Here is a 288,358-nt window from a genome sequence, read left to right as displayed (position 1 = left end):
ATAAGCTTATAAGGCAAGCACACTGAGCACCTAATGATTTTAATTTAGAAGCACTTTATTGAATTATTTAAAAATGGGCTGTGTTTGTAATATTTACGTGTAAATGTTGATCTTTTTACTGTTTGTATATACAGTATATAGATACACAGTATTTATATATATATAGCTAGATAGATAGATAGATAGATAGATAGATAGATAGATAGTTTAGTAATGTAATGCAATCCTAGAGAGCAAAAGGTTTTAAAAAATAAATAAAATAAACATTTTGAACTGAACCATCATACTCAATGACAAAGACATTGAAACAGACTTCTATTGGAAATGTTTGTCATTGAATTCAGTTTATTAGTTATGGATGAACTATCCTACTCATGTGGGCACTGACAAAGTGACCAGACAGTGCGTTAAAGCTTGTACACTCATTAATTCCTAGCTTTGCACTCATAGTGTATGATCCAATGTTATGACTCTTATTACTAGGAAACAATCAACATGTATATTTTGCTAACTAAGGAACAGAGGAAATGTAAACCATGCGGTTAAGCCACGTCAAAGGTTCAATAGATGACAAGCTGAATGACTTTGAGGAGCTGTAGCATCAATTACAGTTCATATTTGTTAGTAGAAACAGACTAATCTGCATGTGTTTATACTCTTTTCAGCTTTCGGTACATGTGCTGGTAAAGCAGTGATTTGAATTACAGGTAGAGTTCAGGCATAGAAATCTTAAATATCAGATTTAATAATGGGTCATTTTCCCTGTTTTGCTGTTGTTCTGAGCAATATACAGAACAGTAATTGTGTTTCAACTAATTGTGATTAGCTGTTGTCTTTAATGTGTTCATTCCAGAAGGCCATGTGACCTTGCAAACATTGTCTCCACTGGATCTACAAAATTAGGTAACACTTTACATTAAGTGTCCCTAATTACTGTGTACACGTTATTATGCATAGTTACAATGTGCAAATCTTTTTGCATGCTATAACCCTTACCCTCACCCTAACCCTGACCCTAACCCTAACCCTAACCCTGACCCTGACCCTAACCCAAACCTTTTTCTGATACAATTATGTACTTACATATATCGTGCAAAAATATGTACACGTTAATTGCATTGAAACTATGCAAAATAACTTTGTAATTATGTGTAAGTACACATGTATTTACTAAGTGACTAATATGTAAATACACAGTAATTAGAGACAATGTAAACTGTTACCCAAAACTGAATATTGGAATAACTCAGAACCATTCAGAAATGACTGAAAAAAGCATTTAAGATACAGATACACAGCATGACAGATGGATCCATGCTTGGTTGTATTCTTTAGTGGACCAGAACTTTAACATTTTTAAATAAGCTCTCTTTCTAAGCAGAATTAGTTATCAGGTTGCATAAACTGTAACAGGGGAAGCAGGTAATAAAGATGAGAAAGCTTTCATTTCCTGTGCCTCGTTTCTTTAAAAACAACACACCACTTGTTTACATTGCACAAATCCACGCTTTCTCCAAACACATGTGGCTGTTGGTAAGATTTGAATTAGAGGGATGTTTGAGGATCTATTCTTTTTGTGCTACTGAGGTAATAAATCACTAGCTTATATTTTCATTGGTTTGCTCAAGCAACTGCCAAAAAAGTACTTATCTCTTGCTGATAGTTACATTTCATGATTGTTTTATAACTGGGTTAAAGCAATGAAGACCATGGAGTGGAAACTTTATTTATATGGTCCACAGAGAACAATATGGTCAAAACCCTGACAGGATTAGGATAATGAATTATCTTTCCAGCTGTTTCTAAAACCCAGCTGTACAGAAAATGCATTAATATACGATCATAGGACATTTGTAACATTTCTATTAATTAGGAGTTATGATTCTCTCTTCGTTCCATAAGCGTAAATGCTTATTTGTTAAGATGCTGGTTTCACAGTGATGTTTTAAGAACTATTTTGATTCCATTATAAGATTGTTTTAATGCACAAAAAGATTCATTTACAAAGATACAACCTCAATCATGCTGTTGTATTGTACAAAACTGACCCAAAACAGTGTTGTTGTAGATTAACCACAGAGCTTGCACATATACGCATATGGAGATTACTCACACCCGTTTTTCTCCCAATTTGTGAACTGTGGTATTGCTTGACATGTCGAAAAATCAGGGGTCTGGTCAGCATTTCCTATCTGTCCAAGCTGGTACTGTTAGAACAGAGCCTAATAACGAAATGCTGTAATTGTAAAAGCTTCTCTTTGAATTCCTCAGGAAGCTAATGACGCTTCTTTTGAAAATGGCTGCCTGTATGTCATGGATGATTCGAGATCGGGCAGTAACATTTTGATTCATATTTTCTCGGTAGTCAGTTATGTTGCTGTTTGTGTACTCGGGTAGTCAGGTCTTTTGTTGCCGATTTTAATTTACGCATCACTATACTGTACTCGAATATTAGATGCAAGATATTATTGAGAAACAAAAAATGCTTAAAAAAAAGTGTCTTAAATTTTAAGGAATACTGTATTTCTTTTTTTAATGTTAGATTCTAGACTAGAAAATGAATTTATTTGCGGCCATTGTTTTTTATTGATCGGTGGAATAATTGATTTATTATGTAATGTATTGATTTATCAAAAAAGACCTGGTCAAGATGGTGGCATATAATACAAAAACACACACAAATTCAAACGAGCACCACCAACACAAACAAATGTATCAAATTACAGGAACAAAAACTAAAATCTGTCTCCGCTCCATACTGCAGTCATTTTTTTTCTATAAACTCCTTTAAAGTTATCATGACAGTAAGTTTCATTTCTTCCTAAGTTTATTCCAAGACCATGTCACTACTCCACAACACTTATTCATCTGGAGAGACGGCTTCTTTCCACAATATTAAAGCCCTTGCACAATCCTTTAAAGAATTATGTGAATCAAGGAAATGGATTCACTGAGATGTGTTGCAGCTGCAGTCTCCATATGTATGCCATATTACCAGTTTAATCCTCTTAGATAACTCTTTTTTTGGGTGGGGGTGGGGGGGGGGGGGTGCACTGAGTGGACCATCTTGTTCACATTTATCCTTTGTTGTCTTTAAAAGAATGTGCTCAGTGGAGGAGATGTTTGCGATTAAAAAAGAACACAATGTTAACTACACCTTCCCCCGCCTTGAATACATATTAAAATGCGCTTTGAAGTCTGGGATATGATTGTGTGGGAGAATTAATTGTGCTGTAATGCAAAATTGAAATTAGTGAGGAAAACATTAGCCAATGCGCAAGAAAGTTCTGCTGTTTTTCTTTGCTGTTATTGTTTATTTTATTTTGTTTTTCAATATCGTCATCATCAAAAAGAAAAGGCTCCCTGTTCAGCCTGGAACCACATTTATGCTCTCGTCCAGATGTGCTGTACACATTGAAATCCACCATGTTGGAAAGGGCCGTTGACATCTTTAAACTTTCAATCAAGTATGTAGCTGCCTCTTTAACTAAACATACTGGGTGAAGTAAACAGGCACAGTATTGCTGACCCTGAAGATACTGTACCTGGTACATTGCTGATACAGCTTTGGTACAGGAGGTCTTGGTCAGTGGTAGAAGGCTGGAATCATTTCATGTGTCATTTATGAGCACCACTAGCCCTCTCCACCCACCTCCTGCCATGTGTGTGGATGGAATGCATACTGTTTGAGCCAGACTGTGCTCCCACTGCTTCAGTGATCCAGGGCCTATGGTGATTCAACCTCTGCTAGCTTGTCGAGTAAATCTTGGTTAAAGAGGAAGCATGTCTTGAGTTATAACCATTGCATAGGCATACTGGAGGTGTTCTCTAATACCCAGTAATCCAGGGGTGGGCAATTCTGGTCCTGGAGGGCCTGTGTCCCTCCTGGCTTTTGTTTCAACTTTGCCCTAGATTACTTAATTGGACCAATTATTACCAATTATTGGTCTAATTAAGTAATTTATAGCACAATTGGAACAAAAGCCAGGAGGGACACAGGCCCTCCAGGACCGGAATTGCCTACCCCTGCAGTAATCAGTTTGGATTCCAGTTTCATGCATTCCAGCCAAATGAAATAAAGATTTCTCCTTCTCCTTGGATGACTAGCTCAGATATCTGCTTTGTATACTGCGTAATACAAACGTGTCATTGTAATACGTGCTCCTGTCTAATTGTTGTTGTTGACTGTTGCCCAGCCCAGTTACTAAAGTAGGTCAGATACACCAGGAATTGAATACCCATAACAGACTGTGACGAAGTGCCCGCCCCTGTGTGTATTTTCTGTGTTATATGTTGTATGTTGGGTGTGTTAAATGTTGGTGTATAGTCATTGGTACACGGGATATAAACGGGTCTGTGTAACACGAGTGTTTAAAATGTATATTTGTATTTAGGCACGAGGATGGCACAGCACTTCACGTGCAAGTAAAATGTAATATGTGAGCACGGGGAATTGCACTTTATTGATTCACGTGCAGTTGTACCGCGACTCCAATTGAATGATTGATTAGCAGTCGAGTCTCGGTACAACTGCATAAATAGATGCACGTTTCATTCAGTCAGGGTTGGGTGTTCGAGAGTGGAGAACGGGAGAGAGAGAAAGGAGAAATACAGATAAGGAAAAATAACAATTGCTACAGCGTGCTGGAAGTGCCAGCACGGTACTTGTTTAACGTTCGTCCACTTGTTTTGTGTGTTAGTTCGTTTTGTTTACCTGTTTATTTTGGCTCCAGTGCTGTGTCCTGTTTTGTGTTCAACCCTTTTATTTTCTGGTCTGTTAATTATTAAATCGCGCTCAGCTTCACCAAAACTCCAAGTCTCTGTTGTTTATTTCCTGGATCTGGTCTGACGCCACCCACTCCGGCCGTCTTTGTGACACGGACCATAAAAATGATGTGTAGTGTTAGCCTTGTTTCAGTTGCATCAAGCACAACTATCAAGAAGGGTAAGGTTTAGAGGGTAATATCATTCAATGCATTTTACACATTAAATACATTGTAACTATACATAATAGCATTGTAATTATGTGTTAGTACACATGTATTTACTAAGTAACTGCTATGTAAATACACAGTAATTACATACACTTTATGTAAAGTGCTTCCCTGTGCTACAATATATCATAATTTTGCTGTGATTCTTCATTAGATGGGCCAAATGGGAAAAGACTCAGTGGCCTAATTTATTTTTATTGATGATTATGCAACTTACAGAAATGAACAATTGCCTCAAACCTCCTTGGCTTGAGGGTCCACCACCTGGCCTGCTGGGCGAGGCAGTACACCCCCCATAACAGACAGTACCAAGGGGCAGCTGCAAGGGTGGAGCTGGGGGAGCTTGGGAAGGCAGAGGGATGCGAGTGATACACTGTCATTACGGAATCTGTCCAGTCCCCTGTGAGTGAGATGAGGTGAGGTTAAAAGCTCTAAAACCACGAATGCAGACGAGCCCGGCTCTTCTGCATTGTGGTTAAGGCGCTTGTTTGCAGTTTGCAGGGTCGTCCATTACATTGGTGCCGTGACCCGGGATCTCATGGATCGTCAAGGTTAAAGGGGAGAAGAGTGCAACGGGCAGTGTTGTGACACACTGCTGTTACTGATTCTGTCCAGTCCCCTGTAGGTGAGAGGAGATGAATATAAAAGCTCTAAAACCATAGCTGCAAATGAGCCTCACTCTTCTGCATTGTGGTTTAGGGTCACTAGTTCACGTCCAGCCTCCACCATGTTACATCAGCCACCTCTGAACAGTACATACCAGAGCAGCTGTGTAATGCCTCGCTCTCTGCACCGGGACTTATTAAACCAGAGTCCCAGAGGGCATACTCGGTGTATCAGGTTTCCAGTGTTTCCAGTATATTTGCACTGAAGCCCAGAATAGCTCACATCAATGGGAAAACAAGTGTTAGCTGATTGGATCAAAGCACACAAAGGAAATAACATCTTAAAAACTACTGTTGCTCTCTCAGCACAGACCTCTGTCTCCATACAATCCCTCTCCAAACACAGCATACTATAGGAAAGTTGAGAAGACTTTCTAATAGCAACATGGCAGGCTACATGACTAATATATTTGTTCTGTGTAAAGAGATTCCAGTGAAACAGCCCCTGAGTCCATTGACTTTCCTGCTCGACCATTGCAGGAAGATCATTTAACCACCAGGTGGAGCACTAAACTAACTCAGAACACAGAATACAATTCGTTCTGTGCTGTAAAAATGCCTGTGTCCTAGAAATATTATTATTATTATTATTATTTGTTTATTTAGCAGACGCCTTTATCCAAGGCGACTTACAGAGATTAGGGTGTGTGAACTATGCATCAGCTGCACTTTTACTTTCACAATTACATCTTACCCGAAAGACGGAGCACAAGGAGGTGACTTGCTCAGGGTCACACAATGAGTCAGTGGCTGAGATGAGATTTGAACAGGGGACCTCCAGGTTATAAGCCCTTTTCTTTAACCACTGGACCACACAGCCTCCTGGTAAATCTGTGTTGTCTAACATAGCATCCATCGACTTTGTTACAAAACTTTTTTTTAGTGGCTGGGCTAATCCAACTAATTTACAACAATACAATTTTATCATCTTAATAGATGATTCCAATTGCATGCAACATCTAAGCTGAGCAAAACTGGCTCTGCTTTGCAGATGATGCTGACTGCAAATTATATGCGTTATTGAGGGGCCTGGTTGTTCTTTTTCCAGTACAACAAAGGGGGGAGGGTGATAAAAAAGACAACTCAGTTAATGCAAAAGTAATTGTGTACTTGCATAAAGTTTAAAGAATTGCTCGAAACTGGGGGAAAATGAAGCCTGGTTCCAGCAGACTGGGAGACCTAGTCTGAGGCAAATTTGCTGTATCACACCCCAGGTCTCCCCTAGTGTGCCATGGAGAGGCCTGAAACTTAGTTTCTTGAACCCAAGTCACAAGCCAGTGGCTTCATGTCCCCTCAGCTATACAGAGGTAGTCGTGACATACAGATGGAATCATGGTTTCCAATGAGCTGTGTGCTAAACACTCGGGCAGATAGCAGAGAGAGAACTAAAACAAACTCACTTTCATTATTGAATTCATTTGTAGTAAACCTGTTTCAGTCCCACTTAAACAAACCCTTGTTTATTATTTAAAATTGATTATTTAACTGATAATTATTTACTGCTAACACTGCCTACAATGTCAAAGTAATCTGACCTCTTTATCAGGGTTTGTTATGCTTTATAATTTATAATGAATTGGGTCTGACTTTAGAATAATGCTGCAGGGCCCCTCCCTCTGTTGCAAGTGAAATAGTAAGAGACCTGGCCTCCTATAAAGGAAGAGCTTCAGGTACACAAATTGAATACATCTGTAAGCAATACTGTACAACTAATACATTTCCATCCGGCCAGCCCACTAAAAACTGCATATTGGTTCCCATAGAAAAAATCAGATTGGCTAGATTTAGATTGGCTAAGGGGAGAGCAAGTATTTGTTTTTATATATATTACACTGTATATAGTCCAAGTCACACTGGGGTATTGAAACTCAAATATCACCACTCTATCCTTTAAGTCAATAAAATTAAGAAAACAATAAAAACTGGAACACGTCTGAATGTCACTTTTATGCTACAAGATTCTCAAAGAATGACCCTTTTGTAGTTTCTGGATTCTTTATTATTCTATTACAGCAAGTGCTGAAGGGAAGGGAAGATTGTAGATGGACAATTTCCCAATTTCATGCACAGAGCACATGATACAAGCCTCAGAATTTCTTCAAAGCATGTCAATAATATTCATAAACTGTGTTTGTTCTGAAATGAGAGGCTGATGCAATGGTGTGTTCAGGGGGGTGTCCTGATATGGCTGCACGTTGTATTCAATAACACAGGGTATATTGTGGGCCATTCAACCATAAACAAGAGCTCTGCTTTACAGTATTCCACCAGCACTGTATAGTGAGGAATGGTACCCCCCCCCCCCCCCCCCCAAATACTGTATGCAAGCTCTTTGTAGGCTCCTTGTAGACAGGCAAGCAGAACTTTTATTTTTTGGTTGGTTTAAAAGGGGAGTTTGTAAATAGGGGAAGTGTACAAATTTCAAACCAGAGGTCCAATTTCAAATGATATATTTTGCATACTTGGCATCTTGCTATTGTAAAATCGATCAGTATGGCTTTACAGCAGTCACGTGTTGTAATTTTCTAGTCAAGTGCTGCCTTCAGCAGAAACAGTAAGACGTGTGTTTTCAGTATGGGGTGTTTCAGAGAGCAAAGAATAGGAGCTGATTGTCCCAGTCAATCCTCACTAATGAACCAAGAGGTTTGTGTGTGTGTCTGTGTGTGTATGCGTGTGTGTGTGTGCGTGTGTGTGTGTGTGTGTGTGTGTAATACTGTGTGACCTACTCTCTCAGGGCAAAGGGGCGGAGAAATAACTTTTTTTTTTGTTCTCCAGTTAACACCAAGCATGTGATTAAGATGTTTCAACCCAGTTACTGCTCTGTCAAACTCACAAGGGATTAGACCTCAGTCCAACACACCCACAACACAGGTGAAGGTAAATAGATGTTTTTTCTTTACAACTTAGTTGACTTTATACATATGTATTTAATGTGTGTATACTAAACTAAATTAGCTTTTCATTTAATGTTTTTTTGCTTTGTTAATGGAAAATAGTGCTAAGTGTTACGGATGATCGGTCATTCCAAGTTCCAAGCTGGTGAATTACATTAAGAAAGTCAGACAAAGTATTTTAGGTTAACTATGTTTTGTCTGTAAAATACTTTTCAACTAGCCACCAACAGTTATTCTTTTATCAGAGGTTGTGATTGTTTACTTGTGTTGACAGTATTTGCTCGTGTAAAATACATATTGATAGTCATTTGTCCTTTAATGGACAAGAAGTATATCATGGCCAACATTTTTTTAATAACTGTTATTGGAAATAATGCTGATTGTTAATTTGCAGATTGAAAATTAACTTAAAACAAAACTTTTCAATCAGTAAAACAAAGCTTGTTTTACTGCTGTAAGTAGAGTAGTGCTTTGGGAAGTTCCAATGAAAACAATGTGCATATGCTTAGAGGTCCTTGGCATGAATTATTATAATAGTTTGTATTATTTAAATTATAAACATCCATTATTTATAAAATAGTAGGCTATTCTATTTACATTCTAAACAAACAGGTTTTGTGCAAATTGAGATTTTGCATAATAGGTCTGCTAGTTTCCTAAGAGGTGATTCAGAAAAGGCTGTGTTCTCTCTGTCACTACATGAACAGTCTCATTGGTCTTTATTGAAACTGGCATGCCTTGCTGTATGTACAGTTCTTGTTACCATTACCAAATGCTCTTCAATGTTAATGCACTGGCTGAAGGACAGATAAACTGCTGGTTTAAGAGGCTATAATGCTGCATGTTTTATTTACTAGTCATCAATCCAGTAAGAAACCAGTAAATGTGGCTTTCAGTTCCTGGTCACTAGCTCAGCTGCTGGAAAGCTGCTGGAAAGATGCAGAGAGAATGGGGGAGAATGTAGCTCAACAGCTTAAAAACTTACTGAGAGATATGTTTGAAATGCCTGTGTTTATACAGTATTACAGAGTACACATCGTTATCACAATGCACGCATAGCTAAATAATAATAATAATAATAATAATAATAATAATAATAATAATAATAATAATAATAATAATGGAAGCTACATATAAGTAAGTTTAGAATAGAAGTTAAGAAGCACTTATTTACACAGTTATAAATGCATAAAAAAGCCTACCAGGAGCAGTAGTAAGATCTGAAACACTGTGAACATTTAAAAAAAGACTAGATTCTGTACTTTTAAATTAGTTCCCCCCCAGTAGGGGGAGAATGGCCTTTTCTCATTCCTAAGCTTTACTCATGTTCCTATGTTATTATTAGTATTATTAGCTATTAAAAAAAAAAAAAAACGGATAATTTTAGCTACCGTATCCGTTTCACTGAGACATCCTGCTGGGGAATCATTTTGGAATAGGCAAATAGATGCCAAACATTTTTCTTTACGTGTGTGAGGCATCATTTTTCAAACCCATTAAAATCCACTACAGCTACACTGGAGGCTGACATGGATGAACTAATACAAGCTGATCGCTCACATTTTTACCAAAAAACACAGGGATGCTCACAAACTGGAAAAAGCAGCCGGAGGTGTAATCTGGCCTTGAATTTCAGGCACGGCCTTGTAAAAGACCAACGGCCCAGCCAGGTGCCTGTGCTGCTTCATTAAATAAACCAGGCATGCAGTATGCCAGCTTCATCCTTGTCAATTATCTTAACAGCTGTATTAAAAAGAAAAAAAAAACATGCAACCCTTTGACCTTCCCTTAGAAACACACAGCTGTCATTACAGCTGTCTACAGTCCAATGAGACTGTTTTTGCCTGTTGACTTTTAGAGTTATCACACACACTTGTCATCACAGTATAGACTGCATCACATCCAAAGGTGTTAATAAACTTATGCCACAATGTATGAACCATGCCAAAAAGTAATCATTACACTTACTTAATGCCCTGGCACTACCATGACAAATGCAATGGTTCAGTAGCTGGGACAATAGATAGCTACAGTGATAGGCCATTGGCAAAATGCTACCACTGCAGGTAACATTTTCAATCCAATAAAAAGTGGTAATCGAGTGCTGCACCGTGCATTAGTCTTTCAGTTTTCTGTTCCAAATCCATTGTGTTGTCAGTGCTGGTCATGCCGTGGTCTGCAAGTGATTATTCTGCATCTGGTGACATGGAATCTCAACCTTATTGTTAAGTGTTGACTTACAAGGAAGTAATCATCTGGCCTATTGGTAGCTTTCGTTTGCTCTCTAAGATGTATGCTCTTTTTTAACGTGAATAATATACTGTATAGATATATAGATAAATGTATTTCTGTGGACTTTATCTTGAATACAGTAGCAGTAATACCTGTCACTTTCAATCTCTTGAGTAGAGTCGACCATGAGGTTTAGCATAGCATTTATGGCATGTGCTTATTAAGAGTTTAATAAAACTCTTGATTGCAAAAGTATGCTAATTCCATTTCCCCATAGAAATAAGTACATACAATCAGATATAAGCAGCTACATAATGCATCTATGTGTTTAACAAAATGTGATTCACTTCACATAAAGGTACATTAACTGCACCCACAAAACTATAAGATTGGGAAAATAACTTTGTTAAATATTTGGTTGTGATGTATTGAGTTCCACCCACTCATTATGTGCTTAGTGCATGCAGTAAATATTAGTAAATGGTATCTACAGAGAAACTACATGTACAGTACAACACTTAATGTACCTGTATTTTGAAGTGTACCCAATCATTTTAAGACACAAATTTTCCATTTTCCATTTTCCAAAAGATTATTTCATTAAAGTTTCTCTTCTGTAAGTCACAAACTCAACAAGGAAATGACTTATGGATGTTATCAGTTCCCTCTTGCTCTAGTGTGCTTTATGGGTGGAGTAAATGAGTCACATTATCACATCCCTGAACTGTAATATAAAGTTGTGGTGCTTATTTATGAAATTACATATAATAGCCCCACACTGAATGATTTAGTCAGAAATAATCATATTCTCCTAAGGCGTCCTGGGTATAGTACCAGCGGAGTTATCCAGTCCTCTACACCTCCCATTCTGTACATTATAAGTCCCTTGACATATATGATAGCTAAAGGCAGTGATCTTGCCATGACCAGAATATTGATTTCCAATTGAGGTGTTTTTTTTTTTTTTTTTTGTGGTTCAGACATTGGGAACAATTGCCTCTCAGACTCCCAGTCTTTTCATGAGACATCCAGGATTACGTCATGGTATTTTACTAAAATAAAAACAAAATGAAAGAAAAACAAATAGAGAATTCTTTAACAGAGTGTGCTGCACCAGCTGACAGCACCGTCTGCCCTCTTCACAGAATCAGAACAGTGACTGAGCTTTCAATGAAATCGGTAAATAGGTTAATCATGAAGATTTGAAATGTCTGAGGTTACAGATTCAAATTCTTCCTCTTTTCTGGGTTTTTTGTGTTCAGTTATCTTTAGTAAGTCTGCTGATGTAAATGTTTGACGGTCAGATTACACTGTCTTCAGGAATGTCTACCATTAGCCCATTACATCTTGATTTAGGGAGGGAAAAGGTTTATTTATTAATCCCTGGCAGATATCTTCGTCTGTGTGCGGAAACATTTTTTTACTTGATCTCGTTTCTTATAAGTTTTATAATGATTCTGGTCTGGAGTTCATTAGTTGTGGATGACACATACATGAATATATAGTTCAGGTGGAAGTAAACAAAATATATGTACAGCCTTTTGTACATATATCTAAAGGTACACTTATCTTTAAGTTCAGGAGGACTCTCTGTCTGTTTGTCTTATTCCATTGTGATGGAACTTACTACAGATATTGTTTAGCACACAATATTGAGAGTATGGCAATCTGGAAGCGTGTACAGGTGCCCTCTATGCCTGTATGTCCTTCTGTATGTCACATCTGTGTATGTCATACCAAGAGAATCGCCTATTCAAATGCGATTGAAATTTGTCTAAGACAGTTTTATAGAGTTTCATATTCTAGGTGTGTAATGAGGTGTCTCTCTGTCCATGCGTATGATGGAAGGAGGTCATGGTGATTTTAACTTGGGTTGGATTTTTGTTAACAGTAATTCCACTACGTAGCCAGAAAACATAAGCACATAAGAACATAAGAAAGTTTACAAACGAGAGGAGGCCATTCAGCCCATCTTGCTCGTTTGGTTGTTAGTAGCTTATTGATCCCAGAATCTCATCAAGCAGCTTCTTGAAGGATCCCAGGGTGTCAGCTTCAACAACATTACTGGGGAGTTGATTCCAGACCCTCACAATTCTCTGTGTAAAAAAGTGCCTCCTATTTTCTGTTCTGAATGCCCCTTTATCTAATCTCCATTTGTGACCCCTGGTCCTTGTTTCTTTTTTCAGGTCAAAGAAGTCCCCTGGGTTGACATTGTCTATACCTTTTAGGATTCTGAATGTTTGAATCAGATCGCCTCGTAGTCTTCTTTGTTCAAGACTGAATAGATTCAATTCTTTTAGCCTGTCTGCATACAACATGCCTTTTAAACCTGGGATAATTCTGGTTGCTCTTCTTTGCACTCTTTCTAGAGCAGCAAAATCCTTTTTGTAACGAGGTGACCAGAACTGAACACAATATTCTAGGTGAGGTCTTCCTAATGCATTGTAGAGTTTTAACATTACTTCCCTTGATTTAAATTCAACACTTCTCACAATATATCCGAGCATCTTGTTGGCCTTTTTTATAGCTTCCCCACTTTGTCTAGATGAAGACATTTCTGAGTCAACATAAACTCCTAGGTCTTTTTCATAGTTCCCTTCTTCAATTTCAGTATCTCCCATATGATATTTATAATGCACATTTTTATTGCCTGCATGCAATACTTTACACTTTTCTCTATTAAATTTAATTTGCCATGTGTCTGCCCAATTCTGAATTCTGTCTAGATCATCCCGAATGACCTTTGCTGCTTGGACACTGCCTGTCTGCCACTCCTCCTCCCCATGACTTTTGATATTTAAACCATCAAGTATGTTCGTTGTTGTGGTAAAGTGGGTTATAGTGTGCAGGTGCATAGGTGATGCAGTGCTTCAAACAATGACAAACACAGTACTGTTGATATGATGTTTTTTTTTATTTAATCCAATGGTCAAAACTGACCAACAGAAACTATAATGAAATACTGGCAGTACTCCAATGCTTGGTACTGCTCTGTATAAATAATGCACGGGGCAGTCCCGAACAATAACACACAAAAATAGACACACACAGACAAAACATACAGGTCACCAGTCCTATAGTGAGTGCAGTAGTGCTCATGGTGAATATACAATACAGTGTGATTTAGTGCAGAGTTGTTCCGGGTACGTGCTGCCCCTGGCAACAGCTCCGGAACGTGTTTAGCTGTCTAACAAACAAACAAGCAACAGTTAGACAAACAAAACAAAACACTCACGATACGATAATGTGGGTCCTTCCGTTCTCAATACAAATACCCCAAACGAAGGAACAGATTACAATTCTCCATCCCCTTTTATGCTGTCACACATGACCCCTTGGTAAACGAGTGCAACCGCCTCTCCAATCTGTGGCTGCCACGTCAATGCATTAATGCAACATTCTCGCCCCCTTCCAGGCTGGCCGACTTCCCTTAAACCCTGGGAAAGAACTGTCAGACCAGCCCCTCGAGAGAACTCTGTTCCCACTGCTTAGTGCCCTCACAGGTCGGGAGGGAGATTTCCAACCAAGAATTATTGTATTTCTGTCACAGTTGTGCAGTACATCGGTTAACCGTGTGTACGGTCAGTGTTTTCCAGAAATTGCCAACATTACTGAGATACTTACCTTAATTGAAGAAACTATTTAACAGAAACAGAAACTATTAGATTTTTCACAGTTTTTAATCAGTTTCTTGATGTTGTTTTCCAGTATTTCACTTAGATATTTCTACAGATGTTTTGCTTCCATTTAAAAAATGAAACAGCATATGTGTACTCTGGTAGTGGAAGTGTGCATGGCTGCTTCCCATTGCTGTAGCCCCTTTGGTTCTGATTGAATGTGCAACAGAAAAGTAACACGGGTGATAAAATATTTTAATGTAATCCACCAATGCATTTGATAGACAAAAAGCTGGTCTAACATTTACAAATGTATATAGGTATACTAGTGTATATAACTAAAACTAGATGACTCACTAACACCTGCCCACTGTTGGTCTGTTACAGGATTACAATTCCCAGTGCTGGAACCTGAACACAGGTCTTTATATGATTTCTGGCACCATGGGAAAGAAGCTGGATCTATCCAAGCTGACGGATGAAGAGGCCAAGCATGTCTGGGAGGTTATTCAGCGGGATTTCGACCTGCGGAAGAAAGAGGAAGAGAGACTGGGGTAAGCTTCCCAACCCGGATTTCACTGCAGCTGAAAACACTATACGAATAGCTAGTTTGTAAATACATGTGTACTTACACATAATTACAGTGTTATTATGCATAGTTACATGCGTAAATCTTTTTGCTCCATATAACCCTAACCATAACCATAACTCTAAACCTAACTAAACCTATTCCTAACACTTTTGTGATACAATTGTGTACTTACATGTATTGTGCAAAATTATTTACATGTTAAGTACATTGTGAATATGCATAATAACATTGTGATTATGTGTAAGTGCACATGTATTTACTAAGTAGCTGATATGAACAATTTAGCATTTCTGAACATGAGATGTTAATTAATTGAGTTTTTAACATGCGAGTACCAGTGCCCTTATCCACAGATAAGGGCACTGATTAGTTAGTTAATATGTAGGACTGGCTTTCACACAAGACAAACTGGTGTGGTTATGAGCTGGTGACTTTAAAATCCTTGGAATGTTTACACAGAAAAAAAAAACAAAAAACAAACAATACTGTTCAAACTTTGGACTGACCATACTGGATAAAAGCAAAAATATATTTCTTTCTTTTTTTCTATGAAGTTGTTTCTTAAGCCCTTGAACTTCACCTCTCTGTTACTTCCAATATGAATAGTGAAATCAAATAGCTAAATTCAGATAGTTTGAGCACAGTGGACCCTACATGTTAATTTGCTTTTTTCACATGTCCTGTTCTGCTCAGCTGTGATATATAAACAACCATTTTGAATTGCTCTTGTCACATAAAAAATGTGAACTTTCATTTACTGCCATGTTAAACCGAGTTTGAACAAAAAGTGCTGTAGGTTCCTGTTGTTTACACCTAAATCATGAGGCAGCCCAGAATCATCTCAGAAAGACCTGGAGTAGCAGAGCTATCTGCAGCATGCATGCTTACATCAGTACGGTCCAAAGACAAGGAAGGCCTGTTTTCATGATCTAAAAAGTGGCACAACTTCATACCACGGCTTTTTATTCTCTGCATTAATCCTGCTGGTGTTTTCCCAGGGGTTGGTTTGTTGTCCCACTAAATCACATGACTTGTTACAATACAAATACACTGTACAGTGAAATCAGATCCACAACAAATCTGATTCAGAAATATATAGGGATGCAGAATTTAGATTATTAAAATAGATCCCAAGATCCTCAACAAATTGTTAAGGACTGGTGGAAAGATATTCAGGTTTCTCAAGGAGAATGGCTTCCTAATGAAAAAAAGGGTTTGATATTACCTCAGCCTTTGCATGCAAGCTAAAACATAAAACCATAAAAAAAAAATTAAAAAAAACTTAACCAGAAGCTATGCCAGACCAGTGATAAATTGACTGGATTAATCATAAACATATACTTTATTGGCAGTCCAAAAACTGAACACGCGAACTGAAATGTAGCCACAGGAGAGACATTCTGTGGGTTGCAGAACACTGTGCCTCAGATAAATTGTAACTGATCCATTTGAAAGCATGGATGTGGCACTTAGACTGTCAAAATCTGATATATTTGTTAATTCAAATTGTAGCAGTAGAGACCAGTGTCGTAACCAGAGCTGACATCCTACTTAGTTACACGGCAAACCAACAGAGAAAATTAAAGATTATTTTGTACTTTACCTGAATTTTTACATGAGCATCAACGTTGATGATGCAAAAAAACAACCGCGGACACGACCTGGGTGTCCTCATAGCTAGTTACGGCCATGGTCACTATCCACAAAAAAAACAAGTTATGTAGAAGTCATTTTCAAGGTCCAGTTTCATGCAAACCAAAATTAATCGTATTCATAAAAAAATGACTCTGAGAAAACATTAATTAATAACTCATGAGTTAAAGCTTTGTGAATAAGGCTCTATACAGCATGTACCAGCACGCCTGTCTTTAGTTCTGGCCAAATTGAACAAGTTAGATTTGTTGTGTAATCTGCAGTTTATGCTTTCACTCGCAGGGTATATGACCTGGTGTCTCATGATAACTTTCTTCTCCACGGCTACTTGACGTGACTTACAACAACCATAAATACATTTCTTCTGGGAATGTCATTGGAAATCTTTGATCAGATGATGCTAGATGCATCAGCCTTACATCGGGTTGTAAAATCTCAAAGCCTGCCATTGTCAGACAGCTCATGAACATCACAGCCAAGTCACAAGGGGAATTTCTCCAGTTTCCTTTTCCCACAATTTAAACAGAGGGCAAAGTTGCAAACACAAACACAAATGATGCTTTGTTTTAGATAAAGCATCATCCTACTCCTGTCTAGATGGAGCAATTATTTTCGGCCCTGATATTTTAACAGAAAACAAACCAATATTAAATGTATTATCTTTTTCTTTTGTACTGTTAGTTTTGCGTAAGTTTAAATGCTCATTAACAGACAAAGCATAAGTACACAAGCACATAGGCTACGGTCAGACAAGGTGAAGACAAGGGCACTTACATGGAGGGTTGGTTGATACACTTTCACTAATACACTTTTACTATGCATAGCAAATTGTAACTGTAGTGCATAAATATAAAATACAAAATACAAAATAAACGTTTTAGTAGTGAGTAGCGGTGCTCATAATGTCAGTGCAGTCTCTCTAATGAAGACAGTCTGTGGGGTTTATAAGGTGATGTGCACAAAGTGAACTTTGCATTTGTGCATGGTGTCAATATCCCTGCTTCTGACAACTGCTAATGACAAGGGGAGATTATTTGGAATACTGATATGAGCACAGCACTTTTGATCTTGCTGACAGACAGAGTGTCTGCAACTGTGGGATTGCTTGTTCTGATCCCAGTCACCACTGCTAATCATTGATAAGATGATGTACAATGCCAGCAATTCTTACATGCTCTTTCCTGACGTGCCACTGGACTTCTAACACAGAAATACTTTGGCTTCCACAGTCATCCATCGGCAGCCATGTGTTTAATAATTGGAAGTAAATAATTGTGTGTTATTACCTTAAATGGGTCCCACTCATCCAGCTGTTTAATATGTGCTGGAGAGGAATGGGACTGTGGTTGTTCTTTCATTAAATCCCAAGCTGCAGAATGCTCCCTGAGGATCATCTTTCTATTTAAAAATAAAATGCTAAGAGGCAAATGATTGAAAAAATCTGCTGGCCTTAGACTTATTTACATCCACCCCGGTCAGGGATTTTTACTTTAAATAAGGTCTGTTTGAAGTTTTGATAGCCCTGAAGGCAATCAAATTGACTTTTAATATACAGGCACATGCAGTATCTGCATAACAGCTAGAAGTTAGCCATACAAATCCTGTTCCATTTACTGATAGCCCTATAGCACTATACTGTAAAACATTATAGAAGACTAAACGCTAATAAAAGTGCGCACTATTTTAAGATACGATAATTAGTGGATTTCGTTCATTCTCTTCCTTAGTTTCTTTTCTATTTAATAGTTGAACCCCATTTGAGTTATAACCCCCATAAAAGTTTCCCATAGTAAAAGCATAGCAACGAGTAATAAAGCATAGTAAAGCATGGGTAAGCATGGTAAAGAATAGTGAGGTATGGTAAAGCATATTAATAACAATGCCAAAACAAGGACATTTTAATAGTGATTCACAATTCACTGTCTTGAGTTTGTTTGAAACTGCTGAGTGTGCTTATGTGCTGCTTTTGCTATTTGCTGGCCACTCTCATTGTTTATCTTGGGTGGCTTGTGATCCTAACATCCAAACCCTTTTACTGCATAGGGTAAACAACTGAAAATCTTCACTAAAACTTCTACCGATGGCATCCAGCAGCCTCAGGGCATCAAGCTCCGTTGGCACAGTCACAAAGCACCACAGTTACAAAACAAAAAAGTTCAACAGCTAACCAGCAAGGGGCTTGTGAAACTGCTGTTAGAGGGATTTGTGAAACTGCTGTTAGAGCCTTGACTGTTACACTTTTAGGTGTTCATTTTCTCAAACATTCTGCCATCACTGCTGGCATCCGTTTTGGCAAAGTTAGTGATCTGGTTTACAGTATACTATTGTAGCTTAAGTCAGCAGGGAGCAGTTTGCGGGATGGTCCTAAACAATCCCTCTGTTGAGTTTCCATAGTTGTATACTGCAAAGGACATAAAACAAAAACAGGTCACTTTTAGCCAAGAACGATTCCTGCAGTGACGGGAAAGGTATATGAGAAAATAAATAATTGAAAGTAATTATTTTATCTGAAAATATGTTCAGTGTGTTGTGATGGCCATTCAGTCACCCTGCTCCAAGTGATAGTGTACAAGCAGTTCATGTGTTGTGATGGCCATTCAGTCACCCTGCTCCAAGTGATGGTGTACAAGCAGTTCCAAATTAAATGCTCAGCTATTAACAACATATGCAGCTAACATTTCTGTCTCAAGAATGCTGTGGTGAATACTGTATTCAAGGATGGTAAAACAGAATGAGCTGCATATAGGCACAATATGAGTTATCATTCTTATATAGTGTTCACAATATTGACAAGAAATGGATGGTTGTTTCTGTCCTGTTTGTAGCACTTGTTCAGGATACTGGTCTGGTATTCTGAATGAGGTATTCGCATTGGAAGGATTCTGATTGTGTTTACAACAGGGAGTGGTGTCTGCATGTGCTGTAAATGTTTTCATTGCATGAGAAGAATGCATGCAAATTGTGATTACTGGTGTTTTTACCAGAAAATAACAATATAAATATAATACAGTAATTAACATTATTACAGTCTTTTAAAATCCTGTTGATTTTACAACACCTCATATTAAAGTGTTGCATTTAGCCGGACATGCTGTATGCTCTGTGCCTGGCTGTGCCTGGCTGTGTGAGTCAAAGGTAAATACAAGGTAAATATATAATGCAATAGCAAGGCACAGCTGTTTAAAACAGCATACCCGGAGTTGAGATCGATGGGTTTATTCTGCTGTGAGGGAATGTGAACAGTAACTCTTTTATGAAGAATATAAAAAAGTAAATCGAAATGGCAATAACTTTGCTAAGCATAAAGAAAACTACCTCAACATACGGTTCTTTTATAATGTGGTTCTGCTGTTACAATGGATACTGTACAGTATCTTCAGAGTTTACAGAGCTAAATGAGATAAATACTGTATATTCTCATGTGCCATTGTAAAAAACAACCTTCTGCAAACAGCAATGAGAACTGGAGGTTGCAAGAAATCACTAAAGTAGCTCATTAATAATTTGGAATCTGTCTATTTGTGCATATGTCAGTAATTAAAAGCCAATGGAACAATTGCCAGTTGTCAAGACCTCAGCTTCTAACTGTTCCAGCTCAATCTTGATCCACTAACACACTAACAACAAGAAAAGCCGGATATCACTGAATGAGCTTCCTTTAACACTAACGCTCGCTCTAATCATTGGAACATACATCACAGGAGCAGCAAAATAATGTTTTCCCCAGCAAGCCTGCTGCACCACATGTTGGATTGCACCTCCCTTCTCTTGCTTTCTCTGCAGGTCCAACAAGACCTACCCTTTGAAGAAAAGCCCCCCAGTTCTTTCTTGAACTCATTATACCATGTGCTTCAATGGTCTGGTATCTACTGATTACCCTTAGTTCTACTGAACTCTTAATGATTGGATTAGGCAAGCAAATAACCTTTGAAGTTGCTTAACAAACCCTATATCGTGACCATACTAGATGCAGTTAACCCACTGATGCTTGATAAATCCTGGAATGCTGTAGGGATGAACCAAGTGACTTCCACTGGCAGCTTCAAATGATCGGAAGAAGCACAGACATTAATGCAAATGTAATTTATGGACATTTTTCAAAAGTCGCTTTAACTGCCTAATTTCTGATGAGAAAACAAATCTGAGCCATGCCTGCTGTGGAGTCATATTGGCTTGTCCTGAAAGCTAACCAACCCCTCTATTAATAATAATTATCACATGCCACCCAATGAAAACTAACACACCTCGCCTCTCTAAAGGATGTCTTCCATTCTCTCTAACATGGAGCTCTCAGGCTAGAATGGATCTAAGTGGTAGAATACAAAGAAAGCATCAGCACACAATGCCCATTTTAACACGTGCCCCCCCCCCCTCCCACCCTCCACTCCTTTGTATTTAGAGAGCTGAAGACCAAGCTCGAGAAGGAGGACACGAAGCTGGAGCTGCTGGGAACCCAGACTAGTCTGACGGACTCACACTGTATCCGGTGTCTGCAGCCGTTCAAGTTCCTACTGAACAGCAAGCGCCAGTGTCTGGACTGCTGCCTCTACACCTGCAAGTCCTGCAGCCGCTACAACAAGAAGGAGCAAGGCTGGGTGTGCGACCCCTGCAGGACGTCTCGGTGAGGCCTTGTAGACAAGTAGAGAATTCACAAGAAAGTGTCTGCTAACCTACTAGATTATTGGAGGAGCATTTGTCTAGAAAGGCACCTATGCATAAAAGTGTGTCAGCATAAGAAACATATGTGATGGTGCCGACACATTTTAATCCCTTATAGGGAACGCACCATGACTGCTGATTACACCATCGGTTCAACATCCCTGTCCTGAGTGTAACATCCTGTTACCCTACACCACTTGATACCTTTGTTTAAATGAAAGTTATTTCCGTTGCCCTGAGGACAGAGAGTTGATGATATTGAAGTGTGCAAATATTAACATTGCAATTATTCTTTCTTGAGATATGTACCTTACTTTAAAAAAAAATACACAAAAAGGAGTTCATCATCACTGGCGAAAGAAAGAATGGAATGAAAGTAATCTGATTCAGCGATGATTAGGTTTCATTTGAATCTCCAAGGGTAATGCATTACTCATCAAAGGGGCTCAATGCAAGCACAGGTCCAAGTTGTGAACCCCCCTCTGGTCCCCTACCAACAGGAACAGCAGTAATCTGTGCATGCACTATCACAAATCCAGGATGACACCAGAAAGTCAACTGTAAACTCAAGCCATGTGTTAATTACAAGCATTTAACTTGCATTTCCCCTGGGACACCACACATGGCCTGCTGTCAATACAAATAAACCTTAGACAGACAGGAAAGGAAAATGCTATTTCTGAATCCCCTCTCAGGACCATTATAAGATGTCATAATCTACAGCTGCCATGCACAGCTGAAACAAAGAGGTTGCATGCATATCTAGCAGGCGGTGCTTTGTAATGCACTGCTATTACGGGTGCTGATGACCCCTGCAGGACAGAAAGGGTAGTGCGATACGAGATTGAAGATAACACTGCACCATGGACTCCGTTTGTACAACTTGAAGCTTGAGGCTGGTAAATATTTTAAAAGGGGACGTACATTGAAATGTGTTTTTCATCCCATTTCTTGGTCCTGGTGTCTAGTCTAAATGTTATTTCACAGAGGCATGGATTGTTCAACCCTGCATGGGGAAAGCAACAACTAAGAAAATACTCATAGCTGGTGGCGGCATAGCACACAATACTAGCTACTACTCATACCACATACATGGGTTTGATATTGGAATTTAGAAAACCCAAGATGACTTATAATCATGTTTAAACCCTCACTGGTTTCATCCCATTCTTGACATTTTAGAAAAGCATTCTAAAAGTGTGTTTAGTTTGTTAAGTGGATAGCAAGATAATAGGGTCTATTTTACTGAGTAGCAGTTTTTTAGATTAGCTGCTGTTGATTAAAATAACTCTGGTGTGGAAAATATGTGAATTATGATTAATCTTGCTTGCACACGTGTTTAGGGAATGATTCGGTGCAATCAGGTTTGGTTTGAGTATATTTTATGCACTATGACATTCTAATCTATAATACATGTGTCAGCTGATTGGTTTACTGGCCACTTTATTGTGTAAAGCCGAGTGTTACACTCTGAACGGATTGTGAGCTAATCTACACAGCGAAGTGTTTATTGCCCCTGATCTGTGTGTAATCCTTGAGTATTTTATTGCATCCACATTGGAATCAAGTGTTAATGCTGCCACCTTGTGGAAACCAAAAATTCCACATCATTATTGAACTGATATTCAGAACCCCCTTTCTGATTATCTCTTTTAGGTGTATAGTTTCAATGACAGTCAATACTATATTGACAAATTCTATTTTCTGGCAACAGACTATTTTTAAACTTTTAAGCATTTGTTTAGAGCAGGACTGTCCAACAGATGACCCTTTTGAAGTGCATCATTTAAGGCTTTTAGTTTGAAAAGATTGCATGGGCCACCTGTAGTCTTCTTTATTATTATTATTATTATTATTATTATTATTATTATTTATTTCTTAGCAGATGCCCTTATCCAGGGCGACTTACAATTGTTACAAGATATCACATTATTTTTTACATTCAATTACATTATTTTTTACATACAATTACCCATTTATACAGCTGGGTTTTTACTGGAGCAATCTGGGTAAAGTACCTTGCTCAAGGGTACAGTAGCAGTGTCCTCCACTGGGGATTGAACCCATGACTCTCCGGTCAAGAGTCCAGAGCCCTAACCACTACTCCACACTGCTGCCCCTTCTTTAGAAGCAAGCACAGTCCCAATGCAGCAAAGCTGATGTTGTATAAACATGCAACATGCTGAATGAGCAGAAAACCAGTGAAGCTGTTTCTTAATGTAGTTGCTACTATTTATTTTAGTTAGTGACATTTTATATATGGCTCTTTGAGCCTAAAAAGTCAGACAGCTTTGGTTTCTACTAATGTTTCCAAAGCATTGACCAACTTACAGGGCATGATCCAAATAACAAAAAAATGTAATTCAAATAAACAACAAAATAGTATTGCCTCAAAGCAGAATTTGGCCATATTAAATCATTAAGAAAATGGTTATTATGCTTGTAATATAAAAAATGAATGAATCAATCAATCAATCAATCAATAAAAATGTGTGGAGTGTCATGTCTCTTTCCCCAGGGTTCTGAAAATGGGCACCTTGGACTGGTATCACGAGCACGTCCGCTCACGCTTCAAGCGATTCGGAAGCGCCAAGGTGATGAGATCACTGTACAAGAGACTCCAAAGCGAGCAGAGGCTTAAATCTGAACTAGCGGGTACGTTTGACTTCATAGGGGTGAAGAGAGGTGCTGCAGAACCTGGCTGTAGGAACCAGTAGAGCGGAACTTGCTATACAATGGGGCTAGTGTTAGTGTTAGTGTTAGTGTTAGTGTTAGGGTTAGGGTTAGTGTTAGTGTTAGTGTTAGTGTTAGGGTTAGGGTTAGGGTTAGGGTTAGGGTTAGGATTAGTGTTAGTGTTAGAGGCAGAGAGAACACCAGGCGAGCAGCGGGGTTCTGGATGAGCTGGAGCGGACGGGTGGTGGATGCAGGGAGGCCAGCCAGGAGGGAATTGCAGTAGTCTAGGTGGGAGAGTACCAGGGCCTGGACAAGGAGCTGGGTGGCGTATTTGGTGAGGAAGGGTCGGATTCTTCGTATGTTGCTCAGGAAGAATCGGCAAGTGCTTGCCAGAGTGGAGATGTGCTGGGAATAAGAGAGGCAGGGGTCCAGGGTGACTCCGAGGTTCTTAGCTGAGGAGGAAGGAGAGAGTGTGGTAGATTCCAGAGGAATGGAGATAGAGAGATCAGAGGAGGGGGAGGAGGAGGAGGGAAAGAAAAGGAGGTCAGATTTAGAGAGGTTGAGTTTGAGGTGATGCAAGTGCATCCAGTGTTCTGCTATCCTGTCATTTTTTAAGGTATCACAAACTATAAAACATCAAAAAGAATTCACACAGTTCAGAAAATTGTGTATTATAAGTTGATAAAAATCCCACTCTGATACTGGCTCTCTTTTATTCTTTCAAAAAGCACTTGAGGGTACCTTTCCTCCCTCTCCATTGTATTTGTTTGCATTAGAAATAAAGGTGACCAATACTTCTACATACTGTATCCCTCATGAATGACTTGGCTAATCAAGCATCATGGGGTCTGGTTTACTAAACCTCTGATACAGTACAAAATCTGTGCTGCGTTTTAAAAGGAACATAAAACTGCTGGGCTGTCGCCTCTGGGTCATGTATTTTTGGTTATGAATTTTTACCAGTTTTATAAATGTGTTTTTGAAAGCAGTGTTCCAAACTCTAGTCCAGTATTTCTATTACAATCTATCTGAAGCCACGGCAGAGCTGTATGAATACTTTAGGTAATTTCATGTTTTGGTAATGTGTATGCAGGAGTGCAGAGGGAGGTTACTGGTGGAGGGGCAGTACAGGATCTTGTACAAAGGACAATGTAGAAGGTATCATTGAGGTTAAGGTTCCTATTCACAAAATAAAGTAAGAAAGAAAGAACATTAGGATATAAATATGATTTGATATTGATGAAACGGTTCTGATATTTTGCATGAATATTGGTTTGCAAGCTTGCAAGGTTTTCTATTCTTCTTTCAAACTATGTGGCATTTCAGCAACACATTCTGTACATTAATTCAGTTTTTAAGAAAGATATTGGAGCTGATACAATTAGTGCATCATTTATTAAAACAAAAAGGTTGTGTGATCCATGCCAGACTTGATGCTTTCCAGTTTTTGACTTGACACATGGCAAATAATGAAGTCACTTTCCTGACTAATCTTTATTATTATTTATTTCTTAGCAGACGCCCTTATCCAGGGCGACTTACAATTGTTACAAGATATCACATTATTTTTACATACAATTACATTATTTTTTACATACAATTACCCATTTATACAGTTGGGTTTTTACTGGAACAATCGAGGTAAAGTACCTTGCTCAAGGGTACAGCAGCAGTGTCCCCCCACCTGGGATTGAACCCACGACCCTCCGTTCAAGAGTCCAGAGCCCTAACCACTACTCCACACTGCTGCCCTCTTACTGAGTTGCAGAGTCGTTTGCAGTCATGATTGTGGCAGGATTGCTAGGGGCCAAAAGCCATTATTGTTGACTGCTATCCGGTGACGGTGCAACAGTTATCAAAACGTTGGAAAAGATTACATTTTCTTTTATGTTCCTTCTTCTAGGATCCCGTGATGACGATACATACAGCATGCCTGATGTCCGAGGTGGGTAGAAAACTTGATTTAGGAATGAGGATTGGACCAGATTATATATTATATATATTATAAGCACAACTAAAATAATAGACTAGACAACCTGTGTGTTTAAACATTAGGCGTGAGTTTTCACCTGCCGATGCTGAACAGATATATGTGTGCTTTGTACTGCATACAGATATTCAACACCATGAGCTCTTCACTTTACAAACTCATTTAAGAGTGAAGGACCCAAGTGTCATACTTGGATACCTAAATTGCAACCTTGCCCAATCCATTTTCTGGTCCATTTGCTGTCTGTTGCAGAGATATGACCCTAACTCAACCGCAATGACACAGTTTCACTTACAGTACACCACTGTCTGTCTGGGAGCACACATTGTTCTTTTGAATGCTGAATATCAAACGATGCATTGAAACAACAAACTCCAAAGATAAGCACCTTGGTCAGAAGTGTTTCACAGAGAGCAATGTGACAGGGACCAATTGTATTCTTGACAACACAAGCATCATGTGAGACAGCAGAGCTGTAGCTAAAGCAGAAAAGCAGAAAAATATATGGCAAGAGAAAGGAAAAGGTGGGTCCCGTTCACAAAGTTTTAACTCATGGGTTGTTTAAAGATTCTTTTTAAATAATGTTTTGTTTGCGTTAAACATTTCTACACCATTGTCAAAGAAACCAGCAACAGGTATAGAACAGTTCAATGAATATCAAATCAGATCTAATTGAAATAACTCTGCATATTGCCCAGGTTGTGCTCGTGTCTGCTATACTGTACGTCTGCAACATGCTCTCCCTCAGCACAACTTGCATGATCTGCATGAGCGGACAGACATTATTCTCCCCAGTAGCCTGGGGCCTCAGGCTTTCAGAGGCTATGGAAGAAATGTGTTTTTCTCTGGTAATGTCAAGTGTGTCTTTGCTGATACTCTCGTCTGCTGTTGTAGACATGTACGATATGCCTGAGGAGGATGATGTCACCATTGATGCCTCAGAGGCCCAGCGCTACAGACTGGTAAAAATGACATTTCATTAAAAACATCACAACCTTTTTTTATGATTATTATCTAAGAAAAAGCAGCTCGATAAGTTTGATTTTGTCATTTTTCTTCTTCTCTTCTTTTATGACTGGTGCGTTTTGAAGAGTCACTTACCTGTAAAATACAAAGTACAAGATGTTTCCTGCAAGAAATAAAGCGTCTTTTCAATTTTTACGCCTCTGTAAAAGCTCCATTAGCCACATTAGAAGTCTCATAATAAAGAGATTCAGTGTCACATTAATAAAAGGAAACTTTTTGAGAAATGACCTTGTACACAGGATAATGGTTTGTGCTTTGTTATGCCTCGTTCAGCTTAACTTTATAGTACTGTATTTATGTAACTGCAAAGATAGATGCTTTGGATATTGAGCTTGATCCAACCGGTATATAAAGTAAACCTAATTGCAAAATGTTTTTTAATGATTAGGTTTGATCCATTGGGAAGCAAAGCCTTGTAAGTTTTCTCTTTTATCCAACGTGTTTGGTGGTACTCCTCTCTTAAGGGTAATCTTAAAGGCAATGGTTCTGGAAGGCGGGAGAGGCTCCGGCTTCGGGCTCGGCCTCACCCTTCCTCCTGGAACATTAATAAAAAAGGCTTCAGGGTAACACATATTAAAATAATAGTGGCACATTTATATGACAACTATGCTAGCATTTGTACGGTATTTATAGCACACAATGGCTGAATAACCCCCACGATGCAGTGATGTGTTTCTGGATGACATACCATCATATGTTTCATTTCTCATTTTCCATTGCTGATTTCTACTCACAACTGGTCAACCTGACACAATTCTGAAAGTCAATCTAATGCTAAACAGAAATAACCGACTTTCCTTTGATTTGTTTTCATGGTGATTCACTTACACTATATTGTCTAAATTACCTGCTCTAAAAGCATATATTTAACTCAATAGTGATGCCTGATTTTAGTGTGTATTTTGGTGTTGTTCAAATCTGGTCCAATACAGACTATAAACCTAGTCCTAAATATTAATTTTAAAACTAGATTTCCATGGCACATACAAGGTCGAATTGGCCCCTTGTGATAATTGTATGCATATCAGTCTGCAGAATTCATCTTTTTGTAAGGCCTGATTCAAATAAAGAGCTAGGGCAGGATTTTCAAAAGGTAGTAAATGATAACCAGTGTTAATCAAGAAGTCGGTATGTAGCATTGACTTTGGTGTTTTCAAGCAGTCGTTATGCCTATTTCGTTATTAAATAATCGTCCTAATGTGATTTCTGAAATTATGTTGATTTACAAAATAATGTAATTTCTTAACGAGCAGTGCTTCTTGCGACTATTTCTTTTGTTTGCGTGGGAATTTAAAAGCAAATCCATGTTAATTTGCACTTGGAAAAGGAGGATTAACGAAACAGTATATAACTCACCTTGAAACAGAAATTTAACAGACCGCGGCTGACGATACAGAGAGAGAGAGAGAGAGAGAGTGTTAATTTCTTACAGATAACCTAGATAATTCAGTATTTGTAGTTATAAAAATAGTTTAGCCTTTTCTATATTTGTGATTATGAAGGAGATTTATTCACTTGTTTTAACCATTTGTAACCATACTGAACGTTTGTTCAGTATATATTCCGTTATTTGCACAAAGTGTAATGTTACTATAGTACCAAGAAATTATCAATGTATCTGTAGCCTATTTGAATTCTGCATATGTACATATATGACAGCTGACCTCTACTGCAGATTTTATTTGAATTATACAGCTGAAATCTTGGTATAGAAAGCAGTATATTAGATATTACAATAAAGTTTCCTTAGGTGATTGCGGATTTGCAATGCTATCCACACGCAATATAATTGTAAATCATCATTTTATATGTGACGTGTTCTAAATAAATGTACATTCTGCATGGCAAAATGCACAATTTTAAATGACGTTTACAAATTATACACAACATAGATATTCCCATTATTTTTTATTTCCATTTGGCTGCTGCTTGCTGGTGGGAGAGCCACCTCCCTGTATGCTAGAAGTTTCCATTGCAATGAATTATGCTTCAATTTTTCTTGATCTTGTTAACATGCATTTTGATTAACAAGGTCCCCTTAGCTAGTCGTTGAGACAGGAAGTGATGTACAGTACGTGACCTGCGACAATTAAGCATTTTAACGAGAAATGCGTTCATTAACGACCTCATCGATTAAATTTCAAAGCATTAACGGAGTGAATTAATTAACACATTTTGTTTGAAAATCATTTGCTACTAAAGCTCTCATTACTGTACCACGAATTTGATACAATAACACTGGTTTTTGAAAATCCTTCCCCTAGTGTCTTACTAGTGTCTCATGCATTTCACGTCCTGAGGACTATGTTCGAATCCAGTTCAGGACACAAGTGAAAATGAGTGAATTGAGTTAGGCTGATCTCAACCTAGTGGACAATCGTCCATATCATAATATCACAGGGCCACCATACTATTCATCACAATGTGCGTTCTCTGCTTGGCATTGGCCAAGACTGAGGTGCTCTCTCTCTCACTCGCTGGCAGAACAGGGGCTTGGTTGGAGTGTGACTGAATAAAGCAGGTGCCAGTGACCCTCACCACCATTTCGTCCTTGAAAAAATCGTGAGGACCAGAATTGGACAATCCTTTTATTGTTCTCTTTAGGCTGATGATTGATGGGGGAGAGGTTGTTGATTACTCAGTTGATTCAAAACAATTGTGTTTCTGTTCTTGATGCTTTAAAGATTCGAAAGACCAAGCGTCTCCTCTCGGTTCACCCCCTCGATTTCGATATGGACTCTGAGTACTCGACTCAGTCCCGCCGACAGTCTCTGCAGGTATTGGGTCGTTTGGCTCTGTCCTTTTCCCTCTCCTTACAGTGAAGCCTAATAGTATTCATACAGCTCCTGGACATAGCTTTCAATAGGCTGGGCAAAATGGATCAAGTTGGTCACTAAGGAGATGCAATAATGATATGTACAGTATATATATAGGGCTTTTGATTTTCGGTTTTAACCGATAAAACCTGATAAAACATCCCGATACAAAAAAATAAAATCTGTGGATAGCCAATAAGTACCGGAAAACACTGACAAAACTGTGAAAATGGTTAATCAATTCATGTTGACTTTACCCTTTTCCCATTAAAAAATAAAACATACTACAAAAATAATAATAAATACATTTCCCAGTGCTGCTGGGCAATGTCCCGCCTTCTTGACTTGTACCTACATTTCTATTGGAGACTCTTGCGATATTTAAAACGAGATTACAATCAGGATTGAGGCTTGTTAGTGGGATTTAAAGCTGTATTACAGTTAAGATATGGAGGATTTTAAACAGAATTGTGGTGACATGTAAAAAAATGCCTATACACAAAAACCCCAGAAGAATGTTCCTGAGACCAGAGGGATTTCGTTGTGGAAGACAGCAAAGGAAAGAAGGTACAACTTAAGCGTGCAAGTACTGTCGAGTTACTACTAGTTACACTAATTTCATACAGTATATCAAAAACGAACGCCCCGAACAAAACGATTTACATAAAACGCGAAAATAGCTCAAAATAAGCACTGAAAAATACAATTAATAAAACCTGAAAAACAGAAGCCCTATATATATCAATGCTGGTTTTTTGTATACAGCCGATGAAGGACTTGTAGTCCGAAACGTCCTGATAATTGATTTGTAATCAATTATTCTACCTTTTTAAGTACCTGAAATATCCTTTTCTTTTTTCTTTTTTCTTATTGATCATTTTGGTACACAGCAGTTTTCCTTTTTCTCAAACTATATATATATATATATATATATATATATATATATATATATATATATATATATATATATATATATATATATATATATATATTAGTCCTATTTTGATCTTATCAAAATGTGACTGCACATAATAACCTGCATTGTTTTCTATGCAACTTTTATGAATCATATAAGATCAAACATAACATTTTCTTAAGGATGGCTGGTCTGTGTGATGAAACGCATGACAAGCATGCAGTTAACATACTAAAAAAAGGCTGTTTACTGCTGCTACCCAGGGGACTAATGACTACTGTAAATGTTCCTCGGATAAGGAAACTCTCTCTAACACAGAGAATATAGTGGGACCCACATGGATTGCTTGTAAGAGGCCTGTGGCTCGGGACGCTATGGGAAGCTATGGGCCTGCCACCTGTCTAGATGGTTGGTACTGTATTGTTTTGTAGTTCATTAGAAACAAAAGACCACCACAGGGGAGTCTCCTGAGAGAATGAGCCCACTTTCATCTTTAATAATCGCTATTGTTGAACAAAGCCATGTGTGCTGCCCTCACGCTGTTGTTCCTCAGCACTCGGGTGGGGGGGAAGGTGTCACCCGGAAGGAGTCGATGATCGCCGAGGCGGATATTGCCTCCGTGTTCCAGCAGATCCTGGAGGAGCAGGGGCAGGTGGGTGGGAACCCAGAGCAGGAGTTCAGCACCGAAGTGCACCTTCATATCAACTCCCGCAGGAAGAGCCTGGAGAAGTCCTCCAAATCCGGTAAGAAGAGTTCAGCTACAGCAGTGAAAAAAAACCCACACGGCCCGACTGTGTGTAATGTCTCTGATGTGAAATGGCTTAATGAGATATATTCTGTTACTTTGTTACCAAACTCAATACTTCCAGTCATATATAATTCTGCTGTTGCAGATCAAGTGGGAAACCCAGTCCAATTGTTCTTGTTCTTGGTTGCTTCATGTTGTTTCTCTCCCCGACTCCCTTTGTGTTCCCTCACCTTGCCCTATTGCCACCTGCCTCCCACCAGATGACGGCCACTTCTCTGAGCACAGAATGATTCGAGCGCATCCCTCTCCGAAAGGCAGCCCCACAGGCCAGTTGAAAGGGCAGCAGCACTCCCAGTACTATGCTGACATGGACAGGTCTGACGAGGAAGGGGAGGAGGTGCCACGCTTCCCTCTGTACCAGAGTCACTTCCCCAAGCGGAGGAGCCGAGCATCCTCCCAGGAAAACTTGCACCACTCCAAGCCCCAGGTACAGCACCCAATCAATTTAGATTCAGTTTTAATTGGTTTCTAATCTCTTTGTATCATTGTGGCCTTTATTGAGTTTCTAAAGTATGATACATGTCAATGTAAAGCTGTCGTGAATGCTGTTGCATATCCATTTGTTTTGTTTGCATGGCTCACGATATTAACCCATTTCATTGATTTTATTGATTTGTTCGTTTACTCATCTGACTGAGAACTATTGAGATGCATCTTTATTTCACAGCACACTTAGAGTACAAACAGGGGTACACAGATGTGGATAAAACGGTCCTTAATGATTTGTTTAAAATATGTTGCTATGTTCTTCTATTCATTATCTCACACTGATTAGTTCAAACATACCCACATACCCTTTGATTCTTTGCAGTGGTAAATTCATGCACATTGCTTTGGAAGATTAATCAATACATATAGGGATGTTGTTTGGCTTTGATAAAAGGCTATGAAAACTATATTACTGTAAAATCATTGAAACGCTGAGGAGAACACGAATCCACAAACAAATCTATGGGAAAGCAAAGTGGATACGGTCATATATGCTTACATTTATACATATTTGTACATACATTTTAGCTCAAGGTATTTAGGGTATCCAGGTCTGGGGGCCTCTTTTCATGTTATGTGTCTGTCTGTCTGTAAGTGAAACACATGTATACAGTGTATACAGCAGTGTACAGTAATTCATTGTGATCTTGTTACTGATGGCTCTCATTTTGTATATATTTTTTTTTAGTCACAGAGAATAATATTTTGGGTTTGGACTTCACTGGACTCTTACGCCCCTCTTGTTTCCATTCTTTTTTACTGGGTGCTATCAGGCTTGGTGGTCTTGGCGGAATCTCTGTTTTTTTTTTTTCTCGCTGGGTCTGGTGTCCACTATTTTCAATCTCCCCTTTTTTCCATCTCTGCCCTTGCCTACAGATCTCTGAGCTGAACAGGCGCATGTCTGCTATAGAACGCCTCCTAAAACGCTTGGAACAGAAAATAGTGGTGCCCTCAGGGGAGGTAAACAATCCTTACAATATATATATATATATATATATATATATATATATATATATATATATATATATATACCTACACTGTTTGTTTTCAAACACCCTTTACCTTGATAAAGGTATGTTAAACATACCGAAACATTAGGAAGTTGGAGTTAATGCATCATCTATGTTATGTCATATACTGGATATGCAGGTTTCTATGGCTTTTTTTAAATGCAGATCTTGTCAACTGATAAAAACCGCTGCAATGGGAAACCTTTTATTATATGATTTACAGTTTAAAGTTACAGGAGGGAACCAAGCAGTATTTGCAGGTTGCATTGCATGACAATTTGGAACAGAGCTTTGAGAATTTGGAATTGTGTTCAGCATTGAAATGGCTTACAAGAAGAGCTCGGGGAACTGATTCTAAGGGACTTTCTGTAAAGTACTGCTTAAAAAATCAAGATAGATTGAAGCACTTGGAAATTTGATTGTTGGTTCTCCAATTTCAAACTCCTTCAGTTTCTGGTGGCTTATTAAAGAGACTCTCCAGGCTACATGTTTTTTCATTTTAATCGCTTTTTTCAAATTACAAATCTCCATGAGTATCAATCTGTGTTTTAAGCTTTTTCTCTTGTGCGAATGAAATCATTCACACAGAATGACTTCAGAGAGGATTAGTGAATCATCTAATTGTAGAAAATTAAGTTAATTAGAGAGCCTGTAATTAGCCAGGTAAGAATAAAGAAATCAAAGGGATCAGTACCTTCATTTAAAGGAGTACAGAGGAACAGTATAACGTCTGTCAAAGATGGAAAATTGCAGTTAACTAAATGAATAAGTATTGGTAAACTGACCCGAAATGATCCATTGTGCTTGCAGGGTTAACAGGTTGCTGTTAAACAAAATGCAAATTAAATTGTTCTACGCCTTTATTTTTAAGACCAACACAAACAAAAGAAAATACTGATAGAAATAGAGAAATAGAGATGACTGACATGATGTGGGTGAATCAGCTGAATCATCCACAAACATCGGGTTCATAACTGATGTTCTGGTCCAGGGCGTGCAGTCTGATGCAGACCTGGAGGAGAAGAAGCTGAAGAAGAAGCTGGGCGAGCTGGCTGGAAACATCAGCGACAAGGGCCTGTCATCCGAGGAAGATGTGGGGAGGAGAAAGAAGGTCCTGAGAGAAGCAGTGATGAGCTCCTCCAGCGATGACCTCCCAAACGAAGCACAGAAGGTAAGGATCCCTTCACAGTACAAATACACAGTCTACTGCTCGCTACACAGACCTTGATGAGCACTAATCTCGGTATATGTAACAGGGCAGAGGCCGGGCGCGAACTGGCGACCCCGTGCACCGCACACAAGCGTCTTAACTGCTACCAACCAGACAGGACAGAGTCCGTAACGACAGTGTATTACACAACACTGCCCGTCACATATACCTACTGTAATCTTACCTTAAGGTAAGGTAGATCTTTTAATTAAACAAACCAGCAAAAGTTAAACTCAGGTAGAGGGCACAGAGTGATTTTGATTAATGGACCTTCCATTTTTTTTTTTGCCGCAATACTGTAGGTCATATATGCAATAGAACTGGTCAGTAGATATTATTGACTGGTAGACTTCACAGAGTTTGTACCAAGAATATTCAGACTCCTAAATACCTACATAAGAGAAGACACTGTTTTGTTCAGTTATGTATGTGTGTATTTGTTTATTAACAGATTGCAGGTTCTTTTGATTTAAAAGTGTGTGTCTGAATAAAATGAAAAGACCGGAGCTCTCTCTTATGCATTGCATGAGGAGGTGAAGGAGCCCATCAGAGGCAGTCCATTAGTAACAGCTCTCCACACTAATGGGTTCTTTGTTATCATTCAGTACGTGGCCTCTTCATCATCAGAATATATACAAACAGAGAGAACTGTCATGCCAGTGTTTTCCTTTTTTAATATTGTAAAAGGTTAAAACTTTTTGCGTTTGTTTCATTCAGGATCCCAAAACAAAAACAGGTAACGTATGTCATTCTTCCTCCCCATACAATTGTTGCAGTTGGCTGTTTGCATCTGCTAATGGGAGAAGGAGCTCTGACTGCTCACTGAAATGAGTAAGACAGCAGGCTGATCCAGTACACTTACAAGCAGGATGTTTGTGTTACTGTCCATTGTACTATAGATCTCTATTACTGATATTATAAGGAAGGATCATGGGCCATATTGATATTATAAGGAAGGATCATGGGCCACAATAATAGTTTCTACATACCAGAGAGCCCAATTTTCCAGTTCTTGGACACAAAGCAGACAAAAGCTTAATTCTGCAAATTAAATCTCCCAAAGATAGAACTTACAGGAGGAAGAGTTTAGAGATCAAAAATAACCTTCCGCTTTGTAGAGAGCAGCTCACATTTACACCCCTCTTCAGCGCACTGTGACTAATACTGGCTTTGACATGTTGCGTTTTCTTTCAAAGCGTAGAACAAGAGATAAAAGAAGCACTGCAGCTGTAATGTACTTGCATTTCCACCTGAAAGCCTGCTAATAATAAGATCATACTTCAATTAAAATTCTCCTTTACTTTTTTTTCCTTTTTGCTTATTTCAAAGAAATAAAAAAAACGAGGTAATACTCATCTAGAAGAGCATCGTCAAAGTTCCAGTTAGTTTGGATATCCCAGGTTTGTAAATAACAGCCAGATTCTCCCATTACAGTGTTTAATATCACCCAAACAGACAGCAGTAAACCTGATCTTCATAACAGTTTGAGTTAGAGCAAATCAACATTAATATATACAGTATATATATATATATATATATATATATATATATATATATATATATATATATATATATATATACTGCATTATTTGGTAACACTTTATATTAAATGGCTGTATTTCAAATGTAATTACATATGAACTAGTGTATGATTTACTATTCAATTGAAATTAACTCATACAGTACTTATCTTCTTCTTCTTCTTCTTCTTATTATTATTATTATTATTATTATTATTATTATTATTATTAATATTTTTTTATTTCTTAGCAGACGCCCTTATCCAGGGCGACTTACAGTCGTAAACAAAAATACATTTTAAGAATCACAGTACAAGTAATAATAAAAATTAAGAGCAAGATAAATACAATGACTTTGGTTCTAGCAAGTACAAGTATGACAAAATACGATTCGAATACGATTTATCCTTACAGAAACATTAATGAATTATGAATAAGCACACATTTTAAAATACCACCACTATAAGTGTATAAAGGGGCATTCCGAACAGAAAATTGGTGGCACTTTTTTACACAGAGAATTGTGAGGGTCTGGAACCAACTCCCCAGTAATGTTGTTGAAGCTGACACCCTGGGATCCTTCAAGAAGCTGCTTGATGAGATTCTGGGATCAATAAGCTACTAACAACCAAACAAGCAAGATGGGCTGAATGGCCTCCTCTCGTTTGTAAACTTTCTTATGTTCTTATGCTCTTATGTGTGTAAATCCACAGTAAGTAGAGACACTTAGTGTCTCTAGACACTTAGAGGAGGCTGTGTGGTCCAGTGGTTAAAGAAAAGGGCTTGTAACCAGGAGGTCCCTGGTTCAAATCCCACCACAGCCACTGACTCATCGTGTGACCCTGAGCAAGTCACTTCACCTCCTTGTGCTCCGTCTTTCGGGTGAGACGTAGTTGTAAGTGACTCTGCAGCTGATGCGTAGTTCACACACCCTATTCTCTGTAAGTAGCCTTGGATAAAGGCGTCTGCTAAATAAACAAAATAATAATAAAGTGTAAAGTGTTACCTGCTTGCTTAACAGTGCTTCCTTCATCTTGCCTGCCCCTCTGTGTACTAACTCCTGTTCCATTGTGCATGGCTTACAGAGATCTGCTGCGGCTCTTTTTGACATCACAACAGAGGCGCTAAGAACGCCACTGAAAGAGCACTTACCGAGTTGGTACCGCCAAAGCCCAAAGAAAGACACCAGTTACAGGGGACAGATGTAACACGGGCCTCTTTCGGAGTCTGTCTTGAGCATGTACTGTACAGAATCAGTCTACTGTCTCTCTCACCATAAAGACATCTACAGATACCTTCCTTCAATTCAAGGGTGCAGTTAGGAAATACATATTTTTGTTCCAGGGCTCCTGGAACTTGTTCCAGAGCTTTTCCTTTTTCTTTTGTTTTCCTCAGTCCGATGGTGTGGTGTAGCGAAAACGAAATTTACAGCATTATAACAAAAGCAGTATAAGATAGACATTTTAGTCCATGAATTGTTCATGTGATTGTGGGAAGCTTAACTAGGCTCTTACTCCATTGCAAGGTTTGTCTCAATCATGAACTTTGCACAAGATTGAAAGCTTGGTACAGTATAGCTGTGGTACTGCTGTGTCTCTGGAATCGGTGGTCCTATTCTCCCCTGTGGTTCCCTTCACAGGTCTACATGGTGGCTGGTAAGACCTATAGCCTGGAGAAGACACTGAAGGACCTGGAAGAAACTGCTAAGAGCCGGTATAGCGGCACCACGGACTCGGAGCTCAGCGAGCTGGAAGACAAGGTGGCATCTGCAGCAGCTACTGTCCAGAACACCGAGAGTGAGGTAAAGTGACAACCTGACACGTATGAAGGATTATATGTGCACACCACCTACTGTGGTTTCTCATGCAAGGCAAGCAAGAGTAAGCTCTGTTAAAAGGAATGCATTCAGCATCATAGAAATATATTTGAAGTCACAATATTTTGTAGTTACAGTATATATACAACAGCATTCTGATGAGCCATACTAAATGGACCTTGTATCACCTTATATATTTACACAGTGGGTGGGGGATTCTTGTTATTGGACGAGTCCAGGGCCTAAATCAAAATATATATTATATTAATATAGGCATACTATAAGCAGTGCTATAGCGCCAATATATGGACAATAGCATGGCTTCATTTTGCACAGTATACTTGTTGGTTTAACCCAGGCTATGGAAGTTGAAAAGATAAGAGCACATTTAACTGTGTGAAGAATGGTCTTTCCAGGTTTCGGACATTGAGAACAGAATCGCTGCCCTAAGTGCAGCTGGTCTGACTGTGGTTCCGGAGAGAAACAGAAAGAAATTTTCTGGACAGGTTGGTGGAGATGTTTTTGTTGAATGCACATCCTTGCAGTGCAGTTTCGATTGAATGACATGTGTGACTGTCTGGGGTGTTTTCTGAAAGCCTGTTTGGTTCATTAAAGTTTGCAGTTAATGAAACCTTTTTCCCAATATGTTTTAGAGAGGGTCTGAAGTTCATTCTGATTTAAATTACTGTAATGTATATCTATAAATGCATTTTAAAAAAGCAGTCCTTAAAAAAAGGTGACGTTAACACAGTTACTTCTTATGTGTTTTGTATGCAGACAGTGGCCACACAGCAGTTGGTGCGGAGAAAGCTTTCTAATTCACATCAAAATCAAAGTAAGACGATCCCTACTTTTACCTGACTGCAGTGTTCCCAGTATGAGATTCCTTTTGAATTCCCTGTTTACAGGAACATGGCAGTTACTTAGTAAATACATGGGTACTTACAGATAATTATAATGTTATTATGCATAGTTGCAATGCACTCAATATGTAATTTTTTTGCATAAGATAATCATAACCCTAACCCTAACCTGATACAATTGTGTACTAACATATATCGTGCAAAACGCTAAGTACATTGTAACTATGCATAACATTATGTGTAAGCACACATGTATTCACTATGTAACTACTATGTAAGTACACAGTCATTAGAGACACACTGTAAAGTGTTACCAAAAGGTACAGTAAAGTGATGTACTGTGAGGGGAACAGGCCATCCAGTTCATGTTCATGGCGGCCGTGTGGATGTATTTGCATTGTCATTGCTGCTCAGGGTGCAGGTAAGGCTGGTTCATGATTGTCTTGCTATTGCTATTTCAATTCCTATTTTGTGTTTGGTCTCAAATCAAATTACAGGGATGTTATGCTACTGTAGAGTGGCTGGGAAAACTCACACAACATCCATACAGTTGTATAGCATGAATTGCAAATCGAACAATGCATTGCACTTAATAATATCTCTATTTGTCATGTATCATGCATGCATTATATAACCACTACTACTATTGCTACCACTATCATTTGTGGACCACGTTCATGAAAACCAAAATCTCCATTACACATGTTGCTGGCTTTGAAAGCATGTAAAAAAACAGCTGCTGTTTTTGATTAGTTGAATAGAGCCCTTTGTCACGCTAGAAGCACAAGCTGCACATTTCAGACCAGGGAACGTGTTTAACACTCAGCCTGGGCACCCTTGCTATTTCCACAAGCTAAAGGTCCATATTTAGAAAATCTGAATGCTTCAGTGGTACACAAGGTCCTTCACCTCTTTTAAAGCTGGTCTTTCTGTATGAATGAAAGGAGTGAAGCTAAAATGTTTTTTAAAGTATGGACGATAACTGCAATGCCCACTGGAGCTTAATCTTTATTAACATGCAAGGCACCAAGGCAGAACATTAGTCACTTCCTGTTATATGCCAATAATGATTTGTATGATCCTCCTTACTTCAATACAGTTTGCCTGAACCTTATATAGGCTAAGGTGCGTGCGTGCGTGAGTGTACACGTGTGCACGTGTGCGTGCATGCGTGCGTGCATGCATATGCGCGTGTGTGTGTATACTGTATATATTCTCATAAAAACAAGCATAGAGGTACAAAAGACAATGTTTCTGGTTACCAATAAGATTCAACACATTTATTTTTAAATAGTTTTTCTTCTTTCATGGGTGCTTAGAAGGGGATACTACTGGCCATAATTTCAAGCCATTTAGTTCAGTCTTAACTGAAATTTTTTGGAAAAAAATACTGGTAAATTTACAGAACTAGAACCAACCAACTAAAGTTATATAATCCAAGGTCACTAAAGCACTTTTCCTTTGGTAACTCTACTGTGACATTGTAAGCACAGAAAAGAATGGTTATTGTACAGAACAGTAAATGAAAAGCATTGTAATTATAGTACTGCACTGCACTATCCCCCGTTACTCTCTGAAATGTTTTTCTAGGTGAAGCAGATGGGTTTGATCGAAATGCATTGTACAGAGGGTCACTGACTCAAAGGACTCCTGCATTTAAGGTCAAGAGAAATGCAGCGTATGCGGTATGAACTGAGCATGTTTCTAGCTGTGGGGTTGTCTCCTGGCTGTAGCTAGGTGTCTTTGTTTCTATGGCGGTGTTAGCAGGTGGAGGGTCACTTCTGGGTCAGGTGAATAGAGGGTGCTTTCATTGTAGCATGGGAACATCTCAATTCATGGCTCTAGAACTCGTAAAGCAAATATATGTTGGTCTTCATGGCACGGTGTGGTTTGTGTTGTTAATTTTTTATTGTTACAGTTAATGCAACTGTGTCCTAATGTGGTGTTATGAACTGATGAACATGTATTGTAATTGTGGATTAAGATAAGAAATCCATCTTGGTGGTGGTTTGGAAATGTATAAACCCTAATCCTACCCCTACCCCTACAACAACTGTAACCCTAACCCTAACCCTAACCCCTACTCCTAACCCTACCCCTACCCCTACCCCAACCCTAACCCCTACTCCTACCCCTACCCCAACCCTAACCCTAACCCCTACTCCTACCCCAACCCTACCCCTACCCCAACCCTAACCCCTACCCCTAACCCCAACCCCAACCCCAACGCTAACCCTAACCCCAACCCCAACCCATACCCCTACCCCTACCCTAAGCCTAAATAAATTATAGTGCATTCTAAGGAATTTACAAGCTCTTCGGTGCCATCAATCAATCATATAAACTTACCATTTTACTTTATAAAACATTATAAATACTTTTGTTTAGTAATAATACTAAAAAAAAGGTATTCATACCAGTTTATCTCCGAGTTAGTCTTTGTTATCTGGATGGCTATTGCCACTCCTTGACGTGATCTTAGGGGTGATCTTTAAACAGCACTGGATTCAGAAGTAAACTGGTGGAAGAATATTGTAAGGTCACTTTTATTTATTCATTTCCATCTTTCTCCAAAAGAAAAATGATCAAATCCACATTTTCAGAATTTCAGCAGCGTACTTTCTGCAGCATAATCATTTCAGAGAACAGACCTCTTTTCTGAATGAATTAGAGGCAGTAATAATTGAACAATGTTCACCTACTTTATCATTTTGCAGACTCAACACTCCCCACACCCTTGACAGGGTTACGTATTTGTTTCTGTTTTTGATTTTCAGAAACCAATAATGGCTCAGCATCCTTAAAGAAAGAAAGCCTGATGTAACGAAAGTGAATTCCATCCCGGACTGCAGCATATTTATAGAGGAACAAAAAGAGAAGGACAAGCTCGAGTATAGTGATGTACCTTTCAATGCTACTGCAGAGAAGAAATCCTACACAAATTCTATTGTACAAATGCATTGTATATCATGCCATATTAGGAAGCGTATTGCTCAAACATAGTTTATTGTTTCCTTTGCACACACACACACACACACACACACACACACACACTATATATATATATATATATATATATATATATATATATATATATATATATATATATATATATATTCATAATGTTACATTGTTACTGTTTTGTGGCTAAAGTTTACAGAATAAACAGTAAATCCTAAAGGAAAATACATCTATTGCATGTATTTGATCTGCTTTACCCTGAGGTACTACCTGACTTGCAGTCTGTTGAAACTATACACTATTAACCCCTGCTGTTCCAGCTGCAGCAGGTCAACAACGAGTAAAATAATCATTTTGAGCTGGTTATACCAGTGGGCTAGTAATACCAATTGTTGTTTTATAAGACAGCTGATTCTGCTAATTACTAACTTTCCTATGTTACCAGCTAGATATTTGTCTTGATAGGTCATAAAGCCAAATTAAATCAAATTGTTAGATACAATTAAAAAAAAAAAGTGTTATAATAAAAATAAAGCCAAGAACCACTGCCTATACTTATTAGTGATCCCTCTAAATGAGCACCATAGTGCACTCATTTTTAGAAATGCGTATGTTTTTTTAGTGGCAAGTCAAACAAATATGTTCTGAGTGTCTTCTATCCAGATTATTTTAGACTGTCTTGTAGTGCTTTACATTATGTGCAATAGAATAACTGCTACTGCCACATGTTAGGTTCCTTCCACTGTGTACACTTGCTGTATAAATACTCAATAAAATATTAACACACCAATTGTGGATTTGTCAGGATGTGAGTGGTGTGGTGTGGGTGGTGACATCAGAACTAGGAAGGATAACACACAAAAAGGTAGTGAAACTGCAGAGGCTGTGCAGTATTTTAATAAATAATGGATCAAAACAAAAGTAAAACAAACAAAACACTTTTCAAAACTACACAAAGAAAAGGGGCACGCAGGCCCAAACAAACGCTACACAAATCGTCAAACAAAAACCACACCAGTACCTTTTCCACAGACACCGGCAGCATTCATGCTCTTCCTCATGCTTTGGAGAGTGAGACCTTTTATAGCAGGTGGCCAGGAGCTAATAAGATCATTCAATTATCTCCTGACCACCTGCATTCCACGCATGAAGGCAGGGAGACAAAGTTAACCCTATGCCTGCCGAATAAAAACAATATTAAATAGCCTGCATATAAACAAGTACAAAATACAATATTTATAACCCACCAATAAACACTAATAATAATTACAATAACAACCATAATAACAACAAACACATTACAATGAAAACAGTAATATTCAAAATGATAATGCAGGGTTTTATCAATATGAAATAGTAGATTATTAAATAATAATATTCATATTCGTAAGGCTAAAATCACCTTGATGTTTACCTTTGGCATTATTCAACCATGTTTAGTGTCCAAAATAATTATATACATTAGAACCGATTTTAAAAGAATTAAGTTGTGCTGATCTCTCTCATTGCCCGTGCCCAAATACCACCCAAGTACAAATATACACTTTAACTCACCAGTACTACATAACCCAAACTATACAAAATAAACCAAATACACCCAGGGGCTGGGGGTAGCCGTCACAGGCTGGTTCACAGCTTATCTGGACCGCTGTGTGCAGTGCTAGTTTCTGTTGAATACTTTATTGATTTTCCTACTGTAATGCTCTAATCCCAGAGTAAGCACCAATTATATCGAAGGGTCAGTCTTGTTTTATTGATACCAGCTTTATACAACATTCCTGGCACACTTTAAAAAAATTAAGTCCAATGTAGCCATTACCCATTACACACATGTCAATTAATTGATTGAGGCACATATTTGATTTGTACACACATATACCTTATTCTTTGTCTACATATTCTGTGCATGTTTCATAAGAACTAGTATATATTAAGGGAAATTATTGGAATTTAGATGAATGCCCGAAATATGTACCCTGCCTGGTATACATGACTGCCTGATAACCATTGATACTTACCAGTACTATACTGAAGCTGCTTGTTCTAGGGGACATGCACATGCCTTATACTTGTCTCAGTTGTTGTAATGTTCTCACATAAGGGATGGCATATTCTCATATCTATATGGACGTTTACCTACAATATTCATTCACATCCAAATGAAAAGATATTCAAAGGAGAATATATGCTCTCTCTCTCTCTTGCTCTCTCTCTCCCTCCCTCTCTCTCCCTCTCTCTCTCTCTCTCTCTCTCTCCCTTTGAATACCTTTTCATTTGGAGAGGAATGATGATTGTGTATATATAATTTAATTAATTATTTAGCAGACTTTTTTCCAAAGCGACTTACGGAAATTAAATAAAATATAAAAGTATGTTACAGGCAATAAAAATGCAAAACAAACACATAATGTATATACATTATATACAAAATAAATATAAATAAAGGAAAATACAGAAGATCTATAAATAGGAATTTACAAATAAAGGTAAGTGGGGTTTGAGAAGACGGTGGAAATAAGTAAAAGACTGAACAGTCTTGTGGATAAGCGGTAGCTGGTTCCACCACAGAAGACAAGGGAAGAGAAGGAGCAAGCATGGGAGGAAGAAGAGTGAAGAGAAGGCATAACTGTATCTTGTAATGTGCTTTGTGATTGTGGTCCACTATGAAAGGCGCTATATAACATAAAGGTTGATTGATTGATTGATTGATTGATAACAAGTCGGCCGCTAGAGGATGAGCAGAGAGGGCGAGAAGGAATATAAAGAAACACGAGGGAAGGGGCAGTATGATGAATAGAGCGATAGGCAAGAGCAAGGGTCTTAAACAGGATGTGAGCAGAGATAGGTAGCCAGTGAGGTGTGAGAAGCAGAGGGGTAGCATGAGAGTAGGAGAATACCAGACGAGCACAGAATTTTGAAAAAGTTGAAGAAATGAAAAGGAGATGAAAAAGTGATCAGAGGAGAAGAAGGGGATAATAGTAGGGAAGTGGAGAGAGCAGTCTAGAGAAAATCAAGTCCAGTTGGCGATCAGCAATATGAGTAGGAGGTGAAGGGGAGAGTTGAAAAGAAAAATAATTAAGAGGGAGAAAACCAGCAGAATGAGATATTATTATTATTATTATTATTATTATTATTATTATTATTATTATTATTTAGCAGACTCCTTTATCCATGGTCACACAGTGAGTCAGTGAGTGAGCCCTTTTCTTTAACACCCGGTTAGAGAGATGAACATTAAAGTCACCTAAAAGAATGGCAGGAATAGAGGTAGAGATAGAGGAAAGGAAGAAATCAAATTCATCAAGGAAAAGAGTAGGAGGACCAGGGGAGCGATAGAAACTATGAGAAGCAGATGACAGGGAGAGTGCCATTCAATGGCATGAAATTCGAAAGTAGTGACCAAGAGGGTAGAGAGAGCAGAGGGAACTGAGAAGTTCCAGACTGGAGAAAGTTGGAATCCTGTTCCTCCACCTCGTCCTGAGGAATGGGGAGAAAGAGACAGGACATAGAGAGAGGAGACAGCAGCTGGGTTAACAGTGTTTTCAGGGGAGATCCATGATTCTGTAAGAGCCAGAAAGTTCTCGAGAGAGGAGAGGCGTAAGCAGAGATGAAATCAGCCTTGTTGCAGGCTGACTGGCAGTTGTAAATGAGAAGAGCGAAGGACAGGGATACCGTAAAAAGCCATAAATACAATATATAAAGATACAAGTTAAAAAACCATGGATATGATATTAAAATATGAAAGTTAATAATGTAGTAATATAATAATATATAATAAAATAATACATACAATACTAAATAAAAAAATAAACACATTTTTATAAGGTAAAAGAAAACTGAAAAAGAAAAATGATAAAGGATAAAGAGAGATATGACAGATGAAAAGACACAGCAGACATATAATAGCAAATGAAGAATTATAAACATTTAAAATACAACTAGCTAATAAAATAACACAACATATAAAAGACAGAAACACCCAGTGTACTTTACAGATGTTCTTACATGATTGCCACACACGCTGCCGCTCACAGCATCAGGGGAGATTAATCATATACAGTATATGTATTTATAGTTATAGATAGTACCTTTACAAGTAAATAATCAATGAGTCAATGAAGCACATTTGCTATTGAAATGGCTTCTTATTAATATTATTAATGGAGAGCCTAGATGAAAAAAAGAGAATACCTTTTGTATGTGCGTGTGTGTGTGTGTGTGTGTGTGTGTGTGTGTGTGTGTGTGTGTGTGTGTGTGTGTGATTCTGGTGTGACATCAGCACAGGAGCCAACAATAAAAGCTCTGCGCATTAGAGCATCTTCAGCTGTGATCCAACAAGACCCAGCTTAGCAGGAGGTGAGCAGAGAAAGCGAAACTCAGCCCTACACAGACAGTAAGTGCAGAATGCGTTTGGAATTATTTTACAGAAACATGTCCTTACAGATTGAACATAGCACATAAGTACTTCACAACTTCCATGTTAATAAAATATTGCTATATATTTATAATTAAATAATCGTAGTATGATTTAAATAGTTATATGTTTTAAACAGCTTTATCTTGCAATATCTTTGACATGCATTTCATCTGTATGACTTAAGTGAAATATACTAAACTGTGCTGAAGACAAACAGGTGCTTTAGAAGGTGATTTTTGGTATTCAGTATTTCCCAGCATATTTTGGAGGGATTTGAAGTTTTAGTGGGAGTTGTAGGAGCTTTGAAAGGCATAGTTTGCATGGTGTGTACATTTTAGTCGATCTTGACAACTCAAGGAGCCAATTAAAATGAGTCTTTAGAGACAAGTGAATTAGCATTGTAAGTGTATCTGCATTATACACACAGATCCATCAGACTTGTCACTATGGACAGCTAGTTCTGCACATTAATCATGACTGTGCAGTTAAAACAGGCAGCCTGTTGTGCTTTACAGATACATTATTTATGAAAAATAAACAAGTTTCTCTCTACTGGCATAATTGTACATTTGCATGACAGTTTTGCTAATAACCATGTCTGTTACTATGCATTTACAATGCATTTATAATGGTAGTTACAATGTATTTATTTATTTGTGGTAGCTTACCATGTTCTCTTTTTTAAGGGTAATTCCTATACTGTATATGTACAGCATGAGTTTAGCAATGCTGCTAATATTGCATTTTACATGGCATGTACTCCTGTAAATGAAAGTGTGTCCAGAATGAATCTCTACAACATTGTTGGACTCTCCAAAGCAGGCTGAGCCACAGATCCAGTAGAGATCACAACTAACATGACTATGTAAATATTGTACCATAAAACTGTGTTGTATACATTAATATATACAGTTAACACTATTTCTCATGGAGCTCTTAATTACAATTTGAAGTCCTTAGAAATCACTCTTCATTTATTTATTTATTTATTTTGAAATGTTGTTAACATTATTTTTTTATGTGGTACAATTTTTGATGGTTGAATCTCTTCCATGCATAAGCCAAACAGTAGTACTAAGTGGCACTGGATCCATTTTTAAAGTGGGTGCTGAAAGTCATTGAACAAAACTGTAACCCCTGTATATGATGGAAGCCATGCAAAGCCAGAGGGTGCTGCTGCACCCCCAGCACCCCAGGTAGTACTGGAGTATGTGAGAATCAAAAGGAATTCTGATTGGAGGAGAGTGACTGAGTGATTCTCTGGTCCTGTGTTTCAGATCCGAAGACAGCCTGATTGGTAAAAGCTGCACAGGACTGACAGCAATGAAACTGTTCGCCATCTACTGTGTGTTCCTGCTGCTCCTGTGTTTGGCTTGTCCAAAGGCAGACTGCAGGTTCCAGGAGCAATCAGTGGAGATTAGAAGTATGTGATGAATACATATATACTGTATAGATATTGATTAAGCGATAATTCTCCTTGTGAGGGGTGATTACATTCAACGAGTAAGTTATTTCTATTTAGGTCTTGTAATCTTCTGTTAAAGAAAGTAGTTCCTTAAAAATAACATAATCATTTTTCTTAGTATCTGCAGGGATATAGCTTTTATCTTCTGGTGCAAGGTCTCAGCAGGTTATCAAGAACTATGGACCTTTTTTCATCAACTAGTTGTCAGGGCTAAATTGTGGTATCCTGGCATGACAGCACAGCACAGGTGTAGACTCCTTTAAAAAGTAAAGCACTGCTACAGTAAAGGACCTTGTTATTTCCCCATATTGTGCTATTCAATCAGACTGTCACATAAAGACATGGTCCAAACATACCACTTAGTCAAAAGCATGTCGATTTAGGGGTCCCCGAGTGGCTCATCCAGTTAAAGCACTGCCGCGGGGTGCACAGGGTGAGTCACACAGCCTGGATGGTGCCAGTTCGGGTCTAGGCTGTGCAAAGATGCTGAACTTTGCTGGGGACCCACATTGGCTCTGATGCTCCCATGGGATGGGAAACCGAGCACATTTAGAGTGGATAAGAAGCAGGGCTGTTTTTCGGGATCGGTAGCCCGCCCACTTCTGCTCTAGATTGCTCGCGTAAAAGCGATTCTGGCTTAGACTTGTGTGAGATCAGAGGATGCTCATACGCCATCAGAACGTCCGTGTTGTTTGGGAAAAATAAAATAAAAAATAATAATTGGTCATTCTAAATTAAAAAAAAAAACAAACAAAAAAACATCTTAAATCCCCCATTCGCTTAGCCTTTGGAAAGTTTGCTTGAATGTTGCCGTACACACTGCTGTACATCTGATTGAACAGCGAGGTTGCTTTCAACTCAGTTGTACATATTTTAAGACATCTTGTTTTGTAGACCCACTAATCACTCCATCGATTATCACTAGATAAATATTTTCACCTATGTTTTGCTACAGCTGCAAATTCAATTCAATCAGAATCGCTAATGTTTAGAATCCAGCTAAAGTTCACGCCAATACCATGCTCACTTCTCTAGTACTGCAGTGTCTGGGTAATGGCTTGAGAGCTAAACATCATTAGCAGTGTTCTATAACCGATTCCGTTCGCCCTCAGATCCCGATATCGATGCCTCTTGGTATACAGGCCGTGGAATCAGACCGGTGGGTCGCTTCGGCAGACGAGGCACAGAGAGTCGTCGCAATTCCTATTCTGGATCCCGCCTGCTGTGCATCCCAGTAGACGACAACGATGACCCCGTACTAGATGAATAAATATTATTATTATTATTATTATTATTATTATTATTATTATTATTATTATTATTATTATTATTATTATCCCCTTTCTCTTCTTACTTCTCATTGCATTTCTGTTGTGTATTTATTTATGTGATTAAAAAATCGTTTATACAAAACACCAAAGAGGAAGGTCTATTGTAAAGCCCAGTGAAATTAGTACATGGGCTAATTTGGATTATTTTGCAAAATAAATGAATAACAATAATTATGTTTTTTACCCATCTTAAATAAATTTCTTTAAAAAATGTAAAATGCATGTCAATAATACATTATTGTTATAAAGTACTTACAAAAAAAAAAACTGTCACCAGAGTGTTGGTTCATTAGAATTAAATGTGTGTTGCAGGATAATGGGAATGGGCAGAAGGTGACTTCATTTGTCCTAGGGTTCTTCTTACCATAAGGGAGCCTCCACTGGAATGGGACATTGCAATAACAACAGAGGGTCAAGAAAAAAAAAAAGGTTTTTTTTTTTACATGTATTTCACCCAAATGTGCAGCTTTACAAACTGAAATGTCATACAGATTTATAAAATCCTGTCATTGGCTTTAATTATGTATACTGTAGTAAAATAATAATAATAATAATAATAATATCTAGACGGTTATGCAACACCAGATTGTAAACCCTTTTGAAAATTAAGCATTAACATCATCTCCAGCCCATTTCAAACACATTTACATTCTATGTTGTATTTTATTGTTTTAAAATACCATATTCCTTCGAATTTAAGACTTGCTTCTCAAAAATTACCTGTGTCTTAAATTCCAGTACAGTATAGTGATGCATGTATTAAAATCACAAAGCAGAGTACACAAACAGCAATGTGGCTGACTGCAGAGAAAACACCAACAAATACGACACTGACCAAATACACAAACAGCAATGTGGCTGACTGCTGAGAAAAGACGAACCAAAACGAATCACCCATGGCATACAGTCAGGCATTTTCAAAGAAGCGTTATTAACTTCCTGAGGAATTTGAAGAGAAGCTTTTACAACCGCAGCGTTTCTAACAAACAGGACCAGCTTGGACAGATCGGATATGCTGATCAGACCCCCGTATTTTTCGACATGCCAAGAAAAACCACACTTCACAAATTGGGAGAAAAACAGGTGTGAGCAATCACGACTGGAAATGAGAAGCAGCACATAACTGTGTAATGCTCTGTGTGACAGCAGACGGCCGCAAACTGCCTCCATATGCGTAAATGAGATGGTATCTTTGTAAATACATATTTATTTGATGTTTTTTTCCTCAAATTGAGGATGGGAAATTTGGGCTGTGTCTTAAATTTAAGGTCTTAAACCTGTTTAAACCCCTGCCCCTCACAGGCAATTTCCGCCTGGGGGGCTGTGCCCTTAAATAAATCACAATATCTTCCAAAGTATAGACAGCACAGGCATGGTTCAGGGCTTGAATTCAAGGTAACCCCTTGGGCATCAGGACTAAAACCTCAGGTGTGATAAAAGTCTTACTCAGTACCACACTGGAAGGAGATATCCAGAAAAAATACATACAAAAACAACAAACGCTTTTCATTTTTTTATTTTCTATAGTCATTTTTTCAACTTGTAGCATATGAAAAGAGCCAGATTTTTTTCCAGTGCTTCACCAACATGTCTACTATACTGGGTAAATTTGGAACTGTTTGAACAAAGGGATCAAATTCTACAGGAGTTTTTACAAAGCTAGGCCCAAGGGTCCCCAAACCTCTCCAAAAATAAACATTGTGTAAATCTTTATGTCCAGTGATACACTAAGTTCTAAAAGGGATGTTAACTTCTGGCACCTCACATGCTATCCATTGCCACATGAATTAGATTTTGTAATCCTCTTTTTTTTTTCCCCCCCATATCATTCAAAAGGTGGCCTTTTTTTTGCACATCGATTACTCTGTAATAGATTGGGCTACAAACAAAGTCAAGGTATGATTGGACAGCTTGTGACCTCCCCTACAACGTGATCAGGGAGACTTTACCGTCACGAGGGTTGTAAAACCAGAGCAGCAAAATGCACAGCTAGTCGATCGCAGTTGTTTTCGCAGCATGGGGCACTAGTCACATTGATAAGGGGATATCTCAGCGGTGAAATGACGGATTCGGAAAATTCCTTCGCTGTTTCTGGAGCATTATGAACTGGCATCTTCCTGGCATCTCAAAGAAAAATATATTTGACACTAAATGGGTGAACTACAAATCACATGTACTCAACGTTCGATAACCACTTGGTGCACTAGTTATGTAGTTTTGTTTTGCCATACTGTCTTTCCAACTCCTTCACCCAGCACCGACTATCACAACAAAACTACAGTTCTACTGTAATACTCACTATGTTAAATCTCAGCATACTGAAGCTCCAAATAACTTCCCTCAATATTATTATTATTTTTATTTATTTCTTAGCAGACGCCCTTATCCTTTGCGACTTACAGGCGTAAACAAAAATACATATCAAGAATCACAGTGCAAGTATTAATACAATACTGAAGTACTAATTATTAGGTTGGCTTTTGACTTGGCAAACAAAGATCCTAATGTTAATTGTCTTTCAAGTGGACACTGAGAGCAGTATTCAATAGGGTGGTTCATGATAACATCGCTCACCAATGTACTCTACTCACACAGAAGAACAGAATTAACAGCAACCCTGTACAGTAGATGCTAATCAGGCAGCTTTCAAAATGAGAGATGTGTGGGCCTTTATCATACAGGCTAGGCATGCAAGACTAATATGTACAATTGTTTTTTTTTTCAGAAGGTCGGTCCCTTATGTTCCTGCAGGACTAGGACCTAAAGCGATGCGGTCCATATGAAAACCAAGCAAATGGCATTGCTCTGTTACATCTGCAGCCAGACTACCTTGGAGTGTGATCCTGGCAGGTCAGAAGCTAGGCAGTTGGCCCTGGTCAGTACTTGTGCAGGAGACCTCCATTAAATACCAGGAGCAGCAGTGTATGGAGTGGGGTTTGTGGTTCAATAACGGGGTACTCCTCCATTTGGGCTCCAACTCCAAATACTCCGGCAAGGCTTTAGGAGGCGGTGCAGTTTAGATGAGACCAAGATCTTGTCAATCTTGCAGAGTGAGAGGTGAACCTCAGTTCAGAATGGATGAGTTAATTGTGACTGCCCCTTCCTTCAGCGTCTACAGCATGACTCCCTGCTCTCCCTGCTCTCCTGACTCTCCGGTACGTGTAGATCCGCACGAGTGTCACTCCAGTGCATTAAAGTCGTTCTGCCATCATCCGCATTCTGTAGTAACCTGTGGGCTGTAATTGAAGAGATAGATTTGAACTAACTACCTACCACCCACTTACATGACACACACACAATTAAGAAAAGAGCATCATCACAGACTGAGAGCTGAGTTATAATGAGGCTTCAGTTAAACACAGCGCTAATTGATTAACATCATTAAAATGCCTTTATTGGTTATGTTCTCATCTTTAAATGCAATTTTTCTAACACTGTCATTCTTGCAATGTGCTACAGTAATCAGTAGTTTTGTCTGACTTATAGTACAGTGATTTCCCATTACAATTAATTTAGGTGAGGAACAATGGCAGACGTCTCAAGTGCTCTGAAAGTGAACCTCAACCCTGACCTGCCTTCCAGGCTTGTTGTTTACAATAATATCAACTGGAAGCCACTGGAGACCACACAACTCGTCCTTTTAGTGAGCTGATCGAGATTTGAGCCCAGGCCTTCAGAGGTGAAAGGCACAAGAAGCTAGTGCATTAGCCCACTCCCTTCTTTGGGAATGTTACAGGATTACTTATAAGGGTGCTTTTGAGTATGTGAGATGTCTCCCCCACCTCAGCATTCATTCCTTATATTAGTGGATTGCTTCTGTTATCCCCAATAAATACCATTCACTTACCTATAGCCATGAAGAGCTCACTCACTTTCTTGCCTGACTTTGCTGACGTTTCCATGAACAGCAAGCCTTTCTTTTCTGCAAGATTTTGCGCCTCCTATTACAAAGAAAGAGAGATCTATGAGATCTAAAACTATCTTTATTATATAACTTCTTGTGGCGGAGTGTCCCGCCCCTATGTATTTATTTATTATTATTTGTATTTGTTTGCGGCGCGGATAAAAGCGCTGCGTCTTTTGTTATTGTTTTTATATTTATATTTAAAAACCCCGTGAGGATGCATGACTGATCAGCTACTGATTATTTAACTAGCTGACAGTCATGCATCCTTACCAAACGCGTGCAGACTGTGGCCGAGGGGTAATAAGATAATTAACAGCTAGTTAACCCCTCGGCCAGATAAGAACCTGCAGCTGTCCGTACTGCAGGGTGGAGTGTACAGAGGAGAGTGCGGGGAGCGCGCGAGCGAGAGCGGAGAAATAACGGCATTTAAAAAAAACGACTGCTAAACAGTATTTGTTTATTCGTTTGGCCCTTGTGCCTTTTTGTTTTGTGTTTTGTTGTTTGTTGAAATCTTTCATTTTGTTTTGTTTATTAATAAATCCACGCTGAGTGCCGTAGCATTCAGCTTCACCCGCCCATCCACTGTTTTGATTCAGTTACTTCCTGGTCCGTGACGTCACCACACTTCACCACTGCGAGCCAGCCTGCCACACATCTATATTAATGTATCATTTATCCATATCAATTTAACATTTTGAATACTAAATACAACAAAAACAAAAATACTAACTGGGGTTGAATTTCAGAAATACTCTTCCCAGTAAATCAAAGGAGCATGCGGTATGTACTGTAGGTTGGCATAAATGTACCTGCAGCTCCACCTGGCGTAAATCTGAGAGATCTGCTTTATTCCCCACCAGAGCAACCACTGTCTCTCCTACAATATACTGTCTCTCCAACTCCTGCAACCAGCACTGAGCCCGGACAAAGGTGTCCTACAAAACAAAAAAATGTAAAAGGCTTTCTCAAATGCATTTACTCATGTACACTCATCGTGTCTTTTCATTTACTCATGTACACTCATCGTGTCTTTTCATTTACTCATGTACACTCATTGTGTCTTCATTTACTCATGTACACTCATCGTTTCTTTTCATTTACTCATGTACACTCATTGTGTCTTCATTTACTCATGTACACTCGTCGTGTCATTTCATTTACTCATGTACACTCATTGTGTCTTCATTTACTCATGTACACTCATTGTGTCTTCATTTACTCATGTACACTCATTGTGTCTTCATTTACTCATGTACACTCATCATGTCTTTTCATTTACTCATGTACACTCATCGTTTCTTTTCATTTACTCATGTACACTCGTTGTTTCTTCATTTACTCATGTACACTTGTCATGTCTTTGTTTATTTTTCTTAAGAAAGTATTCAACGATTTATGACAATACATTTAAAATATGTACCACCTCCTAAATCTTTATTTAAATGTATGCTTCAAGATTTGGCCTCCCTAATGACAACTCTTATGTTGGTGGCATCCTAAGCCTTTACCCTGTTGGTGATGTCATACACCACGAGGGCTGCGTTCGCCCCCCGGTAGTACAGCGGGGTGACACTGTGGTACTTCTCCTGGCCAGCGGTGTCCCAGATCTCAAACATCAAGGTGGTCTCATGTAAACACACCATCTGGGTCAGGTAAGCACCTGTACGAGAAGCAGGAACAGGTGTTAAAGGCACACAGTATCTGCTGAAGGAGGTCGTCTGTCTTCAAAGACCGGTTGACTTCACAAAAGATGCAGTCGATAGCATTCATGTAAACAGCACAATGCCATCCAATTAGTACACAATAGCAAAGGTCCCTTACTGAAGGCAGGGTTGGCATATTTTTTTCACTTACAGGTCTTCTACAACGGTCTCAAAGTAATACTTTATATCATTTACATCTCCATGACATTACATTTCTTACATGTCTGATGTCATGTGACTTATGTTTCGTATGCTTTTCTATTATTGTTTCTGCTTGGTTGTTTGCCATGCTTACTAACTGTTCCAACAAGTTACTGAAAAGACTCCTCAGGACTGATGACGGGAGAGATAAAATGGAAGCATATCAGTCTACTTGCTGCTGGGTTATGAAAACATACCACAAATGCAGGCACTGTGCTAATGCTATTGTCTAAATATAAGAACGGAGAGGAACTGCGCCTTGATCAGCGTGTCATTAAATATTGTGATGTTGTGTGCTGAATAGGGGAGTTTGGGGGTGGCAGTTTATCTGACCATAATTGCTGTCATTTCTTTTGCTTTTTTACAGCCTTCTTATAAAGTTACAAGTCCTAGCGCTGCACTTACATCCCACTGTGGGTACGGTGCTCTTGAACTCATCCCTAGTGAAGCGAAGAGCCAGGCTGGACTTCCCAACTCCACTGCTTCCCAACAGAACCATCTTAGCCTTCTGGGTCTTCCTCTCAAGCTGCGCATTCCCTGAGGCCGCCCTCCCTCGTTTGCTAATTCTCTTGTCTGACATAGCCAAGGAACAGAGCTTTGAGGGTTACAATGCTCTTCCAGTGGGTAACACAGGGGTGGATCACCAAGGCTGTTACTCCCAACTACTCTTCTGGATCTCCATGTCTGAATCCAGATGGGCACTGCTGGATTAAGCTGATTTAGAGGCTGGTGAAAGTATTGAGTACTGAGAAGTTTTGACTGATCCCTTAAGTGGCATCAGATACCCCCGGCAAGTCATCTAGAAGCTGTAAAAGGAGGGTATACAACATTTTAATAAAGATACACAGAATATACAGTATATCTGGTTTCAATAAAGCAACTTGTTTTTTGTGCTTTTTGATGCTACAGTTCATCTTGTTGTGCAGTCAAAGTCCACTCAAGGAGCAACAGGCCAAGTTACAGGAATCACACTACGAATAATGAGTGAGTAGCTGTACCGCACCTTTAATTCAGCTTTTTGTTCAGGAATTCATTTGTTCTGTGTTAAATAACACACTTGAATAACTTTTTTCATCTTCATATTTTTGATTACCAAGAAACTGCTACTTGCAATAAATGTTATTTGCAACCATTTTAAACATGTTAACAATCATTCATTTTTTTTTTGTTTTACTGTAAGAGGCATCCAATACTGATATCATTGTAAAATGTTGTTTTTGGTAAACAACAGTTTATGAGAATATTGCTAAACAATAGAACAAATAATCTGTCTGCAGAGTGTTTGTGATCTATTTTAGAGATTTCAACATGTCTATTGATTTAGGTCAAATGTTTAGACATACTAAAACAACCTAATAAATAAATAAAAGTCTTTCTCAATGTCTTCCATGCAGTAGTTAGGGATGATATGTAAAATGTTTAATACTTACTAGTAAATGGGAGAAAGAAAAAAATCCATAGTACAGAGGGAACACGTAAAAATCCAGCTTCCCCAAAAGTGAAAATAAAAGTAAAGGCAACGTTCGGAGTTCTGGGAAGGCACATAAAACACATTTGTATAGCAACATATCAAGATAACTCCACCTTCATTGTAACTTCCCTTACTGAATCACACTCGATCTTTGCTATTGATCATATGGTCCATAACAGGATGCAACTGTCTGGATTAAACCACATGCAGACTCAATTCCTTTAAAAAAAGAGCTTTCACTTCCCTGTAAGAAAGATAACATCACTTGGAAAGATTCTCATTGCGCATACATTGGAAGTTTTTCAACTTTACCCTAAACTTAAAGACCAGTGTGAAGACACTCACTGTTAAACACTGAAATCCCAACTTCTCTATCTGACAGATATTTCTAGAGAAATTAAAACACTGTATCTGTAAAGTTGAACTGTTTTAGGAACTCATGGAAACCATTCTAGATTTATACTCTTATGAATCGCACAGATTGCAGAGCCATGCAACTGTGATTTTGTATTGAGGTTTAACAAGTGGCCCAAACTGCAGCTTCACATCCCTAGGGTTGGTTTAAGAAAGGGTATTAGCTGGTAACCCCGGTGAAAAGAGATCTAAGAAACAGCAACAGGGATTTATACAAAGCACATAGGGCATTCAAACCAGTAAACTGTGGAGTTCATGGTTTTAGGGACATGAAAAATTAATTAAAATGCACTTTAACATGGAAAAATAGTTATAATGACATAAACCTTGTTTTTAATATACATATTTGGCCTAACAAAATTAAAGCCATGCAAATTTATAACAGCATTGTAGTAAATAGCAATCTGTTTCGTACAAGTAATCTTTTGTCTGGTTTAGTGATTGTTAATAAGATGGTGACAAAATTATTTTATTTTTATCCACATTTTTTTAAGTTAGCGGGTTGGCATGTCTGTTTCATTATAAAACAAGATACATTGCAATGTTTAACAACAACAAAATTATAATTAAATTTCTTCCCGTGTCCACCGGGGGGCGTAGTAAAACCGTGAAAAGAACACGTGGCTTGTATTCAATTCACAACTATTGCTGCAGTTATGCTGTATGCAGACAAAGTATGTGACCATTTACAAATAAATAAAATGCAATCGATTAGCAAAGAGGACTTTAAAGCACTAATGGAACAACACATTTAAGTTTATTTATTTATTTATTTTACTCCTTTTGATATTACTGTCCAGGAGTTATAAACCACAGTTTGTGGAATAAAATACAAAAAAAAAAATATTAAAAAAAAAAAAATGTTAATAGTGTGGTACCTAAAAAACACACATACGTTTTCACTTTTTGTGTTAAAGGCCTTACCCTAATTTAAGTTTATTTTAGTATTACAAAATATTTCATAATTCAATGTTTAAAGTTATGCAATTATGAAAAAAAGGAGAAAGCATAAGGTCTAATGATTTGAATCGATAATTATCTTTGAGAATGCACTGGAAAGATTGTGTTAAAATAAACCATTTTCGAGTCACTGGGGTGCTATGCATTCACCGGCCCGTCAGTGCTTTATGAATGCGGCGCATTGTGACTTGACAGGTCTACGTGACTTCGCAAGACCAGTTGGGTTTTGCAGCTGTCAGGCAAGAAATAAGTGGTATCGCTGTTGTTGTTGTTGCTTTGTAAAACAAAACAAAAAAATAACCAAGAAAGGAAGAAAAAACAACACAACGGAACACGTTTACACAGCAAAACGGTGCAGCTACTGTATGAAGAAAGTGTTTGCAATGGGTGTACTTCGGCTTTAAGGAGCCGGCGTTTGCTTTTTTTTTTTTTTTTGCTTCATACATAAAATAGCTGAGAGTGATGGTTGTTCTAATGCAGTGGCTCCGCAAGATGATTCGACCCCGGAACGTGTTCTTCGCTGTGGTCTAGTCTTCATCCGGGATTATAGTGCATGCAACTTTTTCTTTTGGCTACAAGAATTCGTTCAGCATGAAATTCGTGACTAAATAGCGTGGGAATACAAAAAAAAAGATATATATATATAATAACGGACTGATGATCAAAAACGCGCATATGTTAAGCTTATGAAAAACATTGTAACCTTGTCTATCAGACCGCATCGAGTTACAGAAGACGACCCCGATTCTCTGTCTTGGTTATGTGTAATATAAACATATATATTATTAAGTGACCCTTTGGAGCTGAGACGCGATAGGCTGCTTGTATTTGGTCATTGATGATAGCGCTTCAAACATTGAGGTTGTAGTCGACTTTATCTAAGGATTATTTCCCCCCTGTGCTGTAGCGGTCCATACCGGAATTATTAACCAAGCAGTGTTTTTTTTTTTTTTTTTTTTTTTGGTCTGTATTTATATTATTCGTTTTTTAAACACATATCAATATTTTGGAAATGGGAACCCAGGGTCCTGGACGAAAAAGGATTCCTAACAGAGATCGATTGACGGGCGAGGACGATGCCTTAAATGTAATTGCAAGAGAGGTAAGTCTCCGGTACAGCAAAGCCAAACCTAGCCAGTTCTGCTGTCGAAACCTGCTTATGCATGCTACCTGACCGAACTGTAGCTAATTGTCTTATGAAGATGAAATGCACGTTCAATTACAACGTGATTGGATGTGAAACTAGACTGATCAATATGGAAATTGGGATTGCTAAGACACTTATTTTTTTCAACTCCAAAATGGAGACGACTTGTCCTACTGCACTGTAGATCGTAGTCGACACGAGGGTGGTAGTGCGGTTTTGTACCAATTAGTCGGTTACATCGCTTGCATTGTTTGACTCATTACCTTTCTAATGATGATGCCAGGAATTTGATGCGATTGCCTGAAACGCTGCTGCACTGGTTTTGAGAAGCAGCACTGCATCACATCCATACACAGCATGAACATCAAACTCACAAGTGTTGAATTTAGTTGGTTACCTTTTTAAAAGCATGGGTACATGTTATTCCTTAGCGTTGCATTTGGATGTAAATTTGCTGACATGACTTTCCAGTTATTGTCAAGGTTCTGTGTGTCAGAACTGTACTAAGAGTTCCAGGCTATCACTGTGTATGCATTTTAGACATGTACCTGACTGGAAAGGGTTTGGGTCTTTCTTGGGTGAAGATTTGATTATAGTGCAGGCCCTAGGTGATGAAACGAGTGTTGGCCCTGATGGAAGTGCTGGAGGTGTGCTCATTCACTATAGCAAGCCTTCATCTGTTAGTAAATGAGTTGTATTTGAATGTTCTGGTATCGGGTGTCCCCATTTTATTTTATTTTATCCAGACCGTTTTTAGGTTGGACAGTATTTCAAAATGTAGCATTCCCCTGTTGGATGGCATCAGTTATGACCATAGAATGGATCTTTTTTTATGCTTGTTCTATTCACATGCAAAACTATTTCTGTGAGCGGAAGAGACCGAGCGAGGAAACGGATGTTCAGAATGCACCAGAGGTGCATGGCAGGCTAAGATGCAAAAGCTGATTCTTTAGCAAACACACCCAGTGTGAAGCCGGATGTTGCCACATTTATTTGATTGCATCTTGTATAGAGGCGGCTTTAGCTTGGCGCCCTGTCTCGCCGGTCATTGTGCATTGTTTGCTTGTCCCTCCATTCCATTACTGCAGCTGTAAACCGCACCCGGGGAGCTCGGTCTGTAAAGGGGGGTGCTGTCCCTTTAAATGCAGTGTCAGGTCCTATGAGCCAGCAATCTGCCACAGTGGTATGTCAATTCTGATGAGCTGGGAGATACTGCAACAAGAGGTTTAAAAATAGCTCTCCCTCAAAGATCAGCTGCTATCGCTGCCTGCTGTGAGATCTGCACAAAGTATGACTTTCCCACCTGGGGGTGGACCTGTACTCCCAGGACGGGCATGCAGGGAGGCTGCGTTGTAGTGGGTGTCCAGTGGGTGGATGGCTGGTGCCCAGGTAACTCATACATGGGTTTTTGGGTCACCATTGAAGCTCAGAGTCCTCTTTGCTCTGTGCTGATACCATTCTATACTTTCAAAAGTTTAAAACACTCAAGAGTTATTGCTCTGTGTTCATCACTAACTTATAGTACAAATGAAAGGAAAATCATAACATGTTGGAACTAAAATCTGGACTGTTAGTGGAACTTGAGAACCAGGGTTTAACACCTCATTCGTACTGGAACCCCTCTGTGTGAGTACATAGTTGTACTGCAGGTGTGCAGCAGCCTTGACTATAGTAAACAGTGGAAGCTCTAGGTGCTGTTCCGGGTAATGATATTCTCTTTGAGGAGTGCTAATCCTGCCTTTGCTCTTCAGGGTTATTAATAGAAGGAGAGCAGTGTCGGGGAATGCAGCTCGGAGAAGCAGGTTGGCCCAATGACCAGAGCCGATTGTCTGGGAGCCATTGTACAGGCTGTTGCTCACGCTCCCAACAGCCCAGGGATTGACATCTTAGAACTACACACAAAAAACTGAAGTTCCTGGCTACCTTTTAAATGGTTTCCACCAGTCTGTAATGAAGGTCCTCAGCCAGATGTGGAGCTTTTAGTTACACAGCTGCAGGCTTTATCATTGAGCTCTGTCATAGACGCCCCTAAAGATACTTGTAACTTAAGCAAGATGCGCTCATTTCAGTGCGTGTTCCACAGGCCTGTCAATTCTAATTAACAGAGAAACCAATGAGTACTGCCGACAATAACAACAGAACTAGTGTTTTAACCCTTCAAAACAGAAACTGCTCATGAATGCGTCACTGAGGTTTCCACGCTAATGTATCTGACACTCTGTTTATAATTAACCTCTCGGTCACTGAAGGCACATGCATACGCATGCTGGGGTATCTAATAACACAATGACTGCACTCTATAGCTTCATGTTTTTGCAGATAGAAAGGCCATTGTATTGATGGGGCAGTATGTGCTGCGGTGCCTTTATGTGCAGTTGCAGGGTTAAAGATTCCTATATTCTGTTGTGTGGATGGCGCAGTGTTTGTATGTGTACAGTACTGTACACAACTTCAATCCTCCTATGTCACAAGCTGTCCAGTTTCCTGTGAAGTACAAATGATGTTGTAATGGTGAAAAGTAATTTAAAGGAACCTCCTCCTCCTGTGCTGTTCCTCCACAGCTGTTTTGTCACGTTTCCAGTTTTGCTTTCCTTTAAGACACAGGACCGTGTACTGCTAGACAGTTTAATGGGACTATTGGAATGCCCTATCGGGACTGAGAGCAATTGAGACTGTGGAACATGGACTGGGCCTGAGGCTATTGACCTGCTGAAGATTGAGGGGGCGGTGCTTATTGCACAGCCTTGTCACTTGTGATTGAACTGTGAAGCAATAGGATAGTGATGCTGTCTGGTGGGGGTTGTTGCAGGCATGTTTGTGTTGTTGTGATTTACCAGTGGAGTTTTGTTTCGTATGCAAGTGAACAAGCAGAGGCAGCAAGTTTCTCAGTTTTTTTTTTAAAGACAAACATGCAATATTATTCAGGGATGGCAAGACTCCCATTGCATAGCAATTTAATCCATTTGTGGCTTTACTATGAGCTTAATGAGATACATCTGAGTTTGTTACCTATACAGTGTGGCTAATCAAGCTCGTAGTAAAACCTGGAATAGAAGCAACTGCTATACAATAGGAGTCGTATTTCCATTCCTGAATATGGTGATGAGTTTCAACCAAATCAGTCTTTCAAACAGTCTGAGTAATCACATGGCACTGGACTGCCTGTTTGTCTGACAGGGTGCAGATCCAGTCTGGCAGAGAAAGGGTTGTTGCTTCTGATGAAGCCTGTCCCTGTGGGATCCATGGTTAACACTAATTATAGAGCAGTGCACATGCAGCTTCAGTGCAGACTGGCTACTATATAATCTGTCTGCAAATTAGTTTACCGTATTCCCTCGAATTTAAGACGCCCTAGAATTTAAGACGCAGCTCAAATTTCCCACCCTCAATTTGAGGAAAATATAAAACATAAAATAATTATGTATTTACAAAGATACAACCTCAGTTATGCATATGGAGGCAGTTTGTGTCCATCTGTTGTCACACAGAGCATTACAGTTATGTGCTGTTTCTCAGAACACCTGTTTTTCTCCCAGTTTGTGAACTGTGGTGTTTATTGGCATGTCGAAAGATATGGGGATCTGTCCAGCATCTCTGATTTGTCCAAGCTGGTACTGTTTGTTGTAAAAGCTTCTCTTCAAATTCTTCAGGAAGCTAATGATTCTTCTTTGAAAATGGTAGGGCTGCAATGAAGGGTACATTTTGACCTTCGAAGGTTCGGAACACATTACCGAAGGAAGGGTTCAACCTTCAATGGTACTAATTTGCTGGTGACGTCACCATAGCTACTTGCTTATATGTGAAAATCCTATTATTTCACAGGTAAGCCATATAAATGGAATAAACCATTCATATGTAGTTTAAAAAAACATAATTCATGTTTTTATAATTTAAATAAAAATAAAAATACACGTTGTTTATTTACACGTAATTGATGCTGCTTTCATGTAAGCTTGCATTGCAGCAGCACTAACTGCAGCGGACTGAGGCAAAACAAACTTAATTTAACACAGTCACCGTTCCAAGCAGGTTATCAGTCAGTCACATTTATTATTATTATTAATAATAATAATAATAATAATAATAATAATAATAACAATAATAACAATAAAATTAATAATAATAATAATAATAATAATAATATGAACTTGCGATTGTAAAGTGACCCCAGAGATTGGATGTGCCTCCATGACACATCAACAGTCGCTTGCAGTTTGCATTCAACTTCTGGGCATTTAACAAAAAAAATCCCAAACAGCAGAAGGTTAGTGGGGAGTTGTTGTATTGTGTTGGGATTATAGTACAGGTGATTTAATGCATTATTTTTTGGTTTAAAGATGGTCTGGCAGAGGCGATGTTAGCAGCTCATCTCTGCCAGACAGCTCGTGAGATTGCGTGGTCGGCAGCTAATGATTATTAAGAAATTGACTTTTGGCCATGCAAATTAAAAACTCTCATGCAGAATGTGCCTGAGCCCGATTTGAATAATTAATAAGCAATCAAGCTATATAAAGTGTGTATAAAAGAGCAGATCAGCTTCTCATCAGTGTGGGTGTTGAAGGGGAGAGAGCGACAGAGACGGGAGAACGAAACAGAAAGTAGAAAGTAAACAACTGCTACTTGTGCTGGAAGGACCAGCACGATACTTGTTTTGGTGGAGGTATTTTTTGTTGTGTTACGTTGTGTTTTGTTAACTCTGTGAGCAGTGTGTTTGTATATCCATTTTATTTTTGATGCAAATTTAATAAATACATGCATCAACCCCCTGTCTCAGGGCTACGAAGCTAAAGCGAACCTAATATACATGCCACCCACTACCACTAACAAGGGCTTGGACGAAATCGGAGCATTTGGAATGGAATGCCGCTATTTCCAGGAGTCAGCGAGGCAAGCTTTCAACATGCTAATCATGGTCAACCTGTCTAAAAACACTGCACACAAGCAGGCTCGCCAGCGCTGGAAAGGGATGGGAGGGTTGCTCAATCTACTTTCTTGTTCATCCCAAGGGTCCTGATTCTGAGATATTGTAAACTCTGCCATGCTGACTGAATGGCATTTTTACTATTCTACTTGGGAGCAGCTTTGTTTGAGCTCTGGGTACATTTAGTATGCATTGTCTGACAAAGTAAGGTCAGCGATTGTGTGACAATGCCGTTTGCACTATACAGGGAAGGTTGTTTGACAACCGTGCTGCAAAGTTCAGCAAATCGCTGTGTTTTCCAAATGGCGATCGGACAATTGTGAGTCAGTGCTGTCCTTGCAGTACAGTATGTGTTTGCAGTGCTAATCTCTTGAGAGTCTGGAAAATGCTGCACTTTACTTTGTGAAAAGCCGATATGTTGAAGAATTGATCTGCTTTTATTTACTGTAATCTAGGTGACCTACAAATAAGTCAGGACAATAAGAAAAAGAAAACTGAATACAAATACACTGCTGTCTCCTCCATATTCATCCTGGTGATAAGCAGAATACTTTTCCTGTCCTTATATGGGCTACAGTATGTGGCAATTATAATAAGCCTTCCTATGTAAATAAACGCTATTATGTTTTGATGAAAAATGACAATACAAATCCCAGTCAGGGATGTAGAATCTACATTAAAGGTCTGTATCCAGAAAGAGTACTTTGGGACATCATCACCCTGATCCACAACATGAGGAAGGGAATCTTCTACCCACAGTTTAATGACAATGAGACAAACACTTCTACATTTGCACTGTATCCTTCATTAGCCCCTCCAAGGAGAGCCCGGAACGCATGCAAACATTGGTCACACAATGATCTAGATCCTGATACCCTCAAGACCCTATGCCAGGGAAGGCCCATATCAGGTTTCATCATAATTGGGTGAGTGGTGGGGACAATCTCCCCCAGATACGGCTGTAAAGGTATTGCACAGTGGTGGTGATACATCAGTAGTGAAGATGCGCTGTTTGGGTGACTGCACCCTGCCTCTGCGATGGGGACAGACTTTCCTAATCCAGTTTGTCATGCAGACTGTTTATAAATGTGGGTTTTCTTTCAGGGTGGAATCTGTCTCCCCTGGGGCTGCTCGCCTGTGGACTAATATGGAAGTAGCTGCTCAGTCCCCTGATATCTGAACTATTCAGAGAGAAGACTGGGCAGTTTGACAGCTGCTTCACTCACTCGCTGCAGCAGAGGGAGGGAGCACTGAGCCGGCTGCAGAGAAATGCAAACAAAACCAAAAAAAAATAACCAAACACAGGGGTCAAGGTCATATAGGAGAAAATAATGTAACCTCTGAGCTCTTGAATCATCATATTTCTTCTGTTTCCCTCCTTCCACTCATGCATTCAGGAGACTTTGATTGATGTAACAAATAAATAACATCTCATCTTACTTATTGACCACTTCTGAAGCTCTGCGCCTACTTTCTGGGAATCCTTTGACATTTCTAGAAACCTGAAGCACTCCCAGCCCTCGTTCACACAGCAGTTATCAGTGCCTTTACTGGTAGTCTCTCCAGGGACTGGGTGCTGGGCATGGAGGTTGAATTGGCAAGTTGGGCTCACAGTACAGCTTGCTGTGAAACACAGTATCTTCTGTGTGGTTGACAAGCTTACAAGTGCATGATGTTATCGGTTTGACACTACTTTTACCATGTTTATCACAGTTTGTATAAAGAGAATGACTTACTGGTATTTGTCATGTGTTTTCTTGCTTATTTGCTTGTTTGATTATTGCACCAACTTTCATTAGAAATGTAGGGAGAAAAGTCCAAACAATACAGTGTGTGCCATGCATTTAATAATAATAATATCTTTTTATATTATTTACAAGCCCCTGGACTTTAACCACTGGACCACACTGCCTTGTCAATTTTTACACTGTGGAGTTAAACAAACGACATTCCTATCAGGGGGAACGGTTCTGAAGGACTTTTTTTTCATTAAAAGTAACTATAATAAAAATATAGTCCATAAACTTTACTATTTCTTAATTTTAGCTGCAGAAACATCTTGAGCTGATTGACAAATATAGAAATGGTCGTATTTTCCTGTGCCTGTTCTAGGTATTGATTTGTGGATCAATAGAAAGGTAATGCTGGTTATTAAGTTCAAACTTAGTGGTGGGTCATTCCATGGTGCTGAAGTCAGTCGATTGATCGATCGCCTGTTAAAGAAATACAACTGTTTACTCTGAGCGTGTAACTGAAGTCTGCTCCATCTGCTTTCTTGTGAATTATTATTATTATTATTATTATTATTATTATTATTTATTTTTTAGCAGACGCCCTTATCCAGAGCAACTTACAATTGTTACAAGATATCATATTATTATTATTTTTTACATACAATTACCCATTTATACAGTTGGGATTTTACTGGAGCAATCTAGGTAAAGTACCTTGCTCAAGGGTACAGCAGCAGTGTCCCCCACCTGGGATTGAACCCACGACCCTCTGGTCAAGTCCAGAGCCCTAACTACTACTCCACACTTCTGCTGATCTAGCATGCTAAGCTGGTTACATTAAGCAGATAAGGACTGGGGTAGTCTTAACCTTACTCCTGAATGGTTGTGTGTGCGTGGCAGCCTATGTGCCCAGCCTCTCAGGCTGGACGGGTGCCATTTGACCATAAGGTTATGAATTCAGTCTTCTATTAATCAACAATGAATGACATAGTGAAACAATGACATTGTGGCGTTACCTTTTCGGAATGTGTGGGGGGGTGTGTATGTGGTAAGGGTCAATATCCATCAGGATTTCTGTTTAATCCGAGAAGCAATGGAATGTGACACATGATACGTTGAGAAAACAAATAAAAACATAAAAAAAACCCTGCCAAAAACACATGCTTTTGCATCCTTGCTAGTCCTACTGCGTTGCCAGTTTGTGAAGAGGAGATTTAAACTGACCCACTCTGTAGACTTCCTACGGGTGTGTGTGTCAATACCCGTCTCATCTAGCAGGAGACACTGTTGGCTGTCTGTGTTTTAAAAACAAGTACAGTACACTTCCAGACAATTACTTGAGGAAAAACACTGGGGGTGTAATAGAAGCTTAATGGAAGCACATTGGTGAAAGAGGATTAGTCCTGGATTCCCTGGCTCTGACCAGGAGAGAACCCTGTTGGGTGTTTACGCTGTGTGCTCTCTTAATCTGACCTTAATCATTAAGAGACAAGCACGGCTAACTTCTTACTATGCATATGTATTCGCTTAAGCCAGTAAATCAGGAGGTGCCTTTTAGAAGCACTATCAGAGTAATCCGGGCCTGTCCAGCACTCACATTTTTAGATGTTAAGTTATAGGGTTCTAGGTCACATTTTTTCAGCATGGATATCTGTTTAATGGTGTGAGGAGACCGAAGAGAAACATTCTGTAGCTACCCTGGAAGTTCTCAGAAGCCACTAACGTCCATACTGTATTTATGCACTGGCGTGGTAATGCTTTGCAGTACTCGCAAGCGCCAAGCTAATCAATTTTTTCTTCACTCATTGCAACAACAAAATAATACATGGTAATTCATTGAATTCGTGGTAAACATGGTGATTCTGTACATATGTGATAAGGTATACTGTAGTGGAATTATTTTGTTAGCTATGTAGTCCTCCATGATTTCCAACAGCACTAAACAGGGATGTCATCATGCATTTGAGGAATAACACACCTCTGCGTGGATGCACCCCTGCATGCACAGTGTTGTCACTCCGTTACCCTGATTTGCTAATGGAAGGTTTCCTGGTGTGTTTTATCGCTAAATAATTGTTTAACCAAATATACAGTAGGGGTCTGGCCAGTGACGGATATGGTCCAAACCAACCATTTATATTCACTCAAGCAGAGACTGACTGACACAGTTCTAGATACCATTTATCAGTGCCTTCATTTTATGGATATAAATGTTTTTCAGATCCACCATCACTGAAGTTAATTGAAAAGACCCTAATACCTCTTAAAGACACACAGTCATACAACCGTTTGGTAAGAAGTTCTGGAAATGACGAAGAAGTTAGTGCTGATGAATTTAGAAAACAGAACTCTCCCTTAAAAGGGCTGAAAGAAGTCGGTCTTATGACTTTGAACGGCTTGTTGAGATTGTTATCACAAGCTCTTCCTGTTTAATCAGCTTTTATCCTCGGAGCGGGCTGATTGGTGGAACAGTTAACGACTCCTTAATAATGCAGTCATGGTTAACTGAGTCTGAGAGTATCGCAGAGGGGCCGGCAGATCATGTGATACAGAGTGATGGCGAGGGAGGATGTTAAAACACAAAGAAGTTGCATTGTGGGGGTTAAATTACAGGAAAGCATGTGGTTTGTGCTGATAATGATTTGCCATTCATAGCTCTCTGTAGACACTTCCCCTATATTAATGCAGTTGGAGTTTTAGAACTTTTGTACCCAAAGGAAGTGTGCACAAGTATTGAGAGGCCTTGTGCTTTTTTTTTTCCTCGGTGAAGAGGGGCATGAGCCTGTACAGTAATTGGACATTTTGGCCAGGTGCTAATCTTTCAGGCTTGCTTACCCTGTTTTCCAAAAATAATAAGTGAACCTCATGAAATTAGGGAGTTATGAAAGTCTTGCAAGTAAGTGGTTGAAATGAAAAGCAGCTGGAAACTTCATGCGTCAACATACACGATCAGCCCCTATGAACAGTATTTATAGAACCAAATCCCAGCCGTATTTGTATAGGTTTCCAAACAGCTGGACTTATCAAGTACTTCAACTGGGTTCTTTGAAGACAGTCACTGGGCCCTACTGTATTTACATAACTTTAACCTGCGCTTTTTTAAAGGTCTGGTATTCAGAATTTAGCTATTAGCAATACAATTCAACGTACAGTATGTTTACATTTCTTTTCATCATGTTTTACCATATTTATTCATATTATTAGACAACGCAAATGATAGCCAACACCTGGTCACCTTTTTTAGGATGTAACTTTGTCTCGATCACATCCTGGGGGAACTGTTAATACTGTCTCTTCTGGAGAAGGTGATATCCACCTGGCTGGTATTGCACTCCTGTGCAGCTGGGACCAGAGGATTGTTTGGCTAATTGAATTCTCTTGCCACGGTCCATTGCACAGAATAACGCAGGTTATTGTGCGAGTTTACTAGAATAAAACTAATCTACAGTAGTAGAACTGGGTTTTTCACCAGTAACCACATGTATTGTGATTCTACAGTGGTACCAGAAGTCATTTTAGATTTGGTTACTCAGGAACATTTGAAGGTGCACTGCCCTATTTTTTAAATTTTTTTATTTTTTTTAAAAAGGAAAAGTTCAGGATATAAATACAAAAGGACCACGGGTCAGTGCTACTGTACGCTAGCAGATTTAAAAAGAAATAAGGTTTATTACAATGTCTGCAGTCTTGCAAACTGAGGTGCAGTATATTAAAAGGAGGCTTTCCTTCACACTCTGTAGTTTTAAAAAAATAAAAAAAATAAAAAGAATGATGATGAAGTGGGGCATACAGGATTGTGGTCAACTGTTGACCTCCAGTCAGTGAATACCAGGCTAAATTAAAATGTTTTATCTGTAACTGTTGAGCACTTCAATGTAATACATATAGTACCAAAATAAACATTTCTCATAGAATTATATATGTTTCCTTTTAGTGTTACTACTGTAAATTACAAATCTTTTCAATGTTCTCGGGACAGGAGTAGAACCGGTGATCCAATATGGATAAAGTGCAAACTCGGTTTGGAGTAAATCCGTGAAACGGAAAAAGATCGCAAAAAGCATCGAAAACTGAGCTGATCTTGGGTTTTGCCTCTCTAAAAGTTGAAGCAGAAAAGTTAAACATGAACTTGGTTCATATTCATTTACCAGTAAAGTCGGTGAACAGAAGGACATGCCCGGCACCTTTCACAGGCCTCAGTGCAGATGCCTGGATGAAGGTGTCTTTGTAAGTTAATGGCTGCCGATGCGTTATCAATAATAATGGGTGTGGATTTCACAGCATTATTAGCTGGTAAGTTGCTGTATTTGTCTGTTTAGAAAGACCTTGCTTTTGAAAGCCATGTAACTGATCTTTCCTCCTCTTACTGTAACACATCCTTACATTCTACTTTCTTGGAGAGTGGGAAGTCAAGTTACATTATTTTCTTGATGTACCGTAAGGATAATTAATGCTCATGAAGTTAAAGTGCTGAGAGATGAAAGCTCTTCCAGTGGAAATAAACATCGTTGCATTTCCAGTCTTAAAAAGTGCTGTTTCATCGACTCCTGGGACCCTGACCATTCTGAAGCGTGTTAATTCCTGATTCTGCAGGTAAAGGGTTCTTGGCGTTTCTAAGAGCCTGACGTGATGTTTGTCTGGCTTGATTACCCGGCTCCTTTCCAGCCTCACGCCAGCCCCCACTTAGTTACAGCTGGATTTAATTAGGGGTGGACATCTGGTGGTCATTACAGAACCAATGCTTAAAGAATATTTCCTTACCTCTTATTGGCATAGTAGACTTCAGGGTTCTCCCCAGGAATTCTGTACAGCCGGACGGCAGAACATTATAGTCGGGAGCACTTCTAATGGAAGAATAAACTTGCCTTACCTTAAATATATAATACGACAAAGAATTTGAATAATGTGTTGTCTTTCGTTGACTATATCTGGTTGTGCTTTTTTATATTCTACATTTTCTTTTTCATTTCTGTTTTTTATTATGGTAAATTACCATACTTATTTAGGCACTCTACGATTTGACTGGGGAAAGATATAACGTATGTTCACTAGAGTTAACAAAAAAAAAACCAAAAAAAAAAAAACCTGGCAACCTTTGCGCTTCCTTTTTAGCTTAATTATTGAGCTTTTTGCTTCATTCAAATTGTTTTCTTTATGTTAAGTTTTCAGGGCATTTTGTTAATGCATGTCTGTTTTTGTTTTTCGCTGTTCTACATTTTTTTAATGCAACTGTTCATTGTAACCATTATTATTATTTTTTTTTATTATTATTATTTTTTACGAAACAGTACTCGCACACGTTTGGTCACCATTGTAACTGTTGCATGAAACGGGAGTCTAATACTCCAGCACCACTGCACTTAAGCATTTGTATGTCAGCTGACAATGTTCCCACTGCAACTCCAGTGACTGCTCAAGGTTATTCATGAAGGGGTATTGCACTCGGAAGTGTACTGTAGTAAAAAGGTTGTTGCATATATACTGTAAGTTAGGTGAAGTGGTGAAGTTTTTTGTGCAACACAAGACATCCGGTTTTAAAATGTGTCTGGTGTAGTGTTTGTTTTCGCACATTTTGAAAGCACTTCAAAATGTACAGAATTCAACCTCACATTAACACTTAGTGCTGGGCAGGATTTCCTTGGCTACAGCATGTGATCTCTACAGTATGCATGAGGTGCTTGTTTCTCTTAATATGCATGCATCTGCCCTAAAATTTTTCACTTTATTAGAACTGCATACTGTATTGTCCTTCTTACAAGACTCCCCCCCCCCCCCTTCTCTCAGTCTGCAGCCCATCTCTTTCATTAGCGTTCTTTCACACATCCAGGGTCTTGGCTTCTGATTCAGTATCACGCATAACTAGCTTGACACATCACTGCACTAATGTGTAAAACCACTGCATTGTGAATAATCTTGAATGTGATAATGCAGAATGTGAACAATGTATCCACAGTAATGACCACCAGCGCAACACTACTTTAACCCCTTGTAGAAAACTGACTGGATGTTTGCAAGCCAGTACAGTACATGGGTGCTTTGTATAGCCTATCATTGTATTAATTCGGTACAGTATCTGTTGGCTCAGAACAGCCTACAGTAGAGGGTGTTGATGCTGTTCTTCTGAAGACACAGAGCTGTAGTTCTTTCTCCTCTGCAGGCCCCTGAGTCTGCTCTGCGATTGTAAGTCCTGTTCTGCTGTACCTCCTGCAAGCCCTGTGGTGTCCGTAACTATACAGGAGCAAGGTACGCAGCTGCTGATTACAGCATGTTCCTAATCCGTGACTTCTTCTATGGCATAGCACTGCAGCCAAATCCCCCCAATAAACAAACACAACATCCTGACTGCAGCATTGGGGCTTTTGACTTTATTTAAATGAAGAAAGCATGCTGAAATAGCTGCCTTTTATAGTAGTAGTAAAAACAAAGCAAAAATAAATAAATTAAGTAACCCAGTTCCTCCTTAGTCCATAGGGGATTAGAGAGCGGTTATGAGCCCTGCATTGAAATGGAAAACATCTGGAAGGTAAAAAATCTTAGGGACTTTTTTTTGCATAGTTTGAATAAATTGTTAACCACTAAATGTTTTAAGCCCTTCAAATGATTTGTTGCTGCCAGCAGGGATAGAATTTGACTAAGAGCAGAACTGTGTAAGCCACAAAAATGTGTTTTTTTAAGCTCTCTATGCACTTTGAAGACAGTTCATCAGGATATCATTACAGATACGAGCTGTTTATTCGTGTGTGACACTCGTAAGCCTGACAAACAGGTTTCAAGGTTTAATACAGCAAAGGACCAAGGAACCCAATCTACAGTGTTCAATTTCAATAGAAGATGATTCTACAAAGTCTATCTTTATCATACCATTCAGCACAGCCCTATAAAGTTTGTGTCCACCACAATAGATTTATGGCATCACGATCAAAAACAAAATCTAGCTAAAAACTGTGCTGATTATGTTTTTTTCTGTGTTGAAACTATATACATGCAGTATGGTAGCACTGTTCGTGACACCTTCACCACTCCCTTGCTTTGTGTCTATAGCAGTTGAGATGTGACATCTTGAACCAGCAGCTTCCTTCCTGTATCCTCCAGCCCTCCATCTTCTATTAGCCAATTCAAGCTTGCTGTCTTTGGTAGGAGGCTCAGTGATGCTTTTACAATGGGGGGAGGGACCAGGGGTCACAAATGGAGATTAGATAAAGGGGCATTCAGAACAGAAAATAGGAGGCACTTTTTTGCACAGAGAATTGTGAGGGTCTGGAACCAACTCCCCAGTAGCTGCTTGATGAGATTCTGGGATCAATAAGCTACTAACAACCAAATGAGCAAGATGGGACGAATGGCCTCCTCTCGTTGGTAAACCTTCTTATGTTCTTATTTCCCTCAACCATTACACAGCGGCACTTTCATGCTGTAGTCAGAGTGTCATTCCCTTTGGGCGTGTTCATGACATAAAAATACAGTACAACAAATCTCTTCTCTCAAGTAGGACATGTGCCAATGTTTAATCTTCCTTCTCCAGCTGTGTATACCGTGCGTGGCTTTAATACACAACGCTGAGCCCTGTTGCTGCATCAGTAAATGGTTACTCTGTACGGCGATTGCCTCTTGCTTTCCAAGCAGACTGTGTGAATATGGACTTATGCCAGGCGCCCTCATTTATTTTAGTTATTTCTGCCTCATCATGTGTTTTGCTATTTATATATCCTTTGCACATTTTGTGACGTTTTAACAATACTTCCAATCTGCCTTGTAAAGTTTTTTTTTTATACTCAGTCTTGCCAATTGACAAAGACTCCTGAAGCTGGCTCGCTTATGCATCATTTGTTTGTACTTGAGCCCACACCCACACAAATAAATATGCCTCCATAGTGGGGGATACAGCGCACACTGGTCCCACTGTATAACAGATAATGACAAAGATATAAATCTGTACGAGTAGATGCTTGTGTTTTCAGATGACATCATGTCACTGGCTTGGGGGGCAGGTAATGGGTTAAGCAGCCCTCTCCAGCAGACTGGCATTTGGATTGAGAAGCATTGGGGAGCTGGGGCATTCCTGTCATTGTACTGGGGAGCTCTGTTCAGAGTGATAAGGAGCCTGCTGCACTGTCAGCTGTCATCAGGTCCTGCTTCCGAAAATGTAAAAAGCAGACTTCGTACAAGTGATAACGTTCATTTAAAAATTGTAATATTTTATATAAATCTAGGTCATTACAAATAGCAGCCTGTGTGGAAGCTGAGGGAGCTGCACACTGTTAGACGGTGGCCCAGTTTTTGGTTCCTTGTGACCGTGCAGGAGTTACTAAATCAACACAATTTTGTATCCCCTCTTAATGAGTTCACTCTCTTCCAGTTTAGCTTGTATAAAAATGTACGTGCCAGAGACTGGACTGGACGCCAATTTCTGTTAAGACGTTTTTACCAAGTGACATTCAAAGCAAAATGATCTGGAGAATTTCCCTTGGAAAGCACTTCTCACCTAGTGGTTCAGTCTTGAAAAGCAGGAAGAGTAAACCTGCCTCATACAGTGATCGGATTTCAGTTGGCTTACTGATTAACACCTAGGGGGAGGTACAGTATGCTACAGGTGCATTCTACTGTAGCTGCAGAATTCAGTAGTACAGTGTTGTCACTAAGAGGATTTTAACGAACAATACCTTGCTAGGACAGTATGGACTATATGTGCTAAAGACCTGGATTCAGAGGAGGAATGGTTGACTCGGTGAAACTTGCTTACTGTGTCTGGGATCCATCTCATTTCAAAAGAATGTTGTTGCTGCTGTGGGAGTGATCTTTGAACGCTACGCTGCACTGCACTGCGATCATGGAGGAAAACCTGCTGTCCTCCAGGGCTCAGAAGATGGTAAGAAAGTAGATATGTATACAGAATGTGTGGATTGGGCAAAAGTAATTGGATTAATCTCCAACCAAGTATTGGGACAGGTGTGTCTGTATAGGCTCTGTCCTTTTTAGTGACACTATTAGACCCTTGCTTTGCTTTAAAGAACATGAACTCTAGCATGACCTCAATCTGTACAAATTCTTAATTTCGCTCCTCCATGAGATTGTTTGTTTGTTTTTTGTTTTTTTTAGCCTTAAAATGGATGCAAATTTAGGACACTTTGTTTGTTTTCGTTTACTGCGTAAGTAGCACATTTAGGAGTGTTTACTCCAGTCTTTAGTTAACTCTTAATATTATTTTAATATGATATACAACTAAGAAGCAAACAACTTGGGAGTGCTTGAAGACCTTGAATGCTATTCTTTAAGTTGTTTGATTCTTGTCTTGTAATATCCAGCAGGTTGTGTTACTCCTTTTAAAATAAAAGTAATTGCTTCGAAAATAGGGCCCTTTTAAACAGATACAGATTAAAGAAAAATGTACCCACCTCTTCAAAGCACAGATATTTGTGTATACGTTTAGGGCTCTATAGAGTAAAGTTTAGAAATAAAAATCTAGCAATAGTCAACATGGCGTAAACCTGGTTCAGATGAATTGGTGAATTTTTAAAATGTTATAAAACAAGGCAGGCACTGCAATAGTATTTTTAGAAGGATTGAGCACCGCATATGCCAAATAGCACAGTTGAGTGAAAATTTGATGTTGCCGAATCGGAAGGCAGGTGAGGTGGTGCAGCAGGTTCCTGCACTCTGAAGGCCTTGCTTGTGTCTGGCTTAGGTTCCAATTACCAAGTGAAACGAGTTCGCTGGTCTCAACCCCACTCTTCATGGTAGATTGAGTTGTATTCTTGACGCCAGTCTTCACCCCTCCTACCATGTGACATTGAACATCCCATTGTGACATAATTCTTCCATTGTGACCTTGTCCCATTGCTCAGTGTAGGATAGGGTCAAGATGGGGTCATCGTGAATAGATCCCATTGGCGTGCTCTGCTTGGGAGAGGCCACATGACTGATTATCAGGGTCAGGATCGAGGAATTTGTGGGGAAGCTCACACAGAGCCTGCGGATCGTGGCCTCATTGTCGCACTCCTAATCAGCAGTAAAAGAAGCTTTTAGTACTCTGCCTTTTATTTTAAATTGTTGCAGCAGTACACTTTTGGAGACAGACCAGTACAGCAGTAGTACTAAAACTTACAAGCATGAAAAGTAACAATGACAAAATAAAACAAAAAGAGATGTTAATGTGAAGTGCGCATTATACCAAGCTTCACTGATAATCAGCAAAGCAAACAATGACCGCATCCTCCTGAGTTAGTGTGCTGCAGTGCCTAGCATTAAACCTGCAGTGCAGTAAATCCAATATCTTCCTATGTCTTTGTCAGCCGTTTCAGAAGGGTGAGAGTGTAAGAGGCAGTGGAAGAGTGGGACCGCAGCCTGGGACCAGCCAGGGCACAGTGCTTGCATGACTGGCAGCCAGAGACAAGTTTAACTTGTACTACTGTACGTTCTGGCAGGGCAGGACTGGCTTTGTAAACATAATGCATGGATGCCAGTGTCTATTGATAGACCGGGTTCACCATTTAAATTGTGCATTTCTCTTACGAGTTCTGTGCATAAGAACTGCACAGGTTTATATTTCATGACCGTTCCAGATCCCAGGTTTGTAACTTTGATTTTAATATGTGCATTTGTTGACTCTGTAATCTTCTTCTGGGATTTGAGTTTCTGGCAGAGGACTGGGATTCGGGACAGGACACGTCCGTGGTGAATTCCAAACAAAATGAATTCCTACAAAATGAACTGTAATAAAAGTACTTATCAACCTGATGGACCTCATATTTTCTAAGTAAAGTTGGAAAGGGGTCACTCTTCCTGGAAGTCATGGTCCTAATCTTTGGCTGAAAGGGGTTTTCCATTGAGCAACAACAACAACAACATTACAATCTTTTAAACTCGGTAGTTTCTTCCTGGCCTTCAAAGCAGACTTTGCCTCCTGCGGATCTTGTGACTACAGGGCGTGTCTGTACACAGAGGCTTGGGAAATGTTATTTTGAGAACCCTTGGAGACGCACCAAACCACACTGGGTCTAATCTGGCTCTCTCAGCAAGCAGCTGAGGTGACACACCCAGACCCACAGAGAATAGAATATGCAATTAACAATGCTACAGTAATTCATTCTCGCACATCACAAGGACAGGTCTTTAGTATTTATAGAAAGATTATTAGCATCTGTGGTCCTCTACAGTATGTGGGGCACTGCACAGTAGATCTAGAGCAGGGTGGATGGTAGAGTACAGGTAAAGTTTATTAAAGATTGCACAGCACATATAATGGATCTGATACTGTACTGTTGTGTAAAAAAAAAAAAAAAAAAAAAAAATCTTGGCATCGTGAGAGTGTCTTGAGCAGCACAGATTGGTTTATTAAATCTTTCCAGAACCTCCGTCATATCATTTAATTGTTTTGTAGTCTGAATTCCATGAGTGCACCAAAATGGCATGTAAACAAACACTAAAATGCGCCACTTTTTCTCTTGCTTCTCATAATTGGAAATTGTTCAAGCTCTTGAAAAAAACCTGAATCGGACACAAGTATTTATTTATTTGTTGATTCATATTGTGTCTGGTGGCTAACTCTGTCTTAGAGAACACTTTGGCTATAAGAACACTTAGTTTGCTTCCCGTGAGTGTTCTCTTAGCCGGAGACTGCTGTACAGTGATTGTGTTTACAGCACAGTGCTGCTTTACCTTTTCTATACACTGTGCAGTAGCAGCACCGGGAGACCGCTAGAATCTGTGTTGCCTGCTTGGATTGAGTTGTGTTTGTATTCTGCAATTCTTCTTGTATTTGACCTTGTGAGTGCATTGTTCTGGAACCGGAAATTAACCAAAAATGCTGCAGTCGGTCATTCAGGATTTGTGACTCATGCTGTGCCATCAGTTGGGGCCAGAGCAAGAGCACTGCAAATGACATTTAAAACAAACAAACAAACAAAATCGCATAATATGTAATATCTGCCTTAACCTTGAAGAATGAACATCTTATTATATCTTATTGTTTTACCTTATTATTTTTTACTGTCAAATGCAGTGCAGGTTGTGTAAAATCTAACTAGTGACACCTGAGGATCAGGTTTTTATGCTCATACTAAAACCTGGAATGGCTTGCATTGCTATTCATGGGAATCTTCGTTCCACCCCTGCTGTTTCCTAACTTTCAATGGAGAAGGCCATTGCAGTTTTTATCCTGCGTTTTGCATTCAAGTGTGAATGGTGATGACTTCCATAATTGTTGTACTTAACAAATAAATGGCAGTCTGGGAACATGGATTAACTTTAGATGGGAGGTGATGGCAGGACAGGTTTATTATCTCATCATCATGCAGTGGTATTGAATGATTTCTGACCAGGAGGGGGCAGTGAATTGTTATCATTGCTGTTGAGTCCTGGAATGAAAACTGTATTTTCACTTCACTCTGACTGGGTTGAACCATGGTGATAGCTAAGTGAAAAGTTTATTTAGCTGGAATGTATTACTGGGAACAATCCATTCAGATGAAGGTGCTGTGTCTGTGTCCTTGGGGAAATCATGGAAGACAGTGCCAATGCATTGAATTTCACTATGAGATGAAGAGAGCTAACACAGTTACTATTAACAATGCGTCACAGACACAGCTTTGCTTTAGCATTCTTTGAGCTGTTTTAAGAGAAGATTGGAGTGCTTAGCAGCTGGATGGAGGAGGCTATGTAGCACTAGAAAGAAAAAGCATGATTTGATTTACATACATAAAGCCCTGCATTTAGTATATCTTTTAAGCGATTTCTGGATCTATGCTCTCAAATAAGTGAGTGGTGTTGTTTGACCCAGTACAGATGGAGAGGTTTCAAGGGCAAGGATCAAATTCTCTTTGTCAGTTTGAACATCCTACAATATTTGATTGTGACCCCTGAAGGAACTCATTAGAGCAGGGGTTTGGAAGATAGATACATTTTACCCCTCTGTCTGGAAAGAAAAAAAAAAACATATACAATACATTTAAAACAAAGCAAGATGCAGTTTGAGAAACATGAAATCGATATGGGACATACGTGTATTGATAGCAATGCTTTAAACAAGGAGGGCCCTGATCAGATTGAAGTGGTGGAGGGCTTTTACTAGTTTACCATTCTCCTTTTAGTATTGTCTACATCTTGGCTAGCAATGAATCATGAGAGAAATGCCCTACAGTGGTTTACTATGAAATAGATCTAGGCTCCTGTGTTTTCCATACAGAGCATACAGAGAACTGCTTACTGTTTTAATGGTTCTTGAAGGACATTCCTTCACAGAAGTTGTATAATGTGGTTTGAAGTTATAACAATGTGGTATAATATAGAGGCCCTTTATCTGTACATCCAGCAGTATGTAATGAATACGTAACTGACACTCCACCGTTTGTGTGATACTTCATAATTCATTGCTACTGTCAAGGAATTTTCTAACTTTAGAATGCTTGACACCCCTAGGCTTCAGTAGCCCTTGAGTTCAACTGCATGTACTGCAGAGTTTTGTAGCTGTGCTGTCCTTGAGATTTGGGGGAGTGGGGCATTGGGTAAGACACTAATTAAATCCCATGATGTAGTACTGTAAACATGGGTCATTCAATTTACAGGGATCTTCAGTTGAGCCCCAGCTGTTGGTGTGACTGGATTGGTTGTCCTCAATGGGAACCAGGTTCTCATTGGGATCATTGCTGTATGTCCAATGCTGTATTGGCTTATCACCACAGACTTGTTTCCTGAAGTTACTGTACACAGTGTACCATATCCACAAAGCATGTGTGTTCAGTGCAACGTTTACTAAGTAAAATATAAACTGTCAATGTAACAATAACTTTAAATAGGCCTAAATGGTATCTTATTCTAAGAGCTTATACATCCTGTCAAACGTACTGTACCATGCTAGTGGAGAATAACCCATGACTAAACAGGAATGAAAATAATACTCCTATTGCATACTGTAGCAGTTGCCCCCATTCAAGGTTTTACTACATACTTGATTAGCCACAGTACGTAGGTAACAAGCTCAGTGTCCTTTTAAACTCCTCCTGAAAACCAGGAATGGATTGAACTGCTTTGCAATGGGGGTCTTCTGCCCTCAGCAACTGTTATTCATTGGAGACATACAGTACCAGTACTGACCAGGAAAGGTACTTGTACTCATTTTAAAGCGTGCCCTAGTCCCTGTGTTTACTCACTGGGAGCTCTCTTTCTTCAGTAGCATTACAGAACTTGCAGTTTTTTACACTTGCCAGAACAATATGAACCGCAGTGTAGTTTAGTCCCATTTTTCACTTGCCATTATTGTGCTTGATTCCACAAACCTCTGGGTGTCAAACATGACCTCTATTCACTGGTGCCCTAATCTCATCCTGGACACCTGCCAATGTCCTGGGCTTACTCTACTCTACTGTGCTGCACTGTACATGCCATTTGCCTTTTGCTGCAGTTCCCGATTTTACATCCGTAATTTTATGCTTAGATGCCCTGATGTTTAGTTGTTATAAACCAAATGGAAAGTGTTCAGAAAAGCAGCGTTAAGACCCATGGCGCTTTAATTACTGTACAAAAAATATAATAAAGTAAAATTGAATTGACAGAATCAAACTACTGTACTGTATATGTAACAGGGTGGAGGCCCCATCGCACCACAAGCAAGCGTCTTAACCCCAGTACAAAAGAGCTGGGCTCATCAGTATTTGTGGTTTTAGAGCTTTTTAACCTCATCTCATCTCACCAACAGGGGACAGGACAGAATCTTTCTTTTTTTAAAATTTTTTTTTTTTTATATATATTTAGAACTCAACAAAGTCGTAACCTGACCTATGTGATTGCATGCTTGTTAACGATGATTCTCTCTGTTCCAGGCGGAATCCCGGTTGGCTGCGAAGCGAGCTGCACGGGCGGAGGCACGGGAGATCAGAATGAAGGAGCTGGAGAGACAGCAGAAAGAGGTAAGGGGTACTCTTTTTATTGACGCTCCCTTGCCGCCTATGTGAGGCTTTTACAGTAGAGGTTCAGTAAGGGGCCGTTTCAAAGGCAGGGAAAAAAAGCCTTTGCTCCTAAAGCATTAGCATGCTCGTAAGGTATACTGTGCACTTCCTGGCATGGCAATGCATTGGGAATACTGCTCCCTAAAGGTGATGGAACCTTTTAACTTAATTTAGTCAACCTCTTTGCCATGATTTGTAGACTTGGTATCTTCCTGAACACTGGCATAGGGGAAGGTCTTTAATCCTGCAACAAGACATGGAAAACATGTAATATTTGACTCTGCAGCTTATTTTGTAAGGAATATTTACAAAGACATACTGAATTAAATAAAATATAATTCTACCTGAAATGTGTAGTGTAGCCCCCTCACCCCATGTAGTGTGTGTGTGTGTGTGTGTGTTTTGATTCTTTTGAGGAAGTATAAACCAATTCATAATGAATTCCAATGAGATACTGCTTAATGAGAATTACCCCTTTCCATACAGGGATCGTGTCCTTTTTATTCTATGCAAAGAGGATGGGAGTGAGTGTGTGTGTGTGTGTGTGTGTGTGTGTGTGTGTGTTCGTGTTCACAGGGAACTTGATTTGAGACATCACAGAAACATCAGTCCTGGACATCAGCCTGGGCAGACAGATGCACGCTGGAGTCTGAATTTCATTGGACATTTACTGTAGGCTTGGTACAGAATAGAGACAGAGGGAAAAGGTCCTTCCTAAACCTGACCAAAGAGGTTGTGCTAACTGTTCAAACTAGTGACTGCTGTGGGCTTGGAAAGAATCACACTCACGCACTCACAAAATCTAGGAAGAAGCGTTTCATATTTAATAAAATGATTCATGTTGGTGTAAAGGATTGATATGACTAAGAGGACAATATGTCAGGAATGAATGCATGCTTCATCTACATTTCAAAAGGAGTTCACTAGAAAATCACTTTTTCTGCCATCTATTTCAGTGTCTTTCTTAAATGGTTGTTCTCTTTGCAGCTGCTCTAATCAACATTTCTCCTCTCTCTCTTCTTTCTTTCTTTCTTTCTTTCTTTCTTTCTTTCTCTCCTCTTCCCCACTGCTCCTCTGTAGATCTATCAGGTTCAGAAGGTAGGTTCTGTCATGTCCTCTTTCTTTTGTTTTTTGTTCTATGCTCCACAATATCTTCTTTACAATGTAGTATTCACACTCTCAAAATACCTTCTGGAAAGCAATCTGCCCAGTCCAATACTTTAGAACTTGTTTAGCCTGTGATAGGGTGCTGTAATAGGGCCAGCTTGGCTGAAGTCTTAGCATTAGATCCATTAGTACCAACATCACATAGTTGCTGTGATAGAAAACCACATCTCCATGGTGACAAAGAATATAAGAAATCTACAGAGCTGGGACGCTAAGGTGAGCTAAAGGAGCATCATATATTTGATTGCTTTGTGCATTTCTTCGTGGGATCTCCAGCTGTATTTTAATAAATGGGATAAAAAAAGGGTCTGATTTACTAAGCTTTTGCTATACTCTTTTTTTGTTTTCCCTATTTATTATGCATAGAAGACCTGCTGCTTTTAGCAGATTCAGCAGATCTCCTAACTTAGGCATGGAAGGTATATGACTGAATAATATTGCTTTTCTGACTTGCTGCTCTTCCTATTCCTATTCTCTCTCTTTCTTTCCTTTCTATTGCTTTGTGTCCTCAGAAATATTACGGTCTGGACAACAAATGGGGCGATATCGAGCAGTGGATGGTAGGAGTTCAGTGGTGGTGTGCTGTGTGTGTGTGTGTGTGTGTGTGTGATGGGCAGGAGCACACAAGCATTGTGCAACTCTCTGGAGGAGTGGTGAAGCCAATAGGATTTTTTTGGATGGTAGTAAAGCCATCAAATGTTCTGGAGCAAACTGCAGTGGAGTTATTATTTTTTTTTTATACCTCAAATGATATGTATATACAGTGCTTCCAATACGTTGTTTGTGGGCAGTATTTTAGTTTACTGCACAGTTTCTGAGTGTTTTTACGAGGTTTGCTTTACTGTTCTTTCATTACTTTTCACTGTTGCATTTACTACTGCATTTACTGTAGTATAACTAGGTTACCACTTATTTAGCTGGATTTAAAGTACTGCCTGTTGTGGACAATGCTAGAATCAGCAGTGTCTCTCAACTATATTTTTCTCCCTGATCTGTCCTGCACTCCTTCCCTCTCTCTCTCTCTGTGATTCTCCAGGAAGACAGTGAGAGGTACTCCCGTCGAGCACGGAGAAACACCTCGGTTTGTATTTTTTCTTTCTTTCTTTCTTTCTTTCTGTTTCTTTTGTGACTGTTTGCATTTACAATGCATGCACATTTTGCATGCTGTTCCTGTACTATTTTAGCATGGTATGGATATAGAAAGCTAAGCTCTATTGATAAAGCTAAGGGGGGCCTGCAACCCTTCAGTGCTTGAGAAGATTTTCTCTTGGAGTAGAAATCTGTAGAGAGCCATGGGTCATCTTCCAATCCATGCATCTTAAGCTGAGGATCAAGTTATTTAGTGAGTTATCTGATCTTGAACACTGGCCTCTTCACCCAGAAACCACCAGCAGCTTTCTACCTTGTCTGGCACAGCTGGTCAAGTAACACAGTTATGCAGTGCTTGAGCTAGGACTGGAATCTCCAAGCTCCTGCTCCTTAAGCGCTAGGCTAAGCTGTCTCTATTAAACAGTCATGGGAATGCGGAAGTTAAAGGGCTATTTGTTGATTAAGGTTTAATGTCTTGTATTTCCTACGTCGTCATTCACTCTCTCTCTCTCTCTCTCTCTCATGCATCCCCTCTCCTCTCCTCCTAGATGTCCGATGACGATGAGCGAATGTCCGTGGGCAGCCGTGGCAGCCTGAGGGTCAGTAGCTCTGTTTGTGAATGGGGTCAGGGGTCCTGCTATAGTTACCGTACTGTGGGCTGGGGATATTTTCACACACACACACACACACACACACACACAGTTTGCAAAGATAGTACCTGGCTCCTGTTATCAAGACAAGCAGAAAACACTCACCTTATGGCTCTCAAAAGTTTTCTTACGGTCTATAATGCCAGGCTTTAACTAATAATACATTTAGATTTCAGTGCAATGTCTCAAGGTATTTCATGATAAACAGTATTAATTGAACCCTAAAAATGCAAGAAAAAAGCCTTTAACAGTCTTCTCAACACTGACGTCAAATGAAGGGAGCTTAAAGCAACATGGGCACTAACCAGTGCAATAAGTAATCAAAATGAAAACCGTTAACTGGAACTCCCTATCCTGTGACACACATCCAGCCCAGTCTTTTGCAAGGGGCTTCCTTAGTGACTGTTGCTATGCTGTGGTCAAACATGATGGCACATCCTGAGGCAGTTCGGGGACATGTTGTTTATATATGTGGCTGCTGACAGCGGTAATACTGTACAGTATGTTGCAGGAAGGATAAAGGAGCCGTCCACATTTGCACTCTCCTGCCTGCAGGGGACTTCTTTGACTTGAAAAAAGAAACAAGGACCAGGGGTCACAAATGGAGATTAGATAAAGGGGCATTCAGAACAGAAAATAGGAGGCACTTTTTTACACAGCGAATTGTGAGGGTCTGGAACCAACTCCCCAGTAATGTTGTTGAAGCTGAAACCCTGGGATCCTTCAAGAAGCTGCTTGATGAGATTCTGGAATCAATAAGCTACTAACAACCAAACGAGCAAGATGGGCTGAATGGCCTCCTCTCGTTTGTAAACTTTCTTATGTTCTTATGTTCTAGGAGTAGACAAGGCCCCGCTCCAATACAGAACACTGTTTCTTGTGTTGACATAGAAAAGCTTAGCTGTGAAGCATAAATTTGGCTTGCAGTGACACTGTGTGTTGAATGTTGATTTCTTAGTGGACAGTTTTTGCGATTTTTATGTAGACACAAATTTCCATTGTGATCCCAGTTTACCGTTAAATGAAAATGATCCAGCTAAGCAGTAATTTGTCTCGTCAAATGTTTGCTGCTTGTAGCTTTTGATCTACACAATTCTATCCAATCTTCATATTAGTTAATGGACTCTCTTCAGTGCTAAATGATCTTCCCCTGCAGTGCAAACACAATGGAATGCTGCCAGTCACTTGTTTCAGTGCTACTGTGACCCCTCTGATCTGGAGAGGTTGCTTAACATTGCTCTTGTGTGTTTGCTCCCTGAACAGTCAGACTTCGACAGCGCTGCTGCCTATGGAGGGGTGAGGCTGAGCCCGGTAGCTTGCACTGTGTGCTGTTTTTAATGTTGAAGTGTTGCACACAACCCCAAGTAGTCACAGCCAAGCCTTTGTGTGGTAATGAGGTCTTATTGAGGCTGTTGGATCACGGTGGTGTGTTTCACAGTGTGTGGTGGGAGGTGCTCTTACTAACAGTGTCGGGTGTGCACATGTGGGTGTTTTGTGTTGGGAATTGGATGCTTTGTTTTAAGCGAGACAAATGAATACAGGTACTTGAATGTACATTATGACACTTATTAATATATTGTTGAATGCATGAAAAAAGCCCTGTAGCTCAAACAGTTTCTTTAACAAATATATAAGGTATGTTTGTTGATTTAAGGAGTTAAAAAATATACCTGTTGTAGTAAGGTCTGTGACCGAGTTTACACAGAGTGTAGGTGCAGTAAGGTCTGTGACTGAGTTTACACAGAGTGTAGGTGCAGTAAGATCTGTGACTGAGTTTACACAGAGTGTAGGTAAAACTTCCAATAAGGTTAATACTTTTTTTTTCTTTAATAGAGAGTAACAGGCATTCTTTACGTTTTTATAAGGAATCAAGAAAGCACAGAACAAAGTAGACATAGTGCCTGCTCCAGCTGTCTCTCAAGTCCACTGTGAACCTGGAGTGATAGCTGCATCATTCTTGTACCTGCCTGTTCTACTCCAGCGTATCTCTTTACTCTTTGCATGTTTGTGTGCGTAGTGTAGACTCGGCAATCTGTGATTCTGCAGTTCAGCAAACACAATATGCTCCTGATACAAATCTAGTAACTCGGCCATTATACCTTTGAAAAAAAGGCTATATACATACTGTGAATCTATATTACGTTTATGACTATCCCTGTCCATTCTCTTTAGGAACAGAAGTGTTAATCTGGAAATTAATTAAAATTAAGTTATACATTGAGACGTATTTTGAAACAGTAAGGGCAAAGGAATAAAACAATTGAATAGTAAAATAAAAAAATCAGTTAAATTACTGTTCCAAATAGTTCCTCCCAAGCTTATATCATTGAAATGATTGTATTCCTCAAAGAAAACTTGCCTTTGCACTTCAAAGAAGGACCTTGCTTTTACCAACCTAAAAGTGTACCAAACTATAGAAATTGAGCAAAAATAAAATGTGAATTGCATATCATCAATGCTACTTTATTATCAGTTGTACAAATCCTAAAAGGATTCCTGTATAATTGAATTGTCCGACCCTGTCTGCATGCCTCTTGTGTTCTTCCATTCTGCATGCTGCTGTTGTTGCCATGGTTCCCCACCTCATGCCCCTCTTGCTCATTCCACCACAGGCTGGTTCACCCAAGGACAGGCCCAAGAAGAAGAGTTCTAAAGCCGTATGTAGTGGCTCAGTATTGACTGGGTCTTCATTTTCAAATGTGGGCTAGGATATGAAGTATTTATTCCTGTGTAGAAAAAAATACTGTGATCAGTGTTTGTTGTACAAATGGATCTCTTTGGTCCAGCTTTGGACCAACTGCTCCATATGATGTGTTACAGTTTTACCAGTTGCCAGCTATACACATAAGTAGCATAAGCTAGATCAGTCAAAATATCTTTGTTTAGTAAGCGCCAGCACCATCTACAGAACACCCACTGTGTGTTGCAACTATACAAATGGAAACCTGGTTCAAAGGAGGTGTCCACTAGATGGCAGTACTGCTTACTAACATAAAGCTGATCTAGCCTCTGATACATACGTCTGTGGCTGCAATCCAGAACCGAAGGGCAGTTTCTGAACTTGGGTTAAAGCACCTTGAACATAAACTTCTCATCATCACCATTATTAGTATTTGAGTATCAGAAGCATGCAAAGGTTTGGCATGGCTCTTCAGATCTGTTTTTGATTGATGCCTTATTTGCTGCTGTTTATTTTCTTTCCTGACAGACCAATGGTTTTGTTGAAGGGTACCACGGATCTACTCCGAGTAGAAAGTCTAGTAGGGTTAGTACCAAGCTCACCAGTCCCTCATCAGTAGAAAGTCTAGTAGGGTTAGTACCAAGTCCATCAGTCCCTCATGGGTAGAAGGTCTAGTAGGGTTAGTACCAAGATCATCAGTCCCTCATGGGTAGAAAGTCTAGTAGGGTTAGTACCAAGCTCATCAGTCCCTCATGGGTAGAAAGTCTAGTAGGGTTAGTACCAAGATCATCAGTCCCTCATCAGTAGAAAGTCTAGTAGGGTTAGTACCAAGCTCATCAGTCCCTTTCTCAAAACAGTGTTTTGCACTTCCACCAGTAGTACAAAAACACCTTTGCAGCAAACTGTCAGACACTCTGCTCCTACACTGGACGTGCACTTTGCACTTAAAGCACTTCTCAGCCTGTCTTTTGATAAAGAGCGATGGTGAACTTGGGATCTCTCTTCATTTAAATATGTTGTTTTATTTCATATGTAGAGCTCAAGGCACAGCGATGAGAGTAGGAGATCACAGTCATCCAGACAGGAGCAGCTACTGGTTTGTTTATTCTTGTTTTCTCACAGAGCTGCGGGTGTGGCTTTGGCATCTAAACTCAACTAACTCTTTTCATTCAGAGGTAGGGCTGCCATGTTTAAAACGTATACAGCAGACACTTCAGTGTCGTTTTACTTGTACTAAACATTTAGACATTCACTAAACTAAACTTGGTGAATTGATTTTGCTGTCGGGGAAATATTCAAGTCAGGAAACTCATTTATAAATATAATCAATCTGTGTAACATCCGGATGCAGATTGGATTGAAGACTATAACTAGAACTGGTGGTAGGCAGCCGCAGTTTGATGTTGGAAAGAGATTAAATTGTGTTTTATAGACTTGTTCCATGGTACAGAGAGACACAGTTTGTATACATAGTGCATTTACAGACGTTCCTGAACGTGGGAGCCGTGCTGTCGAGTGAAAGTATCCTTCCTGACAAGTGCTCCCTGCCAAACGTATTGTTTGTCACTGCTGCTGTCACATAATGCTGTTCTTTCAAGCCAGGGAGTGAGGATTGTGAGGGAGAGTGGAATGGAAGTGGGGTTTGCTTGCATATAGTCTGCATGCTGTTTTTTGCATTTACTCCTACAAGCTGTTACAACAGATCCAACAGCATTGTCTTCACGGTAGGTTATTTTACTCCGTGCGCAGGAAGCTACGTGGTAAGTGGAGGGTCTAGGGGCTTTTTGTAATAGCATTTCAAAGGGTATCTTTTTCATTGACAGTTTCCCAAGATGCGTTAGAATTGTTTCTGTATCATAACTGTTTTAGTAAGGTAGCAGTTATTGGTATCTGTAAATAATGACATCAAACAATAAAGTAAAGTTTGTAATTTGTTTTTGGAGCCATCTGGTGGACAAATCTGGTAAAGCGGTTCTTCTGTTGTGCAGAGGAAGTTGTAAAAAACAAATCTGTACTAACACTCTACTACCGTGCACAGCGTTCTGCATGTGGGTTTGTTGGAGGTGACTTCACAAAGTGTGTTGTGAAAACAAGGTGCCTGTTTCATTGATTTATGATGCCCCAGTGTGTGTTCCTGCATCACATGCTGTACCAAGTGCTTCTGGTGCTATGCAGATCTTTTAAACAACTATTAACCAAGGCAGACCTTCCTTAACCTGTACTAGACTTGAAGATAGATATAGAAGACTGCAGATTGATGGCAACTAAATGAATTGGTTCTGATTACAGTATGTAAGAAAAATTAGCAGTAGGTTAAGGGATTGAAGATATCAAATTGATGCCTGAATCTTGCATCCCTATCAGTCCCAAGTGCATGCATTTCTAGTTTACAATGAGAAATGAGGTTCCTTTATTCAAAGGGAATAGCTGCTTTGTTTCTGCAGGAACTTGTCTTGGACTGAAGCCTCTGGTAATGAAGACCCCGCTCTGTGTATTGTGTTTCAGCAGCACATTACGGGAGAGTCGGCTATTTATAACTCACAGGCACAGGGAGCCTATTTCCTGTCCCTTGCATATGGTTATAATTATGGTTCTGAAGACAATCTTTTATGTGAAGGTTGGGAAATGACAAAAAAAGAAAACTGACGCAGGCATCTGGATGCTTTGTAAACTTCAAAAGACATTTTCTATAAACAACTTTGCCTTTGGTTTCTTCTGAGTCTTACAGAAACGCCTGTGAACTCTGACAGTGTTAGGACACTGTGTAGGGTAATCAGTGGGCTGTGGCAGTGTTAGGACACTGTGTAGGGTAATCAGGGCTCTGGCAGTGTTAGGACACTGTGTAGGGTCATTGGTTTGATGAATAAATAAACCCAGGTTAGTATATATGCTTTTAATTTCCCTGAATGTGTTCTAGTGCTATTGAACTGGGTGCTTAGCGGTGCAGCTCCCCTGTCTCACCTCTTTCTGACTCTTCCTCACCTCCGCAGGGGAATCACTACTCCTCGGACCGGTACAGTAACAGCGGCCTCTCCTCCTCCTCCAGGCCCCAGTCTTCAGCTCAAAATGGAACGCGGGTCTGTCTATCTCTTTCGCTCGCTCACTAATACTCAGTCTGTCTCTCTCTCTCTGTCTCTCTCTCTCTCTCTCTCATGGTTGTGTTTTTTTTGTTTTGGTAATATACTTATAACTTACCTTTTTTGTGTGTGTCCTATTTTTTTAATCTTTCTGAAATGCGTTTTTGTGGATATCATATCTTACGACTATGTAGCAATAGCCAGGGCAGACTCTGAATTACCTGAGATTTTTTTCAGGATGCTCGGACTATGTGGAGCACACTAATTCAGAATCTGCCCTGCCTATTGTTGCCAGACTGAATCTTAGAAATACAGTATTCACCAAAAACAAAACTGCAAAGATGAAAAAAAAAAAATGTATTGCTTAAAGGCCTCCTTAGGAATGATTTATTTGAGCTGCAAAATCCTAAATCAGTAAACTGTCTTTTTATACAATATATATGTGTGTGTGGATGCATGCTGTGTACTGTACTTGGGCTAATATATTTTGTGTTGCCCGTTTTATAAGATGGTTTGTAACCAATACCCATTTTTGCTACATCCACTTTTAGAGTTGGGGACACACACCATGTATGGTCTTTGAGTTAACTGTATATGTATAGTTAGTGGTCTACCTAAATCATGGTAAATGTACATATCGATCGTATTTTCTCCAAAGACACATTACAAGATGTGCAAAACAATTACCTCCATCTGCATGCACAGTTTCTTTTGGGAAATATCTTGACACGATCAATCACCGAAATGTACTTTGCTTTTTTTGCTTTGTCGTCCATTTCTGGAATTTTACCTCCAATGCTGAAAATTAGATTTTAGCAACCTAAATCAAAACAATGCAGCACTGACTTTGTCCCACACCCCTACTGTACAGTACAGACGCACTGATAGGCTGATTAAATCTTTGTTGTCATTTGAACAGTAAACAAGAATGTTAACCACTTTGGGGTATTTTTTTGTAAATGTTATTTGCTTAGGATGTGTTTTTATTTTTTTGGGGGCATAAGTGCAGTGCACACAGGATGGCGAAGGAATTAAAAAAATCCTATCTACAGAAGGAAGATACATAGTTTGCGTTGTGCAGTAGTTATTTAAACAAGGTTTCTTTTTTTTTTCTCTCTCTCTGTACTTGTCCTGTGTGCATTGGCCCCTAAATGAGGTGAATTTCGCGGACCCCTCAATTTCACGATTTCTGCGAAATCGCGATTTACGTAGACCCCTATGTACAGCTCACCTGAGTAAAATCAACAATGCATGCGTAGAGCAGGTCAGTCAGCCCGAGGTATATTGTTGTACAGCTGCAGATGAGGGCAGGTCAGGTCAGCCCGAGGTATATTGTTGTACAGCTGCAGATGAGGGCAGGTCAGGTCAGCCCGAGGTATATTGTTGTACAGCTGCAGATGAGGGCAGGTCAGGTCCGCCCGAGGTATATTGTTGTACAGCTGCAGATGAGGGCAGGTCAGGTCCGCCCGAGGTATATTGTTGTACAGCTGCAGATGAGGGCAGGTCAGGTCCGCCCGAGGTATATTGTTGTACAGCTGCAGATGAGGGCAGGTCAGGTCCGCCCGAGGTATATTGTTGTACAGCTGCAGATGAGGGCAGGTCAGGTCAGCCCGAGGTATATTGTTCTACAGCTGCAGATGGCTAATTTATTCCTGTTTTTTTGTGTGTTTTGTTTTTGTTTTTCCATAGCCTTCCATTCTTTGTAGCGATGCCCATCCACCTCGGAGCCTCAGGGTTTGTGTTTCAGATTAACAGCCGTTACAAACAAGCACCTCACATGAGCACACTGAATGTCAACATCACTGTTCCTTCTCTGGATTCCTTTGTTTGCTTTGGCCCTTTATATTTATAGGTTTCACTCGATGGAGTCTATTTTAATAAACAGCAGAGGGTCTAAATACTGCCTCTCTTTAACCCACTTTTTCCTACTGTTTTCAATCCAATGGGGATTTATGGACTGCCTTATTAACATCACTAAATACAATCCTATGTGGTAAAAAGTGATGGAGCAGTTTTTTTTAGTTTTGTGTTGGCATTTTTTAGATCAGCCAATATTAAGATCATTGAAATATACCCAAAGTGTACACAGAACACTACAGACATGCTGAACTCACTCCCTGTCCACCAGTGAATGGGTAGTTCAGAACACTGGCTATCCATGGTTCTCCCTGGCCACCACTCTACTCCAGAGAGATTTGATCAGATCCTGGGATTCATTACACAGCATGAGCTGTAATACAATCAATGGCCAGCAGGGAGAGATGATACAGTCGACTCCGCATAATTGCATAGGCTCGGGACCGGTGTGATGCTATGCACATAACCGGAGTATGCAGATAACAGGAGTAAGGGAATGCAATGGGATACAATGACAATAGGTCTATACGTAGGTGTACATGTATATATGACTCGTACACCTGTAAAACATTAAAACATCACTTCTCCACAGCAACACATTAAAAGTACAATATAGCGGGCATGAAGGCTTGTATACAGTGCAATGTATTTTATTTAAAGTAAAGTAGCCTACTGTACACCTTCAGAAAAAAGAAAAAGAAACCAACGAAATACCGGTAGGCCTATGCTATACAGTGCTACTCTGCGCTCGGTGCACACACTACTGTATTCCCTGCCAACGCAGGAAAAAAAAAGATGTATGCACTACCTTACTGTATGTATTGTGACTACGACGTAGGAACAAAGTCTTTGATAGAAGTCTGCACAGTATCTGGCCTGAGCTTATAAACAAGTGATTTCAAACTATAAAAACTGTTGTAAGTCTCGCAACTATTTGACTTCATGAAGGCTCGTAGTGTGCAGAGGCTGCTGAGAAACTGAGAAGCTGAGAAGCTGGGTGAGTTGTTTCTTCTGTTGCTTCCTCACTATCATCAGGCTCCAAGTCTGCCATCTCTGGCAATTGCTGGACATTAGCAATAATGTCAGTGTCAGATTTTTCTTCATCAGTAGGTTGGTCACTGTCTGTAGCGATGTAGCGACTGAAGTCTTCTAACTCCATTCCTTCTGGCACAGAGACATCTGAATTGGCCTCATCGTTGATCCCTGGTTGTTCTTCTGCTTTGTTTGACTGTTTAACAAAACTCGCTCGTCTGTAGCAGTTGGCAATGGTTGAGTCAGTGATTTTGTTCCAGGCTTCTCTCTGCAAATGCAACGAGTCCAAGAGTGTCAGTTTTCTGGCTAGTTGTGGTGCTGTAGCTTTGGTTTCTGTGCTATCTATAGTGTTTACAAGCTGGCGAAGGAAATGTGATCTGTAGTGCTTCTTGAATTTGGCAATGATTCCTTGATCCATTGGTTGGATTAGAGACATACTGTTTGGAGGTAGGAAAATTAGTTTGACGTTTGTTAATGTAACGTCATTCACGTGTGCCCGCACAATTGTCACATAGCATCAGGATCTTTCATTTTTGGCTCTCATGATATTGTCTGTTTTTTTCAGCCATGCTTCCCAAATTTCTCCTGTCATCCGTGCATTCTTATTGGCCTCATAGGCAACTGGCAGTCTCTTTACTTTCTCAAAGGAGTGTGGATTCTTGCTCTTACCGATAACCAAGAGCTGTAATTTTTCGCTGCCGTCCATGTTACAGGCAAACAGTAGAGTGACGCGGTCTTTTGCTATTTTTGCTCCTGACACATCCGACCCCTTAACTGACAGTGTCCCGCCTGGTATGCCTCTCCAGTACAACCCATTTCATCTGCATTAAAAAACAGGACCAGTTGCATTCTATGCCATGAAACGATGCATGCAATTATCCAGTATGCAAATAAGAGGAGTCGACTGTATATACCTTTTTGCAAACCTCATGAACCGTCTCGGCCAGTCATGTTCTGAGCACTCCATTTGCTTTGATGGATGCCCATTGAAGGTAAAGGGTCTTGAAGACTCAGTTTAACACTTTCAGGCAACCTATTCAAGACTTGAGTTACTTTGTAGGACGTTATGCTTAGGGTCTTGTTGTTGGGTGATTTTAAAAGTATTGATTGTCCTTGGATTCAAATCTGGATTTTTATTTTATTTTTTAATCTTAACTCCAACCTGTTAGAAATCCACCTTCCTAGTTCCACCCAGAACTAACAGTAGGTAAATACACTAATGCCTCCTGCTGGAACAGTAACCCTTCACGATAGTGAATAGAATATACCCACAATAGTGGCATCTGAGCCCAGTTAATGATGAAGAGTAGGTGGGTCGGGTTACTAGAAAAGCAGATCATATTATGTTATTCATGGTATTTGTTACCTGTATTTCACTACTATTCGTGGGTTGTCTGGTATGACCTATCTACAGGTGGATGTTGTGTGGTGGTGGTATTGCTGCATGGATGTGTTGCCATCTCTTTACTGTCTGGGTTTTGCAATGCTGTTCTGTGGTTTGTCCATGTTTCACTCTTTGTGCCCGTGTCTCTCTTTGATCTTGTGCAGGAGGGAAGAAGGTTTGAGATGAAACCGGTGTCTATTTTACAATAAACATAATGACTAGGCTAATGTTGGTATTACTAGTCCTTGCAGATCTGTTTTTACTGTGTTTACCAAGGAACAGACTGGCATGGGTCCAGTATAGCTCTTCTACATTGAATCCGGATCTAAATGTAAAGAATACTGTTAGGCTAGCCTACATGAGCCTGTTGGGGATCTGTTTGCAGTATTGCCTGAATAAGCTGGTCATTAAAGTAAAACTTGATCTAGCAACAAATGGGGGCCATTACATCTACATATCAATTTATGTTTAAATTTATAAATGTATAAATCAGACCTAACAATCAGTATTGCAACATACTGTAAACCCCCCTTGGATCATATCCAAACTAAATTGGGGACCCCTTTTAATCGCAAAACCTCTCCTCTCTTCCCTCTTGGCGTTACTCCTTTTGCATGCGTCTGTTGCAGTTGGTCCGGAGCCCTGCACTGCGGACCCTGCCTGCCCCCTGTTCCACGTGGTCCTGTGTGCGGACCCTGCCTGCCCCCTGTTCCACGTGGTCCTGTGTGCGGACCCTGCCTGCCCCCTGTTCCACGTGGTCCTGTGTGCGGACCCTGCCTGCCCCCTGTTCCACGTGGTCCTGTGTGCAGACCCTTCCTGCCCCCTGTTCCACGTGGTCCTGTGTGCGGACCCTGCCTGCCCCCTGTTCCACGTGGTCCTGTGTGCGGACCCTGCCTGCCCCCTGTTCCACGTGGTCCTGTGTGCGGACCCTGCCTGCCCCCTGTTCCACGTGGTCTTGTTGCTCACTCTGACGCGCTCTGGTTTCTCTTGTCTGTAGGGCTCCCTGTACGAGGAGAGTGTGCACAGCGGGACACGCCGCTTTAGTGCCCCTAGCTCTCGAGCTGTAAGAACTCTTTCTTGCTTTCATGTGTTTCCAGCTGCCTGCCTTTGGCTTGTCCTGTGTGAACCTTTTCTTTTGCCAGTGCAATATGATTTTTGAAGAGCTCACATGTAAACCCATCTCGGTGACATGTACAGCAGAACCTCATAGTGATGAACCCTGCAGGGGTCCTGGCTGCTGTAAATTATATGAACAACAAACACTGGACGTTTTACCAGTTAAACAGCTACAATATTAGATATATAGTGACAGGAAAGTGATATACAGTGTGTATGCGTGTGTCTATATATATATATATATATATACAGTATATGTGTGTGTGTGTGTATGTGTGTATATATATATATATATATATATATATATATATATATATATATATATACAGTACTGTGCAAAAGTTTTAGGCAGGTTTGAAAAAATGCTGTAAAGTAAGAATGCTTTCAAAAATAGACATGTTAATAGTTTATATTTATCAATTAACAAAATGCAAAGTGAGTGAACAGAAGAAAAATCTACATCAAATCAATATTTGGTGTGACCACCCTTTGCCTTCAAAACAGCATCAATTCTTCTAGGTACATTTGCACACAGTTTTTGAAGGAACTCGGCAGGTAGGTTGGCCCAAACATCTTGGAGAACTAACCACATTTCTTCTGTGGATTTAGGCAGCCTCAGTTGCTTCTCTTCATGTAATCCCAGACAGACACGATGATGTTGAGATCAGGGCTCTGTGGGGGCCATACCATCACTTCCAGGACTCCTTGTTCTTCTTTACGCTGAAGATAGTTCTTAATGACTTTCGCTGTATGTTTGGGGTCGTTGTCATGCTGCAGAATAAATTTGGGGCCAATCAGATGTCTCCCTGATGGTATTGCATGATGGATAAGTATCTGCCTGTACTTCTCAGCATTGAGGAGACCATTAATTCTGACCAAATCCCCAACTCCATTTGCAGAAATGCAGCCCCAAACTTGCAAGGAACCTCCACCATGCTTCACTGTTGCCTGCAGACACTCATTCGTGTACCGCTCTCCAGCCCTTCGGCAAACAAACTGCCTTCTGCTACAGCCAAATATTTCAAATTTTGACTCATCAGTCCAGAGCACCTGCTGCCATTTTTCTGCACCCCAGTTCCTGTGTTTTCGTGCATAGTTGAGTCGCTTGGCCTTGTTTCCACGTCGGAGGTATGGCTTTTTGGCCGCAAGCCTTCCATGAAGGCCACTTCTGACCAGACTTCTCCGGACAGTAGATGGGTGTACCAGGGTCCCACTGTTTTCTGCCAATTCTGAGCTGATGGCACTGCTGGACATCTTCCGATTGCGAAGGGAAGTAAGCATGATGTGTCTTTCATCTGCTGCAGTAAGTTTCCTTGGCCGACCACTGCGTCTACGGTCCTCAACGTTGCCCGTTTCTTTGTGCTTCTTCAAAAGAGCTTGGACAGCACATCTGGAAACCCCTGTCTGCCTTGAAATTTCTGCCTGGGAGAGACCTTGCTGATGCAGTATAACTACCTTGTGTCTTGTTGCTGTGCTCAGTCTTGCCATGGTGTATGACTTTTGACAGTAAACTGTCTTCAGCAACCTCACCTTGTTAGCTGAGTTTGGCTGTTTCTCACCCAGTTTTATTCCTCCTACACAGCTGTTTCTGTTTCAGTTAATGATTGTGTTTCAACCTACAGGTACACTTTGTGCAAGTGTACCTAGAAGAATTGATGCTGTTTTGAAGGCAAAGGGTGGTCACACCAAATTTGGGTTTGATTTAGATTTTTCTTCTGTTCACTCACTTTGCATTTAGTTAATTGATAAATATAATCTATTAACATGTCTATTTTTGAAAGCATTCTTACTTTACAGCATTTTTTCACACCTGCCTAAAACTTTTGCACAGTACTGTGTGTGTGTATATATATATATATATATATATATATATATATATATATATATATATATATATATATATATATATAATTAGTTCTTCAGGTTAAAGGTGTAGACCTTTTTATTCACCACAGCCATTGAAAATAATAGTGTTTGAAACATTTGAGGTTTTATTGTATATTAATCTTAGATTCTGGTTTCTAATACAGGTTTTTAAAGAAAGGAAGAGCTCATGTTTAATACTAATCCACAGTATGCCTTTTCACACAGTCATATATGTGTCAGAGCTCAGTTTTAATTCTGGCACGGTGACAAGTGACTGGTGTGTTTATTACTTTGTCTATTTTTGCATTTGGCGCTCTTCATTTGGCAATGATTTTAAGTATGTTGTTTACAAGTGCTGATTGACTAACGCTTTGAGCTGCTCGGTGATTCACTAGACACTAACGGAAGAGTTCTCAAAGTCTGCAATTCAGTTCATACTCCACGCTAACCTGTATCAATTTATGTCTCCAAAAGCTGGTACAGTAATAGTTTTACCACCCTTACCAAAGCAAAGCAAAATAGTTAACTCCTTACAGTAAGAGAGGGAGTTACATGTTTCCCACAAGAAGAATAAAGATAACGTTTGTGACTAGGACCTTTTTCCACTTATCTCTTCTGTTGGTTTCCATGTAAGCTAATAGGAGTTTCTGTACCTTACCTGCTGCTGTCCTTGCTAATGTCTCTCTCTCTCTCTCTTGGTCTCTCTCTTCTTTCTCTTGGGCTCTCTCTGGCTCTCCACGCAGCCCTCGGAGTACAGTGGTTTCCCGGGCTCCAGCTCCCGTGCTTCCTCCCGGGCAAGCTCGGCCCGCGCCAGCCCCGTGGTGAGCACTCACAGGCAGTCCAGACCAAACTCCAGACCAGAGCCTGGGCAATGGGCAGTATTGTAGGCCTGGCTTCCCTGTGTCCAGTCCAAAAGGGACCATGCCAGTACAGAACATAGCATGGGGATGGAAACAAAACTCCCATCGCATAGCAGTTTGATCCATTCCTGGTTTTACTGTGTTTAATAAGACACAACTGAGCTTTTTACCTACTGATACACTGGGGCTAATCAAGCATGTTGTAAAACCTGAAATGGGTGAAACAGCTGTGCAATAGGAGTTTCATTTCCATCCCCGTGGCATTGTGAATCTGGAAAGGAATATACAGTAGGTTGGCAGTCAATGTTTCAGTGGGGTCTTTTTCAGCAACATTTGAAAATAAGCATTGTCTGGTGGTCCATACACCTGACTTTCCTTACTGGGCTATACAGCCTGAACACTGTTATTTTATACTACCATGTGGTGTTTTATTTTTTTCTTTTGCAATTTGGTTTAGGCAGCACCCCTCCTAGGATGATCTCTGTATATTTCATTGTTCCAGCCATGATATACAAAAAAAAACAGAGACAGAATTAAGGTCTGATTACACTGGGCACGGTAGCGGAAAGCAGTAAACATTGCAGCAAAAAAAATTGAATCTATTGTTTTGAGTGGGTACAGTTACACTGAATGTGGAACGGAAAAGCGATGGCTTCAACTGTATGATAGGTCCCAATAATGACGGGCTTCTTGCAGTATTTCATGGAGGTTTTTTGTACAAGTTTTTAAATTATATTATAAATCTCTTGGATTTGCCATGCCAGGTAAACAATTAAGTCATGCAGTGCACACTATCTTTATATGGTGCAGAATAACATTGTTTGGTTAAGACGTGAGTTACACAAAAAAAAACCACAAAAAAAAACCACATACATAATGTCATTATAATATAATGTAATGTATATATAATAACGTTTATTAATCTAAATATAATGGTCACTCTGGAGAATGCTACACAGGTGGTACACTGCATGTTTTTTTTATATAATAGACACATACACAAATATATTTATCCTTTATTTCTTGCCATCCTTCATCAAATTAATTTTTTCTCAACATTACCATGTGATAACACATTTACATATACCGAGAGGTTTCCCGACGCCAGTGTAATATGAAAAAGCGCACGGCTTATCGCTTTCCGCGTTCCGCTTTCCACTACCCCTCCCAGTATCCTCTAGACTGCATTTCACGTGCACTGGAAAGCCATGCACATTTGAAATGCACGCTGTGTTTAGAACCAGGCCGGAACAAAAGCCTGTTTATACAGTGCCTGTTTGGAATAGGGTTTTGTTTGGTGTGTGGGAGGGAGAATCGCCTGCGGTAGTTTGAATGGGAAAATAACAATGCAACACTAGCTGTGTGTGATGAGACAGGTACCCCGCCTAGGCTTACTGCATCACCACTACAGTGATAATAATACCTGCTGCCCAGAGATAGGGATGCAACCTAATTTGTGAGGCAAATCCGTCTTGATCCCTGGGGCCTAAGGTAAGGCTGCATTCTGAACATACTATATTGAACGATACTTACTGTAATGTTTTTTGTTGTGAAAGATAGACCTGGGAGGCAACGGATGTGCAGTTATCATGTATCAACTTGTAGAATACCATACTCCAAGAAGTATTGATAATCTGGAGTGGCAGGGGATACAGAAGTTGAAGGAATGGGAGTGCTCAGATAAGAGCAAAACAGGTTGTTCCACATGTGTATCTTTCTGTCTATGGGATATCAAGGGGGCAGGTTTAATACCTCCAGTTGTTCAATATGCTCAAACCTATATACTTCAAATTCCAAATGCATGTTGTAAAACTAGAAGTAAATATAACTACATACTTGCTTTTCTTCATCTTGATATGTGTCTTCTTTTTTAATATTTGACATTTGCACCAGAACACAGGTATGTATTTCATTGATGTAGGTGGTGGCAAATCACAATTCTGTTGCCATTTAAGTAATAAGTCATGTTGGGTCCTATTGCTGATTTAAACAGTGGCTATTTGGATCAGTTGAATAGACCCCAATTTGTTCTGCTTGAACACCACTGAACCTTTAAAGGGATTCCCTTTTGCAGTAACTGCTTTTGCATTCATCTCTTTTTCTATGCGGTCATTTGTTTGCATTAAACGCCCAGGTTTTGCTGACCGATGTGTGTGGTTTCTATAGAGGATGCAGCAGCTTCCTGTGACCTTGTTTTAAGTTTTGGAGCAAAACTGCTTATCCATCACACTACCATCTGGACAGAATGTGGCGAAAACCGGCACATTTCAGTTCAGCAATTTTATATTTATTTTATAAAACTTGGTAGACAAAAGTTTATATGCAGCAAACATGCAGTATAGTACATAAAAATCACTATTATTAATTCATTAATTACATCAAAAAAATAAATAAATAAATAAATAATTTCTCATTATGGGCACACTGTTTGGGAAATTACTGTTATTGGGATGCAAAGTTAAGCTTAAAGGGAAAGTGTGTTTGGCCACAGTGTGTTTGGCCACAGTGTGTTTGTCTTGCGGCCAGCCGTTCCTCGGGTTGAGCAGTTCTGCGTTCCCCTTCCCAGTTGCTGGAGGACTCCAGCTCCATAGCAGGATTCCTGCGCAGCACGGCTCACAGCAGCAGCAGCAGTGTGCGGAGTGACCTGGATGACGTCACCATTCCTGACTTCCCGGACGTGAGCGGTGGGGTGTTGGGGAGTGTGGTCCAGGGGGGACGTGGCCTGACAGCAGCATGTCTGTGTGGTGCCCTGACATAATAAACATGCGCAGTTTGCTGTGACCTATGAATTAAACCCTACTCGACACATTGATACAGACGTATAGAAGAGTAAGATTTCTGTTCTCTGACTTTTAGTTTTTGGTTTGCTTAATTTGCTTGCTTGTTGGTTTTTGAATTTTGAAACAAGCCTTTATCTTCTAATCTGTTTTGTAACAGACTTTAAAATGAAATACAAAATAAATTGCTGTTTTAAAAATAAATGACTAATACTTAAATAAGCAAGTAAAAGCTAAACGGTGCAGCTGAAGAAAGTGCTGCTGTCTTGTCTGTGGCGCCTTGCTTGGCACTGCTTGAATTGCTTGTTACTTGCCAGTCTATGACTATCAGTCAATTTTAAACACTTTACTCAAAGACCACATGTTGAACATGCACAGCTGGAGTATGGAGGGATAATAAAAATACCTGAAAGCCCTGAGGGCTGCAGAACATAAATATCATCTGTTAAATCATTTACAGTAGCACCTTGATTCTTTAACCCAGTGCTTGTTTATTTCATATTGTATTTAGTCTTACGCGGAACAATGCAGACTATGTGTAGTAGGTGGATTAAGGTTTCTGTTGGCTGTTATTTGCAAGAGGAATAGCCAAGTGATGTGTAGACTGCATTGTCGTTGAGTTAGGATTGCTATACATTAAAGTCTTAATAAGATTGAGGAGTTCCCCCAGTATTTCTATTTTTTAGTGCACTGTTACCTCCCCCTGCTGGTGGAAAGCAGTATAATGTAACTGAGTTGTATGTGCAACGCATTCAGGAAAGCAAGAGTTTGTATTTGCATCAAATTCAAGAGGGAAACTGCTGGCAGAAGAAGTGTAAACACAGAAACAACAACAAGGGCGGTTTTCAGTGAAGAGGAAATGACATACGTGTGAATTGCAGTCTTCTGTAGGGTTCGGCCGACTCCACAGATAGTGCTGACCTCTAGATCAAAGGGGTCATTGTGAAGCCAGACCCCTGACTGAGTCCCTCCGCGACCTCTGTGGACAGAGAGGAAAGACTTCTGCTTCCTTGCTTTGCTGCCCCACCCCAGAAAGGGGCACGGAGTGGGTACCTTGATGTTGAAAGGAAACGCATAACATGCATGCAAACAATCACAACATGATGCCTTGTATTGACACCCTGGCACCCTATGTATTTTACACATTTGTACATGTATTTACCGAAGGGAATACGTATGCTATTGAGATTCCGGAAATTTTTTTTTTTTTGGGGAATTCAATCTGGTTTGGATCGTTTTTTTTTCCTTTCCTTAGTCTGTCAGTGCTGTCCATCACTTCTCAGCAAATAATAAGAAAAACAGCTATAAAAATAATCAGGTAAAATTCAGTTTACTGAATCCAAAGGATTGAAATAAATTAACACATAAACAGCTGCATATTTGCTTCAACACAGACTTATGAAGTCACAATGCCTATTTTAAACCGTTCCCTCAATAAAGATTCTCTTATGAAGTCACAATGCCTATTTTAAACTGTTCCCTCAATAAAGATTCTCTTATAAAGTCACAATGCCTATTTTAAACCATTCCCTCAATTCCTAGACAGTAAGATCACTTTAGAATAAGCACACAGCTATTTCTGAAGTGACATGGTAAATATAACAAACTCGCTGTCTCTGATAACAAACACTTTGCTAAGTGAGATCAGATGTTTGAATTTCGGAGGATTCTGAGTGGAACACTTTTCAGATCAGCATTTTTAAAGAATAGCATCACTTTGTTTTTGTCGTTGTTGAGTAATTAAACCAATTGATTTGTTCATTCTGTTGTCTCAAAGTCCTAATGATAAACAGTGCACAGGAATGCGGATTTCCAAAACGTGGAAAATAGCACACTCTGCTGGACCAAAGCTGGTATTGCAATTGCTGATGTTTAATTGCTCTTGATTTAATGAATGAATATACCACTTTATACTGTAAGCAATGAAGTGTTTGTTATTGTGTTTAGTGTTGAAGCTTGGTGACTGCAATGCTAAGTGGTGCTGTGCAGTGGATTAATGTCCTTTGAGTTTGGGTAGTGCACATTGCACAGCAATCCCATCATTCAGCAAAGTTGTAATTCTAAGGAAATAACTAGGACCTGGATATAGGTCATTTGTTTTTTTTGTAGGAAAGCTTATAGCACAAGCCTGCAATGTGTCTGATCTGCAAGGGTCTTTAATCCTTCACATTTAATAATAAACTGGTAAAGAAAGATTGCAGTGCAAAGATGGTGAGTCGTAAAGCAAGGAAATTCCTTTTTCTTGGTATTTGGAGAGCAGATACCTTTAGAAATCCCTGTACCCTTAACCCTTATTGCACCGTGTGTGTTGGGCATGCTGTTTATGTGGGAAGCAGTGTTCTCAGGGGTGCAGTGGTGTCAGTCTAATCTTTATACAGGTAGCCGCTGAGGGAGGATGGGACTTGCATTTTAATATTTGTATTTAATCTTTTTTTACTTCAAATATGGAAATAAGAAGATAAGAAATGCAATAGTCCCTAATATCACGGTGGCTTATCGTTTGCATTCTTCCTTGTGTGAGTGCGTGTGCGAGTGCGTGTGCGAGTGTGTGTGCACTATTTTAACAAGATGTCCTTCTGTATCTGTGCGCAGGTTGAAGAAAGACCGGAGAGGGACTTTGCTGAAAAGGTTGGTTTCACAGTTATTCAGTCTTTAAAATAAGTTTATGTGGGTTTGAAATAACAAATATCAAAATTATCATATCAAATGCATTGTATAATAATTTGCTATACTGAAGCTACAGGGGTGCCTGAGGTTGTTTTTTTTTTTTTTTTTTTTTAAGTTGATGAGATGACTGAAACAGGAAATTATACAAAGAGAATATACACAAGAAGAAAAAGATATTGATTAAAACAACTCTAAATATATTCACGCCCATACAAAGTTATGTCCTGCCTGATTGGATGTTGGTTCAGAAGATAATTAAGAGGTTTCTGAAAGCGTGTTTTGTATATTTTTGAATTTTAGATTTGGGTGGTTGTTTCAAGTCCTCCGCACCAGAAGGAACAATGACTTCACTATACCGCGGTGCAGACATGCTGAATCAGTAATCATTGTTGCTTTGCAGGGATCCCGCAGCGCTTCCACCCTATCGGCTGCGACTCTTGCCTCTTTGGGCGGGTCTTCCTCCCGGAGAGGAAGTGGAGACACCTCGATCTCCGCGGATACAGAAGCCTCGATCCGAGAGATTAAGGTGAGCCAGTCCACATGTTGGACCCTCCCCCCCCCCCCCCCTTCAAAAAGAACAGCAGAATAAACGCACAGTGAAATCTATCCCTTATTCAGACACCACCGCACGTTGTCTTGGATGTTTGGGTTTTATTCCATTAGAATCGCTTTATATTACTGTAGATGCTTGTGACAACTCCCTGAGTCCACCCTTTAAAAAATAAATAAATAAATAAATAAATAAAAAATAATAAAAAAATCAACTAAAAATAAACGCTGGTTTGCTGTAAACTGACTAAAGTTGGAAGATTAGATGATTACCCCCTGAAATCTACAAAGTGAAAGTTATGTATTAAACTCTACCAGTTTTAACATGGTCTCTTGGGCCACTGTGCCGTCTTCCAGATGAGGATTCAAGCAGCTAAGTGTTCCAGGATCAGATGACCTTGTAGACTTGTCTGACTTGCATTAGTACCTAACAGCTATCCAAGCCAGGGTACTGGTTTGTTTTGGCAACAAGCATAGATGAGAACAATAGATGCATCTGGAAACTGTATGGTAAATGGATCATTCCATAGCTGAGAAAGTGTAATGAGAGTGTATGAAAGCGTGGTCTGTGAAAGACCGGGGGACTACAGATGTGGAGTCTGAAAAACATCTGTCTCGATTCTGAGGGTTTCCAGGGCAGTTCAGAATGGGATTACTTCTGTCATGGGAAGCCGTAGCGTGGGTAACACAGATTTTTATTTTTGTTAGGAATTCAATCTGGTTTGGATCGTTTTTTTCCTTTTTAGTCTGTCAGTGCTGTCCATCACTTGCTCAGCAAATAATAAGAAAAAACAGCTATATTAATAATAGGGTCAAACTCTATTCAGTTTACTGAATTCAAAGGCTTAAAATACATTAGCGCACATAGTGGGAGTCCTCCAATATGCCTGAGTGACGTTGCTTCCCCATCCCACTCCCGTGCGTCCATTCATACCCGTTCTCAACCCCCCTTGCTTCTCACCTCAGGATATTCATGAGCTAAAGGACCAGATTCAGGATGTGGAGAGCAGATACATGCAGGGGCTCAAAGAAATGAAGGTACTTAGCGAATGTGAAATGGAAACCTAACCCATTAATCTCCCACAATTAACATGCATGTTTTTCTCTTCATTGAAGTGTTGGGTGTTTTTTTTTTTTTTTATTGCTTTAAACTATTTACAGGTGTTAAAAGGTGCATGTTTCACTGAAAGCTGAAACTGTTTTCTGTGAAGCTTTGAAAAACAACTTGTGTGTGGTGCTTTTTATTTATCTTTTTGTACATAATAAATACATACAGTAGATTATATCATACATACAAATGTAAAAAAAAAAAAATGGAATAGTATTTTTTTTTTTACCTCATTGGTCTTGTAGCAATATATATTATTATTGCCACTCCACTCAATCAAACTGCATAAAAAAACATGTACACAAAAAAAGACCAGTAACCTGTTCATTCACCGCGTTTAAGGTACAGTACACCCTCGCTACAACACCCTTCTATAACGAACCTTCGGCTGTAATGAACCTGTCCGCTGGACCCCAAATAAAATTTTTTAAAAAAAGATAATATTATAATGTATGCGAGGTCTATGAAGTGCAGGAACGCTTGGAGTAGGAGGGGTGTGTTTCACATCAGTCTAACAGCCTATAGGCGACAGGCACGGACCACATGACTAACTGGGGCTAAAAACCAGTGACTGGGGGAGTGTTTGTTGTTATTATGAAGCAGAGAGAGAAGCGAATAAACAGACAGAATAGTTCCACCCTAAGCTTCCTTTCAAAATTTCATTCGTTTTAGCAGCGTAGGTCGTGGCCCACAGCGCCCTATTCATTGTTAGTTAAGAACCGGCAGATTGTCTTTATCTTTGATCATTTATTAGTGTAATAAGATCGAGTTTGGCCCTGACTCGACTGAAGGCTCATTCTTACAGTGTTAAGGATTTTTGTTACAATATGCACACACTGTCAACGTCCCGGTCTGTATGCACGGGATGCCACTTCCGCAGTGAAGTCAACAATTTTGTCTTAATAAAAAACGCGCGCTGTGTAACTATTCCTCCAAAACGAAAATCATTTTATGTTGCAACAAAGCTTGACACTATAGTAATTGGACATTCAAATTGGGGGAAAATAAATAATTGGTTACTCTAAATAAAAATAAATACATAAATACAAAAATAAAAAGTGTTTTGGGTAAGTATGTAAATACTGTTGAGTGAACTAATCATTTGAATGCATGTAGTGAAGCCAACTTCTGATAACGTCTTATAAGACTTAAAAATAAGCATCCAATAATTCTAATCAATACTGGCCACGCATCTGTTTCTAGAGATTTTGAACAGAGTTGAAGGTTTTTGTGGACTGGGTAGGGATTCTGCTGACTGGGAGTCTCCATTTTCCTCAGGACTCCCTGGCCGAGGTCGAGGAGAAGTACAGGAAGGCCATGGTGTCCAACGCCCAGCTGGACAACGAGAAGTCCAACTTCATGTTCCAGGTGGACACCATGAAGGACTCTCTGATGGAGCTGGAGGAGCAATTGGCTGAGACAAGGAGAGAGTTAGACGAGAAGGTCAAGGTGAGGGGGTGAGGGGGTGAGTGAGCACCGAGCAGGCTCATCGGCAGCTCCGTTCAAACAGAACTATATAAATCTCTAGCGTGCTAAATTTAGGAATACTATAAAAAGAAAAACTTGTAGTCAAAACGTTTGTCACTGAGTTTGCTAAGCATCTTGGTTACAGCGGCTTCCTGCCCATGGGTAGCTTGCAGACGCAGTACACACACTACATACTGCAAGGTCAGAGCATTGCAGTGGTGAAGGTATGCATACTACTGCAAACTCATGAGCCTAATATGAAGTGGGCAGGTGGGAAGCTATGTGTGATAGTAAATTAGTACACTCTCCTTTTTCAACAGGAACATGAAAGAGAAAGACACGCCCACTCTGTGTTACAATTCCAGTTTAACGAGATGAAAGAAAACCTCAGACAGAGTGAAGAATTGTTAACTGTGAGTAACCGAATTGGCCGCTGAATTTCACTCATTACTCTTCTAATAAAAACCTGGGATCTCTTCTTTCTTTTACATTCATTTCTCTTTTCTTATAACCTTCTTGCCCTCTTCTCTCTCTCTTCTTTCTCTTCCTGGCATCTTTCCGTGTGTCAGGAAATTCGGCAGCTGAAACTGAAGCAGGAGAGCTCTGTTAGAGAGGTTTCAGACTTGCAGGAAACCATCGAATGGAAGGATAAAAAGATAGGGGTAAATCACACTGTGTACTAGTTTAACTTAACTTGAATAAATGAATAAGAATAATAATAACAACAATAATAACAGTCTAATTATTTAAACTGATTTTATATATCTATATATATAGATATATAAAATCTTATCAATATAACTGTATTCCACTTGCTGTTCTTAATTGCTGAGTCTTTGCTGTTCCTCTCCTCTCCTGTCCTCTCCTCTTCTCTCCTGTCCTCTCCTCTCCTCTCGCCCTGCCTCGTGGGGTCGCTCAGGCGTTAGAGAGGCAGAAGGAATATTTTGATGTGATCCGGACTGAGCGTGATGAGCTCAGAGATGAGATTGTCCTGCTCAAGGATGTAATAAAGGTACATGTGCAACAAGAGAGATCGATCCCACACGTTCTTCATGGGACTCCCGCTGCAGTTCAAAAGCTTTAGTAGCGTCGCACAACTCTCCTAATCTTTTACGTTCTATTTTAAATGTCTTTTTCGGGGAAGGAATTAAGTCCTCGTGCTTCAGACTCATTTAATTTAGCTTGAACCTAGAGTGACTCGAGCAGGTTCCTCTATCCCTTTTATGTTTTTAAAGAACACATGTTTTTTGTAACTTGGAAAATAAATGAAAGGGTCTTAAAAAAACAAACAAAAAAGTACAAACAATTTTTAAAACTATCCACAGCACATTAACCCTTTCCTGCATGAAATATTGAAAATAGCTTAAAAAAATTTGGGCACAATAAATATATTTTTCATGTAACATTTCTTTCCTTTGCTTTATATGAGTAAAAAATGGCATCCTCATATGAGGCTGTCATGCATTTGCATCTTCCATATGTCCCCATATGAGGTTACCATGCATGAAAGAGTTAGTTACAAAGAAAGGCTGTTTTAGCAAACTGCCTAGGCAAATATTTGTACTTTGTGATGACCGATATGTGCTGAATCTACCCCTCTTTCTTTATTCTGACTAGAAACATGGGATAGTCCTAGGCACAGAGCTGACACCCAATGGAGAAGTGGGCGACGCAGTTCTTGACAGTACAGTCCACACTGACTCTGTGAAGCAATCAGCGCCGGACTCCACTCCTGGGGATGGGCTGATTGGTGAGAGATCACTTTGTGAAACAGTTCATAATCCGGTCCTTGAGCTTCACAACCAATACATTTTCATATTCAATTAGCTGTCATTCACTAACCCTGTGCTTGCATGCAGCATGCTTAAATCTGACTTTAGTCACTTACCTTTCCTGGGGTTTCTTTTGCCTCTGTATTGTCATTGATTACTTAAACCCAAGCTTTGGAAATACTGGGTCATGTTCACAAGTGCTAAGTTTACAGCAGAATGACTCGCACCTTCGTTATATTTTTATTTTTATATAGTTCTGTTATAAACTTAGCACTTGTGATAAATGCTTTAATGGACAGCCTAATTAAATTATTGGGGTAATCGACCCGGCTTCTCTTGTACTAAACTCTACCACATTTTACCTTGTATGGATTATATTGGTATCAGAAGGTTAATACTGAGTAATAAAAACTTTTCACTGATTACTCTCATATAGAAACTCAAGCGTAGTTTTGGATAAACTATTTGTATTAAAATATGTGCAGGCATGGACTTTCTGTACAGGAAATACCCCATATTCACTAACTTAATTGTGCAGTGTTGTTTAGAAAGTTACCTGCTTTAGATTGTCCGCAGAAGTTGAACTTATTATCCTTGCCAGCCTTGATTTCACTTCTGTAATGTGCACCTGTGCCAAGAAGCTACTGCTGTGGTTTCCGCTGTTTATCACAAATGGATTCATTTACGGATCAGCACCTTTCTCGCTCCCTCTCTGTCTCTTCCAATCTGCTGATTTTTGTTCTCTTGTGATTCCAGCCTTTTTTCTGCGCTCATAGCCGTGGCTAGAAGTGCTTGTGGTTGTCCACCTTACGCGTGGGCCCTTCAACTATCTTCCAATGGTCTTTTAGGCAAAGCCACGGAGATGGAGATGAAAATTTCGCTTTCGGCGGATGTTGGAAATAAAGAGATCTTGCAGAGCGCCGGGGACGAGGCTGAAAAGCAGGAGAGCTTGGATGACGATGCTGAGACACAGGAAGGGCATGTCGGTGAAAAGGCACAAGAGAATTTGGCTGAAAATGAACTGTCGGCGTCAGTGCCTAGTGATGACACACTAAGTGACCCAGGGGATGCTCAGCAACGGGAACAGAGTGACATTGCCAGTCAGGCCTCTAGTTATGTGCTTGAAACCGCAAAGACTGACAGTACCTTAGGCAGTAATGCAGTTTCTTGGTGCTCATTTGATGGTGGAGATGACATAAATCAAAATGACATTGACGAGCACAGTCCAGTTCTTGAGCTGACATACAGTGTAGATGATGGAAGTGTAGAGGCCAACAGTCTGATTGTAGAAGGAGAGATCATGAGTGAGAGGGAAACGGAAGTGATTAACAGGGAGGGTGAAGGAGGCAAGGAAGTGGTGCAGGTAATAACAGGACCCGATGATGAGACGGAAAGTGAGACTGAGCAAGCCCTTTCTGATAAAGAAGCTGAAACTACTGAAAAGGGTAATAGCGATGGTCAACAAAGTGTCCAGAGTGCAGAGGAGATGAGAATAGAGGGCGGTGAGACTAAAACCCAAGAAGAAAGCTTAGACAGTAACAAGGAAGAGTCCATAACAGGGACTGCTGTTACTGACAAAGTTTCAGATGAAGAGAATGAACTTGCTCAGGATCCTACAGAAAAAGTTAATGAGGCTAATTGTATTGGTGAGGAAAGAGTTCAGAAAGCCGAGGATACCCATAGTGAAGGCAAAGAAACGCAAGAGGAGGGTGATGTAAAGCAAGTAACAGAAGTAGAAGTCGAAGGTTTGGTAAAAGGTGACGTTTTAGGTGAAGGGGATGCGATTTATGAGCAGGGAGAAATAGATGAATTGGTGGAGGAAAAGGAGACAGTGGCAAGTACAGGAAATGAGGAAAAGTTTGAGCATGAAATTGCTCCTGGTCTTACAGAAAAATTTGATGAGGCTAATCGTATTGGTGAGGAAAGAGTTCAGAAAGCCGAGGATACCCATATTGAAGGTAAAGAAATACAAGAGGAGGGTGATGTAAAGCAAGTGACAGAAGAAGTAGAAGTTGAAGGTTTGGTAAAAGGAGACGTTTTGGGTGAAGGGAATGCGGAAAAGGTTGAACCTGAAATTGCTCAGAGTCCTCCAGAAAAAAGTGATGAGGCTAATTGTACAGGTGAAGAAAGAGTTCAGACTGCCAAGGGTGCCAATATAGAAGGCAAACAAACACAAGAGGAAAGCCTAGACAGAACAAATCTTGAGGGAAGTACAGCAACAGAGGGTGATGTAAAACAAGTAGCAGAGAAATTAGAGGTTGAAGGTTTGGTAAAAGGTGAAGTTTTGGGTGAAGTGGATGCGATTTATGAGGAGGGAGAAATAGATGAACTGGTGGAAGAAAAGGAGCCAGTGGCAAGTACAGGAAATAAGGAAAAGGTTGAGCATGAAATTGCTCCTGGTCTTACAGAAAAAGTTGATGAGGCTAATCGTATTGGTGAGGAAAGAGTTCAGAAAGCCGAGGATACCCATATTGAAGGCAAAGAAACACAAGAGGAAAGCATAGACAGCACAAATGTGAAACAAGTAACAGAAAAAGTAGAGGTCGAAGGTTTGGCAGTGGACAAAGTTTTGGATGAAGAGAAGATGATTCCTGAGCAGGGAGAAATAGATAAATTAATGGAGAACAAGGAGCCAGGGGCAAGTACAGGATCTGAGGAAAAGGTTGAACATGAAATTGCTCAGGGTCCTACAGAAAAAGTTGAAGAAAAAAATAATTATGCTGGTGAAGACAGAGTTAGGAGTGCTGAGGATGTCAATACAAAAGTAACACAAGATGAAAACGTAGACAGCACAGATATCATGGAAATGACAGTGACAGAGGGTGATGTTAAACAGGTAACAGAAAAAGTAGGGGATGAAGGTGTGGTTCAGTTAGAGAAGACAGACATTGCAGGCGAGTGCCAGGAGGAGTTGGATAGTGATGTAGTGAAGAGCAAAGACGCAAGTTCATGTGTGGCTCAGAAGGAGCACGAGGAACAGGAAGGGGTTACCATGGAAACCAAAGCAGCGCAGATAGAAGAGGAAGTGACCAGGGAATGTGTGACACCTTCCTTAGAACATGGCCATGAATCCGGGGAGATTGAGGGTAGTGAAAAGGCCCCACAAAATATTGCGATTTGGGAACCAGAGACTTCATGCAATGACAGCATAGTCATGGAGGAGGTGACTGTGAGATCAGATGTCCAGACTGGCAGTGAGAAACAAAAATGTGTTTCTTTAGAGACTGAAACAAAGCAGGAAGAAGAGGTCCTAGCAGGAGATGGAATGACCCCAATCATGGTACACCATGAGCCGGATTCAGAGGACAAAGGTGTAAGTGAAGAAGCCTTACCACACAGACCTGAGGATGAACCAGAAGTTAATTGTGAAAGTGACACAACCAACAACAATGTAGAAGGAGTGACTGATGAGAATGACAGTAAAGAAAAGTGTGGAGATGATGCGACGGCTTCATGTGTTGTAGAAGAAGTAGACCAAGGAGAAGTCTCAATACCTCTAGAAGATAAGGGTGGAGATATTGAGGAAGCCAAGAACGAGATGGGCAACAGCAGCCAAAAAGATGAAGGAGAAGGACTTAAACAAGCTGACTTGAAGAAGGAAGATTCTGAAAAGAAAGTGCAGAGTCAGAAAACTGAAGACCAAAATGAAGAAGATAAACTTGAAAATGAAACCAATTTAGAAAATCAGACTGCAGCAGAGCAGGGTGTTGAAGGAATGGCAAATGTTGAAACTGTACAGGAAAATATCATGGGTAGGGTCATAGCTCAAGGGTCTGGAGATGATGTAAAAGAGGAACCTTTGTTTGGTGGAGAGGGTCAGAAAGTAATTTCAGAAGACTACATTGAGACCATTGAAGAAGAAACTAGAACTGTAAACAAGGAAGTGAAGGGAACAGAGAGTCAAAACATAGATCCAGCAGTTGTTAAAGACGTCATTGAGTCTAAGGGAGAAACAGTAGTTCAGTGTGAAATCTGTGTGGAGAAAGTAGATGTTGAACTTGACCACCAAGACAATTTAGCTGAAGAAATACACCCTGAGAACCTTGAAACAGTTGGCACTGTCGCAGAGGATAGTAAACCAAGTGATAACTCTGAACTGGCACCAGCAGACAAAGTGGCGTCACAAAGTACCGTAGAAGTAGAGACCCTTAAAGATGAGAAAATCAGTCAGGGTCTTGAGCCAACAGTCACAGCGGCAGATAATATCATATCAGAATGTATGTTCCCTGATGGCAGTGAGCAGGAGAAAACTGATATTTTGAAAGAGACAGATGAAACAGTCATTCAGCAAACTACAGCCGATATAAGCGAAGATGCTATATCGGAGGAAATGGCTACTGCTGAGAAGAAAGTCGATGTATTTAATTTGGAGAAAGAAAGAGAGAGTATAGACCAGAAACCTCAACATAAACACCAAGACGAGGCCCAGGAAGTGAAGCAAGAGGTAACTTCAAAAGAAGCGGTAGAAGAAAAGAGTGTGGAAAAAGTGGAGGAGAACATTCCTGACGACGTCCAAGAAAAAGATCAAGCACCTGCTAAAGAGGAAAAGCAGGATGAGACACAGCTCACACAAAAGGAAGAGGAGAAAGGTGAGGAGGAGGAGGAGGAGGAGGAGGAGGGGGAGGGGGAAGAGGACAACGAGGAAGATGAGGAAGATGAGGAAGGAGAGTCATTCGAGTTTGATGATGAAGTGGGACAGGATTTGGAGGAATCGGATCAGAAAGTTTGCCTAGAAGATCCACTTAAGGAAAAAGAGACACAGCAACAGGGTGCTGAAAAAAACGATAGTAGTCCTGTGACTAAGACTGGTAGTCAAGATAAAGAACAAAGAAGTGAGAAGGGAGCTGTAGATCAGCTTAAAACTCAAGATTCAGAAAGTGAAAAGACAGGGGGAGAGCAAAACCAAAAGGAAATGGAGGAGGTTTGTTTTGCTGGTAGTCAGGGAAGTGTGAAGGAGTCGGGAGTTAGAGGGCAGCAGGGTGAGGATGGGAACAAGCAAGGGGACATAGGGAGGGAGCTCGAGAAGGAGCTGGGAGAGGGTACAAAAAGGCAAAATATCTCTGAAGACAGTGTAGGAGAACCCGTGGGGCAGATGCCAGACAGCGTACAGGATACGGAGCTCAGCAAGTCAGGAAGTACTGAGGATCTTGGAAAGCAAGATGCAGCCAAGGGGAGTAAGAAAGGAAAGGGGAAAAATAAGGATGAGTGTCGGATATCATGAAAAGTGTTTTAATGCAGACTACTCCAAGATGGGACAAGTAAGAGACTAATTGGATAGTCTTGTGCCAGAATAACCCAATTCTCAACTGGTGTTTGAGGTGAAATGACAATGTTTAACTTCATTAAGGCATGAGACCATCCAATTATTTAAATACTCAAATTTTGGTCTATTATAAAGAACCTTACAAATCACAATGCTCATGATACAATTAAGGTTTACTTTTACTTAGATGTTTACTGTGTTTCAATGTGAACTTACTGTAAATCTCTATCAAGTAGAAAGCCGTCTATTAGTTCAGAGTTAATTACATTTAAATTGCCGACGCTTATACAGTGTTGCACACAAGATTGTGAGAGAAACAGGACACTTTGTGATAATCACTGTTTTATTATAGTATGTGATCCTCGTTCCAGAGTTCTCATGAGAAAATAGTTTACTAAACGTGCGGCTTTTGAAAAAGATCCTTAATGTGGAATCCCTAAACTGTGAGATTCAGTGTTGTAATGAAGAGAGTAGTGCATTAGTCAGGATACAGAGAGTTTTTAATTTCAAGGGCTACCTGGACTGTTTCAAATATTACCAGTTACATGTAAAAGCATCCTGTATCGGAAGAAATATCCTTGGTATTTGTGCTTATTCTACTGTATATCAACTATTTATTTTCAGAGATGTATTCTGGTTAGAGTATAGTAATACGTAAGAAAATAAATTGCAATTCCAGAAAAGGATGGTTATTATTATTATTTTTTTTGGTTGTTGGCTAGATACATTAACAAAGTACCTTAACTATTTTATAATAGCACTTTATCATGTATTAAGTGAGTTTTGGATTGGGTAATGAAAGTAATAACTGTTGTGTTGGTATAGACACTGTAAACTGCAGTGCTGTAAGAAGTTATTTTGCAGTCAATTCAGGTCCGTTTGAGTTATTGAAGTAAAATTTGACTGAGGTATTTTTGCTGTGCATAAATACTTCCATGTATGTTTTTATTGTGTTTTTTGGATGTGTATTAAAATGAGATGGTGATTAAAAAAACAAACCTTGCTTATCGGTAACAAAATATCGATATAAACGGACATTGACCCTTAGCGGTCCATTTATTCAGTGCCTCTCAGGCACGTCAGGTCCAATTTATTTTCACACACGCTGTTTATTTTACACGCACTGTTAAAGTATTTTTTTCACAGTAAAACAGGTTTAAAAGGCACTGCATATCAACAGGACACTCAGTACTGCATCTCCAGCCCCGCCCCACCCCTTGTTCGCTGTATTTTTCACATACCTCTTCAGTCATGAATACTGATAAATCATCTCGTTTTATCACCTCCTCAATAATGCGAATTTGTTTTTATCATGTTTTTATATTTGTTCTACATTTTAGATCGCTTTATCACTGTAGGAAAACAAACACAGTAAGGAGCAAAGTTTCTAGGCTGGTGACGTTTTTGCCCTTTCATTTTGATTGAGTGTTTTAAAGTTTCAACAGAGAAGCACTTCCTGTAACAATAGGCTACAGGGAGACTTTCTTGACAAGGGTTTGAGGTTTAATTATGACACACTTTTGGCATACTGTATAACGGCAAAATTTGGCTGGTATTAAATTTGGCAGATTTGCTACCTTGCGGGATTTAGATGGTTTTTGAATTGGCGTTTTTCACTTAGCACGTTCACAAAGAAAAATGCCAGTTTTGCATTTATACTTTTAATTTAAAAAACATTCAAATAAATGTTTACTTAATGCAATCTGTCTTCTAAAACAGTATCTCATTTACAGTAACTCGTTATAGCATCTACAATGTCACTGCAGCAACTTGGAGCAGAACAAAGAAGGCCTTCTGAAAATCAGTTGCAGCATTATCGTTATATGGTCCTTAATTTTAAGATATCAGTCATTGGAAAGGATTAGTAGCTGCAGTACACTAACGATAGGCATTTGCTAACTCTCAGTTTTAAAACGTAGCTCTGGTTCACTAACATAACACAGTGGAATGATCACAGTATAGTTTAGTAATTGTAGGACAGTATTTGCCACGTTTGAAAACTTTAACAATAAAGCTGAAACAAAAATGCTTTAAATTTAAAACTAGTCAATAGACTAGCAAGCACTGGCAAAATCAACTCATTTTATACAGTGCAGAACTGATTCATTTTAACATGTTGTTTAGGGACGTTGCGATACCTGCACGGTGGGTGTCTTACTAGTAGGATCTACAATGAATCGACAATAACAATCCAAAGCAAATTTGCTTGTTGCAGACTTTCTAACAAGTTTGGAATAAACTATTTTGGCTGTTACAGTACTTAATTAACCCCTTGTAAAAAAAATAACACAAAACTGGAACAGTCATACAGGTACCACAGTAGCAGGCTCAGTTTACACTGCCTCGGAGTTCCTGAGCGCATCATAAATTCCAGATTTTCTAAATTCATTGATGTAAATATCTGGTCTGCTTTTAATTTTTTCAACCAAATGGGTTTCATCACTCACTGCCATTCTCATATTCTCATATTCACTTTGACATTCGACACATTCTTTCCCTTGCCCAGCACTTCTTTATCCTGTGCTGCATACCAGTCTGTCAGAGGCCGGGATCGCTCACTGTATGCCACACTGATTGGTGGAAGAATTATTGGCGATCCAATCCAAACCACCAATAAAGCCAAGCATTAGTCTTGAACTGCTTTACCTAAAATAACATTAGTTAGTCCAAGTTTAGTGATAATCGGGGTCTGTGAAACCAGCGATCAGTGTAATAAATATCACAGAGGAGCAAGCTCTGAAGTGTCATCAATGTGTTGCCACTGAAGAGCTCTCTGCTTTCCAAATGCAAATATTAGATCAGTACTTGATAAGAAAATTAGATTGTGTTATTTCTCTTTTTTAACGTAATGAACTGAACATTAAAAAAAAAAAAAACCCTCTGAAATATAATGACATAGATGTTACTGTATAAACAGTGTCCAGTAAGAAGTTTAGGCGCGGTGTGCTCCCTGTATTGCATTCATCCACTTTGCAATGTATGAAACCTTGAGCACTTTCCCAACTAGCCAGAGAATGAATATCTCAGACTGCAACTTGGAAACTAAGACTCTCAGTCCTGCATGTCTTTAAGGAATGGCAAGTGTTCCAAGAACATGGCTGGGGAAGACCGGGACTGCTGAGGAATTGCAACTTCTGAAAGCCATCATTCTATACACACAAAACCACAGCCCTGAATTCTGCATTGACCACAGCAGTGCCCGGCGAGTTATGCAAGATGATTATATTTCAGGGTTTGCAAGGTATTAATATTTGAACAACTTGCTGATTATGTTTGCAAAGATTTCATCATCATCATTATTAACCTAGCTAAAGGAGAGCTGAAGAGCGCTAACTGATAGTATACAGTACATTACCCAGCATGTCTACAGGATTCTTGTTGATGCACAGTGATTTACATAACCAGTATATTATGCAAAACAATTAGGATTTTAATAAAACCGGGCATACAGTTTGACTGAATTAGAAACATTATACCCAAATACAGTAGGATGTTGATTATCTGGATAACTGTAGACTTGCTGGGTAGTTTTTTATTTTATTTTAACAACTAAGGTTGTTTTTATTATAGTTTGTGTACTATTTGAAATACAAATAGGTCAAAATGCTATTTAAATAGTTCTCAATAATTCTGAATGGATCTGCAGAGTTCTGTTACTTTACCATGTAGCAAGTGGAGTCGCCAGAGTTAAGGGTCACATTATCACATGATTTCCCAAGTCCAGGAAGCAAAAGCAAGATGGCAGCCAGTTTAAGCAATAGTAGAGCAACAGAGAAGAAAATAAATAAAGGGATTTGTTGCTACACTTTTAAACACAGTTTATCAATACAGAAATGTGTCCAGTCCTGCAGTATGGGATACCACTTCAGGCTGGATTGCAAATGTATGTCAAAATAATTACGCTAGCAAGTGAAACTAATTAGTGTTTGAAAATGTGTTGTTTTTTTGGAAAATCCAGAACTCACAAAGACTTGAAAGGAATGCATTTTGAATGTACAAACACAAAAAGACAGCAAATTGGAATTTAGTGCGAAACACTGAAAAGCATTAGCTCTCCAGTAAATTCTGTGCAGTTCCATGCAGGTAACTAGCATGCTAATGCTTTATAAATAAGTGTGGTTAACTCATGCACAAGGTGTGTTGTAATTGCAATGTTATTAACATGCACATGAGATTTTGTGTTCCAGCTTTGTCTCGATCCTAGTGTATTTGCATGCTAACCAAGTAGAAGATATTAAAGGTCATTTGCATGCGGCAGGCAGACGATGAACTAAACTCCCTCCATGCCTCCTCCTCCTCCTCCTCTTTCTCTCCCTATGGTATGTGCCATTAAACCTCATTTACTAATCTGGACTTTCTCTCCTGAGTGCAGCAGGACTGGGGACAGGCCCTAAGTAAGCAACAGGTCCCTGTTGACCAGATGTCTCATTCTTTTCCTTGTTGTTTTCCATATTTTAGGATCAGTGCAACAAAAGGTCCAATAAAACTGTCGGCTGTATCCTTATCTACGGTAGCAAAGCTGAGCCTGTTGAAAATGGCGATATGGGTCGTGGTCATAAAACTCTATAAGACACACTCATGGGCACACCAGGATCTAAAGGGTTAAAGCCTGATATGCAAGAGACTGCTGTTAATTTATGTATTTATTAAATTATTTTTTGTCTTCAGTCAAGTCCCCCATTGTGCCCATGTGTATTGTTGTGGAAACAAACAAGCATGTGGAGCACACAAAGTGTTCAGCAGGGTTACAGGTTACAGGTGTCTCTATGGTGCTTCATCGTCATTAATACAATTATACCTGCCTTGTTTTTCTCTCAGAGATTCGACTCAGAAAATTGGTTGATGAAAGAGAGAGCTTGTTGGAGCAGGTAAATTTGATATTATCTTGTGATCTTAGTGTAACGTTACACCTGTCACTTGGGGAAGTCTTTGTGAACCCTTGCCCCAGTATGTATTTGTACCCCTTGATACATGTGTCCCTATTTGTAGAGCGGTAGACGCTGTAGTAAATAAACAACATACATGGTTCTGAATAAAGGGAAATATTAGAACTGCAAAGTAAATCAAACCACACCATGCTTGCCCCTTCGCTATGTGCCATCCTCTCCACACCATGCTTGCCCCTTCGCTATGTGCCATCCTCTCCACACCATGCTTGCCCCTTGGCTATGTGCCATCCTCTCCACACCATGCTTGCCCCTTGGCTATGTGCCATCCTCTCCACACCTCCACACCATGCTTGCCCCTTGGCTATGTGCCATCCTCTCCACACCATGCTTGCCCCTTGGCTATGTGCCATCCTCTCCACACCATGCTTGCCCCTTGGCTATGTGCCATCCTCTCCACACCATGCTTGCCCCTTGGCTATGTGCCATCCTCTCCACACCATGCTTGCCCCTTGACTATGTGCCATCCTCTGCATGTCATGTTTCTTTCTTCTCAGATCAGGAAGTTGAAAGCCCAGTTGGACGACAAGAAGAAAAATGTCAATGTGGAAAGCGTGGTCTCTGAAGAGGAGGTGCTGGAGAACGGCACGGACGTGCACGTGATGGATCTACAGAGTAAGACGTACACATTCTGAGATACTGGACACTTACTGTTCATTAAAGGAGTGCAGCATCAGTCAGTTTGACATCAGTTTTCACAGTTTTTTTTTTTTTTTTAACTGTAACTTAAGGTTCTTGAAGTACACAATAAAAACTCTCTTCTTTTAATAATTTCCTGTCCTGAAGGTCACACATTGGCCTAATGTACAGGAAGTGATAAGATACCAGGAAGCTGTAGCAACCTTTAATCTATTGCATTGTATTTCAATTATCTACAAATAATAGTCAAGCATGCAATAAAACACAAATCATATGGCAATCCACAAACGGTATATGAACTATGTGTATGAGAGAGAACAGTGCTTAATATTAAACTGTCTTTTAATATTCCGCAGGAGATTCTAACAGGCAAATTAGTGACCTCAAATTTAAACTAGTAAAATCAGAACAAGAAGTAACAACTTTGGAACAAAACGTAAGTATCTCAATGTTTGTGAGATATATGAAAATAGCATGTTTGTTCCAGCACTGCTGTAGAGTAGCAAAGTTTAAGTCTTTTCTTTTTTAATTCAGGTAATACGATTGGAAGGTCAGGTTACTCGCTACAAAAGTGCTTCAGAAAACGCTGAGAAGGTGGAAGATGATCTCAAAGCTGAAAAGCGCAAGCTGCAAAGAGAGGTAATTTGAACTATTTGAGGTCCTGCTAATTTACTAGCCATAGAAAAGCTTCACCGTAGGTAACGCAATTAAAAACAAATGATAAGTTGGAATGGAGTCAGTGATTTCTTTATTTCTTGCAGATTCTAGGTAAGAGGAAGACATACTACCATACCCAATTAATTTTGTATAATTGTATTGCCCATCTTAATGTTCACTTTGAAACAGGCTGTCAGATACGTAGCATACGTAGGTGTGAAAGAAGCAGCTAATTCACTGTTCTCCTCTCCTCAGCTTCGTACTGCACTGGATAAAATCGACGAGCTGGAAGTAGGGAACAGCCACCTAGTGAAGCGCCTGGAGAAAATGAAGGCAAACAGAAGCGCCCTGATGTCCCAGCAATAATCACACAAAATGTACACAAAAAAAAAATCACAGGCCGACGGCTGATTGAATATCACACAGGACGTTCATTTTTGCTTCACTGTACCATGCACTATAAAAAAAAAAAAAGCAAAAAAAAAATGTATAATACAATTGCACAGATATGATACATGCCCAATGTGCCACTTCATATCCTGGTCTTCTGGGAATTGGCTACCAAGCAACACCCCCAACACTACCACGAGGTATCCAGGGTGGCAGATGAACTTTGTGCCTAGCTTCGTTTATCGCTTTACAATAATAGATGGGTCTTGACTGACCGTTGCAGCCAGTTGTCCCAGTCCGAATGATTGGGGATTTGGAAGCGTCTTGAGCCCTTGTTCAGTGTTGTCACTGGACAACACATGATATAAAGATCCATTATCTGGAAATGAAAAGCGCTGTCTCAACGCTAAGGAACATTCTGCATGGAAGTCTTGATCCTGTTCTCCTCTGGAACCTCCTGTCTGCGTGCCCACACTGGTTCTGGAGCCGTCCATTTGCACGCTGCTTGTTTGAAACACCACTGTAACTAATACATACGTGTCATTCACTTATATAAAGCTTGGTGCAGGAAGCTTGGCATTTTCTTCTTGTTGCTCTGTTTTAAGCAGACAATTGTGTCAGTGTTTGGAGACTAAGGGAATTAAATGCAGCATTAACCTGCATCCTATTTTTTTTTTTTGGTTTTGTTTTCTTCTCCCATTTGAATGTAAGGTATCAGAAATGCTGTCACAGTTATACCTCCTTTTCAAGCCAAAATCAGCATTACCTTTTTCCTCCTCTGGAGTTACTTTGTTTCTTGTGTTAAAGCTGGTTCTAGCTCCTGTAACCAATGGTATCCCTTGATGTAGGTGAACCATGGAACCTGCATATGGCCTTAGCGTAGCATGAGCTAATTTACAAGCAATATTATTCTTGTTTATTTTTTACAGAACATACTGTAAACAACCATCACCGTGGAAAATATCACATTTGTGATTCACCAGCTTTTATTGTCACAACTTTCTTTAACAAAAGTAAACAACTGCAGTAATATGACTTAGTTGTATGCATTATTATTATTTTTTTGTTGTATTTGTACTAGAAATACAGCATAAGTGAGCATAATTAGATTGTAGAAATATTGGACAGCAAACATCGAAAGTAATTTTATGCCACTGAGTGTAAAGCATTTTAAATATCTCACACGCCAGGAATACAAAAACAACTGTACTATATGAAAAATGACTTGGCCATAGTCAGTGTGTGTAATATATATATAGCGTGGCCTGCAGGAATACTGTCCGACTTCCTCCCAACTCCGGGGTTTGTTATCTTCAGCTCTGGAAGATGCATTGAAATAGTGTTTACAAAGCTTTAAACATCTTCAAAATGTATATTCATTGTGCAATATTTTAAGTGTCTATTAAAGGATTCAAACTTTAAACTGTGGATTGTGTTTCGCAGACCACTCCCTTTATGTTAGCGTGTTAACAACATTAATGAGCTGGGTGTGAATGGAAGCACCGCATTCATCAGCGAGACACAGAGCCAGCTGCCAGTGTGATCACTGACCAACATGCTCATCTGCACTACAGTAACCAGCTATTCTGCTCCTCTCATTTCCTTGACGACTGACCACAGCTGTGAGGGCTCAGGTAGCACAAGGGATCTTTTCAATAAGCATGATTTTTCTCAATTGAGACTTGACCCTGTTTAGAACAGTGATTTGTTTGAATCCGTGATCATAAATCGGTCCCATATACGTAACATTTTATTAAAAATCAGTAATAACCCTTTGAATTAGACATACAGAAACGGCTGTAAAGGTTGTACACACTCATCAAAGAATTATGATATTGACGTTACTATTGCTGCTATCAGCATGCACTTCATTATGCAGTTTATCAATGGTAAGTAAAGTATTTTTTTATTTTTTACCCAGTACATCATTTTTCTTCATGCAGCAATCAAGGGATTGTTAAGTTTGAAATTGAATGTTGGTCATAAACCACTCCTATATTGTGTGATCGAATCCACAGTGAAAGAAATCGTTGGGGGGGGGGGGGGGGGGAAACCCCAACGTAGAAACACACTGAAACATAACTTACCATACTTCACTGCTAGGATACAGACATGGAGATATATAATATCCATGCAAAGCTGACTGTAGGGTGATCCGAGGTGTGTGTGTCTGTGTGTATAAAGAAGGAGCTGGAAAACAGCCAGACTTGTGAAGATGGAAAACAGTAATGACCCACTGGGTTGGACCTGCAGTTGTTCCACCATGGTTGGAATGAGGCCAGTATAAAAATTACCACTAGGGGTCTCCACTAATAATTCTGATACTGAGTTTCTCAGAGATTTCCTATTGTGAATCATTAAGCTGTTACTGGTGCATGACCACAGGAGCACACCCCAGTTTGATAGTGGCCTCAATAATAAATTCCACCTTACCCATGGTTGCCCAGAGACGGTCCCAAAGGTAAAATATGCTGGGTTTTAAACATGCCTACTAGCAGAAACAGCAATATCTTCTTGACCTGTCCAAAGTTAAGGCATGGGGGTCCCTATTCACAATGTGTATGTTTATTTTTATAGGTCGTGTTAATACATAATGTAATACCAGTTGTATAAATATCAAACTGTTATATACAATAAAAGAGACGTTGACACTTTCTGAATAGGGCCCATTATACTGCATCTCCCAAACACGATATAAAAAGCATGGGAGTAGCAAGTGGTGTAAAACTGACATAAAACGACCCAGTCAGGACTACTTCTCTATGCAATGTGCCTCAAATCAGTACAGACTTGCGTGTTTAGGTAAAGTTGTAGTGAAGTGCAACGAAAACTTGTTTCAGTTAATTTAACGAAGTGCTTTGTCCCCTAGAGGGTGCTAGTACTGGGTAAGGTGGGTCTTGGCACTCTGAAAACTATGCAGGTCGCTTTATTGTCCACTTTTCCTATAACGAGCTTCCCTAGCAACCTTCCCTAGCAACCTTCCCCAGCAACCTGCCGTGACTTTCGAAACGCCACACGTGAACAACAGAGCGGTGTTCAGCAACATAACGTGAATAACTGTTATGTGAATCAATAGTCGTTTTCGTAAAGTGTAGTGTCTATTCTGTGTGATTACCTCGAGCTAGTGAAAACCATTTGCTTTTTTATTGTTGACATTTTGTGTTTACAAAAAAACTTGACAAAGTGCGGAGGGTTGCTGGGCGACTAACCTAGTAAACACGTCCATAGCAGTACAGTTTCTATCCGGACAGAAGCGGAATACAGAAATGAAGTGTTTCTGTAAACAACATTATTGTTAAAATAATAATAATAATAATCGGAATAACACAGCATGGATACTCGGGTACCGGTAAGTTACATTAGTTTCGAGTTCAGTCTTTTAATGCAACTTTTTAATAACACTATCATTAGCCAGGCTAAAACAATAAAGTGTTTATATTAACTTATTCATTAGTATACATAAACGCTGGTAATGTACATTTGACATCATAGTGTCGTTTTGATTAAAACATAAATCAAGGAACAGTAGAACAAAATTCCTAAAGGATTTGGCTCAGTTGAGTTAACCCAAGTGTAGACTACCCCATATGCCAACAATCTGTACGAAAGTACTGTATTATAAACGTATTATTTAAATTATTATTTAGTAAAACAAAGTTCTACCCTGACTCAGTTCAACACAGATTTAGATTTTGTATTCCTAGTATTAGCCACAAATATATATATATATATATATATATATATATATATATATATATATATATAAGCTCAAAGAGCCATATATATATATATATATATATATATATATATATATATATATATATATATATATATATATATATATATATATATAAGACAATTAAAATAAAAATGGGACAAGAAACTTGTCAAGTCAAGAGAACAGCCCCATACTGTTGCATACTGGTATCTGTGTGTTTTAGGTGTGATTTGTTCGTTTTCAATGTTGTTCTTTTGCATTTTTGCAGTGGTGTATTTGTAATTAGTATCTGTATTTGTATTATACCATGTGTTTGCGCATGGGAGGTATCAAAGTGAACATTTGACATGTTTTAATCAAGATGTATTTTTCTCCATATAGTACTTGCCGACTGCTTTGCACAGCAAAGGGAAGATACCCAAGAACCCTGCCTTACTTTTACCTCAGCTCCCACAGGTAATATGTCCTGATCAATCAACTGCCTTCTGTAGGAAACAGGATGGGGTTTTTTTCTGTTTTTTTGTGTGTGTGTCTTCAAGAGTTGCATACTTAAGTAAACAGTTATGTTTGCTGTATTTGTTTAGGAACAAAAATAGAAAAAATGTTGCAGCTGATGTCTTTTATTTGGACCAAATATTCAAGTTTTTAAGACCGCTTCATCAGTTGAAAGTGGGAATAGAATTTAGTAAAATGGAACACAGTTCAATAAATACAGTACAGTTCTGATGCAAAGAGCTGAATTCTGTTCTATCTTTTAGCAACTGTAAGAGGATATGCCGGATCTGAATGCATTATTCACTGTTCTCTCTATTCAAACACAGCTCTCTCTGTTGTAATGTTTTAGGTCTGCTCAAAGCCAAAGTGGCAGGAGACCGGACCTTCCTTTCTCCTGAAAGCTGAACAAACAGAAGATGGACAGAATGCATTTGGTGCCAAAACAACACTGTCTTCCAGTAAGTGCAGCTGTGCAAAGTGTGTGCCTCAATGGAGCCACAATACAAAATAAGACCCCACTGCAATCAGAGTGAGCCTGTCAGCCTGGATTTCAGATGGAATTATAATTAGTGCTGTACTCACACTTGCATTGTCAAGCACACCAAACCTCAGTCATCATTTTTACTACCTTGGCTATAAGCCCAGGTCTAAAGCAACAAAGCATGACAATTTATTACTGAATATAGCTGCAGTATTTAAAAACAAAACAAACCAAACAAACGACAGAAACAGTTAAAGCATGCTGGTTCTTCCCATTCCTACAGGAGACTCTTTTGCTCTCAGACACAAGCGCAAACGGACCTTGGAGCCGGGACCCCCTGTGGAAAGCCAGAAACAAGTCAATGGAGCTGCGGCCGAGGGTTCGACCTCGAAGCAGCGCAGCAACTACTCCCAGCCAAAGAAGGACCGCGAGCAGTTCCGCAGCGCCCTGGTCAATATCATCATGTAAGTGTTTTGTTTTATATACTAGGTTCATGCTTGCCATGTGCCAGGACAGACATTATGACTTGGCGTGTTGTGCTGCTCGTGTCATGACCGTACCCGGAGATTGTAACACTAAAGTATGAACCAGCCTACACCCTGAAATAACAACACTAGCCATGTGTTGTATTCTATCTGCCAACAAGTGTTGAGAGAACAAAGGTTTAGTTAAACTTTTTTTTTTTTTTTTTTTGCATTATATAGGATTTCATTTTGGAATCACATCACAATGTTAAGTAGTTTAATCTAAGGAAAGCAATTCTCAGTTTTCAGCTGTTTAATTTAGGTGTAAACAATACACAAGCAATTGCCATTACTCACCGTAAAGATTGTAAAAATTGCAATCCTGGAGAAATACAAAAAGAGACAGCTGCCTAGCAATAAAAACATTGATCAAATACATTAAATAAAATGCATTTTGCTGCTTTATAGGCAGCAAGACTCTGCTACCGGCCATCCCTGTCCTTTGGATGAGGTCCAGCCACCAACATCTGGATCTCCAAATGCCACAGAAAGGGATATTTTGGTAAGAGGAGAAAGTGAAATATTATACTGTACGTTTAAGAGCAAAATTTGACTGAACATTAATAATGGCTTGCTGTTCATCATCTCAAACCACTTGGGCCACGCTGCCTCCTAGTTTTTCAGCTCTAACTACTAGACAACACTGCCACTCTGTCCCTCAGTTCTAACCACTTGGCCGCACTGTCTCTCAGTCCTTTAGCTCTTACAGTACCACTTTGCCACACTGCTTCCATTTGAACCTTAAGAAAACATTATCCTGCTCTTGGCAAGTAAGTGTTTCACACTTGAATGCCTCACTCACAAAGCTGCAGAACAGGAGGTTTCTCACTGTTTCCCTTCACAATGTCTTTGGCTTGTCAGAGGTACTACTATTACATCCACAATGGCATTGACACGGAGCATGTGGCTGCAATGGAGGACTCCTGGTTGGAAAATGTGCTGGCTCTGGTCCCAAGCCACCTGAAAAAGCTCACTGACACCATTGAGACACTCTCCGATGAAATGAGAGAGGATTACTTACTCAGTGTAAAGAAAGCTATTGGTAAGTAAGCCTTCTGATCCTCCTTTCAGTTCACAGCCAATCTCGCATGGCCACACATTGGTTACTGTTTATATCACATACCATACCACAGGTGGTGAAGCATTAACCCAGTGTTGACAAGTCCACCTTTCTGGCAACACACTAGGATACAGTATATGCATCCAAAGCTACTTGAGGAATCAGGAACCTACTTATGCGGTATGTTACAATAAAATAAAATAAACACATCAATAAAAATGGATGTTGCCTGAAAACAATACTTGGCAATAAAACGTGTTGGCTGAACTGGCTGGTACAGTGAAATGTGGGTTCTGAATGCTATTTATCAGTGCAATTTAATTTCACGTATATGCTTCGCCTGTGTTACCTCCCGAAATATTCCATCCCAAAAGTTGCCACTGCTCAGTAGTAGTAGATAACGAATAAAGATACACATACTGTAGTTTAGTAAATTCCAGAACCAGAAAACAATAACTTCTAAGGAGAGATTAATCAGTTTATATTCTGTGCTTTGTGGCGTTTCAGTGGATTTTGTTCTGAAGGATCCCAGAGAAAAGGAAGAGGACAAGGTGAAGAATATTCCTCCTCACAGAGCTGAGTAAGTGGAGAAAATGTCTGCAATCACCTGGTTCTATTAAAAGATTATAAAGATTCTTAGGGTTAATTTTCAAAGCTTTTTACTCCAAAATGTAAAAAATAAATAAAAATTAAAATTAAAAAAAAGAAAATCTACTAAAACGGTCTTAAATTCTGGACCATATCTGTTTATTTATTTATTTATTTTTACCAGTTTTGTAAATTTCACAGGTGTTTTTCTCTTTATGAAAGAAATAGAGTAACTAACTTGTTTGGAGTAAAGCCTTTGTTATTTTAATTTAAATAAATAAAAATAAAACATTTAAAGAGTACCAGTGCTTGAGATACTATTTTTCTTTCATTTTATTAAATACATGAATGTAATTTATAATGTTTTCTTTAATATTATTAATACATATTGTTGATGATCTTATTAAAAAGATACCACCCCAAAATAACTAATCCTTGTTCTTGTCATTTGTAGGATGGAAATTGTGCCAAAGCCTTGGAACAAGTCATTTTTGACGGCTCGCAGAATCATGAAAGCCAAACTAAATGCCATAAACCCCACAATGCTGGCCGTGCTGGACCTGTGGCATGTCTCTTTCAAGTCAGTACAGTGGTACAGTGCAGGACATTTTTGTGGCCTGAAAGTTGTAATGCTTCATTGCATCAGTAGATGGTGCCAACACACTATCCTGCAATAATCAGCATGCCAGTAGTACATGTAATGCAACTGTATTAAGATCTAATGGTACAGACAATACTGAAAAGCACCGTGGGTTTGTACACACAAATAATAAAAAGTGTCCTCTCTTCATTTTCTAGGTAACTGGTGAAAATACAGTAAAAAAAAAAAAAAAAGAAAGTAATATTTTAATTTACAATACGCCTCTTTATGTCATGATTCGATAATTAATTTATTTCACGGTTATGCCATGTCAACAGTAAATTACAACATAATTACAGTATACTCCAATGTGTTACCCTGAGTTTTCTCCTTAATTGTAAATCCCCCCTCTCTGTGTCTCCTGTAGAAACCTGCGAATGATTGACGTGGAGGAGTTCCACAATCGACAGGAGTCAATGGAGCTGTCTCTCTTTCAGAACCTGGTCATGAGACACATTGAATCTGCCAAAGAGAAGCTCCTCAAAAAGTATGGGGGTGGCTTTCAAGCCGTGTGTGTGTCTGTGTGTGGGGGGGGTTGAGGGGTTGGTGGGGGTGGTGGATCTGCTGACCTCCAATATGCTGCACATTTAATAACATTTTATGACACTGGGTTATGTACAGGTTGCCTGGTTTCAGTATTCCCAGATTATAGTTTTTCAAGACAAAATACTGTGCATGGTTATGTTAATTAGTGTCTGTCGAGGCATATTTGTGAATATATAAAAAAACAAAACAAAACCAAAAAAACCATAACTTTAAATCTCTGCAAACTGTACATTTCATCTAGTTAGATAACCACCAAAAAACACTCCATCCCCTATTATTTATTTATTTATTAGCAGACACCCTTATCCAGGGTGACTTACAATTGTTACAAGATATCACATTATTTTTACATACAATTACCCATTTATACAGTTGGGTTTTTACTGGAGCAATCTAGGTAAAGTACCTTGCTCAAGGGTACAGCAGCAATGTCCCCCACCTGGGATTGAACCCACGACCCTCCTGTCAAGAGTCTAGTCCAGTGTCCAGAGCCCTAACCACTACTCCATACTGCTGCCCATGTGCCACCTTTTGACTAAAATAACAATCTATCATGACTGTGGAATAAACTTTTGTCCTGTGCTTTTGTCCAGGTGGTTTCCAGAAGTTCAGAATATTTATTACCAAGGGAACAAACGTAAGCTTGTCCCCAGTAACAGCAATAGTGCCAAACTGCAGTCCTTCTTTAACGGTGCTGCGACCCTGATGACTGGGCAGCTGCAGAGTCTAGCGCTGGACTCCATTCAGGACTACACGAATCTCATCCATCAGCCCCCGGTATGCACAACACAGCGATTAGTATGGTCTTGTAAAATCACTTCTGTTGGCGATGGTCATAATGCAGCCAATGCAGCTTTTATGCATTGAATACTTTTTTATGACTGCATTTATATGATGGCTTCTTACGTTGACAAAGATGTAACCTTAATATTCTGACAAATATATACACCGTAGTAGAAATTATAATGCTTTTAACCAAATTGTAGACCAGGTGTTGACCAGACCTTTTAAGGAATAAATGGTATGTAATTACACTTTATTGTTCACAGGATTCAGTCCGTGCCTATGAGCACCCTGGTTTCATCATGAGGCTCATCCTGGACAAGACTACCATCAAATTCGAGCCAGAGTTCAAAGACTTTGAGATTGTCCTCCTCAATGTCTACGACGTTATAATTAAAGCTGTCAGCCTGGTGCCAAGAGTGGAGACTAAACTATACTCTGAATGGGTAAGAAAGGTGTACCAGATGTGTACCAGATGTAAATTCGTTAAATCATTTACTCCTTTGATTTTGCTGAAAGCATCCATTGAAGTCACAAAATTTGAATCACACATCAGCTGTAGGTAGTTGGGGTAGCAGGTAATTCTAGCTGACTTTATTATAATTCTAGCTAAGTTTAGACAAGTTAATTGGTTGCTGATCCTGCTGATGTTGTTTGAACCCTTTATAGGTAAACAACTTGTTTAGACTAACATTACCAGTTGAATTGCTTGCTAACTGTTTTAGATTGCCCCAGATGCAACTGTGATCAGACTCCCTATATTAAGTGCCTCAGTAAAGCAGCTGAATTCAAAGGCTTTTAGGAGTAAATTTCCTGTTGCTGATTTCTAACAGCACTTGGGTGTGACTGTATCTCTGCCTCTACATGTGTGTGTGTTTTCCCAGCCCGGTTCCAAGTCGAGGAGCATGCTGAAGCCAGTGGTGCTGCCGGAGATCCTAGAGGAGCAGTACAAGGTGGTGAAGCAGGTGGTGCAGAGGGAGAGCGTGGGCCCGCAGGCGCACCTGCATCTCTATGACAAGTACATCATGCTGGTCAACAGACAGGCTGAGCTGGAAGTGGAACAGTTCCTGCATGAGAAGCACTCCTTCAATGAGACCGTGAGGGAGGTCACCAAGTACCAGAGCCTGGCCAATGAAATCCAGTACCACTCCATCAAGGTACGTAGCCGGAGTCCTTCTGAGCAACACACTGCTCTCAATGTGTATTCTGTATTATGGCACATTCATTTGTAGTGAAGGTCTTTTTTTTCTTGGTTTGTACTGTACTGATAGTAATAGAGTGCACTAGGTGATGCATTTGAAATCATGCCAATAACACCAGCTTTGTCCTTTTTGTTGCACCCAAAAATTATTCTTCCCCTTGCGGTTCCACTGTTATTTGTATTTCTCTGTCTGTGATTTTTAACCAGATTCAATGTTTGTGCAGATGATACGGATGGGGATGTTCGAGCTGCACTGTGACGAGTTGATCAGGTCGCTGGTCAAGCGGGCTGAAGGACTGTGCGACAAAATCATAGCCAAGCTGTTAAAGGACCACCAGGACACAAACAGACAGTGAGTCCTTTGGATCTAAGAGTAGGAAGCGCATTACTAACATTTGACTAGCTAGAAATGTAGTGTTGTAATTCTGAACCAGGTTATAGCAATCGTAGCTGTCCAATTAACACAGTGAAACATTATATATATATATTACTCTTGGCTAGTAAAGACTTTAAGAATTAGAAGCCTCACCGTAAAGGCAGCTGAATACCAAATACATTAACTTGAGACAGATATTATAAATGCAGGTGTATCAAAATAAGTCAGTTAGTCAATTCCAGTGTGCCAAGTGGCGCATTGGGATGCCCAGCAAACAATTATTTTAATCAAGTTACTCCATCTATTTCTATCCTGTGCCATTATTCTTGCTTGTACGAGCGATGCCATATGTCTGCAGTTATTTGGTGATAGCTTGCTACCTAGCTCTCACTTCCCTGGCCTCTGTAACACAATATGTTCCAGTGAAAAATGTTACTGTCCCGGTGAGTTTTTGGATTGTTTTTACAGGCTATGTGAGGACTTTGAGGAGATAGCAGAGAAGGCATTGAGCACCCCTCCGAACACAGAGAAACTGATGGAGCTCAAGGTATTTGAAATATCTGCACATTGAAGTAAAATGAAATACAAGCAAAGACTCAAAAGATCTTCAAAAGAAGAAAAGGGGGACCAGTGATAATGGATTTTAAAAACCTTGTTTACTGCTCCTTTAAAATTCCATTTGAATTTGAGATCTGAAAGCACCAACATGTAAATGTGTAATATATTAAACCCCCCATGTGAGCTATTAAGTTATTATTGGGTGATTTGTGTCTGCCCGCTTAAAGCTTGTTCATACTTGAATCGTGCAGCTGAGGACAATTTATAGTCTCCTAGTCGGACAATCCAATGATGACAGGTCGTATTTCTCAAATCTAGCTGTCCGCTTCCCAAGAGCGTCTCCTGATGGTCACAAGACTGAAGAATGAACCAGTCTTTACTCTGACGTTGTGTTATCCCTTTTCTCCCCAGGCGTACGTGAAGAAGGTGGAGACTCAGGACATGCTGGAGATAGAGCAGAAGCTGGTGGAGGCCAAAGACCGTCTTTCCTTTCTGGTCGACTACGCCAATTTCTCCCCTGTGGATATGCGGCTCAACAGCAGTACCTTCCAGTGGTTTATGCGCCTTCCTGAGGTCTTTGAGGAGCACCGGCAGATTATCAAGGAGAAGACGGATCAGTACCAGGATGGGCTGAAGGTCAGGATCGCTATAGGGGCTGAAGGAAGGGGAGAGGGGGAACGGGGGAACTGTTGATAAGGGCTGAATTTCTGGAAAAAAATACTTTTCAGTCTCACGGTTTTGTATATGGTGTTTAGTTGACTTTACGATGAGGCTTCTAATTCTTAAAAGTCTTTACTAGCCTGTGTAATGTCTATATTAACCCTGCTTGAGTTTTCTCCCAGGGGCGATTTACTGACCCACTTATGGACAGCAGTAAATACAGTAAGAATATGTTTGTTTTATGTACAGCTGCGCTGTGACCGGTTTGAGGAGGAACTGGAGAGTTACAGCAAGCAGGTAGAAGAGTTTGTCACCTTCGGAGACATGTCTGAGCTCAACAGATATCTCAGAAAAGCTCAGGCCCTGAATTCAAAGCTGGACCTTGCTATGGAAAAGGTAAAGAAACATTTTAATTTTAAATTACACTTCTCCTGTACTGCACCACCAGAGGTCAGCCAAACCTAAAAAACATCAAGATAGAGAATCACAAGAACTTCTGTGAAACAAACCTTTTGTAAAACTGTTATATTAAGCTAAGCTAAATAAAATATTCTTTAAACACCTCCACAATCTGGTTCACTTGATTTTTAGCATTGTATTGCATTTGTTTTATTTTTATTTTTTAGATTGATCAATTTAATTTGGAAGAAGAGGCTTTTGGCTGGCCTGTGTCGCAGTACCCTCAACGCAAAAAGATCCAGGAGAAGCTGATGCCCTACCTGCGCCTCTACGAGATGACGGCCGAGTTCCACACCAAGCACAAGGAATGGATGGAGGGGCCACTGGCCATGGTCAACCCAGACAAGGTGGAGGTGGATGTGGGCAACTACTGGCGAGGCCTCTACAAGCTGGAAAAGGGCTTCCAGGACTCCCCTAATGCCCTGTGCATCGCCACCAAGGTCAAGGCCGAGGTGGAGGAGTTCAAGGAGCACATCCCCCTCGTCCAGGTGCTCTGCAACCCAGGGATGCGTGACCGCCACTGGGAAGCCATGTCGGAGATCGTGGGCTTTGAGCTGAAACCCACGAATGAGACCACAGTGTCCAAGTCCCTCACCATGCACCTGGAGCCCTTCCTCAACCGCTTTGAGGGCATCAGCGAGGCAGCCAGCAAGGAGCACTCTCTGGAGAAGGCTATGGAGAAGATGGTGAAGGAGTGGGACGAGATCGAGTTCAGCCTCCTACCCTACCGGGAGACTGGCACCTACATCCTGTCCTGCATCGACGAAATACAGATGCTGCTGGACGATCACATCGTTAAGACCCAGACCATGCGCGGATCCCCCTTCATCAAGCCCTTTGAGAGCGAGATCCAGTGAGACCTGAAGCTTTCTTTGACTTGCTTGTTTGTTTGTTTATCCATAATATATGTGGGCCAAGTTTACTATAAAATTTGTCAATTTGAATTACTTTATACAAAAATTCTGCAGCTACTACAGAATCTTTGTTGTTGCTGCTACTAGACAGGTCGTTTTAAATATCATAAATTCAGCATCAGCAAGGTGTTTTGTTTTTTTGTGCAGATTGCTTTTTGGCTGTTTTTCTGCTGACCTTTATTTTGGTTTGCTCCCTGCGCAGTGCCTGGGAAGGCAAGCTGCTGCTGCTTCAGGAGATCCTGGATGACTGGCTGAAGGTACAGGCCACCTGGCTCTACTTGGAGCCCATCTTCAGCTCCCCAGACATCATGGCACAGATGCCAGAGGAGGGCCGCCGCTTCACCAGTGTAGATAAAACCTGGAGAGACACCATGAAGCAGGTCTTACTGGTAAGTAGGGGTGTTAACAGCTTATTATTATTATTATTTATTTCTTAGCAGACGCCCTTATTCAGGACGACTTACAATTGTTACAAGAGATCACATTATTTTTACATACAATTACATTATTTCTTACACATTATTTTTACATACAATTACCCATTTATACAGTTGGGTTTTTACTGGAGCAATCTAGGTAAAGTACTTTGCTCAAGGGTACAGCAGCAGTGTCCCCCACCTGGGATTGAACCCACGACCCTCCGGTCAAGAGTCCAGAGCCCTAACCACTACTCCACACTTCTGCTTAGATGCTAAATGGACAAATATAGGTGTTAACCTTAGTGTACAGTGCATGCAAACTTCTACATACATGTTGCAGGGTCTGAGGAATCCAAGTTCATCAATTTCATAATGAATGTTTAAAGTTACAGATGTATTATATTCCTTAAGTCTGTGTTCATACTTACCAAATAGACACACATGGTGTATGCACTGTTCTTTTAAGAAAACATTCTGTTTTATTTTTCACTGGAGACACCGAAAGTAATTGGCAGACACAGACGATCAGTGAAAAGGCAAAATGCTAGACATCAATTTAATCTATTGTTCTATAAAATGTGCTTGAGAAGCCTGTGGAATAGAAACTATGGATTCCTTTTGTAGACACCCATAAAAAGGAAAATGAGGCTGTGTTTTTATTCCAATACTCAATACTTACCAAGAAAAATAAAAATAAATAAAAAGGAAAGTAAAAACTTGATTACAAGAGCAATTCTAAGTAGCGGTAATGCAATTGGTTTGTTGAGACTTCTGTGTTTAAGTTCGAAAATGAAATGCTGTAATCAAAGCTAAAGATTAAAGATTTTCCTTAAAGAACAAGGATGATTATTATTTAAAAAAAAAAAAAAAAAACATTGCTCTTTACTGTTTGTGGTGTTTATAATTGCATATTTATTTTTTTTAATTGTTTTTTTATTTGTTTTGTTGTTTCGTTATCCCTCCAAAACATGTTGTTTGCCTTTGATTCTAATATGCGTGCCATGAGATCAACTAGCACAGATAGCAACTGACAGCTTTGGTAATCGCCTAAATGAGAGGACTTTGATGGGGCTTATACTTTACTGTACATATTTTATAGTGCTCCTGCATGTATGGCTTACTCCAACCCACCTGCACAATGGCAGTGTGCAGTCCCTTTGTTTGACACAAGAAGGTGCTCTCCCTCCACCTGTAGTGTACAGTATAAGAATAATGTTTGTTTGCTATTTTCTGATATTTTTTTGACAATTATCATGTTTCTAAAAACTTTTACTGTGACAGGCCATAAATTTGATTCTATAAAATAAATGTAAAAACAACTGTGCCTACCTCATTATTTACCGTGCTCTAAATGTGTTAATTGTAATCTTTAATGAATATTAATGTGGTGAAATTACCTTTCAGTTCAATAGCCCATTTTGCATGGGTGTCGAACTAACAGAAATAATTATTAAGCTGTCAGATAGGCAGAGTATAAAGCAGGGAGAATCTGCCAGTGGATGACAAGACAGTTCCTTTCAAGGTAAGAGTGTTTTGACCCATGGCAATGCATGCATTTAATTAGTGATGCAGAATGGAATTGAAATATGTCAAGACGGGAGGGGAGAGAAAGAGGGAGGCTGTCATCGGAAACAGAATATGACAATTGCAGACTTGGAGAGCTACTGAACACTGCATCAGGTTATTGATAGTGCAGAAGTTCCAAGTAGAAATATTAATGGTGACAAACTGTTCTTTTATTGCTCTTCACATAATGAAAACTTACAGAGCTTCACTGGAATGCTCCGAAGTATTCAATTATAGATGTTCAGGGGTCATTTAATTTAACCTTTATAGCAAAAGGAAAACCATTCGGAAAGGTTACACAAGTAAAGAGAACATGGAGGTAAATTTGAATTGAATTTATTATCATTATTATTATTTATTTCTTAGCAGATGCCCTTATCCAGGGTGACTTGCAATTGTTACAAGATATCACTTTTATTTTTACATACAATTACCCATTTATACAGTTGGGTTTTTACTGGAGCAATCTAGGGTAAGTACCTTGCTCAAGGGTACAGCAGCAGTGTCCCCACCTGGGATTGAACCCACGACCCTCCGGTCAAGAGTCCAGAGCCCTAACCACTACTCCACACTGCAGTATTTTTTTAAAAAATTTAGTACAAGACATGCAATCTGGATGTCTCTGTTTCGTTCTTGGTTGTGCCCAATTGTTGGCCTTGCATGGGGGATCACAGGGAGCACTACGTTGGCTTTTGCGCTCATGTGGGTTAGGGAGGAATATAGGCTGGAGTTAGGCTTGGTGGTTAGGTGCCCAATCCAGGGGGTCCTTGACTCTAGTATACCCAATGACCTGTGCAGAAGAATGTCCTTAGCAAGGTTATTGACAGTTGTACAAGCAGTGATCTACATTTATGCAAAAGTAAAGTATGTACATCCACCTCTACTATATCACTAGCTGAGAAAGGCAGACACTGAATGAATTGCTTTTGCTTTTCAGGACAAGCATGTTCTGGCGGTGGTGGCCATAGACAAAATGCTGGAGAAGCTGAAGAAATGCAACGAGTTCCTGGAGCTCATCCTGAAGGGACTCAACGAATACCTGGAGAAGAAACGACTCTTCTTCCCACGGTTCTTCTTCCTCTCCAATGACGAACTGCTCGAGATCCTCTCTGAAACCAAAGACCCCACCAGGTAAGGTCTGTTCCTCTTTCTAAATGCACAAGTGACAATCAGCAGCAGTGACAATCCTGGTGACGGTAGGACAGGTTTATGGGCTACACAAGCAGAAATGTATGCCTGTAGTATTTATTTTTTAAACCCCATGTGTACTCTAATGGAAACTATTAAAAGTGCTAGGTGCTAATGTATAATGTATAACTTTAAGGATGCTGTGCATGTGGAGTTGATGTGCATTTGCTCCATCAACCACCATCATCCTAACATGGCACTGTTTGATTGCTTTAATGGACTAGAACTGTTTACTATGGCGCAGTAATGCAATCTTTACTCAGCTTGCTAGTAAGAAGTGTGGCCAGATGTAGTTCTATTTGCTGTTGTGAAACAGTTCAGCCTTTCTCTGCAGTGGTCTTCTGAACATTTTGTGCACAGAGCAGAGCCAAATGTCTGCACCCCCCTATCCCCCTCCTTTTAAGGTAATGAACATGGAGAGAGCCTTCACGCCTGGCCAGATGCTGCTGGATACAAAAAAGCATAATTGCAGCCTTAGTAAAGATTAGGAATCTGGAAGAAAGCCAAGGCCGTCTATCTAGCGAGTTAGAAAAATATTCTACTGTATGACACCAGAACTTCATTCCCTGGTTTTGAGGGGAGGGGGTGGTAATTGCTTCTCAATATAGGTGTGATATGATTTGGCCTACATGGGCAGCCGAGCATGACCTTCTGACATTGCCTGCATTAGGAAAAAAAGCAATTTAGTCAGAATCTGGGTGGTAGAAAACTAATTTCAAGCCTTGAATGTCATGTCTTTACAGCAGGAATTTAATTGTAGAGCTTTTCTCTTTGTGCCTGCAGTGTTAAGAGTGACGATTAATTGTCCTGCTTAAGTTAATAACCAGTTTTGACAGCAGTATTTTTTTTTTATTATTTATTTAAAATGTCTGGACAGGTAAGCGACTGCATCTTGTTTGCTGGAGCTTCCGATTTGGCAGATACAAGTTATGCATTTGAAATGCTTTAAACTTGATAGATTGATCATACATATTAAATAATAAATACACAAAATAAACAACAATACAGTAACACATCTATATTTCAAGCACATATCACATTACTCATAAGGTTAGGAAAATTGGGAGAAGACACTGAAAGAAAGGATTATAGACCTGTATCTCTTTTATTATGCACATACCGTAAAACTCCAATACTCATCGGGTCTCTAATAAGTGCTGGGGCTTCTGGGAAATTTGGTAAATAGACGCCGGGTCTCTTTTAAACGGCGTGTTATGAATAATAATATAATGCGCGTCACACTGAATGTTCCAGTCAATACACGCACGGCTGTACAGCGAGCTTTCCAATTTGTTTTTCAACAGCGATTAAGAGACCCAGAGCTCGGGATGAATGATAAGAAAACTGAATTTTTTTTTTTTTATGACGTTATTCATTTTAAAACCAGTTGTGAAGCTTTTTTTGAGCATGCTGAAAGTAAAATACAAAATTGTTTTCTGATATTAACAGGGTTGCCTTTTAGTGTATTTGTACGTGTTTTTTTTTTTTGTTTGTTTGTTTTGTTTTAACAGTATTTCGTGCATTGAGTCTTGCAGTGAATATTCGTATTTTGCTCCTTTTCCGGCATTTTTATTTATCAGTGTACACGTTATAAAAACAAATGTCACTTTTGCTTTGATTTTGTGATAAAACTGGTACATGTATTGATTTTATTGTTAATCTTTAAACAGTTTGAAGCATTTTTGAGTGTGTTGTGGGCCAACAGTATGAACTTATTTTTCATATTAACACAGTATTTCATGCGGTTGTTTTGCAGTGAAGATTCATTGCTGGTTAATTTTTCATCGATTGCCCATGTTTACCAATGTACACGTTTTGAGGGTGAACAATAAATATAATATGTGTTAATAAAGATGATACTTATTGCTTTTATTAATTTTAAAACCATGTTTTTTTTTTCTTTTTAAATTGTGCTGCAAGCCTACCTTAATACACGCTTGTGTTCCGATATTTACAAGGCTGTCTTTAGTGGATTTTACTGTTTTTATTTTTATTACAATACAAACTGTTATTACCCACTGATGTTGCTGGAATGTTGTAATTTACTTATGTTTTTTCTATAAGGTTGTTTGCAGGCAGCTGTTTCATCATTGCATCTGAAATATTTGCAGATGTTAGTGATCTTACATAATAAATGCTGAGTCTCAAATAGTTGCCGGTCTCCAATAGGCGCCGGGGCTATTGGCAAATATTGTAAATAAACGCTGGGGTGTTTATTTAAAGTTTGACGGTACTATAAGTTACTTAAAGAAAACTTCCAATTGCTTCAGTGCCAAACATTTAACCAAAAAACTAAAATTTGGCTAAATGTTAGATATCTTTAACTAGACTTGCAAGCGAATTAAAAATCAATCTGTCCAGTTCCCATTTGCTGAGGCTGCAGACTAAAAATGTTCAAAAAGAAAACTGAGCCTAGCTGAGTACTTTGCAGTACATGGTAGAGTTTTTGATTTGTGTTTTGTTGGTATATGCATGTTTTTGTAGAGTGCAGCCCCACCTGAAGAAGTGCTTCGAGGGCATTGCAAAGGTGGAGTTCACAGATGTGCTGGACATCACCCACATGAAGAGCAGCGAAGGGGAGGTTGTGGAGCTAATCGACATCATTTCCACCTCCAAGGCTCGTGGACAGGTCGAGAAGTGGCTGCTGGAGCTGGAGTCTGGCATGCTGCGTTCCCTACACAAGGTAACAGCCATCTTCAATAACAGGCCTTTATAAAACCACACTAATTTATAAAAGCAGAAATTAATCTCATCATCACTTTTTCAGGTAATTGGAGAAGCGATTGAAGCCTACCCGAAAAGCGCCCGCATTGATTGGGTCCGTGAGTGGCCGGGACAGACTGTGCTGTGTGTCTCGCAGACCTACTGGACACGAGACATTCACAATGCCATCAAAGGAGGCCAGAAGGTATGATTAATCTAATTCCAGGTTTGACAAATCTCAGCAGAATTGAGTTGGACTCCTGCAGGACTCTCTCTATCTCTCTCTCTCTCTCTCTCTCCCTCTGTCCCAGGCTCTGGAGGAGTACTTGGAGCTGAATAACAAGCAGATTGCTGACATTGTGACTCTGGTACGGGGGAAGCTGTCCAAGCAGAACCGCATCTCTTTGGGTGCGCTGGTCGTGCTGGACGTTCACGCTCGGGATGTGCTGGCAGCACTGGTCAATAAAAAAGTCAGCGACGAGAATGACTTTGAGTGGCTGAGCCAGCTCCGCTACTATTGGCTGGTAAGACGGCTGCTTCACACCCTAACCATATCAATGTGTGTGTGTGTATATATATATATATATATATATATATATAGCGTCGATGTACTAGTTTTAGAAGAATCCCAGTGTAAGAGGTGTTAATTAAATTAAAAGAAGTGTGAGTGGACTGACTATGCCACGTGGACAAAGGATTACCTGTTCAAAAAAATAACACATATCCTTTTTAATGAACTTATATGTAAAATGTGTATATATATATATATATATATATATATATATAAAGAAAAAGGTAATGTAGGTACACAGAAATGTGAATAATTACCCTTTTCTTTTTGAATTTTGCACCTTTTGGTACAGAGAGAGAGAGAGAGAGAGAGAGAGAGAGAGAGAGAGAGAGAGAGAGAGAGAGAGAGAGAGAGAGAGAGAGAGAGAGAGAGAGAGAGAGAGAGAGAGAGAGAGAGAGAGAGAGAGAGAGAGAGAGAGAGAGAGAGAGAGAGAGAGAGAGAGAAAGGAATGGTAGTTCCTTTTGGCAAGTTATCAGTGAGAACTGTCAAACTCTCTATACAGCAAGGATAGTTTATGTGTTTTCAGGGTATTGGCGCAGCAAAAGTAAATCAGCCAAAAGCACCATTTCACTTTTAATTTGTAGTTCCCAACACTCTTAGGTGAAATGTAGAAAGTCAGTGCCTGTCATACAGTAAGAGAAATAAGTTGCCAAAGTAAGGTAAAAATGTCCTTCTCCTTTTTCTCCAAACGTATTTTTGCAGACCCCATGCATATGTATATTACAGGACATCTGAGTTTAATGACAATTAACTTGTTTTGTCAACATGGAAATATATTAGGGAAGACATTTATTTTGATGTCTATATCATTTATATTAAATGATTTATTGATATTTTAAAATCGACTAGTCTCATGCATCGCACGCAAAAAAAAAGACCCCAGGGAGATTTATCCATGCACATGTATATTACAGGACATTCGAGTTTAATGACAATTAACTTGTTTTGTCAACATGGAAATACACACTTATTGTGACGTCTATATCATTTATATTAAATTATTTATTTCTGTTTTAAAATGGAACATTTGCCTGCAATATATATATATATTTTTATATAATATAAATATAAAAAAGGTCTAGCATGCATGGGATTTGAAACTATAACCTTGAGTTTGCAAGCATGCTGTGCTACTGTCAGTGCTACACAATTAGCTGAGAAAACAAGCAGTATTTTGAAAGATGAAGTCAGCCAGCTGAGAATCCATATATACATTTTTTTTTCTATGTACCTTCAGGAGGAACAGCTGCAGACAAAGATGATCAATGCTGGCTTGGCCTATGGCTACGAATATCTAGGTAACACACCTCGTCTGGTCATCACGCCCCTCACTGACCGCTGCTACAGGTTAGTCACAGAAACCTGGTTCACTAAAAATACAAATCTGTTTAGTTATGTAAAACCAGTGGACACACATAGCCAATAAAGCTTGCATTCATAGTCATATCAAGGGCCTTTGAGAATATTTTTCATGTTTACATTAACTTCTGATTACAAAATAGTCCAAAATGGTTCCCACAAATACAGAAACACAAAAACCGCACATACACATACACAGACACACAAACTGGATAAAGAACAGTGATAACTTTGCAGGGTTTACCCCTGCGGTCTTCATGTCTGGCTGTCAGTCAGGGCTATCTGTATTTACAGGACTCTTTTTGGGGCCTTGAACCTTCACCTGGGTGGGGCCCCCGAGGGGCCGGCCGGCACAGGGAAGACAGAGACAACCAAGGATCTGGCCAAGGCTGTCGCCAAACAGTGTGTGGTCTTCAACTGCTCTGATGGGCTTGACTATATTGCACTAGGAAAGTTCTTCAAGGTACGTGAATGGGGGTGCTGTTTATGAAGGCTTAATGTGGTATACTATGGAAAAAGGTCCTGGAATTCTATATTAAAGCATTGTTTATTTAACATTTTTATTGTTTTATTTTTCTTTCACAAAAATAATGCTAATATGAAATATTTGTTATATATAACATTAAATATATTGTGATGGAGTGTACATTCCTAACCGGAATGTGGAGGCTTTAGGACCCTAGGGGTGATGAGTGTACACTCAGTCTTAGTAAAGAGGGGTAGGTTAGGAGGCCATCTTGGCGAAGGTCTCTTAAAGATCTGTTAATTGTGTAATTGTTTTCATGAATTGTTTTATTGGGGCTGTTTCAAAGAAAGGACAATGTTTGGATAGGCGAGCGAGAAGGAGGTAGCCTGCGTATCACCAGCGTAAACCAAAGAGTGTAAAAACAAGGTTTTGTTTAAATCAATTTTCACAGGGTAAACAGGTTTAGCCTGTCCCTGTTTAAATTAAAATGTAATCAACTGGTGTTTAAATTAGGACGCAAAACCAGGTTAGGTTTTCTTTGTTCATTTTGTGTTTGTTTTGAAATTACATATATGCTGCGGCGTTTGACCTAATCCTGCTGTGTTGGACATTGGTTATTTCGAGAAGATGCTGTTTAGCGTCTTAGCTACCTTATCCAACAGTATATATATGTATATATATATTTTGTTTCTAGGGCTTGCTGTCCTGTGGTGCCTGGGCTTGCTTTGATGAGTTTAATCGGATTGATTTAGAAGTGCTTTCTGTTGTGGCACAGCAGATTCTTACCATTCAGAGAGGTACTGGCTCACCTTCATCACTTTACAGCAATACGGCAATTCTTTTATTTTGGCCCGTAGTACTATACTTGTTTTTTAGTAGTGTGTAATGAAGTGCTGTGAGAAAGATGTTCTGTTCTTTCCCTTAAATTCCCTACAGGCATCTCCACTGGGTCTGATACCCTGGTGTTTGAAGGCACTGAGCTCAGACTGGACCCTACCTGTGCCGTCTTCATCACAATGAACCCTGGTTATGCGGGCCGCTCTGAGCTGCCCGATAACTTAAAGGTATCCTTCACGACCTACAGAAGCTTAAACTATAGAACTCACAGCTTGTTTTTGTTATGTTCAAATCGTATATTAACTTATATTGTAAGCAAAAAAAAATCTGTGTATCAGATTTACTAAACTTTTGCTGATGTACAAAATCTACACCATTTATAAAATTAACTTTTGTATTTTTATTTAATTTTAAGTGGTGCAAAAAAAAAAAAAAAATGTACACAGATGCATCAGGCCATTGTAGTTCTCAGCGTGCCTGTGGATCCCACGCAGTGATAATCAGTAAGTTGCAGCAATGTGACGCTCCCACCCACCGCTCTCCTGACAGGCCCTGTTCAGGACAGTTGCTATGATGGTGCCTGACTACGCCATGATAGCAGAGATTGTGCTCTACTCCTGCGGCTTTGTCACGGCTCGGCCCCTCTCAGTGAAGATCGTGGCCACATACCGGCTCTGCTCCGAGCAGCTGTCCTCCCAGCACCACTACGATTACGGCATGAGGGCTGTCAAATCTGTCCTCACTGCTGCGGGAAACCTAAAGGTAAACAGTCATTTAAAAATTCAGTTTCCAGAGGTTATAATTAAACAACAGTTGTTCGCTTGCCTATTTAATGAATCATGAAGGCAGGAGGCCTGAAATCCCAGAGTTTACAAAGTGTATTTTCTGCTGTTTATATTATGCTTCTGTGTGCAATTTAAATATAAATAAAATACAGATTGTGGAGCTAAATTACATTTTTTTTGAACTCCGCAAAGAACAGGAAAATATTTTTAGCTTTTGTTGAGTTGAATCAGAAATAAACAATAAGGAAGTATTAGTTTTATTTATTTTTTAGCAAGTGATTTGTATTGCAACATTGATGCAACATTGTTTTCGTCTCTCTATATATATATATGTTTAAAGGTAAAAATATGATTAATGCGTGGGCTAGCCATCTATCTCTATTAGAAAAATACTAATGCAAGTGCAAGGTGCACCTTGACATGTTGCCTGTTCTTTACACACGTACTGCTTGTAGATGCAGTAAAATGCATAATGAAACCCATCATGTTGAAAAGCTGTGGGACACGGATTCATGAATAGAAACTGTCTATGTCAGGATTTAGACAGGACCTTAATGGTTGCAAATGTTTTTCTTTTTTCACCCCCATTCACCAGTTAAAATATCCAGATGAGAATGAAGATATTTTATTGCTGAGGTCTATCATTGATGTTAATCTGCCGAAGTTTCTGGCTCATGATTTGCCACTCTTTGAGGTAAGGCGCGTTCAGATTCGAGGACATTTCTCTTGATGAGAGCTGCACAGGATCCGCTCTTGTCAAGCCTCCTGTTATTTACTCTGTAAAAAGCTTTTACCATCACCCTTGTATGTTACACACTGTATAGAATATTGTTTAGGGTGCGGTAGAATGCAAGCTGAGATCCACTCCACAGTCAGAATGTCTACCCATGAGCCAAAAGTGGGTTTACTGCCTCTTCTGACCCTTGAGTGGGTAACATATATAATATATAGTTAAATAATGAAACAGTACAGAATTTCTGATACAAGCCATCTGATACAAACTGATACAGATATTTCCAATGGCTGTATCACATCAATATCAGGGTGGTTGTTAGAAGTAACAAAGTATTCGCGTGTCAGGGCATCACGTCGGACCTGTTCCCAGGGGTGAAGCTGCCCAAGCCAGATTACCGATTGCTGCTGGAAGCGATCCGTGAGAACTGCGAGAAGATGAACCTGCAGCTGACAGACTTCTTTGCTGAGAAGATCCTGCAGGTCTTCGAGATGATGATCGTGCGCCACGGCTTCATGATCGTTGGGGAGCCCTTCGGGGGGAAGACCTCCGCCTACCGCGTCCTGGCTGCTGCACTCAGTGACATCTGTGAGAAGGTGGGCTTTCTGGAGCTGTCTCAGCACACTGGATTCACTCTGATCAAAGATCCGGCTCTTGTCGTAACCCCCTGCAGCTTTGATCCAAAGTCTTTTTTTTAAATTTTTTTAACGTTATGACCAAGAAGAGCTCTCCTGCACTCATTCAGTGAGACCTCATCATCGACCCCATAGTTAAGCAGCTACATAGATGCATAGTGTTAGGAGGTAGCCAGATAGGTATGTTGTTGGGTGGATAGAATGATTAATAGATGGATGATCGATAGATAGATCTGATTGATTGATAAGACTGATTATTAAGAGGTAGAGGTAGGTATCAATGGGACAAGTTTACTAATCGTTTGCTACAGTTCAAAACTAGTAAGGAAACAGCTTAAACGAAACAAAAAAAAAAAAATGCTTTTAGAAGAAAGTGTTGCAAACAAAGAGCTGTAAGTCTGTCAGCTTGGTATTCCAGACACTGGTTTAGTTCATGCCTCTGGCTGTTTTTCTGACAGGGTCTGATGGACGAGAACAGGGTGCAGATCACAGTGATTAATCCCAAGTCCATCACTATGGGTCAGCTGTACGGGCAGTTTGACCTGGTATCCCACGAATGGTCTGATGGGATCTTGGCCGTCAGTTACAGAGCCTTTGCTATATCACAAGTAAGTAGGAATGTTTGATTGTTGTTCTTCCAGGGGCAGGTTCTGTGTTACTGCTATTATACTGACCAATGGCACCGGCCTGTGGCTTTTTCAAGTCCTTTGTTTCTGTTCAGAAACTTGTTTCAACCAGGTCTTTAATTGTTAATTAAACCTGGATAATCAATTACAGTAAGTAAGCCACAAGTGAGTATTACTGGCAAAAAAAAGAAATATTCCCACAGAAAAACTAGGAGCTCAATAACTAATTCTGAGCTTCTCATGAAACAGATGTGCGATTGCCATTCATAAAGCATCAGATAAATTTCAGAACTGTTGCTGGGACTGTTTTTTTGTCTTTTCTCAGCAGGGATTATTACATAGGAAGCAGAATAGCTGTTCAGCCAAACATGGCATCAGGCAAACCAAAACATACAGAACACCGAAAAAAGCACTAGCCAAAACCTTTGTAGACAAAAATTATCTGATGGTAAATAGGTTTAAAAATAGCTTGTATTACAAAAAAATAAAAAGAACAGGTACATTACCCCGAGTTGAGTGCATTTCAGAGTCTGCCCTCGTGTGACCATGACTCAATGTGTTCTGCAGACCCCGGACAGGAAGTGGCTGATCTTTGACGGGCCGGTGGACGCGGTGTGGATTGAGAACATGAACACTGTGCTGGACGACAACAAGAAGCTGTGCCTGATGAGCGGAGAGATCATCCAGATGTCCCCGCAGATGAGTCTTATCTTCGAGCCCATGGATTTGGAGGTGGCCTCGCCTGCTACTGTAAGGACTTGCTGCTACTTTATCTCTTTCTTCTGTTTATTTACCCCACTAATTCCAAAAGGCATACTGTCAATTGTTGTATGCATCAGTGTTATCAGTAAAGCTCACAGGTATTAGACAGATAATGTGGTTACTAAAAGAACATGGTCTCTGTCTAAAGTCTCTTTGCAGAGGTGACCCGAATATCTTATTACGCTATATTTTCATAGTCTTAATCTTTTCCATTTAGAGCCTTTTTTATATCCTGAGTGAAGGATTATTTCTGTGGCATTTGAATATTACGACTGGGTTTTGCAGGAATGATAACATGTAAATCTGCATATAAAATGAGTTTGTATTCATTACTAAAAACCTATTCTCCCTTCAGCATTTTGAAGGTCTAATTTCATAGACTAGATATTGAGAAGCAAAATTGAGGATTCGATGGGGCAGGCTTTCCCCTTTTATACTCATTTTAAACTTTTTTTAATTATGTTTGGGAAAGTGCCACATAAGCCCATTATTTGTTTCCAAATAGATTCAATCGCCAGTCTGAAATGGCTTCTCTGTATCCGGCTAATACTCCTCAAACAGGAGTGTCCCTTCTACAGCTTTAACACAGTATTTGTGCACAGTAATTTTGCACTTTTCCCATGCTTCTCCCATGGTTGTACTATGGATTTACTATAGTTTACCATGTTTTGCCATGTTTTTTAATATGCTTTACCATACCTCTCTGGGCTTTACAATGCTTACCTATCCTTTACTATGCTTTTACTATAGTCTTTTATAAGGGGTTAAAAAAAAGGAGTAGAAACCAGACAAAAGTTATGTAGCTACAAAAATGTAAGCCTTGTATTAGTTGTATTTGTAGGGCTGCAGCATCCCAATAGAATGCTTGTGACAGCACTGCTCACAGCCCGTCATGGGCCTGTCTTCCCACAGGTGTCCAGGTGTGGTATGATCTACATGGAGCCCCACATACTGGGCTGGAGACCCCTCATGGTGTCCTGGCTTAACACCTTGCCCCCATCAATCCATCAAATGCACAAGGACCTCATCGGGGGGCTCTTTGACAGGATGGTGCCAGCCTGCCTGCAGTTCATTCGCAAAGCAACAAAGGTAATACTCAGTATTGCTCAGTAATACTAAAAGTAACTTGATAAGTTAAACAACAAACATTTCGACTAGAGGTCTTTCTCAATGTCGTTCTCGAGAAAGATTCCTAGTCAAAATTTCTTGTCATTGAACTTGTTAAGTTACGTTTATTTTAGTATTTCTAATTTAGCATTATTGAGTGTTTTATTAGTTATGGATCATCTGGATTTTTTGCTTACTTTAAGAGGGGTGAGTAATGATGTGTATAGCTTAAATATTTATCTTCCACATTTGCAAACAGAGCCTGAAAGGGTTGCAAAAACAGAGACACTTGTGTTTCCCTCTTAATCTCAAAGATCTGTTAGAATGCTTTGAGCAGAGTCCTGCTGGGATTCCTTCAAGCTGAGCACCAAGCTTTGAGCAATGCAGCGCTGAGTTAATGACTTTAAATTATTTTAAACTTCCAATAGGCGGCACTGTTAACTGCCTTAAAGTACCATCGGGCCATTCAATGAAAATTGGTAGGTGGGTACACATCTTGGCAAATATATTGATACCTGCAGTTGGGTTCAATGTCAAACCCTACAAAGGCACTAAAACCCAATCTTTATCTGCTCTGTAATCACCAGTGTATTTGCATCTGCAATATGAGAATATAATAATAATAATAATAATAATAATAATAATAATAATAATAATAATAATAATAATAATTCTATTTAAGGAACTTTCCCCAACTTCGGATACCAATCTGGTTCATTCCCTGATGAATCTCATGGACTGCCTGATGGATGAGTTTACAGATGAATCCAAGATAAAAAGCATGAATGAACGAGATGTCTGCTCATGGCTGGAAGTGAGTTTAACCCTGAGCTTTACAAACTGTAGCTATTAGTATGTGTTTCCTAATAGTACATTTGCAATACTTAATGATTCTGCATCCCTAAAACCTGTGCAGGAAAATGCAAAATACCCTTCTGTTAACTTTTGACATCTGCATTTTACAACACCAAATGGAAAATTACAGTTGGTATAGAAATCAGAAAAAGAAACTTAAATTCAATTTCACCAGCAGATATAACACAGAGCTATTTTAGAGAATAAAATTAATTTGTCCCCCCCGTTAATACCAAGTCATATTTAAGTACTCATTCAAACTTGAACTCAAGGTATAAGTGCAGTAGTTTTAACAATCTTATCATACACTTTGAAATAGGCCATCACATGCAGATGCACACAAAAAAACTTGTTTATTGATATGCAATGATATGTGTATATAAATATATGTGTTCATAAATAAACTGGCTGTTTGCAGGGGATCTTCGTCTTCTCCCTGGTGTGGTCAGTGGGAGCCAGCGGCCAGGAGGCTGGACGCGTAAAGTTTGACAAGCTGGTGCGCGAGATCCTGGAAGGGCCCCTTAGCGAGGAAACGAAGATGCGATTCAACATCCTGCATCACGTGGAGCCCCCAGCCAAGCAGCTCACTGTACCCGTGCCCAAGGAGGGCACCATCTATGAGTACAAGTTCATCAAAGAGGTGGGAGACTTCCACATAACTAACTTGCTCATTTACAGGACTTTGTATCCAGTATTTTACATTGGAAAAACGTCTTTGCCAAATTCAGCATCAGAGTTTGGAAAGATTGTGAAAACAATTCTGTGCTGCATGAGTAATACAGTAAACCTGCATGCCTGAGCATTCAGGATGTACAGTGAAATGATGCTCCCTGGAAGCAGATGAAAGCTGCAGGATTATGCTTGCTTGGCTGCAAGGTTTAATTGCAAGGAGTTAAAAGAAAGGGAGATTAGCGCATGTCTGCTTCTTAGGAAAGACCAGCAGAGCTCAGTGGTAGGAGTAAGGCAAAATCTGCAGGAGAGTGGGCTCTAATTGGATAGCTTCTTCTCATTTTAGATGTAATCCTTCCACACATTTAATGAGATTTTTACATAGCAGTTTATATGAGAAATAATCTGAGTGGGCACACTGACTTCTGCAGCCCACCAGAAAAAGGGTATGTTTTTAAATGGTATTTGTTTATTATTGTAAGAGTTGATTATTATTATTATTATTATTATTATTATTATTATTATTACCATGTCCCAATTAGAACATATCTGTAGCAACTGCACATAAATCAGTTAAGAGTGTTGTGTCTCATTAACAAATACATAAATACAATTCTAAGCATGCAATTCCATATCGTTTCATACTGCTGGTCTCTGCAGTCAGATGCAAAAGATCTGTTGTGAAGCTAAATCCAACTTTATCGTTTTCCAGGGCTTATGATTCATGACTTGATCATTTAAAGTACATTTAGACAGAAGTATCTTTATAAATGTATTGCATTGTATAACTTCATAATACTGGTTTTGAAAGTGTTCATCTCAACAGCCCTGTTTGTAACTGTAAATGTCTTTTTAACTTCCTTGCAAGAAGTTACCGCACTGTCAGGGAGCCTGTGGTAGGTTTGTTCTCCCTGGATTGCCGTGTTAAATACTTTGCCTTCTCGAGTAGGGCTCAGGGAGATGGGAGCTGTGGACTGAAGCTCTGGGATCGGCCCCTGCGATTCCGCGGGATGTGCAGTTTAATGAAATCATTGTGCCCACCCTGGACACAATCCGATACACAGCACTGATGGAGCTCCTGACAACACATCAGAAGCCAGCCGTGTTCATTGGGCCTACAGGCACCGGCAAGAGCGTCTACATTATTGTAAGTGTCAATTAGCAGTTTAAAGGTGACCTTTCTCTTTTAATAAAGTGCTCTGGCTTCCCGAGAACATATTTCTTTGCAAAGAAAGAAAGAAAAGTGCAGTGCTAAACTGTGCCTTCAGATGGGTCCAAGAAGTAAACCTTATATTTATAATTTTTAAAGCAAGATGCATGTCTTGAGTTTGCCATTTTACCGTAGCCCACTGACAAATAGCAGTTTACCCCAGACTTCAAGTGCGAAATAAGTTTGCAGTATGTGAATACCATCTTACCCTGTAAAGCCCAGAGAGGTATGTTAAGCATGGCAACCCATGGTAAATGCATAGTGTACCCATGGGAAAAGATGCAGCACATTAAAGAGTGCAAGTTTCATTATGGGGTGTAAAGATTGCAGTCCTAAAATCTAAGGCCCAGCATTGTGTGTGCAGTAAAACATATAGGAATTGGGATATGCATGCACATCGAGGTCCGCCACAAACACAATTTCTAGTATGAAATGTCTGTGGTCTGATATAGTCTATTAACGTCAGAGCACAAATATGACAGCCCTAAAGCCAGTACCCCTCATCCATGGTTAATATTGAGACCAGAGTCCAGTGTCTCGAGAAGCTGGCTATAGTAGATTCAGTTGTGAAATTCCGGCTCAGCCTGCAGACTTGATATGAAAATGCCTGCAGTGCAAATCTCTTCAAAATAGTTAAACCATAATTCCTGTTTGAATTGAAGCTCTATTCTGGAGTTCTTCCTGGAACGTCCTATTTTTATGTAGCCATTTTGTCTTTATCTGTGTAACTTTTTACTGACCTAATTTACGGTGTCTAGCACAAAGCCAGGCTGACTCTTGGTGATAAATGAGCTTGCGACTAAAACTGATGACAGTATATACACTGGTAACTTGCCTTTGGCACTAAAGAAATTGATGGCTGAAATAAATCCAAGAAAGAGATTGCGTGTGTTTCGTGTATGTGTTTTAAGCTCAATGGCGAGATTACAAGAAAACTTTTTTTAAAATTCTGAGATGAAATGCTTGCTTAAAAATCCATCTCATTTGCAGCTCCATTGATTAACCGTCAAGCCTGACTCTTTATTTTGTAAATACACTCCACCCTCATCAAACCGCTGTTTTCCATTGCATTAGAATTGGGCGTTACATCATTCTTATTTTTTTTTCCCTTAAACTGCAAGGGATGAATGTTATGGAAACCAAACATGTATTGTGTATGTTTATGGCAGGTGAAGACAGTGGTTACATATGATTTACGTCCCATGATGAGCAATGTCATAGGTTTGTGGCTCTGGCAGAATGAATATAATATTAATCATCCTTTTTATGAAATGGCTTTTGGTTGGTTTTGTGGAACTGGATTTAATATATTTACCTTTCTAAATATTGATATTGAACCTTTGCCTTTCATTTACAATTAGTTATCTTAGGTGTGTCAAGCACATTATACAGTATATTGATGTTGGGGCTTTCCTTATAGGATTTCCTGTTAAAACACCTGGACAAGAATGTCTACAACCCTCTGCTCATCAACTTCTCAGCCCAGACCACTGCAGCGCAGACCCAGAACATCATCATGTCCAAGTTGGATAAGCGGAGGAAGGGGGTTTACGGGCCCCCTCTGGGCAAGAAAACGGTATTTAATTTAATTCATTCAATAGCAATCCAGCACTTTGGGCTAGAGGCTCAAAGCTCAAAGCTCTTTACTCCAAATCATCATTAGCATTAGAAAAGCAAAAAAAAACCTGTTACATTGCCAAACCAGAAATTTGAAATGTGCTAATGCCGCTTTGAAGTAAATAGCTTTGACAGTCTGGCTCATTGCATCCATATGATCTGAGATGAGTCAGTCCGCTAGGTCTGACTGGTTCCTCTGTTGTGGGCTGAGTGCAGGTGGTGTTTGTGGATGACGTGAACATGCCCGCTCGGGAAGTATATGGCGCCCAGCCCCCTGTCGAGTTGCTCCGTCAATGGCTAGACCACTGGAACTGGTACGACCTGAAGGACTGCTCCATGATAAAACTGGTGGATATCCAGATTATGTGCGCCATGGGGCCACCGGGTGAGTGCATTTTCTGGTCTTGGTTTTAATGAAATGCATGGTTTCAAGACCCTAAACATGCAGTGAAGCCCCAGCTCCTGAGTTCAGACAATATCAACAATGTCAGAACTGCAGTGTTAACAGTGTCTGGGCAAACCCTCCCTAGTATTCAGATTGGGACACTGGCATAAAAGGGCACATAAGCTTTATGATTCATAATGTTTCTTTGTCATTTTCAGGTGGTGGCAGAAACCCAATCACTCCTCGTTTCTTACGCCATTTCAACACTGTTACCATCAATGAGTTTGATGAGAAATCCATGTACACCATCTTCTCCAGGATTCTAGACTGGCATCTTGCCATACGGTACACTGCTATTACTACTGCCTCTGCTACGTCTAATACGACTACTACCACTACTATTACTTCGACTACTACTACTTCTTATTCCTCTTCTTCCTCCTCTTCTTTTTTCTTTAATCATAGTACTTCTTGTTTTTTGTTTCTATGGGTCTATTTTTTTTTTTTAAATGAGCAATTGTTGTTCTTATTATTATGTGACACATGTACAAATGCACTGCACCCAAGCCTTACATGTGTTTTTCTTGCACACAGGTTCAGCTTTCCTAATGAGTTTGCAGTGGTGACTCCTCAGGTAATCCATGGCACCATGGCAGTGTACAAGGAGGCCACCAAGAGCCTGCTGCCCACGCCTACAAAGTCTCACTACCTCTTCAACCTGCGTGACTTCTCCCGTGTCATCCAGGGCATCTGCCTTTCCAGACCCGAGACAATGGACTCTCCAGTGGCCATCAAGCGCCTCTGGGTTCATGAGGTAAGGTTTTCACTCGACCACCCTCCACTGGCATCTTATATGTGCATTTTATTTTAGCATCTGTCTTCTAGCATCCGATTATTATTTTCATATTGGTATACTTCATCTTCTGCACATTTAAAACAAAAAAATATAAATATATATATATATATATATTGACAGGTGATGCGTGTGTACTACGACCGTCTGGTGGACGGTCCGGACCGTGCCTGGCTGGTGGGCTACCTGCAGGAAGTAATGAAGAGCCACATGCGCGAGGACTTCCACCAGCTCTTTCAGCACCTGGACATCGACGGGGATGGGAGGGTGACAGAGGACGACCTGCGCAGCCTGATGTTCTGCGACTTCCACGACCCTAAGGGAGAGGACCGCAACTACCGCGAGGTGAGCAACGCAGACCAGCTACGCCAGGTGGTGGAGTCACACCTGGAGGAGTTCAACAACCTCAGCAAGAAGCCCATGAACCTGGTCCTGTTCCGCTTCGCTATTGAGCACGTCTGCAGGATCTCGCGGGTGCTCAAGCAGCCCCGTGGCCACTGTTTGTTGGTAGGGGTGGGTGGCAGTGGACGGCAGTCTCTGACTCGCCTTGCCGCCCACATGGCAGATTCTGAGCTCTTCCAGGTGGAGCTTGCCAAGAGCTACGGCTCCAATGAGTGGCGGGAGGACCTGAAGCACATCTTGCGCAAGTCGACGGAGGGAGAGTCCCATGGCGTCTTTCTCTTCACCGACACCCAGATCAAGCAGGAATCCTTCCTGGAGGATGTCAGCAACCTGCTGAACACAGGTGAAGTGCCCAACCTGTTTGCTGTGGATGAAAAGCAAGAGATCTGCGAGCGCATGCGGGTGCTAGACCGGCAGCGGGATCGTGACAATCAGACAGATGGCACCCCCCTGGCTCTCTTCAACATGTTCCTGGAGCGCTGCCGTAGTCAGCTGCACGTGGTGCTGGCCATGAGCCCCATAGGGGACACCTTCCGAGGCCGGCTACGACGATTCCCTGCACTTGTCAACTGCTGCACCATCGACTGGTTCCAGGTACAACTTCCACTGTTAGCTAACGTGCCTGTTAACTGTGTTAGACACTTATTCTATTTGTCACACTGCCTCAATGTTTTTATCTGTCTTCATCTGTCTTCAACCTCCTGGTTACAAGCCCTTTTTTATATAAATACAAGGATATTCATTTAGCATTTTTATTTACATAGACAAAATTTGTTGGGATATAAATTCAATCTGAAAAGTAAAATGGTAAGTGAACAAAAATCAGTAGGCTATAGCCACAGTACAGTACAGTCTCAGTTAAGAAGCAGAAGTGATGGTTTTAAAGTGTGTCCATGTGTGTGTTTATCCCGTGCTGCTCCTGGTTTCAGACCTGGCCAGAGGACGCCCTTCAGGCTGTAGCCTCTCGTTTCTTGGAAGACATCGAGATGTCGGAGGACACACGCACTGGCTGCATCGACATGTGCAAGAGCTTCCACACCTCCACCATCACACTGTCCTTGCGCTTCCGCACAGAGCTGCAGAGGCACAACTACGTCACCCCCACCTCTTACCTGGAGCTTATCTCCACCTTCAAGGCTCTGCTCGAGAAGAAGAGAAGGTAAGGCAATCGGAATGTTTTCATAGGTTTGTCTTCTTACCACAGTCTGGTGCACTGAATATATATCATTTTTTTTTATTTTGTGATTAATTTAATCTTAATTAATTTGTTCAACATTTTTCTGTGTTGCTTTAAATTAGCGGAGCACAACTCTGGCCCCAGTGATCTATTCTAGTCCTAGTCTTTATTTTAAGCAGGTTCTAAATTAGTTAATTGAACTTGCTAAGGTTATTTATTTATGTATGTGTTCATGTATTTATTTTTATGTAATGTTTTTCAAAGCCTATAGTGCATAGGCTGGCCATTGTGTGTCTGATACCTCTCTGGCATGACCCTCGGCTCATTATTTTGCATGATTTTTGTCATCCTTTCTACTGATTTCATTTTTTTTTTGTCCCCCCACCCCTCTCCCCAGCGAGGTGATGAAGATGAAGAGGCGCTACGAGGTGGGTCTGGAGAAGCTGGAGTCAGCAGCCGCCCAGGTGGCTACCATGCAGATAGAGCTGGAGGCGCTGCAGCCACAGCTGAAGGTGGCCAGCAGGGAGGTGGACGAGATGATGGTGATCATTGAGAAGGAGTCCATTGAGGTGGCCAAGACCGAGAAAATCGTCAAGGTGGACGAGGCGGTAGCCAACGAGCAGGCCATGGCAGCCAAGGCCATCAAGGATGAGTGTGACGCTGATCTTGCCATCGCCATGCCCATCCTGGAGTCTGCTCTGGCTGCTCTAGACACGCTCACCACGCAGGTATGCAGTACTGGCGCTACTCCAACTGACTGATATTAATTAATGAATAATAGAACAAAATGTTCAGCTCACACTGATCAGTATTAAAAATGATCTTTTTGTGACACACTGATCAGGAGTGAGCTGAACAACGTAGGGCCTCAATACAGTCATCCCTTTTATCATTTAAATCCATCTTTCTGTCATTTTCCACCAGGAATGATTTATTGACTTCACTACAGACACATTCATAAGGGGGTCTCCCAAAGAGGAGGTTTAAACATTTTACATGACAGAATTTTGCCATTTAGCTGCCATATCTAGACAATGGACTAATTGGGATATATTCCTTTATTATTTATGTACCTGCTATATTTGAATATGAGGCTAGGAGAACGGCTAGAATGCCACACATTCTAGTATGTCAATGTCAGTATATAATACGTAGCTGCTTGTGTGTTTCAGGACATCACAGTGGTGAAGTCGATGAAAAGCCCTCCTGCTGGAGTGAAGGTGGTGATGGAGGCAATCTGTATCCTGAAGGGGATCAAGCCAGACCGTGTCCCAGACCCCTCGGGCTCAGGCAAGAAAGTGGAGGACTTCTGGGGTCCTGCCAAGAAGCTGCTGGGGGACATGAAGTTTCTGCAGTCCCTCCACGAATACGACAAGGACAACATCCCCACGGCCTACATGAGCATCATCCGCAAGCAGTACATCACCAACCCCGAGTTCGTGCCCGAGAAGATCCGCAACGCCTCCACTGCTGCGGAGGGGCTCTGCAAGTGGGTCATTGCCATGGACTCGTATGACAAGTAAGAGCTTACACTTGGTGTGGGTGTGGAGGTTACTCCACGAGGGGAGGGGGCCCTTTACTTACAGTGAGTTGAGCAATAAAAAACACTATTTACATTTTAGCAGACTTGAGAGGGTAAAAGGAACTGTTAAGCCCATTCAATTTCCTTTTCTGTATTCAGATCTGCAGCACTGTACAGTCATCTATTTTTATTGCTATTCATTTGAAACTTTACACACAGGTATGGTAAAAGATGTACCCATTTGGCCAATATACTGAAGACACTGCTGAGCTGAGCAGTCACACAGCAGTTCAGTGCTTCAATTAAGATGTCAAAACAAAAAGCTCTTGGCAGTTCAAAGGACAGGGCTGTTAACCCCAGCACCTTTCCTAACACCAGTGTTGTTCGAAGTCTGTCACTGCACTAAGGCATCCTTTTAATTTCCATAATCTTCTAAATGGCGATATCAGGGTCTCCCAGGCAATGACAGGCTGTAGGTGTCTGGAAGAAATGTCTTGCTTGTTTACAGAGTGGCGAAGGTGGTGGCCCCAAAGAAGGAGAAGCTGGCCGTGGCAGAGGGAGAACTGAAGGTAGCCATGGAGGGTCTACGAAAGAAACAAGCCGCTCTCAAAGAGGTCCAGGACAAGCTGGCCAAGCTGCAGAGGACACTGGAGTCCAACAAAACAAAGAAAGCTGACCTAGAGAACCAGGTACTGCAAAGAGGCTAAGGATCTGATGGACATACATGGAGGATGGACCCTCCAGGCCAAGGGTAGTTAAGGCACTTTGGCATTGGAGGGATACGTGGTGGGGTTAAAACAGAGAACTTTAGTTTCATGTTGACGTCTTTTTCCAAGTCTTTCCAAGCATACTCCTTGCCTTTATTCTTTCCTGCAGGGATTCTTAATGTTGACTTTGTACCTTGGTATAGCGTTGTGTGATTGTGCCTCCCAGGTGGACCTGTGCAGTAAGAAGCTGGAACGAGCAGAGCAGCTGATCGGTGGGCTGGGAGGAGAGAAGACCCGTTGGAGTGTGACAGCCAAACAGCTGGGGATTCAGTACAACAACCTGACTGGAGACATCCTCATCTCTTCTGGGATCGTGGCATACCTGGGAGCCTTCACCTCCATCTACAGACAGGTACATAATTAAAAAACACAACAAAAAGGAACCATTAAGCCTTTACTCGGATCTATAAAACTGTACAGAGTCCTGTTCATTATTACTATAAAGTCAATTGATTTACCAGTCAAGTGTCTCATTTTCTCTCCAGTTACCATCTCTTCTGGTCGTTTGTATTCACGAACAGATACAAATAAGCTAATTAATAAATGAGAGCTGCAATTTTTAACTTATGAGTTATTTAAGAATTTAACTGTATTTCGTAGTATTGAAATTACAAAGGTGCTTTGAAATGGTAAACATTCTAGTAGTGAGCTATTTCTATTTTGTATTATTATTATTTATGTATTTCTTACACACTTAATATATATATTCAAATGTGATCTTTCAGACATTTACAGGGTAATTCAGTTGGTTTTAAATAAATTGCTAATGATGAAAATATAGAACCCAATACTCTTAAAAGGGTGGGGCATTAAAGGATACAGCAAATTTCCCTTCACTTTAAATTCTCACAGCCGGTTGCAGGTTGCATCTGGTGGAACGTGTTCTTTGATGTGACAGTTTCATGCCAGATAGTTTAATATTTAATGAGAGATCTTAGTGAAGTTCATTCACAGGACAGGAGCAAGGGCTGTGAGGTGTAAGCCCTGGGACTTGAAATAGGAATTATGTGCTTGTGACTTTAGGAAGATGACATGCATTCCCCTTGGCTCGCGAAGAGCTGCCCTCACGGAGGTGAGACTGAACCAATCGGCCTCCAAGGTTGGGAGCATCGATGCTGCCCCAAGGGGGAACCTGGAATGATAGAGATTGTTAAAAACCTTCCTCTCGGAAGTTGAGGCCAATTTCTCTGAAGTTGTTGATATTTACTTTTTTTTTTATTAAGAAAGACACCTTCGTTGCACTGTGAAAAAGTAAACTGAAGATATTTTATTATACAGCCATGATAATAATGCACGCAAATAATAAAAATTACACTCCAATTGTGTTTTTTCTGCTGTTCAAAATATTGATTAAGGTGTTTATTTATACATTATTATTGCGATCCCCACTTTTTAGTACAAGATGTGAACAGTTAACACCAATCAATTGGAGAGAAGTAACTAAATGATATTTGCTGTTCAGCAGTATCAACAGCGTTAAGCTGTAGATATAAATAATAAGATCTTAAAGTTATATTGCATTAATGTGGCTGTCAATGTGTATCTATTTTAGACTCAGGCATGTGAGTGGGCTGCTCTGTGTAAAAGCCGTCACATCCCCTGTTCGGAAGATTTCTCCCTCATGGGCTGTCTGGGGGAGCCTGTGAAAATCCGTGCCTGGAACATTACGGGCCTGCCCTCGGACAGTTTCTCCATTGACAACGCCATCATCATCTCGTAAGTGTCCAGTGCAGCCTGAGCGGGACATGCACCACTGAGAAGTGGATAAAAGCATCTGGAACAGGTTTCAGGTTAACCTGTAAATAATATTCAATTGGCACATATTTTACCCTAATAACTGGAAGATTACCCCCTCCATAGTAAATGCATTACATTTTCAATCTGTTTGCCTTCTGTCCCTGCAGTTACTGCATCCCCCCAGCTCTGCCAATGTGACAAACATTACCGACACTGACAATTTACCAAACGTTACCGACGCAGACAATTTACCAGACATTACCGACAATTTACCAAACATTACCGACACCGACAATTTACCAGACATTGCCGACAATTTACCAGACATTGCCGACAATTTACCAGACATTGCCGACAATTTACCAGACATTACCGACAATTTACCAGACATTACCGACAATTTACCAGACATTACTGACAATTTACCAGACATTACTGACAATTTACCAGACGTTACCGACACCGACAATTTACCAGACATTACCGACAATTTACCAAATATTACCGACACCGACAATTTACCAGACATTGCCGACAATTTACCAGACATTACCGACAATTTACCAAACAGTACCGACAATTTGCCAGACATTACCGACAATTTACCAGACATTACTGACAATTTACCAGACATTACTGACAATTTACCAGACATTACTGACAATTTACCAGACATTACCGACACCGACAATTTACCAGACATTGCCGACAATTTACCAAATATTACCGACACCGACAATTTACCAGACATTGCCGACAATTTACCAAATATTACCGACACCGACAATTTACCAGACATTACCGACAATTTACCAGACGTTACCGACAATTTACCAAACAGTACCGACACTGACAATTTACCAGACATTATCGACAATTTACCAGACATTGCCGACAATTTACCAAACAGTACCGACACCAACAGTTTACCAGACATTACCGACAATTTACCAGACATTACCGACAATTTACCAGACATTACCGACAATTTACCAGACATTACCGACAATTTACCAAACAGTACCGACACTGACAATTTACCAGTTCATACCTATAAAAGGTTAATGTCTTCATACATGAAAAAATGAAGACATTGAGGAAGACTTTTAGTATTACTTAAAAAATAATAACACACAAAAAGCTGCAAGAGATCTGAACAGCGGCATTATACATTTTTCATGATTCATCAGCACCAAGGAAAACATTTTAAAAGCCTTTTTCTATCCAAAGCCTGTTTAGAAATATATTTTTTATGTGTATTACAATGTAGAGTCAATGTAGAGGCAAAATAATTAATTTATTGATTTAAGAAATATTCATACATAACAAGATAGCTGTGAAGAAGGCAGCAGAAATTAGCAGCTCTCACTAATTCCACTGCTGCTTCAAAGTCTGTCCTGATGAGTGTGTCAGTTTATACTCTCAGGGACTAGTCTTCACTCTGAAGTCACACTCAAGAGAAGGCTTTAGGTTTATCTGTTTTAGTTTTCTTACCTTTGATATAAAAAAAAAAAAAATCATCAACTACTGTATTTAACAAACCTTTTTACTTTAGTCTGCAAATTGCATTTTTTTTTGTGTGAATAAATATAAAGCAGTTGCCATGAATGTTTCTTACAATTTTTTGAAAACTGTACTGTTTTGTGCTCTTGGTAAAGCTTGACAACTATATACATAGACACTATATTAGCTTAAAGTACACGAGGAAACTGGTACTTTTTGAGAATACCTTATATTGTTGCAAATACCTAAAGTTGGACAGAAACCTACTGCTTTTACCACCTGTAAACCCAATATCTCCCTTTTATTCTCTTTTCAGGAATGCTAGAAGGTGGCCTCTGATGATAGACCCCCAGGGACAGGCCAACAAGTGGGTGAAGAACATGGAGAAAGCCAACACCCTCCACATCATCAAACTGAGTGACTCTGACTTTGTGAGAACACTGGAGAACTGCATTCAGTTCGGCACACCTGGTGAGCAGTGCAGAGCTTGTAGTGTTTGAAATCACCTTAAGATGGCACACTTTACCACAAAAGAGGCTGGTATAAAAAAACATGGCTACTAAGTTAAGGGAGTAACTAGGTAAGAGAGCTTTTAGAGGCAGAAGATTCAAAATGGTAAGGTGGTAGTCAACAACACAGTCATTTTATAAAACCCCAATGACCCAACCCCAATATATATATATATATATATATATATATATATATATATATATATATATATATAGACAGACACACACACACTCACACACACACGTTTCAGTTACAAATATTTGTTTTCTGTTCCCTGTTCTTTTAAGTATGCATAACCTTTGTGGTTTCAGTATAGCTTTTGGAAGTGCTATACAATGAGAAACTATAATGGTGTGCAATTATCTAATGCTAACGCGGTAGACAATGCTATGAACATATGTTTGTCTGTTTTTTTTATGTTGCCAAGTACTGCGGTGGTATAAATAAAATACCAAAAGCCTTAAAAAATGTCTTACTATTAATATTCATGAATATTTGTAACTTAGGAAATTTGCTAAAACAGGGCAACAGTTGTGAAACCCTTGCTAAATGTTATGCATCAGTGCAAATGATGGACGCCAGCCCGTGCTGATCTCTGTCTCTTGTTTCTCTCTCTGTCTTTCTGTGCTGTGTTCACAGTCCTGCTGGAAAATATTGGGGAGGAGTTGGACCCCATCTTGGAGCCGCTGCTGCTCAAGCAGACCTTCAAACAGGGGGGCAGTGTCTGTATCCGGCTGGGAGACTCCACCATAGAGTACGCCCCAGACTTCCGTTTCTACATCACCACCAAGCTGAGGAACCCACACTACCTGCCCGAGACCTCCGTCAAGGTCAGCACCACACTGCCTGTGTGGTTTGGGTGCCCCTGTCTGTGTGCACATGTACAAATGTTTTAGCAGTATCTTGAGAACTGCTCATTCAATAGTCTTGAAACTTGGTATGGGCACACCGTATAGGTAGTTCTTGAGGGTTTCAGAATCTGGGACTCGTAGTGTATATATGGCAAGGGAACGTGTATGTTACACTCTCACCACTATTCCACTAGACATCTATAAAAAACAGCAGGATAACCAAAATCTCTTCCACCCATGCCTAATTTTGTTTCTTTTTTTATCCCTTTGTTCCAAAGACGTTCATGTTTATTCATTGTTCCAAAGTGTATTAGGTTTTTCAGCGTGCCAAATTTTAAATCAACAGCCGAGGAAGAGGTGGGAGGTGGGGATGGTCTCTGGTTGACTGCTCTGAAATTTATGATGGCTCTTACAGACATTATCATCGCTAGCGCTTAGTCAATAAAAATCTAATTATGGCTCAGCCATTTATTAGGAGGGAGCATCATGTTATTTAAGCGAGTGACTTTTCAACCCTTTCTTGCCCGTAACGCTTGCTACTTTTTGCCGGCTCCCTCTGGAGCTGTTAAGTGCTAATCGAGTTTATGTGCTGCATGGACGTCCAGGACAGCTGCAGGTCCATTTCAAAATCCTGTGAAAATATGTGACTTGGCCTCTTGTTTCATTTTGTCCCAGTTTTAGCTACTTGTGTGTTCTTGATTGAAACAGTATTCAGGATTCTCAGCGCTCCCATTTAACTGTTTCAAACTGAAACATAAAGTTACAGCTAGCACACAACTACATTTTCTTTGAAAACAGTATATACTAACCAAGATAATAGTTAGAGTCAGATTTAATCAGATTCCCTGCATGCTTTTGCTGTGCTTCCCAGGTGACCTTACTGAACTTCATGATCACCCCTGAGGGCATGCAGGACCAGCTCCTCGGTATCGTGGTGGCACGGGAGAGACCCGACCTGGAGGAGGAGAAGCAGGCGCTCATTTTACAAGGCGCAGAGAATAAGAGGTTCATTAGGATAATCGTGCATGTTAAATGTTAAGAGCGTGTGAGGACTCCAGAACTCAACTCCTCCACACCTGACTCGGAAACTAAACACTGCTTTCCCTTTGACTCACCTGTTTTCTCTGCATTTATCGTGTGATTTCTTCAGAACCGAAACAAAGTATTGGTAATTTATATTAGGTCAATGTAAAAATGCACGTAAGCGATGTATGAGAGAAATTGGGAAAGTTCCACATTGTATTTTATGCATGTATTATTTTTCGCCCTCTGCCCAGGCAGTTAAAGGAGATCGAGGACAAGATCCTGGAGGTGCTGTCATCATCAGAGGGCAACATCCTGGAGGACGAGACAGCCATCAAGATCCTGTCGTCCTCCAAGGTCCTGGCCAATGAGATCACGGAGAAGCAGGCTGTGGCCGAGGTGACGGAGAAGAAGATTGATGCCACACGTCTGGGCTACCGGCCCATCGCTATCCACTCCTCCATCCTTTTCTTCTCCATCGCAGACTTGGCTAACATCGAGCCCATGTACCAGTACTCCCTCACCTGGTTCATCAACCTCTTTACCATGTCCATCGAGAACTCGGAGAAGTGTGACAACCTCGACACCAGGTGAGCACCTCCCAGTAATGTGCAGCTCCACTGTAGCAGCTTGTGGTATAACCATTGATTTTTAACCTCCCTAGACCCCCCCACCCCCACCCCCCCCACCCCCATTGCCTTTTTATTGTCTAATTCATTGTCTAGTTTGGTTTTGATTTAGCAATTTATATTATAGTCTAACAAAAAAACAATTAACAATTGAGATCAATAAATATAAGTGCAGTTTGCCATTCTGAAAGACATAATTGCACCTGAATTATGTATTGCCTCTTAGCCTGAGGGAGGGATCTGTGAAAAAGGAAGAAAAAAAACCAATCATTGCAGGAAAAAAAAATAAAGCAACACAAAGCCTCTATAATCCCCTATACTATCCAAGTTTCCATGGTTGTGTCGAGCATTGATAATGAAATGTTGCTCATGTTTTATGGGTAATTGACCACAGGGCTCTAGTAGGACTAAGTGGTTGGTAATCAAATTATTTTAAGTGTGTATACTGTATGGGGATATACAAACACACTGCACATTTATCCTATTTAATGATGCACTTTTAAGACTGGGCATTATAACAGATGTAGTTTTCATACAGTGTCTGGAAATAGATTGCATCTCTTAGTATGGTTGCAAACCCCCCAGGAGTCCAAGAAACAAGATGCAATGGAATTGTTTGGCTTTGTTTGTATAATCTGCATCATTCAATGCCAACAGTCAGAAAACATGTGTGCTGATTGTCTTAAATCCAGTCCATAATCCATGATGACCCGCAGTAGTACCTCTAAACGCCGCAAGGAGAACAAAAAAATAATTTCTTCTGTGTCTGGTATTAATTAACTCATGGTGTCTCGCTCTCCTGTGTGCAGGCTCCAGATCCTGCGAGATCACTTCACCTACTCTCTGTACGTCAACGTGTGCCGCTCGCTGTTTGAGAAGGACAAGCTGCTCTTCTCTTTCTGTCTCAACGTCAACCTGCTGAAGCATGAGAAGATGGTTAGTGAGCCCACTTTCTCACTTTAACCATCAGTAAAATATATTTGGAATTATTCACTAGAGGCACAGTTCAATTGTTTGGGGAGTATAGTGTATCTTGGAAAAGTATATACAATAAGCATTGGTAAAGTAGTATTAGACCAAAAGTATTAGATCAAGCTTGCCGCAAGTATTCTAAGTTTGATGTAGTCATTTTAATATTGAAAATACCAGCATCCATGTAAGCGGATTCAGAGACTGAGGAGTTTATTCTAAGGTGGCTTTCTTTTGTCCCGCCCCCAGATTGACGACAGCGAATGGAAGTTCTTGCTGACAGGGGGGGTGGGTCTGGATAATCCCCACCCTAACCCCTGCACCTGGCTGCCAACAAATTCCTGGGACGAAATCTGCAGGCTGGACAGTCTGGTGACCTTCAAATACATCCGCAGGGACTTTGAACGACTGAAGGAGGGCTGGAAGCAGGTCTATGACAGCATGGTGAGTTCAGGAACAGAGGTTGTAGATACAGGAGCTACAAACTGTAAATATTTAAATGTGAAAAGGAAAGCTTGTATTTAAGGTCACACAAACAAGGAGAAAAAGTATTTAGTTGTGGCTGTCTGGTAGGACTCAAATGATTCAAACATTAACCAGGTTAGTTGCAGCGACACAAATTGATTTCTGGTATAGATTAATTATATTGCTTAATCGAGCAGGTCGATAAATTCCAGGATCTGAAAAAAAAGAAATGACAAAGTGCCACTATTAGCCATGTATTACCATATTAAGTGATATATTTGGTGCATTAGGATCACTTCATTTAAAGGAAACTAAACCAACTCGAGTGATATAAAGCATATTCAAATAAGCATTTCCCTGTGATACATTCCTTTTTTTATTGTGTTTTAATGGTGTGTCAATAAAACTACAGGGGGATTAATATATAGTTAAAAGACAGTGGTATTTATATATGTGTTAATCATTAACATAGACCCCCATTAATTAACCACCATGGAGATTACCTAAGGTTCACAGTGAGGAGGAAACACAGCTTACTGTCTTAAAGAAAGAAAGAAAGAAAGAAAGGTAGGTGACACTGTGCTGTTGACTGACCGGCTATGTCTTATTGTTACAGGAACCGCATCACGTGCCGTTCCCTGAGGAGTGGCAGGATAAGCTGGGCGAGTTCCAGAGAATGCTGATGATCCGCTGCCTGCGGCCAGACAAGGTAGGACTGCCCGTCACTCATTCCTCACCAACCTAGGGGCCAGGAGCAGAGGCTGAGCACAGCAGCTGGTATTAGAGTGGCACAGACAAGAGCCCGCCAGGAGCAGGGAGACTCAGCCCGGCGTGCAGTCAAGTGTGACATGCAAAAAAAGATAACATTTCTTATTCTGTATTCAGCTCTCTTTCTTGACAGTGCAGCAAACCTCACAAGGGGATTGAGTGTGGGTCAAGGTTATTCTGGTCTTGATCAAATATATGTGTTTCCTTCGTCCGAGTTGGATCAGTTGGAGACGATGGAAAGAAAGACTTTAAAGTAATGCTCTCAAATCTATATGGATTTCAGTGGGATTGCCGTTATTTGTAGGAAGATAGTGTGGCTTTTATTTTACAGTTGCCAGCAAAATTTGAAAATGTGCTTAGAATCTATAAGCAATTCAGGTGTTATGCCTGTGGTATCCATATATTATAAATCGTTACCATAGCACTGCTGCTAAATTTGCCTGAATGCGGAGGCACTGCTGGAAAATTCGGGATTAGGCATCTGTCGGTGTATTGCCCCGCGCCAGGTGTAAAACAAAAAATTCTCAGACAGCATAGAAAATCTGTGTTTTTCCGCGTTACTACGCTGCAAATGGATTCCTAAATCAGAACTGGAGTATCTCAACAGCTTGCTTTCATTCTTTCTTTGAAGCTATAATACAGTAAGCTCTGTTTTCTCCTCACTGTTCTTGTGAATCTTAGGTGGTCCCCATGGTGCAGGAGTTTGTGATTCACAGCCTGGGACGCAAGTTCATCGAGGCTCCCCCCTTCGACCTGGGCAAGGCATTCGGAGACAGTCACTGCTGCGCCCCCCTCATCTTCATCCTCTCCCCTGGCTCTGACCCCATGGCTGCACTGCTGCGCTTTGCTGATGACCAGGTGAGACTGGCATTCATTTCCCCTTTCTTTCCACTTCCTCTTCCATGCGGTTGTTTGAATGCATGTTCTTATTTCTGCTCACTGTGTTTTCCCTGTGTTGCCTCTCCCTGCAGGGTTTCGGCGGTGCCAAACTGAGCTCTCTGTCTCTGGGTCAGGGTCAGGGCCCCATCGCCATGCAAATGATCGAGAAGGCTATCAAGGAGGGCACCTGGGTGGTGCTGCAGAACTGCCACCTCGCCACTTCCTGGATGCCCATGCTGGAGAAAGTCTGCGAGGTAAACCACTCTTAGTAAAACTAAAGAAACTAGACAAACTTTTCAAGTGTCAAGTGCAAAAGCAGAACAGAATGAATTGTTACAGTTCACCCAAACAACAATAAATTACTTGTATTCTGTATAATTCCTCTCGACCGTAAACACATAAAACCTGCATAAAAACACGTGGAGCTTGGAATATAAAACACAGATGTGACACAACCAGACCTCTTGTCCTTTCCACTGTTGATTCCCAGGAGCTGAACCCTGACACTACTCACCCCGACTTCCGGCTGTGGCTGACCAGCTATCCCTCTCCCACCTTCCCTGTCTCAGTGCTGCAGAACGGTGTCAAGATGACCAACGAGGCGCCCAAGGGCCTACGTGCCAACATCGGACGCTCTTATCTCATGGACCCCATCTCAGACCCCGAGTTCTTCAACAGCTGCAACAAGCCGGTCAGCACACAATCAGAGTCTGTCCGTCCGTTTCCCTGTATATCTTTTTATGTTTATCTGTTACAGCGTATCCCCTTGATAGTTTTGTTCTAATGTTTCAATCTATAATTTTGTTTATCTATCTTGGCTAGACTGTGTATACATGTGTATGTATGGAAATCCAATTGGCATCCATTCACCATTCTTTGTCTCTTTGCTTGCCCCAGGGTGCGTTTAAGAAGCTGTTGTATGGGCTGTGTTTCTTCCATGCCCTGGTCCAGGAAAGACGGAAGTTCGGTCCTCTGGGTTGGAATATCCCATATGAGTTCAATGAGACAGACCTGCGAATCTCTGTCCAGCAGCTCCACATGTTCCTCAACCAGTACCAGGTAAGGGTTACCAGGTAAAGGGGATCAGGTAAACCGACAGTACAACACTATCAATTAACCAGAACCAGAATCGTAAACCTAACCCTAACCCTGACCTCTGCACATTGGGGTTAGGGTTTGAGTTAGTTTGCAGTCTGCTCTAAATTGTATAATAATTTTGGGCACAAAGGATCAAAGATGTGCCTATATGTATGTAGGATTTTGTGTAATTGCACGTTATACATCCATGTGGCAGACGAAAACCAAATTCAGATATGTTTGATCTCGGTAGGCTGCAGATGGAAACCAACAGGAATGATTTCAAAATGTTTCCGTGGGAGTACTGTGTTCACTTCCTTGGCATGTTTTTATCTTGCATGTTTCTATCAAATTAGAATTGTATTCTAGCAAACCACAGATTTTTTTTTCTTGTTTATCTCTGTAGGAGGTCCCGTTCGATGCCATACGCTACATGACGGGCGAGTGTAACTACGGGGGCCGTGTGACTGACGACTGGGACCGGCGCAGTCTGCGCACCGTCCTCGCCAAATTCTACAACAACCAGATCACAGACAATCCCGACTACAAGTTTGACTCCAGCGGCCTCTACTACTCTCCTCCCGAGGGGGATGTATGTATTGATCGCTACATGCTTAAACCTTGTTACCTTATTAAGGACTTTCATTTATTTATTTGTTTATTTATTCTTTTTTTCCATCAAATTCACAGAGTTAATATTGTTTTAGTTTTTTTACAATTCGATTTCAATCCACTCCGTATCAGGACATGTCATTTCATCTTTCCAGAGTCTTGGTAGTCAGCTTGTCTTGAGGTGTATTTATGGTGCCTAGTCAGAGTGAGAATTCTAATTACAATTACTGCAAATCAGAGATGCATTTTTTTTAAATGAGACTAATCAAATACTTGCACTGACAGCTTCAATTCATTAAATGTATTTTAATACAAATGATTAAAACAAAAAAACTGTCAATGCCATATAATTCCATTATATATTGAATTTTGTTTTGTTCAGGTTTTATGCACGCTGCTTTGATTTATTTTTCTCTTTTTATTAATCTCACCATTTGTGTTGCAGTACAACAGTTACATCGAGTACACCAAGACCCTGCCCCTGAACCCAACCCCAGAGATCTTCGGAATGAACGCCAACGCTGACATCACCAAGGACCAGACAGAGACCAAGCTCCTCTTCGACAGCATCCTGCTGACCCAGGTACCCTGCAGATAGGGGGAGCTACTCTGCACTGGGGGGGCTTGTGAGGGTCGCCAATGTAAAGGTCCTCTGTCTTGTCCCTCTTAGCATACCGTAATTCATTTACTGCAGCACCATTTTAATACACTCAAGTGCATGCCAGGATTGAGTGTAGTCATCGTTTGCATATAAAATTAGTCACGGAACCGCATTATGTAACAAAGCACTCAAACTGAAGGACTTGTGAATGTGAAGTTTATTTTTACAAAACTTTCTGACGGTTCATTGGCTAGAAAGATGGTTACTTGTATCTACTCTCAAAGTGAGTTCCAGTGTCACAGAAGTACACCTAGTCTGCTGTACTGCTTGTGTACTAAACATGCTTTCACTTCTCAAAATACACTTTCTAGTAGTTCTGCTACAGACAACAACAATACAACAACAAATGAAACCCGTCAGTTTCAACAGAGTACTCTTTTAGAAATTCAAGATCGCTGCAAACCCATGAATCAAGCTAAATACGATACTATAACCAGTGCTGTTGCAAAGTGGATAGCTACCGACTGCAGATCTGTTAACGTTGTGGCTTTGTTTTATTTCAATAATCACCTTTATTTTAAACGATATTATTTATAATTATGGTGGATATAACAGTTACTCAGTGAATGTTTTGTTTTATTTAGGCAATTTCAAGTTATAAATAACAAATAATTTAACTATTATTATTATTGTTGTTGTTATTGTTATTGTCTGAGATTGACTGAGATTCATTTTTTTAATTGATCCTAACAGATTATATATTGGAGTGTAGTCTTCTATTAGCCTATTTCATTTTTTTTTACTGGCAAACCATGACTATAATCATACTTGCAGTACACGTTGACATTTTGTTTGAGTGTACTTTGGCCATTTCACTGGAGAGGCTCTTCCAAGTGGCAGAGTATCTGTGTGCAGGTTATACTGTGAACAATCTGTGCTTAATCAATACAGGATGTTTGGTCACCAATTGACTTTTTAAATAGAGCAATATTATTCATAGTTTAATAAAATGTTCAATAGAAGTACACAAACGTAGCAAAAAATATCACAAGTTCCTCAGAGTAAAATGGATATAATAAGAGAGCACATGGATGACAGTATTTTCCAGATGTTTTGCCAGGCAGAACGTTTGGTACAGGACCTTGCTGTTATTCTAAGCTAGGTCAAAACCCTTACATTTTCAGCTGCCTTGCCATTAGGCAACTGCTTGCTTGCAATTGTATTACAAGAGGATTTGGGGTGTTGTTACTATGTCATGTTAAACCATCACTTCATGTTTATTTTTGCTTCTTTCCCATTTGACAGAGTGACAACACTGTAAGTAAATGATCCAGTTAGCCTCAGCGGTGTTCTGCTTCCTCTTTCACCCACTGTTCCTCTTTCCATCTATCTGTCTTGCAGGGGGATTTAACAGTAAGTACAGCATAGTGCATCAATAGAACCAGGCACCCCCCTCATGCTATACAGTATCTCCCTACGAGCTGTTTAGGATGTGGTAGGTACAGTAGGAGGACCCAGTGAAGCAATAGTAAGTATGAGCCAGAGCAGGAGAGAGAGATGAGATTTAGAAATATCAGTAAGTAGTCTCCATTTAGAGAATTTCTAGATTAATTATTGTATGCATTCATAAAATGAATTAATCCCTTTGCCTGACTCGATCGCTGTTTCCACAAAGCAATAGATGAACAAAATGCTAAGTTAGGCAGTGAGTTCTTTCAAAAGCATGTCATGCATGGGGGACAGGAGTTCAAATGGTTGCAGGATTTCACTGTGCTTAGTTGTGTAGTTCTCAGTAGATCATATTTAAAGAAGAGAGCACACAAATGTCTAGATTCACAATACTTGCATTTAATTAATTAGTTCTCACACAAGAGTTATAATTACTGGCAACAGTAATTAGTTATTTACTGCAGTTCTATTGGCAAGGAAACACAATTGCATGTTTAAAACAGTCTTGCAGAGGCAGATAAGTGGGTTTTAAATAGCATTTGTAATCAACCAGCAAAACTTTTCTTTAAAGTTTGTATTTTGGCAATTTGCTGCATCAGCTAAACTAAGCCTTTTGGAAGTGTTATATATATATATATATATATATATATATATATATATATATATATATATATAATTTGAATTACAAATTATTCAGTGTAATTCATAGAAAGAAACAGTGGTACAGTGCTATGGCAATCTAAAGATATTGTAATAAGTGATTACACACATACAAAAAAATAAAACTTTTTTTGCATAGCATAACCATGGGAAACTGCAAGATTACAATGCAAATGTACTGTGGTAAACTTTTATAAGGGGGATATAGGGCCCCTGAGCAAAGGGAGAGTAAACAGTGAGGGAAATCCTGAGTGATGGAGATTAGATCTAGTTCAGTGGGTACAGCAATGGCAGGCTTCCCTCCTTACTGGTCTCACTCCAGGGCTGTTTCCTGTGTCCTCTCTGTCCTTCTTAGTCAATGGTTTAGAGTCACAGTTGTTGGTTAGTGGTGTTGGTAGACAGGGATATATCTGACTTCACTGCACAGCATTTCAGTTTAAACAGACTGCTGTAGTGTAAACTTGCATTAGTATTTCAGCTGTCGTGCACGGTGGGCAACACGATAAAAAGGTAATTTAGCAAATTTCTTCCTGAAAGCATCTTATTAAATAACATTAACACGCTGTTTAAACTGATACATCAATGCTGTGCAGTGCAGTATATACTGGAATAAAGAAACATTGGAATAGAGTAGAAATGGGCTTTTTCAGATACCTGTAGTTTGTAGCAACATTAACTTGTTTTACTAACATTATTCTTGTATTATTATTAAGTGGTGTTCTTCATGTTGCTCGCCTGAGGGGAGGCTGTCATACAACCCTGGTTTGCAACAAATTAGTTTGATAATCTCTTGGTTCATTATAAAGTGTGGGCTGGATTTTCTGTTGAATGGTGTAGGATCTAAAAAGTGTTGCATGCAGTCCCATTCATATATGACTATATGAAGGCGGTGTAAATAACAGGGATAAGCAACACGTGTTTGAACCATTTTCCTACATTCCAAGTTACAGGAATATAACAGTAGTTGATATATGTGAAGCTGATGCAGGTTTTTCCCTGCCCCTCAGTCACGCTCCTCTGGGGGAGACGCCAAGTCCTCAGACGACATGGTGTTTGAAGTGGCGGCTGACATCCTGAGCAAGCTGCCAGCTAACTTTGACGTGGAGGCTTCCATGCGCAAATACCCGACCACCTACACCCAGAGCATGAACACTGTGCTTGTGCAGGAGATGGGCCGCTTCAACAAGCTGCTGCAAACCATCCGGGACTCCTGCATCAACATCCAGAAAGCCATCAAGGTCAGTCAATACACTCAGATGCGTCATGTACCTCAAAGTACTGTAAGGAGGCTGTGTGGTCCAGTGGTTAAAGAAAAGGGCTTATAACCAGGAGGTCCCCGGTTAAAATCCCACCTCAGCCACTGACTCATTGTGGGACCCTGAGCAAGTCACTTAACCTCCTTGTGCTCCGTCTTTCGGGTGAGACGTAATTGTAAGTGACTCTGCAGCTGATGCATAGTTCACACACCCTAGTCTCTGTAAGTCGCCTTGGATAAAGGCGTCTGCTAAATAAACAAATAATAATAATAATAATGTCCCCCACCGCCCTCCCCTCCCCCCATAGAACAGTCCCAAACCGGTGCCATTGAAGCACAGAGCTTTAGTCCTACAGACCCACTAGAGGAAAAGAGTTGTTCTTTTTCTTATTAAGAAACCCCAGTGCCCAGCTGTCATAGAATGCCCTCTGTTTTCTCAATAAAAAAATAAAAAAGGTTTTAATTTTGTATGGATAAGTCCACAGGTGATTATCTCTGACAGCTCCCCTCAGGCATTTAGGAACTCACAGCCATTTATAAACAAAAGATTCTTCTTTCCTTATCTTTCTACCCACTGAGGAATAGTTAAGGTTTATATTATTTTTTTATTTTAGATTGCAGGAGGATTTGGAAAAAATCATAGTGAAAATGTTTATCGGCTATTGTCTGTCATTCCTCTTTAGCAAAAATCACAACCTCTGCCCAGTTTAATCAAGTCATGCTGGGCAGATAAAATCTCAATTATTTTTATGTCACCTGTCTTTTGGGATTTTTTTCTATATTGAGAAAGCAGCTGCCAGAAAGAAGAAAAAAAAACACTATACTGTTCCACTATTGCTAGAAGTGGTAAAACTTTTCTTTTTATGCAGTATTCAAAGCTTGAAATACAGTAAAACAAACACCATGTTAGTCAATACAAACCTTACATTACACTACACCTTTGGTTTGCACCTGTTGGTCTCAGCCTACCTCAAATAATCCTATGGTCCCCAAAAGGTCATACAATTAGACTTCAGCCTTCCATCACATCTGCACAGCACACTAAAGCACTGTTTCTTATATTGTAGTTTTACGCTGGAAAGCGTTTCGAAGTTCTAGATGAAATCCCCCCAGTATTTGTAGACCTGTGTAACTCTGTGGCTCCTGCAGGGTCTGGTGGTGATGTCTGCAGAGCTGGAGGAGGTAGTGAACAGCATCTTGAAGGGGCGCATCCCGGGAATGTGGATGAAGAAGTCCTACCCCAGCCTCAAACCTCTGGGCAGCTATATTAACGACTTCCTGGCCAGGCTCAAGTTTCTGCAGGTGAGTCACCTGAGAGCAGTACACCTGGTTGGAATTCATGTACAATATAGTCAATCCCCTGCTTAGAACATACATATCTTTGCTTTTGTGATTTGTAATAAGTTAGTAAGTCGTGAACATACTATTTTAATTGTCATGCTGCAGACATGTCAGGAGAGTACAATGGAAGGCTGTGAAATTCAGCAAGACATTATAAAAATGAAAGAAAAAAAGGGTTGATCAATTATCTTTGCCAAAACACTTTATTAAAAAAACATGTTCTAAAGGGAAGAAGTCGGTATCCAGCATCACTGCATGTTATTCATTGTCTGGATCTAGAGTTTAAGATACATTTCTAAGAATTAGATATGGCAGTGTAGGTCTGACCTTGTTTTTACATTTTTTGTTGTTGTTTTTTTTAATTAAAATGTTGTATAATTAAAACACCAGTGTTTCACAGGTGTACAGTGTTAGGCTGGTTTTAAAATGGTTGTCTACAGAGAGCAGTTGACTGTGGTTCACTCAAGCACTCTTTTTTTGTCCATTGTGTTCTTTAATTACTTCCTTTTTTCCCTGAAGACCTAGGAAGGATATGGTTGTGAATACTTTACAGGTAGAATGTAAGCAAATTGGGGATGTAGAGGGCAATTTTTAAAATAAATTGAATGTCATTATTGGTGATAATAGGATCAGCTAAAATATGTATAAAAATATATACAGTGGTTTGCAGTATTCACCCCTTACCAATAATGTCACATTTTGTTGAATTACAAATAATGTATGCACAGTTTTTCAAACAAACTTTTTATTCAAAGCTGTAGTGGTTAAACTGAACACTGTTATATGAGGAGGAGGTTAAATGTCAGCAAAACTTGTAAAGAAAATGTACAAAATGAAATTTACTGGTTGCATAAGTATTCAGCCCCTTAAGTCAGTACTTGGTAGAAGCAACTTTTGCAGCAATTACTGTTATGAGTCTTTTTGGATAGGTCTCTGCTAGCTTTGCACAGTAGGATGGTGACATTTTTGCTCATTCTTCACGGGAAAATTGCTCCAGTTCTGATAAGTTTGTTGGGGATCGTCGATGGACTGCAATCTTCAAGTCTTGCCATAAATTTTGGATTGGATTCAAGTCAGGACTTTGACTGGGCCACTCAAGAACATTAATCCTCTTCTTGTTCAACCACTCCAGTGTGGCTTTGGCTTTGTGTTTCGGGTCAAAGTGGAGTAGTTTGTGTAGATTCTGCATGTTAAGTCTAATTTGAAAGCGTTGTGGAGTACATTCAGGTGTCAACAAAATGTGAAAACTTTGCAGGGGGGTGAATACTTCCGCAAACCACTGTATTTACACTAGCTTTCAGGACCACAAACTCTCATCTTTGGATGAGAAGTTGAAATTGAAGGCAAAAAAAAAAGACACTAGAAAAACAACCCGTAACAGAGGTAAAATACCAGTATCTTGAAAGATAACATTATGTTTCTATAGTATCAGGGTATAATAAAAACTTGTAAAAGTTTACTGTTTTGGGCAAATATTTACAGAATGCAGTGACTAAAGGATGTGCAGAATCTAAGAGGTGACAAATTTGTGTAAAAAGAAGCAGTTAAAATGCAGTTGCAGTCAACACTCTCCTACTGATTTTCATGGCAATTGGCTCTACAGTACAGGTTGGCTGAGAACTACATTTCACACGTCCATCTGGATTGAGGCCAGTCTGCATGAGGGAAAGTCAATCAGCTGCCACGGCTATCTAGTTACTGATTACAACAACACTGATCATAACGAGTAGGATCCATTCAATATAGACCCTTTTGAACATCCAAATCTGCACAGCAGTTATTTTCAAAAGATCTGCATTATTGTTTGTATCCTCCGTCTTCCTTTTCACACAATCCAGAAGACATATTTAACAACCATCACACCTTGGAAATGATCCCACTCTCATTTACTAAACTTTTATATAATAGATTTGCAGGGCAGGGCTGCCTCCCTCCTGCACCTGCTTCCAGCCCACACAGGCAAGGAGTGCCTGTCTGCTGTGCCGCTCTGAAGCTTGCAGAACACGTGGGCAGAGGGCCCCTGGCAAAGCAGCATGTGGGTTGGATCTGCAATAGACAGACGTAGCTGTGGTGCCAGACATACATCCAGTGTAAAGAGCATTTGAAAGCATAACTCTATTGCATTGGGGTGATAAACATATTTGAACTGCAAGCGATGTGCAATATTTGTTTGCCATTTCACACATGATGCAATGCAACAGATGATCATCAACCTATTTGTTTTTTCTAGAAAACAAAAAATCCTGATCCGAATTATATACATTTTGAACAGTGTGAACATTAGCCTTCAAAGACCCCAAACTACAGTGTATTCCACATTTTGCACACAATATAGTTTGCGTATTAAAACAGACACAAGAATAAAGCTGAAACAGATTCGTTTTTTGCCGTAGTAATCAAAGCAATAGGGACAACAGTTTTGAATATTTGATATGGTTTATTAGATTAACTATGATATACAATCACTAGCTTTCAATACTTCAAAAGTCTCTTATACCTGAAGATGACTTGAAAGGTAGTGATTGTACATCACAGTACTGTCTGTATCTTAATGGCGTGCGTGGCTGTGTGCCCCTGCAGGACTGGTATGATCACGGCACCCCCCCTGTGTTCTGGCTCTCTGGGTTCTTCTTCACACAAGCCTTCTTGACGGGCAGCCAGCAGAACTTCGCTCGCAAGTACACCATCCCCATCGACCTGCTGGGCTTCGACTATGAGGTGCTGGAGGACAAGGAGTACCACCAGGCCCCCGAGGATGGTGAGCACAGCACAGCACATTGTATTGGAATCCTTGTAACTTTACATTTTTAATGGAATCATTGATTTATTTTCATATTTAATAGCCTAACTGTATGACCTTATGGGGGCTGTAGGATTATTTTAATACTTTTAGTATAACACATTGCCTCTTTTCATAACAGATTATTATGTAGTTTGTCAGCAAAAGCAGTGTGTTAAAAGGAAGCAGAGGGACTCTTTTAAAAGACCTACTAATTACAATATTAAGAGAAATGAGGTGCCAGTGTATTAATGAGGAAGACAGCAGTTACTTAAATGTATAACAATCAGCAATTAGCATAGAGGGCAACCCGTCTCGTCAAACAACCCCAAGAGACACTGAATCTCCTATTCAGCATTGAGAAAGGCATAACACAGGGATCACACGTGGAGATAAAATAATATGGAAATCTTGTCTGAATAAAAACTTTGTATTTCAATGCAAGTTGTTGCTGGTCAGCAATTGGGAGTGTGCCTCGTTTATACGCGTATACATTGTATGTTGGGTGCCTCTTATTGTATAAGAGATGTCATGCAGTTTGGGCGAGAGGACCGCAAAGCGAAGCTGCGTACTTTTCCAAGAATAATCCTGGCATAGTAAATGTGAGGGGAATTATCCAGGGGTTTACTGTCGCACCAGATTGTTAATTAAACTTTTCATAAGCAAGTGTAATTAACTTACGTTAGCTGGGGGTTATACAGAGGCACTTTAATAGAGTTTTATTTTTATTTTTTTCTCTGTAGGAGTTTATGTCCGAGGCCTGTTTCTTGACGGGGCTCGCTGGGACAGGAAAAAGAAAGTTCTGGCGGAGTCTCATCCCAAAGTCCTGTACGACACCGTACCTGTGGTCAGTATTTACCTTTCCCTTACCAAGTCCTCCATGACACCGTACCCGTGGTCAGTATTTACCTTTCCCTTACCAAGTCCTCCATGACACCGTACCTGTGGTCAGTATTTACCTTTCCCTTACCAAGTCCTCCATGACACCGTACCCGTGGTCAGTATTTACCTTTCCCTTACCAAGTCCTCCATGACACCATACCCGTGTTCAGTATTTACCTTTCCCTTACCAATCGCCTTCTTGCCCTGACTATTCCATCCTGTTTGAATTTATTGACAAGTTGATTGACCCTGACAAACATCAAACCATTAGCTATGTAGACCTAGTTATTATCCCTAGAATCTTTCTCAAGTATTTATGTCAATTAAAGAGGATGCAAGAAGGACATCTGGTTGGCAAACCAAATTAAAACAACCATCTTTACCTGTAATGTTATAGTGAATATGAGCCACCCAAGCAATTATTTAGGTCTCATAAATAAAATAAACTATTATGATGCATTCTGCTGCAAGGTGTGTTTTTTTTTTTTTTTTTTTTTTATAAACAAATGTTGAAAGCCGTGACATTTCATGTTGTATCCGGGGCTAATGTTTATTCAGAAGCTTTGCTCTGATGATTCTGACAGGAGCAGAAAATAATTAAAATAATGTTTTTGGTAGAAAAAAGTAGCAACAAAGTGAAGGATTCTTTAAAGAGAGACGCTTACTCTAAGGAATCTGTTATCATTGTATTGCTTGGGTGGTACAGATAATCTGTCCTTATAATCTTTATATCAAGGTATTGCTCATTGTCCTTCAGGAAACTCGTGAAAAACATGAAAAGCCAGCATCAAATTATCTTCCTTTGATCATATCCTTCTTAGGTTTACACTGGTGTGATTCATTTCTTTCTCCCAAGACTGACCTATGAGATCATGTGTTGGTTATTTTTAAACCAAATGGAAACAGTAATATTTAGCAGCCTACTTTGCCTGATCAAAATAGAACATCCACACTTTCAAAAACATAGAAATGTATAAGAAAGTCAAGGAGACAAGCGTTTCGGCTAGTGGCTTCATCAGTGTAATAATAACTACTAGGACATTGCTCCATTTCACTAAGGTATCTTGTGTCACTTGAGATGCAACTGAGCGGTATGTCTGTTACATTTCCACGTATTGCTTGTTACAGTCTAATAACATGATAGGATAATGTTGATAAAGGGTTGATAAGGTGAACAAATGGCTTTTGTATGTATGGAATCGGAAAGTGTGTTCATACGTTATTATTTGCATTTCAATTACTGGAACTTTTTATAAAGCTTTAGGAGCAGGTATCCATTAAACAAGGATTGAGGTTAGGTGTAGGTTTGTTTGACCATCAGAATTCAGCAGGAAATAAACAAACATTCAACTTTTTATGCAATTACCTGTTACCAAATGTTGCTTGAACGTTATGTATTAAAACACTGTTATAAATATTTTGCAGATGTGGCTGAAGCCTTGTAAAAGACAGGACATTCCCAAGCGCCCAAGCTACTTATCCCCTGTTTACAAGACCAGCGAGAGGAGAGGCACTCTGTCCACCACCGGGCACTCCACCAACTTCGTCATATCCATGACCATCCCCTCCGACATGCCAGAGGAGCACTGGATCGGCCGTGGAGTGGCTCTCATGTGCCAACTGAACTCTTAACAGTCTGATATGAAGCAAACAATGTGCACTTTTATAACTTTACATGGAATTTGAACTTGGTGCCTAAAATGATAGTTGTTTGTGCATTTGTCACTTTTGAGAATATTAAAAAAAAAAAACTATTAAAGTCTACACTGTTTTATATATCTTTAAAGCCTGTCTATTAGGGTTAATTGATGTTCCATCTCAGTGGAGTTGATTTTTATTTATTTTAAATGTTACCTATCAAGAACATTTAATAAAACATTAATGTAGTGCTCTCCATAATGGCAAACAGAGGGCATCATGGGTAGGGGGTTATTTTAGGAATATGAGAAACATTTGGTTTCTTTTTCAGACATTTACATTCCAGGGCTAGCAAGAACACACACTGTGCAGTATGCAGCTTTTGTTTTTGCTCCATTAGTTTGCAATGGTTAAAATCATAACCCATTACTCCTAGCTGTATTACACTCCCGTCAGGGAACCAAGATGATTGTCTACTTTTATTACTGTTATTATTTTTTATATAGCACTTTAAAATAAGTGTATTGTCTTCATGACTAAATGTTATGGCTTGGTATACATTGGGAACATCTCTGTTGACATGAAAACAGAGAAAAATACATAATTCCTCTATCCACTTAACCCTGTAACCCTTTTTTTATACCACAACATGGGTTTACAATTCACCGAGCAGGAGCACTGTCTGAGCTGTGTCACATTGGATTGTGCTTGAGTGGTTTGCATGGATTTGGCCGGGGTTCCCTGTCACTGGGAGCTGCCCTCAAAGAGGCCAGGCCACACCTTGTCCAGGTTCCAAGGGTGAGTAATGAAATTCACCTGCCTCCAAGGGGAGATGCAGTAGCAGAGGATATGAAGGAATGGTGGGGCAAAAAGCACAAGTGCAAACGCAAAACAAAAAAGGGTGCTTAACTAGGGGTTTAGCTGATTAAAGACTGAACCACACCACGTTGTGTTTGCTATAACATGCAGTGTCAGCGAGTCATTTTTTTGATAAAAGGAATAGTGACCCTAATTTAAGGAGATACACATTCAAAGCTTAAATAACCACACAAGAATTGAGAGGTATGTAAAAATTGCACTAAAGTGGGCAGTTACGTAGCTGTAGGACGCTCCTGTAAAGATTGTTGATTTTTATGTAAAAATAATAATAATAAAAATAAACATTAACTACAATAATTCCAGGTCAATAATGCAGGACTATTTATTTTTTCTTTTGTTCAATAACGAATGCATACACTATGACAATTAGCAAGAATGGCAAAGGCAGTGAATACATTTATATAGCCAGGTCTGTAAAATCAAAAATCATTGTTTTGGCTATAGATGAAATTATAGGTCAAATTCGTATTTATTTTTTTGGCGTACCATAACACAAAATCCTTTGAGGTTGTATGTAATCAATAATTACTTGTATAAAATCCATGTTCATCAATGTCACACAAGCCCCTGGGTTGAAATCCATTTTAGGTCATAAATTAATCTCGCTTTAGTCCTTAGTAAAGAGCAAACTACTGACATGCACTTTCCCTGCAATTACTATTTCATATGGATCTACACAGGTCTAAGCAATTAGTTGACCCATCTCAACTTATATTTGTACACAGACAGCTCTCCATACAGTACCTCCTGAATGGGCCTTCATCCCAATTGTACTGAACCTGACAGTTCTGTATTAAACCATCTGGTATTGCATATTTTTAATCATGTATTTATTAATTTGTTTAATGAATACCAACTAAACTAAAAGCAACAAGAAAAAAGAACCCTACTCCTACAAGCACATCTTTTTAACCATCATGCCTCATGCATGATCCTATCCAATCAATTACATTACTTAAAGGAAATTACAAAAGTTTACACCCAATAAACAAGTACACGGACGTCACACAGTGACAGGATAAACCGTACAGATGAACAATTATGTACTCCAGCGAACATAGGCACGAGCTAGCTGCCTTGAGCCTTTCTGGACACAAGACAATGGTTTGGTAGTGAGGTATCACAGACTGGAATGGAATGACAGGAGGGAACGAGAACTTGCGTATCAAGAGATTTCTACTGTGGCCACTGCCTGACACACTACAGCTTCATTGTAAACATGGTGTCTGACATTTGGCATCATGGTGCTCTATATACATAACACTGGAATTTTGTAGAACATCAGTGTAATGACAATGGGTTGCATAATAAGCTCATTCTATAATATGAGACCACCAAAAAGTACTTGTCTTGACGATTTCATTTTTTTCAAAGTGGAGGATGATCATTGAGCCGAGTACTAGCATGGAACAGTATTGTAATGTAGTCCTCTCCATAACCGTGGTTTTGCTGTGCATTACAGGTGTACGGATTGGATACAGCAGCACAACCACAAAAAAAAAAAAAAAAATCAATAAAATATTTTAGCATTTTAAAAAAAGTGCTAGAAAATTGAACTGACCAATGCTAAGTGTATGCATTAAAAACAGTTGCTATTACACCAAAACTGGAATGACCTACTGTATGCTTTGCTTGTCGGTAATACCTGAACAGTAGCTCTGTGTGTTGTATTAAAAGGGGTTGAAGTCATTTTCACACTCTCATTGGAGGTTAAGGCCAAGGTTTCTATGACTCTTAACAGGCAATCACAGGCTGCAAATAAAGTGATACCTGTGTGTTGAACTGTAAAAATGCTGTGCTCCAAAAATGTTCAAGCTTTGCATCAAAAGCTTGCTAAAAATCAGACAGTATACTGTTATACTGTTTCCAGATTTGATGATCTTGTTAGGGGGAAATCGAGCTGTTCGGAAGGAAAGGTTCCAACGTGCGCTAGTAAAGCCAGTGCTGACTGACAGCACCAAAATTAAAAAGCAACTGGGTATGGGTGTGAAGAATAAGAGTTATATCAACTAACGTATCATTATTGTTGTTGTCTAGATTTACTTTATATCACTTTCTGTTTCAGGTCATCACAGCTTGGTGTGAAAACTTAAAAAGCACCCCTGTGGCCTCAAAATATCTTTCAGAATCATGTCTACACTAAGATAACCCAGGTAGGGTTGGGTCAATAAAAAAAACACTTCATGATGATAATGAAACCGTACGCCACTGCTTTTTCTGATTGAAATATGAATGATTGCCATTGCCAAGTTCATACACGAATGGACTGCATTAAGGTGAAGCAAAGTACCACGACACTGCTCTCTCTCTCTTGGGTATTGACTAGCTAGAACTGTATGTCCAGGACTATCTTGTCCTCAAAGATGGCGATGAGCAGCATGATGCCGAACCCCACCAGCAGGCCCATGTTCTGCAGGAGGAAGTAGCCCAACGGGCACTCCTGGAGCTCCTCACTGTTCCCGTGAAGCATCTCTGGCAGCTGCAAGGGAGGAGACGAGAAAACAACAATCACACAAGCATCTTCCTGTTGTCTGGAACTAGAGAGACTTTCGTTGCCTTGTGTGACCACCCTGATCAGCATCCTGGTCAACATCCTGGAAACCCTGTGTTCCCAGATAGGATACGGTTCTATTTTGCAGGCAACAAGTGTGCAACAGAAGTCTGTCTTGTGGCTGCCAACAAAAGGTTGTTGTTGTGTGAGCAGGCCTTTACAGATCTCAGCAGGCTAGTTCTGGAACTGGTGACAGGAACCTCACTCCCTCCCCTCACTGTAACAGGCTCCGAGCAGCCCCCACACATAGTAAATAGAGCCCTAAATTTCATATCAACCTGCTTGCCCCTACATCCATCAAAAACATTCACAATGATGTACACAAACAGCTTGATAAATGTACTTCGGGGAGCTTGGTTGACAAATGTTTTTTAAAAAGATGCAGCTTATCACCCATAAGCATTCAGAAATGGAAGCTGTGCAGACTAGCCAGGCATGGGAAGCACAGCCAAGTGCTCTCGCTCTCTCTCTTTTGTGGTATTCAGCACATCAGGAAGTGTGGGGCGGGGAGATGTTTTTAAAATAGGGGACACACACACACACTGCCACTTTTCCTACCATGCTTATGCATAACACAGCCTGCAGTATTTATTTTCTGTTTATGAAAAACACTTCATACAGTAGCAAATAGTTTGAATGATGCTGTTTGATCAAAATAATTTTTCTTTAGTATTTCAAGTATATGTTTGGTAAGTCATTGGGGTTCAGCGTTTTTTTTCGGATTTACCACATGCTGTAAGTGAAGGCTTTAGGTTGGTCCTCAGAAGTAAAGCAACACATTACTTCAAATTGTACTGGCTTATTTTTAATACGTCCACATGTCCACTGTTTATAGACATGCTTACCATATCCACCAGTGCTACGTAGAGGAACATGCCAGCGGTTACTGCAAAGATCCAGGGGGTCAGGTTGTCAGTGTATTGGCCCACAGCCGTGCCGATCACCATGCCCACGTACGCCATGAGAGCAGACAGCAGGTTGTAAACGATGGCCTGCCTCACTGACATGCCAGCCTTCAGCAGCACTGCAAAATCACCTGGAAGAAAGAGAAAACTCCTGAACGCACAGACAGCAGAGAACAAAAACCCTGGATACTGCAATCACAGGTGACAAAGAAGTATTAATTTACTCTTGACATACTGCTGAATAATCACATCGTGCTCCGCAATGATACGTTTCTTTCCAATTGTTAATGTGTACACATCTCCAAAAAAAATTTAATTTAAAAATAACAAGTTTCAGCATACACCATAACAAAATACTTTTTTTTTTTTTAAATTAGAAATGAAATTATTTTAATGAGCATGTCAGAGATAACAGGATATAGCTGCTACCAAACAGAGGTCTGAATTAAAATGATGGGGACTGGCTGTAGCTCTGGAAGAAAACTTCTCTTTATGGCTGACTAACACTGCTGTCACTGCTAATTAACTTCTTAATGGGGTACACAACAAACTCCTACCTCTCACAATCTGCATTCAAGTGCACATACTGACAAGTCATTTATCTTGGCCAACGCAAAGTGACGGACTTATCAACACTGGATCACATCAGAAAAGACATTGAAGTGATAAATCACTTACAGTACCGCAGAGGGAATGCCTGCTGTGCTGTTAATTGATATTAAATGCCTCTAGTCTTTGTGAAACTGATTTCTTTGGGGTTTTTTGGTACAAGCATGTAAATTTACAGTCAGTTTCGACCAACTTCAGTTACCAGTTGAGATGCTGATTTAACTTATTTATGTTGTTCAAGTAACAAGGAGTCTACCTAGACTTCCTCATGAGAAGTTGGATAACAGTTTTAACAAGAAAAGCTTACAGCACAAAAAGGAGCAAGGAAAGGAAGAGTTTTTTTTTCTATTAAAGGTTTAGAAAACGCCAGCAAAACCATTCCCAATACTAAGAGTGGGAAATGTGAAACACAACTAGGACGTCCCCGCAATGACTAATTTCTTCATTTTAACCCAATTGAAGGAATCGATATCCTGCAACTATGGATGCTAAATATTGCATGGAAAACAGACACCACTACATACATGCACATCATAGCAATGAACTGCAATACAAGGTAGCACACACGTCAAGCCTCAAATCCTTCACTCTCCCAGGTGATAAAGGATTGGACTCATATCTATGATATTAAAACCAAAAGTTACTGTCAATTCTCAATTATGCATTACATTCTAAAGGAACAAAAGGAGATCAAGATTATATATATATTTTTTCTATCTATCTATCTACTGTTTCTGTCTGTCGCAATGAATGCTGGGTGTGGATGAGCAGAGGTGAAGCTGGAGGTGTGAGTGCTGCTGGCAGGTCTGTTGCAGTTTTTTTTCTTTATTTTTATTTGTGGTATTTACTGTTTATAACTGTATATAAAAGAGTCTTTCTGCGCTGAGCAGACTGTCAGCAAAGCGGTCAGGATGGCTGGATTGCGTAGAAGGAAGCATGAGGATTTTTGTTTTGAAAAGTTAACTAGTTGGCATGGTATTAAAGTGTCGTCCGATGAGTTTGCAGTTATATTGTCATAACTTAAGACACTCAAATCATAAGTTCCGAAAGTAAAATATTAATGTAAAACAGGCAGATAAATGTTTTGTCTCAGTAACAGTCAACAACATGTGTTTAATTGCACTGCATCACAATTTAAATTAAATGTAAGATCTCTATAGCTTAAGCAAGGTTTAATTAATTCTAGTGCAGTTTAAACACTCAAGTTCATCTTCCTATGTGTACGAATCCTCTGTATTTTAACTCATGGCTAAAAGAGAAGGGATATTGAGCATCTTTGTCTAGATTGAATCCTTTAAGTGCCTTCAATAGTACAGTGTAATGTCTCAATGTTATCCTAAGCCAGTGTCATTTATTTCAAGCCAGCACACAGCCCTCTTATGGTATTGCGTGTTATAAGCTTTCAGTTATTCATTCTTTGGCCAAACACCCATAATGACATCACAGTTTACTGTATCTCTGCTTCCTCCAAGCAGCAATCAAGTCCCCTTTTACCAACAACGTATTCTTAGATGTAATTATTAAAGAAAATAAACTGTACAAGATATGTAGTACAAACAGAACACTCCACAAATGTATTTTAGAAAACAAATTTCACCTCTAGAAGCCATTAGTGACCATTTTACACACAAACAGCTGAAAAAGAGGCAGGATTATCAGTAATCGCACTACAGATAACTAGAAGCTATTGAGCACAGCAAAACACTTACCAAGCTCATGAGGGAGCTCATGGCAAAATACAGCAATGGAGGTACTGATGCCCCCCGTCAACCCTGCACTGAATGCAGCACCTGAAAAGAGAATCAAAACAGTACAATTGAGAACATTACCTTTCAATCTCTTTCCTTTCAATCTCTCCTCAGCAATACGATGGAGAATCAAAAGTCTGTTTTAAAACATTAACAGCAGGCACTCTAGCAAGTGTGTGTTTGCGGGTCATTTGCATCATCTAAAAAGTGGAGAATATTAATAACGACACAGTCTTAAATGATATACCTGCTCATCCAAGGATGTTTCTACTGTCTTTAGTGAGTTAATAAGGGGGTCAAAAAAATAAAAGAAATAACTGCCAAAGTATAGAGAGAATTGAGAACATGGTGCACCATTTATAACTTGAGTAGATTAAAGCAGTGCTTTCTCACCTATAGCCAGACCGTCACTGAAATTGTGCATGCCGTCCCCCATGATCACCATCCAGGCAATGCTAGCTATCCCAGCATCCTTCATCTCCTGGTCAGAGTGGCAGTTCCCATGGGAATGCCCGTGTCCATGCGAGTGGTGGTGCTTCTTCGTTTTCACTTTCCTCCCGTTCCCCGCTGCTGCAGAGAAGTCTGCCTCCTGGTGATGGTGTTTGTGCTCTTCGTGTTGGGGGAGCATGATAGCCCCCTCTTCTGGGGACAGGGGTCTCTTGTTGGGGGAGTCTGGGGGGCCCTGAAGCTCTGTCAGCTGAGTGTTATTGTGCTTATTGTCAGACAGTGCAGAATCACCTGGCCCTGATTAATGCAAAGAATATAGAAAATAGGTGTGTGAATCATTTTGCTAATAATATCCCAACAGGGTCACACGCCTGTAGATTAAAAAGATGCATTTTATTTGAAATGACTGTGTAATATGGTAGGTAGTGACAAACTAGACAATACAAAAAAAAAAAAAACACTATGTGGCACACAAAGATCAAAGTCCGTATTTGAAACCTGACATCTACTTTCTTCAGGGCAAAGCACAACAGCATGGAGCAGGTGGGGTACTCTAGATGCTCAGGGCTATCCAGAATACATTGTTTCAATAAATGCATTTAAAGTCAGCTATACCAGATCATTAATTCTCACCTGTCAGTGGTTTCAGGTTCAGCCACTCTGCGTCTGACCTGCGTTTATGATCAGACAGCTTCCTTCCGATTGTCGTTTCATCCCCCTTCTTTTTCTTCCAGCACCAAGATCTGTTCCCCTGAAAATGGAAGAGTGAATATAGAGTACAGGACACCAGACATGCAAAAACAAGAGCAAATAAGAAACTAATAAATAAACAAATAAATACAAATTACACAAGTTTTTTTTATTAGATTTTTTTTTCAAAAAAAAAAAAAAAAAAAAAAAAAAAAAAAAGAAGAGATCAAAAGACTTGTTACCAGTCCTAGCAAACAGATAGATAGATAGATAGATAGATAGATAGATAGATAGATAGATAGATAGATAGATAGGCAGACAAAGACACAGATAGCTCTAAACAAAGCTATTTCCTCTTGGGCTGTGAAAGGAGAATTGGAGAAAGCAGCAGTGAAAGGGATTGGTTTGCCTGTTACCCCTTTGTCCTTGTAGTGCTTGAACATTCCTATGCAGTGCTCAATGATGAAGAGGAGGTAGATGCCCCCCAGGGCAGTCAGGCCCTTCCACACAGCATTGTACTGGGTCAGGTAGTCAGAGTCCTCCTGCTCATGCTCCCCCTTCCCCTTCCCGCCTTCATGACTGTGATCATGTCCGCCTTGTGACTGGGGACAAAAAAATAAAGAAAGAAATATTTAAACCTTACACTGCAATCTCGTTCCTGGCTGCAACCCTGTTTGGGACTGACCATCTCTACAGAAGCAACCAATACAGTAAATAGCAGAACTAGTGTCTTGGTCTGCCTGTGTACAGTATGACCAGTGTTGCAGCGCTCCGTGCATACGGTTTGTGCATGTGATGTTTGAGTATTTGGCCATGTGTTAAAAGGAGGGACATAATAGAATAGATTTTAACACATCTCTTTTACAGACATCTTAAATAACTGGCATATGCAGAATGCATGGCCTGTCAGTTCACACTGCTTACTCGAAAGGACCACATATGTCTTTTTTCGAAGTTTGCAGTTCATCCATCAATCCATCCCAAGCTTGTTGCACCCTTCACGCTCCTTGGAAATGCAAGTCCCTGCCCAACGCATCATTCTTTTATTGTTATTTTTAAACCGATATCTGCAGGGATCCGTGGCTCACTTGAGGCTTTCATGTCTTGAATAAATTATATCCAAAACAGGTCATTTTGTCCTATACGTTCCGTTATTCCTCAAATGTGAGGGATGTACTACTGTAAAAATGTTTTATTTTGTAGACAATACTGTACATAAATGTTAACAATTACATATTTGCAGGGGTGTGGACAAGTACAGAATGGTTGAGAGTACACGATAAAGATACTGTAATAACTGGTAATACATTCTATTCTATTATTAAGATTGAAACTAAGTTTATACTTTGTGTAGGATATGTGATCTTATGCACATTGGATGAAAGAACTTCAAAATAAATCATAAAAATGAAGACCTCGCACAGGAATTGCTATTTACCTGTTTTTTGGTTTGTTTTTGCTTTTTTACTATTTCAGAATTATACACAGTGCACAAGAAAAGATGTATCATTCTGACAAATCTGTTACTGGTTGTGATTCATAATGCATAAAAAATAACAACTTCAAAAGCAAGTGTTTTGCCTGACTGTTTGCATGAGAGTGAAATAAATGAAGCTGGAAGAAAATAGCCCCTTCCCCTTGCATCTGTTTGATCATCCCCAATGCACAGAATAAAGGGCCACTGTGCAGAAGTTTACCAAGGTAAAGTCGTTTTGTTTCAATAACTTTCTGAAAAAGCAGACTGTGCTCTTTGAGAATAATTTTGTAACTCAATAATATCACTATATTCACCTCTGCCAGCAATGCAAGCAAAGTCTTTTTAATAACACTGTTTTCTATTTGATACAGAATAATAACCACAACGTTCCACTGTGGGTTGGACCCATTGTTTAGCAGTTTATATACGATTGCATTAAGCGTTCTGCTTTGGCAGAGATGTAAAATAATGAGATATATTGCCTATATTTCAGGCTTTGCAATAAAGAGCAAACTAATTATTTGTAACTGCAAAATAATCTCTCCCACTAATAAATTTACTGAAATGTTGATTGCCTGACTGGGACATACTGTATGGGCTGATCTAAAAGGGACTTTTTATTTCCTCAAAATATATAAAACTATGCCCCAGTTAATGTTAGAGGTATAAAAGATATGAGGGTTTACGAGAGTTTGTCACAATTTTGACATCAGATATTACTAACATTATATATAGCAGAGGGATAAATCTTAAATACACCTAAAACACAATTAAGGGCTGTCCAGTATACTTTATTTGTACAAAACTCAATTATGTCATTTAGCAGACACTTTTAATTGAAAGAATACACACAGTACATTGCCATTAAGTTAGCATAATGTCACATGAATAGAACTAAACAAGGTTTTTGTTTTCTATAACATGGTCATCAACCAGACAGCGCGAGAGGAGGGTGCAGTACTCACATGGGGCAGTAGATGGAGCAGTGCGTCTCCACTCAGTGTCCCCACTGCCAGAGCCACCAGGAATGTGAGAAGGAACTTGAAGCAAGACTGGTTACTGATGGGAACCAGTATCACTCCAAGCAGGGACAGCAGACTGATGATGGTGATGGAGAGGAGTCCCCAGACCCAGGCTGTACACAGAAGAGAGGGAGAGGAGGGTAAGCGTTGTTATTAACAACTTCCAGAAAGGGTTAAACAAAATATTAGAAATACACCAGACCACATTTGTTAAATATACTAGTAAGCACTAAATCACCACCAAATGTATGCACTGAAATGTTGCTCTATGTTTTATATATAGATATATTGAACTAACAGACAAATCAAACAAACTGGGGGTGGGGGCGATTTTTTGCTTTTGTGTGTTTTTAGCTAAATGAGAATTGTTGCACACAAGCCAGGAATAGCTTTCTTAGCTCTTCCCAGAGATTTGTGTACTGGGACCATTAACATAATTTAGTATTATAGCAGCCAACTGAATTAGCAGAGTTGAAGATTATCTTTTTCTTAACACGTAATATTAGCTAAACCTGCAAGAGGCTACCCAGATGTGCACGCACTCAGGAGAACCCAATACTCCCCACTCCCACTTCACTACAAATTTCTGATAAATATACATGTATAACTACACATTCATGAAGACCATAGCACACAGTAATGCCGGATACAGGTTGTTATAACCATTACATGGCACATGTGATGACAACCACACCTTGGACTGCAGTTCTCCTAGGAAAGGGATGGGTTTAGTGCTGCCATCCAGGAGGATGCCGGAAAATTGATTATTATTCTATTATTGTTTTTACACAGGGCAGCCACATGATTTACCAGACAGTTTTGTGGTTGCAGTCATGACATCACACTGGGATGTAAGGGAGGAAACCACCTTCCTGGGGTTCCACAAAAACTTCACAACATTGACTGCAGAAATGTATTTTTTATATATATATATATATATATATATATATATATATATATATATATATATATATATATATATATATATATATATATATAGACCCTCAGACCCATTTATACAAAAGTACGTTCACAGTCTTTGCTAATTTTTCCCTGCGAAACTCAATGCAAAGTCCCCCCTAATCTAAAAGTGTTATGGGTGATTAGTTATCTAATACAATGTCTTCCACTGCAAAATGCAATTTATTTAGAACAGTATTTAATTAAACAGCCTGGTGCATTCATACTTCAAGTGTAATTAATCAGACATTTAAGGCTGCTGTATTAAAAAAATAGACAGGAGGTAGTTTAAATCATATTCTCTACTATTTCTACACAGTAAGATTTCTATATCTATATATTAAATATCTGCATGCAAGGACTTACCAATGACTCCCAGTGGGCAGGATGCGGGAAGTGGTTCTGACAGCTTTAGCAGTGCAAGGTCAAATCACAGCTACTTTTTTCCATTTGGATTTTATTTTCCTAAAGTACATATCCAACCCTGCACAACCTGCCTTAAGATATTGTATTCCTATCTGAGAAGTAATGAAGGAACCCTAGTTGTAAAACACCCTCTATGATAACTGACCTCCAGACATTTTCTATTGCATTCAGCCTCAAATGGAAGACTATGGGAATAGCATGTTAACATGGATGTAAATGTGCATTGTGTGTTCTACTGTTAAAAGGATGAGCACGTTCTATTGGCAGGGTCTCACACTGATGTACAGCGCTAGATTCCACCAGCCCATGCTTAGGGGTTCGCTAAATTCAAAGAAAAATGACATTCATTCAGAAAATCCCCTCCGTGCAGATACGTCACACAAGATGGTCCCAAGGTCTTTAGTGGAAATGGGGTTGAGGCTTTTTCACTTGCCCTGTTTCTACATGGAGAAGTGTTGTCTCCCTCATTATCTCTTTTCAAATTCTACTGTAGCTAGGAGACTTGGAATTACGTCAAACAAAACGTCCGATACAAAAACTTCCACATGAATGGATTTCCCACCTACCCTAAAATTGAATGTATTGATTGCAGCCGGGGCGACGTGGAGTTTTGTGTGACAGAAGAAGCAGGGTCAATTAAACCTGTCCCATGCATGTCCAGTACATTAGGTTAATAAGGTGCTTTGTTAACAACAGAACAAACCCCAGGAGTACGCGGATGACAAAGAAAATCTTTACTAATCTCTCTCAAGAGGAGCAATTCACCAAATCAATACAAGCTATGCACAAGAAAAACTCTTAGAACGGCAGTTTATTGATAAAACTATTCACAAATAACTTGGCTCTTCTCTGCATTGATTCTTGAAACTTTTTCCAACCACCCAGTCCATATTGCACTTAACTTTCCCCAAGCTATTCACAGGCTGACCATTAGTATTTATATTCAGAGAATTTTTTTTTTTTTAATGGAAAGCAGAAAGCAGCATTTTGCACATGTGTGATGCACTACTGTATCCTGAGTAAATATACCTTTACATGTCTTAATATTGTTTTTACCAAATCATAAAAATGCATAGAAAATATGGAGGACTGTCTGGTCTCCTTTAAAACATATTTTAAGCAATGACAAAATAAATAAATAAATAAATAAATAAATAAATAAATAAATAAAATCCCCAACAAGTTTCCAAACTTTCCAAAACATTTTTTTTTCTTTTTGGATGCCAGAGTTACATACATTAAACTATTAATTAGATAAATCATTTTAACTTGTTGACACATGAACAGCTTTTTAAACTGAAGAAGCCTGTCTTTAAAAACTGGTTCAGACAGATTAGTGCCCAGGCGGCACAGCGGTAGAGGTTGCTTTGTGACTTTGTTTAAGAGGGCCTGCCATTTAATCCAGGGAAAGTGGTTGATTTACAAGTATATAAAAATGTACTATTTTGCTACATTCTTTAATAACCGCACAGCAGGGGAATTCTTAAATCCTCATAAGCCACTTCTATTTTGAAAGCACATGAAATCATTTTCAGCTCAAACAGTCATTAACTGTGACAAAATCTCAAGGGGCTTGTAAATTAAAAAAAAAAAGGAGAAATAAGTAGAGCTGCATTTAAATTGCAAAATGGAAAAAAAAATTGTGATATGCATTAATAACCATGGGCCCTACATCCTGCTGAATGAACCCCTGCCGTCTGTGCTGTCCTGATGGTTTCATTTGTGTCTTCAGTTAGCCCCCAAAAAATGAGCAACTCATGCAAAATACTAGGGATGGGAATTTTAAATGTTTAACACATAAACTCTAAAGTGGTCAAACGCTACATAATTATGCTAGATGTATAACCGGTCATGTGACATTTCACCAGACGCATCTTTCTTTTTATGTATTCATTTTAGTAATTTTTTTATACACAGTAGTCTGTTGCATATCCGACTGCAATGGTTCCAGAGCAAGGGCGGATATTATAAAAAGGAAGGGGTTTGGCAGTTGCCTCCAAGTAGTTTTTTCTAAGTGGTGTAACAGAAAGATTGACACTGTCGATCTGGCGCTTCAGTGGCGCACTCTGTGTTTTCTGATGTTTGTTATATTCCTTAATAAAATGGAACGTCTAAACAAAGGAATGAGGAGAAGCAACGTTTAAGTATTTTGAGGAACCGGACGAGAAAACCGTGGTATTTAAGTAATGCCAAACAAAACTGGCACATCACAAGTTCAATGCGTCACCATTTGAAATTATAACATTCAGAAATGACTGTGGATGGAGCTACTGATGGCAGTAAACAGCAAACATCCATAACATTTGCTACACAGTGATCACATTATCCCCTATAAGGACTGGGTGTGTGAATCGTGAATGCAGCAGTTTCGAAATCGATGCAAGATTATCCCAGTAATCATCAATTGCAAAATAAATATATTATTTCACACTTTTACTTTTTGTCCACTACACGTCTGTGTTAACATTCAAGTGTACTTGAGTAGTTTTATGTTTAAAAGAGTCCTAAAGTCACTACATATCGCAAAAGACAATGAAACCGGTCGTATTGAATTGTAATGATAATTTCTCAAAATATTACATAAATCTCAAAATATCATTCTTTGGATTGTACAATTTCACCTAGATTACATTCGGCACAAAACAAATATATTTTTCTAAGTGGATATTACTGTACAACAGTTTGTTTTCAAAACAAGTGGCCTCAGCATTTCCAGACTTAGCTTTGTAGAAGGTGAAGGATTTCGAGATGATGAAATTTGTTGAGCCATACTGTGCCGACTCATAAAACAATAACAGCGAGGCTGGAAAAACTTAACAAAAATTGTGCTGCAGCTGTTCATACAAAACTTTCAAAAGGGAGAAAAACTTGCGATACCATAGACTTGTGGACCCCATTCCCCAATCTTCCCATAGGCGGAAGGCTTTCTTCACTTGAATTTGTTCTGTATGATTTTGGACCGGACAGCTGTTTATGTTTAGTACAATTTTTATTTGTATGTTGGAACTACTACACTAAAGTAACAGGACCTCTGAGACACACTTCAAACAGGCAGGCCAGGCATTGTGTGACTACATGAATTTGAATATGTTACGTTATTTAGTAATACTTGACCATGATATTCAATTAACCGCACAAGAAGGCAAACATTACATTCGTTAATTGTGTGCTAGATTGGCATTTAAAAATAGGACTTGTGGCAATGTTTGGGAGGCTTATGCACACAAGTATGTACAGGAGAGTGGCGTTGGAGTCGAGGACTCAAATTGTAATGCTTCTGGAAAATCCAACCCCGACTATCAAAGAATGCAAACTTTTTAATCTCCAAAGAAGACCTTTTCATATCTGTCACAGTGCTCTTTCCAGTTCCAAAATCCTGTGCTATTTTATCCCTGGTAACTCCATTTTACAGAAGTGAAAGAGCCTGTATAAATGAACCTTTAAAAGAAACAATATTCTAAAAACATTATAATATCCGAAGAAAGTGATGAATATGTATAGTCCTAACTCCACTGACAACTTTAGTATAAAGTGTGCTTCAGTGTGACCGGAAGCATATCAAATCAGTAGGTCTATAGGTTTAAAAAAGGGCATCCACGATGAGTTCAGCATGATCCCAGATCCTATTCATTCACTTAAACAATGTTTCACCATTCGGAAACGGCTCTTAACGAGCATTCTGTTCTGACCATCTCAGTAACGAGATTGGTTCTCAATGCAAGCTTAATCAGCCCCCAGTGCTCAAACAAGCAAGAGACTTCAAATGGGTAAAGTAGTCATAGCATCCCAATGTTTTAATTTACATCAATCCTAACTGATTGGTTAAAATGTATGAATACCAAATCCGTTTAATACAGGGATTTGATGTTGTTCCAAGGGAACCTCTACATGACAGTACGATACATAAATACATGTGCCATTAACTGTTAATTTTTTGTACAGATCAAGTGCAATAAAAGGATTATAAAGCCAGCACTTGACATTTCTTCAGGAGAGATTTACCAAGGCTCAGTCACCATTATTCTACGCCAAGCTTAAGTTCGTCCTGCAGTCTTGAAATCAAACTTGCAATAAAGTATGTATTTAAATTTCGGGGGTGGATATCAGACACCAAACGGCTTGAAACAGATGGTCTTTCTTTATTACAAGGGCTACCTTAAGCGAATATAGAGAGCAAGAAGAGAATTCTGGCTCAAGAATGCTAAGCAGTGTTAGATTCCTACTCGTAAAGCATTATCTACATCTTTTAATCAAAGTATTGCATTACAAGCAACTCAAGCTTCAAAAGGGCTTAAAGATATGATTAAGACTTTAAAACATGTATCAGGTGTTCAGCTTTCATTATCAAGCATTGGATGCCTTTGGTACCTTTGTTGGCAAAGTTAAAGTGTTTTCTACAATATATAACTTTTTTTTCTTCTTAAATATATTCAAATTGGCATATCTTTTTTTTTTTTCTTGAATGCACAAAGCCATCAGAATGACCTCTTGTTTTTAATGAGCTGCAGGTACTGTGTGCTGTTGATATTATCAGGATTTCTTATTAGAGACTTGTCAACCATTAGTGCCTGAACCAGTCCAAGGATATGATTCAAGGCTACATCAGAGTGAAGGGACAGCACCTGCTGGAGACAGCTGCCCTACTTTCAAACTCCAAGACACTTCACCGACAGCAATTTCCAAGCTTAAAGGGTACATAAGCACCTTTTTTTATTTTATTGTGTTACATGTTCCCATGTGTTGCTACAGCTGTTTACGTAAGGTGAATGTATTGTTTTTATTTTTTTTTACATTTCGCCCACTTTTTAAAAGTTTAAAAAAGTGGTCAAAATGTAAAAAAATAAAAATAAAACAACACACACCTTACGTAAACAGTTGTAGCAACACATGGGAACATAAAAAAGGTCCTTATGTAGGCTACCCTTTAAAGGAGTGCTAGCCAAGGTTTTAACATCCCTTTTCTTAACTCATATTAGCATCACCAGCCCCCTCCTTCCTTGTGATTGGTTTGTTTGCTTGCTTATTTATGCTTTGATGTTGTACCAGGAAGTATGGTAGCAGTTTTATTCCTGCCCACTCCACATATAAAGTATTGCTGAGCTACGTCTTTAAAAGGAAGCACTTATTTGTAAAGATTTCGTTACAGAGAATAAAATGATAAACCACACTGGAGAGATGAACTGTTTTGATATTTATTGGAAGTGTCAGGTCTTAACTCGGCAGCTCTTCAATTTGTATTAGAAATAAATCAGAGCTCAAAGCGGCTTATTTTCAAAAGCATTACAAATCCATCAAATATGGCACGCATGGACCATCATGTTAATCTGACAAACCTTCACTCTTACACTTACTTCAAGTGTTGCATGTAATTTATTAAAGTCAGATCCTTGAGACAAATTTTAATTGAAACTTAAACTAGATAGCATACACTGCTAGGGATCTTCAAGCTCATCCCTATCTCATTATCTTGGTAAAAATGCACTTTTTTTGTTGTTGCAAGAAGCAGCCAACTGGGTAAACTTTCTAATTATCCGTGTTCAAAGCCAGTGCAAGAAGATGGCATTCCACGCTGTTTGAACAATTCAATTGGCAGAAAAAACACTTAGCAGCCATTTTACTAAGCCGGGATCCAAATTAACAGTGATTGAGTCTGGCCTCCGAACTCAAGCAGATCCTACCACACTTAACAGCCAAGGTGATGAGAAAGAGGGAAGTTAATGAGGGATTATCCGTTTCACTCTATGAATCTGTATACAGGATCAGCCAGCACTCCCTAATGATGCTGCAATTATCTAAACAATTACGAGAAGAGTACTTTTACCCACCATTATTACTATCACTACACAGGGTGCTCTGTGACATGACACCGCTTCCAGTTGCCAAGATTAACGATCTGAAAACAGCAATAATAACACAGAGGGGAGAGAAGCAACATCCAAGGTTAGCGAGGTACGATCAATATGATCAGCTCCTGGTGTTCGGTGTGCTTTTGATTAGTAAATACAACAATGCAATAATATGAACAAGAAATGGTTACTGATCTGGACACATTTCAATGCACAATGTGTACTTCAAGTGTTGAAGATATTATTCATGTACAGTTACTGTGCAGACAGACATGTGCCTTATAAAAATGGGAGCTAAGAAGACAAGATAATTCAATACCCACAGCGAGCTGCAATATCTTCAAGCACCTTTCTTTATACTGAGACGCCATTAAAACTTCAAAGGAGATGGCTGAGGAAAGAACTGAACCTCCAGGATTTCAGTACATACACATTATTTAAGTATTTAAAATCACACTTAAAACCTTCATAGATATAAATAAGACAAGAGCATTCTTTGTTTCTAATGGGAAAAAAATAAGGGAACAAGTATTATTCTAGCAATAGATGTTACAATAGTGATCGTATATATACTACTAGTACAGTAATTGTTGAGGTGTATGGTGTACCAAGTCGCAAACTAAAAATGATATTGTGGATACAAATAAAATGCAGGAAACAACAACAAACTATACAGGACAGCTGCAATTCTACAAGTAGAAATGGTTTTACATTATCAGGTAACTAATTCTGCAATACAGACCATTGGCTAGTTATTAGTTAAGACTAATTTACAAGTTAACAAAGCCACACTTTTTTTTATTGACTTACTGTGTTACATTCTAGGGAAAAGTCACCTGGTGCTACAAACTGGGTATAAACAAGTCGATTTGTTTTAGTTGAGCTAGACTAAGCTAATGATCTCACATGCCATAGTCTTCATCCTCTTATTCTACTGCAATAACAGCAGCAGAACCTTTGCGCCAGGGATTCCACAAAGCAAACATTATGGGAATTGAGACAGGAGCCCCTCAATGCATCAAACTGTACTTAAATACCCTTCATCCCAAGACACACACTATTAATGGCACTGGTTTCCATACCAGAACAGAGCTTCTCAATGTGACTCGTGGTCATTATATTAAAAGCCATATTTTGCCTTTCAGCAAGCTGTGTGGGCGAATTAACTGAACCTTTAACACCTGGGGATATGCAGCCTCACATCTGTCTGTACAGCACATTCATTTAGAAAATGTTAAAATAGCCCAAATCGAGCGTCAGGCATCAGCCATACTCTCTGGATAAATGACAACGCAGCAGAGCTCACTTTAGCGAGAGCAGGCTCTCAATCAGCTGGTCCTTGAAAAGTCCCATTTATGTTTTGATGAATGCTGGTTATTCACTGCATTGTTTTATTCTCAGGGTTATTCGTTTTCAAGTGTGCTACAGTTGCAAGACTCTCCAGCTGAAAATGTCTTACCTTAATATTGCTCATGTTGTTTTTATGGTGCACTCCTGCATTGTGTAGCTTTATGGTGCAGGTTTAGATTTTGTTATGATTTTGACCTTTAAGACCGAAACAAAAGGTGTCACAACACCCTCCTATTATTGGAAGCAGAGGACTGGGGGGGGGGGGCTCCTGGAGTTAAATCTCAGCACAGACATTAATTCACTGTGTGTCCTTAGGAAGTACATTCATTTCACTGGGCTTCTACTGGAAGGAAGCAAGGATTGTAAAAAAATGCATGTACGCACGCATGTATATAATGAATAACTTCTTGTAACAAATGTCTATCAAATTCAAACGAACAGTTACAGAGAAGTCACATAGCAAAAAATAAAAAATAAAATAAATAAATAAATAAATAAGAGGAGGGAGAACTGAACATGTCATAATGTGCAATCGAATGCGCACACTAAGATATGCAGCTATCTTAACTAAAATCAACCTACAGGTGTTAGTGCCTCACCTATGAGTGGGGATTTACCATATGGGTGGGTATTTACCACAGGGGATCATTTATGTTAACAGTAGTTAAATCATACATTCAAAAAGCGCCTTCATTGAAGGCTGCCGTTTATACTGTCCACCTACAGTGCAAACAAGTATGATCGTATTAAACATAGAACACCCAGCTTTATTTAACCAGCCCTTTAATTCCTTTAATGCTTTAAAAGAAAAAAAAAGAAAAGAAATGTAAAACAACTTGTAATGTTCCGTGCATTAGAATCTTTCACTTGCAGATTTGTACACATTTGACATACCTTAGCTTCTAATGAATATCATCCAAACCCTCTACTCTTTTTAGAGTATGTTCAAGATCACACAGCACTTGTATTTAATGGTAACAAATTCTTCTTTGGAAATAACCATGCACAGGCTGATCTGAATACACATCTTCACCTGCATTGTTTAAATTCAGCTTTTAAGCCGTCTTCAAAAAGTGGATTGTTTGGGTTTCCTCCGTCAATTAGTTAAGCACACATACAAACTGGTGTATTCATTCTCTGCTGCGACTGTGTGTTTAAGAAGTACAGCCAATTATCCATCACATCACTTTAATCCTTTTCTCGTACTGTTTTCATGTTGACTTGCTGAATAATCTATATAATGCAGCTTTCCCAAATACCAGTACCACCTATTTAGCAAACAAGGATCACTGCAAAGCATACAAGTGGGGTGCAGTTTTTGTTCTGTTTACACCAAAGACTGACAAGAAGAACAAAAAAAAAAAACAGAACGATGGCAGTTATGGGTTGTTGAATTCTTTGGGCAGCTGAAACAAAAACAAAACTAAAAAAGCAAGAGAGATTTTCTGTATAATCCAAAATGGGAAGGAATGAAGGGTATATAATTAATTTTAATAACTGCACCCTTTTATACTTCCTGTCAAGGAAATGGTATGTTTTAATGTACCTTGGCAGTAAGCTAACACGCACCAGTGTGCAAGTGTCCCCCCCTGCTTACCTGACAAAGCAGACTCGTTCAGAGACTTGTGGTCGATGGCCAGTTCGTCACTGTGTCGGATGCAGGCCCTGCTGTCGATCTGGTAGAGCAGGGCAGGGCAGAGGTAGGTGAACTGCTCTTGGGAGATCAGGGAGCTTGGGCTAAAACCATAGTACTCCAGCAGCTGTGTGACGTTCAGACACTGAAACAGAAACACAGGGGTCCCAGTGACACGTCGTTTAAAAAATATATACATAAATACATTCCTACAAATCGCTACATTTATTATGTATTCATTGTAAAAACAGTGATCTTACACTTTAATTTATGAACGCAAAATATATACACTGTCAGTATGGCGGAGGAATTGCCATATATGCCCATATGTGTGCAGCGGTATGCCCATTTACACAACCATGTGTGCTACATAGTGCAGGACTGCTTTGTGCTTTTTTTCCCCCCTTTGTTGACAGTATTCCCTCCAGGGATAGATTAAGAACTGAAATGCCTAATCCAATAAAAAGATGTCTAAATGGCTTTATACCCCAATATTTTTAACAAAGAGTAATTGGGAGTTTTATTAGGTGCAGACCTCTCGTTAAGCATCAAGACTCCAGGTTTACCCTCTGCTACATCATTAATCCTCTGCTACCAATCAAGTTCATACAATTTTAATCAATTTGACTCCCCATTATAATTCCACTTCTGTGCTTTCAGTGACTAAATTCATCATCTTCAAAATGGTCTTGTTTCTTCTTGTTAAATGTCAACATTTATGACTGCTTTCACAGACCTGGATTAGCACCAACTACAGCACCTAACCTTAGGTAAGGTAGTGCAAGATCAGTGGTAATCTGGGTATGTGAAACCAGCCAGCATTGGAGAAAATATATCAAACTATTCTTTAGAAGTTCAATGAACCACACACCACAATGTGAACAGAAATACAATGAAAAAAATTATAATAAAAACAAACCCAATTTGCACAGCTGTTAAGACTGTAGAGGAACTGCAAATACTCTGGTGGAGTATTTCAAATAAAGAATCACTATCATTAAAGCGCTTTCATTTAAAATTCCATCCACAACGATCCTTCAGTATTAACTTCACCGTAATTCTTTCACCTCAAGGTTTATGATTTCTAATGTTCTCTGCAGCACAGTTTTTCTTAATTTAAGTGGATCAATTGGAGCAATTTTCACTGAAATGCTTGGAGCACCCTGGGGGGCCAGATTTCTCATTGATTGCTGCTAGTTCTCAATCCTGTAATGGGAATACCTGTCATTTATCCTATAGAAAAAGGCCAAGTGCTGTCATAAAATAGCCTTTTTCATTTTTAATCATTTTCTGGGTGGGGGGTAGTTGGTGTTCTGTTTACAGTCTCCTAGATGTACTCCATCTATAAATCACAAACATAGAAAAATACTTAAGGCTAGCTTTTCTTTCTAGGTCTACCTTGATAATCAATGACTAAAGGCACTTACCTCATCGTGCAAGTGTGCTTCGCCTGCTAGATGATCACCCAGAGAGAATGGCACAGTGCGTTTGGCAGCAGCTTTGTGATTGTTGGGTGCCTCTCGCTTGCGTACATGTGCGTGCTCGTCCTCATGGCTGTGTTTATGGCCACTGGCATGCTCATCATTGTCAGTGTTCGTATGTGCATCCCCTGCGTGCAAGTGTGGGTTCTGGCTTTCATTGCTGTGGTGATCACCCTCGTGGGGAGACACGGCCTGGGGAGCTGCATCTTTGTTACGGATGCCTTTCTTTTTCTTCCTGTGCTTCCTGGTCGCGGTTTCTGTAGACTGTTGTTGCTGCTGCTGGTGGGTAGAGTTCAAGCTTTGTGAAGCCTCTGCGGTCACTCTGCTTCCAGAAACACTGTGGTTCACGTGATGGTGATGATGATGGGAGTGATGGTGGTGTATGGGAGAATCAGTATGGTTGTGGTAATGTGAGTGGAGTTTGTGCAGGTGGTTGTGGTCCTCATGGGAATGCCCGGTGGGAGTAGGTCCTGCTGTCCTTTGCTGGGACTGGTTGCAGCGGGCAGAATGGACACCCCTAACACTAGTCTTGTTCTCCTCCTGGTTGGAGTGCGTGTGAGAATGGGAGAGTGGAGTAGGGGGGTGGTGGTGCGTGTGGGAATGCAGCCCTTCTTGTACCTCCAGCGCGTCCAAATGAGCCACGTGATCGTGTCCCAAGTCCTCATGGTCCATCTCTACCACATGCACTTCCCCAAGCCCCAGGCTGGACAGCAGCTTCTTAAAGCCTCCAAAGTTGAGTTTCCCTCTGTCCCCATAGCGCCGGAACAGCTGCTCTATGTAAAACTTCTGCTCGCTCTCAGCCTCTTTGCCAGATGGCGAGTCGTGGTCAGGAGGAGGCTCGATGTCCACACTGTTCTGCATGTAAGGCTCCTGGGAGATCTGGTAGTCATTGTGATCGTGGACGTGGTCCCCCTCCCCATCGTGGTGGTGGCCATCCTTGTGGCAGTGGCTGCACTGATGAAACAGGAATGTCACCACGCACAGGAAACAGAACTTGGTGTGCATGTGTACCTTCATAGTTTCCTCAATTCTCACCACCTGAGACAAGAGACAACCAGTATGAAAGCAGAACCCCAAATTGGAAACAGAGAAAAGTACAGTTTACAGATTCCAAAGTCACTGAATGTGTTTAATATTCAATATCTAAACTTCACATTTAGCTATGCTTAGTAAAATGCAGTACTGTGCACAGTACATTTGTTAAAAGGCCTGATTTAAACACATTTTTAAAAACTGAACAATGTTTTTCCCACCTCAAGGGCAGTGGTATCTATTGGTTACCGTAATTAGTTCTAAAACATCCATCAATTATCATTAACCGCTTACTCCTTTACAAGGTCGCGGTGAGCCGGAGCCTAACCCGGCATACAATGGGCGCAAGGCGAGACTACACCCTGGACGGGACGCCAGTCCATCGCAGGGCACCACACACACTCACACAGAGGGCAATTTAGAGTTACCAATCAACCTGGACAGCATGTCTTTGGACTGTGGGAGGAAACCGGAGAACCCGGAGAAAACCCACGCGAACACGGGGAGAACATGCAAACTCCACACAGACAGTACCCTAGGCCGGATTTGAACCCAGGACCTTGGCGCTGTGAGGCAGCAGTGCTAACCACTAGTAAAAAGTGAGCTTTTACTAAAATAACAAGGAAAAACTAAAATGCATTTATCTATCTAATTATCTTCAATTTTTGCAAACAAACCACCAAGTGATATAATTCGATGTCATTTAAATGTGGAATTTTATGTTTAAATTTTTTTTTATTTTTTAAATAAAACACTGCAGTAAACACTTTAAAAAATATGCCCCAAAATGTTTGTAGAAAGCAGGAATTGTCATGTCTAACCCTTTGAGACTGATGGCAATCAGGGAAAAGTAATGTTAGCTAGCTCTCAGCAGGTGGTAAAGCAATTTGTAGATCAGCTGATGACTAACCACAAAAACAAGTTTGTTTTTTTTTTACCACTGCAGTGCAGATGAAAATTCACCTCAGCCAATTATTGTAGTTAAGATTTTAACAGAATGTCACTCCAGCAAATAAAATGATTATAAATGATTATATATAATCTATCTATCTATCTATCTATCTATCTATATATATATATATATATATATATATATATATGACAAACGCTGGTCTTGATACTGTTTAAAGTACTGTAGCAGTCTAATAAGCACTAAAGACTGTAAAGTTCTTGGACTTAATTTTCACTCCTTGTGAGTGTTTGCAATAAAAAGCAAGACAATTACGCAAAAAACAGCAAGGGGACTACATGACATTATATCAAACTAAACTGAAACATGTAAAAAAAGAAATGTAAAAGCAGAAAATACAATAAAATCACATTTATCTATGGGACAGTGAATGCTGTATATCTGAAACAAAACCCCACACATTTAATTAAATATTTTTTTTAACAAAATGTTTGTTTTAACACAGTACAGTTTTCTCCTTGTTGATCCAATTTCTTATGAAACTTAAGGTTTCAGATATGTAAACAGAGAAGAACAGTCCAATATAAAATATCTAATTCAATAATGTCTACTTACAATAGCTTGCTCTCCGTTGTTCCAGATAATTGAATTACATGCATGGGTCTCTGCAATCTGCGCTGCACAATTTTAAACATGAACACACATTACAGCACCAATTTCTAACCTCTTACAGTATTTATAACTTTGAATCACTGTGAACTATAACCCTTTGAAAGCATGATGATAGAGACAACAATGCCATTTACTCAATCCAAGATTTTACAAAAAAAAGCACTGTTGTACCTCAATAACCATATTGTTTGAACCTAGAGTAACAGTCTACTATCTTCTAAAACAGATGGTTGTTTGTCAATAGTTGAGCTTTAAAAGACACTCATTTTACATAATTATCATGTGACAATAAGTAAAATAATGGGAGACTTTGTTTTTATGCCAGAACATGAAATACAGTGCAGCACTTTATAATATATTGCATACCTTTGCCAATACGAAAGCAGGCTAGATTCTACAAGAAATGTGGTGAAAAAAATGTATATACATTTGATTGGAATACACAGAACACATGCAAACCGCTAGTTAATGCTGCATTTAATAGATTTGATATTTTAAAAAAAGGAGTCCTGACTACTGGAGAGCTTATATTTTCAACAATGGCAAGTGAGGTAACAATTTACTTTACATTGTATGGTACTTTACACTGTTTTTTTTTTTTTCATTTTTATGAAATGACCAAGGAATTAAGTTTATTGTGTGGTTGACCTTACATTCAGTTGAAACAGATGTATTGCTTAGCTATCACTCCTGCAGAGATCAGTAAACAGTAAGTGCAGTTATCTATTTTATTATTAAGTGTTTCTGGCTTGGTGGCGGTGCTTGATCTGACTTTTAACAGCATAAAATACCACCGTCACTGTGACTTTGCAGCTTTTCATCGCAGTACCAAACTTGCAAAAGCTACTGTGCCTACCATCTTTTGTGACATTTTGTTGCTCAGTTATTATAGAAAGATGCCAACATACCTACCCAAGCAAGCTCAAAAATGAATGATTACCACGAATGCAGGACTCTCCAACACTTTTTCCCATTGAGGGTCCAGGACTCTCAACTAAAAAAACTGAAGGTCCCAGGGGAAATGTTGAGGGTCCCAATAAAGTATCCTAATTTATTAAAGTTTTGACAATTTTATTTTTTAACAGAAACCAACAATGTATATTGCTGCCTGTATACTAGCAGACACACCAATTATGAAATGTTACAGTTCATTTAAGTGACGCAACACAAATACCACCTAACAGTACGAGCAGTTTTCTTCGCAGAACTGATTTCACACCGTGAAAGAAGTCTTCAGTTCACAACGTCTACATGTTTATTATTCTGAAATGTGCCAACTGGAACTGGAGCTCAAGGTCTTGCCCAACAACATGACGTAAAAAGTACAGCAATCAATCAACCTACCTGCAAAAAAAGATCCTCTGGAGTGTGGGGGACAAGGGGGGGGGGGGGGGGGGGGGGCTCTTTTGATTGTGCTGTCTTTGTGACCAAAATATCAGATGATAAACTAAACAATGCACTCTCGGCAAAACAACAAGATGCCCCCGACCTTGTGGAACTGGAATTTGACTTCTGTTTTTCAGAACACAAAAAAATTGCTTTGCTCAAACTGAAATCCAGGTTTTACACTGCCCTCTCTTCTGATTAATGACAGCCTGTCCAGGTAGTCAGGGTTTTCATTCCTTGCCAGATTTAAGAACAAAATACTGGACACCTGCCAGGGAACTGGTTCTTTACTAAGAATAGTGCAGAATCATTTATTGTGCTAAACTCAAGTTCCTGGTGCTTGCAATCTATATTTTTGTTTAAACCAAGTGTCTAAAACGTGTTGCTGACGGGCAGTAAAATGTTGCAATCGATATTAAAGTCGTGGTTAAAACAAACTCCAAAATGTTTAGCGGAACTGGATTTGAGAACCTGGATTTTCTGCAACTAGCATTCTAAGAAGCAAAATACTAAGCCAATGGTACTATTTAAAAGAGACTGGTACTGTAACAGGTAGTCTGTTCTGTATGAAGACAATAAACTTGAATGTATCTTTGGAAACCAAGTTTTACATCAGGAAAAATATATACAGAGATATAGATATCTATATCTATCCATCTATCTATATATACCTCTTGTCTTTGTGTCTTAAATCATAAAGTAAATAAGCTTAATCTGATCCGATGTGCACCAATATACACCTGTGCTATTTTCCCCCCTTATACAGTACCTCCCTGATCTTAAGATCTTTCAACACTAGGCTTCATAGTATAGTCCCACAATCTTTTTCATATGACCATCACATGATGGCCTTAATTATTTTTAAAAACACGACAGGCAATTTCATAACTCTTCTAATCATGCGTGTTGAGTTTAAAAAAAAAATAATAATAAAGGAATTTGAGACACAAAGCCTTCAGTGTCGATCCTACAGGGCCGAGTACTGTACTGTACTGTGAGGTTTGCTTCTGGTTGAGCAAAAGCAAGGTTTATGATACCGCCTGTCCATCAAAGTAGACAGTACACAATGGTCCACTGCTGACAGGAGATACTGAGTCACTGACCCAGATAATTAGGTTACACCAGACAGTTTACGAATGATGGGTAAATTTCTGTAAGAACTGTAATACCTGTTCCACATCTCAAGAATCAAAAGGAATACTGTTGAGGGGCCTATTCAGTGCAGAAAACTGCACTTTTGACACCCAACTGTACGTCATGCATCAAGGCTCAATTGTGCTATACAATACCTACTAGTAAGCAGTTACCATCTAAACAAATGGAACATGCTGCTAATTATCCCTTACCGGTTAACTTGTTGATGTTACTGGTTTGTGTAACTGCCATTAAACATATACTGTTGGGCTAGCGAAAACAGATGAGTACATTAGTTGTACATGTTTCAGGGCCACAGTCAAGCAAATTAAACTAGACCCATAAGAGATGTTTATTGTAAAGTTACAACTTTTGTATTCCTTTAAAACCCAACTTTCCACTGGAACATCTCTGAAAGTGTCCTGCAAAAACAGCATGTGAGCAGACTGGAGTTATTTGGTATCCCTGGACACCACCATACTGGCTCCTAATGGTCCAATTAAGGAACAGCAGGCGTGGGGGTTACAGACAGATCGGAACCCTCATAACTAACAAGGCACAGTTACATGCTGTTTGTGCCACTAAAATAATAGAACAGTAGTTTCTTAATAGAAATCCAGCAATACAGCTTCAAATGCATGTAATATTTCAAAATAAAACCAAATCGGAATTTAAAAAAAAAGAGCATAAGTGTACAGATTTTCTGGCATGTGCCTTTCATATGGTACCTTAAAATGAGACAATGCAAGTTTGCAGTGTACCCTTCGATTTAACAAGAACACTTTGCCACTGATCTTCAAAATGAAACCCAAACCTTTCCGGCAGAATACTACAGTTGACTAGCAAATTCAATTCAATTCAGTTTTTTTACAGTACAGAACAGGTCTACCCTGCCTGAAAGCCAGACAATACTTCTACTTCTTAAAACACTCAACAGGTGCCAACACATCCGATAGCAGAGGATATAAATGTGATCCACCTTGTATAACCAGTTAGTGCCTCATGTGCAGTGTTACACTGTCTCATTGCTTACAGCTGTCAGACTGGAACCTGGAAACCTGAATACTGGAGAGCTGTGTACAGTCACAGCCCAATTCTGTGCAGTTCAAATACAAGGAGGGCTCTTCGTTTTCGTTTTTTATTTCTGATGACATAATGTCCCTTTAAGTTGGTTTTGAGCCGGCAATTTTTTTTAAATTAAACTCTTGTAGAAGTGTTGATTGTAAAACAAGCTTGCTTTTGTTGTGTTTCTACCCCCTGTAACTTGACTAAAACTCTCATTCCGTTTCACTGCTAGCAATGCTTGTTTTTTTTTTTAAAGGCAATTTCTTTTTTTAAATCAAACTGAAACCAAAAAGCGAGCGAAGTTAAATTGCTTTAATCCCCAATTTGAAATCTTAGTGACTCGTAAAAATTATTTCACCTGTTTTCTCTTAAGAGTGTTTTGTGAATCTCTGATTATCAGTGAATCAAACAGGGCGTGTCATTCAAGTTTCAGGAAGGAAAAAAAAACCCACAAAAAAGCAATCTTGTTTTACAATCAACACTTCTACAAGTTTAATTAAGAAACAATGTCAGCTCAAAACAAACTTAAAAGGGACATTACGTCATCAGAAATAAACAAAAAAAAAAACGAAAACGAAGAGCCCTAAATACAAGTCAAGCCAGCCAGACAGACTCATACTTCGTAAGACTGCCAACACCTACCTCCTTATTCCATACCTGTCCTAGTGTGTGGTATGCTAGCTGTCCACTGCTCTGTCTGTGTGGGGTGTGACTGGTGCAAGATTTATACTTTGAAAAGTTAAACCACCATCTAGTGACATCACAAAAAAGGTCTGGGGTCAGCTTAAGTCAGCTTAAGCAAATGAAGCATTACCTTCAAAGTAGATGCTTTTTTGTGAAATGTATGGAATGATCAAGCATGTACCAAGCAAAGATTATATTAAACAGGATACAAAATAGTCTTTATTCTGTGTAATCAGTTAATTTTCAAGCATGTTCTAACATTACTGAAAGTCATAGAACTAGTTTGTTAAAATAAATACAGTAAAGGACATCATAACTTTTTTACTTGTCATGAAAAAAATCCTCAGAAGGAAAGATTGAAAAGGTTCTGACATCGGGTTAAGGGAAGGCACCATGTGGGACGTTCATTAACGTTAACTAGGTATTTAATCCAATAGCACATGTGCAGCGGTCCCACATTGAAACTGTTCAAGTCTATTCATTAGTCCTGTCCATCTCACCCACTTTGGTGACAAAGTCAAATCCCAACCAACACACCTTGAGGCATGTTCATACTGTGTTACTATATTTGACTTTCTAATAACTATTTATTTGAATATACATGTATCTGCTGGCATGTACAGTAACATATCATGTTAAAGGGCCTAGTAGCTCTCAAAATAAACAAATCCCCTGGGCCGGATGAGATCCTTCCAATAGTACTCAAAGAAATTAAAGAAGTAATTTACAAACCGCTAACCAAGATCATGCAACAGTCTCTTGACACAGGGGTTGTACTGTCAGACTGGAGAATTGCAAACGTAATACCGATCCACAAAAAGGGAGACATAACCGAACCAGGTAACTACTGTACATACCAAGTCATGCATTATCATACTCAACTAGATCAAAGAGTTGTTACAGTATTTCAGTTTTCTGATCCAACCACTCACTGGTCTAACAAAAAAAAAAAAAAAAAGCAGCACTAAAATTTCCCAGCAGTCCACCCTTTTTACTGCAAAGTCCTAGTTACTTGCAGCCTACAACTATGACTATGTATTAACTGTAGTTCATAACAAATTTATCATCAAGGCATTTCAGTCTACGTGCAAGTCTTTTAATATGCAGTGAAGTCACAGAGTTTTACAAAAGCATGTATTAGGGATCACAGTAATGACATACTATACTTTTAAAAGCAAACACTGTAGTTATTTTATGAAAATAGGTTTGATATTCGGTACTTGTACAGTACCTGACATATCATACCTTACGTGCTGTAGTGTACACTAAGTTGGATTATACAGAAATACACACGTACTACATTTGAATCATTTGGGGAAGCCTGCACCAACGTCTCCAATTGGTTTTAAAGGCTCAGCTAATACAGAAACCCAGCCAACTGACTAGCTTTAGTAGACTTGAAGAAACATTATTGAGTGTACACCTACATTTACTTAAATAGTGGGATTTATGCACAGTTTGTTATCTAAATCTGGTAACAGTTTAACAGTATTTAGGTAAATCAGAAAGAAAAAAATATATTGCACTATACAAAAACAAAAGAACGTCCCGACAGAAGAATAAGGATAAGAGGCAGTAGCCTGCAATACCCTGTTACATTATATAATACCATTTAAACAGCCATTCTGGAACCTTGAAAGCTGAAGTTAAGCTTTGCCTGAAGACTTCAGCTTAACCAGCAATGCTGGACAAGGATTCATTAGGTAACTGTTTTATTATTTCACAAAAGGTCATTCATTTTGACAGAGGTATTGATTTATATTGAGCCTTTACAGGATGCAGGTTTTTACAGCGTTTTTTTTTTTTTTTTTAAACAAATAAAAATACTCAAGGATACCTACCAACTCTGTTGCTAGGGAAAGTGAATCGCAGACAAGTCGAACTGATGAAGTAAAAATAGTCAAATAGGTCGACTATATTTGTTAGTTTCAAAAGAAATACAGTAATAAATCATGTATTTGATCATAAATCATGTTTTTGATAACGTCTGGTGCTCTATTTGTGAACATACGGTTTCATAACACTTTGCTGTTCGTGCCCTACATATATTGTAAAACTGCTTGGATTTTTATAAAATCTATTTATGAATGGTTTTAAAATGTAATTTACATTATGAATGGATTGAACTGCTACTGCATTTCCGTCCATGCACGTTTCACAATTACTCCCTAACCATGTGACGGGCGATAGTTCTACTACCAGTGTATTGGAAATCACTACTCAGCACATACTATAATTTAGGCTGAAGTAATGAAAGGTGAAACTTGAAATGAGTTGTCTTGATTCACTTCTTAAAAAATAGTTTAGTTGTGTTTTTTATTTGAAGAAAACACCTTTACTTTCTCTCCCAAGTCAATTCCAACTCCACACTGCCTTTCGTGATTAAAACACCATTATTGTTGTATTATTATTGCTGCTGAAGGATATATTGTGGCGGGGTGGTTAATAAATAAACAAAAATCTGATATCCCTGCCTTTTTGCTGACTAACCAGTTTCTGAAATGGACCCAGGATAACTGAGTGAGTTAGATTAACCTTCAGATTACAATCTGTAGTCTAAATAGGTTTACTCTACTTGCTAACATAGTATACATATATTTTGATTCCAGACATATATTTTAGTGTATATTTTATTACAGTTACTTTATAAACTGTCAAATTATAGACCAGTGTTTTTGTTTTTTTTATTGCAGGCACGGGTACTTTTTATTTACACAATAAAAAAATTAAAAAAACCACAATATTTCATGGATAGACAAGATTCCCAATGTATAAAAGTTTGATTAATTAAATATGCTTTATGCTGTGGCAAAATACAGTCAACTAATAAAAAGTGAAGTCGATTAAACTGATATTGTGGGTCAGATTCTACTCATCCTATTTTCATTTTGTACCTTTACTTAAACAACTGCCGACAGCTTAAGCACTACTCCTCTTCACCCACAAAAAAAAAACTAAACTGGATCACTCGTTGCGGCGATTCCATTTGTACAGTACTCTCAAACTATCTTATCCAGACTAAGTAACAGCACTTTACCAGAATCAGCCCAAAATATATAAAGTCAACCGCCCACAAAAAACACTGAAAACATCACATGCTTTAAATGTAACCGTAACCATTTAAAACACATTCAAATTGGACATACATTATTTTTGTAAATAAATACATATAAAAGACTCCAGATAAGAAAATATTCCTGATTTATAAAGGCTACAAAACCAAAAGTGAACTGTTTATCTTTTTGACAGCATTTTCTGGTGAAATGTGGTTAACCCTAAAATAAATAAATAAATAAACAAACTAAGGAGAGTGTTAATGGGTTATATAGGGTAAAAAAAAAAAAAAAAAAAAAACACACTACGACTAGTAGGGCTAGAATGACTACTCGGCTGACTAGTTGCTAAATAATAAATCTCAAATGTGATATGTATGTTATAGCACTATATTTTAAAATGGCTTAGAATTTGTAACATGCAATTTCCATGGTAATGATTTCCAACTGCAACTACACTTCCGTCCATCTGAAACCCCACGCTTCACAATCCTGTGACGCACGATTAGGTCGTCTGTCTCTCTGCTATTCGACTAGTCCGCTATCCCTACTGTAGTTACTAGCAATTGGGCTACATAACAATTACAGGCATTTAATGCTTGCATCTGTTTTAAGATCCAGCAACTAAAAGCTGAAGAGTTATTTGTATTTTTTTATTTAATTTTTTGCAGCAACTAACAAGGTCTCAGTCTCTTGCACATCTTTAATACTGGCAGTGATCAAAGTGCCAGCACTGATTCTCTGCACCATGTAGTTTAAAATTACCTGCTTATGTACACTGTGACATTCAAATGACTTTTTTTTTTGTAACTAATGGTTAGGTCACATAAAAAAATAAGGTTGTTGCTAATTCTGAAATGAGTTTTGCTGTTCTACTGAAACCGATACTGTAGCTGCAAAGAAGAACATAGAGATTACTGTCTTGTTACCAGAGAGGATTCATATGGATTCCAAGAAAGTCCTGGTTTAAACATAGGGAACGTGCACTCCTCAAGTCACATCATTAACATCCTAACAAATAGTCCATCATTTCAATCACATTATTGTATAACTGGTATTATTTTTTCTACAGCTATAAAACATGATTTTTACAGAATTAATTTTTCTAAAAAGTATTACATTCGATTCACAGTTTGTTTGTTTTTTACAGCCTGGTAAGCATGCATAATAACTTCCAATAAATATGTCTTTCAGTATTGAAAAATCCTTGCAATATAATTGCATGGCCTATTTCTCAAATTGACTTCATTTAAAGGGCTCAATAGTATGCTAACTTGGATTAACTTCAATGATCCAATCAATGAAATGCTCACTATTATTAAGCCATAAATTTCTGAGTGTTAATCTAGTCAAATCATTGCTGTTAGCAGCTGGTAAAGGAAACACAGGCAACTTCAAATTGCCTTTGACTCAATTAGCAGTAGAGTAATAACACATTTGTAAATAAACTACAATACTACTACAACTACGACGACGACGACTACTACTACTAATAATGTACCCGCTTTATTTGTCTCTCTTAGTCACACTGTTACTGTGCTACTACACAGCTAGAGTGCGCAGGTTCATTGGACATTAAAAACCGCACTGCAGAGGTTATGGGGCATTACAACACTTCTCAATAAATGGGTTCATTGCAATTATTCTTGCACCAACATGTTTTGTGCCTGATAAGCATAATATCAAGCATGAAGACTTACTGTAAAAAAAAAAAAAAAGAGAGACATTTTCCTTCCAAGCCACTCAATGTCTGAAAGGATCCAAATATAGCACATACACCACTGTGCTAAGTCTGCACCCTTTTTTGGGGAAGCTTATGTTACAGAACTAACTAGAAACATGCAGGCGCTTGTATTGTGCAGTGTTCCTAAATGAACAATGATTTATTAGTAGCTTTTTAACATCAATGTTTGTATTTATTTTTTTCATTTAGGAAAACAACATGTGTTACTGTAACTTAGCACTGTGGACAGATGCAAATAAACCTAAATCAAACAGAACAACACACTACTGACAAGACATAATACAAGGACCCAACGTGGTCCAAGTTCCTAGCAGTGGGAACTGTAGCTGCTTGTAAATACAATATAACACTTGAACAATGTACATGTACAATATTACCTATTCTCAACACAAAGCAGTTCTTTGAAGCAAATTCAATCTTAACAATAAACACACAGAATTATATTTACCTTAACAACATTGCCTTTCTGGCTAGTGTAACAGTAATGTACTGTATAAAAGTGCAATGATTTTTGAATGTGCCACCATGGGCAAACCAAGGGATTTGTCTGAAAATGATTCAAGAAACATAATTAACACATTGATGCTTATAAACCAGTTACCTGATTTATACTCAGTATGATTTTACCATTACAACCTTGCAGTCCATAATATAGGACTGTGTGCACTTCTTGCATATCATTTATACCATACTGCAGGCACTGCTGTGCAGGAGATAACCACTTTCAGCTGAATTCAGTTGTGACTGGTGCATGTGTGCAGATACCAGTGCAAGAGATTTTATGCGGCGAGTGACAGAGAAGGTCCAATTGGGTCACAATTCAGACATAAAACTTGAGGTGTTTGACAGATAGATGGACTATTTCTCCTTTATTATAATGACTGTTTATTTAAAGTCAGCATAGCCTAAAACCGCATTAAAATTGTTAAATTCACATAAGTTTTTAATGGGCTAAATCCTCATTTCAGACTTTCTGCCAGATACTAAAAAAGACATCACTTTTAATTTTTTTATATATAGAAGAGGGGGGCTTTGACATGAATATTTTCCACTTTACAACTTTACATGTTATCTGCAAGAGTCAAACTTTTCTAACAGACAGAAATCATGACCATCTTGCTTCCCATGCAATGAAACTTTAATTGCCCAGAATTATGAAATGTACTTTCCTTGGAGGTGCTGAGGTGGGAGATGGTACAATGAACACATCTAAAATTCCAAGCACAAGCATAACTCATATCAAAACAATATGTTCCTCACAGATGTATTTTTCTAGATTCCAGGGCGCTTTCATATTTAATTTCTGATGCATGATTCTTATTAATCCCCAACACTGTGCTGCTGATATGCAGATTTAGGAAAATTGCCAGATCATCTGCCTGGGGCAGAGGTACTGAGACACAACTCCTCCACATCCAGAATTTATCATCCACATGTTCTGAATAGTCATTTGTGTACGTGTTTAATATCCTCTTATGCGTGTTCTCCATCGTTCCCTAGTGTTGTTTCTGCTTAGTTGTATCTGACTCAGGTGTACTAGATCACTGTTTAGTTATTAAGATCTGACACTGTTTGGGTCAACCTATTATATCCCAGGATCTCACGATCAGCTGGGAACAACAAAAAATACCAACAGATCTATATTCAACTATTTTCATCCTTGCAGATGGGAGTTCAGTGGGTGTGTCTTAAGACCAACCAACACAACACTTTATTTTTTAAACACTTCCCAGTGCAGAGGTTAGCCACACATCCAGCTTCAGCCTGGGTGTTTGGTAAAATAACAGCCAGTAAATTTCACTGGCTAACCTTGAACATGACTGCTTATTACAGTTAATCTGTACTTATAGTTAGTCTGTACTAAACACTGGTTAATAATAATAATAAAATACATTAAACATATAAAATGCTAGGCAAAACAAAAAATATGCGCCTTCATAATAATTAAGATGTTTTCCAGCAACTAACAGATTAATTTTACAGTTGCAACCAGCCTCTCCTTGCACATCAGAATGCCTAGACCTGTTTGTAACTTCAGTACACGGATAACTAACATTTAAATCACTAAAGCACTGAAACCACACCTACTGTACATGTACATATTATCATGCAAACAAACAGAACTGTAAATACTAACGCATTGCATAATACTCAAATAGAATAAATTGTTGTATGCACTTAGTCTTGATTTTTTTTGTATTTAGTATTATAGGGCTTAAAAGAAAAACTACTTTGGCCACATAGGGAATTTTTGTAGATAACACTGTGGTTAATCGCATGCCCCTCTTTTGAACTGCACTTTGTTGACATTTTTCTAAACTATTTGTCCCATACTTCTTATAAATACTCAACATTGTATTTTCTAATAGTGGCCTGTATGTTTTAGCTTCAAATCAGGAATTATATAACACACACACACACAACACATGCAAACTGCCTGCGTCATTGCAAACCAGAAATGCGTCTTTTCTTAAAATACTCGTATTTCAACCTAAAGGCTACAGCTATTGGAATTTGGGGAATTTCAATTTTGGGTCACGTAAAATTGCAATATCGTTAAGCAACCGTGTGTGTGTGTGTGTGTGTGTGTGTGTGTGTGTGTGTGTGTGTGTGTGTGTGTGTGTGTGTGTGTGTGTGTGTGTGTGTGTGTGTGTGTGTGTGTGTGTGTGTGTGTGTGTGTGTGTGTGTGTGTGTGTGTGTGTGTGTGTGTGTGTGTGTGTGTGTAATCACGGAATGCAGAGCAGAATAGCGTTCCAATTCCGAATCATCATTTAGGCGTGTTGTATAAGATAACCAATACTAATGCCTAAGTCAGTAACATGCTTTAACGAAAACCCTCTAGAATAGAAATACCGGTACGTATTATTACATAGACTTCACAGGTACTGCTTAATCGTTTCATAATGCTCTCTATACAGTGTCGATTCATAATGAAATCCTCTTCACCGGAGTGAGTGATGAGTTTTTTCCGGCCTGCGTCAAGCGTACGTCTACTCAAGCCGGAGCAATGTAATGAAATACGAAAAGATACATGGATTTGCCATCTGAAATTCAGATAAAATGAAAACATTCAACAACAACAAAATATATTAAAAAAAATAAAAATAAAAAAGATGTCTGTTCTTTAAATGACTACACACGTGTACCACCAACACACCTCACTGGATGAGCAATTCCCCCATCCACACACCACGTCAACGGCAGTATTCCCGTTTCGGTAACATTTATATTTTTATATATATATATATATATATATATATATATATATATATATATATATATATATATATATATATATATATATAAACAAACAAATCGGTAACATTTATATATATATATATATATATATATATATATATATATATAAAAACAAATAACTGTCCGTTTTCTCAAACGTCTACATTTTTTTATTTGTTTAAATCAAGTTTCTTATATCAATAAGTCTTGCTTACTAAATATTAGCAAGTGGACTTTCCGATTCCTTTTACACCAGTACAGACTCGATTTAGCTCTTACTGAAAAAAGCGGTACAAATACTGTGGTGATAAATATGATTTTTAAAATATGATTGTTCCGGGAAGCTACCCGGAGTTGTTATGATTTAACTAGCTGGTTCCGTGTTGTGGCAGTGAGTGAAAACAAATCGGGTTTTTTATAGCGTTACCTCACTCGAGTGCCGTGTGCATTTCCTCTTCACTCGGTACCAAAAAATTAAATCCGCAGACACGCACAAAAGGCCAACGGGGATGCGAGATTGAACATTCACAAAACCCCTTACGTAAAATGTACAGCTGATATAATTACTCTTTGTAGGTCGTTACGCTTACGTAAAAGTGCAGAGGGAAGAGGGGCCGGTCACATGGTTTTCAGTTCTTGTTTTCCGTGCGCACTCAGTCCACTGAACTGAACAGTCAGAATTCTCCATATATGGCTGAGGAAGTGAGCGTTCAGGTTTTTACAGGCACAGTGCATGAAGCTGCGTTGTATTCGTATATCGTGGCGTATGGGGGGAATAGTGAAGCTTTGGAATGGGTGGTGCATTTTTTTTTTCTACACACGCTCCACTTCAATAAGTCTGATAATGGTCATATATGCTCATTGCTCTTCCGCATTTTAGAACTGCAATGTGCCGCTTTGCAAGTGCAGGGTTACTCAAGTATACGCCATTTCCGTAGCTAGTCACACTTTGTTCCGTACTAGCCATTCAATGTTTGTGATAACAATACAGTGAATTTACATTTATATGGAAGAGGAAAAAAAAAAGGAGATGGTACGCCAACCCGGGATTTGCCACACTGAAGCATAGCGCCGATACCGCTGTACAAAAGAGCAGTCTCCTTTGCAGTAGCTGGTATTGTTGGGCTTATGTCTTCATATTTGATTGGATCACCTACAACCCTGACCCCTACCCTCGTGCACGCTACAAAATATATAGTGTGTAAAAGTGCACGGTTCCATTTTCCTTATCTGTCTTGGTCCAAAACAGTTGACATCTATTCCAAAATTGTACATTCATGACTATAGTAAGCAAACTTGTTAAATTTGCAGAAGACACAAAAATAGGAGTGGCAAACACTGTTGCAGCAGCAAAGGCAATTCAAAATTATCTACACTGTAAACCCTAATAAGTCAAGTTTACTCAAACAAATTGAGTAAATTCATTGCCTTAATATAATTAAGTTTAGCTACCCATTTAGTTTTTGTTAGGACAATTTTCTCTGGGGCTGACTAAACTCATAACTCATAATCCATTTGAATATTTACTTTTTAAAAGTCAAGTTAGTTTGAACATTTGTATTTCATTTAAACAATAAAAAGTTAGTGGAGGCAACCGAATGTGCAATCAACAAGCTATTTTAATAGCTGCCAGTGCAGCACTTCTTATGCACTTATGGCAGCATTTATAAGTGTTGGATCCAGGCAGATGCAGAGATGTAGACAGAGGGAGAAGGAAGGGAGGTCACATCCGCAGACTCACATCCAAACAGGGGTGGCCACAGACAACACAAGGAGAATGTAAGGGAGCAGGCGGGGGCACAAGAGACAAGCAAACACAACACACTTGTGCAACCGCACATACACAAAACAACAACACAATAAACAAGAAACGATTCCAAAAATAAATTGTACAAGTCCTGCAAGCGCTGATGGGAATCTAGTCCCCTGATTCTATTTAAACCATTTACAATTGAACAACTAAAGGAAATGTGAATGTCCTAAATTAAAATGGATGAGTGTTATGAATACAATTTCAGTTTGTAAGTTAATGTAACTTGATTTAATATATTTAGAATGACTTTGGTGTTTACAGTGTAGACAGCATTCAGATCTGGGCAGACCCATGGCAAATTACATTTAATATAGAAAAGTGTAGTGCACGCAGGCAATAAAAGATTCTAAACAGTCATCTCAGATATACACACGCTATATACTGTATACTGTGCTAGGAACAAAAGGGTTAAACACAGTTTATTCATTCATAGCTATAAAAAACATTTTAATCACAATAAAACCCTGCTTATCAGGCTTTCACGTTGGCCATGACTGAAAAGCAGCTCCTACCTTCTCAATACACAGTCTACTGCCACATGGCAATGCCCCAATCAGGGTTCTATTGCTTAAGTTGCAAAATACAGAAACAGAGTCAAATTATTTTGCAAACTTGAAGTCTTCTCCACATTTGAGACTACTTTACTATTAAGTTTCTTTCAGTAATACTTCAGTTAATACTACCATCCCAAATGTCCTGTAATTTTACAGAAACGCTCGTGTTGTCTTACCTTCTCCCGCTGTTCCTGTGAACCCGAGCCCTGTGAGGAGCGAGGCAGTGAAGGACAAGCTCTCCAGAGACAGCTGTATCTGCCAGTGTGTTCCCAGGGTGCAACTCCGAGGTCAGTCACTGAAGCAGCCTGCTTCAAGGGTCATCTCACGTTTTGCCACAGATCATTTATTTTTTTCTTTTCTGCACATCCTTTTAATGGCTAGAAGCAGATCCCATGTTTGAACCTTATACCTGATTTTGGTTACTAGACGTTGGGTCTGCCTGATTTAGCAATGGTGGGTAGTTTAAGTGGCCTGCTTTAAAGGGACCTGCATACAGCAAGTAGAACCTTACTCCACTGAAAGCCAAAACCTACACAAATAATGTTGCTTGTTCTTAAACTCCACTCACTAGTGGAATATACTGTATTTATCTTAGCTGATACTTTAAAAAGTTTTATACCACTCCTATAACAATTGAAGACTTGTTGAAGACATAGACTTATATTATGCTCAGTCATTCCAACAATGAAGTAATCCAGTCATACACAGATCTCTACTGCCCACCTAGTCATTTCCAAAGCAAAACATTAAAAATATATATATATATGACAGGCCTGGAACCAACATTACCACATCAATCTGTCTGGGACACTTTGCTGATGCTTTTCCTCTCTGGATATGCCAAGAAGTTTGTCTCCTCGAATTTCTTTTTGGGCTATAAGAATAGGAAGGTTTAAGCTTGAGGACTGAGGCATGGATTTGAGTAATAGAAGGAAAGAATACATAATGACTTGGGATGTTATCATAACAGCAGGTATTGTGCTTTAACCATATAGCATAACCGTTTAACAGGATCATTCATGATAACGTTTTGGACGAAGGCTCAGTAAATGAGTAGCATACAAATGAAAAAATAAATAAAAAGCTTGAGAATCGGCAATGTACAAATTAACCGTGGTTAACATTGATAAGGAATTCTCATTGCAGAGCAACGACAAAAAAATGCAGCCTCTATTGGTCCTCACTTGTAGCAAGCGACCACACACTGCAGCTCTATAACAGCATAGAAACACCTGGACACGGCGTCTAGAGCTTGGAGGCTCAATTACAGATATACCATGGAAACAGCATTCTTTTTATTTCTTTGGAAAAATGTGACTGGGTTGGATCTGGGTCTGTGTGAGTCCACTGGGGCTTGTCCGCTCTCTGCTGAACCTCTTGGCAGAGACTTGGAGCAACACATTAATAATCCAAAAGGACTTCTGGAAAAATAACCCCTCTTTGATCTCTATCACATGTTTATAGTTACAGTAAAGCTATTATTGTACGAATGCTATTCAGAGATTTATTCGGCTTTATCTGCTAATGCGTCCCTTGAACAATGGTTTGTGTGTCTGTCAAAAAAAATTATGTTTTCTTCGTCCAGTTTAACAAATCCTAATTGTGCACTGTAAAATCAAATATTACAACAAGGGCAGAAATCTAAGTGGTTTTCCACACATTGCAACTAGCATAAAAGCAAATACAGCAGAACTAAAATTACTGCAATTCTTAAACTAAATAAGCAAGACTACTTTCTGTCACCTAAATTAAATGCCTGGGATGATATTTCTGGGTTGTTGTTGTTTGGACATTTTATTGGTTGCGCAATGTTTTAATGATGATTTAATGTAAAATACTGGGATAAAATGGTCCCAGTTTCATTATTGTAGCCGGTAACATGATGCAGTATTCACACACATACAGTACAGTAAAACTTGATAGCAATCCTTGGTATAGCAGACAAAAAAAAAAAAAAAAAAGAAATTGCACTACAATTTGGACACATTGGATTACAGAATGCATTAGGAGTTGGAACATACATTACTGAACATGCTAGATATGCACCTCGGTTTGTTACTAGGTGTACTTTTTCCCACTAGTTACCCTGCAGGTTGCCTGCTGAATCCTCTGCTATTTATTCAATCGCTATTTTTCCCTATTAGCTCCCATTAGTGTCAAAACTCTTCAGCCCATCTCCCCTAATAGCTCAGTGGAGCTGTTGCTGCTTTCTCTCCCATTAAACATTCATCCTAACAGCCCAAGGTCCCGTTTCTATGACACCTACTGTGCTCGTCTTCCAGTCTGGAGCTGATATTTATTTACTTTTCTATTTCATAAAAAAGCAGCTAATGTAGAAAGCGTAAAATGAAAAATGCCAGTGGCTGGTTCCACAGACATTTTCAATACATTTCTTTTCTATTGTTTTATTTATTAAACTTGATTTATTTAGAAACGTAACCCTCCCGAGGCACCCATGTGCAGATGAGCAGCAGTCATGCATCTCCTAGCCATAGCTTTAAATGCAATCTGACACATTTCTTTAACTGCTTCTCCCATGTAAACGTTTACCACAGTTATTTTGCAGTTTTACAATGATTATATCATGCATTCAGCACAGTTTACCATGGTTTTTAGATTGCTTTACAGTGCTCACCTATGCTTTACTATGCTTTTACTATGCTATTATTTTACTATGGTATCAAGGTTTCCTGACACCTTTTGACTTCCTATGTTAAAGGTCAGCTCTATGACCTCACTCCCATGGTCCAAGGAAATGATAGTATACCAGGAAGCAGAAGCTTAAACTTTCTAAATCTAAAGTGTAGTACTGTACTTGAAAAATCTGCATACCCCAATTAAAGTGAAAAAGCAAGCAAAGAACATGATCTTATTATCTAATCTAGTACACATGTTGAAATTAAATGGCTTAACAACAGTGTTGAAATTACTAATTAAATACACAATCAAAGCCTAATGTAAGTATTATACCAAACAGAATAGTATAAATAGCTGTGAAAAGAAAAGAGATCAGAGCCTTTCTGACTGCAGCAGATTACAGTACCATACCCACGAAACATGTCTGAGCTGCATTCTTCATGTAACGCAGCATATTGGAATAGAATGGCACAGAACAGGCACAGAAGAGCATACATTATACATGTGATGCATGGGCTGTGTGTTTTCTCTTTGTACTATTTCATTACTGTTTTTGTTCTGATTTCAGAGTAACTCATTTAAAAGCCTAGACTAGAGAACACTACTACATTGAACATATTACTGTTTTTGTTCTGATTTCAGAGTAACTCATTTAAAAGCCTAGACTAGAGAACACTACTACATTGAACATATTACTGTTTTTGTTCTGATTTCAGAGTAACTCATTTAAAAGCCTAGACTAGAGAACACTACTACATTGAACATATTTTTGCACTACATTCTTTGGCCCTGTCCAAACATTATTTAGCAGATGAGTTGCGTGTCTGACGTTAAGGAAGCCTTGGGCAGGGGGGCAGGATAGCTGCCCTCCTCCTTTAGACAAAACCAAAAAGCAGGTGGAGGCTGGGGAGAAGGAGATGAACTCTGATGCACAGCTGGGACATAATGATTTGAGGTAAGATACAGATCCCTTCCTCGGCAATCATTGAACATATCGTTTATTGAATTACAAATAAGATACCAGCTATTTGACTGAACGAGTTGTGCTGAGTATTGGAAGTGCCTAAAATATGCTTGATGTCTATGTGATTTGATCTAAGGTTAAAGTGAGTTCCCTGCCTGAACGACCACTGCTTAATTTATGGTAAATGTTCCTGTTTCCTTAGCACTGCCAGTCTCACGTGCTATTTTAACTTTCTCTGGCAGGAGCACGTTTCTGCACATTAAATTTCTTGTACTTGCTTTGTATGGTATTGAACTTAAACACTGACATTGAACACACCCTGCAAATGTAACAGGACTGACGCTGGGTGCAAACCAGCAACCACTCACACCATAAGAGCTTTTAAACACTGTATGAAAGAGCAAGGCTTGTTTGCACAAGCATTTAAAGAGCTGGTAGTGTTACAACCTCCCCTGTCAGTCATAAGCCCCTTCCACACTGGCATGTTCTACCCGGGTCAGAACCTACCCGGGTCAGGACCCGGTGTCATGTGGGTCGGGTACACGATTTCACACTGCTTTTGATAAAGCAGGGTTGACCTGGGTGAAAAACGCAAGTACACAATGGGTGTATCAATTCCCTGGAAGAAGCTTGTTACAGACGCTTCCAAACAAGCTTCTCTGGATTGAACCATCGGCCCAAATGTTGATTAGAGCAAATGTTTCTTTATCCCTGCTGGCTCATGGTTTGTTTCAATCAACAAAAATATGGCTAAACAGAATAAACAGAAATGTTCCTTCCGGAAGTAAAACCTTCATGCAAGCGTGGCTGTTTGTTATTTCGTGGGCTTACGAATGTCCGTCTTGCATTTTGTGTCGCTCAACCCAGGTCAAAGCATGTCGATCCGAGTCAACCCGGCTACAACCCAGGTACCTGGTTTCACACTGCACTGGATTTTGACTGGGTAGCCAGAACCCGGGTAGGAGTGCTAGTGTAAAGGGGCTTTATTAACTTATAGACCTGTGCCAGAACAACGTGAACACCACAGTCTGAAAACCTTTACTATGACTGCTTCAGCCAATACAAAACCATTTAGTATCAGGCTGATATTGTATTGACTTTTGGATGAGCAGATTAGGTTTTTGCTTTAACTTGTATCAGCAGGATTAACTTTGAAATAGCGAGATGCTAATAAATAATCAGGAGATCTAAATGGAAATATAATGGACTTAAACAAAGGACATACTAGAATGGGTGCCAAGGATCCAATTCAAGGCCACATCTCTCTTTATTTTCTGAATTGAGTGACACCAGTGGGACACGTACTGGACTTCACGGCTGTCGTGATATTGGCTGACAGTTTGAAAATGTTATTCATCAATTCCCTATGGTTTCTACCACTTGAAAGACACCACATGGGAATTCATTGAATTAGCCGTAAACAGATGTTCCACTCAGTACCAGTATTTTGAATTACAATTCATTTTCTGTATTCCTTAATTTTGACGCTGCTAGTGGCTATTTTAATATTCTAGATAGAAACTTGACAGCTGTGGGTCTCTGTTTTTTTTTAGGTATAGATGAACCAAACCCATTGGGATCACCCCTTCAAAATGAATGGTTTGTATAACAAATGTATTTGTAATGTGGAAGAGCACCCACAGATCCCTCCTGTTCCCGCTGTTCCTGTGAACCCAAGGTAGCAGGATTTCAATACACGCGAATGTAACAGGCAGTGTTATGTGATGCACTGCCTTTGTGGAGTCTGACGCATCCAGGTGAAACAAAGTCAAAAACAAAAAAAAGCTGCCACTGTTGTACAGTGTTTAAGGCCTTTGCCCCTGTTACACATACACCACTGCAAAATGTATGTAGCTGAAATAAAAATCTAGTATATACTTAGCCACTGTCAATCCGTTGTCCATTTTACTGTTTGCAGATCATTTGAAAAACATTTGTTTGGTTTATATATATATATATATACAGTATAACCGAGTAAATGTGTGTGTATATATATATATATATATATATATATATATATATATATATATATATAGTACCCTCAGTTGTTGCCATTGCTTTTCTGACCGGGAGGTCATTTTAAGACGTTCGGTCGCCGAATTATTATTATTATTATTATTATTATTATTATTATTATTATTTATTTCTTAGCAGACGCCCTTATCCAGGGCGACTTACAATTGTTACAACATATCACATTATACATTATTTCACATTATACATTATTTCACATTATACAGATATCACATTATTTTACATACAATTACCCATTTATACAGTTGGGTGTTTACGGAGCAATCTAGGTAAAGTACCTTGCTCAAGGGTACAACAGCAGTGTCCCCCACTGGGGATTGAACCCACAACCCTCCGGTCAAGAGTCCAGAGCTCTAACCACTACTCCACATTTGTTGTGTTTTACCACTTAACAGGGAAGACCCCATGAAGGTTGTCATCTGGTTGTCAGTGGTTCTTTGCATATACCAGAGCTTGAAAAATCTCTTATAACTGTGACATGTTTGGGTAGAATACACCAACATTCGGTATGGTTTATTATTCAGGTTTTACCTTTGAGCAGAAAGGTGTACATTTATAAATACAGTACTTCATTACTATTATTTTTATTATTATTATTATTATTATTATTTGTTTATTTAGCAGACGCCTTTATCCAAGGCGACTCACAGAGACTCGGGTGTGTGAACTATGCATCAGCTGCAGAGTCACTTACAATTACGTCTCACCCGGAAGACGGAGCACAAGGAGATTAAGTGACTTGCTCAGGGTCACACAATGAGTCAGTGGCTGAGCCGGGATTTGAACCGGGGACGTTCTGGTTACAAGCCCTTTTCTTTAACCACTGGACCACACAGCCTCCTAAAATACAGTGGTCAACCTTTATAAGTGTTATACCAACATTTTGTCTAATTATTATTATTTATTTCTTAGCAGACGCCCTTATCCAGGGCAACTTAAAATTGTTACAAGATATCACATTATTTTGACATAGAATTACATTATTTTTACATACAATTACCCAATTATACAGTTGGGTTTTTACTGGAGCAATCTAGGTAAAGTACCTTGCTCAAGGGTACAGCAGCAGTGTCCCCCACTGGGGATTGAACCCACGACCCTCCGGTCAAGAGTCCAGAGCCCTAACCACTACTCCACAATGTAAAAACGCTCTGAACATTATGTTGCAAGTTTAAACTGCAGTAAGAACATTTACTAATGCTTAAAAACTAATTCCAAAGGATATACATAGCACAGCAACTTATTCTAAAGTTTTCCACAGCTTTGAAGCCGCAGATGATAATGCACTGAACTTTGCTTATTAGCAGGTGTGAAGAGCCTGTCAGTGAAACTCCTTCTCTTCTTACAGGGAGATTGATGGCTGGAAGCAGCCAGTCATCCCCTGAAGATGGCTCGCAACATTAGGGGGAGAATAAATAAAGGAACACTGCTATTGCAGGTTTTACAAAGCTTTTTATAATTGAACCACTTTCCCCATGAGGGGTGTGGGTGGAATGTCAGCAGTGCAATTAAGTTAGAGGCACGATCCTAATGGCGTTTTCTAGCATTGAGGGACCTATTCGAAACCGAGCTAACTCGCTCTAAAATGGTCATCAATTATAATTTTGCAGAGCTTTCCTGTTTGAAGCACAGTGTCAAAACCATGAGCTCCATTTTGCTTGTACAAGTTCTTAGATGTTATTTTTAATCATACTGTTGCAGGAAGAATACCACCCAAACACAAATAACTGTGGCTGCACTGCACTGTTAATGCTAACAAAGTAACTATACAGTAAAAGTGCAAATGAATTCACTAAGCGCCTGCTGTCCTCATTCTGACTTATGAAGATTGACAGTGTTTACTGTTTATCATAGGGATAGTTAAAGTCTCCAGGAAGCTGAATTAACAGCCAAGCACACACACATTTAGTGTAATAAAGAGCTTCACAAGGCGTTAGTGCCTTCCATTATATCCCGTGCTTAACAGGCGCAAAATGCTTTTTTTTCTGGAGTAACTGTTACGATACAAGAAACGTATTGATCCATATTATCGCCTTGGACAAAGACATCTGCTAAATAAGCAAATAATACAGAAACCTGAAGTGTGACTCACACTCAGTTGCCACGAAAACAACAGAAACCAGAGGAAGGGGATTTAGACTTGGGGGCATTGCGATTAATTATGATACTATAATACATCGCCCACCACTTTCTATTCCCTTTTAAAAGTTTGACCCAGTAAATTTGTACAGTCTTTTTGCTTGTTGCCCCATGATTTTCACACGGTTATACTATGCATTTACCATACCTCTCTGGGCTTCACCTCTGTGGACTGTACCATTGCCTTACCATGTTTTTACTATGCTTTATTACACTCGGCTATGCTTCTACAATAGTAACTTTTGATAAGTTTGACACTATAGCATGATCACACTATGACACTGTTACTGACACCATCAGAAAATGTGCAGTCCTACAGTTAACTGTTGGAATATTCAGACTGAATCCCAGACTAAAGTTGAAATGATTGACATGCCAGTGTGATTTAAAGTACTGATTCATTGCAGAGCAGTGAGACAAGGCTGCTGCCAAAGGCTGTGTTATATACTGTATATGCTGTTTAGAAACCCTGGGTAACTAATGTTAAAGATAAATTGTCCCCATGCCCTCAGCGCCTTCTGCCCTATCGTCAGCCAGCCTGCCTCCTCTATTGACCCGGAAGTCACTGCTGAGGTGAAATAACCCAGGAAGTGAAACAGTAACAGACTTCCTAAGAGTAAGGTATGTGAACTTTCTTTAGCCTATGTAACTCGGCTGCGGGCGAAAGCGACCACGCACACCACCAGCAAACATCTTAACTACTGTGCAAAAGAGTCAGGCTCGTCTGCATTTGTGATTTTAGATCTTTGAACCTCCTCTTATCTCACCGACAAGGGGCAGGACAGAATCCATAATGACAGTGTATCACACAACACTGTCCGCTACTTAGAGTAGTACCAAATATCATGTTTTAAATGAAAATACATATTTGCAATATATATACAGTATTTTTTATACTAGCTAATGATATATATCTATTTTTTTTCAGCTCCAACCACTTTAAAAATGAAAAATAGCTTGATGTTTTAAGACCGTGTGTGGTGAGCATACATGTTCAACTACCAGATAATCATACCCTCAATTGAGGGTTCTATTGCTGAATTAAACAAGCCTCGTGAAAATGTATTGTCATTTTTGCCAGATTTGCTGCTAATAAACTATAAATGCATTTCATCTGCCCGCTTTGCATCAAATTGTCACAAGCCTCACAGTTGCTGCTGTATTTTTAAAAAGCCAAATGCAGAGAATTAGGCTCTTAGTGGGAAATTGCACTCTAACTTTTTTTTTTTCTCCTGCTTTTTAATGCACTTCACCTAATTAATACCTTCAGACGTGAGTCACTCACAATCCTCAAAGTCAGGACCCAAAGATAGAACTTTATTATTGGTGTGAATCTAATTAAAGACTTGTTACCATTCTTCTCGAAACACTGGAGAATGCCAATAGGTGCAGGCGGACTAACAGCAGGAGCATTGTTTTTATTTATTTGCTATGGGCTCATGGAACATGGTGGGACTCTCCTGTAGCCGATAAGGATGGGCCATGTGTTGGGTTTGTTCTTGGGTTACTTTGGGAATCTGTTAAGCTAGGCTGCACTGGAGGGAAGGATTGGGAAGTGACCATCACAGCTAGCAGGGTGAGGCTACAGTTGGCAGCTCTAGGGCGTGCTGTCCTGTGTATCCAGGCTGACAGCAATGTGTTTGACCTCACCTGACCATGTTGTCTTGCGTTTTCTTACACTTTAGTCTGAAGTTGTTTCAAGTTTTAGTTTTATCAGAAAAAGTCAATTACAAAGATTTAGAGTCAAGAATTTTAATTTAGAAGAAATAAAAGGAGCAGCATTTTATTTTTTCAACAACCCGATTTTCTGACTCTATCTTGTCTTTTCAATCTCGATTAAGCCCTCCCCTTGCTGAAGCTTGCTTGCTTTTTTGTAGAACCTGTGATGCAGATTTTATGTTCTCTTCCTTGTCCTTGGTTACTGGCACATTTATGTGTTTACCATGAATGTGCAAACTGACACTGTCAAGAGATGTGCAAAACTTTAAACAATGTGCATCAATGACTAGAAGTTAACAGAAAAATCCACATCCCAGGCTGGAGAACTCTATTTTATACATAAACCTAATAATAAAATAACCGTGTCTGTCAAACAGTGGCACACACAAAACATGCATATTGATGGATCCAAATTGAACACGACAACTTAGTTATTATGTTCCCATACATTTATGTAACAGGAGGTGTCTTAAAGACATGCAAATTCAGGGCATGGACTTCAGAGGCTCAAATATTTGAATCAGTATTTTCTGTGAAGATAACAAGATAAGGGTCCCGAGGGTGCAGAGGGTTACCCAGTAAAACCTTTAGCTTTGTACAGGTGTAAAAAAGAGCAGAAAAGTGGCTTGACAGTGGGAATGGAGGTCGCCTTTTATGTCTTGCTTCCTAATATTCATGAAATCATTTATTTATTTATTTTTTTAATTTCTTGAAGTTTCCTTCCCATTTGCTGTCTACCAGGGTTGATGGCTGTTTTTTTCATACTCCCCTCTCAAAATTCCAGATTCCTCAATTACAGTAGAACAGCTTCTGTTTCTGGTCTGACTGACACTCTTCGCTGGCTTTTAAAATGTGAGCACAGCAGTGCCTAGAAAAACGTTTAAACTGATTACAGCTATAAAAAGCTTTAAGTGATTGATTTCCTGTTGGTGCTAATTAAAGTACAAACTTAATGTTCCAAGAAGGAAACAGGCTTTTTAGTATGATACGCATTTCTGCACAACGCCACCCAAATAAACCAACAAAAGCACAGAACCTTGTTTAATCCCTTTATCTATGTAATCATTTGGTCAGCCTGTCTAACCAGAAATTATATAAACCATTTAATGACATTCAACAATAAATAAACACTGACACCCACATTTCTCACTCAATTAAATATCACCTTAATGTTAAACGGTGTCTGTGTTCACATCTGTAGTCCTTGCTTACTGTTAGACAGTTAGCACTTATTAATATAGTGATGATGGCAAGTCGGCTGGACTTGTACATTAACTTAGCCTTTTATATTTTAGGTCTATGTGGTAAATTGAATCTTTTCTAATTGAATCAGTTACAATAGGGAACTCTTTATACCACCTGGATTTGCATTATATACAGTCTATATCATATTATTATTAACACATTATATGTGTTCTTGATCATCATTTATTACTGTTCCTAAATGAATATTTAGCATATTTAGATTGTCACCAGCCTATTTCACCAAGAATGAATTTCTGTAATTTCTGTAATACAATACATATAACAGGATAATAAACAGATACCATATTAAACATTTTACATGTTCAGAGGTTATACAGTATTCCATTTAAAAGACCTGAGAGCGCTTTCACATACAGAAAACACAGGAACACCCCGAAATGGTGCTTGTTTATGGTGCTGCTGGCACCTGTAATATTTATTTCATATTGTTTTACTGGCGTTGGCGCTGCACAGGCTCCACTCTGAAAAGAGAGGATCATGACCAAGAAATATTTAAACACCATTAGTATGTTCGGAAGCCTTTGTTCTGATGGCTCCGGGAAAGACAGAATTGCGTGTGTGTGTGTGTGTGTGTGTATGAATCCGAGGTCAATAGGGTTAATTGCCATCATAGTGTCATGGGGACTTTAATAGTTCTTTTATGAAACAATCCATCAATTTCGATAGAGAGCTTTAAGCCAAGGTATGAGGCGACAGCGAATAAGATTGAAGCTCTAATAGATACTGATGACACTGAACATTTATCTCTGAGCTATGCTGAAATCCTCGGAAAACTTCAAAAGCATGCAGGCCATTGATGTGTGCTTGTGAAGCCACCAATGCGTGCATATCTAAAACAAACCCTTAGAAAAAGAGGTTTAAGATAGCTTTCAAATAAAAGGAGAAATCAGTCAGAAATGTGCATGATTCACTCACACAGTGAGTTTTACAGCTGATGAATTCTTTTTTGCTGTTCTATTTTACTAACCTTTGTCATGGAAGTCTCTTTGACTGCCAGGTTTGCAGATTTCTTTCCCTTTCAGAGGATGCCACATGAGATTAAGGTTGATATACTGTGAAATATATAAGTGTAGTAAAGCATAGAGAAAACATGGTACAGCACAAGCATAGTAAAGCACTATAAAAACCAGGCAGGTAACGTATAGTGATAGTATGGGAAACTGCAAAACTACACATTTACCATGGTAATGGTTTTACAAGTATATAGGGGCCAGAATTACAAAGCATTTTGTTCAAAAAATTAAACTGGTAAAAAAAGTTAAAAAGAAACTTAGTGGTAAGCCAGACTTTTATTTATCACTGTGTCCTTACCTTTATCCTCGAAAACTGAAAAGCCAATTTATAGTAATTTGTATGTGGAATATGGGTTTGGCTCATCAAGGGTATATCGCATTGTTCCCAAGGTGCTGGGATCACGCTCCTAAGTCTAAATGCAAGCTCCACGCCACATAGATGCAATGGAAAAAATATATCTGCTACGAAGAATTAAGTTTCAGTAAGTAACATTCACTATTGTGAAAAGAATGTGAGATAAAGTTGTGTAAGACAGATGATCTTTAATGAATCAAGGCTCCTGTAACCGAGTGCATCAGTGTTATTAATGACTTCCCCATTGGGGGGACACCTGGTTGCGCTGATCTCCCAGGAATTAATTACAGGTTTTAAAACTAAAACAAGAACCCAAGAGGGAGAACAAAGAAATCATGAAACTTTAACAACAATGAGGCCTCCTTGATTGGTAAACCACTGACAGTTCTTTTCTAATGAAGTAAGCCCTGAAGAGAACACGAGGGTTCATAAATCTAGTTCTTCTCCTGTGTTGTCAAGGTTTTCCTCTGAAAAAGAAAGAAAGGGAAACAAACTCAGGAGCCTGGGTTTTGCAGCCGCTGGGCAGGCCTGGCATGTTGTAAATAACACAAAGTAGGTCTCTCTCTAACCAACTGGCTTCATCTTGGCTTGATGAGATTCTGGGATCAATAAGCTACTAACAACCAACGAGCAAGATGGGCTGAATGGCCTCCTCTCGTTTGTAAACTTTCTTATGTTCTTATGTTCTTAGGCGATGACGTTTGGATTTCACGTTACATGTTTTGGTTTTCAGGGAAGGCACTTGTTTTTGGATTTTAAAAGACCTATCAGATTTATTTTTCATTTAAATGCTGAAATAATAAGGGGCTGCAATTTTGCTTATTTCGCAGAGTGTGTGTGTAGCAAAAAAAAAACAATACGTTTTTAAGTCAGGGTATGTCAAAATATGAAAATGTTACCACTGTGTTACAACTTTACCTTGATCTTCAGAACTGAAATATTTAAAGGAAAACCTATAAGACTTAACGGACGACTTAAATTATACATTTAGAACACCAAAAACAAATGCTGACCTTGTACAGTAATTACATACCTTGATTGTATATGTATATCATTAAAATAATTAGTAGCACACACTGTTAATCAGCACTGCTGTGTACTGCTGTGTACAAGGATGTAATTTTAAGAATGTGTAATTTGGTTGTTAGGCAGGCATGACCAGGTTCACTCTAACTTTGTGAAACTGTGCTTTACAGAACAGCATCTCCTATGGTAATAGTGTTTCGATGCTCTTAGCATCGAAACAAGCAAAGGACAAACATATTGTAGCAGCAGCAGGGATAGACTCACGTAGGGAACAGTGTATCAGGTTCAATAGCCATAGCAGTTTTTTTTCAGAGCTGCCTCCAGCAATGCTCCTCAATGGCTTAGGGCAGCTCTCCAGATGCGTGTTGCCACCCCCCTAACCTGGATGTCTGCTTACCCGTATAGAAAGAAAAACGATTGGAATATATTGGAAGGAACACAATGTTTTGTTGTCTGGGTTTTAAACAGTGTACAGCTTTTATACATAGAGTGGTGGCCAAAAGTATTAACACCCTTGTATCTTTTCAATGCAGCTGTGCTCTAATTTACCTCAATATGATTATGGCTTAGAAAATGTGAATACTTATCTATCGTGTTAAACATCTCAGCTTTTGAAATCAAATTGTAATACATTTATTTTTTCTTTAATTTCTTGCTTAACTTTGTTGTTTAGAACTTGAAACCTTTAGTGTTTTACCTTTTCACATTCATATTTTCAAATTCAGATGTTTGTCTGCACAGTAGTTCTTTGAGTAATTGAAATCTACTGATACAGTATTACCAACGTTTTCCCGATTGTAGAACGTCTTTATAATTTTTTATTTTTTTTTCCTGGGTTTTCAGATTTGCAGTACAGCAGCTGCTATGTTTGTAGGTGGTAAGGGCTAATGCTTTTCTAACTTCCAACATAATAAGCAGAAAGATATTGCAATTCAGCCTGTGGTTGCACATTCTGTCATCCCACAATTAAAAAGTGATCTGACATACCCTGCTGAACCAGTGTAAAGTAAGACTCCAGTATGCTTTGTGAACCCCAGACCCCTGCCTATGCACCATGGAGTGTCAGACCTGTGTTTGACAGACACAATCATTGACAATCGATGAACTAATTTGTTTCCCAGCTAACTGCTGCATATGTAATTATTAAAAACCTATAAATAACAGAATGCCTATTTCTCTCTCCAGCTCCCTGCCGATAAATATCTGAGTACACAACATTATTACCAAGTCTACACACTTACCACAAACTACCAATGAGTAAAAAATATGAAATACAGTATGCAAAATAAGTAAATGCAAATGTTCAGTCCATTGTTGGGTTTGTTTCTCAAGTGGCCCCCAGGTATCAGATCACAGCACATACAGTCAGGGTAAAAGATGTGTGCTTGTAGTCCAGCTACACTGCTGTGACTATTCCTTTACAGAAAAGTGTACAACATTGTGGCAGGGCGATTGCCCTGCACAGGTGGGAATTAGTGTTGGTGCAATTTGTATGTGGAAATGGGTTTATTGTGTGTCTTTTGGAGTTGATTTGTTTGATTAATTGATTGTTTACAGGCACTTGATTGAGACTTTGCTGCCTGCTGGGTTTGATTGAGAGGAAGGGCAATGGATAATTGGCTGTGCCGGTCCTCAATCAGCAGGTGGGCGGGTCTCAACCGAGTGTCCGTCAGTTTAAAAACATCAAGTGGAGATTGCTTGGGGTGACTGCAACGCCATGCTACAGAGGGGAGCTGCGTATACTCAGAAGGAGAGCGTCCGCTCTGCAGGGATTAGAGCTACGCAACCCTGAAACTGCAAGCGGTGCTTGTGAAGGCAATGCCCAGCCAAGGCCGTATGAAGAAGCAGGAGTCGTCGTATGAATACCGGCTCATAAGTAGGTTAGTTTAGGGGATAATGATCCCAAGTGATGTATAGCGAGGGTTACGTAGTATAGCCGGTTCCTGGAGCGGGACGCCTCATTTACAAGGCTAGTGCTCGCCCTGTGTGGCACGTTTTATTTGTAGTTTTTGTACTGTGTTTTATTTTGCCATTTGTACAGTTTACTGTATGTGTCCTCTGTGCGTTACCATCGCTGGTAGTGTCACATGACCCATTTGTTTATTTAATTTATTTTGTGTTAATACATCCTGCACGCCTATGCAGGCGTTTCAACTCCACCTCCCATGTCTCTCTGTATTGCCTAAGCAGCGGTTACCCACACACGTGACACGAGCACCCTGTCACAAACATCTATCAGCAAACCACAGTATTGCCAGCAATGGCAACACAATAGCTTGATATGATGCCATGATACTACAAAGGACTACCAATGCATATTGATTGAGACCATTGTGATACCACTGCTATGTAAGAATATAGAAACATAACTACTTGTGTTGTCATTCTACCAAATGCCATTATAGTATATGGTTAAGGGCTAGCACATATGGAAATCCATACAAACTAAAAACTTGCTGTACCATGACCAAAAAGATTGTGTCACTGTGTGCAAGTGAAGATCATTTGGTAATGGTCACTTAGAATAAATAAATCATTTTTTCAGAGATGGATCAAGTTGCAGAGGGAGGTGATGAGTTGAATACACAGCAATGGGCCAAGAGTTACTTAGTAAATACATGTGTACTTGCATATAATTACAATGTTATTATGCATAGTTACAATGCATATAATGTGTTCATATTTTTGTACAATATATGTAAGTACACAATTGTATCAGAAATGGTTAGGTTTAGAGTTAGGATTAGTGGGGTTAGGGTTAGGGTCAGAGTTAGGGTTAGGGTTATATCGTGCAAACAGATTGACACATTAAGTACATTGTAACTGTGCATAATAATATTGTAATTATGTGTAAGTACACATGTATTTACTAAGTGACTACTATGCAAATACATTGTAATTACAAACACTTAATGTAAAATGTTACTGATATCTTAAGATTAAAGTTACATCCTTTGGTGCTGTTTTCTGTGTGAGTGCCTAACCATCTCTAAAACTGCGAGTGCAATTCTATTTTCTGTCTGTCAGTTATATATCTGTATATCAGTTAATGTGTTTATGGTTGGCATAGTGTGCATACTGTCTGCCAACTATTACCATAGGAATGGTTTTCAATAAATAGTAGAAATACCTCAAATACTCTTTTGACATTCAAAAGGCAAGGATGAAATATGTAAATTAGTTGTTAACAATAAAAGTATTCTATCTATAGCATTGTTGCAAATGAATGCATTTCTAATATAAAATAATAAATACATGTTGGTTTATTAAAAAAAAGCATACAAAAGAATACACAAATGCATCATTCTAAAACGAAGAACTCAGACTGCAAAATGAATGCATCATGAATGCAAAAACTTGTTTAGTGTATAATAGGTGTCAATCTTCTCTCCTGTTCTTTAAGGGATTGTGTGTGATGTGAAGGAACAGAGGCAGCAAACAGACAGTAGAGTCAAATCTGTGTAAAATTGATATTACCACAATGAAACCCAGCAAACAACACATTTGTTTACAGAAATAGAGACAACAGGGTTAATGTTACTCAGACAGGTCTGTGCAATAAGTGCAGTTAGGGGTCCATTGGAAGGCTAATAGAGCCCTTATTTAATTTCTAACAGCTTAACACAATCTTTTATTTTTTTGTCACCAGCTGCTTTTATTAAAGGTCGTTCCCACGGGCCTGTTTTGCTGTAATTTTAAAAATGCAAGTTGCAGCACTTGCTTGTTAAATAGTGCTTCACTTATTGCACAATTTGTAAGGCAATTTATTATCATTAAAGCACAGCACACGGGACTAAAGTGGCTCTTTGGTTGTTTTTTTTCTCAGTTTGGCTGTGTAAGAATACATTAAAAGTCAGGTACAGGTACCTTTAGCATACTGGTATGATGTGAAATTTTCAACCAATTAGCGCAGAGTGTAGTAGCCAATGCAACCAAAGCAATAACCTGCCATGTGCAGTTCATTATAAGGAACCATTGATCTCTCTCCATTCGTTCACATGTGCCCAAGGGGCCTTGGAGACAAACTGATTTAATGATGGTTGAATGTTGCCAATGATGTAAATATACTATTAAGCACCAACAAAGCAGCAGCCCACAAGCAGCTCCATAAACTTTACATTCTGCATTAGTGGTTATAGAGCTTTTAACCTCATCTCCTCATCTCCTGTCCCTCACTGATCGGGGACAGCATCTGTAACAGCACTGAATCACACAACACCATTACACCAGGTAAAGGGAGATTTATAGGAAAAACTATAATAATTCATTTTTGGAGCAACAGAAGCCAGAACCACTGAAAATGATTGTAAACATCATAAAACAATAAGGGAGATGAAATAAACTATACAATGGCATATACTGAATGTATGCATTGACTTGTCTACCCAATTTATAAGTGTAATTTTCATGCTCTGAATCTGGCTTCCTCTATACAGTATTTCCATCAAGTGTTATATAGCATTGAAACCCATGTGCAAGGTTCAGCACATCTGTGATGCTCATATTATTATAATGGGGACATTTTCATCTAGACTTCATCATCTTTGCATTGGGGAGTGCCCTTTTTGGAAATGCAAACATGCTCTGGGGTTAGCTTGTATACTACAATAATAATAATAATAATAATAATAATAATAATAATAATAATAATAAATGAATAGAGTCTGGATTTTAAAGAAGCCCGGTTCAGATGACATGTGTGCAACCCAGCCATTAATAGATATCGCTGCTGGCAGTACATTAATTATTTGCTCTGTCAGAACCCTGCTACAGCTGAGAAAACTCAATCCAAAAGGCCTGCTGTTTTATGATTTCAGCTGACATTTACACCGTAGGAAAACTTTCCCTGCTAGTTAATTAATTTAAGATTCAAAACAGTTTTCACAGAATTAGTACGAGTTCCTACAAAAGGTCAGGCTTGCCTGAGTAATTACTGACTGACTGATTTTGAATTAAAGAAAGAGCAAAAGAGTGAGAGAGAGAGAGGTGCTGTCTGTCTGTTGCCAGGGTTACTGCCCACGTTGCTACAGAGATCACAGATTGATATTCATCTGCAAATCTCTGTGGGGGGAACGTAAGCAGGGCTGGACAGGAAGAGGAAGGTAGGTTGCGAGCAGAATGTGATTAATTAGACTCCCGCGATTTGAAGTTCTCTCACTGGCCCTTGAGTACTTGCACAGCACTGAATCACAAACAGTGCTGTGTGTTTATTTGAGCATCCATTTCACTATGAAAAAAGTGCTCCACATTGTATTGAACACTTAGAAACACATCTAATTTTGATAACCCTTTAATAAATCCCTGACATTGACAGCCCTGGGTTTGAGGTGGTTTTAACTGTATTAAGTATTAACTATTTAACATAATAAAAGAGAAGAAAAGTTTAACATGTACTTAAGCTGATGTATAAAACAGTTTTTACCCAAATCAGATTCATATTTTCTAAAGTGGTACAATTGTAGTATTTTTGGAGGGATATTTTTGCAAGTATATGTCATTACATGGTAATAACCACTGTGTTATTACCCTGCATTTACACAAGTTAACAAACCATGTTTATGGCATTTTATAGTAGTTACCTTGTAAGAAAAAGAAAAAGAAAATCGAAGTACTCTGACTTAAAAAGACAGCTGCCAAACAAAATTATTTACATAGACTATTGATCTCGCTTCCCAGTCTTACTTTTGCAGTACATGTGAAGACTGTTTAGACATGTCATTATGCATTCTGCAACACCATTCACCAATATAGGCTTATGATGTTCTAGGAGAATTTGAAACCAATTTTAACCCTGCCATTGATTACAAAGCATTAGCAGCAGCTTATATTATAAAAAAAGGGCAAATCAATATTTAATGAAAATGTTTTATTTCAATGCAGATTGGTAAGAGATATGGCTCCTAAACAGCGTACCAAAGAGGCATTGTTACCAGTTTCAACCAGTGGATGGAGCACAAGGGATATGCATTGATGAAACCAGCCTTTGGCAACTGGAAAAGAGCATTGATGTAACCATAGTCCCCATGTAAACACTGGCATCTGCTTCGGAAGAGCTCTGAGATTACATTGTCACATAAAACTGAATTGCACTGAAATGTATTACAAGTGAAACAGGAAGATGGGAAAACAACAGAAAAGTTCAATAACGCAGACAGGAATTGTTATTCCTAAGGCTGTATTTTCTTTGTGATCACAGATTTTACGATTTCTGTGAAATGTACCCATTGCAGTGTATGTAATATGCCCGTGAAAATTCCCATTGCTGAAAGAATAGTACAAATATACACATTTTGTATCACTTAAAAATAAACAGACCTACAGCAAATATTTTGCCGTATTGACACACTATCTGTCACACTGCATTTAGGAATCTAGCAGCCAGTTTAGTTTGCTTCAAGTAAATGATTGAACACACTGCATAGAGCTGCAAGATTTCTTTTAAAATTTCTTCAACGAAAAAGACACCAGCTGCATCAATGACCGGAAATATTTAGAAATACCGATTTTTAGACACATAAACATTGCATCCTAAAATATATTGTTCTAGTACGCTTTTGTCATTCAATTCATGAAAGCAAAGTATTTGTTTTTTAATTGTACATGTTATGTATATTGTTTCATTTTTGCAACAACATTTAAAAAATATATATATATATATGTATATTTTTCGTACGGTTTATCATTTGATAATTGTTTTATCCTCGCCTGTCAGACAAAAATAAACCGGATCTGGGATCCGGTGCAATCTGGCACAAAGGAACCCCTGGTTTGATTGTTGGCTTTCTGCAGGTTTTCTGTCTCGTCTCCCAGGCACAGCCACCTAATGTCTGTTAAAATACTGGGATAGTTACAAGCTTAGCTCAAAGCTGTTGTGGCACTGAGCTGCTGAAAGCACAGTGTTTTTTGTCACGTTCACCCAGTCCTCATTAGAAAGATGTTCTGGGTAGCCTACTATTTTTGTGTGCTGTAATGAGCTCATTTTAATAGCTGCGTAGGTAGTGGGAAGCCAGGGTATAATTGCTCTAACTCAGCTGTACCTTTCAGCAGAAAACTCTTAATGAGGGTGAAATATGTTTTCCTGACATTGTTGAGAATATTCTGAATGCATTGTTATAAAAAAATATTTAGGCAGGGCATCCAACATATAACAAACATGTCTAAAGCTTGAATTCGCCGAAATTGAGTTTACAAAAAAAAACATTCCAGTCGCAATTTAAAATTGCACAGTGCATTGATGCATTTCTGGCTAGCTTCTAAATGAGGCCACTAACATCCTTTCTTACAGCACCATCTCTCATATTCAAGTTCTCACAAGGACAGTTCCTGCTTAGCTTCTGAGCTATCACATGAACAGCGCTGTTATCCCTGTCATTAACAAATCTGCAAGCGAAGGCAAGCAGGCGGCATGGCCACATTTGATAACTATTAAAAATGAAGACTGCCCTGATAAAACTCCAGCAAGATGCTAATACCTGCACACAATGTAATCCATCTTGCTCCATCACTCAGCCTGTCTCCTCTTCTTGTTTTCACCCATTTGATTAGCTATGCCAGGCCTCTGAAGAGCTCATTAGCTATACTTTTCTCCTCCACTCAGAGCCCCAAGGCTGCCGCCACGTTACAGACCCTCAGAACAGCAAGGCCCTGCTAAAAATACTAAAGCAAAATATCAAGTGACAGGGAACAGGGCTATGGAATCTTGCAGATGAGCAATGGGTCCCACAGCACAGATGCTGCCAGCTCATGTAAACATATAACATATAGGGGTGCTTTTATTTGAGAGATGTGTGTGTATCTGCAGCACTGTGTTCCTTGTATTTCAAGGCAGTGACGTTATAGAGGGTTGTCAGGCGTTCCTGGGCAGGTTTGTCTATTACTGCACCATTACAGGGTGGTACTTTTGTCACTGAGCAATGCAACTACAGGTAGCAACTAGACGATCTTTTGCCCCATGGTCTATTATTTCAAGCTTCCAAATGTGATTGCACCACTGCATAAACCGTGACCCCCACATAGCCACGAACTTGTCAAGTGACTGTTGAACCACCTCATACAGTACTTCCCACATTGTCACAGCACACTTTTGTGTGTATTAGATTTGCAATGCAACCTGTCTATCTCTGCCACAGAGGATCCATCAACCCTTTTACACCCTCTCCCCGAATATAAAGACATTGCAAAGCCAACAGTGGAAGGCCTATTCTATGCTTCATGCTTCCCAGTCTGAGCCTTGGGAGGATTACCCAGGTGTTAACAGTGATCCAGAGATATTGTTATGAAACCCCTGCCTGTCTCTCATTGTGTTGGCAGACTGTGAATTGTGCCGTTTGTCCTCCGGTGACTAATTAAATCTGGGTAACACTTTTTAAGCACCGACACTAATGACCTGGAATCATAGTACAGGAAGAGCTCATTTGGTGACAAAACTAGACAATAACTTTCTTATTTTTCTTTTGTAAATAACTTTCAAATGACATTTAGCAGATAGCAAAGCAGAATGAAATACACGACTCTCTCAGCGGAGTAAATACCTCTCAAACTGTGCCTACAATACTGAGAAGGTGCCAACTACAACTATGAATTCATGAGGAGAAACACAGATTAATAAAACAGAATAGTTTACTGCAATAACATTTTAATTCCATATTGCTCATAATCTATTTATAGATGCATTATTGATTTGTTATAACCACAGTTATAAATTACAACATGATTGTGCACTAGTAGCTTTTTGAGAGTATTTGTTTAAGAGTATAGGTTTTTAATACTGCAACACTGTTCTACCACTAAAACATTGTAAATATTGAAAGAATAACATTGCCACAGTATAAGATGAAATAAAGATTATAGTGCCCCTTGTGTTGATAAATAAATACAATGGTTAAACTGGGCTTGTTTATTCGCATTTCAGCTCAAATGAAGAATCAGTACTGTTCAGAGGCTCTGACATTTTGACATTGAATAGTCAAAAACTTAAGAACCTTTTAAATCGGTGCTGCTATTATCTGAGCAGTTTGGTAAATGCATAATATAACCAATGGAAAAGCATGGAAAAACTGCACAATTACTGTGCACATTTTCTATGGTAAACTTTTATTAGGGTCTGCCTACAGCTATGACTTAGGGGAGGCCTACCATGAAGTTAGCCATCCTTAGCTTCTGTGATCTATGAGTTTAGAATCCAGAGTTCTAGGACTACAACCACCCAGTTAGTGCTGTCTAGCTGCAGCAGCTTTTACAGTCAGCAAAACGTTTAAACACTGCATTCATAAAGATAGAAAAACAGTTATTTATTTATTTATTTATTTATGTATTTATGTATTTATTGCATGTCTGCCAGGTGCAAACTGAATCCTAAATGCCTACTCCTCCATCATGAAAACAGGGCAAATGCGTAAAAATATATTCACAGATCTCGTTAATAGTCCAAAGCAAAGCTAGATCTCATTATGAACCTCATCCATCATACATAATGAGAGCTGCCATGGATATTTAGCTGAAAAAAATAGCTGCTTTATATGCTAAGTGAGGAGCCACAATGAATTCACTGGTTTCCTTGCTTGACACTAATGGTTTCTATAATCTAATGAATGATGTATGTAATGGAGGCAGGACCTTGGGGAGAGACAAACAGAAGTCACCACAAGTGCCTGCAGAAATACTTAGGAAATACTGTACTGTGGAGAAAGGGGAACGAATGTAAGGAGGATCTGATATTTGCCTCTTCTGTGTTTGTTCTCCTTCTCTCCTCCTTTCATTCTTTCTTTCTTTTTTTCTTTCTTTCTTACTTTGGTTAATGTATACAGTACTCTCATTTTAAATGTACTTGTCTGACATCTCCTTTTGAGCTGAAAAGAAGAAAACTAGTTCATGAACTTCTTTATCTGAATTGTCTGTTAAACAACATCAATAAAATACCTTGAAACAATGTTTTAAATATTTATCATTCACCACGAATACCTGGCTTGTGCACTGGGCTTCGTAGGCTGTGCAGCGACTCAAAACCTGAAACACATACCCCACCGAATTGCCAAGGGGTGGTGGTACAACAGCATTTGTATGAGGTGGGATTTATGGTATGATAAACATGATTCAGGAGGGTAGTGCTGACCACTAATGGTTTGTGGATGGTCCAGGCTGCTGTGAAAATGAAGCTGCTCATTTGATTTTTGACAATCACACATCAAACGCTAAAGAAACCAAACATATTTAAAACAAAAGTCTTGTGGGGGTCATTTTGAACCAAAGCAGTTAAGTAGACTATTGGCATTGCCTTTAAAAATAATAATAATTGGCCATTAAATGAAATGATGAACAGTAACATTATAACAGGAAGAGATTCCAATTTTTTTTATATAGTCTTGTGTGGGTTGTTTAGTCCTAAAAAGCCCTCACCCTCTTGGAATTCCACGCACGAACAATGTGCTGATGAGGTCATTAACAAAGAAACATGAAATTGCAATAAACCTTTCCATAATCTCATAAATACCTGCCTGTTTTTGCAGTCATGCGTATGCTGTGAAATTGTTTAAAAGTCTCCAAATTCTATTTGCTTTCAATTAGAGAGTTATTTTTTTATAAACGGGGTTGCTTTCAGTTACTGGAAATCTGGTTACACACATGTGATCTCCCCTGCTTCTACTAAAGCCGGTTCATGATTCGTATGTCTGTGTTTCCTCGAAAAGCCCAGCAGTCATGTCTTTTTTCATTTAAATTCAGACACTCTGTGGAAGGTTGCTCTTACACGTCTGCTAAATTAGAAGTTCTCATCCTTCACACATTGCCGCATCTTTTAATTCTGTTCCCCTGGGATAACAGCATTTCAATTAGCATTGATCCCCTCCTTCATTGCAAAGTGATTAACCTCCCAATTAAAACAAACTCACCTGTAACGTAGACCTACAGGTCTTGCACAATGGGTCTGATCTGGTGCAGGTCACCTCTATGGAACCAATCAACACATCCTACAGAATGTTCTGCCCCTTGTCATTTTTGGGGAATTTTCTTTCTTTTGCAAAGTTCAGTTTTAATTAAGCCAAAGATAGCCCTGCAGGCACTAAAATGCCAACTAGGTAACTGTTGGTCCACATGCAAGATGTCAGTTCATTTAGTACTAAATTCCCCAGGAGCATCCATCCTTTGAATAGCATCTGTTCGATAGACAATTGTCCCACTTGGAGACATAATAGCAACTCTGCAATCCAACAGTGACTTTAAGGTTAGGGTTAAGTTAAAGGTTTGTGGATGTACCTTGAGTATTGTTCTCCAGACGAAGTGACAACGTGCAGTCCACATGATGCATGAAATGCCCAATAAAGATTCCTTAAAATTGAATCCTTCCCACCACTTTTGCATATATTTAATAGTCAACTAAATAGACCCACCTGCTCTGTTGGAGATGTGTGTTTTCATAGCACATTAAAAGGTTATATCATAAATACATTTTTTATTCCAGTGGCACTACACTTGTAACCCTAATTATGTGAAGGACAGGGTATCACATCCTTTTGTTGCTTTCATTTCTGGGTTTGCTCCTTGCAACACATTGCAGGCCTTCTTTTCCCCCTGAAATCCCTGCTATGTGCTTCATGAGAGAAACAACCGTAAAACACGAGCAAGCATGGTAACCCACAGATTAGTATGGTGAAGCATGGTAAAAGCATGGAAAAAGAACTGAAAAATGAATGTGTAAAATTACCAAGGCAAACTTTTAGAAAGGGCTCACTGAAATTGTTTTCAATCAGCATACATATTGCAATACTGCAGGTTTCGCAATGAAAGCCGGAAATGAGCGATTTCCATTTAATGCATTTGAATTGCTTAAAGAATTGTAAGTAAATGTTTGACCTTACAATTACAGTATCACACTTAATTACTTACTGTATGTGTGAGAGAGGGTTTCATTAGCAATGCATCTCAGACTAGGCTATTTATTCTGTCATGGAGATATTGCAATTTATGCTCACCCATACCCCTCATTTGCACAAATTCAAAACAGTTACGCCTGCCTCCACAAATGACTACTCATTTCCTTAGCTAAATCGGGCAGTTTATTTGATAGGAAATATGATCTGGTGATATCGAAAAAGGTTAGTTCCACCAATAAATGAAGTGAAACTTTTTTTTTTCTGTGGTGTGCACTGAACAAAATTATTCTGAGCTGGGATTAACTTTATGTCTAAAATAATAAGAAAAAATGTACCTGCTTTCATTAACAATGTACACCTTCGGGCAAAAATAGCAATTTATTTATTTATTTTTTGCTATTTATAAATCCTACAAAACCTCCACAGAATCAACGAGCAATGGTGTGTTTGGGTTTTGGAGGAAAAGATGTTACCATCAGCTCTGTCTGTGGTGATTTTGTTCATTGGTCAATGGTTTTGCTGAGTATGAACCCAAGCGATGATAAGGAACTATATCGGTCAATATTCACGGCTTAGAACAGTATAATTGAGAAGGATTTATTCATAAAATAACAATATCCTGCATACAATTTCTATCCCTAATGAGTCTTTACAAATAAAAAGTGACAGTCCCTTATTAAATATCTTTTTCTGATAGATTTTGTATTCATTTTTGCTCTTTTGTAGTAGAACGATTATTGGATAGTTGTCTTAAGGTTCATATTTTGGTAAACCTTGGTAAAAAAAAAAAGTTTACCATACTAAAAACATGACAACATGGTAAGCCATTGTAAATGCACAGTCTAACAATGCTTAGGACCATGGGAAAAACGTGAGAAAATTGCAAAACTACCTTACAAAATTACTACTTTTTTTCCTCAGAGATCTGCATCAGTGAAGAAGGATTATCTTTAGGTCTTTTGTAGACTAAAACCACCCCAGTAATTTCTGCATGCAGCAATACAAGCATAACTGGAAATAGAGAAAATAAATTACTTTAAAGCAATTCTAAAGATCGCTTAAATAATTAGTGCTCAGATGTTTTAATATAAATCTATTTCAATTGCAGAGACACCTCTTTGAAAGCAGTCTTTATTGTATTGTATTGATAAGGGATAGATGCAATACAACAAACAATGTGAATTGCTGGCAGTACTTTACATGAATATACAGCAGGAATAGTAGTAATATCAATTGGCAGTACATCTTTGGTCATTACCGGCCTAGAGGTAAAGTTTCCTCATAATGACCATGCTGCCAGAAAAAATAAATAATGTTATGAGCATTATCATAAATATTTTAACCCATTTATATTGAAGAGAAAAAGCTTGAGGCATTTTAAAATAGCACAAAAATACATAGTAAAACCTTTCGCTTTCTTTTGAAGGTAGAGTTTGTTGTATGAATAAAAGCATGCATTCTAATAAATATACAAGTCACGTATGTTAATTTTCACTGAACGTGTGTCTGGCCTGATTTGCTCTTTAGACTTATTTTAATATGTTTGCAGCTGACGTGTTATTACATTTGCACAAGGATTACTACATATGCAATCCGAGTTATTACCTTTGCTGTTATTCCATTTCGAGGCAGAGTTTTTATTGCATTGGAAGGTTTAACCTAAGAGGGATCATTAAAACAGAACGCATTGTGTATTCCAATCTTCTGCTCTCTGTAACCAGGAGCTCCAAGTGTCACTGAGGATCTCTCTGGTCTGGACACTTACATAGCTACTGGAACTGCAAGACAGGTACAATTAATGGAATGATTTCATTAAAAACTGCTTAGCTGTCTGTTACCTATAGTGAGCACTGCTGGCTGGGTAGGTAACTAGAAAGACAAAATATCAGTACCCTAACAAAATGATCTCCAATGGTAACACAAGTGCAGCTATAATGGTAGAACGTTTTTATAACAACAAAAACAAACTTTATTATATTCCACGAGTGGAAGTTTTGTGAAGAACAACTCCAATACCTACTTTCAATGCATGTCTCAAATCAATTTTTACAAGTGACATTATTTCATATTCTTGAAAATAAACCACTCGAAAATTAACAACCGGTAAACAGGATAGCTGTCCATGCTGTACCTGGTTGCTAGAATAGGGAAGAATCCCAATATTATGAGACTCGTGAGGAGACACAACGATTGCATGTTGCTTGCCATGGCTGCTTGGCAATCCCATCAGCCTTTGGAATTCCAATCGATGTGTCTCCTATGAGGTGAAACATCCATGATCATTTCAAAAAATGAGAAAGAAAGAACTTGAGAGTGCCGAATAGACCCTGTCATGTCTTCCTTAGTTGTTTGGGTCTAGTTTAGTGTTTAAGAATCTTTCTTGTTTTTTTTTTTTTTTGTCAACTCCCAAGCGCCATTGCTCTGTTAAATTATGATTAAACAATACCCAGTCCACCCTATTAAAATGTGGACCCATTTTTCTAGGATTTATTCCTCTTCTTGTCAGACTTCCCTGGAGACTGCATTAAAACTGCCTGTCTGTTCCTGTATGTTTTCCTTTGTTTAAAATAATTGGCTGGAACAGAGGAAGCTACTACCACTGCTACATGCTAATTTACTTTATTTAAATGTGCTTGCACCTTCACAGTGCTTCTGTATTACCATTACCAACTCCCATCATCCATAAACTACACTAATACATAACTACATGTCTAATTTGATGGTTTTCCTATTGTCAGTGGTTATCAATCACGTAATACCAGGATATATTGAAGCATGTATGTCAGGCACAGACACACTAACAGTCATCACCTGCTAAATACGTGGCTGTGGTGACAACTGACAAAGTGGTTTTTTATTTTGTTTGTTTGACTTCATCAAATAGAGCTGCTAGAAACTAATACGTTATTTCAAACTGTAAACTTTAGAGGACATCTACTGTAGGATAATGACTGCGTTACAACTGTCCCTGGGTCGAGCAGGGGAGGGACAGAAGGGGTAGGGTAAGTAGACTGAGGCCCATGGCAGTTAGCTACACAAACAAGTTTACTTACCTACATATTGTGGAATCAACATGCGTTGAAATGACATGGTTGCTGTTCACTGTATTCATGCAAAAATGATGATCATTCATTATTTAGGTGATGTGAATGGGTAGCAGTTCATTAGTAACTTAGTTGATGGGTCATTTGTTCTGCAGAGGTGGAGTAAAGCTAAGTCTACTCTGAACCTGAGAGCATGTGTGTGAGGTTAATACTATTCATTAATGCTGAAAGCATGTAATTGCCATGCACAGAATTGATGGTGCACTGTTTAGGTAGTGTGATACAAGCTGATTGAAAAAACCCTTTCAGCTTTCTTTCCTCCAAGTCTTCAAAGTGTCTTTGGAAGTGCAGTTCCAGGATCTTTAAGTTTTGGCAGGTGGAGTAATGTTAGCAGATGGAGTAGAGTAGGTGTTTATATCCCCAAACTCCAAAAACACAGCACACCACACAATGTACTTTGTTGTCCGAAGGTTTATTTATGAACACAAACAGCACAGATCACGAGTGGGAATTGGCAGAGTAAGGAATACGTTTCTCCTTTTAGAGGTTTGTTTAGAAAGAGAGAGCATGTGTGCTGCCTACTTAACAGCAGGCATGTTAAGAGATGGTTAGTTGGGGGAGAGAAGCAATGTCTGAGGAATGCCACATGAGTCAGATCTGGTATTCGAATATAGTGCATGAAAATCAGCCCAATAGCACTACTGCACCTTTTGTATTTGACAGCAACTGTAGTTGATATGGTCTTATATCTAGTCCTAAAAGTAGTTGACAGACTTATCCCTCCTAATAATGCTAGAGTGCAGGTAGATGGAGGAGGTTCAGGACATCTAAACAGACTAGTGGTACTGTGAGGTTTTGGTAGGTGCAATAGGACTATCCCCTGACTACAACTTTTGAACATTTGGCCATGATACTAGGTTTTGACTGATCTTCCTACAGACTCTCCATCCACTGCCAGCAGCATTGTGGGTAAAACTGTCCTTTCAATGTCTGTATCCTTCCCTGGAGAGTCCAGGGTTTATCCTCTTTCCTCCTAATTAAAGGAAGCGGAGCTGTAAGGTTCTGAAAGCTGTTCAAACTGCTCTGTTGTTAACTGACTCTTGGGAGAGTCCTGTCATGGTAACCATGGCGACTGAGAAAGCAACACACAAATGTATTTATTTATTTATTCATTTAAAATCTGTCTTCGGGAACAACGACAACAACAAACATAAGAGATGGTTTCCTGCAATAACACATGCATGCAGCTTCCAAACCATTTGTTTTGTACTGTGCAGAAATATGTTGTCTAGCATACTTAATGTGTAATTTTTTTTGCATGAATATTGTAAGTGCACAATTATCTTAGGAAACGGTTAGGGGTAGGGTTAGCATTATATTGTGCAAAAAGACTTACTCATTAAGTACCTTGTAACTACATAATGACATTGTAATTATGTGTACAGCATGCATGCATTTACCAAGTAACTACTATGTAATTAAACAATAATTAGAGACACTTAATGTAAAGTGCTACCATAAACTGTTAACTAAGGAATACAGTTAAATCTTGTCATTGCATTCACAAGCAGCATACTGTAGTGTAATGCTGCTTCTGATTTACATAGGAATGTGATGCTGTTGCATTGTGTAAGGGAGAGATGATTTCCATTGTTGTACAGTGGAAAAGTGTTTTGAAATACTGTACATTGTGAGCTTGCAAGCTTATCTTCACCTGAGACTGAAATACGCTTTCATTGTTCTGCTTCATATGCTATGAATCCATAAGCTTTACTTTAGTAATGCATTACATGAGATAGAGAGACCAGTATTACCAGTTGCATGCATGAATAGCAGTCAAATACTCAGCTTTACATAGATAATATATATATATATATATATATATATATATATATATATATATATATATATATATATATATATATAACTTCTGGATATTAGCATATTTGCAGATTAATGCATCCATTCTAAATTCAACTTATGGGAAAAATATTCAAGGTCAGGTTTACTTTAGATAACATTTAATTCTGAGTATATTGTAGTTTAGCTTCTTCCCCATGAAATTTATGTACATAGTAACTACAGGTTTCAATGAACAAAACCCCACCCTCGTGACATTTTGAGTTGCTTGCCATTTTGAACTGATCCAAAAGAACCGTCTTTTGCAATTGAAAACCCTCTTCAAGCTTGACTGATGTGTGTGTTCATGGGAGACTGAGAAACAAGTGTTCTAAACCAATAAGAAAATGCAAATGCCAACCTTTATCAAAGCACAATTAAATGAAGTTCTCTTGAATAACATGAATAAAATGAGTCATTATTCTACTTCATCCAGAGAGCTTCGTCTGCTCAATGTTACTGAGATAACAATTCAGAAGCCTGAAGGAGATTGCAACTTTATTAAATGAACACAAGTGTGGCAGGGTGGAAGCCCTGCCAGTGTAATATGTGTGTGCGGGAAATATTGGGTTGGCAGGCAGGGGGTTAAATTCCTCCCTGCCAGAATACATGTGAGAATGTGGCTGGAGCCTGAATTGAATGATTGATGGTTAATTAGGCTCCAGCCACATGGTATATAGGAGAGGAGAAATCGTTTGTTTGGGGGAAGGGAGTGTTGTTTGTATTATGTGTATATTGATCCGTGAAGTCAAATGCCCAAAATTAAATTCATTATCTCAAGTAAACTTGACCTTGAATATTTTTCTCATAATAAGTTGAATTTGGTACGGACACTAACTGACTCATTGTGTGACCCTGAGCAAGTCACTTAACCTCCTCAGGTGAGATGTTGTTGTAAGTGACTCTGCAGCTGATGCTTAGTTCACACACCCTAGTCTCTGTATGTCACCTGGGATAAAGGCGTCTGCTAAATAAACATATAATACAAATAATAATAATAATTAATCTGTAAATATGCTAATATCCAGAAGCAGAAACTGACTCACTGAGAGCAGAAACTGAAACAAAATATTGTAATGACTGTAATGTGTTTTAAAAAATATTATTAGCAGATCTGTGTAAGGCCTGTGAGAAGGAGTTCATTGCACTGAAGGTCAGACTGGCCTGCTGAAAGTTCCAAACCTCCCTTATCAGGGAAAAGCATCTTTTTTTAATTAGAATCAGAGTCTCAAAACATTCTGATCCAGCGAGAGCAGAATGGCAGAATCTATGGAGCACAGTTAATATGCTAGAAGCAATCGAACTAGGTTTGATTATAGTAAGAAAAAACAAAAGTATTTAAATAAATAAGAAACCTAATATAATAACATTAAGTAAATGTATGAGCAGTCCTAAGTTTTAATATTCAAGGTTGCATTTGCTGCTAAGCAGGTACCTAATTAAAAATTAGCCTCTTGCCTTCTGTGTATATCAATGAAGTAAAATAGAATTGCAGTTATAAGAGATTGCTATATTGACATATCTGAATAAGAACTACATGTTATGAAATCATTTAAAGTATAAACTGTAACTTTACATATACAGTGAACCGATTTGTAACCTCGTCCTTACCTGCCTGTAGTAAAAGCAGTGTTGAAAATGACTCACTGGTTTTGGCCAATGTAGCTGGGATTTTTTGATGGTCAGCAATTTAAAAGCCAAGATCCTCTCTATAATGAGTGATCTCGTTAATATTAGCGAACTGAATACCTTTCGGATAACAGAAGATAGGAGTTTATATTACAAAAATCATTTTGTATATATAACAGAAATGAATTAGAACCTGGCAGGAAGAGATGGCAATGGAAAGTGTAGAATGTGTTATTACGTTAAGTGAGATATTGGTTTGAAATAATGAGTATTGGAAAATGCTTAAGATAGTGTTTCATTTTAATCAACCCTAAAATTGGCAAAACGCAGAGGCTGACTTAAAACCTGCTTTAACTGGATTTTGTATGAACAGTGAAGAAGGTCAGTCTTAGTTCAGTCACTATAACACTATGGCATTCTAATATATCAATGATAGCCTGTATTTAGATATAAATAACTGGACCTTCCATTAAAAGCTTAAAAGATTTATCAATGGAGTGAAATAATATTACAATTTCTAGGAGCAACTGTTATACTGAAGTAGCTTAATTAGTAATACATCTTATAATGCCATTTAAAGTTAAACTGTTGAAAGCACATAGTAAAAGTTTATTATAACAGAAGCATGGCACTGACAATATTGAAAACATATTGTTAAAATGCATTTGAGATAATGTTCATTTAATTTAATTAATTTAAGAATTAGTTCAGTTTCTTCAACTAAACAAAAAGTATTTAGACATTTCAATATTCATTAAACTAAAGATTATAAATGTTTAGTTTATATAAAGGTTTTACTGCAGTAATAAACAGAGGTATTTATTTACAGGAAAACGGTAGAGTTTGAAAGTGACATTTTTAAATGTTTGTCTTAGACACACAGTATAATTCTGGAAGGGAATTAGACCTTCAAAAGATAAGGCTTAGTCTTTGGCACCTCAAAGTAGGATTCGGTATTGGCTCTTAAAAGCTCTTAAAAGCTGCCAACCTTGAATGATAACCAATGGAAGGTGCTTTAAGAAAGACAGGAGTATGTATCTCACTATATTATAAGAAAATAATGAGAGCTGAGTTATACAAATTAGGATGTACATTTTTTTTATTATCTGAAAAGATTCCAGTCCAGGCGTCTCTTGAATCGGCCAAAAAATGACTTCATGCGGTGAATTTGTTAAAGTGCTTACAGTGGAGTTTCATATTAATTAAAACACTAGCCTTGGCAAGTAAACAGGATGTCTGAAACCTGCATGTGCAGGCAAACTTTTAGAAACAGAGAGGGTCAGGCTTGGTCCAAGCATTGTACAAGTTAATACAAGGCTATTATATTTAACATGTTTATTATAGCCTGAATTTAAAAGAAAATAACTGGACTTGCCACTATATGCTTAGTGGTCTTATTCAAAGGCTTATGATAAACCCCTACACTCTTTGTCAAATACTTTGTTAACACACATTTGTATATGAAGTTAAAATGACCCATTGACAACACACTGAAAAGGTAACATAATATGCTGTTAAGAGGGACATATATTTTTTTGATCCAGGTCAATATAATTAAATAGATCTGGTGTTACATATAAAATATCATCTCTTTTAATACACATATAAACTTGCATTGTATTGTGAGGTATTATAGCAAGGATCCTGTGAACTGTGATTCATCTGACTTTTTAGAAAAAGGAAGGGTTGAAAAAAGAGAAGCTATGAGATCATGTTCCAATATTTCATTTTGAAGGTTGTTGAGCAACTCCAATTAGTTTTAAAAAAGAGTTGACCGGATCCTTCTAGAATATATCATTAACTCAAAGATCAGAACTGTCAAAACAGATTGATGATCAGATTTAATTGGGACTCCTGATGTATTCAATGGATGGAAAACCCTATAAAAACCTAGGAAAAACCTCAGTCAAGTATCGCTCAACTTGCTAACTACAAGCTGATGTGATCAATGCTCTGAGAATCTCTGAAAAACGGATTGCTGTTTTGTCATATTCACAAGTCCCTGCCTTTTGAAGACCATTCTTATTTTTCATATATCCTACTGTCATGGAGTGACCCTAACCTTGTACAAGGAGCACCTTTTTTGAGTGAAAGGTATATGCGACCAGATCCTCTAAAATGTATAATTAACTTAAAGATAAGTTAATTATACATTCTAGAAAAAAGGTAGAGTGATGATTACATTTACTTGGGACTTCTGAGGTATTCAATGGAGGGAAAATCCAATATAAGCCCAGAGCAAGACCCCATTCGATACCATTGAACTTGATCTTGCAAGCTGACGTGATCCATGCTCTGAGGGTTTCTGAAAAACGGATTGCTGTTTGGTCGAAGTCAAGTCTCTGCCTTTTGAAGACAGTTCTTATTTTTCAATATATCCTACACTACACTTCCATATACTGGAAGGTAAGCATATATTTGAATTTAATATCTCTTTTATATTGATGCATTGCTATAAGGTATAGAAATTATGTTTTAGTCTTAAGAGAGTGATATATATTGAATGTTCTAGAATTTAGCGGTGGGCGTTTTTAGCTTTATGCATGTATAGCCTGAAGGCTAAATATATATTAACATATTTGTATTACTGTATTGAAGTACTAATGCTGTTAAACCTGTAAAGGCACTGGATCGCCCTGACTGCTTTTACTTGGGATTTATGGTGGTCTGCGCAACCAACCAATCCAATTTTTAAAGCATTTAATAAACCGAAAAGAGCACTACTAGTGCTCTGATTCGTTAAAAGTTCTAATTAAATGAGTCTGTGTGATTTTCTTGAATATTAAAAAGTTGTCTGGACATATAGCCCGCCCAGTGCATGAACAAAACCACTACAGGAGTTTGAAACATCTCTGTTTTCCTTGAACGTCTCCCCTGAGTTTAAGAGTGTGTTCAGAGCATATATATAAATAAAAAGAGTGCATGCGATTTCTGACTATATATATATATATATATATATATATATATATATATATATATATATATAAAATCTATGTGAAGCTGAATATTTGACTGTCATTCATGCATGCAACTGGTAATACTGGTCTCTCTATCTCATGTAATGCATCACTAAATTAAAGCTTATGGATTCATAGTTTGAACTGTTTATTTTGGCCCTCGTGCCATTGTTTGTTTGTTCCTGTTTATTTATTTGTTTAATAAACATGCACAACAGCTCTTAAACTGCAGCTGTCTGTGCCTGAGTCTCTCTCCTGCCGGGAACAAGTCTTGCTAGTGTCGCTACCCTGTTACAACAAGTTACAATATTTGAAGCCAGCGGAGAGCTGAAGAAGGTGGACTGTGTCCTTAAATCAACTCCTAACCCACTTCCCTGTGCATTAAAGCTATGTTTGCAGGCGGCTATGGTGTTTGAATCCAGGACAAGATTGCAGACAAGGTTAAACCAGGGCACATTTAGTTTGGTAGTCTGTTTATTTAAACTATATAACCCTGTTCTGCTGTACTGTACTTATAACATGTCACAGAGCCAGTAACTTCTATTATTTAACTTTCTAGTAAACGCATGTAAGTCTGGATTAATTTCACAGCTGGAGGTTTCCCAGGAGGTCTTATTTAATGGCAGCTTATTTTTACTTAGCTTTTTTCTCTATAAAGTATATAATGTAGTTTCTGCATAGGTTAGTTTGAGCAGTATTCAATTCCACTGATTTGCTACAAGAAAACCTTTCTATGAGTCTGAAAGCTAGGCTTGCATGTGACCCAAACATTCAATGAGACAGATTAACTAAGCAACAGCTCATAAACATTGCAACTATGGGAACTCCATTCGACAAGTTCATCACGCACCTGTGAAAAGTGACACAGCTCTACAGAAATTCTGATATATATGTTGGTACCTCAAACACTTCAGACATGGAAAGAAACCCCAGATTAAAACATTTGTCTTGCTTAAATTAGTTTGTTTTAGTATTACTGAGCAACACCAATGTGGCATGAAATTGAGCACCTTATCTAGCAATCTTGTAATTGCAAACACAGCATTGGTTCACAGTTCTGCTGATAAGGGAATTTTTAATTCAAAACCTATTAAACTAACAACGTCCAGAGCCCAGTCGGACTGCATGACTAATATTCAGAAATGGTTGAGCTGTACATTTCACAGATTCATGTCAATAAGACTGAGGCTGATGTTTATCGGGCCCCGGTATTTATTTATTTATTTCTTAGCAGACACCCTTATCCAGGGTGACTTACAATTGTTACAAGATATCACATTATTTGTACACATTATTTTTACATACAAATTACCCATTTATACAGTTGGGTTTTTACTGGAGCACTCAAGGTAAAGTACCTTGCTGAAGGGTACAGCAGCAGTGTCCCTCATCTGGGATTGAACCCACGACCCTCCGGTCAAGAGTCCAGAGCCCTAACCAGTACTCCACACTGCTGTCTCTTTGAGGTGCAAGTTTGTTCGATCATTCGAAACACAAGTCAGCTGTTTCTGTTTGGATCATTACTAAGGGCTTGCCAATACATTAATCTAGTCCAGGCTCCAGTGACTACATTTATCTTCATAAATTGGGCACATACTTGTTAGCTGGGGACACTGTTTTTTTTTCTTCACAATACTGGCATGCTTTTCTTTATGGCTGCATGTGATCCTATTAATGCAACATGCGTGGGTATCTGCTACTTTCCAGGGGGGGAATAATAATACGCAATAAAAACAGCTTATTCAATAAGCTAGTAAGCTGCAGAGTTAAAACAAGAGTGTCACACTCCTAATGAGCTGAAGTTACAAGGTCTCCTCATGTGCCCTTGATGGTTCACGTAATGGAAAAGCTGAAAAAAATAGCTTAATGAAAAAGAGCAGCTGCTGCAAACAGTAACCACACATCACTAGTATCCATTAGCAAGAACACCATGCACCAAGAACATTTCCCTTGCCATCACATGCCTTTCATAAAACCATCGCTGAAAAAGCCTGTTCTCTTTCAATTCCCCCCACAAGGGACTGTGCATAACTTTTGTGTAGGATTTAGTTTAGCAGTTTTAATCTGGGTGGCAGCCCTATCAATCTAGTGTCATCTCATTTACATAACTAGACCAACACATTTTTTGAGTTGAACTGAAAATGTATACACTGACTGGCCAAAAAAATTGAGATGACCTAATTTCATAGCCCAAAAAGTGTCAGTGATTGTTGGAGTGGAACAGAGATATATTGTCCAGTACTGAAGGATTAATTGGGCCGTCACAATGCAGTGCACACCTATACAGGTTCCATGCAGCATGACCTGCTCGCAACCAGATTTGTGCTTTGCAGTGGTTTTCTGCAAGCATTGACATTCCAGGAGACTGTTTGGGTGGGCCCCTTGGTCAATGCAGCCACAGTAGAGGCACCACTGTCATTTGTGAAGTCGTGTAATCTTTCTGCTTCCCCATTATTGTTGTTTACACTCTTTTTTTTGGGCCAGTCAATGTACATTCATGCAAATAATGGAAATCAGGTGTAGCAAAATGTGTTGATGATTAAATCCCAACAAATAATCAAACTTAGCCCCAGCTAAAAAGGGGTTTAGCAGGGTGTTCAAGGCATTTCAGCCCTCGTCTCTGGGCTTTATTTGTACTCTGTATAGGTTGTAAAATCCTTTACCTTGTGTGCTGCCATCTTAGAGCTGAACTTTTAATTTCTAAAAGATTTTCTTCACTACAAACGCTCTGTCGGCCCACGCAGGCAGTACTATGCTTTCTTTGCTGGATAGATTAAGTCCTTTTCCAGACTGAACTCTACTTAACACATGTTTTCAATGTTCCAAAAGTGCCTGGGCCTTAAACAGGGGTGCACTGAATGGCCCTGGCAATGCACCACTGGTCGACACTGTCCCCGGACTTGAATGTCTCTGACTTGTTTTCTTCTGTTTATGTACATTTTGTCTGAGCCCAGTTTCTGATTTGTAAGAAGTCTTTGGTATGAACACAGCAATTGAAAAAGTCAACTTTGGCACTAAACTTAGCACTCTGCCAGAAGTAATGGACTTTTTTTTACAGCACACTGTGCGTTTCTGTTCAACAGCATGGTTATTTACATTAAATTGGTGTAATAATCTCCTGAAGCAAACCTGCCTCCATCACTGAATTTGCGTAAAAAGGGTAATATAATTGTCCCTCACTGTGTAAAAAGCCGACTCTGTTCCAATTTGCTGCATTGGAATTGGAAAACCATGATTAGTTTAAAACACAGTTTCATTTTACTTTTATTATAAAAGAAAAAAACCACTGTGTTGTCTTGGCCAGGAATAATAATAAAAAAATGATCATGAGACAGGAATACAGCCCATAGTGGCTTGTAGATAATGTAAGGTTGGATACAAGGCTGACTGTGATTACACATTCCTTTTATCCAGTGCCTAATCTGAGCTACTGATACTTAAAAGCCATTTATGTTATGCCTTTATGTTATTTCTCCCCCCAAAGGGACAGAGCAAGCATCAACAAAGAGCCAATCCCTAAACACAGGTAGCAAAATCAAGGCTCCCCACATGAGAAAACACCATGGCATCCTGCCAGAAATACTCATTAGTTTCCCTATTTACAGATATATGGATAGTACAGGATTTCTGGCGATACTGAAGTCATTTTTTGTTTCATATTTTGTAATACAACACCCAGCAAATTCTTCCACACAAGCCAGTGCTAACCCGAGTGTTGGGCAGCTGCAGGAGGGGAGAAGGCTTGTGGGTGTACTTCAATCTGTCTTGATTCATGTTCTTTCAGCGGTCTGCAACCAGGTTCACACGCTCCCTGGGGGGATCATTACGGCAGTCGTTTCTATTATTCATGAAAACGCCGGGTGATCTAACACTTTCCCTTGATAACAAAAACAAAAAAAACAATAGCAAAGCCTCCAAGTGCATGGATAGCAATTTTAATAAGGGAGGGAGGGTGATGTGATTTGTGACACCCTCTATGGAGAGGCTGTCTTTGTTGAGATCCCTGCGCTGGGAGTGCTGTGACACATCCCTCATTTTAACAGCTGAAGTAATTACAGTGACTAGGACAGTCTCACTGTGGGACAGAGATGTCTTGTCCTGTCCCTAAGCGATTTACTGTAGCTGGTTCAGAATTCAGCAGGGAGAGATAAGAAGAAAAATAGAGAAAGCTTAGAGAGTTCTTGTGTGTGAGTTGATTGTGGGTGTGGTGCTGTCAGTATTCTATCACCTTTTCGGCTGAATATAGACAGACAGCGATGAGTGCTGCCATCATGCAATAAATTCATCTTCTGTAGTCTCTGTCTTCCCTTATGATACCACTTCCCGGTAACATTTTATATTGTGTCTCTAAGTACTGTGTATTTACATAGTAGTTACTGCGTAAATACACGTGTACTTACACATAATTACAGTGTTATTATGCAGTTACAATGTACTTAATGTGTACTTAATGTGTACTATATATGTAAGTACACAATTGTATCAGAAACGGGTTATGGTTAGATTACACATTAAGTGCACTGTAACCATGAGTAATGACATTGTAATTATGTGTTGGTACACATGTACTGTATTTACTGAGTAACTACCATGTAAATACACAGTAATAGTATAGTGTTGCTCACTTCCCTTATGATGTCCAGAGAAAATGTAGGTCGAGGTTCAGAATCTAAAGTAAATATCTAAAAAATATAAAGCAAAAGTTGTGTTGAATATTGCAATAAGAGGCATACACAATTAGAGATGAAATCGCAGCTGGCAGCTGACTCCTGATTCAGCTTGACCTTACCCTTCCTAATTGTCCCCACTGTGAACCTGGCAATCTGCTGATGTCAGGGCCCCAGGCAGACATGATGTTCCTGGTGCTGAAAACAAAACTCAAGTTTACCCTCGTGATTTCTCCCAACACAACCATTAATTATACTCCATATACAGGAGATGTATTAAACAGGGAAGCACAAGCGACATCAATGCTCAGTTCAGCTCTCCTACTCGGCTGGCTGTTTCCTCAGCCCAGCTGTTTACCAGGTTAGAGTGACTGCAGTATGTGCTAAATTATTATTACAATCCATAAATGTTAGTTATCAAAAAAGAATAAAAACTATGAGTTAATAATATTATCATCTCAGTAATTACTGTGTGATAATATATTTGTAGCCATATAGTATTCTACGTATATACTGATACTGTATATTTACAAGATATACTCTATTTAGTGTGGTCAGCTAAAGTCTGAAAGCCTCTTTGAAAGGGACTGATTTTGCCATTCTGCCTTTCTGCAGCAAGACACTTTTGCAATATTAATAGATGATGTATCTTTAAAACATTTTAAGATTACTTTCAAAGTTTGGAAGTGGACATTTAGCTTAGCACATGGTGAACCTTTTACTTTTGTCAGAAATATTTTTTTGAGAGAAACTGCCACACCCCTCTGTGATATAAGCGCTAGGCCATGGGCTTTCCTTTCTCAAATCTGAAACAACAGAAAACCAATTAAGTCTGAAAGTGAATATATATATATATATATATATATATATATATATATATATATATATATATATATATATATATATATATATAATCTAGTCGTATTTAAGTACTTCTAGTCATAAAACAATCTAGTCATATTTAAGTACTTGCAAAATATTCTCTCCATGCCCTGGGGCCACAAATTCACTCATGGAAAATAAGGACTGAATGATATATAGCATGTCAATACATTATAAAATGTATGACTGTGTATTACAGAATCCATTCATTGATATTGATAAACATACAGTGTGATGCCCTATATACAATGAGACAGTTACCTGCCTTGTGGTATATTAACTGGTATATTTCACAATACTGTGCAATAAAAAAACAAAAAGCAAGCATTTAATGTGGCTGTGTGTATATATGTAAAGCTGTTATAGAAAAACATATAGTTGACCTTGGCACAGCACAGTAAACACAGTACATTGCATAATCATATGGAAACGACACAACTACCTGCCATATACCACAGTGAACCAGGAGAGATAGTCTTTCTTTACATTAATATCAGCAGATGCATCCATACTTAAATTCAAATATTTCATGAGAACCAAATGATTGCAAAACATTGTACCTTTTGATTGCAATACATGCAAGTGTCAATTGACTTTGACTTTGCTATTGCCTTAGATGTGAACGAGTCAGTTTTAAATGCTTTTCACTGCTTTCTTCAAACTTTTGCAGCTCCCTCTGGAACCACAAACTACTGATGGATTTATACATTTTGACAACTGGCTTCAATTATTAATGGGCTATAAATGCTCGCTCCCTGAAAAATTATATACAGCACACTTTTTATCTTCTGCCGACGCATTCGGCCAGGTTTAGCATCTACATGTAGCATTTTGTTTCAAGTTTCTCAAGCTACGATCACGCTTTTCTCTCTTTAGGGTGAATAAGTCACATGGAACATGATGAGTAAGTGTAATGGTAAAGAGAAGGGTAAAGAGAGGAGGAGGGGAGGGGGAAGAGGATAGAAAATCTCACACATTTTCACTGAACAATGATACATTATAAAATCCATAATGCTAAAGTTAATATCCATTTTAAATTCATTACAAGATATACAATAAGCAACTGCCTGCGCTCCCCTGCCTTCACCCCACCAGCCCAGCAGAATCCAGCAGAAAAAACACGCAGTTAGATTACGCAGACTTTGGATTTGTAAGTGAGGCCGGTATATGGTCACATTATAATAAGACTTGTAATGGAGATTGGGTTGTAGATAGAATGGGTATTTGGGTTGAATGCTCTGCACTATAACTGGAGGATTTGGTGGCAGTTCCCTGTCACACCACTTGGTGTCACTGCCAAACCCAGGCTTGAGCTATCAACCATTAAGTGAAGCAGGCATTGATTCCTCCTGCCTGCTGTATAGGTTACAGTTCTGTTTTGTGAAGATTCTTTACAGGGGCTGGATAAACAAACTGGAAACACTTGCAATACAGCAAACCGTTTGAGGCTGATTTTCAAAACCTTTAAATCCAAAACGTAAATAAGAAAAAATAAGCAGTTTACTCTTTGGAGTAAACGGCTTTGAAAATCAACCAATGTATGTGTCTGTCCCCCATTCAAAATCAAACACAAACTTGTGTTAAACTAGATAGGGCAAGCTTTAGTGCTCATGCAGAAAAACAATATCGCTTCATGCATCCAACCCAATTACAGCCCTCAGTTATTCTCCATGTATGCATTGTCCTCCTGCATCTGTAGCTCAGTTTTTAAAATCTGTAATTTCTCACTCAGTTTCTAGGATGTAAACATTATTATTAGTTGCAAGATTGAGACTGGAAAGTGCCAGCCTTGGAACAATGGGTCTGTGATTGGAAATATAGGCTAGACTTGGCAAGGGGCATCTCAAGGTGCAGTCGAGCTTGTCTTCCAAAGAAACTTGACGATCATTTAAACACAGAAACATTGCTAGATGGTACGAGGAAGGCTGTGCAGATTTAGTGAGATCAGTATTGATCACAGAGTCACCCAGATAAGCTTTCTATGTACCTTAAATGTGATTTACTTAATTTAAAATATATATAATGAGGGGGAAATGTGCATACACGCTGTACAAACATGAATTCAGTGTAGGGAGGTGACACTACATTGAACTATACCTGTACCTATACAAGTACAATCCTCATTGAACTATACCTGTACCTATACAAGTACAAGCCTCACTAACCTGTGCATACACTTGAAGAGTGATCCTGATTGATGCATAAACAAATACCAGCCATCTGCAGAGAGCTGCGAGTTCAGAAAGACTCTGTCATCCTTGTAAGACTGAGAAATCAAGTTGTGAACTTTGGTGTAGCATTCCACATGCCTCCGTTGCTCATACAGGTAATCTGTGACTCTTGTGTCTGACAGTTCCTGAGTAGTGGGGGTGATTTCATGACCCAGCCTAGTACAGGGCCCTTCAAAGGGCCAGCTTAGGTACTCTGAGTTATTCATCTCACAGTGAGCTGTAATGTTTTATATACTGGGTGGCTCGGTGCAATCAGCACTCGCAGGATTCTAGAACACTTCAACCATGGGTAATCTGGGGAGCTCATGCTTCTAAGTGTTCTTATTGCACTTGATATGCAACACTTCTTTCAGTATAGCTTTGCAACAATGAAGCAGTGACCATTATTTGCCCTTGTCACCCAATACTATGATATCAAAATAACAAGCTGTTCTACAATGCAATTATTGTTCATTAAACCTAACAGGACCTTGTGAACAATAGACACAGTCAAAGCTGTCTCGTTGCCCCTAATGATTACACAAATCCAGATAGTCATCAAAAAATACCAGAACAAAGAACAACAATACATGTATGCATGTACCAAGTTATATAATGCCTTGAAGCTTTTGGTACGTGCCTGGAGTAACCCTGGCTTTGAACCTCCTGATTACATTGCTATGTGTTCATTGTTTAGTTTACTTGCGTAAATGTTTAGCCCTGAGGCATGTGCATCTTCAGTAAAATGTATAATGTATGCCCCTAAAACATGGTTATTTAACTAAATAAATAACCATTTTCAACACAGCTTAATAAGGGGAAGTGTAAAATCCAGTCGATTGCTTCCATAGTTAAAACTGCTTAATCGAGACACCTGAGACAGTGTGTAAACACCTGACCTCTTTCTGGTGCTGGTCATCGTTCCTATATACCTTTTATAAATACATTTATTTTGTAGAACAACATTATGCTCATAGAAGTAAATGTGCAGTGGAATCACAAAGTTGCCAATCAAGGCTAGTAAAAACAAAGAGAAAAGGATGAATAAAATGTTTTTATTTCCACAAAATCAATTTTGCGTGATTTCTGTGACATGCTACTACATTACAGCTACTGGGTGTTTATTATATTTCTGGAGCCTGTAAGGATTTTGCAATAACTCTAATACCCTTCCTGTGTCTTTTAGATTGTTTAAAATCTAGACACATTTTAACAATAGCAAATGGAGACAAAAACCCATAGCAGTATAGGTGCAACAGAAGAACAAAAAAACAACACTTTAGAACCTCAAAGGGTTAAACCACTAGACCACACTGCCTGCCAGTCCCTCATCTCTAATGCTATTCCACTCTCACTAGTAGTGCTTGTCAGATCTGAATAATTGCTATCATTTTTGTTCTCCATCATGTTGTGTATATCACCCCATTTCTTTGTGATATGAATTCATGTGATGGTACCAGAGGGATTAAATCTCTCAGAGTCTGCAAAGACAAAAGTGGCCTTTCAACATTAGGGAAGATCAAATTATATCTTATTACCAGGAGGACAAGCACATTCAGCTCAGCCGGCCTGTCAGGTATGAATGTGCCTTATTCATACGCATGAAGTTCATTGCTTTCCTGAGAGGCAGAATCTTCCTATTAAATTCCCTTCAGTCTGCCTGCACTAAACTCGCTCAGCATGTGCGGTGCTGTTCCAGTATTGGGGAGACACACAAATGTGAGGTCTGATCTCCGCGTTCCAACTCCCAGCAGCCCCTGGGAGGGTTTCAGACAGTGTCTAATGGGAGCTGGCTTGAACCAGAGCACTGCCCTCTGGTACTTCCTGTTAAAATAGCCTCACTTTCCTCTCCAGTCCAATCCATTCCTCATTTCCCCATCTTCCAAAATGGGCAGCTACTCTATGTGCATATTATCTGTGTCAGTCATAACTTTTTCTGACAAAACAAGAAGAAAAAAAAGTGTTGTGCATCATAGCTTAACTATAACAAAAGGTTATATAGACTAAGACTCCCAAAAGGCATTGCTCTCCTATTAAACACTATTCATTAATGGAGAATACAATGGCATGAATGGAAAGTTCCTTCGATACTAAAAGAAGGTCAACTTGCAATCTCTTGAAAGTACCTTTAAATGCAAGTGTGGCAAAGTGGGTGGTGAGGGGTAGCTGTGTAGCAGTGATGCGGTGCAGGAGTAATGAGCAGACAACGGTAGTCCAGTGGAAAAATAGGCTTTATTTGCCAGCACTGGTCTAGTGCTCAAAATAATAAGCCCGGCAATACACAACGATGTGTAAAGCTCGGGCTGACAAAACACAGGATACAGTCCTGAACAAAAGAAACAAGAATACGGTCACCCGTCTCGGGTGCGTGCAGTCGTGATTGTGGTGAGTGAATACACAGGACGTTGTGACAGTACGTGAGGAGGTGATCCGGCTTGTGTTCGCCCAGTGCGACAGCTCCGGATATGTTCTAGCTGTCTGGTGATTCGGAAACAAGACAGACAGTTAGTTTTCAGCCACTCCAGCACACAAACACCCACACACAGCTCTTTTAGAGCAGAACAGATTTTTAGGTCCTTCTCGGTCCTTGGTTTAACCCAAACGAAGGAAAAGAACAGCGTTACCCCGGCCCCTATATGTAATCCCGCATGATATCTAGGTAAACGGTTGCAGCTGCCTTTTACTTGCAGCTGCCCCTCGTTTACCTGTCAAATCAATACGGTCTTACAACAGAGTCTCGCTTCCTTCCAGGCTGACCCACTTTCCGGTCCCGGAAACGAACTGTCAGGCCAGCCCTTCCAGATACTTCTCCTCCCGTTCTTTAGCGCCCTCACAGGTCGGGAGGAAGATTTATCACCAGAACTCATTGTATTTCTGTCACATATCCCACCGCTCAGAGTGGAGCCGAAGGAACACTCGGCTAAATCTACCTTTCCCATTGCTCCCCCCTCCCGGGAAAAATAATCCGCATTTTGGTGGTCTTTCCCCGCACGGTGTACCATATGGTACATGAAGGGCTGCAATGCCAGATACCACCGAGTTATCCGGGCATTGCTGTCCTTCATTGTGCTTAACCACTTGAGTGGGGCGTGGTCTGTGACAAGATCAAATGAGTGTCCCAGCAGGTAGTATCGTAAAGAGTGAGTAGCCCATTTAATGGCTAAACACTCTTTTTCGACTACGGAGTAGTTGCGTTCCCGAGGTAACATTTTTTTGCTTATGTACAATATCGGGTGTTCTACTCCAGCTACTTTTTGGGACAAGACTGCACCCAACCCTACATCCGAGGCGTCGGTGTGGAGGATGAATCTCTTGGTGAAATCTGGGGTAATAAGAGTGGGGGCCTGGCAAAGTTTACGCTTAATCGTATCAAACGCCCCCTGACACTCAGCTGACCATTTAATTAAATTTGGCGCACTCTTTTTGGTGAGGTCGACTAACGGGTTAACCACTGTGGCGTACTCGGGGATGAAGCGGCGGTAATAACCGGCTAAGCCCAGTAGTGACCTCACCTGAGTCTTGGTTTTGGGGATCGCCGCATCAACCAAAGCCTGGATTTTGGTGACCACAGGTCTCACCCTTCCATTCCCCATTAAAAATCCCAAATATTGAGTCTCTGTCTTGGCAAACGCACATTTCCTCAAGTTAGCTGTCAGCCGGGCTGCCCTTAGAGACTGAAGAACGGCTGCAACCCTAGCCAAATGCTCTCGCCAGGTGGAGCTGTAAATCACCACGTCATCAATATACGCTGCTGCATATTCATGATGTGGGCGTAAAACCTGGTCCATCAGTCTCTGAAAGGCAGCGGGCGCACCATGTAGCCCAAATGGCATGGTTTTAAAGTGGAACAGCCCCTCTGGTGTTGAAAATGCGGTTTTCTCTCTGGAGCTGCGGGTTAGAGGGATTTGCCAGTATCCCTTCGTCAGGTCCAGAGTGGAAATAAACCTCGCTTTTCCCAGTCTGTCTAAAAGTTCGTCGACCCGAGGCATGGGATACGCATCGAACTTGGCAATAGCATTCACCTTTCTGAAATCTACGCAGAAGCGGTTGGTGCCGTCCTTCTTAGCCACTATTACAATAGGACTGCACCACTCGCTCCTGGAAGGTTCAATCACTCCAAGCTCGAGCATATCCCATACCTCTTTGCGAACGCCACTTCGTCGACTTTCCGGGATCCGGTACGGTCTCTCTCGCACTGTGACACCTGGAGGAGAGATAATGTCATATTCAACTAAGTTCGTCCTGCCGGGCACATCAGAAAAAACATCACTGAACTCCTCAATAAGCTTACGCAGCTCTCTTTGCTGATCCGGAACTAATTGTTCCCCCATTGAAATCGCTCTTGTGCTCGGGGTCTCTGGACAGGGACCTAAATCATCCTCCATATTGCCTGGGGCTATAAATAAGACCTCTCTTGCCTGCCAGGGCTTCAACAAATTAATGTGGTAAATTTCACGTTCATTCCGGCGATCGGGCTGTCTAATTTCATAATTTACTTTCCCTATAGCCCGAATCACCTCATACGGCCCCTGCCATTTAGCACACAGTTTTGACTCTGATGAGGGAAGTAGCAGCATTACCTTGTCCCCTGGTCGAAAGGTTCGAATCCGTGCATTTTTGTTATAATGCTGCTCTTGTCGGTGCTGAGCCGATCTGAGGTTGTCTTGGGCCAAACGACCGACCAAATCCAGGCGATCTCTGAGTAGGAGCACATACTTCACCACATTTTTAGACGAGCCTTTGTGCTCCTCCCACCCCTCTCTCAGCAGGTCGAGAATGCCGCGAGGCTGCCGGCCGTACAGGAGCTCAAAGGGGGAGAACCCCGTTGAACTCTGCGGCACTTCTCTCACTGCAAAAAGGAGGTAGGGGAGAAGTGATGCCCAATGTTTCTGCTCTTGTGTTACAAATCGCCTCAGCATCGACTTTAAGGTCTGATTAAAACGTTCCACCAGACCGTCCGATTGTGGATGATAAACGGACGTCCTGATGGGACGTATTTTTAATATTTTGTACACCTGCTGTAACGTATTGGACAAAAAATTAGTTCCGTGATCGGTCAAAATCTCCTTGGGGATCCCTACTCTGGCCATAATCTGTGCTAACTCGGTGGCTATTGCAGCGGCACTAGTGGACCTCAATGGAACTGCCTCCGGGTATCGCGTTGCATAATCCACCACTACTAAAATGTGCGTATACCCGGAGTCAGAAGGTAGCAAAGGGCCGACTATGTCCATTGCAATGCGCTCGAAAGGAGTGGAAATAATCGGCAGTGGGACCAAAGGGGCGGGGCGCACTCGACCCGGCGCTACTCGCTGGCAGTCTGGGCATGTGGCTACATATTTCGACACATCAGTATGAAGACCTACCCAATAGAATCGAGCCAATATCCGTTCCCTCGTCTTCTCGGCTCCGAGGTGCCCCGCAAAAGGGATATCATGCGCCAGCCTCATGACCTCCAGCCGACAAGACGGGGGAACCAACAATTGTGTTACAGGCTGTCCTGTGCCCGCGGCTAGGTTTACCCTATACAGTAATTGCCCCTTGATACTGAAGTGTGGATATACTAGCGCCCCAGCGCCGTCAACATCCTTACCTTCAATGGACCGGACCTGTCCCCAAGCGTGCACCAGTGACGGGTCGTTATGTTGGCCCCACACTAGGTCCGCGCTTGAGTACCACGGGTCCGGTACATCGAGAGGGGCTGGAATAACATCTGCTCTAGTCGGTCCAGTAACCTCGCTCTCTCGGTCACACTGCGTTCCCACTCCCTTCGACTGGCGTTTGTTACCATTGCAGCACTCTCCCACCAGACCCCAGCCTTGTCTCAACAACGCTCCCTCCCATTTTGCGGTCCGTCTCTCCTTATTCGTTTTTCTAGGACGGAAAAGAGGGGAAAACATTTCAGTGTGAAAAGGAAACACATCACCAATCCGTTCCTTTTTTTTTTTCTCTGCCACGTTTACGTGTGTGGCTGAGACTGCCATTTTTTTCATCAATTCTTTGAATTTTGGCCAGTCTCGGCCCAGAATAACTGGGTGTGGCAACCTTTCCGCCACCCCAACTACCAGGTGACGTTTTATCGGTCCTACCGATAAATATACTTTTAATGTGGGGTATGCCGCCGTGTCTCCATGGATACAGGAGATGGCCACCTGACCTCGTGGCCGCCACGACACACCGCCCAGGAGAGCTGTCCTAATCAAGGTTTGCTCACACCCTGTGTCCACTAATGCGTGGGTTTTCACATTCCCTAACACCACATTAATCAGACAAGGCCCCTCCCGACCATTTTCCCCACGCTTACCAGTCTCAGGTGCCCAATTGCACGCGGCCACGTCACACTCCATGGCAGCGGGGCATGACCTGGCCAGATGTCCCGGCTGGTGGCACCTAAAACAGATAGGAGGGACAGAGGGGGCATGGGTTAGAAATCTGTCCCGCTGCTGGTATGGCAACGGGGCAGGGGCAGCACCTCTACCCCAGCTGGGGGCCAACCTTGATCTCCATGGGGGGGAGGCAAGGGGGCCCAATGGGGTCGGTGCTCTGGGAGGTCTGGGTCCCTGGAACGAGGGGGGTGGTGGCGATGATGTTGGAGGAGAGGGAGAGAGAGCGCGGCTGCTCCGAAGGGCAGGGGCGGACAGGATCCCGATCCGGGCAGAGGTCAGGGAGTCCTCAAAATCTTCGGCCAATTTGACCGCCTCCTCCAGGGTGTCGGGGTTGTGGCGCCGTATCCACGCCTGGGTTTCGGCGCCGACCACATGGCAGAACTGTTCTACCACAATGGCTTCCCCCATCTGCTGGACGGTCTTCTTCCCGGGGGTCAGCCAATGCACCATGTGGTCGCACAACCTCTCCGCAACCACCCTGGGGCGTGTCTCCGGGGCTCTCCGGTACTCCCGAAACCGCGCCCGGTGGGTCTCGGTAGTAATGTTGAGTCGGCGGAGGATAGCCTGCTTGACCAGGTCATACTCGGTGGCGTGCTGGTCACTCATGGCCTGGTAAGCTGCCTGAGCCTCCCCAATCAGGCAGGGTCCCAATTGGCTGGCCCAGAACTCCCGCGGCCAAGCCGCCGCGGTAGCCAGCCGCTCGAATGCCACCAAGTACGCCTCCGGGTCATCCTCCGCCGACATCTTCATCGCCCGTGCCTTTGGGGGCGACATCACCGGTGTTGTAGTCGGGGTCGTTACCGCAGCCACGGCCAGTCCTACCCGTTCAATGAGCGCTGTATAGCGCTCCTCCCTCCTTCTCTCCTCTGCGTCCCGTCTGCTCTCCAGTGCCTGCAGCAGCTCCGCCAGCGCGTCGCGGTCCATGATCCCACTTCTGACACCACGTGTGGCAAAGTGGGTGGTGAGGGGTAGCTGTGTAGCAGTGATGCGGTGCAGGAGTAATGAGCAGACAACGGTAGTCCAGTGGAAAAATAGACTTTATTTGCCAGCACTGGTCTAGTGCTCAAAATAATAAGCCCGGCAATACACAACGATGTGTAAAGCTCGGGCTGACAAAACACAGGATACAGTCCTGAACAAAAGAAACAAGAATACGGTCACCCGTCTCGGGTGCGTGCAGTCGTGATTGTGGTGAGTGAATACACAGGACGTTGTGACAGTACGTGAGGAGGTGATCCGGCTTGTGTTCGCCCAGTGCGACAGCTCCGGATATGTTCTAGCTGTCTGGTGATTCGGAAACAAGACAGACAGTTAGTTTTCAGCCACTCCAGCACACTATCACCCACACACAGCTCTTTTAGAGCAGAACAGATTTTTAGGTCCTTCTCGGTCCTTGGTTTAACCCAAACGAAGGAAAAGAACAGCGTTACCCCGGCCCCTATATGTAATCCCGCATGATATCTAGGTAAACGGTTGCAGCTGCCTTTTACTTGCAGCTGCCCCTCGTTTACCTGTCAAATCAATACGGTCTTACAACAGAGTCTCGCTTCCTTCCAGGCTGACCCACTTTCCGGTCCCGGAAACGAACTGTCAGGCCAGCCCTTCCAGATACTTCTCCTCCCGTTCTTTAGCGCCCTCACAGGTCGGGAGGAAGATTTATCACCAGAACTCATTGTATTTCTGTCACAGCAAGTTATGTATAAAGACAGACAGACTTTATTGTTAAATGGACAGCAACGATGTCTATTGATGTGCCCTTTAGCATTACTGTGCCTGTTAGTAGAAAAATGCCAATAAGATATCCAGTGGACGGTGAACCACTATATTCTCAGGTACTGTCAAATGAGTTGCTGTCTCAATCTACACAAGATGAAAAGAAATCTTCTTTTTGAATAATAATGTTGTTGAGGCAGTGGAGTCTTATGTAAGACTTGAAGCCTATATTCCAAAAACTAGATCAGTCACAGATTCACAGAAGGGCATTCCAGGCAAATCAATCAGCCCTACCCAGCTATAATTTTGGATCTCAGTGGCGCTACTAGTGACCAGTAAAAAAAGATCACAACAATGAAGGTCACCTTTCACTGCTGAAGGAGGTGACCCCAATAAAAAAAATTAAAAATGGTTGACATTTTTAACCAGTGTACAGAATTTGAACACTGTATAAAAACCTTACTGGGATGGTCACATTTACAACCCCCAAGTAAAACATATAACTCCATTCAAAATATGGAGACATGTCCATTCAATCTCGTGCAAACATGATTTCTGATAAGAAAACAATGTTAAGGCACAAGAGTAGTTCCCCCTAAAAAAAAAAAAGGGATGAGCACTAGGCATAGATTTTGGGGCGGGGGAGCTGATAACTTGAGAAATCCATAACAAGTCTATAACCTCTTTTATTTTAGATTTAATTTTACAACTCTTTACCTTGAAAGAAGACCCTAAGAGACATCTTACTCTATCCAACCCGACCATTGTGTGTGGACATCAGAACCAACAACTTGTAAAGCCAATTACGCCAGTGGATTACCCATGCAATGCATTACCAAGATGTACCTTCACAAAACAAGGAGAAGTTACTCAAAACCAGCTGCAGCAGGGAGTGGCAAAGGTCTCATGAATATTTAAAGGCATTATTTCCCTCCTTAGGTAATGAGGTGGAAAGTAAGGGTAATTACGGGTCCCCTTCTCAGTATAGACAAGACTAGTTCTTTAATCAAGCCAGCGCAATCAGAAGACAGATATCATTACTCTCCCACTACTGTCCAAACAGTACACTGCAGTATAGGAGTAGGCATAGCACACATGCCTAGTTGTAAGTTAAACTAATGCATTGACTGACATCAAGTTTTATTGAGGTGCTCTACAAAATAAAGTCAAGCCGAGCAAGGGGCTTGCATGGTTTTGCTAGGGAAGGTTTGCAAAAAAGTAGTGTTGTCTTAGCAGCTAATATCACAAAATCCACTCACCTGAAGTTGTCTTCTATGTGGCAAGACCATTCGAGAAGTAATCCAAGTCTGCCATATATGTACAAAGTCAACACAATTTTACATGCTGGAGGATCTAAATAAGAGCAGTATTTAAATGATTAATCAATGTTCCATAATCTGTTTAAATCAATTGAATAGACACCCCACCCCCCTACCCAAAGTTGTATTCTCCTGCTTGAGCTCTGAGTGCAAACATTTCTATGCAATGGTTCCCAGCTACAAACACCTTTTATTTATTTTATTTATTTATTTTTATTTTTTATTTTATAAGAAAGGACAAGCACCAGCTAGGATTTTCCAGCGCAGGTCCTGCTTCTCAGGGTGTCTATTAGACTGAGATTTACAGTGACGCTGTTTCTAACCCTAAAGTTCTCTTCCCAGCTGAAGGTGATCTGACACTACAGGGATATTTCTGAGTGGTCTTGTCTGTGATTGCTGTGGCTGGCATAACTCACTCAGAAATGAAGAATAAAGTGAAAACCATCACGCCCTCCACACAAGCTCCCCAGACCTGCACTTCCATCACCCAGCTGCAAGCAGCACAGCAGACTTGCATCGTCAGGTTGAATGGCTGAGATGATTACAGATGGTAAATTGGTCACATTTTTATGTTTGCAAGACCTGTCAACTTGACAGCAATGAAGAATTCTGGAATTTATTTACAGAGCTGGGCAAGCATGGGCAGCTGCGTTACACACACACACACACACACACACACACACTCACACACAGACACACACAGACACACACACACACACACACACACACACACAGACACACACACACAATGTTTCCTTTAGTAAAACACATCTTGGTTGAGTGAGGAGTAAATAGGGATTGTTCCTTACTGTACAGTACTTATGTCTCAATGTCTAGCTGCAATTTCCTTGATGAGCAATTTTAATATTCATGAAAGTCCACTCTAATCCCAGTATTATTATTATTATTATTATTATTATTATTATTATTTATTTATTTATTTATTTCTTAGCAGATGCCCTTATCCAGGGTGACTTACAATCGAAAGCAAATACATTTCAAGTATCACAGTACAAGTAATAATACAATTAAGAGCAAGATAAATACAATGACTTTGGTTCAAGCAAGTACAAGTGTGACAAAATACAATTCAATGATACAGCAGATAAGTGTCAGTGATAGTTACATCAGGATATGGTTAAATACAAAATACTACAGATTAAACACTTGGCAGATTACAGTACTCTGACGTACAGGATTAAATGCAGTAAAATAGGGGGCAGATAAGAGCAAGGAAAGCGCATTTAAGGAAGGGTGATAAGTGTCCCAGGCGAAGAACAGAGGAGTTTTACAGGTGCTTTCTGAAGAGGTGAGTCTTGAGGAGGCACCGGAATGTGGTCAGAGACTGGGCAGTCCTGACATCTGTAGGAAGGTCATTCCACCACTGCGGGGCAAGGGTGGAAAAGGAGTGGGCTCTGGAGGCAGGGGAGCGTAGAGGAGGTAGAGCCAGTCTTCTAGTGCAGGCGGAGCGGAGAGGTCGAGTGGGGGTGTAGGGAGAGATGAGGGTCTGGAGGTAGCTGGGTGCAGTCTGGTCAAGGCATCTGTAGGCTAGTACAAGAGTCTTGAACTGGATGCGAGCGGTGATCGGGAGCCAGTGGAGTGAGCGGAGCAGTGGAGTTGCGTGGGAGAAGCGAGGCAGAGAGAACACCAGGCGGGCAGCGGAGTTCTGGATGAGCTGGAGCAGACGGGTGGCGGACACAGGGAGGCCAGCCAGGAGGGAGTTGCAGTAGTCTAGGCGGGAGAGTACCAAGGCCTGGACCAGGAGCTGGGTGGCGTAGTTGGTGAGGAAGGGTACCAAATGAAACATGGTAACTGGTCTGGCCAAGAATCTAGCACAGAAAATTATGAATCAGTGCTTGAGAACACATAATGCTACAGACGGTTACGGTTGTAATAACATTAGACATGCCTTTTGTTTATTTTCACATTATAAATTATCAGGAATATATAGTAAAACACTACCTTTCAAAAATTCCCTTTGTCTTGACCACCATGTTAATGCAGTAAACAAAGGCAAAGTGCCCCATCTATCAAAATCAAAACCCTTTAGTTACACAAGTCCCTAAACGAGCAGTTTACAAATGTAAGCGTAGCCAAGGAGACAGACTGTAATGCACCAGGAGCCTTTTCATACAGGTCCCTGAGCAGCTGAACAGCAGACTTCCAATGACTTGCAGTCATCGGCATCCTAACTTACACCTGAGGCATTGACCTAAGAGGTTAAAAAGTCTTGCTTCCTCTTTTTCTTCTGCACGAAGTCACTCAGCCCCGCTGGAAAAGCTATCAAGTTTAACCTCCCGTTCAGCTCATAATAAATAACTAACAGGGTGGTAGATGACTTTCATGCGGCCTTGATTTATATCAGGAAGGTGCCGCGGCTGAGCAATGCTCAGCATTTATATGCAAAGCAGAGCTATATATATATTAATGCGTTAAGAGGGAAGACTGGGCCTTTTGGGGAATCAAGGCTGCTAATTGGACTTACCCCCATTATTACACCGTTACTCTTCATTTTTAGTCCTATTACCTCTGACTGAACAGGACAGGTCTCCTTTATTGCTATTCCATTGCATCTGCGATGTGTCTTTTTTTAACAGTTCAATTTGAGAAGCCAGTTTGTATTTCCATGTCTGAACTCTCCAGAACTGTCTTGTACAGTCTCTATCACAGTGCACCCTCGTTGGTCTGTGATGACCTAATAAGAATGCAAAGTAGAGAAGTCGCGTGATGAAGTGACAGATAAAGACCGGAGTGATTTTTCATCCCTGGGTTTTAAAATGTCTGAAAGGCGCTGTTTCAGAGTTCAACCACCCATTTCATCAGGCTCAGTCAAAGAGTCAGTTAGGCTAAATAAAGCAGGTGGCAATTTCAATGCTTCTGAACTTGTTTACTCATTGTGCATGGTGCTGCACTGGCAAATAGCCTGCAGCAGAAGGCATTCAAATTCTAAAGCCCTCTAGTCAACATTTTAGTCAATCTTATGCTTGAGTGCTTTATAATCATGGATGAAGCAACTACCACAGGGTAGACAAGAGACTGATGTCTGTATGGTCACTATTGTTAAAGCAAATAAATACAGACTATATTTTCATTTACATCAGAGAGGTAAGTGGTTAGTGGGATTAAAACACATTTATAATCAAGACCTTGGAGATATACTGTACTGTACTGCACTGCTGCACTGACTTCTGTCAGCTTATTTGCAGATTTACAGTGCACTGATAACAACACTAATCTAGCAGGTTTTGACTTGTCCCCAGCCCAGGCCAAGACGATCTAAACTATAAACACATCCTCATGATCTCTCCTCTACCACACGCTATTGTCCACTCTTCTCTCTGAAACTCTGGGTACTGGGACAATGTTTAGAACCTGATGTTTACAACATTATTCAGAAAGTTACAGAGTCTTGTCTGCTGGAGCGTTGCAACAATCAGTGATAGAGATCTGTTTCCAGTGCTGTGACAGTGGAAACATCGAGTTTTCTAGCTTGTGATTGTTTTTCTTTAAATCCAATTTTTGGATCTTATTACTATTGGGGGGTTCCCACCTCTCATATTGACATACGGGTGAAATGGAAAAACACAAGGTTGACTTAAGTGTAATACTTTACATTAAGTGTCTCTAATTACTGTGTATTTACATAGTAGTTACTTTGTAAATACATGTGTGCTTACATATAATTACAATGTCATTATGTAGAGTTACAATGTACTTTATGTGTACATCTTTTTGCAGGATAAGTACACAGTTGTATCAGAAAAGGTTTAGGGTTAGGGTTATATCGTGCAAAAAGATGTACACCTTAAGTACATTGTAACTATACATAATGACATTGTAATTATATGTAAGCAAACATGTATTTACTAAGTGGCTACTATGTAAATATGCAGTAATTAGAGACACTTCATATAAAGTGTTACACTTAAGGAGAGTTGAACTCTTCTCAGCCTTTTACATGGGGACACTTGGGAGTGAACTGCTACATGTTTAAACATATTGCCCTTAATAATGCACTATCTATTAGTTTGGCAAAAAATAAGGTGGCTCTGGGTTTGATCTGTATGTACCGCTGGAACATTTCTGCACTAAAAAAGCAGCCAGTAAATAATTGAGCAGTTACATAGTTGCTGTGCTGCAGCCCCTTGCCTCCCACATTTAGAATGACTGTTCTGCAATTGTGGATCTGACAGCTGCTGTTTCTCTTCAGTGAACTGGTACAAATACAACCGTCTGGTGTCACCTAATTCGGTTGGATTCAGTCTCACCTTTTTCCTTCTTCCGGCTGCATCTCGCAGATGTCTTCAGACGCCTGCACTTATTAAACAGTAGATTCTGGCTGGCTGATTTAACTGTGCCATTTGTATCGCTGATCAAGTTAAACTGATTGAATGGTACACAATTATCTCAGAACCGAGCAGTGACAAATCTCCAGCTCTGAAATGAGAGTTAATATGATATGGGGCCCTGGGAGAAGTCTATATTAACAAGAGTGCACTTTTTTGTATTCATTTCCCACAAGGACAGTCCTATACTGTCAGGGTTTTCAATGATGAAAAATAAAATAGAAAATAATGTCTTTTGGATTTTTTGACAATGGAACCTCAAAATACTACTTTTTATTTATGTATTTATTTTACTCATTTTGAATTGAAAATGTTGTTTTAAACCCCAGGCCTACGAAGGTCATCGTTTCCAGTGAGGTGTCAGTGGCACTAGAGCATTTAGGAGTGTTGCAGCACCATGCAGGTTTTTTTTTTTTTTTTGGATAAGGGGTGTGTCAGCAGGACAAATATATTAATGAGCAGAAGAATCAAAGATTAACCTCAGTTCCCTCTGTCAAGCCAATCACTTATTTTCAACTACCAACTGAGCTACTGAAGACTGGAGGGGTCGATGAGTGCGAGGTGATCTATGCCCAGACAACGTTCATCCACAAACCTAAAGCCACATGGGCCAATGCAGCACTCCCGGTGGGCCCTCAGCCAACACCAGCAACTCAGCATGGCCAGGATTTGAACAGAGCTTTTACATACAACAGTTACAAAAGACAAATTAAAGGTAGCCACGGGTGCCTCCAAACTCAGGTAGCCACACACTGTAAAAGTACCTGAACCTGCACAGGTATCTTTTTCCTATCCAAATAGCATTTTTTAACCATTAAACAGACAATTGTTTAAAGTTGAGCTATCAGATTTACTCACATTCATAGTACTGGGTACAAAGAATCAAGCTTGATTCTTAATTCAGACATTTGATTAGTGATAAATGTATTTCTCCTGAAGGTTTGCAGAGTGAATTGCACAGGCAATCAAACTCTGATTTGCTCAAGCCCTTGCATTGTTTTACACAGTGCTTGCATGTCCAAGAGGAATCTTTGCTCCTTTCAAGCGGAGATGAGCAGGTTTTGTCCTGAGAGGCTGATGCCAGGTATCTTTTTCTCTGTTTCTCTGATGAAACAGGCTGAAGATGTTTTGAAGAGCATCTTTTGAAAATGATTAAAGCACTGATCAAAAGAGTAGTGAAAAGGAATCCAGGCGGTGAAGCAAAAAAAAAAAAAAAATAGAAAGAAATTAAAATAACAAGACACAAGCCCACAATTAAGATGCTTAGGGCCCTGTTGAAAATATGCGATGCACAAAAAAATTAATAAAAATAATTAAAAAAAAAATGTATGAAACTTTTGTCCATGATACTAGGAACTTGAATAACTACTTATACTTAAGTGATACATGTACATGTACTTCTCTTTCATCTTTCACAAAGGACTGCAAATTAGATGGGAATCAGTATCTATCTATCTATCTATCTATCTATCTATCTATCTATCTATCTATCTATCTATCTATACGTTTAATCTCATCTTTCAATATATATATATATATATATATATATATATATATATATATATATATATATATACAGATGTTGTCTTGCATGAACAAGTTAAGGCGTTTAAATTGTCTAATTATGCTTCTGAAGTTTTAACTCCAAAGAATGTATTGCAGCTTTATTTTTTAATTAACGTTTTTGCCAGATATCTTATCAGCTGGTTACATTAATTACACGAAGCATCGCTTCCTAACTGGGGGGATAAAAATGCTATTCCATCCCTGCTGATAGGTAACCCTGGGTGCTCTGTTTCACTCTTCTTAGTCATGGCACAGGCTAGATAAGAAAGCAGGGAGTATGGAAGGGACACATGGTGCTGAATAGCAACATGGTTCAAATGCATTTTCTCAGCTTCTTTGATGACAACATCACGTTTGAATTATGAATGCAGTGTTAATCCCTCCCTTTCCACAGTGTGTGTCTGTTGTTTTGTAATCAAATCCTAGCATATGTGGGTAGTTATTTATTTGTTATCAGCAAAGTTCTCTAAAAAAAAAAGAACAATAGTTTGCACTGCTCGTTATCCCTTAACCTGGTCTCACACTCTGCTTTTGCCATGAAATGAAAAATTGAACTGCCAGCGAACCACTATAGGAAAGAAAACAAGAAACCAATTAAAATGTGCTAGAGAACACTGTTTTTTTTTATCGACTATTTATCGACTTCCAAGAGGAATCTATAACACTAAATCATAATTTGCACATAATAATAGCACAGCTACCAGTAGTGTCTGCAAACAAATCCATGAGAGAGTATGCTTTTTTCTTATAATGCAGAGCTTAGTTTGGAACAGATGGCTCACCGATTACAAATTAAATTTATAATTAGTTCGGGAGGAGGGTCAGACACCAATCTCCTCGTCACCAAATTGAATCATTCAATTTACACATTAGCTAATTAAGATTGTTAGCACTATAAATACCCTTTTCACTTACCTCTCAGTTGCGTTTCGATTTCATCGTAACCCACCACCTCCCCATCTCCAACTTTCTTAAAAGCAATTTCTAGGTTTTATCAATGGAGGTCTCAGCATCGTCCATTAGGCCAGGCAGCGAGCCCTCAAACCAAGTTAGGTTTGATGCCAAATGAATGTGTATATACAACATACTTCTCCGTAAAATCGCATACTCCACATTCTGCACAATAAATATTTGTACTGAAACATTTTGTGATTGGTGTTTGTCCCAAACTACTGAATTACCCATTACTGTGCTAGCTAGCCATCACAATTATTAAGGTATATTTGACAACAGTTAATATTTAGACTGTGTGTATTTATGTGTGTGTGTGTGTGTGTGTCTGTTTAAATTACAAAATAAATACACTTGCATAGTAATACACAACCATATATGTAAATAAAGTGTAAAACCAAAAGAAAATCATATACAAAAAGCAATTAATGTAAAGGTTTACTAAATATTCCAAAATAGATACCTGATCTCTTACCTGCATTAGACAAATTGTAATTTATGGACTCTTTCTATTTCTATGATGGGAAGCTAGTGAAAGCAAGGCTTCATGTTCTCTGTGTCCTAAAGACTTATGTTAGCTAAATAAGATAAGGGAATAAACTCAAGACAATTTTCATTTGCAAAGCAAGTGACTGTTAATAAAGCGCTTGTTGATTAAACAGCATCTACAAGACATTTCTCTTGGGAGGGGGCCTGACTGTGCGTTGCTTACTGTTGCTATAGACATTATCTTTCCTCCCACAGCACTGCTGATCAGAGACTTAGCACTGCTGCATATGGTGAACATGCACTGAACATGGCAGTGAAAAGCTGATTCGGAATGATAGGTCCAGGGCAAAGATGGGCAGATACACTGCCCATTTCTGTGACCTATAGTTACCCTTGGAATACTCCAAGATATTCAGAGAGAGAGAGAGAGAGAGAGAGAGAGAGAGAGAGAGAGAGAGAGAGAGAGAGAGAGAGAACAGCTAAACTGTGGGCATTTCCCAATGTAATGCACTAGAACTAGTTTGCGTGTACTTTAATGATTTCAAAAATAGATTAATGGTTCATTTGATGCATACCCACCTACCTAGAGGGTTATAACATGTAATAGACTTAAATGTTGTATCAATGCATTTTGAGCCTGGGTTGGTATTCTGCAAAAAAGTCACTCCAAAAGATTTGATTTTCCTTCACTGTTTGCTTTAATAAGTTCTGGAAATTCAGGAGAGAAGGAGGCTTTAAAATGCAATTTGCCTGCAAATGATTTATAATAAGAGTCTGAGCTTTCTCTCCCAGCTGGGGACAGCAGTAGGTAGCGTGCAGTGGCTGCTCCTACACAATAGACACCAGGATTATGCAGGCAACACCAGGGAGATAAGAAAGGTGAATCAATTTAAATGACCTTTATTCAGGCTCCATTGAAGCAGATGACAAAGAAGGATTTATTGACTTGCGAATTGAATCAAAATTGGAAAACTAAAAATAGGAGAAACGAAAGCATTGTGGTCAAATAAAAACCTCCGGAAAAGCCATTCTCATAATTTAAAAAGGATTTGTACAGGAAATATAAAATATATATCTTAATGACATTAAATAATAATACACATGCTGAACCTTTAATGTGTCAGCACCTTTACAGTAATTTTATTACCTTTTGCAATATGCAGCATTTCTCAAGGAATATTCCCATTGTACTAGTACTGTTCTTTACAGAAATGAATGTATGACCATTGGTGATTGTAGTCAGTACAGAGCTGGGTAGTGTACAAGTAATTCTGCTGTGTTATGTATACGAAGGACCCCTATTGTCAGCCATATTGGTTGTGCACCCAGTTGATAAGGATCCTGTTTTACACATAAGATGACATCACACTTCAAAAACACCCAGGAGCAGTCAATGCCAGCTTAGCTTCATCTACAGTAGTGATTTGCAAAACTATATTGTGGCAATCACTTAACTGCACTCCCTTAACTTTGTTTATTTTCTAAAATAGCAGATTTCTGATTTGATAAGACAATGATGTTGGAGGTGCTTCCTTATGCTTTTCATGAAGCTGCCAAGACTTATCTCTTGTTCATCTCTGCCTGGCCTTCAGAGGGCCAAGCGGAATGTGAATGTGTGACAGCTAGGAGTCATGCTCGACCTGAACATGTCAAGATAGCTGCCACTCTGTGTGAGGGCAACATTTCAGAGACCTGCTCAGGTTAATATTGCTGGCACATCTGCTCAGTCCTGTATGTTCTCAATTTCACTGCTAAAGAGTCCATATGATAAATACATGTATTTTCAAAGTGTTTTTGGAAAGGATTGTACCTCTCACGGTCTGAAGCACCATTGCCACTGTAAAAAATATGTTCATACTTAGCTTTTGAAAACGGACAATTGAGTCGTGGGGAATGGGCGGTGGTTGTAAACCCCATTCAGAACATTTTAGAAACATCAATGGGCATGTGTTCTGAGATACCCCCACTGCTGCTACTGTGTGTGCAGCCAAATAATACGTTTTGTGATGTTGTTTCTATGCATTCAGAAAGGTCTCTTAGGTACTGAGCACAGTGGTTACAGGGAGATTCATTACAGACACTATCCTTACAGTTATTGAATTGGGTGATTCAATTTATGAGGTGGCTAATTAGAACTCCCTTAGTTACTAATAATGTTATATTATCATTCTGCACGCTTTATCTTAAATGCACCCCAAGCAACAATTCATTGGACACATTCTATAGTATTCAATTGGTCACTACTGACTTGATACCAGGAGAACATTTCACTTTATAGCCTTGATCTTTATAGCAGTTTACTGTTCCTTCCCCAGTGAAATAGCTAAATTCCATAGTCTTTTATTAAAGAGAAAGAAGCACAGACATTTAATTTTGATGGGTTTTTTTTTTAACAGCGATATTGTAATCTTTTCAACTGTTCTGCTGTCTTTACAATAATGTTATACCTTTTCTTAAACCTTACCTTTTTCTGAGTCATGGTATTACTACAATCACAATACCAGAGTTTACAGGTGTGGAAGCAATCACATGTGGCCTTGAAATAAAAAAAAGAAGACAGAGGAAAAAAATACATTTCTGTACATTTCTACATTTCAGTTCTTAAGCTCGGTTCATGCAACAAGTTTTGCATTGTAAAGCTACTCTTATTCCACTAAATGAAATACATTCCATGTGTAATTGTGTAACCATTGGTAGTTACCCAGTCAGAACCATCGTTTTACATGGTTATGAATGTCCTGTAACCCAAAGTGCTACTACTTTTCTTTCTCCTTTGTTTTATAATTGTATTTTTAAATTTTTTGTATTACATTTGGAAAAATCTGACAAATGGCTCTTTAAATGTATTTGTCCACATTTAGCATGCTTCCATTGCACTTTCTGCAAACTGCAGCTCTATTTAACTTAAAATATTGTACATATAATCTGCAGATATTTACAGCTTATAATACATGGGCTCTATGTTGATTTAACAGGGCTAGGCACAAGCAGGTGACCACACACACTGTAAACAGATGTCTTAATCGCATCACAGAAGACCCAGGCTGGGTTACAGGAGTTGTTATAGAACTCTCAACCTCATCGCACTTGTGTGGGTCAGTCTGTAACGACAGTGCACCCCATAGCATTCCCCATTACAAGCATGCTATATTGTTTTGTACATACAGTGCATGGTAGAATATTTGTGGTAATCTACACTATATTGTAATACACCTACCCACATAATAACTGTATTTTCCAATATATAACACTGAGTTGGAATGCTTCTTAATCATTTGCTAAAAACCCCAAGCACCTCAGCAACCTAGCTACCTTAGCCAGTTACAAAACAGAGACTTTGAAAAGTCTACATTGTGCTTGCTTTCACAGGCAAAGATATATAAACAAACAAACAACCAGAGCAGAATTTAAGACAAAACGCAAAAGATGCTAACTAAGATGAGCTATGAGGTTTACTGAAATGCGGGGCTGTTGCTACCATTGCTCCTGGACTCTGGAAAGCATTAGAGAAACTGTGACTTGACTATACCTGAGAGGGTCAGTGCGCAGCGCCAGCTCTGTAACTGGGAATCCGAGATGAGTAAAGAATCACACTGAGAAGGATGTGAAGTCACACTGTCTAGGCACGGAACACATCTTTCTCATCCATCAGTCTCTCATGAGCATGCAGTGCTGTCCCCTCGCTAACAGTCGCAGGGAAACTAAGATCAATGTCAAACTTTGTCTCTGCCATTTTATTGCATTCCGTACAGTTTCTGAATTTTGATTCCAATGTGACCAAATTGGATACACTTCAAAACACTGCAGTTACCGTTCGCTAATATTTGCCCAATTTATTTAGCACACAAATCAGTGATTGTGGGGATTCAACTCCATGCATTAACAACATGTATTCAACAAAGTTTTCTTTTCCAGAACATGTTGGAAGGGCATGTGATAAATAAGGTAAGAAAAGCATAAACAAGTTAATGTACCTCTATTTTGAATTTAAAATATTCACCTCCATGTGCTCTCCTGGGTACCTGCTGTTATACACTTAGAAACGATGGGCAGGTATGCTTTCTTATGGGTAGTGGGTCTCAGTAACTGGACAGATTCCTTTTGGTTACCATATTTGATTAGAGTAATAAACAGAAATGCCATTTATATATATATATATATATATATATATATATATATATATATATATATATATATATATATATATATATATATATATATATATATAGTACATTACAGCTGCTATTTCCACATCAAAAGGTGTCTTGACTATTTGGGGTTAATGGAATTTGCCATGTTCTTCCAAATTTCAGCTTAGATCCCTGATCACGAAGCTGTCTGACCCCTCTGCCCCTGCCCAAGTACAATCCTGTACTTGATAATAACTGAGATGCTCAAATTCATTACTTTCAGCACTGGGGTCCCGTAACCTAATCACACAGTTAATCAAACCCATCTGCAGCACAGATCTCCTGCTTTATAGCTAACCAAACTAAATAGCCTCAAATATATTTCCTCCAGTTTTTGATGTTTACAATCATTCTAAGTTGTTCTAATGTTCCAATACTGAAGTTAAATATTTTTTGTTTGAATAAGAACCCACCTGGGATTGACTGGGCTGTGGAATCCTAGTTCCTTCCAGATTTCAAAGAAATCACATGATAGGGTGACCTTTCAAAACTGTATCCAGTATGGAGCATGTGAAGTCAGCAGAGTTTTTTAGCATTCCTAGCCCTTTACCTTTACACACCTGATACGCTTGCACACGTCTAGTACTATTGTGCATTCTGGTATTCTGTTGTAATAGGTATCTGAAGAGTAGTGATGAGCACCATGAGAGATTCACATCAAAGACATCAGATCTTAACACCAAGGCAAATGAGATAGAGCATGCTTAATTTGAACACAATTGGGGCAGGAATCACATAATAACGGATCAGATTTGATTTAATCAGCTGCCCTCCACTAGTGCAGAGAGGAAAGAAGTATTCAAATTAAAAGATACAAATTCAATTTAATTAAAAAAAATCCCTTAGTGATATATCTATCTGTTTCAGTGAAAAGTGCTGCTAATCAGGGCGAATACTCTTTTTATGGGCGAATACTCTTTTAATACTCCTAATTCACTTGAATTTATCAAGCTAGCTGAGCTAGTTATTCACTTCTCAGGATTACTTCCTGTATGCACACCATCAGCACAGCCTGTAAATAAAGGTTTTATTAAATAGATTTTTATTTATTGGTAATTATTGTTGTATTTGAAAATTGTCTTGCTTATTGTTAAACCTGATTTAATTTGCTATGTCTGTTGACAGCATGCTGGGGTGCAATAGGATCGTCTCTGGCTTTTTGACAGTCACTGTCCACTGTGGATCAGCAGCAGAGTCACATGACTGCCTCTCTGTCTTTGGGGCAGAATTTTCTGGAGGTGCTCAGTCAGTTACAATCTTGTTAAAGACTGACAGCTATTTATTAATTTAAAAGGTCTAACAAAATATCAAGCTTGCGTATCATCTACTACAGGAAATGGCACAACCTGTCCCACAACCAGAAAAGACCAGTGTAACAGGCAGTGTTGTGTGGTACACTGCTATTATGGATTATGTCCCCTGACGGTGAGGTTAAAAGCCCTAAAACGACTAATGCAGACGAGCCCAGCTCGCTCGCGGAACACGGGGTCGCTTGTTCGCTTCCAGCGTCCACTCTGTTACATATGGAAGTACAGGACCAACTACACCTATTAAAACCAACCTGGTACCACAGAGTGCATGTCCTTTTCTAGTCCTGGGAAGCAGCCATAGTGAAAGTATGACTGCAGTCTTCAGACTGTTCTAGTAGGAATCTATAAATGTAGTGAGCTGTTAATAATTCAAATGCTTGCAGTGTTTCCTTTTAACCTCCTGCAGATTCACTGTACAGAGTTCCTTCCCAGCGTCATGCCTGCCCGATTCTATGCAAAGTATCTCTGTGGAGCTTAAAGATATACATGTCATTATGTGCAGTATGTACAGATACTGTGGAAGCCAATGTGTAATTCGTTCTGACCGTTTGATGCCGTGGCACCATTTCTGTAAATTGACTTCAAATCAGCGTATTAAGATCAGGCCCTTAATGTACCTTTTAATGTACTTCGGTAACATTGGTATACAACAGGACTTTAGGGTTAATTGCTTTGCTGTAACATCCTGCTGCAGTTGAGAGGCATCTCTGTTTAAAAGATGTACAGTAATATATGTTCAAAATAAATAAAGAAAAATCACTTGGAAGCTAGTGTGCATGTTCAAAATACTGTAAAGGGGTTAAATATTTGCAATATATATTCTTAAACTAAGAAAACGTGATTGCAGTCTTGCCAAGGTTGAACCCTGACAGCCAGGTTGTGTTTTATATTAGATCCCTGAACTCCTGGCACATCTGCTTGCCAACAGAGGAACAACTGGAGAACACTTAACCGTCAAGCTGGTGGCACAGACGCTGCAGCCCCTGCTCCGACTCCAGTTGTAAGGAAGAATCACTCATTTGAGGTCTCCAAAGATGTTCATCAGCTGTGCCTGCATTCTTGACTCCTAGAAGGTCATTGAAGTCGAATTCTATTTTAGATATGTATACAGTAGATTTGCTTTTGTTTGTTTGTAACAAATCTGTGATATTTCCCCAAAACACATTCACACCAAATAAATGGAAGCAATTTGTTTCATTAGCTGGTCAAAGGAGAAAGAAGTTGATTGACCAACTGCATGAGACTCATGTCTCTAACTTGTCAAATAGCCAATTGTTTGGGGAGAGTGGGACCTGGATTTATAAAAACTTCATTGCGTGCCTGCCGAGTGCACTATTACACACAGAAATACTTTTAATGAGCATAGATAAAACAAAGCTCAGCTTACTAAGTACACCCTGGATAATGAAATTATATTCTTTTCATTACAAACTATACATGGTTACAATGTACTTAATGCATACTTTTTTTTACACAATATAACTCTAACCCTAACCCTTACCCTAACCCTTACCCTAACCCCCCTAACCTTAACCCTAACCGTAACTCTATCCCTAATCCTAACCATAACTCTTTTCTGGTACAATTATATACTTACTTCTATCATACAAACATTTTACAAATTAAGTACATTGTAACTATGCATTATAACATTGTAACTATGTGTAAGTCCACATGCATTTACTAAGTAACTACTATGTAACTACACAGTAATTAGAGACACAATGGAAAATGTTACCCAATAAATATATTTCCGTGTTCCTGAGAGCTTGTCACAATGAGAGTTGACAGTGTGTCAGTGTTGGTAAGGTACCAGAAGCAGTGCCGAAACAGGTTTGGTACTTAAAACGTGTACTGAATCTACCAAAACTTCTGAAAATTACAGAGCTTATCATAGTTTGTACCCTTGCTGAATAGCGCATAGCAAAATAAAGAGAAATTGCCCTTGGTGTTGCTACACTACAGTGATTAAAAGCCCAGTTGCATTTTTATTGTGCAAGAGAATGATTATGAATGCCAAGACCACTCGTTCATAATAATTCTGAAAAGATTACAAATGCATTGCCTAATTCATGTGTTTGTTAATAGTTTAAGTGTCTTGATTATAAATGGAATGAGTATTAATATATTTGTTTTGGCCTTTTAAATGTCACGATTATAAATGCAACGTCTGTCTTGTGTATTACTGCAGTGTTCTATGACTGGGATTATAGATGTTCAGCTCTCTCCGGTATTAGCTTGTAGCTCGAGTGTAATCATTCTCAATACTGTGGTTATTCATGTGTTTCCAGATGGTTTCTGTGGTGACCTGGATGTGAATACAAAGTATACAAAGTGAGTGCCAAACTCAGTCCCATTAATAGAACCTTATCCCAGCTTATCAGTTTCGACTTTTTGATACAGGATGAGTTTACTGTCAGGTCAGTCATGTCTTTATTGTCAGGGTGTCAAACTCTTTTTGTTTTAATTAGCACGGCATAGCAGGATTTAGCCAAGCCTGAATGTGGACAGGGTGCCAGTGTTAATGCTCCTGCTCTCCAAAGGAGTGCCATGGTCTCATTAATATTGAGGGAGTTCAAGGCTTACAGCCTCATACAAGGTGTGGCTGATGGGCTGGTATTCGGCTTCCCTGACTGAAGTCTAAGGTGAAACATGAAGGGTAAGAGTGGGTAACCTAGGCATGTCGTTGATCCTTCATCATTGGGGTCCTTTTAGACTTGACATGACAAGGTTTTGATATCAACCAATTACTAAGAACTGGACAAGCACTATGTGATTAGGTTCGCAATTATTATTAATAACAACAACAACAACAACAACAACAACAACAACAATAATAATAATAATAATAATAATAATAATAATAATAATAATAATAATAATAATAATAATAATAATAATAATACAATTAATATCATTGTTGGATAAATAAACAAAACAAAACAAAACAGAAAGTTACAAAAATATAAAAGCACAATATTTTATTTCAGATACCACCTCACTCTGTGCATTCAGCATCTGTTGAGTTAGTTGTAAAGGATGGACCTGATCATGACAAACCTTGTTATGGTTATTTTGACAAATAGCGGCTATTAATAAACCACCATGCATCATTTATGAACGTCCTTTGTGTCCCATCTGTGTAAAAGAGAAACAATTTGTGTCTCTTATGGAGAGAAATAAGTAACCTTCCTTGTTTTTTTTTTGTTGTACCCTGAGTATACTCAAGTGCGTGCAACATAACTCAACAAGCAGCAGCAGGTTGACATAGATACAATGAAACCCTTATCAGCTAAGCCTCCAGACTGTTCGAAAGACAAAAAGGATACAAAAAAAACAGTCAACTGATGTGAGTCTGTGTGTGTGTGTTTTCTGCTCAAATAGGCATTTAGGGGGTTCTTAGGAGGCATCACATTTGATATTGTGTCAAAAGCAACCCTGCTATTCATAAGAAAGAGACTCGCTTATTTCTGGGAAGAGATAAAGGGCACATCATTTTGGGATCATGTTTTGCCAACTCCCTGAGCAGCTGGGGGCACAGGCTGTATATCCAGAAGAGACACTGTACATGAAAATACTGAACAAAATGAAAAAAAAACATTGTAGGCATTTCAAATTATGAGATATGGCAATGCCACCATATTTCCCTCAGCATGGGTTAATGCTAGTACCGGAATAGCCAACATGCTGGTATGGAAAAAGGACTCGGACTGCATAGCAGTTCCAGCCATTCCAGGTTTTACTGTGAGCTTCATTATACAACCCCAGAGAATAACACAGCTAGAACCAAACATCTAAGTAATATAATGCAAGGTCTCATTATTAACATTGTCAAGTTTGTTATTCTATCCCTGCTCAGTATATAAACTGGTATCAACAACATCATCCGCTTGTATAGTGCGTTATGATGAACACACCTTAATGTGCTTTACCAATGAAATGCAAACATTTAATTACACAGCCAGCAGACTGGCAATCTTACAAATTAAATGCGAGTGAGTGAGTCTTTTGTTAAGTTCTGATCTGTAATATCGAAGGCTCCCCACAAATGATAACATTTAATTAAATGTATAAAAAAGACCAAGCAGCACATCTTGCACTGTCATGGTGTGAACTCAGAGCTTCAGGATTTGAATCTAAGCCAAACGGCCGGCCTGTGAGAGTAATGCTGCAAAACAAAGAAAAAAACAATTATCCCCAATGAGCATGATCACCTCAAATACACTTGTGTTTAATGGACCAAGGTGAATGTTACTGCCAGTAGCAGAACAGGAAGTAATCTGTAAAGAGCAAAGTCTACATAATAAGTATAACGCAATGTGCACTACATGCTGTACACAGAAGAGGAAATCAATTGCAGATGATATAATTCTCGGCCAAGTAAATGAGTTCCCGGTATCGTTTCCAGATGTGTTTACAAATGCAGGTACCAAACGATGTACTGTAATAGATGTATTAGGATCCATCTTTCTTGATTACATTACATCTACAGAATTAAAATCTATGAAGCAATTTGTCTTTAATGTCAGCCCAAATGGTTTAAATGTTTTTTTTATAAAGCTCATCTAGGAAATCCTAACATTATAAACATGGGCGAATCATCAAACTGAGACCAGCTATGCAAATCTAAATCTACTGTAGACTTGAAACAAACAATTAAGTCTTTAGCCTGGCCTTCAATATGGACACTTTGCCAGATTCCCTGATTGACATGTGCATGTGGTTCCAGACTGGTGCTGCCAGGTGGAAATTATCTTGCACAGGACTCTGGTCATCATTCTGGGACTGAGAAACTACAATGCTGTTACAGTGCAGTGAAAAGTGTAGTTCAGGTTATAGGATTTACAATCCCACCCTTAATTAGTTCAAGCAACCTTTTTACTGGCCCACCTGTCCTATCATTGTTTTCTTAAAATTTTCATCTAAAAATTAATTTTCTTAACTTTCGAGACCTTCAAAAAGTTTTTTCGAACAAACAAACAAACAAACCAGCGACTGACAATCTAGTGTACTTTGCTGTATAGGCTGATTTAGAGTGAGATGACCGGATTACTATTGCAGGATAACACATTTGACAAAGAATTGCCTGGCAGGTAATTATTCACTTGGGTAGCTTGCATTCTTTCTGGATAGCAAAAAAGCAGCACTGACAGCAGGTGTGCAGTGTGGCTGTGGACCAGATTGCCTGGTGCTCTGTAATGGATACTCAGGGCTTTGGCAATGGTTAGTTTTACCTGTACTTCTTGTGCAGCAATGTCATCTTTTGTTCCTTTACACCCCCCCACCGCCCCCCCAAGACATTCCCAGATAAGAGTGATTGAAAATGAAACCAGTCAAAGGGAACAGATCCTGATTAACTCTGCGCTCTTTTGATTCGCTGTAAATTAAACTTGTTTCCATTTCATTTCTGCTAAAGCTTTCAGTAACACTTTGCATTGTGTCTCTAACTGCATTGTAATTACACTACAATCACATACGTTGTTACATAGTAATTGCATTGTACATACACCTGTGTATGTAAATACAATGCAATAATAAAATAACCTAGCAACTGCAAACGTTTTTCTTTTTGTAATTAAATATGTTGTTGCATGTCAGCTAACCATATGTTTAATTATAGAATTACAACAGTGTAATTAGGGGGCACTTAATGTTACCTCAGCAACACAATGCATGCTCAGCAGCACAACACAACACAACACAACACAACAGATTTACCTTAAATATTAAATCAAGTAATAAAGAACCAACTGGTGTGCATTATTGGACACGGTTGCAGGTTTATTTCACTGTCCCTGAACCATAGATACTATGTTAGAAATGCTTTGGAATTGAATTCTGTTTAGTGGACATAATAGTTAAAAACCCCTATTTAATGAGCACACCACTTCCAACCTCCATCTCAGTGTTACAAATTCATATTTTATTAATTATTGTTCAAGACTGAATACATTCAATTATTTTAGACTGTCTGCATATGACATGCCTTTTAAACCCAGAATAATTCTGGTCGCTCTTCTTTGCACTCTTTCTAGAGCAGCAATATCCTTTTTGTAGCGAGGTGAGCAGAACTGAACACAATATCCTAGATGAGGTCTTACTAATGCATTGTAAAGTTTTAACACTACTTCCCTTGATTTAAAGTCAACACTTTTCACTATATAGCTGAGCATGTTGTTGGCCTTTTTTATAGCTTCCCCACATTGTCTAGATGAAGACATTTCTGAGTCAACATAAACTCCTAGGTCTTTTTCATAGATTCCTTCTTCAATTTCAGTATCTCCCATATGGTATTTATAATGGACATTTGTATTGCCTGCGTGCAGTACCTTACACTTTTCTCTATTAGATGTAATTTGCCATGTGTCTGCACAGTTCTGAATGCTGTCTAGATCATTTTTTATGACCTTTGCTGCTGCAACAGTGTTTATCACTCCTCCAAGTTTTCTTACTATACCAGAATCAAAGTTATTAATGTAGATTAGGAAGAGCAGAGGACCTTCCACTTGCACCACAGTACTTTTGTACAAGTTTTAACCTTAAAGGAATTACACAATTTGTAGTTCTTTTATAAATGCTGTTGTAGAGGCTTGGTGTCTCAATAGACTGGCAAATGGATATCATTTGTCACTTCAAGAATGCCGGTTTGCTGAGGTCGCCAGTGGTTTAAATTCAATTAGGCTGATGGGGAGTTCTGCATTGTTGCGGTGGTTCCAGTTCTAGTGGATATGTGCTGTATTGTTTTACAGAACAAAAAATAACATCATAAATAAGCATATATAAAATATGATCTTTCTGAGATCTTAATATTCATTCTGTGTTATGCTTTGCATGACTGGCATTTCTTTTCAGTTAACACTTTAGTTGAGGGATCCATTAGAAGTTGATATATATAAGCTTTTTTACATTTCAGTGGTGAATTTTTTAAATGTGCTGGACTGGCAGAAATAGACACCAAAGTCTGCATGTATGCATAAGAAATGTGCAAACAAGGAGTTCTTGAAAAATAACACGTTTACAGCACTGTGTTTACTTTTCTTTCAACACACTCAAAGAATAAATTATATTTGAATCATTTAAACCCTTTGTGTACATCCCCAGAAAACATTTTCATTGTTATACACACACACACACACACACACAGACTGACACACACATACACCCTCCCACACACACACACACACACACACACACTGACAAACACACACACACACAGACACACACGCAGACACATATATATGCAATAAGGCCCGACAGGGTGTCCGTATACATTGAATATATGGATGCCTCAGGGCGCTGTGCATATTTGACGATTTGACGTATACGGACACCCTGAAGGGCCTTATTGCATTTATAATCCAGGTAAAACAGTGGATTTGAAGAAAAAAAGAAGCATAAATCATGTTTAGGGCAAAAAAATTATTTGATTTTTTATTGTATGTGTGTGTGTATATATGTGAATCCCGCAGTTACCACTTTTTTTTGGCACTCGCCCACGTCCAATCAGGCAAATCTAGATTGGCCCAGAACTTGAAAAATATGACTGGCTGAAACGAGTCCAGTTTCGTCCAAAGCTTCAACATCAATGCTGGGCCAGTCTA

At 39.4% G+C, this 288,358-nt stretch overlaps 7 protein-coding genes across 44 annotated transcripts; 5 read left to right on the top strand and 2 right to left on the bottom strand.

Annotated features, from left to right (window-relative positions):
- Positions 1-8,457: 8,457 nt before the first annotated feature.
- On the top strand, positions 8,458-42,194 carry LOC117405668 (melanophilin-like). 5 transcript variants are annotated; one of them, XM_034008893.3, is made up of 16 exons: positions 8,458-8,536; positions 14,790-14,956; positions 21,047-21,268; positions 23,825-23,961; positions 25,883-25,924; positions 26,864-26,931; positions 29,680-29,772; positions 31,281-31,470; positions 31,736-31,962; positions 32,901-32,984; positions 34,026-34,205; positions 37,404-37,565; positions 37,997-38,086; positions 38,358-38,415; positions 40,034-40,128; positions 41,221-42,194. In XM_034008893.3, the coding sequence occupies exons 2-16, from the start codon at positions 14,832-14,834 to the stop codon at positions 41,245-41,247; spliced, it is 1,800 nt and encodes a 599-aa protein (XP_033864784.3). In that variant the 5' UTR covers positions 8,458-8,536; positions 14,790-14,831; the 3' UTR covers positions 41,248-42,194. The 5 variants fall into 5 exon arrangements, with proteins under 5 accessions (XP_033864784.3, XP_058888495.1, XP_058888494.1 ...); XM_059032512.1 differs by lacking the exon at positions 21,047-21,268; XM_059032511.1 differs by lacking the exon at positions 29,680-29,772.
- Positions 42,195-45,740: 3,546 nt separating this feature from the next.
- On the top strand, positions 45,741-48,834 carry prlh (prolactin releasing hormone). Its single transcript, XM_034924234.2, has 3 exons — positions 45,741-45,797; positions 47,099-47,244; positions 48,399-48,834. Exons 2-3 carry the CDS (start codon positions 47,145-47,147, stop codon positions 48,554-48,556), a joined length of 258 nt encoding a protein of 85 aa, XP_034780125.1. The 5' UTR covers positions 45,741-45,797; positions 47,099-47,144; the 3' UTR covers positions 48,557-48,834.
- A 2,446-nt stretch (positions 48,835-51,280) lies between these two features.
- On the bottom strand, positions 51,281-55,944 carry LOC117413863 (ras-related protein Rab-17-like). The gene is made up of 6 exons (XM_034023255.2): positions 55,859-55,944; positions 54,834-55,234; positions 54,033-54,184; positions 53,334-53,459; positions 52,465-52,558; positions 51,281-51,853 (listed from the first exon to the last, which is right to left on the bottom strand). The coding sequence occupies exons 2-6, from the start codon at positions 55,006-55,008 to the stop codon at positions 51,723-51,725; spliced, it is 678 nt and encodes a 225-aa protein (XP_033879146.2). The 5' UTR covers positions 55,009-55,234; positions 55,859-55,944; the 3' UTR covers positions 51,281-51,722.
- Positions 55,945-57,682: 1,738 nt separating this feature from the next.
- On the top strand, positions 57,683-113,429 carry LOC117410431 (nucleoprotein TPR-like). Of its 29 annotated transcripts, none has more exons than XM_059032487.1 (24): positions 57,683-58,375; positions 79,888-79,974; positions 81,094-81,111; positions 81,693-81,740; positions 82,217-82,261; positions 82,818-82,868; positions 84,183-84,215; positions 85,532-85,576; positions 86,128-86,184; positions 86,636-86,695; positions 88,590-88,676; positions 90,366-90,410; positions 93,947-94,012; positions 96,675-96,752; positions 99,358-99,468; positions 102,161-102,196; positions 102,636-102,761; positions 103,751-103,822; positions 105,171-105,341; positions 105,680-105,772; positions 105,929-106,021; positions 106,279-106,371; positions 106,977-107,109; positions 107,980-113,429. In XM_059032487.1, exons 1-24 carry the CDS (start codon positions 58,286-58,288, stop codon positions 112,350-112,352), a joined length of 6,111 nt encoding a protein of 2,036 aa, XP_058888470.1. In that variant the 5' UTR covers positions 57,683-58,285; the 3' UTR covers positions 112,353-113,429. The 29 variants fall into 29 exon arrangements, with proteins under 29 accessions (XP_058888470.1, XP_033872852.3, XP_058888471.1 ...); XM_059032489.1 differs by lacking the exon at positions 57,683-58,375 and adding an exon at positions 73,629-73,940; XM_034016961.3 differs by lacking the exon at positions 86,128-86,184 and having other exon boundaries at positions 57,684-58,375.
- A 2,059-nt stretch (positions 113,430-115,488) lies between these two features.
- Positions 115,489-120,449, top strand: LOC131738192 (leucine-rich repeat flightless-interacting protein 2-like). Of its 2 annotated transcripts, none has more exons than XM_059032508.1 (6): positions 115,489-115,635; positions 117,213-117,262; positions 117,838-117,955; positions 118,336-118,415; positions 118,514-118,618; positions 118,892-120,449. In XM_059032508.1, exons 1-6 carry the CDS (start codon positions 115,611-115,613, stop codon positions 119,000-119,002), a joined length of 489 nt encoding a protein of 162 aa, XP_058888491.1. In that variant the 5' UTR covers positions 115,489-115,610; the 3' UTR covers positions 119,003-120,449. The 2 variants fall into 2 exon arrangements, with proteins under 2 accessions (XP_058888491.1, XP_058888490.1); XM_059032507.1 differs by lacking the exon at positions 115,489-115,635 and adding an exon at positions 115,643-116,713.
- A 1,539-nt stretch (positions 120,450-121,988) lies between these two features.
- Positions 121,989-177,987, top strand: dnah7 (dynein, axonemal, heavy chain 7). Of its 2 annotated transcripts, XM_034013875.3 has the most exons (65): positions 121,989-122,375; positions 123,126-123,200; positions 123,589-123,697; positions 124,004-124,184; positions 124,653-124,746; positions 125,106-125,286; positions 125,812-125,884; positions 126,347-126,472; positions 126,900-127,019; positions 127,672-127,855; positions 128,128-128,307; positions 128,746-129,018; positions 129,287-129,414; positions 129,907-129,985; positions 130,408-130,632; positions 130,906-131,052; positions 131,283-131,968; positions 132,232-132,418; positions 134,952-135,145; positions 137,687-137,885; positions 137,970-138,110; positions 138,217-138,429; positions 139,714-139,823; positions 140,130-140,298; positions 140,996-141,098; positions 141,238-141,365; positions 141,688-141,900; positions 142,519-142,617; positions 143,004-143,252; positions 143,750-143,899; positions 144,485-144,667; positions 145,592-145,768; positions 146,469-146,600; positions 147,060-147,281; positions 148,260-148,457; positions 149,941-150,096; positions 150,354-150,522; positions 150,741-150,867; positions 151,117-151,336; positions 151,499-152,371; positions 152,707-152,936; positions 153,352-153,682; positions 154,127-154,473; positions 154,985-155,165; positions 155,410-155,595; positions 156,796-156,959; positions 158,800-158,954; positions 159,633-159,823; positions 160,716-160,849; positions 161,122-161,457; positions 162,306-162,432; positions 162,715-162,909; positions 163,547-163,639; positions 164,380-164,556; positions 164,670-164,831; positions 165,068-165,268; positions 165,475-165,636; positions 166,061-166,246; positions 166,712-166,849; positions 168,173-168,184; positions 169,984-170,214; positions 171,381-171,533; positions 174,153-174,330; positions 175,095-175,198; positions 176,659-177,987. In XM_034013875.3, the coding sequence occupies exons 1-65, from the start codon at positions 122,358-122,360 to the stop codon at positions 176,863-176,865; spliced, it is 12,072 nt and encodes a 4,023-aa protein (XP_033869766.3). In that variant the 5' UTR covers positions 121,989-122,357; the 3' UTR covers positions 176,866-177,987. The 2 variants fall into 2 exon arrangements, with proteins under 2 accessions (XP_033869766.3, XP_033869784.3); XM_034013893.3 differs by lacking the exon at positions 168,173-168,184.
- Positions 177,988-178,399: 412 nt separating this feature from the next.
- On the bottom strand, positions 178,400-214,504 carry LOC117403833 (zinc transporter ZIP10-like). 4 transcript variants are annotated; one of them, XM_059032484.1, is made up of 10 exons: positions 214,403-214,504; positions 198,842-199,933; positions 197,379-197,559; positions 187,143-187,312; positions 185,117-185,302; positions 184,644-184,761; positions 183,957-184,307; positions 183,525-183,605; positions 181,147-181,337; positions 178,400-180,229 (listed from the first exon to the last, which is right to left on the bottom strand). In XM_059032484.1, the coding sequence occupies exons 2-10, from the start codon at positions 199,910-199,912 to the stop codon at positions 180,077-180,079; spliced, it is 2,502 nt and encodes an 833-aa protein (XP_058888467.1). In that variant the 5' UTR covers positions 199,913-199,933; positions 214,403-214,504; the 3' UTR covers positions 178,400-180,076. The 4 variants fall into 4 exon arrangements, with proteins under 4 accessions (XP_058888467.1, XP_033862170.3, XP_058888468.1 ...); XM_034006279.3 differs by lacking the exon at positions 214,403-214,504 and adding an exon at positions 214,240-214,393; XM_059032485.1 differs by lacking the exon at positions 214,403-214,504 and adding an exon at positions 214,028-214,183.
- Between the last annotated feature and the right edge of the window lie 73,854 nt (positions 214,505-288,358).

Source organism: Acipenser ruthenus, chromosome 10 (genome assembly GCF_902713425.1).
Source record: "Acipenser ruthenus chromosome 10, fAciRut3.2 maternal haplotype, whole genome shotgun sequence".
In the NCBI taxonomy this organism is placed as follows: domain Eukaryota; kingdom Metazoa; phylum Chordata; class Actinopteri; order Acipenseriformes; family Acipenseridae; genus Acipenser; species Acipenser ruthenus.
Note: the sequence above shows the minus strand (reverse complement) of the source record. Positions and strands in the feature narration are given on the sequence as shown.

Coding starts and splice junctions, on each gene's coding strand:
- LOC117403833 (XM_059032484.1), bottom strand. CDS start 199,912: ATGAAGGTACACATGCACACCAAGTTCTGTTTCCTGTGCGTGGTGACA. Junction 181,338..183,524: donor TGAGCTCCCTCATGAGCTTG/GTAAGTGTTTTG, acceptor TCTTTCTTCCAG/GTGATTTTGCAGTGCTGCTG. Junction 180,230..181,146: donor ACGTAGCACTGGTGGATATG/GTAAGCATGTCT, acceptor CCTCCCTTGCAG/CTGCCAGAGATGCTTCACGG.
- LOC117405668 (XM_034008893.3), top strand. CDS start 14,832: ATGATTTCTGGCACCATGGGAAAGAAGCTGGATCTATCCAAGCTGACG. Junction 29,773..31,280: donor CCCGCCGACAGTCTCTGCAG/GTATTGGGTCGT, acceptor GTTGTTCCTCAG/CACTCGGGTGGGGGGGAAGG. Junction 32,985..34,025: donor TAGTGGTGCCCTCAGGGGAG/GTAAACAATCCT, acceptor GTTCTGGTCCAG/GGCGTGCAGTCTGATGCAGA.
- prlh (XM_034924234.2), top strand. CDS start 47,145: ATGAAACTGTTCGCCATCTACTGTGTGTTCCTGCTGCTCCTGTGTTTG. Junction 47,245..48,398: donor GCAATCAGTGGAGATTAGAA/GTATGTGATGAA, acceptor GTTCGCCCTCAG/ATCCCGATATCGATGCCTCT.
- dnah7 (XM_034013875.3), top strand. Junction 154,474..154,984: donor GCCATGGACTCGTATGACAA/GTAAGAGCTTAC, acceptor GCTTGTTTACAG/AGTGGCGAAGGTGGTGGCCC. Junction 156,960..158,799: donor GACAACGCCATCATCATCTC/GTAAGTGTCCAG, acceptor TTCTCTTTTCAG/GAATGCTAGAAGGTGGCCTC.
- LOC117413863 (XM_034023255.2), bottom strand. CDS start 55,008: ATGTCAGACAAGAGAATTAGCAAACGAGGGAGGGCGGCCTCAGGGAAT. Junction 53,460..54,032: donor TGTATGACATCACCAACAGG/GTAAAGGCTTAG, acceptor TTTGTTTTGTAG/GACACCTTTGTCCGGGCTCA. Junction 51,854..52,464: donor TGAGCTCTTCATGGCTATAG/GTAAGTGAATGG, acceptor CTTCAATTACAG/CCCACAGGTTACTACAGAAT.
- LOC117410431 (XM_059032487.1), top strand. CDS start 58,286: ATGGGAACCCAGGGTCCTGGACGAAAAAGGATTCCTAACAGAGATCGA. Junction 82,262..82,817: donor GAGCACGGAGAAACACCTCG/GTTTGTATTTTT, acceptor CTCTCCTCCTAG/ATGTCCGATGACGATGAGCG. Junction 105,773..105,928: donor AGAGTGAAGAATTGTTAACT/GTGAGTAACCGA, acceptor TCCGTGTGTCAG/GAAATTCGGCAGCTGAAACT.
- LOC131738192 (XM_059032507.1), top strand. CDS start 116,644: ATGCGGCAGGCAGACGATGAACTAAACTCCCTCCATGCCTCCTCCTCC. Junction 117,956..118,335: donor GCACGTGATGGATCTACAGA/GTAAGACGTACA, acceptor AATATTCCGCAG/GAGATTCTAACAGGCAAATT. Junction 118,619..118,891: donor AGCGCAAGCTGCAAAGAGAG/GTAATTTGAACT, acceptor TCCTCTCCTCAG/CTTCGTACTGCACTGGATAA.